Below are 281,144 nucleotides of genomic sequence, written 5' to 3'. Positions count from 1 at the left end.
GCCAGCCAGTAAGTCAGTCAGTCAGTCACACAGTTCACACCGTATGGAAACAGAAGAAGAAAAAAAAGATTCGCCTACAAATCGAGAATCTTTGACTTGGTGTCTTGTGGTTGCCGTCGAAAGAATCGTTTCGGTAAAGAATCATATGAAATTTTTTTTCATTTATCATCATCATCATCATTCTATATGGATGGTGGATCCAGAAGATTTTTTTTTTTTTTTTTTTTGTATTTTCCATCAACCAAAACAGCAGCAACATCTATTTGATTCATTTTATCCTGAAGGTAGTGGTATAAAAATATGTTGATGAATATGATCTATGGTTCCAAAATCCAATGCTACTACCATGATTTTTTGGGATATATATCCAAAGGATTCTACCACTAGTTCTATATGTATACAAAACGTAAACATTACGTTTCTTTAATCACCATTAAACGGAACGAATAAAACCAAAACGGTATTGAAAAAAAATGTAAAATTTTTGAAAATTAAAAAAAAATTATTGTAATTCTTAAATTCATTTATAAAAATTCATTTGGTAACGTCTGTTTTTTTACGTAAAATTTTTTTTTGTAATTAAAAACAAACAAAATATCCTCTTTCTCCTCCTGTTTTGGCTCATCCTCATCATCATCAGTGTGGGAGGGAGATAAAGAGACAATCAACAAACAAACCAACAGAAAATGATTTTTTCGGATTTTCAACATTGAAAATTTGAATTTTTCAAAAAAAAAAAAAGAAAAGAAAAGAAGCAGTTTTGTCCCGAAGAATCCTAATGAAAAACAAAACAAAAAAATTCAAATTTTCAACCAAAAGTTTTATTTTCTAAAATAAAGTCACATCATTCAAACACAAGCAAACAAACAAACACACAAGGTTCTTCTTCATCCTCCTCCTCTTCCTCCGCCCATTTTCTTCGCATATTGGTCCGTTCATTCTCATAATCAGATTGGATTGTTGTTGTTGTCGTCGTCGTCGTCGTCGTACATGCAGCAAAAGCATGCATGCAAGGCAAAAAAAGAGAAGAGAAGAGAAAAAAAACGGATGAAGAAGATGCGTGTGGAAAAGGGGGAGGACGAATAATCAAAAGAAAAAAAAGTGGTAGCGGCAAAAACAAAGTAAAGAAGCAGCGGTTTTTTTTTCTACTGATCATCAACAACAACATCCAATAGACATATTGTGTGAACGAAAAACTAATCAGGTTTTTGTTTAGTTTGCATTTTGCATTCAATTGATGATGATGTTCATTCTATTCTTTAGTCTCAACAAAAAGTTTTCTTTTTTTTATACTTACATTCCGCATCAAAATAATGATAAATTTTGTGTGTGTTTTCAAAATGAAATGAAATGAAAATACTTTGTGCCCATTTCTCTTTGCCTTGTTTATTTTTCAACCAATTTGATTTGTTTGTTGGTGGCGCATCCTATGATTTTTGATTTTGAAAAATTCAATTTTTTTTTTGAACGAAAAAGACTTTCAAAGATTCTTTTTCGATGTGAATTTTAAAAGAATTTTTCTTTTCTTTTTTTTTGAATTTTGGCGCGCGCACTCAAGTTTTCTCAAATATTCTTTTGTTTTTCTTCTGTTTCTCGAAACATTCTCTCTCGTCAACAATTCCTTCCGGAAAATATTTTGTTTTTGCAAAATAATAAATCTGTGCAATCCATGTTGTGTGTTTTTTTGCTTGTTTGTTTTTGTTTTGAATCTAGTTTTTCCATTCATCATCCGAAAATAAATTGCATGTTTTTTGTGACAAAAAAATTATTTCATCAAACGAAAAAAACAAGCAATTTTTTCGTTTCAAACATCATCGACAAACGTCATTTATGAATTGAACATTCGGAAACATTCGAATTTTTTTTGGAAAACGTTCGAATTTCTGTTCTGATTGAATTCGAAAAAACAAAACAAAACAAGAAAAATTCTTTGGAAATTTTATCCGGTTTTTTGGTTTTGGTTTCCAGAATCCAAAATTCTTTCATGGTAAGTCAATTTTTTTGCCAAGTTTTGACCTTTGCGATTCATTTCATGATTTTCTTTGACAAAAAAATCCAAGAAGAAATCCAAAAACAATGATGTTTATTTTGATTTTTTTTTGTTGTGTAACTTCGAATCAAACAACGATGACAGCAACGAATATTCGTTCTAAAATATTGATTTTTTGTTTTATTTTAGCACAAATATTCATCAACAACAACAACAACAACATTTCTTTTTCTGGATAACCAAGATATCGGCTTTTTTTTTCTTTTCGTTGTATCTTTCAATACTCTCTTTCTAAAAAAAATGAACACGCGCATACTCGATGATTTTTCAATGATAAAACATTTTTGTTGTTGTTGATGATTGAAGCTATATCTAAAACTAACCAACAGTTTTAATTAGAAATCTTTTGCTTTTTTTTCGATTTAATCAATCATCATCATCATCATATCAAAAATAACATTTTGCTATTTTAAATATGTGTGATAAAATTGGCTATCATTATTATCGCTAAATTGGATGATCGAATCAAATCAATTGAATTGAATTTCTTCGTCAATCCATCCAATTTAGTGTCCACAAAACACACAGATATTTTATTTGTTTTTTTTTGAAAAGAATTTTTGTTTTTGGATATTTTACTCGATTTTTTTTTGTTGTTGTCCACATTCGATCTATCTATTTATTTTTACGATGATGATTTTTTCTTCAAAATAATTTTGTTTTGTTTTGTTTTGTTTTTTTGGTAGTGGTGGTTGTGATCGAGAATATAGGATAAGGAGATAGAGGAGATAGATGTATTGATGTTGGATGTTGTGTCCTGTTTTTCTTTTCTTTTTTTTGTACATTTCAATATGCTTCCCATACAATTTAATGTTTGTTGTTGTTGTATGTCAAACAAACAAACAAACAAAAATATGAATGGTAACGCACTCTACCGGCAATGATTGACATTTTTTTTGGATTTTTGGAAATTTTTTTTTTTTGGATTTTGTGATGGAATCTTGAATTTTTTTTAGTTGTTTTTTTTTGTCAATTCAAATGAAAATTGTATTACACGCGCGCGTACAAATCAATCGGTAAAAAAAAATAGAAAATCACCTGGTTTGGAAAAAAAAGTGAATGACTGGCTGAGTGGACTGACTGCGCGAGCTATTTTTTAGTATATGGCTCGCGTCGTACATTGTTTCTTTTTTTTTGCCTATGTGAAAGAAAACGAAAACGAAAAGATAGACGACGACCCTACATGCCTTGACATCCGGCCATTGGCTTGATTGAATTTTTTTTTAGTTCGCGGAGGCTGTATAGCTTGCGCAAACTGCCGATGTTTGAATGAAATGAATGGTTGATTGGTTGGTGACCGACCGTCCAATTCAGCCATATCTAAGTCATTCACCAGAAAAAAGATAGAAAGAAAGAAGTGTAAGCGTGGTGGTGGCGGTGTGGTTGTGGCCAAAAAAGCGCAGAACATGCATTATATTTTGTTTGTTGGAAACATTTTGGGTAATATTATTTTCCGAAAAGTTTTTTTTTATGTTCGATATTGTTTTTGCTCGCGAATCATGGCAGGTGCGTTTTTTTTTGTTGTTGTTGAATAGACCTAGCTTTTTTTGTTGGTGTATATCGATCAATGAAAAAGCAAAAGAAAAAAAATGGCTACCGATTTCGGTACCGAATTTTGTTTGGAAATTTTTCGGAAACATTTTTTTCCCCTTGAAAATTTACAGAATTTAATTTAATTTTTTTTCTCTCTTTTTTTTCTCGCAAAAATTAGAAATTAACCGTAACAATTTGACCAATCAACCAATGGATTAATATTGAAGATTTATACCAAGGTTAGTATCTTGTTTTTGTGTTGTTTTGTTTTGTTTGGAAATGATAATGATAATAGAAAAAAAATCAATTGATTTTTGTTTTTTGTATCGATAATCAATCAATCAATATTTCTTTCTCTCTCTCTTTTAACCAGTGATTTTTTTTCTCAATTTTTCATTCACTCTCGCTTAATATATATTTGTTTTCAATTTGCGCGTATTGTGATTTGTGATTTGTGTTGTTTTTTGTTTTATTGTCGCAAAATAATTTTCGATAACCGAAAATGTAAGAAAAAAAAGAAAAAGAAAAATCAGAGATTTTTTGAAGTAATGAATTCGAATGGCCAACAAAAAACAAAACCAAAATGCTGGACCAATTTCATTGTGAAAATTGACATCAACTTTACTTTACTGATTGACAGACTTACTGACTGACTGAATGATTGTTTGTCCAATGATGACAGCAAATTTTTTGGATACGAAAACATCTTATATATTTGTAAAATTATTACATAATATTTACAATTAACTAAATAGCAAAATTTGACATTTTGTTTAGTTTTTTTTGTTTTGAAAAATTTTTGTCTTTCACACATACACAACAAATGAAAATCATTGCCATCAACTTTAATTAACCTTTTGTTTTGTTTTTGTTGGGAAAAATTCTGCAGAAAAAATAATATTTTGTTTCAACAGAATTAAGAAAAATGAACATTTTTGAAGATTTTTTTTGTAAATGATTCCGGGAACTTTTTTTTGCCAAAGAGGATTATTTTCATAAAAACAAAAATAATGATGTGTTTAGGTGTTATTTTTTGCCATTTTGTTTTGCTGTGTGATTGAATGAATAAAATTTTTGTTGTTGTTGTTTTTGTTGTTTGTTGTTGTCGAAATTTTTAACCAAAAATAATAATTTTGTTTTCCACACAGGTAACAGGTGCAAAAAATATATCATCATCAATTTTGGACATTGATAATCAATGAGAAATTGTTATCGATCGATCAATCGATCGATTGATTTGTTTTACTTTTACCCCAATCTGACAAATTGAATCGTCATTTGGAACATAAAACAAACAAAATGAGAAAAGAAAGGATTCTATTGAATGTTTGTTTGTTTGAAGAATATTCTTTTGGGAATTTCAACGTTTTTTGTTTTGTTATTTGATTCTCTTTGTATGTGTGTGGGTGTTTGATCTTTTTTTGCCTTGACATTCATGGTTTGTTTATCCTGATTAGATTAATCATTTCGTTTTATTCTTAGGTTTTGTTGTTGTTGTTGTTCCAATTGGAACATTTCCAAAATGGAATATTCTATTTATTAGAATCGAATCGAATCGAATCGATCAATCAATCAATTTAGAAAAGAAATAAATATGGTTCAGGATTTTACATTGCTTAAGGCTGGACCATATTTAGGATTTTCAAATCCGAAAAATTCTCCGGGAAATTTATTTCCAAGAAAATTTTTTTCTCAAGTTTCAGGAATGTTTTTTTTCTGTTTTCAACCAACCAATGTACCAGAGGTCAATTCATTTTGTTGTTGTCTTTCTCCACTTTTAGGTCATTGGAATTTCAAAAAAAATTGTTGTTATCCAAGAACCTGCTTCTTATTTTTCATCAAAATAACAACAACAACAAAAAATGCGCGGCATTCATGTGCGCAGCAATGTAAAGTGTCCCACTTTTGTTTCTCTTTTTCAAATTGATAAATTCAAATAACGGCAAAAGAGAAAAATGATGAATTTTGTTTGTTGAATAACCGATTTTTGATTTTTTTTCCTCTTTTTTCGTCAATGTTGTTGACTTTTTTTTCAAAAAAATCAAAAAATAAATAACCGGACCGGATCAACAACTTTTTTCAACAAAAATAAAAAAAAGATGGCCACCATCATCATCATCAATTCACATTACCCTCAATTCTCTCTTTTTGCTGTTTTGTTTTGTGTTTCAATCAGCAAAACAAAAATTGATTGAAGAAAAAATGTTTACAATTTTTGAAAATTGTCAATTTTTTCGCTGAAATAACCCCCCCCACCAAAAAAAAATATGACAATACAAATTTCCGGAAAAATTTTTCCGGAAAGTTTTTTTGATTTATAATTTTTTCCCCCTTTCTCATCACTCACCTCACACAAACACTCTAATTTTCTTTCACTTTGGATTCTTTTTTTTTACAGAATTTTTATTTTGTTTGTTTTCCATCAGCGAAAACAAAAAAAAATTCCGGTATCCATGGATATGGAACCAATTCTCTTGGTTAGTTTTTGATTATTTTCCGCACAATTCTCTTGGTTTTGTTTATTTTTCAATTAAACCCAAAAAGAAAAATGATGAAACAACGGTAAAAGGTGTGATAGGGAGAGATCCAAAAACTTTATTACCAAATAAAACCACTATTTAGACACATTTAGATATCAATCATCGTATAATAGTGAGTGCTACATCCCACCAAAAATTGGTTCTTCGAATTGATGAATGAATAAGGTAAATAGATTGAGGGAGGAAGAGAATAATTATTATTCTGTTTTTATGATTCTTTGGGTTTAGTGTGGCTGATCTCTTTTCTGATTAGTTTTTTTTTGTGTGGTAGTAGTAGTAGTGGTAAATATCTTCTTTTTATCTTGTGGTCACTATTATCATTATTTGGATTATCCATTCAGATGAACTATAGTAGTGGTATGATTCAATGGATTTAAAATGATGAGGGGGAGGTATCTGTTTTTTTGTTGTTGTTTATCTATCTGGTTCAATATCACTACCACTACCTTGTTTTTTTTGAAGGGGAGGAAATGTAAACAAATGTAATACGTTAGGAAGAGGAGGAGGAGGAAAATTAGGATATAGGATTTTTTGTTTACCACTACGACAATGATGATCGATAAAAAATTTTGAAAATTTCAAAGTTTTTTTCCATTTGGCGGGATTTTCTGGTTTGAATAATTCAATTTTTGTAGTCAAAAGTAAGTTGGGGTTAATAAGAAGAAGATAAAATTTCTTCTGATTTTTTCTGACCACATTGTCAAGTTTGATTTCTTTTATCAATTTTCACTACTACTCTACTCTACATTATAGACAGATCTTATTTCCAATTCTTTACTCAATATTGCATCAACATTATTATCATCATCAACAAATCACGCACACAAACGTAAATTGTACATCGTATCGTAGATAAAAATTGGTTAGTGGTGGTGATAGTTGTGTGTTTGTTTGTGTGGATAGAATGTCTAATCGATGATGATAATGATTTCTGATATCAATCGATAATTAATTTCTGATAAGAAAATTTTTTACAATTTTCATTTATAAATCAGAAAAATAGAAAATAGAAAATTACTTTACTTTTGTCATTCCTCAACCATCATCTCATTATTATTATTAGTTAGTTAGTTAGTTGGTTGATTTTTGATTGAAAAATTGAGAATTAATAATTACAACAACAACAGCAATACCGACAACAACAAAATTAACTGCGCATCATTTTCATTATCGATTTTTTCATCCAAAAATCACTTCATCATCATCATCATCATCATCGTTGTTTTTAATTAGAATAATTTTTTTTTTAAATTTACATAAAATTCCATTATTCTGTGATTCTGGTATGTATGTGTTTTTCTGTAGTGAAATTCCATCGATTCTGTGCTATAGAATATTCTCTATATTGATTAAGTTTTTTTCAAATGGTAGAATTCAATAGACAACATTAACCATTTCAATTAGTTTGATTAGATGATTTCATCATTACCAACAACAATAACGTCATTGTAATTCCGGCTGTCCGGACCATGTCATGAAGCAAAAACATTCTAAAATCAAGTTCGATGTTCCGAACTTAAATCTTTGTTCTATTCGAACTTTTGTTCTATTCAAACTTTTGTTCTTAATTGTTCTAAACTATTTTTAAGTCATTCGGTGTCTAGAAGCGAATCATGAATAAACTATTAGATTTTTCAAAAAACTAATTCACGTGTTCGCTAGATTTTTTGCATGTTGTTTTGGTTTTTTCACATTTATTCATGATTATTGCTCATCGAATCTATTGATTTTGGAAGATTTTGGAAGATTTTAGAAGATTTTGTTTTGATTTCATGAAGATTTTGTAAGATTTGATTTTGGAAGATTTTATTATCATCAAGAATACGATTTCGTTTTCGGGAAGATTTTATACGATTTCGATTTCGTTTTCATTAAAGATTTTGGAAGATTTTGTTTTTGGAAGATTTGATTATCGTGTAGATTTTGTAAGATTTTGATTTGATTATCGTGAAGATTTTGTAAGATTTTTGTTTTGATTTTCGTGAAGATTTTGCAAGATTTTTGTTTTGATTTTCGTGAAGATTTTGCAAGATTTTTGTTTTGATTTTCGTGAAGATTTTGTTTGTATTTGATTTTTTTTTGTGTTTTTTGTCAAGAATTTGTTTGATTTTTTGTTTTCATCAAGATTTTGCTTGAATTTGATTTTTGTTTTCTTCAAGATTTTGTTTGAATTTCATTTTTTGTTTTCCTCAAGATTGTGGAAGAATTTGATTTTATTTTGTCAAGATTTTGTTTGATTTTGATTTTTTGTGAAAATGAAACCTATTCCGGAAGAACTTAAAAACAAGCTGTGGGCTTGCCGTCGAAATATCACCATGTTGCCAGCTAGACGTTGGGATAAATATCAAACACTGGGTTTGAAAATAGAATTAATGTATTTGCATGAACAATTGGTTGAATTATTGGATCCTGATGAAGATGTACCGGATGCTTTATTGAAATTGATGATTTTATATGATGGTCGTGTTAATGATTTTTTGAAACGTTTTGATTTACCGGAAGTTAACAACCGATCTGTGATGAATAAAGATATTGTTCAACAAAAGGAAAAGCAATCGTTCGCAAAAATAAAGGTTGATCAATTACCGATGTTTGATGGCGAATTTTCAAATTGGAAAGTTTACAAAGGTATGGTCGAAAATTTGCTAATATACAATATTTCATTGAATGAAGAATTGATAAAATCGATATTATTGAAAACAATGACAAATGAACCAGCCCGTATTGTTAACATTTTGATCGGTCAACAAATGTCATCGCCAGATATTTGGAAAAAAATATGTGAAAAATTCGATGTTCATCAAGATGCGATTTTAGAAATTAAAAATGAATTGAATCTAATCCACCAAATTGATAACGAAAATCAAACTTTGAACTTGAAGAAAGAAAAAAGATATTGTTGAATTCAAAAATGAACAATCATCTACACCTGTAGAAGAGTTGATGGAACCGGAATTAGAAAAAGATTTGAATTTCGACAATGATGATTTGAACAACGATAGAGATAAAGATGATGTTATTGAGTTCAAGCGACGATTTGATCAAGTGATTGGACGTTTTTTCGATCCGTATGAATACCTTGATTTACGAAAATTGAAATTACGTTCTTGGAATCGTGAAGTTTTGACCAATGATTGGGATGAACGATTGTCTGATCATAATATTAATGGAGCGTTGTCTCATTTAGACTGTGTGGAAGAATTGAAGAAATTGAAGATGAATCGTAATCTTGTTACTGGTGGTGACGTTCATGATTTTGCTGATGTCAAATTTCATTTTCCGAACAAAGTAACGATTTGGTCAGATTCGATGATGAATTTACTTCGTCATGGCTCGTCTTTCAAGAATCTCGAATTAGCTGATCGTAGTAGAATTATTGATTCAAAATATTGTTTGAAAAATTTTAAATTTGTTGTTGATGCGAATTGTTTTGATTTTAAAGATTCAAATTTATTCAAAACTCATCGAATATCGTCATTGAGTACAAAAGATTTTGAATTTGCTGATCAAGTTGAAGATTTTGTTGAAAAATTGTTACCTATTGGAAACACAGCAATTTACCGGTGGAATTTAATTTTCAAATTGGCTCAACATGGTCATGATGTTGATAAAATTAAATTACCAATTATTATTGATGATATTATTGAAATTAAAACTCGGGATCCTAATTATTGTCCTATATGGATACCGAAAAATTCGTCTTTGGTTTTTCGTTTATTTTTGGAAAAATTGACGTTTGATTTGATGATTTTTGTGGATAAGCTATTACCTCTAGGTAATACATCAATGAAAAGAATGATTTTGATCTACCGATTTTATCGTAACCGAAAGAAAATGATTTACGATAATGAAATTTTTAGCAAATTGGATAACCGAAAATTTGAATGGATATTTTTTCCACCTGGTGCATTCGTAATTGCATACGGACGACAACAACCGACAAACGTTGATGTTTTGGAAACAAATGGAATTTGGCCGATTCGTTTGAAATTATTTCGATTTAAATTTAAAAGAACTGGTATTCATGATTTAGTGTCTTACGATCGTATTTTCAGATGTAATTTATGGCTAATCGTTTTATTAGATGACAACGAACTGATATTCCCTTTCCGCGCCGGGAGTGTCATGAAGCAAAAACATTCTAAAATCAAGTTCGATGTTCCGAACTTAAATCTTTGTTCTATTCGAACTTTTGTTCTATTCAAACTTTTGTTCTTAATTGTTCTAAACTATTTTTAAGTCATTCGGTGTCTAGAAGCGAATCATGAATAAACTATTAGATTTTTCAAAAAACTAATTCACGTGTTCGCTAGATTTTTTTGCATGTTGTTTTGGTTTTTTCACAGTTTCCCGTTTTTTATATTTGGGAAAAATTATTTCCTGTAAAGTTTTTTTAAAAAAATTTATTCAAAAAAATTAAATCCAGTGAAAAAGAATCTATTGAATAAGTTGGATTGATTCTAGCTGTACATTTTTTCTTTCTAGAAAAATTTCTCTGGAAATGCACGTGCATGATTTTGTTGCACGCGTTTCTCCCCCTGAACATCATCATCATCTCCATTAGTTTTTCCTACTCTCTCTCTCTCTCTCTACTCTCGGATCTATTATTTGGGTGCGTTTGAGTTTGGCAGATGTCCATTTTTTTTTGGTGTTTGGTTTGTGTATTCAGGCTGGTTGTTTTTGTTTCTTTTCTTTGGAACGCGATGAGTCATACCGGGATTTTTTTTCGGTTTGCTTGTTCCAGAAACATACATACATGTGGGACATGTGTGTGTGTGTTTGATATAAACAAACAAAAACAAAAATTAGCAGAATAGAATCTGTTTGGATTTTTGATCAACCCCTCCATCAACTATTTCGATCCTAATCAAACCAATACCGACAACAAAATAGAAGAATCATTTTCCTTTGAAACATCGATTTAATAGAATTTTTGACAGATTTTTATTCGATTTGCGCATGAGCAGCTTTTACGATTTTTTTTTAAATAAAAAAAACATTGAAAATGAAAAAAGATAATTTTTGTTTTTTGTTTTGTTTGAAAGAAAAAAGTGAGAAATGAAATGAGCAACAGGTAAATTTTGATGTTTCATTTTTTTCTCCTTCTTCTTCGTTTTGTATCGAAAATTGTCACATTGCATGCAATGATTGAAAGAAGAAAGAAAAATGAGACAAAGTTAGTTAGTTGGATAATTTTTGGGTGAAAATGAAAATGAAAATCCAAAGTGTGAGCAGTCGAGAGAGAAAAAAAAAGAAAACTTTACGGGAAAAAAATTTGTGAGAAAGAAATTTTTTTCCGTAAACATTTTGGGCGCCACCACTAAACAAAACAATTTCAGCCAAAATGTTTCAAACTTTTCAAATTTCCGAAAAAATTTCTCATTTTAAATCCCGAGAAAGTTTCTCATTCTCAATCTGAATGATGGATCGATTGAAAAAAAGGTTTTCAAAAAATGAAAAAAAAAAATCTTTGTTTCAATGAATTTTTTTTTTTAAATATGAAACGAAAAAATCTATGCAAAGAGAGAGAGAAAAAAACTTGATGACCTAGATTTTCCAAATTCATTCAATTCAATTCAAGTCAAAATCAAGTCTTCGTCGTTGTCGTCGATGTCCACTGCTACATTACTGGTGGTGGTAATGTTAGTGAGGAGGGAGAAAACAACGAACAACAACAACAAACAACATGCATTAACGACGATAATGGCCCGTTAGATTTTCATTTTTTAACGTTACGTTTGTTGTTGTTGTTTATGGGCCACCAAAAAAAAACAATTCAAACAACAACAACAAAAAAGTTGAAAAAAATAGATGATGATCAAAAGACGAAGACTAAGTCGAAGACGAAAAAGTTTTTTTCATCACAAGGAGGGAGGATTCTTACCCCGATCGAAAGAAATGAAAAAAGAAAAGAAAAGAGAGAATCAAGAAGATGTTGATGAGGAAGACTTGAAAAACTGTAAAAAAAAACCTGTATTCGGGCGCCATTTGCGCACAAACACACACACAGATAGAGCATCCACAATAAGGCGCCAAATATATCCATCATACACACAAGCAAGCATTTCAACCTTAAAGATCAACAACAGCAGCAGCCGTAGAAAACTAACGGCAAACAATTTTGAATGGAAATGAAAAAATGTATGCAACAAGTGAGATGGATATCAGGAGAGAGAGAAAAAATCATTGAAAAAGATTATAGTCACATCAATTTATTTCTGTCTCTTTAAAAAAAAAAATTCAATTGGATTTTGGATTTTTGATCTGAACAAAACAAAACAAAACAAAAAAAAAAAGGGAAAGAGAAACTTGAACTGAGCAAGGCAATTTTTTGTCAGTTTTTGTTATTTATTTTATTTTCATAGAAAAAGATTTGGAAAAAATCGATGTATAACATACGTAGTGTGTACAGTTAGTTTGTGTGTGTGTCTCGTTTGTGGTAAAAGAATTTGATGATAATTTTTTTTTTGAAGGAAAAAAAGTAAAATTGATTTTTGACAAAATTTTCTAACGTGATTTTTTTCATTTGTTTTCGTTTCATTCACAGAATCGTCGCCAAAACTTTCTTGAAACATTTCGTTTGTTTGTGTGTGTGTTTTATGAACCAATTTTTTGAATTCTTCCGGAATAATAACCATGCTTTTTGAGCTTAATGTTTCAACAACAACAACAATCAATGTTGCCAACGATATTACAACAATACCAACAACAACAACAACAATGTCTTCGACAATACCGATAACGATATCATCGACGACGACGACGGTGGATGATGCTTCGACGGCGACGATACCAACAACAACATCGATTTCAAATGTTGATTATTGTCATCATCATTCTGATGATGATGATCAACAACCAATGATAAATGGATCGATAAAACGTAAATTTAATGATGATAATGATAATGATCAAATTGTGAATGAAAAAGATTTAGAATTAATATTACCATCGAAAAGATTATCAATTGAATCTTGTTTATCGAATGATGATAATCGAATGTTGACAACAATAACAACGACGATTCCTATTTCAACAATATCGACCGAATCGGTTATAATAGCCAATAATAATTCGAATGTTTCGAATGATTCGAATTCGAATGAAGAAGATTCCGATGATGATGATGACGACGAAGATGAAGATGAAGAAGATTCTGATGATGATTCCGATGATTATGAAGATGAAGATGAATTAGATGATGATGATGAAGAAGATAATATTGATAAAGTTGATCTCGTTTATCAGAAAAATCCACATCATCAACAACATCCAGATCTTATCTATTCATCATCATTGAATAATGAATTTCTTGAAAATGATTCTCAACGAGCTTCCTCACCATTATCATTACCAAATATTCATCATCATCATCATCATGGACATTCACCCACAACAACATTATCATCATCATCAATAATTGATCAACAACCGAATTATTCGGAAAATCAATCATCGATATTATCTTCATTAACAGCAACACCTCATCCTTCTCCAATAACAACAACAACAACAACAACAACAATGCCTTTAAATATTGAAACAACAAATTCTGATTCAATTCCAATGGATATTATTATTGATCCAATAATATCATCAACAACAACAACAATTCCAACAACAACAACAACAACAAATAATAATGATCATCAAGAATATTATTGTTCATATAGTATGATATCATCACAACAACAACAAATTAGTCAAACAACATTACAACAACAACAACAATATCATACAACAAAAAGTAGTAGCAGCAATAATAATAATAATCAACAACAACAACAACAACAATTAAGACAACGGCAACAAATATTTAATTTATCAATGTTAAAATTGAATCGTTTTCGTCAATCAACTGATCTATCATTACATCGTTCAGTAATGATTTGTAATACATTACGTATGTTAGAAAAAGAATTAGAACGTGATGGCCTTAAAGTTAATGTTAGTCCAAATGGTATACCATTTTTATCACCAGTATCATCGGTACCTGTTGATATATTGCCTTCATTACAACAACAACAACAATCGCAATCTCAATCTCAATCTCAATCTCAATCGCAACAACCAAATCAGCCTTTATTATTAGATAATAATGATGATACCGAAGATTTTGATTCAACATCATCATCATCATTAACGCCTACTACTACTACAAACGATATTCAATCATCATCATCAACAATTTATCAATCAACTTATGCCTCTTCACCTTTATTATCATCATCATCATCAACTTCATCATCAACATTAGATCCATTAATCAATAATGTTGGTATTAGTAATGGTGGTGGTGGTGGTGATTATGATAAATATTTTACTATTGAATGTCCATCATCATCGGGTCGTGCAACACCATTTATTAGATGTCAATCATCAAATGATGATAATTTAGAAGATAGCGGTCCAAATACTTTTTGGTCAACAGTCAATAACAATAATAATAACGGTGATAATAATCATAATGATATACAAATGACCAATTTGGATACGGTTGATAATAATGTTGGATGGAATCAAACCATTCCATTTGATGAATCATTATCATCATCTGTATCATCATTGCCGATAACAACATCGACGTCTACATCAATAACAAATACAACAACAAAAACGGAGCTTATATCAACAACGACAGCAGCAGCACCAACAGCAGCATTATCATCAACGATATCCGATGATATTTCCGATCCAATTTTAACATCATGTAGTACAATAACCACCACTACTACTACAACTCGTTCTTCTACTCTAACACCATTATCATCATTTGAAACATTATTATTACCACCAGCATCAACATTAACTGAAAATAATTCATTATCAACAACGACATCATCATCATCATCGTTATCAAGATCAACATTGTCGACCACAATATCGACGCAGCTATCACCATCAATAACAGCAACAACAGCAGCAACAACCATGGCCAATCTAATCACTTCATATTCGATTAATTCTTATCATCTTGCTTACGCAACAACAACAACAACAACACCAGCAGCAACAAATATAATGACATCGTCAACATCGACAACACCGACAACAACAACAACATCGAATGATGATACAGAAATATTTGATGATATTGATTTATCATTATATGATTTTGATCTAATATCACCATTATCACCACCATCTAATCTTGTTAATAAACAGCAGATAATATCTGCAGAAGATTTAATACGTAATATTAATAATAATAGTACCACTAATCTACAATCAACTTTAAATTATAATCATCATAATCATCCATTATTAAATGGTTTTCAAACAAATATGAATTTTTCATCATATTCATCATCATCATCATCATCAACATCATCATTACCATTATCATCTGGTCAATCATTTACCTCATCAACCTTACCATTATCATCATCGAATAATATCCTATTGAATACAATGATGATGATGCCAACAGTAACATCAACATCGACAACAACAACAACAATGACGACGTTTAATAATAATAATAATAATTATTATCTAATGAATTGTACATTGATTAATGGTGGTGGTGGTGGTAGTAGTAGTTCATTATCAACAATGGCTATTTCAGCGTCACCAGCATCATCATCATCATCAAATAATTGTGGTAATCAAAATTTATTACCGAATACAACATTGGTTACAACGAATAATGGTGGTAATAATAGTAATAATAATAATAGTTTACATTTTAATGGTACAACAGCAGCATCGATACGTTTATATAAAACATCGGATGAAAGAGATCAACAAACAATTAATGCAACTACAATTAAATGCCATAATTAATCAACTGAATATGCCTTTACAATTTCTTTTTTCCAATTATCTTCAAACGAAATGAATCCAATGAATGTTCCAAAAAAACAAAATTGTGTTCCAAAGTCTTGCTCTCACTTTCAGGCTTGCAACCACATTCAAATTTCTCAAATTAATACAGCTTCACTTTTATGAACTTATTATTATTATTATTATTATTCGAAATTCTCACAGAAGAATTGATAACTTGTTGATTTGAATGATTCTTTTTTTTTCTTATTTTATTGATTTTTTCCTGCATACCAACAACAACAACACACATTTACAGACATTCTTTCGCCATCATAAAATGATATTTTAAACTTTATATTTATAATTTTAAAAAAATATATAATATATTTGTTGTTTATATAATTTTATTTGAAGAAGAAGAAGAAAAAGAAAAAACATATTCTATATTAATATATTTTATAAATTTTTTTTGTTTGTTTGTTTTGTTTCTTCATCCAACCATCAACATTATTATTATTTTTTTGTTTTTCTTATTTGTTATCCATTTTTTTTTTTTTTTGACAATTTCTAAAAATTATTCATTCATTCATTCATTGATTCTGTCAATCATCATCATCATCATTCGATTGATCAAACAACAACAACAACAACCGAGAAAAAAAACCCGCAAAACTTTTGTTGTTGTTTATGTTTTTCCTAACACTTTTTGTGATTGTTTCCTTCAACAACAACAACAACAACAACAAGAAAATTTGCAAAAGATGCGCACATTTATTAAAAAAAATGCCATTTTTCTTTCTCTCATCATCATTGTATGTTTTCATAAAGAATTTTAACAAGATTTATCCATTGAAAATTCTGATAACAATGATGATGATGATGTTTATTTTTTCGCCTAATTTCCTATTATAAAAAATGATTTATATTTTTTTTCTTTTTGTTTTTTTTTTGCTCTTTACAAATACAATTCTTTTACCCTTTTTTCTCTCTCTCCTTCTTGTTGTTAATTTTATGAATTCATATTCTCTTCATTCATTGATTTATTTATGAAACAAAAAAAACATTGTAAAATTTTTATGTTTATAACATCAACTCTATGTAAAACGAAAACTACAAAAAAAAAATAATAATAACTACAAAACCGGTGTCGTTTGTAAATTATTCGTTTCGTTTTTTTTTCTTTGACACAAAACACTCAGAAGAAATATTGTTATATTTGATTTAAAAACAACGGCGACGAATGATTTTGTTTATTTATTTATTTAATTTTTTTTTGAAAGAATTTTTAAAATTCAAATTTTTGAAAAACAAAAAATAATAATAAAAAAAAACATTTTAAAAATTTGAAACAAAAAAATTGTTGTTACGCATATGACAACGCGCATGCGCCTTGTTCAGACAAAAAAAAATTTTCATTAATCATTCATTTCAATTATCATTTGTAATATTTTTTTTGTTGTTATGATTATTTCGATAAAATAAAAATAATTTTATTTCTCATTGATTTTTTTGTTGTTTCGATTCTTTATGCTCAGTCATGGAATATTCAATTTGAATGAATATTCAAAAAAAATATTCAGGTTATTATCATAGAATTTGATCTAATTTTACATTGATTCGATGAAAATCCTGTTGAATCATTCATCATTTCACCAAAATGAAATCAAGGTAAATTTTTTAAAATTTGAATTTTCCAATGGAGAAAAAAATTGATTATCAGTTGCTGCTGGTTATGATGAAGTTATAACCGAACCCGTTTCATAAATCCGAATACCGATTGTCGTTGTTTATCATTCATTCATTCATTCATTGAGAAGTGGCATCCATATTTTCTTTTCCTCCAATTGTCGTCATCATTCTAGGCAACCAATAATTTCAAATTTGTTTTGCTGGATTTTGTTTTTAGATCTATTTTTAGTTTGTTTTTTTTGACAATTTTTTTTCTGGTTGTTCAAGTTGGTTCATTATATATTTTTACTTCTTCGTTTTTTTTGCCATCATCATCAGTTTGTATGTTTGTTTGGTTACAATTGTTGAATTCATCATTATCATTATCATCCAAAATCGAAGATTATTGTTGTCAAGCATTGCTTTTAATCATTCTTCTTCTTCTTAATCATCATTTCACCAAAATGGCCTTATTATCATTATTTGGACAAGATATTTTACGATCATCATTCGATTGAAAAAAAAACAACAACAACAACAACAACAAAAATGTTTGTTTTGTTCTAAATTTTCAGAATAATATTAATAATAATCAAAAACATATGAAAATAAATCAAAAGATTTGATTAATTAATTGGTTAATTAATGAAGTCTATAGTAATAAAATAAAAAATCATCAATCACCTTCATTTCTACTTACCATTCATCATTTTTTTTTGTTGTAAATTAATAATGGAAATCTATTTCATTATATTCATATTGATATTAATAACCATTGGTCTTGTATCGATGATCATGGCCATTATATTTATTCAATCAACATTATTATCATTCAATGATTATGATGATGGCCAATATAAAATGACCATGGATACCGATAACAACATTATAAAAACATCATTAATGAATGATACAACGACGACGACAACAACCACATATACATGGCCAATAATCAGTACGTTTGATGATGATGAAGAACAACCGGAAAATGTTTGGTTTTTTCGTCATTGATAATTAAAATGGCGAATACATTGTTAATTAATCAATAATCTTTACAATCTACTGATCTACTTATCATCATCATTGTAATGAAATTTTATCGGATGAATTTCTTTACCGTGAAACCATCATTTGGTTTTGTTTTTTTTTCGGCGATAAACAATTCGAATTCGAATGAATTTTTTTTCAATCACCACTTGATTTCTAACGCCATCTATCGGCCGTAATTGTGATAATTCTTATTTTGTAAAAAATAAATTTATTTTCTCAAAAAAAAAATTAAAAATCAAATCGAAAAAAAAATTCAATTAAAAAAATAAATTTGATTATGTAATGAAGACTAGTGTGTGTGTGTGTGTGTCTGTGTATTGGATAGATAAAAATGCATGATGTTTGGTCCAATTATTTCATTTGTTGATTATATGTTTTTTGGATGGAATAAAAAAAACAAAACAAAACAAACAATTTTTGAAAAGATTTGATTCAAGAAGAATGTTATTATTATTCATCATTCTGTATACATATAATATAATTCTTTAGCTAAACGATGTAATGGTAAACCAACAACATTAAAATAATCACCACGTATTGATTCGATTAATGTTGCACCAATACCTTGTATACCATAACTACCAGCTTTATCTAATGGTTCACCCGTTTTAACATATGATTCAATAATTGTTTTATCCATTTCTGAAATAGTAACATCAGTTGCTTCATGAAATGTTGTTACTAAATAATCATCACCATCTATACATAATAATGATGATGATTTTTTCATCTGTTGCGGTTGTATTGCCATCGTTGTTGATAATGTTTGTTGCTGTTGTTGTTGATCAGCAATATTGGTGGTCAACAACGTTGATGTTGCTGTCGATGATGATATTGATTTAGATCTAGTTATCAAAGCAACACCGGTAAATACCGTATGTGTACGACCACTTAATTTCATTAACATACGTATTGCATCCGAATCATCTTTTGGTTTTTCATAAATTTTTTCATCCAATGTTACAACCGTATCACAACCAATAACTAAATCAGCAACATTATTATTATCATCATTATTATTTCGGGCTAATTGACGCCAAACTGATAATGCTTTTTGTTTAGCATTTTCTTTTACATATTCACATGGATGTGTAAATGAATTTTTATCCAAATTTTCTTCAAATTCTGGTCGTATAATTTCAAAATTAAATTGTACACTTTGTAGTATTTCTTTTCTTCGTATACTTGATGATGCAAGTATATTACGTTGACGGCTTATTATATGACGAATTGGTTCCAACATTATTCTGTTTTTTCGAGCCAAAAAACAAAAAGAAGAATTTAAAATTTTTAAAAATCAATAAAAAAAATAGCAAACATACCCCCCTCGGAAAAAGCCAAAAAAACAAAAATATAGAGCAACCTGTAGAAGTGATTGAAGTAAATTCGTCAACCAAAACAAGAAAAAAGATCCAAACAAACAAAAGAAAAACCTTCCAAAGTAGATCAACACCAATATATTACGTCACTTTTTTTTGCTGCCTATTGTTATTTTGTTGATAAATGATTCTCTCTTTCTTTCGTTTTTTTTCTCTTTTTTTTCAAATTTATGTCACAATGATTTTTGACGACATGGATTAATATATGACATGAATTTAAATTGTTTTTCGGTTGAAACAACCAAATTGATAATGGTGAGAAGATTGAGTTTTTTTGTTTTTTGGTGTTCAGGTTGATTAAAAGAAGTTTCTTCTGTAAGAAGAGAGAAAAAAAAATTCAATGGATTTCTCCGAGTTTTGTTTGTTTGTTGTTGTTTTCATGAATGAGTGCGGACACTAACAAATTACCGCCGTTGTATGGCGCCACATATCATTTTTTTAAATTCCCAAACATATCATTCGAATCAATCAAAATAAAAAAGGAATGCAACAAGTGGATTTTATCTTTGAAAATGATAACAAAATACATTTATTTAATTTTAATTGAATTCAAAATATTTTGTTTTGTTTTGGCAGTGTTGATTATATTAGAATATTATTGTTGTTTGTTTGTTTGTTTGTTGTTCATTTTTTTTTGTTTCGATTAACAATAAAAAAGTGTATTTTTAATTTTATCATTCAATTTGACCAATTTGTTCAATTGTTGAATAATATGACGTTCAAATTCTTCTTGACATTCTAACGGTATTTGTCTACTTGCATGTTGTCCTTCTAAATGTAATTTTGAACGATAAGCACAAAGATCAGCATAACGAACCGGTACGGGCATTGCAATTGGTCCACCACGATAACGTGTACAATTATGACAAAGATAGAAACAAAATTTCTGTATATCATCCTGACTCATTTGTCGTCGTTCATAATCATTATGTAAAACAACATATTTCAATGGACGTGATGTTCCCTATTATTGGTTATTTAAACATTATCATCAGGTAAACACACAAACAGCAAATAACACTTACCAATGGTGAAAAATGTGAATTGATATAAAACATATGATAATTTGGATCGATAATTGTATGATCAACAATTGTACCAGATGGTACATTATAAATAGGACGATCCATTGAACCACTTGGTTTTGATAAAACAAAACGTGTTTGATGACGTTTTTGTGTTACGATATACATTAGTTTACCATTTCTCACTTTTTGACGAATAGCACGACGAATTTGATCAATTTCATTTTGTGCCAATAAAAATTGTCCATCACCAATACCATCACGAAATATAATAAAATTTTCCGGTAAATATTTATTATATTTTTCATATTCAATCAATAATTCATTAATCATTTCTTCAAGTACCGATATCATTTCTATTTTTTCTTGTTTTTGTGCCCGGACACTTGCCGTATAACGTGTAAAATGTTGATCCAAACTACCAATTGTACAGGCAATTGAACTTTGAATTTTTTCACCAATGCCAGGATGATTAACATCAATACCGATGGCCATTGTTTTTGTTGGATCCAATGGTAATGCTTTCAAAACATTCAAATCAATATAGCTATTTTGGCCACCAAGTTTCCCGTTTATTTTCAATAATAAATTTTCTACATAACCACGATTACGACGTTTAGCTTTTTCAACATTCAAACATTGTGTAACGATACCGAATTTTTGATCACCAAAATGTTTAACCATGTTATACAATAAGGAAACTAAAAGAAGAGAGAATATATCGCGTTAATATAGTGACAGAATATTCTAGGTTTTTCTTACTTTGTGGTAATGCAATTATCAACAAATTACAAGATGGTAAATGTTGTAAAATATTAGCAAAAACATTTCCAACATCATTTAAATTTTGTTGATTAATTGGTACTAATTGTTGTTCCAAACAATTAGATAAATCCAAACCAAAACGACGACTAGTTTGTTTAAGTTCATGAACAAATGAATCAATATCACGACGATTAAAACGTTCATCAAAACTAAAAAATGCCCATTTTGCAGCTGATGATGAATTACCACCAGCAGTACTGATTGTTGATGCAAAACGATCATTACGTTGATTACCAATACAACGTATTGGATCAAATATACGACCAAAAAAACGTACTGGTCGTGGTTGTAAATCAACACCAAAATGATTCATACGTTCAGGATCTATTTCGGCAATTTCATTAGCAAAACGTGTAACATTATTTAAATAAATCAATGGTTTATTTGTGGATGAATGTAAAAGATCATTTTGAATCGTTGAATCAATTTTTGATGTATTTAAAAATTGTTTTTCATTCATTATCAATAGCTCTGATGGCATATAAAAATTCGGTCTACCAATCAATTGTACAACCGGATAATCATTATTCAATTCAATATGATATTTTTCCATAAAATAATCTTTGATTGTAATCGATCGTACTTCTTGACCATCACCATCACCACCAGAACCATTACCATTTTGTCTCATTTCAAATGATAATTCATTTGGTTTTCGTGATAAAATTCCTTTAATTTTATAATTCATTCTACGGCCCATATGCCGAGAATATACATCTAAACCACGTAAAATTTTATTTATACGTTCCAAATCTCTTGATGATGATGATGATGATGTTAATTGTCGTGGATCACGACCATCCAATAACATTGCAATCAATTGAATTAGAGTTTCAGCTGATAATGATATCATACATGATGTTTTCAGGTGTAAATTTAATGATGGACCAAACTGAGTACGATGTACAGCCGTACTAAAACCTTGTACAAATTGTATGAATTGTTTTGGTCCACGTATTAAACCATTCTGACAATCATATAGATTACGACGATGAAATTGATATTTTTTCAAACAAATATTTTGTAGCAAAATTTCCAGAAAATTTATTGCCACTTCAGATATGTTGGAAATTCGACCGGAATAATATTCCGGTATTTGTGATAGATCAATAGTTTGTACTTTTGATATTTCAACCAAAAATTCTTTCCTGCGGCCATTAATATCATCGGAAAATTCTTTACAAAGAATTCCAGTATCAATCAATTCGGTTGTATAAATATTTTTACCATTATCATAAACATATTGTGATAATCGAGCAAAAACATTATCATTAATTTGAATGAATTTCGCTACCAATTGTGGAATGATACGTGCAAAAAATTTTTGCATTCGTTCATTTTCAGCAATCGGTATTACGGTACCCGATTGTTGTTCGCCGTTTTTAAAACGAAAATTCAAATCATATTGATGAACAATTGTTGGTTGAACATTGAGCAACATAAAATTAGCTAATAATTCAATTTTACGACCATGTTTACCCGGTTCATATTCACTTGTACGTACAATAGGATAATCACGTGATTCAGGATATTTTGAATAATCTGGTCGTTGAATTCGAGTAGTTCCTCCAATCGAACGAATTCCAGTTGGAATATCCCGTGATGTTGGTCGTCGTTGTTGCTGTGGTTCAAGAGATTGTTCACGAGATTGAATAGTTGACGGTAATGATAATGATGATGATGATGATGATAAAATAATTGCCGAACTAACCGAAGTATCTTGGGTAGTTTTTTCTTCAATTTCTGCAAAATAAAAATGAAAGAAAATTATCAGAAAAAAAATGTTTCCAAAAAATAAGGGGAAAAAAACCTGGCGGTGGTGGTGATCGTGGTTCGGGTGTTGATGATCGTCTAGATGATGAAATTGCACCACGAAAACCAAAACGTGGACGAGATCGGCCACGAAAACTCATGATTTTTTGGTTTTGCTATTGGGTGAGCGCGAATTGAACAAAAATCAAAAATCCAACAAAAATCACGATTAGAAACAAAAATCAATGAAATTTATATGCAAAAAAACAATCAAAAAAATCAAATGACTAATGTTCGGTGAGTATGCGATGATGAATGGTGTGCTTTGTTTCAAAAAAAAAAAACTTAACATTGTTAAAGCAAAGCAAAAAAAAAAAAAATATTAAAGTTTGTCGTTTTGATTGTTGGTTTGGTTTTTTTTTTGAATATTCACGAACGAAACACTTCCTTTTTTTTATGGTTGGTCAAAAGCGCCATCTAGTAACAACATTTACAATTGAAATTTTTAAATCAAATTTTTAATTTTTTTTTAATTAAGAAAGGAAAGACAATTTAATTTTAAAAGAAGGATCTTGAGATTTTTTGTTGTTTCAAAATTGTTCAATCAAACGATTAGCCAATTGTCTCATATTACCAAATACTTTCGAAGGTGGACTACCAAGAATTAGATTACAAATTGCTGTACGTGCAGCACGAATATTATTATAAGATCCAAGTATATGAATTTTTGAATCAGCTAAAACTATACGAGTTTTTGTAATATTTTCAATAGTAAATTTAATACGACCATTCGAACCGGCAATACGACCAATTGCACGACTTAGATGATCACCTTTTAATCGTTTTACTTTTTTGTTTTTTTAAATGAAAAAAAGTTCAAATTGAATTAATTCAGGGTTAAAAAAACAACAACAAACAACAACAAACATACCATCTTGTATTTCGAATGATTCGATAAACAATTCATCCAAACGAATCAAAGCAACTGCATCTTCAATTTCAAATCCTAAAATAAATGCCTGTATAAAATCGGCTGCTTTTTGTATATTACATTTATCCGAATCAATATTCAATCCAGGTGGTGTACGAATTTCAACACATTTTGTATGAAAATTAAAACGCATCTGTAGTTTAAGATGTTCAACAATCGGTGTAAATATTTTCAACCAATTTTCCTTCAATGATTTATAACGATTCAATGGAACCTGTATTCTTCGATATTCAATTCCAGAATTCTATTCAATGAAAATACAGAAAAAAAATTGTTGTTGTTTCAAATTCAGATCAGAAACATGAAAAACTTACCGTTGAACTTTCATCAACAGGTTTAAAATTCGGTAATTTTGGTAATGATTTCTTCACCGTTTTATCGTCGACTTCCATTTCATCATGTTTACGTTTACGTTTAGATTTTTTATTCACTATGGTCGTAAATTGTGAATTGTCATCCATTTTTTCATCTGTTTTATAATCATCAATTTTAGCCATTTCGGCTTCAAATAAATCGGCCATTTTTTCGGTAAAAGTTGATTCTTATTTCAAAATATTTCGGGAGAAAAAAAAGAAAATCCACGTGGTTTGTTTTGGATTTATGAATCTTTTCAATGCGTTTGGTAACTTCATAAATGAAATGACATTCGAATTTTTTAGATTCGGGTCATCATTTTTCCCCCTATATTTACTTTTGATTTTTTTTGATCCTAAAACAGAAAACGAAAACTCTCAATCAAAGATTACGACCATCGAGATAACCATCGTGGCACTGAAAAAAAAGTAAAGTGGGTTAGTACTAACCCAAATGGGTTGGGGCACGTGGGCACACCATTTTGGGTTAGTACTAACCCATTTGGGTTAGTATCAATTTAGTTGCAACAAAATGGTCTCATAACCTTTTTGGGTTAGTACTAACCCTGATTGCAACCAAATGGTCTCCTAACCTTTTTGGGTTAGTACTATCCCAATTTTTGTTGCAGCGGCTCCTTTCCCCCCTTTTTATCCTCCCCAAATAATTTAACCCCATATTAATTAAAATTTAATTGATTTTATTAAAATAATTAATTAATTAAATTAAAAATAAAAATTGTTTATATTTTATCTTCCGATTGTACTCGTCTTTTCGTGCTATTCATCGCTATTCATAATTCCAAAAGTGAATGTCCAAATTTCAAAGATAATCCGATAAAACAGGTTGCCAATATCCAATATCAGTGATTGATACCAATGTCCATCAACTATGATCGATAGCTATAGCCATTCCAACAAATGATGAGATATAATGGTAAATACCTAACGGAAAAAAATATAAGTTGTCAGTTTGTTCATTTCATTTAATCACATACCATTCATTATCATTCCAAATCGATGTCAATTGTGCCGATATTCGACTGATTTAATCATATTTGTCGATTGTTTTGTTGGTCACAAAGTTTCACCCGACACCGAATTCAATAGGAAATAGTTCAGACCATGTTCTCTAATCCTAATCTAACCTAGCCTATCCTATTGTTGAACATTATCAAACTATTCTTGAATCAGATGCCGATGAACAATGAAACCAACAAATCAATCTGGAATATGATAGTCAATCGAATATTGTTTCGACATTCATTAGTAAAGACTTGAGAAACTAAAGTGAAAAGTATTATGGATTAGATTTCAAATTTACCTGGATTATTACCAGCAGTTTTATTTGGGACCATGTATTTTCCTCACCAATTATCCATAGACTTTTGTCATGTCGAATGATATGCTAAAACGAAGGAAAATTGTGATCATTTTCATGTTACTCAAAATGATAACATTACCTTTATTGATTTACTGGAAATGTTAATTAGCAACATAATGAAACTGAAAAAATAAACTGAAAAAGATGTGATTAAATGAAAGTTTATTTAAAATGAAATATCATTTGATAATTACAAACTTGAATAAATGCCATCGAGAAAATGATCATTTTTCGTCAATTGCATCGCAGCCCGTTCAAACAATTTTCATCAATTTCGTGGTCAATTTTTAATCTGGAAACAAATAAAAGCATAAACAAAGATAATCTTTAATCAATAAAAGTGGTTGTTCCAAAAATTTGGACCAAAATCAATGATTAAAATTGAAAAAAATAACTTATAAAATCAACCAGAAAAAAACGTTCGAAAAACAACCGTCACCGAAAAAAGTTCGAAATAGAATGACGAGGACAAACGATTTTGACGACCGTTGAATAGAACTTTTGAAACTTGCATTCTGATTGGACGAAAGAAAAGTATAGAAAATAGTTACCACTAGCCGCCACTAGCTGAGAGAGAATTTTTACGCGCTAAAACGATTTACACTATCGAAAGTACAGGCCGTATTTGTATTGAAAATAGTTAGCATTTGACTATGCGCAAATGTTCATTTGTCAAACTTGAAAATTTTCGGAAAAAAATGCATTATAATCTTCCATAGATTTAACATTGGCAAACAGCAATTAATTTTATTATCATTATTTCCAACTTGTGAATTGATGTATTTCAGAGATGATCAATCCTCTTGAATTGATAAATCTGAAAAATATTTTAAAGTCAAAAAAAAAGTTAATTAGAACGGACATAACACGAATTTTGAAAATAGAAATACGACGTAAGAATTTCGCTGATAATTTGTTGAGAAGCGGAAAAGCGCCAAATTCATTCACAAATGGAGAAAGCGACCAATTTACCATAACAAACCTAACATGACCAGGAAGAACGGCAAATTTTATGATGATCATATCAAATCAAATGATCATATTAGAATTAGGTCGATAATTTGGTCAGAGGAAGAAAGCGCGCCAAATTAATTCAAGAATTGAAAAAATGACAAATTTTAACTTTACATAAACTAAATTCATGCAAACGCTGATACAATTCACATTGATCATACTAGAATTGTTTCGATAATTCGGTTGAAGGTAGAAAACGTGCCAAATTAATTCAAGAATAGTGAAACGATAAATTCAACAAAACAAACCTAACATGAACAAGAATTTTGGAAATAAGAATACAATCCACATTGACCATATTAGAATTTTGTCAATAATTTGTTCAAGAGAAGAAAACGCGCCAAATCATTTCACGGATAGTGAAAACGGCAAATCATAACCTAACATGAACAAGAATTTTGGAAATAAGAATACAATCCACATTGACCATATTAGAATTTTGTCAATAATTTGTTCAAGAGAAGAAAACGCGCCAAATCATTTCACGGATAGTGAAAACGGCAAATCATAACCTAACATGAACAAGAATCAAGAAAATGTTGATATGATCCACATTGATCATATTAAAATAGTCTCGATAATTTGTTGAAAGAAAGAAAACGCGCCAAATATTTTCATGAATTGAGAAAACATTAAATTTATCAAACCAAACCTAACATGAACAAGAATTTTGGAAATAAGAATACGATTCACATTAAACATATTAGAATTGTGTCAATAATTTGTTTAAAGTAAGAAAACGCGCCCAATTAATTCAAGAACAACGAGAATGGCGAATTTCAACCTAACATGATCAGGAATCTTGAAAATACAAATACGATCCACATTGATCATATCAGAATAGTGTCGATAATTTGGTCGAAGATAGAAAACGCGCCAAATTAATTCAAGAACAACGAGAATGGCGAATTTACCAAACCAAACCTAACAAAACAAGAATCTTGAAAATACAAATACGATCCACATTGATCATATCAGAATAGTGTCGATAATTTGGTCGAAGATAGAAAACGCGCCAAATTAATTCAAGAACAACGAGAATGGCGAATTTACCAAACCAAACCTAACAAAACAAGAATCTTGAAAATACAAATACGATCCACATTGATCATATCAGAATAGTGTCGATAATTTGGTCGAAGATAGAAAACGCGCCAAACCAATTCAGGAATATTAAAAACGTTAAATTTATCAAACCAAACTTAACACAAACAAGAATTTTGAAAATAAGAAACAAAACCACATTGATCATACCAGAATTGTGTCGATAATTCGGTTGAAGACAGAAATGGCGCCAAACATTGTCATGAATTGAGAAAACATTAAATTTATCAAACCAAACCTTACATGAACAAGAATTTTGGAAATAAGAATACAATCCACATTGATCATATTAGAATAGTGTCGATAATTTGTTCAAAGTAAGAAAACGCGCCAAATTAATTCACGAATTGAAAAAATGACAGATTTCAACTTTACATTGACTAAATTCATGCAAACGCTGATACAATTCACATTGATCATATTAGAATAGTGTCAATAATTTGTTCAACGTAAGAAAACGCGCCAAATCATTTTACGGATAGTGAAAACGACAAATTTCAACCTAACATGATCAAGAATCTCGAGAATACAAATACGATCAACACTGATCATATCAGAATTGTGTCGATAATTTGGTCGAAGGAAGAAAACGCGCCAAATCGATTCACGAATAGTGAAAATGTTAAATTTTAATTTGCAAACAAGAATCTTTAAAAATCAAATACAATCCACATTAATCGTTTATGAATTCTGTCGATGATATGGTCAAAGAAAGAAATGGCGCCAAATCAATTCATGGAATAAGAAAACGACAAATTCAACGGATCAAACTTAACATGACTGAATGAAATGCATGTTGCTGAACAGTTAGAAAATGCAAATTAATTAGTTCGATAATTTAATAAGGTCCAGCAATCAATCATTAGGCTATATCAGGGGTGACCAATTGGGTGGTCATTTTAGATTTGGAATTTGGAATTGCTGAAGAAAGATATTCTTCATGTTAGATTACCAATTTGGAATTGCTGAAGAAAGATATTCTTTGGGTTAGATTTGAAATTTGGATTTGCTGAAGAAGGATATTCTTCATGTTAGATTACCAATTTGGAATTGCTGAAGAAAGATATTCTTTGGGTTAGATTTGAAATTTGGATTTGCTGAAGAAGGATATTCTTCATTTTAGATTTGGAATTTGTATTTGTTATGAAAAGATATTCTTTGGGTTAGATTTGAAATTTGGATTTGCTGAAGAAGGATATTCTTCATTTTAGATTTGGAATTTGTATTTGTTATGAAAAGATATTCTTTGGGTTAGATTTGAAATTTGGATTTGCTGAAGAAGGATATTCTTCATTTTAGATTTGGAATTTGTATTTGTTATGAAAAGATATTCTTTGGGTTAGATTTGAAATTTGGATTTGCTGAAGAAGGATATTCTTCATTTTAGATTTGGAATTTGTATTTGTTATGAAAAGATATTCTTTGGGTTAGATTTGAAATTTGGATTTGCTGAAGAAGGATATTCTTCATTTTAGATTTGGAATTTGTATTTGTTATGAAAAGATATTCTTTGGGTTAGATTTGAAATTTGGATTTGCTGAAGAGCGATATTCTTCATTTTAGATTTGGAATTTGTATTTGTTATGAAAAGATATTCTTTGGGTTAGATTTGAAATTTGGATTTGCTGAAGAAGGATATTCTTCATTTTAGATTACCAATTTGGATTTGTTATGAGAAGATATTCTTCAAGTTGAATTACCAATTTGGATTTGTACCATGACAAACCTAACATAAAAAAGAATCTTGAAAATGCAAATACAATTCACATTGATCATATTAGAATAGTGTCGATAATTTGTTCAAAGAAAGAAAACGCGCCAAATCATTTCATGAATTGAAAAAATGACAAATTCCAACTTAACATGAATAAGAATTTCGCAAACGCTGATACGATCCACATTCGTATGTCAATAGATTTTTAATTATTATTCTTTAATTGTATTATTATTTTTATTTTTATTTTCAATTTGTATTTTACTTAATTGTATTCAAAATCACTACTTTAAATAATTATTATTATCAAATTCATATGTAAATATTTATGTCTGTTACAAGTACATGAAATTCTTAAATAAAGCAATGGTCTTATTTTTGCACAATCCGGAATATTATCTGCAATGTGAATTGATTAATGGTCATTCGTTAATAATTATTGATTTAGTTGACCAAGTCCGTTCGATGGGTGAAAATAACTTCCATTTCGGCAATATGATGATTTTTTTCTATCAATTAATAAAAATAACAATTAATATTCATTAATTAATGGTTGCAATTTTTTTCTAACCCACTTAGGTTAGTACTAACCGTCATTACTAACCCAAAATAGTTAGTACTAATCACTTAAGGTTAGTACTAACCGTTGATCATAACCCATATGGGTTAGTACTAACCTTTCAAATAACCCATTCAGGTTAGTACTAACCGTCATACTAACCTTAAGTGATTAGTACTAACCGTTCTGAGTTAGTACTAACCTAAATTGGTTAGAGAAAATAACCCAAAAAGGTTAGTACTAACCTTACTTTTTTTTTCTGTGTGGAAACCGGGTTAATTAATTAAAATCCCCCTTAAATCCTGAGCTTTTTGAACGGTTTTTTTTGGTCAATTCTTGCTGCTTCTGCTGCTGATGCTGCTACTGCCTCTGGTTGCTTGCTGGAACAACAACAACGGCAGTGAGTAAAGCAAATAAAAAAAAATCAATTTCATTTTAAAAATTGTTATCCAAAGAGCAAAAGAAAGAGAATATTCTTTTGGGTTTTCTTCAGAATTTCTTCTACTGACTGATAATAATAATTGATTGAACAAAATCAGCATTTTAATCATGAATTTATTTGAAAAACTTGAATCATCATATAATTTATTAGAAAAATCCTTAATCGATATTGATGATAATATTAAAAAAATAACCGGTAAAGATCCTAATCGTTCATTGTTTGATGATAATGGCCGTAATAATAATAATCAAAGATCATTTCGTCAATCATCATCGTTTGCTGGAAATAAACGAAAATTGTATGTATTTTTTTCGCTACCAACCTTTGTTGTTTTAATTCTTTGAAAATCTTTTTTTTTTTGATTTACAGAAATGAATTTGGCGGCGATGATCATTTCAATGTTGACAATGATGATAATGAAATTCAATATAAACGTTCATTACAATCACAAGTAGTGGCTACATCATGGGAAATAAAACATCGAAATCAAGTTTTGGAAGAACAAAAATTGGATAAAAAATCAATGTCAAGAAATCGACGAATGTTTGGCCATATACTTGGTACATTGGAAAAATTTAAAAATGAACAATCACAACGTAAAGATTTGGTAAATAATGATTCGGTTTTTTCTTTTCCCAAATTCATAATTTTGTTTTTTGGTATTTATTTTAGCAAAAACGTGCCGAAATTGAACAAAAATTGGATCAAGCTGATGAACAGGAACGTGAACAATTAAAAAATGAACGTGAAAAATTATTTAAAGAAAGAACTAAAAAACGTTTACAAATGAAATGTTTAGAAATGAAATTACAACGTGCTGAAATTGTAATTTGAATTTGAATTTGTTTGATTTTACCTGAATAATTTAACCCTTTTTTCTCTTTCTCTTGATGAAAATAGCATAAAAAATGGGAACAATCACAACAATATTTGGGAAATTTTATCGAAACAAAAGTTAAACCAAATATATTCTATATGCCAGCAAAACATACACCTGAAACATTGAAACGTTCACAAGAAACTAAAGATAAATATAGAAGTAAGAGTTTGTTTTGTTCTATGTTTATTTTCTCAATTTTTTCCTTTTTTTAGTTATATTTGCTGAAAAACGTGCTAAAATACAAAAAGAATTGAATGAAATTGATGAATTGTATCGGATAAATAATGATGATGAGGATGATGACAATGTTGAGAATAATTTAGCAAAAGCTGCTAACGAAAATGAATTGAAAATTCATTCGAAAGATTTACCAATAACAACAACAACAACCACATTGAACGATAATCGATTGATCAAAGATCAAAAAGAATCATCGAATAATTCTCATGTTGTTGAAAAGAAAAATGGTCATTTTAATCAAATGGAAACAATTCGAAATGGACGAAAATCTTTATTACAGAATACAACAGTAGCAGCAGCGACTAGTGCTGTAAAGAAAAGAAATGATGATGTACATCATCAATCAGCCAAAATAGAAGCGGATGATAAAAATGAAATAAAAACCAAAGAAATAAAAAATTCTGGTCATCATCATCAACAACAACAAAAGCATTCACATCATCATCGTCATCATCACCACCATCAACAACAACAACAGAATCATAAAAAATCATCGAAAGAAGAATCATCAACAAATAGCCATAATAAATCAAAAGAACGATCCGAAGATAAGAATAAGAAGAATAACCAATCGATTGATGATGATGATGATAATGATCAAAAAGATGACAAAAAATTAATCGACAAAGAAGATTTTGAACCAGATTATGATTGATTTTTGGCAAAAAAAAAATTTTTTTATTATAACATTTTTAGAAAGCAAAACAAAACAAAACAAAAAAAGTTTGAACATATTTTCTGAGTAAATTATAAATAGTAAAAATTTTTTAATATTCAAGTGTGTAATTTGTAGAATTTGTAATTTGTATATTTTATAAAAATTTATTATAACCATGAATCATAATAAATTGATTTGAAAGTGTTTGATCTAAACGACCATCATTTGGATAGATCATATTTTTACGATAAAAATCATTTAAAATTTTTTGGGATACTTTTTGTAAATTACGATTACTTTCACATAATTTTCGATAATTCCATAGTTGTAAATGTTTACTTGTACCATGTCGGGCATAAACAAATAATCGTTCAATAGATATGGTTCGTTTTATATAATCAAATATTGACCACCAATTTGTATGTTTCAACGATAATGGACATATGGATATTTCATTTTGATTATAATCATTTTTCATTGTTATAATATAATCACTGAATGAAATTTTTTTACCCATTTTTTGATAATTGCACATATCGATTGGATCCAATAAACAAAAACCACAAATAAATGCCCAATGTGCACGATTACCTTGTTTCAGGCCAGGTTCATAATTAAAATCAGCATCATATGGTACAAGAATTGGTTGTCGATAACATAAATGCCTGACAACATCAAACATTGATCGTTCTAAATCATAACAATGTTCAACAGTTAATAAAAATTCATTCGAAATGAATTTAACCATATTTTCAACTGAAAACATTTCACCAAATTGTGTATAACCATATGATCGTGCTTTTTGATATAATTTTCCAATATCAATATCCATTTCATTGTCGATCAATGTTAGGGACATTTTCAATGCAACTAATCCACAACTGAATTTGGGGGGAAAAATGAAATGAAATTACAAAATAAAATTACAAATTTTGAATAAACAAAACTCACGTAGGACCATTCTGTATGATTGAATCACAATGATGATATAATGAAAATAATGTTAATGATTTATATTCATTTATAAATGAACGAAATAGGCTAATAAATCTTTGACAGGCAAATAAAACAATTTGATCTTCATCCAGATTGATTGATTTCAATCTTTTAATTGTAAATGAATCTAATAATGATAATGATTTTTCGGTTAGTGATAAATAAGGAGGCGGAGGAGGTGGTGGTGGTGGTGGTGGTATAGGTTTTGATTGATTATCGATCATCGATTGATCATCCAAATCAATCGTCGATGAATGATCCGAAGACATTCGATTCGATTGTGTTGATTGCTTCGAAAAAAATGAAAAAAAAAACGAAAGACAAAACGAAAAAAGAAAAATAACGAAAAACTTGGCAAAAATCTTCACAACATCAACATCATTGTTTTCATTGAAATTTGATGATATTCAATGAAGAATTTGCTAACCAAAAAAAAAACAAAAATAAACTTCAAAAACAGCGATGATGAAACTTTCGAAGACGAAAAAGAGGATCATTTTTCGATTTTCCATAACCGATGATATCAGTCGAAATGGTTAGATGGCAGCACTTTTTGGATGGTGGTACAGCTGCTCAATTTTTTTTTCTGTTCTGTCTGTTTTTTTCATTATCCAAATATCGTCGACACGACAACCGAATCGAAAAAAATCAAAAAATTTACCAAAAGGAAAATTGAAAATTGGCAGCTGATCAATCATTCCTTTTTGTTCACCCGCTGACGATAATGATCCAGCTATAGAATATTTCAACAAAAAGAAAAACGAATCGAATCTCAAACGACGATCAAAAAACATTCCTGAATTCCCTTGTTTCAACGATAACAACAATCAACTGACAAAACGAACAAACGAAGAAAATGAATCCAAGCGGTAGCGAATTTACATTACGTGTTGCAATATGTGATCTAGTTGAACGTTTAAAACGTATGCAACATAAATGTACATATTTAGAAGAATGTCGTAATCAATTAGTTAAAGAAGTTATTCGATTACGTTTACAAAATGAATGGCTATCAAAACAACAACAAATTGCTGATAATAATACAACAACAACAACCACAAATATTATTCATGATAATTCTTCTACAACACCAGAAATATTATCATTAACACAAAATTTACAAACAACCGCCGAATCATGTTTTTGTAATCAATCAACGATAACAGCAACAGCAACAAATTTTACATCCAATAATCTAGTCAATGATGTTCATCATTGTCAAAACAACAACAACAACAATGGTTCGCAAGAATCGAATGGTAATCATCAACAACAACAAGAATTACAAACAACCAAAGATGATAGTATACATTTGATAAATATTCTGAATGAATTAGAACATGATGGTGATGGTTTTGAAAATCGCCAGGATTCAATAAGAAAATTAACCATACAAATGTTGAAAGATTTAGATAATGAAATGAAAACTGGACATTTAAAAATGGAATTGATAAATTTCATTCGAAATAATATGGATAATTCGAATGATGAGCTCATTAAATTTGCTGATAACAAAAACGATGATGATGGTCAATCGCAATCACAAGAACAATCAACGCAGCAATCAAATGATGATTATGAAGCATTCAATAATAATAGTGATTATTATACAAATTCACATAATCTGAATATCCGTAATATGGATTTGATTGATAATAATAACCGACGGCAGCAGTTAATTACCGAACAACGAAAAGAAGTTAAAAACGATGACGAGAGAAAATCGAATAACTTTTCGAAGTCAACCATGCTGAAATCGAAGCGACAAGATTCGGAACATTCGAATCTGAAAACAGCGGCGGCTGCGGCTACATCCACATCAACGACAACATCAATAATATTCAATAGTATCGATTTATGTACAAAAGAAAATCAATTAATAACATTAATAACAAAAATACGTAATGATATTAAATATATACATCAAGGTGTACTAGCTTCAACTGAAAAATTAAAATCAAAACAATTACGTCATTTTTTTCAAAAACAAATTAATCTTGATCAACAGCAACAACAATCTGGAATGATGACAACAACAACAACAACAAAGCAACGACAACAACAATAATGATGGAAAATCCATGGAAAAAAAACATTTAGTTTAAGTGGCCTTTCAATGATGGTGGATCGAAATAGCATTACTCTTCTTTTCTCTTCCTTTTTTCGGTCGAAATAGTCGAATATTTTTGTAAAATAGAAAGGATTTTTTAAAAGAATTTTTTTTGTAAAAAAAATAATGAAATAAAATTCCCAAGAATATTTTTTTTTATATTCTCTTCGTTTGTTCGTGAATCCATTTATCATTTCAAAAAAGAAAGAAAAAAAATCATTTGATTCATTGAGTTGTCATCATCATCATCATCATCATCATCATTCGAAAGATGGTATTGAATTTCGCAGAATATTCTTCTTGAACGAAAATGAAATGAAATGAAACGAAAGATTTGAAAAATGGATTGATGTTTGAAATTGATTTCTTTTTTGTTCTTTATGTGTGTGCTTCGGGGTTAACAGAAACGATGATGATGAAAATATCGATGATAAAATATGTCTTCTTCATCTTCTTCTTTATCGGGTTGGAATCATGATTCATGAGTGAATCCCATTTAACCGTTTTTTTCTTTTTTCCATTTTCATTTCGAAATGATGTTGTTGTTTTTTGAGTTACTGGATTCTGCTTTCTGTTTTCTATATCGATTTTTTTCACTCTTATCTTACCACCCACACATAGATCAAATGAAAAACGGAAAATTTCATTTGAAATCAATAAATATTTCCGGTTGTTTTTCAAAAAATGTTTTTTTGGTCAGAATTTTTTCAAAAGAAAAAATCAGACCAGAAGATAAATAAAAAATGATTCGAATGCCAGTGGGCGTGTGGCAGAGGGAGTAAAGTCAATTTGAATGAATGGTTTGTCACCACCCCCACTTTTGCGTACACACCCCCCGGTCGAAAATAAACAACAAAAGAATATCATTAAAATTCATACACTATATGAACTTCTTCATTGGAATAAATTGAAAATTATGATTATGGAGAATATTCTTGGATTCTTTCCATTTCTCTCTATCTCTACATTCTTATTTCATTTCAGAATCAGATTCTATAATGATCATTATAATAATAATAATGATCATGATCATAATGATAATGACAAACAGTATAACACCATAATCATTAAATAATCATATATTTTTGTTTGTTGTTGTTGTTGCCTTGTTGTTGTTGTTATTCTGGACAAGTGTGTGTTGCCGGCCTTCGGCCAGCAGCACGCACACTTGCTTCAGCCCGTAGATTCTGGCAGATGAGCGGCTACGCCGCCCATCGCCCAAATCTTTGGCTGAAGTTTTGTTCTTTTAGGATTCGATCCAATTATTTATTGGTTTTCTATCCATTTGTTTCGGGTCTCACCGAAAATCGGTCCAAGAAAAATAGTGGAGAAAATCGCCAAAAACAGCCAAAAATATTGGCGCTTTAGTTAGTTCCTCCCGGAAAACCTAATTGCACAAACCTAACCTAACCTGCTTAAACCAAATTTAAATTATATTTGAATATTTCCATTTTTTTGGCTATTTTTTCCTATTGAGATTTTTTTGCAAGCCACAATTTTTCTCTAAGGCCGCGGTCCCATAACAATGAGACCGGGGCCTAAGCGTTAACAATTGTTTCTATCCCGAGGCAATTCATGTTGCGCAAGCTGCTGCGCACATTGACTTTTTCTGCAGACCCTTTCTATCACATTTGTGTATTAAAAATTTCCTAACACATTTCTCTTGCCCTTCATTTTTTTTGTGCACGACACTCTCGAGAAGCTTCGCTTCTCGTGTTTATTATATAGATATTCTTCGCCTACTAAGAAGCAGAAAAGTCAAAAAAAAATCGACATCCGAATCATCGGACAAGATTTTCACATCCATTATTTCATTTGTAAAAATAAAATAAATGTTTTTGAAAAAAGCGAGAAAAAAAATAAAAATTTGACATTGTAAAAAATTGTTAATCAACTTTTTAATTAATTTAATTAATGTTTTTTTCTTCCATTCTCTCTCTCTCTCTCTCTCTCTCTCTCTCTCTCTCTTTTGTTTGACCAGAATTAATAGTATTACATTCTCCATATTTCGTAATGACATTTATAATTCTATTGGGAATTCCAACCAAAAACTAAAACTAAAAACAAAAATCGAAAATGCATTGCAGTGAAGCAAACATTCATTTGAAAAACATTTTGAAATCTGTCAATATATATGTTTATTTCTGATTGTAAATTCTTTCCAAAAACATTTTCTGTTTCTTTTTCCTTTCCTGAAGGATTTATTCATTTTTCTCAAAAGAAGAAGAAAGAAGTAGAAAGAAGAAAGCAGATAAGAAAATCATTTTTGGAAATTGATCACATACAACAACAAATTCACATATACAGTAACTTGTCAACTAAGAATCGAAAGAATTGATAAATTCTGTTTGACAGTTGTCAAATTACGTTTGTTTTTTTTTTTGTTTGTTTGACAGATGAACAAAATTCTGTGTTTGTGTGTGTGACAAACACTGTAGTAATATTATTATTATTTCATCAGCAACATGACAATTTGATAAATTTATTTTTCCAGGAAATATTCTCAAGCGAATTACGAATCAATATATATGCCTTTTTTCATTATTTCTTTGGTTACGTTTTTGATGTTGGCGGTTATTTTTTCGTTTTGTTTTTGTTTTGTTTTTTGGTTTTTTTCAAAAATGAGAAATTTCCCGTAAACATTTCGACTTTCGATAAATGGCTTTGAAAAAACAATCAACCAAAACCAGAAAAAAAAATGAAAATCGATTTTGGAAATCCGATTTTTTTAGGGTTAAAACTTTTTTTTTGCAAAAATTTTTATGCAAAAAAACTTTGGTTTTCAGCTGAAATGAAGCAGAAATTTTACTTTTTTGGGTTTTTGGTTTGGTGGCTCATTTCGTTCAACCAACCAACCAACCAACCAAAACAGGCAATTTTTCGAAAACGAAAAAGTCAAAATCGATTTAAAAAAACTAAATTTTCAAAAGTTAAATCTTATCACTTTTTTTTTGGTTGATTAAGTTGTAACCTTTTTTTTTTCTTGTTTTTTTTTTTTTTTTTTGGTTGAATATTTTCAAATCAAATGAAATGAAAAAATTGAATATTACCAGGCTCAATTCTCTTCTTTTCCTGACATTTTTCCATTTTCATTTCATTTCGCAAATAAAAAGTTTTTTTTTGCTCTCAAAGTGCTTGTGTTTGTTTTCATCAAAATTTACCCCGCGAGAATAAATAATCCATAAGCAAACATAAAACGCAAACATACTGTATACATATCTTCATTAAAATTAGATTTATGTTTGGTGGGTGGAGCTATGTGGGGGTCAAAATAAAGGTGGGAGGGACTATAGGTGATATATGATGATGATGATAATGATAATATTTTACTGATATGTATCGTTGTTTTTGAAAGGTCCCAGAAATTTGATACCATCAATAGATAATTATAATTAATTGATTTGGGTGATTGATTTTGTTGTTAATTTAGTTTTCATGTTTAATTTTAATTATTTTTTTTGGAAATTTTCCGAAAAGTTTCCGAAAAATTTCCCAATCATCATCATCATCATCATCATTATCTTGGTAATGATCCCGATTCCAGATGATCTTTGGATACAGAATATTTTTAAATGAAAAAAAATTCAAAGTTTATTTTCAAAAAAAGGCTCTCCGAAAAACTTTCCGAGGAAAATTCCGACGAAAACGAAAAAAAATCCTAAAAAAAACATGTTTCAAAAAAAACGAAATTCGTAAATTAAAATTAATGATTTTCACATCCACCACAGTGTGCGTGCGTTTGTTTCAAAATGAAAATAAAAAAAAAAACTTGGAAACAATGAAATTTTGTTTTGGTTGATAAGCTCGGAGAACCAGAAAAGAAGCTTTTTAAAAAAAAAACATCAGTAATCATTTCAACAACAAAAACAAAGCTGAAATGTGAAAAAAAATAACGAACAGAATTTTAGTTTTTTGAAAATATTTTCCCAAGCATAATTACAAATGACAATGATGATGAAAGAAATTGAAAGAATCACAAAATGATAATGAATGTTGATCCATTGAGGGTTGTTTGAAAAGGGGGAGGAAGGTGGTGCGGTTGTTTAGAAAGGGGGTTAAATTTGGACACAATTTTGTGTGTGTTTGTGTTGGGGATGTAGATATCATTGATGATGTCGAAATTAGAATTGATGATAATGACAATAATGAAACGCATGCGTCAATTATTTGTGAGAATCATTCAATGAAACTTGCAAAGAATTGGAAAAAACTAGAGAATTTGGAAACAAGAGAATACATTTGTAATTTAGAATCGAATCGATTCAGTTGTTGTTGTTTTTTCAAAAAAAAACAAAACAAAACAAAAATTCCGTTTTTTTTTTTTGAAAATGATTATCCGATTATAGTGTGTGTTTTGAAGTTAATCATGAGAATTTCACCTAATTTTTTTCTCTCCCTTCATTTGTTGTCGTTTGTTGTTGTTGTTGTTTTGATTGAATTTAATTTAATTATCAGCAATCGATTCATTCAAGAATGATGAACAAGAATTTTAGTTAATCAACTTTAATCAAATTGAAATTTTTTTTGGTTCATTTTCATCCAATGTGATTGGTGGATGTTAGTAAAAGTGGGCGTTTTTGTGGGTGTGTGTTTCGTGCCTGATTGGTTAAAATTATCGATTTTTTTTTGAAAATCAATGATCATAATGAATAATGAATAAAACAATCGATAATATCGATATTGATGATTTGAATAATGATTTGAATGATGATTATGAATTATTAAATATAACTGAACATCTTTACCAACATCTTGGTCCACAACAAGCATTACCATTAATATGGCTTATTATAATGACTATTGTTTATATTATTATTCTAATATCAGGCCTGATTGGAAATATAATAACAATATTAGTTATATTTCGTTTTCGTTATATGCAAACAATAACAAATCTTTATCTTTGTAATTTAGCTATTACTGATCTTATTTCATTAATGTTTAGTAAGTATAAATGTTTTTGAATTTTTAAATTTCTGTTGAATGAATATTAATGATGCGATTAAATTCAGCCATAAGAAAGAGTCCGAAACCGAAATTCCAAAAACTATATCGACAGAAAATGGTTTTTTTGTTTGTTTGTTTGTTCGAAATAGAAATAATAATTGGCCATTTTTTCCTCCTGATTTGGGATAAAATCCATATCATAAAAATGGTTTTGATGTTTATGATAATTGTGCATGCAGAGAATATTTGATGATGATGATGCTTCTGCTGCTGCTGCTGCTGTTGATGATCATAATAATAATAATAAAGCCAATGAATTACAGAATGCCATTATTATCTCTCTCTCTCTCTCTCTCTCTCTCTCTCTCTCTCTCTCTCTCTCTCTCTCTCTCTCTCTCTCTCTCTCTCTTTTGGTTGTGTCGGCTTCTTTATAATGATAATAATCAGAAGAAGAAGAAGAGGAAGATGGAGAAAATTCTTGTAAATTTTTATTCGGGGGAATTTTCTCCATTTTTGTTTATCCCATTCGATTTGACTGTTATGTGATGATAATTTTCAGCAGCAAATTCCTTTTTTTCAGTAGCGAAAAATTCTTTTCGTGATTTTCAGCTATTTCTACACAAACATGTATCTGTAACCAGTATCATCATTAGGTAATGAGAAAAATAATACAAAATGATAAGAAAAGTGATAAGATTTTTTTCTGGTATTCCGGAACATTATTATTAAAGAAGATAAAAAAAGGATGTAGAAGAAGTAAAATTCGTAATTTGTTTTCTTTCACTGTTTATCATTGGAATTTGTTGTTGTTGTTGTTGTTGTCGTTAGAATTGTTGTTGTTGCTGGAATTTTTGTTGTTGTTGCGAATTGGATAAAAGAATCCTTTTTTTTCATTTCTTTAATAATTTTCTTATGAATGCCAATGTGCAAAATAGAAATGAAAGAAATTTTCCGGAAAAAAATGAATGAAATGAAATAAATTAATCTGATTTCTGGAAAATATTTTTTTCTCGTTTTGAACAAAGCTTGACAACCAAAACAAACAAAATGAATTTTGTTTTTTTTTAAATCATTTTTTCAATGACAGTTATTTGTAATTATAATTATAATTATAATTATGATTCAAATTTTTTTATGGATTTATAAATAAATTAATGATATTAAAAAAAACACATAATGAAAAATTCATCATGTTGTTGTTGCAATGATTATGGAAATGAATTTTCTGGAAAATTTTTCTGGTGGGAAATTTTCTTGGAAATGTTTTTTCCGGAAAATTTTCTTCTATGGTCAGCAATTTTTTTGTTTGTTTGTTTGTTTGTTGAAATTGATTCAATTTCAATTTCCGATTGAAAACGAGAGAAAAACTTTTCTAGCTTTTTTTTCACAAAAACCAAATCAGAATTTGATTCTGTGATGAAATTGACATTATTGCTGCTTTGTGTGACGAAATTGAATTGAATTTCATTTTCAAATCAAAATAAAAAAAACTGATGAAAAAAAGGGAAAAAATAAAAAACTTTGATTTTTTTTAAATTAAAAAAAAATCAAGAAAGAAAAAAGATTTGATGAAATTTTGTTTGATTTTTATTGATTTTTTGATTTTGTTTGTTTGATTTCATTGATTTTTTTTATTGATTTTTTTCAAATTTTTCAAATTCAAGGTTTACCATTAGAATTATATACATTATGGCATCAATATCCATGGCAATTGGGTAGTGTTATGTGTTCATTGAAAACATTAATATTGGAAGGTACGGCCAATGCATCCGTATTAACACTGGGTAAGTATTTGGTGATTTTTTCTTAAAAAAACTTCATTGAAAATTGCCATCCACCACCATTTTAACATTCCATTCCACCAACCATAGTGGCATTTACAGTGGAAAGATTTTTAGCCATTTGTGGTTCATCAAAACATCAAACATTACAACCAACAACACAAACATTATTCAATTTTAAATCCATATTACATATAAAACGTTTAGTTTATCGTAATATTCTTTTAATATGGTTAATATCAATATCAGGTGCTATACCATTAGTACTGTTAACACGTGTTAATTATTTAGAAACAACAAATCATCATCAACAACAAAAATTAATCAAACAAAGTGCCTGGTGTGGTTTAGCTTATAATGTACCGGATAAACGTTGGGAATTAATAATGTTATCATCGACAATCATATTCTTCCTAATTCCATTATTAATAATTTCTTGTCTTTATTATAAAATTGCAAAAAAATTAAAAAAAACAATAAAATTAGATTATAATTTTAATTTACAACAATCATCATTATCAAATGATTATTATGGACAACAACAACAACAACAATTAAATGATCATTTACAATCAAGAAAAATAATACAATCAAGACGTATTGTTATTCGTATGTTAGGTAAGTAATTTTTACAAAAACATTTACAATAAATTTTCTGGAAATTTCATTGAATTTTTACAAGTTTTTGAACAGTGTCCCTGTGTATCACTGTGTATTTCAATGATTTCAAGGTCCATTATGATAACAGGAGTTTTAAACAAGGCAAAATATTCTTTCTCTATTGGATAAAATCATTGAGAGAATTTTGTTGTTTTTTATTAATCATTTCGTTATAGTAACCAGACTCCAAAACAAGAAGAAATAGATAAAAAGAACGAAAAGATTCTTGTTGTTATGAATAATTTAAAAATAAAAAACAAGTTAACCATTCATTCATTCATTCACTTAACCCTGATATGATTCATTTATTCATTCATTTTTGTTGTAAAGTCACAATAAAATTACAATTAAAAACAAAACCAGTGGATTTCAAGTTGACAAAATCTTCTCTCTCTCTCTCTCTCTCTCTCTCTCTCTCTCTCTCTCTCTCTCTCTCTCTCTCTCTCTCTCTCTCTCTCTCTCTCTCTCTCTCTCTTGGATTCTAATCATAATAATGGTTAGAATAATAATCTTCCTGTTATTGTCCACCCAACCATATACACCACACACACGCAATCATAATATTAATTATTCTGAAAAATTGTCATTTTTTTGGTTTTTTTTTTGTTTCTTTCTCTTCCTATATACACAGTGGTCATTGTAATTGTATTTACATTTTGTTGGTCACCATTTCATGCACAACGTTTATTATTTTTATATGTAACATTATATTCAAGTTGGAATATGTTTTTGAGACAAATTAATGGTATTTTATTTTTATCTGCTGGTATGTTTTATCTATTTACTAGTTAGCAGTAGTAATAATGGGTTAAATGAATGATTATTTAACCCAAAATTGTAATAGGAAAATTATTAATGTAATTCTTTTCGTTTTACTGATTACAGGATGTCTTTACTATCTGAATAGTTCATTAAATCCATTGGTAAGTTTGTAATTTTTGATTTTTATAAATTTTTAATTTTAAAAATGAAAAAATTTTCTAGATCTACTCGCTGTTATCAACAAGATTTCGTGCTGCATTCATGCTTTATGTACAACAAAGCTGTTTTGGTCGTCATAGTTTTAATTCAAGTGGACATAGTAATAGCGGCGGCGGGGTTAATGGTGGCTGCCAATCAGGACAACAACATCAATGTCATCAACATCATCCACAACAACAACAACAACCACGTACGAATCGTAAATGTTTATCACATCAATTATCGATCGGTAGCCGACAAATTGGTGCTGACGGTGGCGGCGCTGTTGGCGGGAACAATAATAATTCAATCAATTCATCAATCATATTGGTTAATGATGTACCAGCAGCAGTAGATGGTGGAAATAATGATAATAATACAATGTGCCTTACAAATAAACATCCAGATACTATACAGAAAAAAATACCATCGATAGTAATGACAGATATATCGATGATGAACAATCGAAATAATTATAACCACCATCACCAAAAACATCGAAATAATGAATTACAATTACCAAAACAATATCATCGTTGTTGTAAACATTGTTGCCACCATCATCATCATCATCAACATCATCATAGCCAGAATAATTTTCAACAAATTCCAGATAATAATCAACAACAGCAGCAGCATCAACAGATAACGGGACAAAATTCTTGGTAAAACTAAAAAAACTTTTTAAAAACTTTTTATTTTTTTTGTGATAAAAATAACTTTTATTTTGTACAAAGTGTGTATCTTTCTCTCTCTCTCTTGCTCTCTTGTTTGTAAATTATAAAAATTAAATTACAAAAAATTACAAAAAAAAACCCATTATGTTTTATGATGAATAATAATTTGATGATCATCAATTTTGTTGTTGTTGTTATTATTTTTACGGATGTTGTTGTAGTTGTAGTTTTGTTGATGATTATTTTTAATTTGATTTAAAAAATCATCACCATTTACAACTGATAATGCTTTTTCCATTGGTTGTTGTTGTTGTTGTTGTTTAGATTCAAATTGTAATTCTTCTGGTTGTTGTTGTTGTTGATTAATCATTGTTGTTGTTGTATTAATTATTGGTGTTATTATTGTTGTTGTTATTTCACTTGTATCATTGATTTTATTATTATTGTTATTATTATTAATTTCATCTTGTTGTTGTTGTTGTTTTGTTTGACGATTATCAAATGGACATGGTAAACCATAACCAAATTGAAAACGTAATTTTCTTATCATTAATGAATCTAGATTACGTTTTGGTCGTACAGTGGTGGTGCCGGCACCTAGTGCTTGTTTTTTTTGTTTTTGTTTCAGTTTTTTCATACGAGAATTTGGACATGATAAATTTGTAGGATCAAAATCCTCTACGGCAATAATATTACCACCACCAGCAACACCAACACCAACACCCATACCATTACAATCATCACCATAATCATCATCATAATCATCATAATCATCATCATCATCATCACCATCAAAATCATCATTATCATCTAATAAACCATCTTCACAATTTCGAATAAAATGCCAATCTTTACTTATATTACGATATGCAAAATATATTGTTATTATTAATATTGTTGCAACAATTAATGATGCAATTAATATTAACCAAAAATAACTATACGATGATGTTGTTGTCGATGGTGATGGTGATGATGATTGTATCGATACTATCGATTGTGATGTTATTCTTTTTATCGTTGTTGTTGTTGTTGTTGTTGATTTTTCATTATCATTTTGTTTTAAATATTTTTGTTTATCAATTATTATCGAATATAATGGTAATAAATTTCTTTTACGTAACTCTTTGATTGGATTATTTGTAATGTCGATGGATGTTGATTCGGTTGTCGTTGTCCCTATCGTTGTGGATTGATTAGATCCGGTTGTCAGATTGGTGGTGTAATCAAGTGCTATTGGAAAACTACTGCTGCTGCTGCCACTGTTATTTAGGGTTTGATTATCACTTGATGGCTGTGTCCATACAGCATTCAGTTTGATCGAGAAAACCAACAATATTATCAACAATTTAGTGCATTTTAATGATGACATAACATTCAATTGGTTAGGACGAAGTTGATTTTTTAAAAATGAAATGAAATTTCGTGTAAAACAAAACAAAAAACCGGTAAAAAGATTTTCAAAACAAAAACAAAAAACAAAACTGCACGACAACCGAAATAAAATTGTTTGAATTTTTGAAATTTAAGAACCCAGAAAGAATTCCAAAAAAATTCTATTCAAATTTTGTAATTAAATTCAAATTAATTCAATGAGAATTTGTAATTACAAAAAAATTACAAAATTTTTAAATTTGCAGTTTTCATTCCAGATCACTAGATGGCAGCAGGTACTTCAAAAAAAAATGTTTGAAAAATCCCATTTTTTTGTTGAAAATTTTGAAAAATTGTTTTTGTCGGAATTTGAAAGAAAAAACGAAGAAAAGAAAATCAATCAATAAAATTGGAAAAAATAGATAATAAAATGATCAATCAAAATCAATCAAATTAAAACCGAAATGAAAAAATAAAATTTTTCGGAAAGTTTCCCGTTCAGATATTATATGGGTTCTGTTTTTTATCACCAAGCAAAAAATAAAAACACCCATAAAGGAAAAATCGGTCATGGATCAAAGATTCTTAATGTAATCATTTTGTGATGATGTCCATTGAAATTCCTAAATTGAAAAACTAAATCAAATCAAGTTAATCGAAATATGAAAAAAAAAATGAAAAAGATGAATAAAAAAAGAGATTGGCCAATATAAGTCATTCATTCATTCATATCTCTGCCTTTATTCATCATTGATTATGGCGAAAATGAAATTGCCAAGAATATTTCCCAAGAAAAACACTTCACTACTCGAAAACAATCATAAAAAGATTGTTTGAGAAAAATCTCATCAAAGATTCAAGAAACTAAAGAAACAAAAAAACTTTTCACAAATAAACAAAAAATGAAAACTGATCAGAATAACTACAAAGAATATTCTTTTCTTGGTTATTCAAAATATCATCATAATCATAATATCCATTTTCATATTGTTTCGCTAAAATATTTATCATCATCATCTTTGATTGTAAATAATACTTGATTATGATTATGATCAAGAAGATGGTCGAGATAAAGAAGAATCCAATGAATATATAGGGTATAATAATAATAATGACAAAGATTGATTGGATTCTTGTGTTAACTAAACACCACCAACATTTTATTTTTATTACTTGGTCGTTTTTTTTGTTGTTATTTTGCTTTTGTTTTGGTGCGTGGGTGTTAAGTGTTAAGTAAGTAAGTAAGTTTTTTTTTATCCATTGTTGTTGTTTACCAGAATATTCTTCTTCAGTTGTTTTTTTTAATCATAAAAAAATGACAAGATTTTCATTTTTTCATTTTTTTCCACATCGTGACTTACATTGTGATATTCTTTGGTTTGGGAGATAATGAAAAATATTGGAGAAGAAAAAACGTCAAAAAAATACAATGGATACCCGAACCAGAATAACCAGAATAACTTCAGGAATAAAGAAATTCAAGAATAAAGAATTTTACTGAATTATCCATTGTTTATGATAATGATAGAAACCAGAACCTGTAAACAAACAGAAAACAAGATTTCAAAATGATGATCAAGATGATTGAAGAAAAATAACCAAAATGGCTACCGAGATGCTGGAAAGAGATAACAAGACAAGCAAAAACAAGCAAAACAAAAAAATTTATTGCCCATCATTTGGATAGAAACTGAAATGAAATCGAAATCAAATTATTCGATGATGATGATGATGTAAACGAAATGGCCAATAAATAAATATTGTGAATTTTGTTTGTCTTTTCTCATGAATGAAACAACCGAATAGAATATTCTATTGTGGGAGATGAGAGAAGGAAAGAAAACTATTTTATTCTTTTCGTGAGAGAGGGAATCGTTATTACCAAACAACCGATAATGATAATTACATTTTTGATGGTGGAGGGAAGAAGAAAAGTTGGGGAAAAAAACAACAACAACAACGAATTCATATTTTCCTTTCACTTTATTTTCATTTATTACATCTAATTTTTTTCTTTTTTCTTCCCTTTTGACTAACACCGTGTTATTATCAATCAATCAATCAATCAATAACATCATTGGGAAAAAAAAAAAAGAAAGCTGTTTGTTTGTTTTTTCATCACGAGATTAGATTATCTGATTTGCTGATAACATGTTGTTTGGATCCGGTTTTTTGCTTTGTTTTCGGTTTTGTCATTTGAGATTTGATGAATTTTCTTTTCCATTTTCAGCTGCTGCTGCTTTTCCATTAATTCATCAAAGCCAAATTGCATGTATGAAGATCAGATTACAATGATGATGATGATGATGATGGCCGAACGCTATTTACACCCAAACCAGTCATTCATTGGATGACATGATTGGATTTCCAAAAAAAACTTTCCAAAATAACCAAACAAAATTACAAATTTTTTTAAAAAAATTACTTTATTTTAAATTTTACTTTTTTTTCAGTCCATCACACACGCACACAGGCAAAACATACACACAGAAAAATCAAAATAAGAAAAAGAAAACCAAAAGAAATGAATGAAACAAAAAACATTTATGCAAATTAACTTTGAGGCGATTTTTTGTTTTGTTTTTGTTGAGAAAAAAACAGAAAAATATAAACATCATTTCTATATATTTGTAGTGATTTGGGTGTTTTTTTTTCAGGTGAGGTTCACACAACTTTTATGTTTTTTTTTTTTTTTTTTTTGATTAGATAGATCAAAGATAGAAAGAGATGATGATGATGATGATGATTATGATGAAAGGTGAGAATGACATAACTTGTCATTTGATAGAAAATTGACCAGTGCTCAATGTGAGAGAAGTTTGATAGATGTGTGTGTGTGTGTTTGATGTATTGCTTTCACAATGTTCGTTTTGCTTTGTTTGTTTGCTTTAAATAAATTATTATTGCATTTTCTGAATGAATTTGGTTGAGAGAAAGTAGTAGAAAAATATATGATATAAGTCCGCAGTTGATAGCGGAGAACATTTATCCAGGAGAAGGAAACATTTATCTAAGCATCCACATATTGTTTGGTGGTGGTGTAGGGTTAAGAATAATTTAACCCCCCAGTGGTGATGATGAATAAAGATGACCAGTGACGTGTGAATAAGTTAATTTATCTGATTTGATTTGCGCAATATTCAAGCTAAGCGTGCTGAAAAATTGCAAAAATGATGAGCGATGTGCATAACAAAAAAGGCGAAATTGTTTTTTTGGAAATTGAAACAAAGAATGAAACACACACATAGACAGAGAAAAGGAGAGTGTTAAATTTCAATTGAAAAAAAAAAATAATGATAAATTTCAATAACAACAACAACAACAATGATAAGAATTATTACAGAATTTTGTGTGTGTAATGTTTCTGGAAACTTTCTGATCTAAATGATGAAAGGAATGGGTGTTGGAGAGTGAGAGAGAGAGAGAGATCGTGAATGATATGAAGATGAAAAAGGCACAATTTGTTGGTGATGATGATGATGATGATTCTGTAAAAAGAAAAGAAAAAAATATTTTCAGAATAAAAAATTTAAGGAAAATTTCCAGAAACTTACCGGGAACTTTTCTGTTGGATCATCGTTATTGCTTCGTATATCAATAAATTATAATTAGGAACAAGCCAAAGGAAGATTTTCAAAACAACAAAAATTTCCAATTCCATTCACATATGAAATGATCGGCCAAAACAAAACAAAATGAATGAAAGAATCTCCTTTTCTGATATTGATTGCTTGTTTGTTTTGTTGTCCGGAAATATTTTTTCGGACAAAGAATCCGGTTATTTTTTGTTGTTGTTGTATCGGTTGACATTATTCATTTAGGTCTTGACTTGATTATATTGAAAATTGGACGTAGGTTTTCTGAAGTCAAACTGAAGTCTCACGGTTACAAGCTTGTGATACATCTGTGAATTTTTTTTTATTGTTGGAATAAATGGAAAAATTGAAAATTATTATTAAAAAAATGAAATTCAATTTAGAAAAAAAACAAACTAAAATTTGTTAACCCTGAAGGCACCTCACGAAACAAACTGTTCAAATTTCAAATTTGTACGACATTTTGATTGGATTTTTTCAACAAAAAACAACAACAAAAACGAGACATGGCCGGTAATTATCATCATCATCAATGAAAAAAAAGACGAAAATTAAGAAGATTTTTTTTGTTCTTCATTTCCGAATTTTTTTTCCCCGAAACGAAAACAAGATAAATGAAAATACATTATATTTCACTAACGGAATGAAATTCTTCTCCGTTGTCATTTGCAATTAGTAGAATTTCTTCATTCGTTTCGTTTCGTCAAGAATATTCTCTCTCTCTCTCTCTCTCTCTCTCTACATTCATTCATTATCGCTATATATACTTTTTTGGGTGATAATGGTGACATTATTGAAACGGTAAAGAAAATTTCCCATAAAATCTGCAATTTTCGTTTTTCAAAAAGTTAAAAAAAATTGCCATTTTAACCTGAAACGTAGCGAGAAAAAAAACCGATAAAACTTGATAAGGGTTTTTTTCTCCTTTCTTTCGGGTAAAAAACAACATAAATTTCAATCTAAAAAAGGTAATTTTTTCGTTTTTCGTTTCTCGATAATGACTTTCAATTGACCTTTATTGTCAAAATGATTTTTTTTATTTAAAAAAGCATGATTCTTTCTCGATGTTCAGCATATTATCTCTTTTTTTCCGAATAATGATTTTGAAAATTATTATCAGTTACTGTTCAACTATTTCGACTTGATTTGACATAATTTTGGCTGGAAAGATTTTCCTTCCATCACTGATTCACTGCTAGATAGCAGAAATGAAAATATTGTTTCTGACACCTGTCAATTCATTTCTCTCTCTCGACGATGATGATGATAACAACGATAATGATGATGATGTTACAATAGGCCAGGTTTTTTTCCTGGTTGCTACCAAATTCTTATTCTGTACGAGAATTCATTTTTTGCCAATTCTGACATTTCAGCCATGGCATACACCGGAACCCAAAAACAAGAAAGAAAAGAAACATGGAAAACCAGAGAGAAAAACGAGAGAAAATTCAATTCCAAAACGAAAAATAACAGAATTGCAAAAAAACTAAATGGAAAAAAATAAAACAATAAACGTGACCATTACCCGAATGATTTTCACATTCAATAATAATGGATATTTATCGAAAGAAAAAAAAATTGATGAAAATTTTCTATAGTCTTTCTTAACAAAATTATCATCATTATCTGAAAGAAAGAAATGAATCAATCGATCGATCGATCGATTGACATATTGATAATGTGCGTGTGGAAGAGAATTTTGCAAGAAAACTGACCAAATTGAAACAAAAACAAAAACAAAAAAACTTGACAAAAACTAAATTGAATTTCACAATGGGAAAACAAACAGAAACAAACAAGAAAGAAACAAGAAGAAAAACTTACGTAAAAGTGTTTTAATTAAATCATGATGACCAAGATTATAACCTAATTGTTCACAATTTTGTCCATTATTATCTTTAATATCTAAACGTGCACCACGTAATATTAATGATAAACAAATATTATTTTTATTATTAATAATAGCTTTATGTAATGCAGTATGACCAAATTCAGGTTCACATAGATCAATCATTTGTTGTGTAAATGCATTTGATAAAAATGAAACAGCTTCATCTTGATTATTTAGTACGGCATAATGTAATGCAGACATTCCTTTTTCATCGATTAACATCAAGTTAACACCTTTATGATGCAAATGTTTTAATAATGTTATATCACCATTACGTGCTGCTAACATTAATTGATTTAATAATGGACGACGATTTATTGTTTGTGGTGATTTTGATGGTGATGTTGTTGATGATGATAAAATTGATGGCCGATTTCGACGTCTTGGTGATTTTGGTGGTGAATCAATGATCGCTGGTGATGATTGTTGATTGATTGTTGGTGATAATGATAATAACATTGATGTTGATGATAATGTATTACCATTCTGTTTACAAGGTGATATTTTTGTATCTAAATTATCTGTATTAAATTTATCCAATTTACGCATCTGTTTATAATATGGTTCATTATCCAAATAATCATTATTATTATTATGATTATCATCAGATAATGGTGATTTTGGTGGTGTTTGTAACGTTGTTGGTGGTATTAAATCCAAGGTTTGACTATTTTGACGACTATAGTGATGATTATTATCAAAATTTTCGATAAAATGATCAATAGGAAGACTAGATATTTGTTGTTGATCATCACCATTAGCCATAATCAATGATGATGGTGGTGGTCGCATTGGTGATACTGCTGTTGTCGTTGTTGTTGTTGATGATGATTTAAGCGGTGATGATGTACTTGTAACACCGGCAACAACTTTTGCAATAACTTCTTCCGATGTAAATAAATCAAGATCATCTTTTTCATCAAATTGTGGATCCAGAATGAATAAATCCTCATGACAAATATCAACAACATAATAAAGTTCTTCTTGTGCACGATCGATACGAAAAAAACGTTCAGCTGTTACGGCTACAAAAAAAAATTTTGAGAAACATTTACATGAAAGTTACGGAAAAAGTAACCGAAAAAAAAATCAATCAACTTACAATCAACAAAACACCAATCATTCGATACAAATTTAACACATGATGATAATGAATGGTTATTTGTCAACGTTGCCGTCGTCGTCGATGTTGCATTTGTCGTTGTTGTTTCATTCGGTGACGATTCATTTTCAAAACATGTAGGCAATTGTGATGATTGTCCAGTCGAAATAGCCGTTATTGGTGTTACATTACCAACAGCAGCAGCAACAGCAGTTAAATCTGATGATGGACGTCTTAATCCTTTTTCTTTCATCATTTCATTAATACGTATTCGTACATTACTTAATTCCATAATTTGATCAATAGTTATTGTACCAAGTACAGTGGCTATTTAGAAAGGTTACGGAAATTTGGTTAATGGAAATGATGTTTTTTTTTCAGAAAGTTTTCAGAGAAAAAACAATACTTACAAATTTCTTTCAATTTTTCCTTATCATAATGATATGTTTCATAATCATTTAGATTTAATTTACGTATTTTTAATGTTATTTTTTCCAATGCAGGCCTAAAAAAAATTTCATTTAAGGAGAGAAAAGTGTTAAAAAAAATTTCATTAGAATTGGATTTGGCCAAAAAAGTGAAGAAAAAAAAAGAATCAAGTTTTTAAAACGGAAATTAAATTTCGCCTTTTGTTTCATCATCAAAACTTTTGTAAATGAGAAAAAAATTCAAGGTAAACAGGAACTAAAGTGAAGAAAAATCCCATTTTAATGAATGAGTTTCTTGTTTGTTTGTTGGTTGTGGGGTGTTCTTTTCAAGCAAACACAAACAAACATCATATTCTTTGCTGTGCAGTAATAGTGATTGATCTGTTTTGATTCTTGATTCCTGACTCTCTAGCCAAATATGGCTAGTGAAAAGCCATAATGCAAACAAAATGATGATGATGAAATATGAGTATTAATCTTGTGAATGTTTTTCTCCTAAATCCAGTAAACCATTTCATTCACCTAAACACACACACACAGTGTAAATTAAACCAAACACCTTCATTTTTTTGTTTTGTTTAGTTTTCTGATTACAAAGAATTTATGTCATTTTGTCTTTTGTTTTTAGTTGTTTTCGGAAATTTTCTTCAACTACTTTTTCCGGAAATTTCCGGCCCTAGATTAAATATTCATTTAATATTCATATAATGAATTGTAAAGATTCTTGATTATGTATTCATCAAACGTAACCGAAAAAAAACTGAATAAATAAATTACAAACAAAAAAAAACTAAGGTAGATTGGTTTGAAAACATGGAAACAAGAAAAGAAAAGAACCAGGAAACTGATGAATCTGACGGGTTAAAAAAAAGAACAAATGACAATTAACAACAACAACAAAAAGGTGGTGATAGAGAATAAAAAAACTAATCAAAAGAAAACATTTTTTTTCTTCTATGTCTGTTGAAAATAATAATAAAGGTGAATGAACCTGATGAATTATATTTAGGTCACAAACAAACAGGGTTAATGTGATAAATTCTATATAGAATTTTTTTTTTTGGTGTATGTTACATTCATTTCCATTTTTTTAACACTTTACTACTGCGAATAATAATACTTACATTTGTCGTTTATGTTCAAATGTTTTTGTATTGGCAACAATATTTGCTTTATTACGTAATTCTAAATTAATAATTGATGGTAATAAACGACATGGTTCACCATCAACTTGCATCGGTATTGTACGCCAGGTAATAATATTTGCATTACGACATTGTGCAATTATTGTTCCATGTCCACCAGCTTGTAATAATGGCTATTATTTAGTTTGGTTTTTTTACAAACGAAAAAAATTAAAAAAACAAAATTACAATTCCGGTTCAAGTTTAATTATAGTTAAAACTTTTATAAAGTTTACAAAAAAATAAAACTAGTAATTAATTAATTGTTGTTGTTATTTAACAACGACAACAACAACAACAACAAAATGATGATCATCATTTCAGTGATAATTATTGTAACTTTTTTTTTACCAGAAAACTTCTCCAAAAATTAACTAATTTTTCATTCATATCTCGTTTTGAAATGGAAAATTTTTTTTTCAGTTTTCATTTCAAATATAAACCACACAGCAAGAAAATCAACAGAACGAAGGACACTCCAGTTTTGATCATCATGATGTTGATGATGACGTAACATAAATTTTTCAATTCTCTTGGTGGTGGTGGGAAAATTTCTGGGAAAGCAGGACGGAAAGTTCTGATGAAACAAACAACGATGACGACCGAGAAAAAACAACAGAAAAAAAAGTGTCAAAAATAATCCTCAAAGGGAAATCTCTCTCTCTCTTCCATCTTTTCATCCCACCATTTCAACCACACACACATTGTTTTGTTTTTTTTCAATGAAACTTTATATTTTTTCGTTTGGCTTTTGTTTTTTTTTCTACTTGTCATTTGATGATGATTTTGTTGTTGTTTTTTTCGCACGAAAAACTCATGAGGATTAATAATCATAATGATAATCATCATCATCAACACTGTTTGGGTGGGCGGGGGTTAAAATGAGGGGGAATGGAAGAGATAATGAGAATTTGTGGGTGTGTAAAGTTGTTGTTGTTGTGAAGTGTGATCTCGAAATCCCTCCTCCTCCTCCAAACAAAGTTGATTTGAATCAATTTAAAAAAGTTTTTTTTTTCGGAAATTTTTCTCATTTAATTTTCACAATGAATAATCAAACGATAACAAAGCTAAATGAATGAATGAAAAAAAACTTTCCATAAACAAGGAAAACTTTCCGATAATCTTGTTTATGGAAAGTTTTGTTTTGTACAGTCGTCCCTCGTACAACGCGGTACTTGAACAACGCGGTTTCGATAGAACGCGGTTCTAGAATTGCGAAATTATACAGTTTTCCCTCGTACAACACGGTCAGGGTTTCGATACAACGCGGTTTTGAAAAATCGAATTCGCAAAATAATTAAATTAAAAAAAATTATGTTTTAAAGCTTAGTCTCGATATAACACGGTACAAATTTCCATATTTCTACTATTTGTAGGTCTCGTACAACACGGTTTCGATACTACGCGGAACACGGTTTCGATACTACACGAGCCATTTCTTCTATTTTACATGCATTTCGTACAACGCGGTTTCGATACTACGCGGAACGACAAAACCGCGTTGTACGAGGGACGACTGTACGGAAGTAATTTTATTTATTTTTCACTTCACCAAATTCAATAGAATAAAGGATTAAAGGAAAATTTTGGGAACTTTTTTTTGCACAAAAAACAAAACAAAAAATTAATCAATCAATCAATAATCTCTTCCTATTTTTTTACGGAAATTTTCTCATCTAAAACAAACTAATAGAGAACGAGAAGAAAAATGTCACTAATGAAGGATTTTTTTTCCCAACTGCTTTTTTCAATGATATTTTGAAATGGTGACCTATTGGGAAATCAGTGGCTGTTTGCTGTTTTTTCATTTTTGACAAAATCAAAAATCGATCATAAGATTCGAAAATGTAGTCTCTGGCCAGAACCGAGAATCCGAAACAGAGAATATTCTCTGTTCTAGTCAGTTGAGAAAAGAAGAAAAAGAAGAAAATTAAAATGAACATCAACAACAACCGCAAGCTACAAACCACAAAAAAAACATTTTCTTTAAAAAAAAAAAATTCTTGATTTGAACTTTTCTTGGAAAACTTTTCAACTTCAAAAAAAGCAAAAAAAAAGAAGAAGTGATTTTTGTATGGAAAAAGTCCTCGGGAGATTTTTCCTTCAGTTTCTTTTAAATTCAATTATATTTTCTTTGAAATTTTCTTGCTTCATTGATGATGTTTACCATTCCATGATATTGGGAAAAAGCAAAAGTAAAAGTAAAATCTTATTATGTTTATTATGATGATGTTTTTCTTTAGATTAAAATCGAATCACCAAATAAAAAAAAACAAACTTACGAAGAAGAAATTCGTTTGGAACGTGAAATATCATGATATGGGGAGAGAGAGAATCGTGTGTGTGTTTGTGTGTCATTGAGAATTCAATCTCACACGGGAGTAAGCGAGAGAGAGAGAGTGAGAGAGAGAGGCCATTGGCAATTTTATCAAAACAACCAACAACAACAACAGCAAAAAAGTTTATTTCAATTTCGAAATTCTCATGATGATTGTCATTGATGACATTATCATGATGATGATGATCATCATCATCGGCAATGTTTCGGCAAAAAAGAGAAGACATTTGCATACATAACTAAATTAAACTACCAAAAAAAAAAAAATCGTGATGTTGATGATGATGATGACAATTCAATTTTGAACATTAATTTTATTGATTTTTGCATATGAAAAGAAAGAGCGGAGAGAGAGGGAGAGAGAGCGGGAAATTCATTATCATCATCAAAAAAAACGAATGTAAATTACAAACGAATAATAATCATTCAAAAAAGTGAAAAAAAGAGATTTTTTCATTCAATTTGATTCGAACGTCATCAACAATATCGATGGTATCGATAGTATCGATATCGAAATAGGAATCGGATTTGTTTGTTTGTTCATTGTTACAATTTGAAACAGATAACATTCACATAGAATATTCTTTTTTTCTCTCCATGAATTGAAAAGAATTTTGCTTTTCCGATTGTTCGACAGAATTGACAATAAAAAAAACACCAGAATCAGATTCTTTTTCGGGAATTCTTCTCCGGTATATTTCCATTTCGATTCGACAATATTTTTTGATTGTCTGACCTGACAAAGATGATGGAATTATTTCTTTCTTTTGTTCACAAAGATTTTGTTTACAAATTCTTTTCCCCACCAAACCAACAACAACAATTCAAACATTGAAACGAAATACAATAGGATTTTTTCTCTTTTAGCACAAAAAAAACAGTGAATGAAAAAATAAACTTTAAAATGAAGAAAAAAAAGAGTTTATTTTGTTTGTTGGTTGAAAACTAGACAAAAAAACTGATAAAATTCCCTATATGATTCTTTATGGGTTTTTTTTGACTGGTTTGGTGCGTGGGGGTTGAAAAAAAATAAAGAATTGAAATTGATTTTTTTTCACTTGTCAAACAACAACAACAAAATCAATTTGATTGCAACCGAAAAAGAAAAAAACTTTTTCTCATTTGTTTATTGACTTGAAATTTTGTTTTTTATCAAAATGAAAAATTCATTGCGAGAATATGGATGGATGGATGGAAAAATTTGTAAATGTTTCAGGAGAAGCAGAAGGAAAAAATTGAAATTGAAATGAAATTCCAAAGATTCGATATGCTTTTAGGATTCTGTTTGTGTTTGAATTATTCATATTCGGTTATTTATCCAGCGTCAAAAAAAAATGAGAATCAAGAGAGGGAGGGAGAGAGAGATAGAAATTCATTACATTTTCCAAGGCGTCACACCGCCCACATTTTTCCGGATTCATCATCATCATCCTTCATCAAACTCATCCGTCATAATCATCGTTTTGGATTCAAATGAAAAAAAAATGAAATTTTTTTTGTTTGATAATATCGAATAATGACAGTGAAGCCAACATTTTCATTGTAAAGGGCAAATTTTTGTATATAAAACAGGGTGTTTGTTGGAATTTTTTACAGGGTGTAAGTACGTTCATACGTACGTAATAAGTATTTGATTATGATAACAGGATGAAACTATGAAAATTTTTGGGAGAGAGAGAGAGAGAGAGAGAGACAAATTCCTTGGAAATGAAATTGTTTCTCACTATTTATTGAAAATGAAAATCATTTTCAATTCATCATTTAAACAAAAAAGATAATGATTTCATTTCAAATAATAATAAGCACACATGATATCCTGTAGATATTGATTGCAAAACAAAACAAAAAACCAAGAAAACCAACCAACCTAGCCTGATTATAATATCATTATATATTTTTTTTGATAATAATGAATGACAAAGACTGAATTATTTCACTGAATTGTCAACGAGATTCTTTCTTTCTTTCATCATCAGTGACGACCCACAAACAAAGATAATGATATCAAATTATAATTCGATGCAATTGCGAAAGCAAAAAATGAATGAATGAATGAAAAGAATCGAAAAAACGAATGAATTCAGAATGTGTGAAAATAATAAGCAAAAAGAAATTTACATATTCAAATCGGATTTTTGGGTAGCAAAGAAAAACGGAGAAAAAAATTTATAAAAATGATGATTGAGTGAGTCGAAATAGCAAAAAAAATTATTTGTATGTGTAACATTACCAATTGATATGTAGTCAATCCGATCACTTCGATATAACCATCATCAGTTTTTGGTGTTTGAAAATTGGATGGTGCTGATGATGTTGGCCATGGTCGTGTACCACCACCGTAGCTGTGTTTTTTTTTAAAAAAAAAAGAGAAAAAAAAAACAATGAGAAAAACATCAGAAAATTTTCAAAAAAAAAGGTAATTTTATTGAACTTTTTTGATCAATTTTGATTATCGGTTGTCAGAAATTGATTGAATTGAAGGAGAAATTTTTTCAGGTGTTTTTTATCCTTTGAATATTGAATTTTATTAACACTGACATAGACAGTTAGGTAGAAAATGGAAAAAGTTTCCAGAAAAAGATTATTTGGGAAACAAAAAAGAGAAGACAAAAAACTTTTTTCAATTGACAATCATTATTCGAAGAATCAAATTAAAGATTCACAAACAAAACAAAACGGTAGGGAGAAATCGAAAAAAAAGATTTCCAAATTCAAAAACAATATGCACCCTAAAAGAAAAACTAAAAAAAAATCATTGACAACAACAACGATTGAAGCACGCAATCAATGATTTATGTGTAGCAGCAGCAGCAGCAATATTTATTCTTTTGATTCCTGCTGCTGCTGCTTCTTGGTTAATTTGGAAATGTGCACCTAAAACAAAACCAAAAGAGAGAGAGAGAGAGAAACAAAATAATGGAAACAAAACTTTTCCAATTTAGCCAATGTCTTATTGAAACAACGAAGACGATGAAGATGAAGATAAACGAAAGAAAAATGGCAACAAAAACAAAAAAACAAATGAAAGAAATATTACATAACACGCACACACTGTGTTAACCAAATAACAACAACAAAAACATTGGAAAAAGAATAATGGAAAGAATTTATCGATGTGTGTGTATGTGGGGAGGGAGAAAATCAAATCAGAATCGTATCCAGAATGTAAGAAAAGAAATTACCCAAAATACAGGGTGTTTTCGTAAGTGTGTGCATATTCTTTTGAAAATTTTCAAATCAAAAGGTTCGATAATGTTGTTGTTGTTGTTGTTAATTTTTATAAAATTAAATTTCGAACTAAATAATATCGAATATAAATTACAAAGCAGTCAAATTACAAATGAAAGTAATTTTGTTTTTTTCCAAATTATCAACAAACGAAAAAAATGTCAATTTTCAACCGAAAACAATCAACAACAACAATCTCATTGAACATAATCATCATCATAATGATCAACATGATGATGAATCCTATCATACAAACAAAAATGATATTAGAACAAAAATCAGATCAAGTTTCAGCAACACATATGTTTCGTAATTATGAATGGTCCGAACAATTAGAATGTCAAAAACAATTGGATAAAATATTAGAAAATACAATAACAATAGCAACAATTGGTAATGAATTATTTCGATTACAAACGGATCATAAAATTGCTGTTTATACTAATCTACAAAAACGTTTTGATTCACATAAATATCGTCTGCAATTAATCGATCCAATTGGTTTTAATGAATATGATTATTATCAATATGATTATAATCGAATTCTATATCATCCAATATCATCAATACGTGCAACAATAACAGCAGATTATCCAAGTGAATTAGGTGTAGAATTGGCAATGTTTCAACAATATCCAATTATAATACATTTTTTTATTATACATCATGATCAGAATGATGATCATGTTGATTATCAACGTTTATTATATTATGAATGGAAACAAAAAATTCATATTGAAAATTTTGGTAAACATACGGATAAAAATCGTAAAATGATTAACCTGATAAATATTTCTATAAAAGGTATTTATTATCGTTTCATACAATTTAATGAAAATCCAAACATAATTGAAGTATATGAATTTAATGATTTAAAAAATGAATATGCAAAATTATGTGTATCGTTGGAATTGGAACAAATCTATCTTGAAGCTAATATTGAAAAATATTGTTTTTCAAAATCGAATGATAATCAAATAAATCAAACAACATCATTATCAACAATGGCGGAAATATTTTTAAAATTAGAATTTGGTTTTAATATTGAAAAAAAATTATATTTAATGTCTATAAAAAATCGATTATTATTTATAACTGATATAAAATTACTAATTGATTTGACTGAAAAATTTTCATTTAAAAAATTAAATTTTAATGAATTTTTCTATTGTGGTCATGAACATCAACAACAACCTGAAACTGAAACAACAACAACAAAATCCAAATCAAATCGATCCAAAATCCATATACCCGATTATAATCGAATCTATTACCGGAAACCAAAAATGCAAAAACCAAATTCATTACATGCATTTATTGAAATTATAATTGGGATAAAATTATTATTCATTGCTACTTATATTATATTTACAAATTATATATTAACAACATTTGAAATGAATCAATGGAATTATCATAATTTGATTGGTTTAAAATCATCAACACCACCAGCAGCAGCAGCTACACCAGCATTACAAATCGGTAGTAATAATATGGAACAAATAAAACTACAACAACAATTATTTATGGAATTATTACAAGCTAAACAGATTTTAATGAAAGAACAACAGCAAAGATTTTTTAAATTACAACTACAACAACAACAACAACAAAAACAACAATAAGGACAGGGTTGAAAGGTGTTAAAAAAACTTTTAAAAAAAACTTACCTTGGTATATTAAGAAATAAAACCGAATGTACTTTAAGTTCTTTTAAACGACCAGTATAATCTTTACCATCACATTCTAAATGTACATAATTACATAAATCTTTCCATTTACGTTGCAATAGATCTTTACCACCAGCTTGTCCATAAAACATTTTATTTCGTAAACGTGAATTAAAACGTTCTGGATGTGCTTCACGTGCTTCATGAAAACTTAATGCAATATGTGCATCAACACCGATTGAAAAATAATTATTAACAACATCCAATGGTAGATTATGTTTTGCACCTTTATTTTCATCTAATAATTGTTGTGATTGTTGTTGTTGACATGATTGATTTGGTTGTACTTTTAAATTCCAACGATCTAATTGTACAATTTGTCCATCTTGAATATTGCAAAGAATTTTTGCAATTGGTTCATCCGTATATGAACCACCCCAACCAAATGAACGTGCTAAATCATTACCAGTACCAAGTGGTAATACCGAAATTGGTGGTGGTGGTTGAATGGCAATTTCATCGATAACAGATAATATCCAACCAGCCGTACCATCACCACCACATGCTAAAATACGTAAATTATGTACTTTTTTATATAAATCCAGTCCTAATCTTGGTCCACTTTGACTTAAATCAAATACTTGTCTTGGATTCAGATGCCATTGAAATTTTTGTATTAATTTTGAACCTTGATTACCACCGGATTTTGGATTAATAAACACTAATAATGGACGAAGATTTGCCGATGGTATTGGTTTGATTACAAACGATCGATGTACATGTTGTAAATATTGTTCAACACGATTATTAACAACAGCAATTGAATTTGTTGGATGATGATGATGATGACCAGATAAAAGATTTGTTTGTCCTGGTATTTGTGAACCATTCAAAATAGATGATGATGATGATGTTACATTTGCATGACTATGACGACGATGTCTTTGAATACGATTTGGATTTGAATTAGAATTTTGATTTGCAGAAGAATTATTGCTATTCGTAACTTGGGTGTAAATAGTGATCGGTGTTGTTGCTATTGCTGTTGATTTTAATGGTGGTGATGATGATAATAATGGTAATTCTTCATTCAAATCATCATTATTATTACAGATATTATCACTATTCAATATTGATGATTGTTGATTATTATCATCAACAACATTACCATCATTATTATTATTATTGATGATAATCGATGATAAATTATTAATGGAATTCAATTCATTATCAAATGAATTAATCGATTGAAGTTTAGTGGATTGTAATTGCGATGAGGATGATGCTAATGGTGGTTCTTTTTGTGGTAAAGGTGGTGGTGGCTGTAACGGTGGCGGTGGTGATGATGATGATGATGATGTGGATAAAAAAGAATCAGACATCACAGTGTTAGTAATGGTTGTTGTTGTTGTTGCAGATGATGCTTCTGTTGAAGCCGATTGTGAAATGGAATTCAAAATCGGTGATGATAATGGTATTATTGTTGGCTGTAAAGATGGTTGTTGATTCAACAATGCACATGATTGTAATAATGATGAAACTGATGATGATGATGATTGTGGTGTTGTTGTTGTTGTTGAAAATGTTGATAATGATGATAATGATGGTGGTGGTTGCTGATGAGGTGGTTTTGGAATCGTTTGATGCGGTGTTTGTGGTGGTGGTGGTGGATAAAAATCTTCAGCCACTACTGTCTGTGCATTGATTGGAATTACATTCAAATTATTCACTGCTACTGATGGAATTGTTGTTTGACCATTGGAATTCAAAGGATTAATAACATTGTTTTGGGCACTATGAATCGGTGATGATGATGATAATTTATTCGTTGACAATGGTGTTGTCGTTGTTGCTATCGAAGTTGTTGGTGTTGTTGTTGATGATGATTTACTTGATGAACGTTTTTTCGATGATAAACGTTTATTACGTGGTGTACGACGTATTGATGATTTAAATGATCCCTGTTTTGTGTTTGTTTGGGGTTAAGGATAATTTTAGAAGAGAGAGAAAAAAAATGAAATTTTTAAATGGAAATTTTCAAATTTGAAAGAAAAAAACTTTTCAGAAAACAATTTTCCCGAAACATTTCTGGGAATACCTTCAAGGTAAAAAAAATCTCATTACAAATTCATTAAATCCACCACTAGATCCTCAGGTTTTCATTTTAAAAAATGTCAAAAGCAAAGCGAAAAAAAAACTTTTGACATCAGCATTTTTTTTGTCTATTTCAACCCAAGTGGGTGTATTATGGAAAAAAAAGATAATAAAATCAATAAATTTGTCAACCTTTCAAAAAAAATAGAAAAGAAAAAAATCAACATCATTATCATTTCTGAACTGAAGAGAAAAACATTCAATTCAATCTTGATCATCAATTTTTTTTCCTATCTCAAAGTTTTTTCGAAGCTCGAAGCTTGAACCAAAAAATTATTTAAATCAACATTTTTTTTTGTGATGACAACGACAGTTTTCTTCGTTGCCGTAAGGTAGAAATAGTAGAAAAAAAAATCATTTTAAAACCCAGAAAAAAAACGAACGACTTTTCAATTTTCAGCCGAAATTTTTTCCTTGCTAAAACCAGAATTTATCGATCCAGAAACTTTCAATCAATCAAAAAATCGCAAAATTGAATTAGAAAACAAACAAACAATTTCATCATTCCAAAAAAGATTCTATCCATAAAGAGTGTTACCAGTGTGTACTGTCATTTATGAATTATTAATGTTCATCAAGCAAGCAAAAGAAAGGGAAAAAAAAGATCATTTCAGCTAATAATAATTATCATTTTTTATTTACAGAATTCAGTTGCCATCGTTGTTGTTGTTGTCAATTTGATGAAAAAAACTAAAACTAGACAGAATTCCTTTTTCCCAAACCAGAATAATAAAATTTAATAATTTACAAGCATCATTCTGTTGATGATGATGGTAGAGGTTGGGTAACAAGATTTTTTCATTTTCCTTTTTTTAAATAAAAAATTCTATTATCGTCATCATCAAGATGATGATGATCACCATCACCATCATAATTAATGAATTCAATTTTCAAAGTAAATTAACACAGAGAAAAACTAGAAACAGGAACAGAATCAAGGTCAGTTATGGGTTATTTTTCAATCAATCAAATCAAATCAAATCGATCGATCTTAAGTAACGGCAGAATAGAAGCACGAGAAAAAAAACTGAAATAATTTAATTAAAATTCTGAATGGGAAAAAATTTTCTGAATGGGAAAATTTCCTGAAAGGAAAAATTGATCGAAATAATGAATTTCAGGAAATTGGAAATTTCCTGAAAATATGGTGATGGTGATGGTCAATTTTTTTTGATAAGAAAATCATATCAAAAATTGATTGGTTTTTTTTCGGCCAAAAAATAACATCAAACAGATCGAATGAATGAATGAATGAATGATCATTTGACCGAAAACATTCCAACTGAAAGAAATTTATCGGGAAACTTTTTTCTTTTGGGGAAATTTTCCAATGAACAAAAAATCCAAGAAACCAAAATAAAATTCAAACAAAAAAAAACTTTCATTTTGAAATTTCAATTTTTTCTTTCCAGGTTTTTTTTTCATTCAATCCGGTTGTGATTTACATAAACAAACAAACAAACAAACACTAATGAATCTTAATGAAAGTTAATTATAAAAATTAAAATAAATGTTAATGAATGCATTTCATTATTATTTGTAATTTGTAATTCTTGTGATTCATTACAGATCTTAACTAATCAGTGAGGTTGGATTTTTTGTTTGTATGTGATGCTAGCTAATTAAATAACATACATTGCTGTTAATGAACAAAAAAAAAAATCAAAAAATCAAAAATCAAATAAAAGAAATCAAAGTAATGAAATGATTTTCAGTTTTTCTCTCCACCGTAACATCTCAATCAAACATAATCATCACTGTGGATTGTGTTTTGATGAAAAAAACAAAAATGAAAAAACAAAAACGAGAAAAATTTCTCTCGCCAGTTTTACATGAATTATTCACAAAAAAATGGGACGTAAAACGTAAATAACAACATTTTTTGTTTTGTTTTGTTTTTGATTTTTTTTTATATATTTACCTTTCTTGGTAATTTAACAATCCATGATGATGGTACAATAATACGACGATATAAACCAAAATCACAATTATCTTCTAACATATTTTTTGTAAAACAAGGTTCTTTATTATGATATGATGATTTACACCATGAACAACTAACAGCAACCACTTCCTATTAGTTATTAGTTATTTGTAGTTTGCAGTAGTTGTAGTTTGCCAATGTAGTTTCATTTCCATTTTATTTATTTATTTATTTTATTTTGAATATCGTTATGATAATGATGAGATGGTGGATGATTTTTTTGTTTTGTTTTTGAAGGTAGGAAAAATGCCAAAAGGTAACATAAAAAAGTAGTAGAAAAAAAAATAAATATGAAATATTAATTTTCGGATGATAAAATAATAATAATAACAACAACAAAACAAAACAATAACAACAACAACAAAGATAACAACAACAACAACAACATCAATACAGCCAAAGGGTACTTGATATTTTCAAATATTTTCCAAATATTGTTCGTTGTTGTTGTTTGTTGTTCAATGTTGTTGTTGTTTGTTGTTTTTCAATAACAATGTTTTTTCTCTCTTTCTTGTCTGAATACGAACCTTATTACCGAATGATAATTTTGATTGAAATGAACGGCCACAATGTTTACAACGTCCTTTTTCATGACGACGATGTACCCAATGATGTTTAACAAATGTTTGCTAATTTGAAACAAAACAAAAAAAAAAATATGAAAAAGCAACGAAAAATCAATTAATTAATCGAATGTGAAGAAAGAGTGGATCCTCGAATAATGATAAACAACGAAACAAAAAAAAAAAAAGTGTAGAGATTAATCAATAATATTGATCATTAGTGAAATATGAGATGAAAAATTGGAAAAACAATGACAAGATGCGGCTGCTGCAGAAAAACAAAACAAGACAAAATTGGCAAGAATTCGTAAACATAAAACTAAAAATAATAATAATTAATCAGACGGGAAAATTTCTGGAAAAAAAATTCTGGAAAACCCCGGTAAGATCTTTAGCTGGGTTTTTGAAAACAAAAACGATGCGGCTAAAAAACTTTATTTTTGTTTTGTTATTTTTCGATGCTTGTTATACATCGTCGATGATGCTCAATGTATTTTTGTTTTGGTGAAAAATGAGTGAGAAATTTCCCGAGAAAAATTGTTATTTTTTTCTCCTGCTATTGTCCAATTAGAAGGTTTTTTTTTGTTGATCTGTCAAACAAAAAAAATTGACAGCTCGAACAAAACAAAACAAAAATCATCTTTATCCCTATAATAGTCATTATCTCTTCTATCGCTTTTCCGGTAAAGTTTCCGGAAAATAATTTTTCTTGTCATTATTTTTTTTTCTGGAAAATTTCTTTTTTTCGTTTAAAAATAAAAAAAAACAGATAGGTAATAATATAGAAGAACAAACCTCACGATATTGACGAACACCATCTTTAAATGTTGGTTTACATTGAAATTTCATATTATCAATCAATATCGATATACAACCAGTATGTGCTGTTACTTTACATGCTGGGCAACAAAGTCTTGGTCCAATTTTCTAAATGGAAAATTAAATTAATTTCAAAGTAAAAAATCAAAAGTCAAAGTCAAAAGTTAAAAGTCGAAAGTCAAAACAACAACAAAAAAAACACATACAGTGCATTTATTTTCACCAACATAACAAAGATCACTGCCCGATGTTGATGTTGATACCCAAATATGATCACCAAGTATTGCCGATTCCTGGAAAAAAGAGAGAAAAAAGTGTTTCAAAAAAAAAAAAATATTTCAAAAAATCCCGGGAATATTCTTCAATGATAATTCCTACAGATCGATAACGAATCGATAGAATTCTGGCTAGTTTGCTTTACAAATTATAATCTTATCAATAGTCATCATCAATCATCATAAAAAAATGATTACTATGATTATAATTTTGATTTACAATTTGTTTTTGTTTTTTTTCGGGATTCCTTGTAAATGATCATCCCAATAATCAGATTGATTGATTATTGATTATGGAAGGGGGAGAAAATGATTGATCGATTCGATTTGATTCGATGAAATCGTAAATAACATGATTGATCAATCAAGTATTTTCAAATCAGAAACAAAAATAGAGAAGAAAAATGAAAAACACTTACCGTCCAATCGGGTGCCGAACGTAATACTCTGGTTTCACCATTTTCAGCCTGAATTTTTATCTCACCTTGTACAGTTTTTCTATTTGAACGAAACAAAAAAAACGAAAAAAAATTAATTTTAAATTTTCAAATCATGAAAAAAAGTTCAGAAAGAAAAAGTTCAGAAAGAAAAAGTTCAAATAAAGAAAAGAGAGCAAAGGGTTAAAATTCTTGAAAAAAATCGACCAAAGGGTTAAGTGTTTTTTTTTTGGCGTCTATTTTAACCTTATTAGTCGATTATCGACAAAAAATGATTGTTGATTATTCAATGATTGTAAAGATGATGGTGATGAATAAATAGTATGACGACGATGACGTTTTATAGCTAATCTTCGTTGATATGAATTCCATTTATATGATGATGATGATGAGGGTTTTTTATTTATAAAATTTTTCTTTTTTTGCTTATTGCGTAACGATAATGTTTCTTCAAGAATCTTATCACTATCAATGGTCGATAATGATGATGATGCTGTTGTTGATGATGAAACGTCATCACAATCATCACCATTATCATTGATAATTGATGGAATTTTTGTTGTTGTTGTTGTTCTGTAAGAATTTTTTGTTGTTGTTGTTGAATCATTTGTAACAAATGTAAAAAATTTGGCTGTTTTTCCTGTTGTTGTTGTTGCTGCTGCCATCGATAATAAACACATTGAATTAATATTCATTGTTGTTGTTGTTGTTTTTTCTCAGATTGTTATTCTTGGAAATCTTTCCAGAAAAAAAATGAACAAAAAATTTTTCTGTTTTTCTCCCGAAAACAGAAAAATAAAGTTAGTTAAGTGTGTGTGTGTGTGTAGGCAGGAACGGATGTATGATATGTGGGTGGTAAGTGTTGACAATTTTTTTTCAAACAATAATAACCAGAAAAACAAACAAACAAAAAAAACTTCCGGGAAGTTTTTTTTTAATTAAATCAAACAAAAAAGAAATTAACCTGACGACGGAAATAAACACCGTCGTAAGAGATTTTCAAAAATGTATTCAAAAGTTCAATCAAGTTCAAGTGTGTTTCGGTTTTTGAAAAAGAAGAATCAATAACCTAAAGAATTTCAATGTCAATGACGTTGATCGTTTGATTGATTGATAGAAAATTTTCGAAAAATTTCTTCAACCAAACAATGACAAAACGTCAATGATTTGGGAAATCAAAATGCAAAAGGCCGCGAAATAAATTTCGAAAATGAAAAATGTTTTTCGGTTCTTTTCTCGACCAGAAAAAAAATAACCCGATGATGATGATGATGATGATAAATCCTTGAAAACGAAAAACCTTGAAATAAAAATAGAAACTTTGCGAAAATTGCGAAATTCAATAGAAAAAAAAACAGAATTTTGAATTTTGAAAAATTACCATTCGCATTGAATAAATGGCAATGTTTTTTTTCGGCTATTTCGACTATTTCTGTCTTCTGTATTTATTTCGATGATCAATGTTTCTTTTGACTCTACGACTTTTCTCTCTCTCTCTCTCTCTCTCTCTCTCTCCCACTGATCTCTGGTTTTTTTCTGGTATCCCTTCGATATAAATCATTGAAGATGCTCTGAACAAAAAACACTGTTTTTTTAATAACCATATCTTCTTACATTTGGAAACATCTTTATGATGTTTATTCATTCATTCAACCAGATTTCTCTGTTTGATTGCGGTGGGGGGATGTTTACAATCTTGACAACAAAAGCAATAGGAGGGGGGAAACCAAAGGAAAAAAAACTTCATGGTCTATTCTTGACGATGTTTATACAGTGTAAGTATATTATTTGTTGTACAAAAAAAATATCAAGAAAATGAAACAAACAAAACGTAAATATTGTCGTTTGTTGTTGTTGAAAAACATTGTTATATCAAGTATTAAACAAACATAGAGAAATGGAATAAAGTGAAGCAAAAACCTAAAGATTATTTCCGATTTCAAAAGATCAGATAGAAGAAAAAAACCAAAAGAGAGTGGGGGAAAGAATATTCTTTCATTTCACACCAACAAACAAGTCTAAATGAGATAAATATCCAACAACAACAACAAGCGAAAATGGAAATGGTCCAGAAAGAAGAAGAAAATCTTTTCTCATCATTTTTCTTTTTGTTTTTTGTTTTTTTTTGTTTTTTTCTGGTTCTTCACAAAATGATTTGACAATGGTATTGAACCATAAAGATTTTTGTTTGTTTTTTACTTGATTACATTTTCACAATATAGTGAAACGAAGAAAACAAAGATCAAAATGATGATTCAGTTACACTTGAATCATCATTTTGGAAAAAACAAAATAAGAATATTCTGTCTTTTTTTCTCTCTTTGTGTATTTTCAAGCAACCAAAAATACAGGAGTTACTCGGTTGTTTGGTTGATAACAACCGAAAATGTAAACCAAAAAAAAGATCAAGTTTTTTATTGGTTATGTTAGGATGTTAGAGAGTAAATCAAATCCAAGAAAAAGAAAAAAAACATAGGAAAATTTTGGTTGCATATTCAAAGAACGAGAAAAAAGATTTTCGAAAAATGTCAAATTACGGAAATCGAAAAGAGAGAGAGAAAACATGCATCTAATATTCATTGCCATAGAGAATCACAAAATGGACAGTCATCGTCATCAATCAAATTGATTCGATTTTTTTCGGGGAAAATGAAACAAGCAAAGTAAAGTAAAAAACGCATCAAACTAAATCGACTAAACCCACGGAAAAAACGGCCGTTAGAGAGAGAGAGAGAGAGAGAGAGAGAGAGAGAGAGAGAGAGAGAGAGAGAGAGGGAAAAAGTTTGGTAAATAAACATCCAAAAAACTGAAGAAGAAACTGGAAATAGAATATTCCTAAATGGGCAAAAAAAAACATCTTAGTTTGTGAGAGAGAAAAATGTCAAAGAAAAAAATACAGAAATAATCCGATATATATAGAATATGGATACAGGATAACCACCGTTTATCAGTATAGGTAGAAAATTTAGAAAAAAACAACAAAAAGAAAACCCGGATCTAATTAAAGAGTCTCTCTTTCAGAGATCAAAGTATATACTTCACTGCACACCAGAAAGTTTTTTTTCTATTTATTTATCGTCCAGTGAATTGTCAATCTGATTAATTAATCAGATTGATTGATTGATTGATTGAATTATAAAGATAAAAAAAACACAGAAGCACAGCACACAAACACACGAACACAACAAGAAGGTAAAACTAGGAAAAAACATCAAGATTGATTGAAAACATGATGTACATTTCATTTCATTTCAACAATGATGATGATGATCGACTGTAATGATGTTTTCGTTGTTTTTGTCGTGGAAGAATATTTTCAGAAAAACGACAAAGAAATTCAGAAAACTTTTTCTTTTGTCAAAAAAAATCCATAAAAAACAAACAAACAAACAACAAAACAAAAGTTTTTGATGAGTTTTTGGTGTGTGTGTAGGTGGATTATGTGGATGACGATCATCAGGTATTTTTTTTTTTTTTTGCAAAGAAAATCTTAAGAAGTGTGTGTGTGTGATAATCATATGACAATTAAACAAAAGATTTTCTGCTGTTGTTTTTCTCGACAAAAAAGAAATTATCCTTAATGCTGATGATGATGATAAGAGAGAGAAATGGAGATGAAAACAAAGTTGGATGGATAATCGTGGATTATTGAAAGGCAGAAAGAAAATGCAAATTTCGAAAAAGTTTCTGTCTTTTTTTTTCCCGAAATTCTGTACAGAATTCGATTGAAAATTGATTGATTGATTGATTGATCAGATCAATAAAAACTTATTTTTGTTAGGAAAAAAACCCAGAGAGAGAGAGAGAGAGAGAGAGAGAAAAAAAAACAACCACATAAACACCACCACCAAACAGCAGCAACCATATATAAAATGCAGAAGCAAACTAATCAAACAACCAGAAAAACCCAATAAAGAAAGTGAATGAAAGTCAAACCATAATGATGATGTAATTTCAAAAGAATGAATGAAAAATTCAATAATTTTTTCTTCTTCTTCTTTTCCAGCCACTAAATTATCCTTTATCATCCAACAAACCAAACCAAACAAAAACAAAACAACCTAGCCACCACCATGGCTACATGATGATGGTTTTTCTTGTTTAATTCGGTTGTGTGTTTATGTTGAAGTTTTGTTTCTCTTCACATATGTTTATTGATTGGATTCATTCAAAAAATTTTTGCTGTTGTTGTTGGTTTTTTCATTTGCAAATTGTCAATTTGTTCATGTTTCCATTTTTGTTTTCCCCCTTTCTGTTGATTGTGTGTGTGAAATACTGTCACATTTTTGTTTGTTTGTGGTTGTTCGGAAAATTGCTTAGCAATTTTCCCGATCGATAATGATTATCATCATTAAACCACCGTGAAAGAGAGAAAAGCATTACGGTGTTGTTTATATTCGAAAAAAGCTTAATCCAAACACAGGGAGTGAGAGAGAGAGAGAGGGAAGCTAAATCCAGCAAAAAAATTAATCCAAAAATTAACAGTTTTTTTTTCTTGTTTTCGCTGATGCTACTACTTTGATTTTTACAACTACCACTACCACTACCACTAATTTTTTTAAACAAAAAAAAATTATTTTCAAAATAGATCAGGTGTGAGAATAATCAAACAAAAAAAGTAAGGTAAAAAAATCCACCTAAAAAGTGTACCTTTTTTTTATTGCAATCAATTTATCCACCTTCGCACATACACACAAACAAACAATAAAAGTGTTTGTGTGTGTGTGTTGTGATTACCTTATAATATATTTTCTTCTTTGGTGAAAGTCATCATTATTATCTAAATCCACTAACAACAACAACAAAAGAAGAAAACTTTGAAACAGTTTTTTTTATATTCTTGGCAACATGATGAAAATAATCATCATCATCATTATTATAATGGGAAACAACAACAACAACAACAGGGAGAAAACAGAATCTATCCAAAAATATTCTGTATAAAGGAATATTCTGTAGAAATCAACAACAATAATAACGAGATAATGGCCATCCGATTTATTCTTGTGTTTGTTTTTTTTCATTAGAAGTAATAAACCAGACAAACCAGATAAAATACAATTTATACAGGGTGATTTTTCGATCGGTCACAAAATGTATTTTTGTTTTCCTAATTCTGCTTGTAAGCAGAATTTAAGGGGAAAAAACATATTTTTCCCATTAAAAAGATGGCCAATGGACTTTGTTGTTGTTGTTGTTGTTTTCGTATAAAAAACTAATGATTTAAGATTTGCGTGACAGCTGATATTATTGAATCAAGAATCGAGAATTGAATTCAAAATCCGAAAAAAAACGGTAAAAAAAACGGAAACGAAATGGTGGTAGTGGTCAAAATGGTAGTGGCAATTTGAAAATCAATATTTTTCAATTAAATAAATAAAATTTTTTGTTCTAAAAATAATGAATGATGATGATGATGATGACGACAATAAAAAAAAATTCAAATATGACATGCATACCACTACCACAATTCTGGTTACTGCCACTACCACTAACTATTTTTTTTGATGGAAATTCTATTGATTGATAATAATGGATTCTATAATTAGATTCAAAAACAAAAAACGAAAAAATCATTTTTCAAAAAAAAACCCAGAAGATCCTTATTTGTTTATGTAATGAACTGGAATATCCATCCAATACGGAATCATACCGATCGACAACAGAATCGTAATTCTTTCAGATCAGAAATTCAAGAATTCAGAAAACTACCACAAAAAAAATGTTAAACCGATTTTGTGTTTAAATAAAGGAACCAACAAAAAAAAAGACAAACAAACACAGATATCATATATCCACAAAAGAAAAAACCTGCTAACGAATTCAACTTAACGAATCGAAAAATAATAACGATGACGACTATGACAACAACAACAAAAAATTTATTTAGTAAAAAAAAGTAATATTATCATCATCTTCTCTATAAATATCATTTTGGGGGGAGAGAGAGCGAAAAAAACATTTATTTATTCTTGATTCTTTACAGCAACAAGAATATTTTCAGGAAAAACATCATCCTCATCATACAGAATAATTTTAGTTTGGTTTAGTTTTTTTTCAAAAGAGAAAAAGAGAAAAACAAATAGAATTTCTAATTCTATACCCACCGAAAAGAAAAAACAGAAGAAGAAGAATAAATAAATACATTCGATTCTTCTTGATTCTTGATTCTGTATTGATTCTTTTTTTTCTCCCTATAAATATAAATGTGAAGAGAAATTGTTGAACAAATTTTTTTGGATTCTGGATTCTCTTATTCAGAGTTTCTCTCTCTCACTCTCACTATCTTTTGTGTATTAAACATTAACACAATAACATTTATGATGATAACAAGAATCAGTATTTTCCTATTTCACTTTCGCTCTCTCTCTCAGAATCGCACCAAGAATCGTACACAATCAGAATTACTAATAATAATAATAATAATGATAATTGTAAGAATCGATAAGCTAAATTTATAAATATATAAAAGAAATAGAATAAAGAGAGAATCTTGTAATAATGATAATAAAAATAATTATTATAATCAAAATAATAATAATAACAAGAAGAAGAAGAAGAATCGAAATAAATGAAGAAGAAGAAAAGTAGAGAAAATTGTTGTTGAGGAGAAAAAAACCGGTAGGGTAGAAATAGAAGAAGAAAGTAATAAACCCAAATGAATAAGGAGGGGTGATGATGGTTGAACAAATAGACACAGGCAAACACAGGGAGAAAAATAAATAAGAATCTTTCATAGAAAAAAAAACGAAAGAATCAGAATCTGGTGGAATATATTTTCTTCGTTTTTTTTTTTGGGAAGAATATTTAGGTATTCGCAGAATAACTACTGCTATTATTTTTTTTTGTCTTGTAATTCTGTTCGATGATGATAATGGAGAATAATTGAGAGAGAGAATGTGAAATGAACGAATAATCACAGGAAAACATTATTTATAAGTGAATATATTTAATTTATCGGAGGAGAAAAAATCAAAATCAAAATTAGATATGATTAAGAAATTGGATAAGAATTATTTAGAAAATTAATTTCAAGAAAGTTTTTTAGAAAAGTTGTTTTTTTTCAGGAAAGTTTTCGGCAAATAAAACAACAAAAAAAAACTTTCTTTTCTTTTCTTTAATCAAATCATCATATACCCACACACATTACTCTATCTCTCTCTCTCTCTCTCTCTCTCTCTCTCTCTCTCTCTCTCTCTCTCTCTCTCTCTCTCTCTCTCTCTCACTTTGAAGATTCTGCTTGTTCATCATATCAAATCATCACCATATGGGTTCCATTTTAAGAAGAATCTTTCCGAAAACAACAAAAAAAATATTCAAATATTTACTATACACGCACGCGATCCGGAATGGAAAAGTTTCAGCCGTATTTTCAAGAATTTTCATTTTCCCCCCTTCGTTCCTCCCTCTTATTTCTTCAGTTTCACCCCCCATTCTCCACCACATTCATTTGATTGTTTGTTTGTTTGTTTGTGCGTGGGTGTAGTTACTACATACACTGTAGTATGACCCACAAACAAAAAAAAAAACATGATCCATTTTTATTTTACTTGTTTTTTTTCTCATCCTCATTATTTATTCATATTTTTCTATATTCAAAAAAAAAATTTTCTCAGTGAAAAACAACGAAAAAGATACTAAGATCCGGAAAAGTAAATGTAAAGAGTAAATGTAAAAAAACAACTGACATTCAAAGAATATTCTTCTTTACAATGTTATTGTTTTCGCTGTTTTTGTTGAAATTGGATATTTTTTTCTTTATCAAACAAACAAACAGGCAGACCAACATACGATAATAATTGAATGAATTTCATTTTTGGTTGGTTTCGATTGTCGTTTTGTTGTTGTTGATATTCAGATATTCAGATAATCAAAATAATCTAGAGTAGTGTGTTTGGACAGGATATTTAAATTTTAAAAAAAAATTTTTCTTCTTTTATCATTAGAGGAAAGGAAGAGAGAGGGAGAGAGAGATTGATGGATGGATGGATGGATGGATGCCAGAAATGAAAAAAACGCTAAGGATATCCGGACTGAGAGGGAAAAACAAAAGTATCTTTTTCATTTCGTCAATTACGAAATTAGTCCAACAGAAAAAAAATCAAACAGAAAAAATCAAGGATCATCATCATTTGATAAATCAGCAAATTTTACAATTTAAAAAAAAAAATCAAATCCAACGAAAAAAAGTAAAGTAACCGAAAAAAACGACAAATCCAGATATTCAAGATTTGATTGAATCACATCACAAACATTAACTAACTTGAATTGGATCTCTAGATTCTGGAAAAAAAATATTCAATGAAGTGAACAAGTGAATTCATGTCAAGGGAAAAAAATCCATTTTCAACATTGTTAAAAAACATGCTTGTCTGTTTGGATGATAATAAACATTGTAGTCAATGAACAGAACAGAATGATTGCGAAATTTTCCTGGAAAGAACATCTTTATTTTATTTTTTGTTGGAACGAAGAAAAGAAGAAACAAAAATTTAAATAAACTTTGCATCTGATGCAATTTGTGTGTGTTGGTGTATCATTCGTCTGGCATTCAGATTTTGAAATTCTGTTACAATTTTCTGAAAATGAATCTTTCCAAGAAACTTTTTTTTCTCTCATCCATTTTGCACCGGAGAAAGAAAAGAATATTAAACTTTACATTTCTTTTGCATTGGAGAGAAAACAGAATTCAAGAATCAAGAATCCGAAAAAACAATTTCCACCGGTAACATTATCATCATCATCATTATGAACATTCCTTTTTTTTCGCATCTTGATCATCATCATCATCATCATCCGCAAAAGAAAGCCATTTTCACCATCATCATCATCATTTTCAGTTGTTGTTTTGTCTGTTGAAAAACTTTGAAAAGGAAAAAATGTTTTCAAAAAACAGCAGCCAGAATAAACCTTAACAACGGTGGAAAAAAGACAAAATCTGGCCATCGCTGCTGCTAATGTTGCATTCATTGTAATGGATAGTGAAAGAGAGAGCGAGAGATGAAAGAGATGAAAAGATAAACATTTTCATGAAACAATGTTACGCTTTTTGTGAACAAAATTCTGGATTCTGTTATATGTTTGGTTGAAAAAAAACTATAAATTTTAAATGAAAATGAAAAAAAACTTTTACAGAAGAGAAGAAACAAAAACATTATCCACATTGTCAGTATCGTATCATCATTAAGCAAACATAAACAACATTAACTACAACAATAATCAACGAAACAGAAAGATTCTTGATCAAAGAAGAATCCATAAGATTCGTAATCGGATACATTTTGTAACAGAAAGAGAGTAATAACGATGGAAAAAAGATAACAAAAATATTTACAAAAACAGCCATGGATAAACGAATGAATTAAAATGTTAAACATCGTTGGTTTTTTTTGGTGTTTTTTTTAAAAGAATTTTTTTTTGTTTTTTAGAATAGACCAAAGAATATTCTGCAGAATTATGAATTATGAATGATGATGATGATGTTAATCATTAAATGCATGTAGTCAGAATTTTGAAAACAAAACAAAAACAACAAAATTTCAAAATCCATTTGGGTTGAAAAAATGGATTTTTGAAATTTTTTTTAAGGTTTCCCGGAAAATTTCCCAGAATTTTTACAAACAAAGATAGATAGATAGATAGATAGATAGATAGTGAAGTGAAAACGAAAAAACTTACATAAATGAATCACCATTATTATTATCACTACTATGATGATTATGATGAACTTTACTACAAAATATAAATGGTAAACTTGATCTTCGTTGTTGATGATGTAAATGATGATAATCAATATGAATTTTTTTATTATTCTTTATTTCACTTTTTGGTGTTGAGAATTTTAATTTACGATGGCCATGACCACCATGGCCATGATGATGACCATTACTAACTATTTTAACATCATCAGCATCGATGATTGATTGAGAATTTATATTATTTGCGGTGGATGAGGATAGTGATGACATTGATGATGATGATGATATGGATGATGTGGATGATGTTCTTTTCCTTATTCCATCAATATTATCATCGCCACCAACAACAGCATGATTATTCTGTTGTTGTTGATTCTGTTGTTGTTGTTGATGATTGATGATGATTGTTTCAATCAAATTATCATCACCATTGTGATGATTGTTAATTTTACCATTTGATTTATGATGACGATGATGATGATGATGATGATGATGATGATGTTTACTTCGACCATGATTATGATGATGATGATGATATAATTTATTTGTACATTGATGTATGCAAAATAATTTACCAAATATACTGGTTAAATGGACCATTTTTTTTTTGTTTTCATGCAGAAATTTTCCGGGAAATATTTCCGGGAAAATTTTTCGTTTATATAAAAATTCTTTGATTGATTCTTCACAGAAAGATTCTTCTTCTTCAACTCAATTGCATTGGATAAAAACAAATGGACGGATAGACGGACGGATTGAATTCAGTCAATAAATTTTCATTATCACAGTTTTGATTTGATTGATTTTTCAATGTTTTTTCCCAATTTTCAAAAGGGACATTCCAAGATAATGAAAGGCAGTGATGAAATTATTTCAGCAACAAAACGAACGAACAAAATTTTTTCTTGTTAATCACATTTAATTCTGGAAGACAAAATTCATTATGGAATAATAATATTCGGCTGGTTTCTTCTTCTTTTTCATTATTTGCTGTGTAAAAATTGAATTCAATCTTTTTTCTTCAGCTTTTTTTTTCGTTTTTTGATTCAAAAACTAGAATGACGAACGGAGAGAGAAAAATCCAAATCCAATTTCAAATGAAAAATGGATTAATATTTTATTCTTTCTGTGCTGTTTGTTTGGTTGAATTTTTCGAGAATTAAATAATTGAAAAATAATGTTCAAATTCGTCGTTCGTTAACGTTTTGTTTGCCCAAAAATCTTTCACAAAAATTCGGGTGAAAAAATTCTTGAAAAATGATGGAATTATTAATGATGATGATGATGATGATGGGAAATATTCTTTATTTGATCTTTTCTCTCTTGTTATTCCGGCGAAATGATTTCAAATTTTTCTCTTCATTCATTCGGGATATGATGTCATCATTTTTCCGGCTGGAATCTCGTTTTCAGAAGAAAAAAATATCGATTGTATCGAATAAAAAAACTATCGATATATGTAAAAGAAAATAGGTTCACAAAAACAAAAATTCTTGATTCAATCAATAATTATTCATTCATTCATTCACAAATTCTGTTCGTTCAAATATAAGTTCTTCTTCATTAAATATTCTGTATTCCGAAATGTGTTGAATTTAACCCAAAAAAAACAACAACCAATCAACAGAATATTCTTGTAAAAAAGTTCATCGAACTTGTTGTTGTTTGTTTGTTTGTTGTCGCCTCTCTCTCTTTCTTGTTGTAAGCCAATCAATGAGAATCTTCTTCTTCTTCTTGTTTCGTGCATTAATTAGATTCAAAAGAATATTCTGCTGTTGATGATGATACTTTAGTAAAGTGTTTTTTTTCTTCTTCTTTCAAATAATAATAATTGTAAATTTGTTTACATCATTATAATCTTGATGATTTTTCCGAAAACTTTTCCAAATTCTTCTTCTTCATTCAATTGGAATTACGATTTTTTTTCTTCCACTTGTTTACGTAAAGTTCCTCAGCTTTTGTCGGTTATTTTTTTCGATATTTAAAATTTCAAATTCCACAAACAAACTTTAACATTTCCAGAGGAAAATGTCAAAATCAAAAACAAAATAAGAAAAAAAAACGATCGGGGAATGTTGAATGTTGCAGGAAAAAAAATCAAAGGTCAATATTATACCGGGAATTATTTTTATTGAGAAAAGTTTGTTCACAGCGGAAAATAATCGTGGGTTGAGCAAAAACAAAACAAACGGGAAATTCGGCTTTTCGCGAATCAAATCGAACGCGTTTTTCGGGTGAAAAATTCGATCGATCGATTTTTTTGCAGAAAAAATTTTTACAAATTTGAAAATCACAAATCAAAAATCAAAAATCATGTTCATCACACACACAAACACAGACACAGAGTAAATGCCAAAAATGAAAATCATCATTAATCATTAAAAATGTTTTTTCAAACAAACAAGCAAAATTGAATGACAAATTATGATTTATCACCCTTAGTGATAACGATGACGATGATGATGACAAATTTCTGACTTGACTTTTTTGCGATGATTTTTTTTAGGTTTGTTTTTTTGGTTATCGGTTTTTTTTGGTTGTTTTTTTTCATTGTTGTTGCTTGATTACATCACCATAACAGACGAGAAACGCAAAAATTTTGTCAATCAAAAATCGATTGATTGGCGATGGTGGTGGTGTGATTTTTTATCAAACCCAGAAGAAGAAAAAAAATGTCAACAAAATAATGCAACAGGCAACCATAACCACCACCAGAAAATAAACAAAAACAAAACAGTTGTTGAATGTGTGTGTGATGGATGAGATGAGAAAGAGAATAAATAAATCAAAACAAACCAAAAAAAAAAAACCAGAGGGAAAAAAAATGTCATAGTGTTTATGAATGGAATCATGAATTTTTTTTTCGTCTGCACAGCATGCATGCAGAACGAAAAAATATTCTGCACAAAAACACGCGAGGGAAAAAAAAGTCAAAAATCAAAAGTCAAAAATTGAACTTTGTTTCTCTCTCTCTCTCTCTCTCTCTCTCTCTCTCTCTCTCTCTCTCTCTCTCTCTCTCTGGCTTGAAATTCAATTTTTTTTTATTCTTTCAAAAATTTAATTATCATTTTGGTCGGTTTTTTTGGAAAATAAGGGAAAAAATCAAGAGAAAAATGGATTTGGGAGGAGAACATTTTGAAAAACACGAAGATGAAGGAATGAAGCAATCAATCGATTGATCGATCGATCGATCACCAATAATTATAATGGAACGATATTTTCTTATTTCATTTTTTTCGGAAATTCTACCTATCAATTCGATATAAAAACTAAAGAAAAAACCGGAATATTCTCGAAATGAAATCTTTAAAAGAGAAAATTTTAACCAACTTAATCATCGGGTGTTACCGAGAAAATTTCTTTTCTCGTTTCTTTTTCGTTCTTGAAGATATAATTTTTTCTTTCATAAAAGGGGTCAACCTTATTTGACATTTTCATCATCATCATCAAAATCGAAACTGAAATTGAGAAAAAAAAGCGGCAGAAGAAAAATTTCCTCCGGAACAAAGAAAAAAAATACTTTACCGTAAACTTTCCAATGTAAACTGCGTGTTACTGGGTATTTTAATGAATGGAATTTTTTTTTCATTATCATCACCGTTGTTGTTGCTGGTGGTGATAGCAATGATGATGATGAAATACAAGTAATAATCTCTCTCTCTCTCTCTCTCTCTCTCTCTCTCTCTCTTTCTTTTTAATTATCCATTCAAATTGTCATCATCATCATCATTATCATTAATTAATTATTTCATTAATTTAAATGAAATGCAATGCAATAGAGAGTGAGAAAAAAACAATGGAAAAGAAATGATTATCATTTAAAAAAACAATAATAATAAAATACCTTTACCATAAAGACAGACAGACAGACAGACAATGGGAAAAAATCAATAAAAAATGATGATGATTAATTAATTAATTAATAAGATTATTAAATATTTATCGCTTTCATCTCTCTCTTTCTCTCTCTCTCTCTCTCTCTCTCTTTCGCTGTTTGTTTTGAAATTCAAATCATTCCATTCACATTTCATGATACTCCCACACACACACACACATTTACAGTGGGAAATTAAATCATTAAGTTGAATTGTTTGGTTGGTTGGTTGGATGGCTGGAATTGAATTTTTTTTTTTGAAAATAATTCATAATAGCATGACCAAATGTAATAAAATAAAATAAAAATAGCAATTAAATTCATAAATAACGTTACGGAACCTTTTCCCCTTCTGCCAAAAAAAAATGACAATGATGGATCGACCAAACAACCAACAACAAACAAACATGGCAACCAGAAATTCTTGAAAATCAAAATAACCAGAGAAACTCATTTACCTAGCTACCTAACTACCTAACACATACATATTATTATTATTATCCAAAACTATTTTTGGGTTGTAAAAACTTTTTTTTGTTGTTCAAATATTTATCTTTGATCATTGAATTTTTAACACCACCATTACCGTCGAGGATAAAAAAAATTGAGGAAATATTCATTTCAAATCAGATTATCTTTGCTGTTGCTGCTGTAGGATTTTTCTGATTTTGAAATCTTTTTCAAAATTCTTGAAAAACAAAAATCTATCCATGCAAATAATTTTCTTTTTTTTCACTTTTAGCTTTTTGTTGTTTAGCTGAATTTCAAGAATTTTTTGATTTTGACAATTTTTTTTTGTAATATTTGTGCGTGTGTGGGTGATGACAACTGAAAAGAATTCCCAGAATTCTCAGAATTCAAAATTCGGAATTTGATTTTGAAATGAAAATGATTTTTTTTTTGTTTTTTTTATAAAGGGAAATGAATAGTATCGATAGTATCGATTGTTGATGATGATTTGAAAGTTTCTAAAAATAAAAATCGATTATATTTTCTGTTCTGCTGACTTTTTCTCGAAATCATTTCTTTTTTTTTGATCGAAAAAAATTGACCAAACGCATCATTTAAATTCCACAATTCGAGAATTTTAAAATTCCAAAAAAACAAAAACAAAAAATTCAAGAAATTCTTTAAATTCTGGAAAGAGAAAAACTTTCCAAAAACGTCATCATTCGTTAATGTTATTCATCGAAATAAACACAGAATTTCCATTGAATAAAGCAAATAAAATATTTTCGGATGATGATGATGGTGGTCAAACCGAACCGAAAAAATATTCCAGGGGAATTTCCCATTTCTTTTTCTTTCATATTCTCAAAATAACAACAACAACAACAACAAAAGCGAATCAAAAGAAAATATTTATAGAATCATTTGATGATGATGTCATTGTCGATTGTTTTTTGTAAAACGCACATACAAATAACAGACAATCGCGATATAATCGATTCTTAAGAATTTTAATGATAATAAAACAGACAGTAGTCATAGATTAATTTCCGGAAATGTAATCCGGGTAACAAATTTCTCAGGAATTTTTCTTACAATGTTTGTCATTGTATTTTGTTTGTAATACAAATAGCATTTTTAATTTTTTGTAATTTTTCTGTTGTAATTAATAAAGGAAATGTTGTGGAAGATAATAACCACTTACTTTGTTGTTGTTGGTGGATGTCTTGGTGGTATTAATAAATAAGGACCACCAGGACATGTTGGTAAAACAATATCAACCGATTTTGATCGTGGTTTTGGTGGTCCTTCACCAACTTCAATATCATCACGTTTTGGTACCTGTAGTAGATATGGTGAATCAACTGATGCTGAACGTGATTGTTTCGATGAATTTTGTCCCAATATTGGTACTTCTAATGATACAACAGTTATACCTGTTGAACAATTATCATCATCTTCATCATCAACAATATGATTATGATCACTGTTACCACTGATATTATCATTAATATTATCACTACTACCACTAATATCACCGCCAACACTATTATCATCAATACAACTACCACCACCACCACTACCACTATCACTATTTATTGTTGATAATTCTGGTGGACATAATGTTACAATTGGTAAACCTTCAATTGGTTCAATAAATTCATCAACATCAAATTCATCCATTGCTTCTAATTGAATGGCTGCTGTTGAGCCATTACTTTCCGAACGATCTAATAATAATAATTTTTTTTGCATATTTTTTTCATCCAAATTCTGTATACGTATTATTGGTTGTTGTTGTTGTTGATCAAAATCATTATTATTATTATTATTATCATCACCATCATTATATGATGAATGATCGGATGGTGAATTATCATTATCATCATAATCATCATCAATTGTATCCGATTGTGGTGATATTGTACGACCATATTCATCAACTGTTGGTAATCTTTGTTTTTGTTGTTGTTGTTGCAATTGTTGTTGTTCTTGTATCAATTCATACATATATTGACAATGTACACAATCTTTACACATTAATGATAATTGTGAATAATAATCATTTGAAGAATTTGTTGTTGTTGTTGTCGAGGATTGTTGTTGCTGCATTTGTTGTTGTTGTTGTTGATATTGTTGTTGTTGTTGTTGTTGATGTTGTTGTTGTTGATTTGTTGTCGCCGATGATCTTCTAATTAATAATTTCCATTTTGGTACATCTAAAAATGTAACACCAGTTGATCCGGTTGATTGATTGGAAGCATTTGAATCACTACGTTTATTTAATAAATTATTTGTTGTTGTCGAAGTTGTTGTTGTTGTTGTTTTTATTGAATCAGAATTGATTATTGTTTGTGATTTATTCATTGATTGATTTATAAAAAATGATTGTTGTTGTTGTTTTGACATTTGTTGTTGTTGTTGTTGAAGTTGCAATTGTTGTTGTTGTTGAGAAGCTGAATGATCAAATGATTTGGATCTTACATTACGTCCATCCTGTGATAATGATGGTACATTAAGACCACCAGTGGCGCCACCACTTCCGTTACCACAGCCTGGAACATTATTATTCATCATCATCATCATACGCATCGATGATCGTGAATCATCAAATGATGCTGAACGTATTTTATTATACGTTGGTATCTGTAATAATGATGATCCTGATCCTGATGTATCCATTTGTAATAAATTCTGGTTATTCTGATTATTCTGATCCATCATCATTATGATTGATTGATAATCATAATCATTACTGCTATTATCACTAATTATCGTTTCGTTTGGTTTATTATTATTATTAAGGCACGTTGATTTTATCAAATCAAATTGATTATTACTGATTGAATTTTCATTTGTTTGATTGAAATTATGATTCCATTGTTGTTGTTGTTGTTGTTGTTGTTGTTGTTGATCATTTTGAATATCAAAATTAAAATGATGATCGTTATCATCATTTCTAGCTGTTGATAATTTTGATGGTGATGGTGTTGATGATTGCGATTGTGATTGCGGTTGTTGTTGCGATTGGGATTGCTGTTCACGTCTTGGTTCAATCATCATATCCAAATGATCATATGAACGCATCATACCACCTGTACTACACCAAAAATTACCACTACCACCGGTAGCACCACCAATATTATTATTATTTCCATTTCCGCTACCACTGATGATAATATCATCAGTATATGAATGTGATGGTGATGATTTTTGTGATGATAATGATTGTGAATAATGATGATGAGGATAATGATGATGTGAATGATGCGATTGTTGTTGTTGTTGTTGTTGTTGTTGATCATCAACAACAATAATCGATGATGATGATGATGGTGATAATTTTAAACGATGTTTTGGTGTTGAATTTGTTGAATTAAATCCGGTTAACATATAATTACCGGATAAACTTATTCCACCAATATTATTTGTACTACTTGCACCGTATAAATTTCCACTACTTCCGCCACCATTTGTACTATTATTACGTAAATGTTTTTTCGATAATTTTTGTTGTTGTTGTTGTTGTATTAATTGTTGTCGACGATAACGATTTTGTTGTCGAAATGCTTCGGCTTTTGCTTGTTGTTCTAATGTCGATGATGTTGATGATGATGATGAATTTGTCGATGTTGTGGTCATTATTGCAGCCGGTGATGATGCTAATGATGATGATGATGATTCAGATGAACCGATTATCAATTGTGATTGGGATTGTGATTGTCGTTGAGATTCACCACTGCCACCACCACCTGCACGACGACGAAATGTATCACGTATTCGTTGCATATTTTCAATTTAATTTTAATTTAATTTAATTGGATTTTATCACAAAAAATTTCATCCATTCAATAAAGGAAAGTTTTCGATAAAATTTTTTTCCTGGAAAATTTCCCAAAAAAAATTCCCAGAAAAATATTTTCCATCAAATTTTTTTCTTTTGATTGATTGAGCGAACTGAAAATATTGCTTGTTTGTTTGATTGCTTGCACTGCAAAATTCCTATCAAGATTTATCAACGTTAATGATGATGATGATGTTTATTATCAGAACAAAACAAAACAAAATTAAGATGTTTCTTTTTTCGTTTGTTAATAGCAGGCCATTAGCTGATTATGATTATTGGGAATTAAGGAAGACCAGATGAAACCAGAAAAAAATGATAAATCTTTTTTCATTCATTTATTTATTGCTTTGCTTTTTGTTTCTCTTCTTTTTTCATATTTCATGTTTTTTTTTGTTTTGTTTTGTTTTCTTGCCAAAAGAAAAGAAAAGAAAAGTGCTTAGCCAATCAACTAATGATGATTTTTTTCATGATTTCATTTTCTTCATTTGTTCATCATTAGATTAGTGCAGAAATATTTCCAAAAATGTTTTTTCCAGAAATATTTTCTTCGTAGATGATGATGATGATGATCGAAGATAATCCAATAATTTAATAATATCGATTTTGTCTTTTCGCTGAACGATTGGTCATCATCATTTGGATTGGAAATGTTTTGTTTTTTAAAATAATCTGATAACAGAATTTATGGATTTTTTTTTATTTTCTAAAATCGATTCGAATGAAAAGTTTTTTTCCAGTTTTTGGGTTGAAAAATATTTTCCGGTGATTAATTTTTTTTTTTGAGAAAAATGAAGAACGAATCAATCGATAATATCGATAGAATATGATGATTCGTCCTTCTCTTTTTGTTGTTATTTTGACCAAAAATTTATTTTAAAGAAATTTTCTTCAATCAATTTAGTTGATTGCTTTTCAAATGATGATGATTCTTGATTGCTATTTGATGATGATGATCAGGAAAATACCTTCGTTCATCAGAGAATATTCTGGATCAACAAACAAAATAAAAACAATCGATTGTTGTTTTTTTTTGACAAAGAAAAATCGATTATATCGATTTATAAATGATAAAGTTTATCATCATTATTATGATATTTTTTCTTGTTGTTGTTGTTGTCATTCGGTGTATATGTTTTTTCTCCCTGTCTTTTTCCGTCGTCTTGTTTAAATTTTCGATCGATCGATCGATTGATTGATTCGATCGATCGATTGGTTGAATATTTACTTCTGTCTGTCTGTCTTTATCGGTTTATTCTTTCTTTCTTCTGACGGTGAGAATGTAGGATAAGATTGTCATCAAAATGAATGAAATGGTGATTATTTTGGATATTGACAAATGATGAAAGCGAAAATTTTTTGCTGAGAAACGAAACCAGATGTTGGAATTTTTTTCCCCCGCGCGCGCGAAGAAAACAAGACAAGAATTTTTTCTGTGTGATAAAATCACTTTCGGAAAAATTTTTCTTCTTTTCACTGCCGAAATGAAATTAAATCAATACACACACACTGTGTGTTGTTATCGGTAGTATTTTTTTCTTTACCCAAAAAAATAAATGAATGTTGGATGTGTAAATAATGAAAATCTGCTGTCGTTTCGTTTCGTTTCGTTTCGTTTGTTGTTGTTGTTGATAAATTGTTGTTGTTGTTGTTTTGTGGATATGATTAATTGATTATCAGATAGATAGATAACGAGAGAGAGAGAGAGAGAGAGAGAGAGTGTGAGAGAGTGGAAGCAAAAATTTATTGCTGACATTCAATGATTCATTGATGATGTGAATGCGGAAGAAACCGAAACAAAACAAAACAAAACAAAGTTGTCGAATGTCACATTAACAACAACAACAAATGATAATCAATTACCGAACAACGACGACGACGAACGACGATTTGATTTAATTTTCATTTGATTTAGATGATGAAGAAATTCATTGATTTTTGTTGTTGTTGTTGTTGTTGCTTCTTTGTTTATTTCAACAACAACAACAACAACAACAATGACGACAACAACAACAAAATGATTGAAATTTAGCCAAAAATTCCTTGTAATTAGTTGAATAATTGAAATTTTTCCAATCAATTGATTTGAAGATTCAAGATTTGTTTATCTTTTCTCTCGTTGTTTTAGTCGTTGTTTTTCAGAGTTTTTACAAACAAAAATGAATGTTTACAATTTTCTTTTTAATTGTAATGTTTCTCCCTCTGTTTGTTTGTGGTTTGTGTTGTCAATTTTTAAGAATTACAAAATGAAAAAAAATTATTTATTTTTAAATCATCAATATGTGGGGTAAACATTTGTTTCGTCACACGAACAACACAACACTTATGAAAAAATCAAGAAAAACTTCATGAAAATTTGATTTCAAAACTTAAGAAACACATGAAAAACACATAGCAACGAATCAAAAAAGATTTAAAAAAATTCATTTGAAGAAAAAAAAACATTTGAAAATCTTATGATTAAAAAACGAGAGAAAATAGATAAGATTATGTAATTTTGAATATTCTGTGTCTGGTCTGTCTGTCACAAATCAGTCACTGATCACAAATGAAAAAATAAAAAAATGAAACAGAAAAAAACGTATAGAGATTATATTGGAACGGAGAGAAAAACGCTAAAAAATAAACCTTATGGTCTATGGGCGCAAATCTTACTGATAGTAGAATTCATTGTGACATGCGCACATCGAATCATAGAATCAACATTTGATGATAATGATCAGAACAGAATCGAATTCTGTATGTACCACTACCATCAAGGAATATTCTGGGTAGCAATATGCCGATTCTCTCTCTATATATACACAGCGAATCGAGAATTGCAAAAAAAATGAAAATTTTTTTGGAACCAGGTTTTTCTCTTTTCGGTTACGTTGAAATTGGAATAATTTTCGTTCTTGTTTTGATCAAATTTTCACTTTATTTTCGGGTGGAAAAATGAAACTTTTTTTCAAAATATAAAAGAAATTGAAGAAGAAAAGATAATTGAACTTTTTTCGTTCGTTTGTTGTTTGTTTGTTTGTTTCCAGTTCAAGGTATTTCAAATTTTGAGTTTTTTTTCAAAATTGTGGCAACCGAGAACGATAAATCATTCAGCTTTTCCATTGAAAGCAGCTACAAAAAAAAATTTCAAATCGATCGGTTATTCCGTTTTTTCGGTTGGAAAATTAAAAATGAAAAACTTTTGAGAACGGTTTTTAATGGATTTTTCAAAGATCTAAATATCATAAGAAACTTACAAGTTAAAGGTAATTCTAAATGGGGAAAAAAACAAAAAACAAAAATTGTAAAATCAATAATAATTTCTCCTGGTTAATGTTTCGGGTTTTTTCTTCATTTTAATCATTCATTTTTTGAAATTAAAATGAAAAAGTTTTCATTTTTTCTTCGTTTGACTGCCTTTCATCATCATCTAAAATGGTGATAATTTGTTTTTTGCGGCAACTTCGTTCAATTTCTGTTTTTCAAGTTTTTTTTTGAGAATATTTTTGAGAAAAAAAAATTAATGAAAATGTTTTCGAAGAAATTTTCGAAAAACTTTTTTTTTTAAAAAAAAAAGAACAAAGGTTACCACGATAACAACAAAAATATTTGATCGAAATTGTACTTTTTGTTTTCAATTACATCATTAATTGCTGTTGTTGTTGTAATGATGATGATGATGATGTGAAATTTGATCAGAAATTTTCCCAATTCTAAGAAAATTTCCAGAATTTAAAAAAAACTGTTTTTCTTTTTCTTGGAACGAGGATTAATTTTTTTTCTTAATTCTGTTTTTGTTTTGGCTGAATCTTCGAAGAAGAAAAAAAATTGAAAATGTGTTAAATGAAACGAAATGTAGAGAGAGAGAGAGAGAGAGAGAGAGAGAGAGAGAGAGAGAGAATGAAAATTACAGAATATTCTTGTCGATTGTCAACTTCAGTCAGAGTTTTGCTTCGTTTTGTTTTCCATTTTGTTGTTGTTGTTTTAATACTGCTAATGCTCATTATTATAAATCAATTCGATGATGAAGATCATCATTTCAATAAACAAACAAAAAAATGAATGCGAAAAAAAAAGTTTTCATTGATATAATGATGATGATGATAATAATGAGATTTTTTTTGACACACAGAATTTGAATTTCAAATTTCATTTTTCGTTTCCCCAGTCTGAATGTCTGTCTGTCTCTGACTTTCAGATAGATAGAGAAAGGCAGACAGTCAAAAGTAATAATGATTTAAACAAGGGCAAGAAACAAAGTTTTTTTTTGTTTGTTTGTTTTTTGCTAACTTGTCAACCAAAAAGAATCCCAATTATTCAGTGAGAGAGAGAGAGAGAGAGAGAGAGAGAGAGAGAGAGAGAGAGAGAGAGAGAGAGAGAGAGAGAAGATACTTTGGCAAAAAATTAGTTTGAATAAAAAAAGATAATAATTTCCAAAAAACCCCGATCTCAAATAGCATCATCATTATTATATTCTGTAAAACAACCAAAACAACAGCAATATTGATTTATTGATCAATATTGGTTATTCTGGTTCTTATTCTGGATATTCTGTTTGTGATATGAATAATGAACATTCATTTTCTTCTTCTGGTTCTCAAATTCCCAAACAAATCAAATAAAAAAAAATGGATTATATTTATGGATTTTTCACAAAGTACGTACGTGATGACATTCAAGATGTTTTTTTTTGTTTGTTTCTCGTTTTCGTTTATTGTTTTTTCTTCCATCAAAATCACAGTAAAACAACAAAACAAAACGACAACAACAAAACGTGATTCCATTACCTATTTTCATTATAATTTTGTTTGTTTGTAAATGATGCGGAAATCATTTTCTCTTTGCTTTCTCCTCCCCACCTTTTCCCCACTCTAACGCCCACCAGTAATAATTTTTTGAATTCAAAATGATAAATTCCATGAGAATTTCAACACATGTGTGCTTTCGAAGGTGCTTTTTGTTTTATCAATTCAAAAAAAATGGCAAAAAAGCGAAATTTCGTTGAATTTTTCATGAACTTTCATGAACTGGAAAGATTCGCCGATTGAAATTGAATTTTTCTTTCCATCATTCGCCGATGGATTATTTTATTTTTCGTTTGAGATCAATTTTTTTTTCTTCAATTACAGCATCTTCATCTTTATTTTGATGGTTTCAAAACTCAAAAAATTTTCTTTTTAAATTTTTAATTTTTTCAATTTTTTCGGCTGACGGAAGTTAGCCAAAAGTGTAGGTGTATTTGGCATGTTTCAAGTGATAGATTTTTGATTCCAAATACGAAAAAAATTAATGAACCCAGTAACGCCATCTTGTAGTTCAAATTTGAAAAATGAAATTCTTGAATGACTTTTGTCGGAAAATTTTGTCAAAAGATGTCGCTCATGTTTGTAAAAACGTTTGTAACCAAGAAAGTGTTATTCTTTCTTTGGTTTTCAAATTCTGATACAAAATTCTCGAAAAAGAAATCAAATCAATAGAATCATTCATTGGAAATGAAAAAACAAATTCTATGTGTGGAAGCTAAAAGCTGAATTTTTTTTTTCTCGGATCTCAAAGTAAATCGGATTTTGCAAATTCAATCGGATTGGCTTCAGGGTTTGTATTTTGTTTTGAATTTTTTTCACGTTTTTGGTTTTTGATTTTTTTTGGGTGCAAAACCAGGATTCCGAAATAGATAAAATTTCAATTTGAATCGTTTTTTTTGACTCGTTTCAAAAAAAACTATCATTGAAACTTAATTGAATGAAAATTTGTTTCAAATGATGAATCAAAACACAGAAAAACAACCAGAAAAACCAGAAAAAAAACAAATTGTTTTCGGGTGCAGCAAAACATTGTTGTTTTTCTATTCTTTTTCGTAATCGGATTTGTTTTTCCAATTCGAATTCGAAATCGTTCGATTCTATTTCGACAACAACGGTTCATCAAATCATAATAATAATGATGATCATCATTATTATCATGAAAATGCGAATCAATTTTTCCAATTTTTTTTTCTTTCGATTCTTGATTTTTTTTTCTTGATTCTGTGATTGTCATTTGGCGTCATCAAACAAACATATACGTCATCATCATCAATGAGGAATGAAAAAAGAATCCAATTTAGCGCGTTAGATCAATTTATTGTTTCATTTTTTTTCATTGCCATCAATCGATCGATCGATTGATCGATAGCAAAAAAAATCTGATTTTTTTATTTGGAAATAACCGTGTGTGGGTGTTTTTCCCCTTCGAAAATTAATCAGATTTTTTTCGGGGGTGGCAGAAGAAGCGGGGGTGATAAATAAATCGAGAATCTTGCTTTTACTTTTACTTTTTCGGATCAAAACGTTTATCTTTGGTTCAATCGTTTGTTGTCAATGAAAAAAAATCAATGTCAATTTCAATCAACAAAAAATGGAAAAAGAAGAATCTGATGACATTGATGATAATAATTAATAAAAAAAATATTCTTTGAAAATGAAAGAATTGGCGTAGGTGTTTTCGTTATTGGCCAAATTTTTGACAAGGAACCACCAGGGGTGGAACAAGGGGTTAAATTTTATAATAATAATAATTACAAGTGGGTGTTTCTTCTTAACACTTGAACATTATTTATTTATTTGTCATCAGAAAAAAATCATTGTTTTCTTCTTTTTTTTGCAAATCGACAAACAGAATTCAATCAACAACAACAACTGCATAAAACTTGAAAATTTCATCAGAAAAGATGTTGATTTTGATTTTTTCCTCCGAAAATGAATAAAATTCAAATCTTGAAAGATCATCATCATCAAACATTGTTGCAAAACGATGAACAATGAAACTGAATAGCTGAATAGGAAATTGAATTTCGTAGAAAAAGAATTCTTGAGAATATTCTTCTTCTTCGTTTTTTACAGGAAAAATGTTATAAATGATGCATACTATTAATAATAATGATGATGATGGAGATGGCGATGGACAAAACAAGTCAGCGAAAATTTATGCAGCACCCAGAAAAAAAAATAAATCCAGAATATTCTTTCTTTTCTTTCGAAGCACACATACACAAAGAGATTTTTTTTTTGATCAAGAATCTGATTCTGATTCTGATTCAATTCCGTTTCGAATGAATGTTTTTTTTCTGAAAAAGCATAATGATATTTAGCCAATGTTAATGATAATAATGTAAAATTCGTGACAAATTCGATAATGATGATGATAATGATTTAATTATTATATAATCGATTGTTTGACAATCGATATTTCTATGTTGTTGTTGTTGTTAACCCGAAAAATGTGAATCAAACGTTTCCGAAAAAAAATATGAAATTCCGACAAACAAACAAACAAAAGAATGAACGTGCGTGGTTGAAATAGATGGATGTTTTTTTTTGAAATGGATGAATGTGTGTCACATGGTGAAAATCATTATTGTAATAATAAATGATGGGGATTCTGCAGAGAGAGAGAGAGAGAGAGAATCATCATCCAGAATTCAATGTGGAAAACAAAATTCTCCACAGAATAAGAAAATCAAAAAAAAAAAACAAAATTAATGAATTCATTTTCAATTCATTATTCTGTTTTACCCCCGTTTTTTTTTAAACAAATCGCATGATGATTTTTTTATATTTTTCTTAAAAAATGAAAATAAAATTTTTTTTACAAATAATAATTATGTTCACATAAACATTCATTCATTTATTTATTCTGTATTCTGGGTTTATTCTGTATCTTCTTTTTTGGAGTATTTTGTTGAGCAAACACAGAATTTTTTTCAAAAAATAAAAACATTTATTTCAAATTCTGTTTCTTTGTTGAATTTCAAAACGAATAATTATCGTCATCATCTTTACATCATTAAAGAATATTCTGTTTTCTCAGAAGAGAATTGAAGAGAAAGAGGAATGGAAATTTGTTATGGAAATGAGATTTGATGAATAAAAAAAAAAAATGATTCTCCCCGTTGAGAAAATTTTTCATCAAACAAAACAAAAATATAACAATGTTTAACACGGTTTAACATTGATGGTGATGTTTTTTCTCTTCTTTTCTATTTTCAGTCGGCGAAAAAAAAATAAAGATTTTTCATTTTTTTGAATGTTTTTTTCTCTTCTATTGATGATGATCATCATCATTTTACGAAAAAAAAGAAGAAGAAGAAGAAAAGTCAATTTACGTGAGAACCGAAGTTTCTTTTTTTCTCCATCTACACTGAACGATAAAGAAAAACTTTCCAGAGAAATTTTCCATAAAAAATGAAAATCAAGATCATCATCATCAATAGAGAGTAGAAGAATAGAATAGAAAAGAAATGATGTCTATCAAATTCATTCTTTTGTTTGTGAATCATGGATGTGAATGAAAAATTGTAAAATGGGAACTGCCGAATGGGAAAAAGAAAGTTTTTCGGGAAGAAGAAAATTTGTTCGTTTTTTATGGAAAATATTCTCTCTCTTTTTTTTTTTGATTGATTATATGATCATAAATTCATATTGTCTGGGAAATATTCTCGCACACTGAAACTGCAAAAAAAAGCATCGTTATCATTTGTAAAAGCAAAAAAACAAACTATTTTTCCTGTAATTCTTTTGTTGCCAATTTGGTTGTTGTTGTTTAACAGAAATACAGTGTATCTACCCTTTTTTTGGAAAATTTCCCAGAATATTCTGTTGTTGGTTTGTGACAAATTTAAATTTCAAATTAATTTCAAATCGAAAATTATTACAAGTTTTTGTTGGAATTGAAAATACTTTTTATATTCTGGTTACAAGCAGAAACAGAATAAATAAATAAAATTAATCGATTAATTTGGTTGGTTGGTTTGACAAACACAAGTTTTCATTCATTCATTCATTTCATTTTATCCACCTACTTTATCATTAAAAATTTTCTTTACTTTTTCTTCAATTAATATAGATAGGAATTCAGGAGTGGGGGAAAGGAGAAAGTCGGTTGGCGGGGAAAAAAATACCTGAAATAGAAATGCTGGGCGTAAAGTGTGGGGATGGAAAGTGGGAAAGTTTACAAATGAGCAACCATCGAAAATTTCGGAATAAATTACAACAGGGTTTTTTTGGGAAAAACGAAATAAAAGAAAGAAAATGCCAAAAGCAAAAACGAAAAGAAAAGAATAATGAGAAAGAAAAAAAAAGTAAAAAAAGAAATCAATCGAAATGATATGGGTTTTATTTTTTTTTTCTTTTCTTTGAAAGTTTCTTTTCTTCATTTGCCCAATTTTCCTTTTAATTTCTTTATTCATTCACCAAACCAAGCCTACCTCTTGCCACACAAACGCACCGAATTATTCAATTCAAATTCAATTGTTTGATTGAAAAACACACACAGAGGGGGAGGCAGTGGGAGAAACAGAGAGCAAGAGAGAGACTTTTCCTATGAAAGTTTTTGTTTGTTTTTCAAACAAAATTACGAAATAATTTTGTTTGAAAAATTATTGAAAATGATTCAATTTGATGTTTTGAAGAACAACAAGAAAAAAAATGTCAATAAATAAATAATTGAATATCGAATGAAAATATTCTTCTTCTGATGTTTTCCGTTGAAATTCTGTTGTTGTTTTCACGTAAAATTCTGCTTTGTTGTTTTTGAAATTCTGCTTTGTTTTTTGAAATTCTACTTTGTTTTTCCTTTTCTTTCATCTGTTTTAAATTATTTGCGTGTATTTTTATTTCATTTTTTCAAATTTATAAATAAATAATCAAATTTTGTTTTGATAAAATACATTATTCATTCAAAAATGATGATGATGATAATCATCATCATCATTACGTAAGACGTGTACTGTCGATGTTAAGAGGAAAGAATTTTCTTATTGCAGATTCTTTTTTGTTTACGCAATAAACAGAAATGTCATAACATCAATTACGATTCAATGGGGAATCATCAAATGATGATGATGATAATGATGATGATGGTAAGAAAAAAAAACAAACAAAAAGTGTTGCAATCTAAATGAAAGTAGAGAAATTTTAAAACAAAAAAAGTTTGTTTTTTTTGCTTTGTTTTTTGAATTTTTTAAATTTTTTTTTTGTTTTGTTTTAAACAAATAAAAAAAAATCGAATCACAAGTTTTCGATTCTCTAATGTTCGGCTGCTGTCTCTTTTTGTTGTTGTTGTCTGTTTGTTGTTGTTGTTGTCTGTTTGTTGTTGTTGTTTTATTGACAAACAGACAACAACAACAAACAAAAAGAGAATTCTCAAATGATAGAAAAAAAAACAATTGAAAACTAGAAAATTTGTCTTTTTTTTCATTCCGACTATATACACCCACATGCATAGAATATTTCTATGTGTTCAGGATTGTTTTTCCTGAACAAAGATGACCATCTGGAATGAAAATTTCTAGAAATGGGGGAGTGAAAAGTTTCCATTGAAAAAAAAATTCTATGATGATGATGATGGTAGCTGCTGGCCAGCACACACACACAAAAAAAGTTCAACAATCTAGTTTTGGTTTTTCTTCGTTAATGTTTTTTTTGTTCATTTTAGAGAAATTCTGATTCTTGATTGAAAAATTTAAAAAAAGTTTTTTTTAAAAAAAAACACCCTCGACAAACAAACAAATGTTGTAATGACCATTATGATGCTTTTATAATGATAATGATGATGGTCATTTTGTAAAACAAACAAGCAGAAAGAAGAAGCGAAAAAAGCCTGATTCATCAAGAATTTCAGAGCCAGCAAAATAGCCAAGTAAATCTAGTTGAAATATGATTTTTTTTTTTTTTGATTCATCATTTTTTTCGTGAAACAGTAGCTGTCATGGTGATCATGTTTTTCTTTTGGATCAAAAATGATTTTTTGGATTTTTCCAATCATCACCATTTTTTGTTTTGCTGATTTTCTGCTGCTTCTCTTACTGTCCTGACGATCAATTTCATCGAAAAAAAAAATCATTTTATTTCATTTAGCAAATAAAGTGGGTGGATGATTGAAAATGTGGAATTCCTTTGTCGAGATTGAGTTATTTGGGTGTAGGTGGGGGTGGATGTTTGTATGTGGGTGGATAATTGAATGATGCAAAAGGAGAAACAGGGATATATTTCATCCCCATTCTATATTTGATTTTTTATCAAATCAAATTCCAATTCCAAAAAAAATATTGATCGATAATCAAATTATTGAATGAAAGAACAGAAAAAGATAAAAAACCATTCTTCAAAGAAGAAAAAGCAAAGCAAAAGTTCTTCATCAATGCCAATGCAAAAATGGGAAAAATCTTTCCGAACGCCCACACACACTTACCTTATAATTGATGTTTTTGTCATTGATAATTCATCATCATTCATTAAAAACTTGAATTGATCATCATCATCATCATCAATGATGATTATATTTGGTACATTTAATGATGATGATTTAATCATCATTATTCCGTCATTATCATCAACGTTATCGCGGTTGTTATTCAACGATAATGACATGATTGTATCATCAATTGTACGTTGTTTAATCAATACATTTTCAATTGAACGTGTTTTAAATAATTGCTGATTATCGATAGACATTGTTGTTGTTGTTGTTGTCGCTATTTTTGTTGTTGTCGATGTCCCTGTTGTTGTTGTTGTTGTTGTTATTAAATCATTAATAGGTAATGAATTAGATTTATGATGTGCAAATTGTAGAAAACGATTTGTACGATAATGTAATGGTGAACGTAATATATTTGTTGTTGTTGTCGCTGTTGTTGTCGATGTTGGTGATGGTGATGATTGTAAACGTCCTTGTTGTTGTTGTTGTTGTTCATTAAATAATAATGATTCATCTGAACTATTTTGTCGTTGTAAAAAATTCATTGTCTGATTAAAACGTTTATGAAAAAATGATGATGATGATGTTGATACTGGTTGTTGTTGTTGTTGTTGTTGTTGTTGTTGTTCAATCGATCCATAGGTAAATTTTTTAAAATATTGATTCGATGATGATGATGATGATGAACCTGTACTTGATGCTGAACCAGGTGTTGTTGTTGTTGTCGTTTCTATTGAATGTGGTGATGAATAAGTAGATGAATAATCACCGCCATCATCATTATTATCATTATCATAAATATTATATGAATTTGATTCGGATTCTGAACGTTGTTTATGATTGATTAACGAATTATTGGAATGATTCGACAAGGTACGACGTTTTGTTAGTCGATAACGACGTTGTCTACCTGTCGCCGTCGAAGGTATGGTTGATGTTTTATTCATCGTCATTGTTGGTGATGGTGAATTTGGTAATGATGGACATTTTGGAATCGATGATGATTTCGTTGATGATGATCTTTGATTTTCTGATTTATTATCACCATCATTATCGTTGACATTTGGCAATGATGTCGCTGTCGTCGTTGTTGATGGAATGTTATTATCATAATTCTGATAATCACCAACCCCACCATCCCCACCACCACCACCATGATTCATTTCATTAATCTGATCATAATGAATAGAAAATGTACGTCGTATTGCTGTACCACTTGAATACATTTGAAATGTTGGTGACATTTTTTTCGATATTTTTAATGGTGATGGTGGCTGTTGATTCTGGTGATTCGGATTCGACGATGATTTCGTAAAACGATTGATTGTTGTTGTTGTTGTTGTATCAATCGAATCGGTTGTTGTTGTTGTTGTTATCGATGTTGTTGTTGTTGTTTCATTCATCATCATCATATCAGGTTCATCTAAATTTTCAATATTACCAATCATATTTATTAAAAATATTGATTGATTTGATTGATTTTTGATCAATTTAAATTGATTTTGTCTTTTTTTCTGTTCATTTTGTTTTGTTGTTGTTGTTTTGGTTGACATATTGTCTGTTTAACAAACAAACAACAATAAAAAAATGGTTGATTTCGATAATTTCAAAATCTTCAAAAATCCCAAAACCAAAAAAATTCAATGATCATTCAGGCCATGATAAAATCGGTAAATTTCGTTTTTTTTCATTCAAAATCGATTTTTGATCGATTTTTTGTCCGTTTGGATCATGTTTTTCTTTCTTCGAATTTGAATTTGAATTTGGCCATCAATCTTGTTGTTGTTGTTGATAAAGCGATCGATTAAAATTTGTAAAAATCCAATCGATTATTCATGTTGTTCATTCGAAGTTCAGAAGATGAACAAAGAGAAATTCCAATGATGTAACATCGTCAATCTTTTCGGTTCAGTTGATGATGATTTCATCGATTTTTTTTGTTTGCTTCGACCAAGAATGCTTCATTCATGTCGGTTGGTTGTAAAAATCTAGATTTAAAAAAACGAAACAAAACAGAAAAAAAATTCATTAAAAAATTTGTCAAATTTCATTTTAAATGATAAATGAAAAAATTTGCCGAAAACTTTTTTTTCCGGAAAATTTCTCCCGAAGAAATTCTCTGTCCTATTACATTTCCATTCCAGGAAAAAACATCTTTTTTTTCTGGTTTTGTTTCTCAACCAATTTCAAATAAATTTCTCATTGGTGGTTTTCAATGATTTGCGTGATTCATCCGGAACTTTTTCCCAGTTTTTCATTTCATTTTTGCCGAAAATATTTCTCTATTGTTTGTCGATCATATTTGTTGTTGTTGGTTTTTTTCGGGATAAATGAAAAAAGTAAACTCGGCTTGATGTTCGCATCGGACTGGACTACAACATGGCTTTTTTCATTTGTCATAATTCATTTTTTTCTCGGTTATATTCTCGGTTATTCTGTCACACACACACACAGTGTCTATTGACAAAAAACAATGTTCGAATTGAATTGAATTGAATTGAGAAATTCCATTGCAAGAAAAAAAAGACATGAAAAGCAAATAAAAATAAAATTAAAGAATCAAGAATCAAGAATCAAAATGTTTATGTCAACAAGAATTATGTATCTTTCAAAGCAGAAAAACAAGAGAAAAGAATATTCTTTAATAATAAAAATCAAATGTTTTTTTGGATCATCATCATCACCAAAAAGCCAAAAAGCCAAAAAACCAAAATAAGACAAAAGACAAGAAAATTTTCCCGGAATATTTTTCCTTACAGAATATTTCTCCTTTTATATATTCATTTTGTCTCATTTTTATCTCTCTCTCTTTATTGTTGTTGTTGTTGTTGTTGTTGATGAGTATTTTTTTCAAGAATAAAAAATCAACAACAATAACGCCGACAACAACAACAACATTTTAATTAAACTAAGTGATTTTTGGTCTATCTAACGGTCTGTTGTTTGTTTTGTTTTGTTTTCTGTCGTCATTCTGATTAAGATTTTTGTTGTTGTTGTTTGTTGCTGACTTCCTCTCTTAAAGTCAACAACAAAAAAAAGGATTCCTTTTTGGTTTTATTCCCGGGAATATTCCCGGAAAAAAAATGTATACAGGAAAAACATCATCATCGATTGATCGATATTCTGGAAGTTTTTCGATTTTTTTTTTTGATTTGGAAAGTAAGAAAAAACAAACAAAAACGATAAACAAATAGAAATCCAAAGATGAAGAAAGAAAACATCATGAGGATGATGATCATGATCATCATTTGAAATTTAATATCCACTAAATTTTTTGCAATGTAAATAAATAAATAATGTTTGTTTGTTTGGATCCGCGATGGATGGATGGATATTTGATTTTCTGGTTTTGGTTTGGTTTTCAAATATGGTTTTCTTTTCGTTTTTCAGTTTTTCTGGTTTGGTTTTTGGTTTTCGGTTTCTGATTTGGCACGCAATTTGAACATAACAAAACGATGAGAACGAAAAAAAATAACCCATAAGGAAATGGAGAAAAATAAAACGAAAAGCAAAGAAAAAAACGAAATCCGTAAATCATATTTTTCAAAACATGTTTGACATTTTATTATTGTGGTTGGCTGGTTCGGTTTGGGTTCTATCGTAAATCGATGTGCGAGAAAAAGTTTCAGTTTTCCGGGTTTGTTTGTTTTTCCCGTAATCATCATCAGATTATCATCACCAACAACACCGCAAACAATGATGCAAAACATTTACAAAAATCTCATTAGTTAGTTAGTTAGTAAAATTTTATTTTTTTCGTTTTTCACTGTTAAAAAAAAACATTACATTTTTTTCATTCACTCATTTTTCATATTTGGTTGTTTATAATAACCGGTATTAATTCCGGTTTTATTATTCGTTGTTACTTGGTCTTTATCTGGATCTGATTGTGATTTTGATTGCGATTTGGATTGTGATTTTGATTGCGATTTTGATTGACTTTTGATTGTTTTTGTTAATGATAATTCTTCGGGCCAACGTACAAAATAAAGATACAGTATATATAATGATAATAATAATAATTTTATAAATATTATAATAATAATAATATTATTAATAATATTAAAACGTGATAAAAACCAAAATTTTGGTATTAATGTACGATTTTTTTGTTTAAAATTTTGTAAATCAATACCAGGTATTGGCCAAGCATATGGTAAAAAACACATAAAAAATTCACGATATTCTAATTTATCAATACGAAATTCATTATAAGCCATTGATATTTTTAATATTGATTTATTAATACGTATAATTTTATCATGTACAGTTGATACTAGATAAATATAATCATCGAATAATGTAAAACCAAATTCATAAATATCTAATAATGGTTGTGTTGATTTACATATTAAATGATCTTCAGTATCTAATATAAGATAAATATAATCATCAATATATTTATTTTGATGACATAATTGTCCATATGGTTTATTTAAACGTGGTGTTGAATTATATAAATGTACTTGATAAATACCAGGACGACCATATGGCATTTGTTGTATAGTAATTGCTGCAAATTCACCATTTATATTCATTGGTATTAAATTAACATTAACATCCATTGGACTTAAAAATTCACCCATCAATAATGATTCATCTTGATCTTTTGCATAATATAATAAATGTTTAAATCCAGTACCAGTTTCTGGATTACGTAACCAAAAATGTATCATATAATCATCATCATCATTATCAATATCAAATTTTTTTGAAAAATCATCAAAATATTTATCATATTTTCCAACATATTCAATATTATCATTATTATTTGTTCTATTTATACGTTTACGATCACTACGTGTTATTGCCATTCTAACATTACTATGCAAACGTCTATTTGATTCAGGTTGAATTATTTGAGCAAATTCTATAAATGGTTCTTGATTGCCTTCAAGTAATGCTGCAAGAATTATTTTAATATCAGTATAACGACCAAAAATATCATTGACAATTATTTGAAATGGCCAATGTTTTAAAATTTTTGGATAAAATAATGAATCATCAATTGTTAAACCATCCATTAGATAAACACCATTTATATATGGTGATGTACGCCATTTAGCCGATGGAAAAATACTTATTTTATGATCGAAATTATATGTATATATTGTATTACCAACAATGCCAAGTGTTGTTAATTGTTTTAAAAATATTTGTGATGTTACTATACCATCACAATTATTACGATTATCATAATTATTATATGAATAATTTTTTCCATTTTCTTTTTGAAAATATCTTTTCCATGTTTCGATTGGTCGATATTGGCTGTTTATAATCACAATAATCATTATTATATTGATTGATTTGAACATTTTTTTCGTTTGTTTGTTTGTAATTTGGTTTGTAAACAAGAGAAAAAAAAATAAAGCAGCAAAACAACAAAATCACAGCAAAACAATTATTTTCTTCAATGGGAAAATTATTCGGATTTTATAACCCAAAATTACAAAAAAAAATTCTAATTCAGAAACGAAGAAAAAAAATTCTAAATTACGAATTACGAATTTTGGAAAATCAAAATGGAAAATTGTTCGTTAATTAAATTTTCGTTTTTCGTTTTTAGAATTTCTCATTGAAATGTTTGTTTTTTTTAAATTGAAAAATCAAATTTTTGAGCGCGAAAACCAAATCAACCAAACAAACAAAAAATTTCCCTGAATGGTGTGTGGGTGCATGTCAAAAACAATTTCGTTTGAATATTGAAAAATTTCATTTCATTCTTGGATCTCAAAATCGTAAACAAAAATCATTCCTAAAAGTCACATGATCGAAATTCTCTCATTCTCTCTCTCTCTGAATTTATGTACAGAATGTCTTTATGCATTTTTCAAAAACAAAAAAACAAAAAAATCAAAAACAGAAAACAGAAAAGATTCTAAGTGATTTTCCATGTTTTCAACTTTCGTTCTTTTCTCAGGAATAAACAACAACAACAACAACAACAACAACGACATGGACAAATCATTTTTTATCCAGAATATTCCGAATACACTATAATATAGTGACTATATGTACACCCACCCACACGACAAATACACCCACCCACCCACACCCAAAATACATTTTGCAAACTGAAATGAAAAACTAATTGTTTTCATTCCTACACATTTGGGTTGAAATAGAGACAAAAAAGAAAGAAAAATTCTTGTTGTTGTTGTTATTGTTTATCATTAACAACGGCTAATTAACTTTTTTTGTTTTGTTTTGTTTTGGGTGATAACCCAAATGCCTCGACAGATTGATAATAAATTATGAGATTTACGGGTGGTTTTTTCCCCCACCACCAATGTTGTTGTTGTTGTTTGTCGAAAATCGGACAATGATGATTATGATGATTATGGAATTCAAACAACGATGGAAAACGAGAAATCCCTGTAAACATTAATAATGATAATAATAACCGAAACAGTAAAGAAACTGAACCGAAATTCCTTAAGATAATGTGAATGAATGGATGATTATTAAGTGAAAATCGGCTATTTTTTCATTTGTTTTGTTTTATCTCATACACTATTTCAACACTAATGTTGATATAGTTTTTGAGAAAAATACAGCTAAGAACATTAATTATTTTGTTTTCTTATTTCTGTTTTTTTTTATTTTTGGAAAAATAAAAATCTTTTTCTGTTTTGTTGTTGTTGTTTGTTTGGTTGTTTTTATCTTGTTGAAATTTCATTGCTTTTCATTATTCATCATTAGAACAGAATTTAGATTCCAAAACCAGTAGCTATAATAATTAATCAAACCAACAACAACAACAACAACAAAGACAACAACAACAACAACCAGAAACAACCGACAACAACAAAGACATGGAATTTCCGTTTGAATAAATTTTTCCTTATGATCATCATTATCATCATCAACGACGACGATGACGATGAAAATAGCCGAATTGAAAGAAGAAGAAGAAGAAAAGGAAAAAAACGCAAAGACAAATGGAGAAAGTTTCCGAGAAATGAAACATAAAAATTTCCCAGAATAAAAAATAGAATTTTTGAAAGCAAAAAACAATGGATTCTTTTCTCACTCTCTTTTTGGTTCAATCAATCAAAAATCAATTGAAAAAAACAGAGAAAAAATTCCCTGCTTTGATGATGATGATGATGATCAGGATAACAATCGGATCAGTTTACATTTCAAATTGTTCAATCAACCAGAAACTGAGAAGTAAAAAGTGAAAGAAAAAAAAATGTTTTAAAATTAAAATTGACGTCACAAATGTTTTCGGGAAAATTTCTTTTGTTTTTTTTTCTAGATTCTGATAAGTGCTGATGATGATGGTGGCAAGTTGAAAGTGTTTTTTTTCGAAGAGGGAAATTAATTTGAAATTTTCGAGAAACTTTCTCGCGAAAAATAATTGCATTTATTTTTCTTTATGGATTTTTTCTACCTGAAATCAAATCATATGTGACTAGAGATTGAAAGAAAAAAAAATTTACATTATTTAAATTGAATTTTTTAATCTTTGTAAATGGTTTTTCTCTTTTCTCCTCAATTCCATCAAACAATCATCAAAAACATCATCATCTTTCCTTTGCGTTCTTACTTCTTCTTCTCTGAATCTTATTTTCCGGAAATTTTCCGAGAAAAAATTTGTTCTAGGCGTACATTTCTGACAAAATTATCCATTGATTTTTTTTTCTTGAAGTTTTTTTTGTTTTTGTTTTGAAGAAAATTTTCTTATTAGGAATGGTTTTGACAAACCAAAACGAACGAATGAAAAATTTTTCCAAGATAAACACAACAACAAATTGATGATGGATCATTAATCATATTTTCGAGTTTTCCATTGAAATGTTTACGTTTTTTTTCTGAATTATTTTCTGATTGAAGAAAAGAAAAAAGAATTCCAAGAGAATGCAAGCAATGAGAGAGGGAAATGTAATTAGCAAAAGGAAAAATTCTTTGGTGATCCATTTCTTTCTAAAGAATATTCTTTGGGTTTCTAATCAACCAGTTTCGTTTTTTTTGGCAAATTAAGTAAATTAAGTAATTTAAAATTTAAATTTAAAAAATGGCTTTATCTATTCATTTTTTGTGGGAAAAAGTTTTTCTGGTTTTTTTTCTCATATTCAAATCTAATTTGTTTTGGGTTAATCAAATCAAATCAAAAAAATTGAAATTGAGATGCCGAAGCAGGAAAGAAATTGCATAAATTCAATAATCAAATCAGCAGAATAATGAAGATTCTGTTTGAAAATGTTTGTTGTTGTTGTTAAATTATGTAAAGTTTTTTTTCAATTTGCAAGAATTTTTTATCGATTTTCCCTTCTCTCTCTCTCTAACTATCCATCTTTTGATCTATCTAAAATCATCTCGGTACTAAAAACTAAAACTTGATTGGATCTTTTTTTTGCAACTACTTTATCATCATCATCATTACATAACTTTATTGATCCCCGGAATCAATCTACTAACAAGCAAACAACGAACAATTTATGACAATAGACAATCGCGTTTGTGTGTACAACAAACAAAAAAAAAGTTTAATTTAAGCTTCATTGGTCAATCATGATCACGATCATCGATCGATCGATTGATCGATATTCGAATATCGATTATTGTTCAAATAGCCGTATTATTTTCAGAATGAAAAAAATAAAATGAAAGGAATTTATCGTTGAAATGAGTTTAACATCGCTCTTTTTATCCTTTTTTTTCTCCAATTCAGTTTTGATCGAGTTGGATGAAAATAGTCGTTTTTATTTATGGTCGATTAATCCAAACAACAACAACAACAATGATCGCCATTGATCATCACGATGATGATGATGATCTTCCAATTTGATGACCAAAGTTTCTGTGTGATGTGACAATGTGTGGTAATGGTATTCGATCATCGATTCATTGTGTTGTCGATGATGATGATGATAAAGTGAGATTGTCAAATTCTTTTGTGTGGAAAAATTTCCTTGGGAATTTGATGACAACAAAGAAAATTTTTCTGAAAATTTCTGTCAAATTTCTCTAGTTTTTTCCCCTTGATCAAAAGAATAACAGTGTTGACAAATGAAAAAAGATTTTTTATGTCTGGTTATGGACGAAAAAAAAACTCAGAATTGTTTTTTCGGGGTATAATCGGATCATATTTTTTTCCTTTGGTTTGCCTTTTTTTTAGTGATGATGATGGGAATCCATAAATAGATTTTTTTTCTGGTTTTTTTGGTTGTATTTTTTCTTGTTAATCAAATTTGTGGTCATCCTACACTAACACACACACACACAACCAGAAACAAACGGTAAGTGAAAAGTAACAGGGAAAGTAAAAAGAAGAATCTCTCTCTGTGTGTGTGTTCACAGAATCAATTTCTATTAGATTTCTCTCGCTTGCTCTCGGTGTGTGTCCATCAAATTCTGGATTCTGAACCAAAAAAACAAATGTGCGGACAAACTGTCATAGAATTCAGTGAAAACTCAGCAAAACATAGAATTTTGATTCTTTTGAACATGACATTTTTAATAATAATATATTTACACAAGAGATTTGGGTTTTCTGGTTGCTTGTTTGCTCGTTTGTCGTAATTTTTTTGGGTTCAATCAATGATTTGTGTGCTTGTGTGTGTGTGTAATTTGAAAGTTTGAAAGGTGAATTTTTTTTTTCATTTTGTTTTTAAAATATTGTCAATATAAGAATGGTTTTGGTGGAGATGAGGGAGTGGAAAAGTAAGTATACTGAAAATATTGAGAAATATTTCGGAAACATTTTTTTTTTGCCGGAAAAATTTCTAAAAAACACCCAATCAATTATATGTAACACACATAATTATAATCACAATATGTAAAGCATTGACATTTAAATTCAAATGAATCTCTTTTTTTTTCTCTCTCTGTTACTCCCTCCTAATTCTCATCCTCCCGCCCGATTCTTTCCTTCCAATCCCCCCCATCCGATTCTTCCCTATATTTTTTTTCATGGTCATTATTCTGTCATTTTTTGTTCACTTTGTTATTATTAAATTTACTATATCTTAATCTTAGTTTTGTCTTTGTCTCTCTATATCTTTATATTCTGACAAATTCTCTAGTTCTTTACTTTTTTTGAAATGAAAATCCTCGGTTGATTTATTATCATAGCAAAGAAAGAATTTCTGTTCCTGGTTTTTTTTTATTATTCATCGAATTCATTTGGCCAAGTATTAAATTGTTTCTTTTGCAAAAGGAAAGAAAAAAGAAAAAGATTGAAGAAATTGTCAATTGTCATGATGAAGAAGAATAAAATTGGATAATTTAAGTTGATTGGAATTTTCTGTTTTCTTGTTATCTGCTTGCAAAATTGGCTAGTAGATTAAAAACAAAACATTTGGAAAAACATCTTGTATCATTTCAAACATACAACATAATTCATGGACAGAATATACAGCAAAGGTTTTTATGTCATTTTTTCTTTTGGCCTGGAAATCTGTTCCTGGAACACACTATATTCAGTGTGATGAATGAATATTGAAAGAATGATAATTTTCTATATAGTTTTGCCGTAGACAAAACAAAATGAATAAAGAGATAATGCATTTATGTTGAGAGAGAAAGAAAGAAAGATAGAAAACGATAATGATAATTAATAATTAGTTTTTTTATTCGGAAGAAAAAAAGGATGTTTTCAAGAATGAATTGAGTGGATACTGAATGCATTATTCCGCAATATCAAGAATTGTTTTCATTTCGGGTACAGCTTTAATGAATTTGCCGTTATTTTCATCATCATCATCATCAATCAATGCATCCATCCATCCATCAATTTTTCCAACTATTTCCACCCACCCACACACACACACTATATGCACTCAAATCATTTCATAATTCATAAATTAATCATCATCGATATATTAATCAATCAAAATAATGTATCTTTTATGAGAGAGAAAAAAAAATAAAGATAATAATGATATCAAATTAACAAATTAATTAAAAAAAACAAAAACAAAATGAATTTTCCAAAGCTTTTTGGGAATAATAATAATTTTGCTTTTTTCTCTCTCGACAAAATTATACGGAAATAATTTCTGAAAACAAAAACAAAATGAAAGAATCCAGTGGAGAGAGAGAGAATGTGTGGCAGAGAATTATAAAATTCTCGTTAAATAAACAAAATAAACTTCCAATAAGGATTATGATGATGATGGTGGTGGTGATAGTGTGTAGGAAGAGGTGGGTGAAAAAAAATAATTTATTGCTACTTAATGGCAATAATGATGATGATATAATAGCATCACTGTGTTTGTGAATGGAGATAGGTGGATATTTTTTTTTTAATCCATATCATCATCATCATCATTATGAAAAGAAAAATGTCATCATTATCATCATTCTCACGATTCTCATGATGATGATGATAATGATGATAAGTTTAAAATAAACAGAGAGAGAGAGAGAGAGAGAGAGAGAGAGAACAAATATGAAATTTTGTTGTTGAAATTTATCGATAAATTTTTTTTATTTGTTGAACCAAAACTTGAGAACCGAGAATTATAACGGAAAACTTTTTTTTCGGAAATAAATTTTCCTTAATGTCAAAATTAATTTTATCGAAATTTCTTTCTTCGATGATGAAATTGATACTGAATTGAAAATAAGCGAAAGCGAGATGATTGATTATGACAATGGAAAGAGAGAATATTCTGGTCAAGAATTTCACCAAAAATAAACAAACCACCACCACTATTCTTGAATTCCGTAAAAGATTAATGTCAATGAAATTAATTACAAATGAAAACATATTATTAGACGATGAATAACAACAACAACAACAACGACAACAACAAAAAATCCAATATCATCGATATCGATACCATCGATATTTTCAAACAACAGCAAAAAATTCTAATCATCCACCCACACTACAGAGAAGAAATTCTATTCTTTATCGACTTTTATCGATTCTGTCTCCGTACAGGAATGATAAACCATATTTTCAATCATGATGAATAATGGACATTCGAAATATATTGTTGTTATTATTATTATTATTATGGTAATATAATATCATCATTATCATTATAATAATCATCTTCTAGACAACAACATATGTGAATAATGTGGACAAATTCTACCCAACCGAAGAATATAATTTATAATTTATAGAGTGAGAGAGAGAGAGAGAGAGAGAGAGAGAATGTAAAGAATATTAATATTGAAAATGAATGATGACAACTATTGAATCATCGCTGAGAAGAAAAAAAATGGAAAAATAACAACAATCCACCCAAAAATAAACAACAACTAAACTATAGGTAGGTTACAATAGTGGAGAAATTGTTTTCGGAATTGAAAAAAGAAGAATATTCTATAATCGAAGAAAATAATACAAAGCAGGCGTTTTTAAAACGATTTTATTAAATTCAAATTAATAATCAAGATAAATGAATGAAAAAAATAATAATACACGTGCTTAACGTGAGCACATTACAATCATAATGAGCAAGGCGTCGTCACCATGTAACCAATCGTAGAGTACATAACAAATGATAATAAACGAAACAAAAAAATTCTCAATTCTAATCACGTAATTACACTGTAAGTACTCACAAACACTGTGTAAATGAGACGATAGATAGAATTCCACAATTCAATCGATTTTGATTATTAATTCTTGATTAATGATCATCAAGATGATCATCTTGATGATCAAAATGGTTTTCCACACACACACGCACATTGCGAGTTGATAATGAAAATAATTTCTTTATTAACACTTTTAAATAACAAAACCAGTGTTATGACCAGGATACTAAAGTGTTAAACTAAATTCTTTGAAAGTAGTTTATTCTTTCCTAAGAATTTTCTAATCATCAAACGAAAAAAAAGTTAAACTTTATAAACTTCCCATGCAAAATAGTAAAGTGTTAAAGTTATTTTATGGAAAGTGTTGTCTTTTCCCTCCCACGAAAAAAAAGCATAACACTTTCTTCTTTTTTATTTATTCATTTTCTGGCTTGTATAGTTTGTTGAAAAGTTTTCTTTTCGTAAAGTTTTTACCGAGAAGAAAAAAAAAGAAATTTCCATGAAAACAAGAACAGGATTGAAAAATAGTTAACCACAATAAACACGAGGGAAAAAAATCCGGTTGAAAAAAAGCCGAAGTGATAGTTTGGCTCCAAAAAAAAGAAGGGAAAACTTTCCAGGACAACGACGATAACGAAACATTAAAAAAAAAATTCAAAACTAAAAACAGAGAATATTTCGGGGAATGAAAAACCAACCATAACAACAACAACAACAAATTTTTTCTTCAAAAACTTCAAACAAACAAACAAACAAATGGGAAAAAAATTAATTTTCATTATTCGATGTTGACAATTATTTCGTTCGGTTGTTTTTTTCGGCAAAATGTTTTCAAACATAGAGAAAATTTACGGTAATTTTTTGTTTTTTGTTTTAAACATTTCATTCCATTGAGAATAACTCTAATGTCAAACGTAAAGTGTATTTTATTTTCATTAAATGTTTTTTAGCTAAATGAAAATCACGTGAAACAAACAAACAAACCAAATGAAAATTCATTGATAGAAATCTTTCTGGATTTTTTGTTTCGGAAAATTTCTGAAAAAAATTTCCAGCAAAAAAAGAATGGATTCGAATTCAATTTCCACCTCCGGTCGGCCGGCTGTGTGGATATATTCTTGTGGGTGGATGGAGATGCCAAAAACAAAACAGATTTTCGTTTCATCAACCGGAGAAAATTATTTTTATTAATTAAACGACGATAATCATGTGATCATCATCAATATTGACGGAAAACAAAGTGAAAATTGTCAACAACAAAAAAAAATTATTAATAATATTTTGATCCAGAATGGATGAGAGAAAAAAAGCAATAACAAAGAATTTTGTTTTGGTTTCAAAATGATGATGATGATGATGATGATGGATTTTGAAAGTGAAAATGAAAAGTGTCAAATTAACATGATGATCCTAGTTCTAGTCACGAAATTTATGTAATAATTTTTTTCTGGAGACGAAAAAAACAAAAAAGTACACCTACATTACAAAAATTCGACTATATCTACCCGATCATAACATGCAATGATCCAACTTTTTTTTTTTTGTTCGGTTATAAGATGGTGATGATAAGTGTGAGAACTTTTTTTTTGTTTTGAAAAAGTGATTAATAATTGATAATTTTAATTATAATTCATCATGATGATGATAGCGATATGAATAATGTAAACAACAACAACTTTTTCATTACATCTTTTTTTTCTCATTTTCGGAAATTCTCATTATCATCATCAAGGAAGACAAAATGACAACAACAACAAACGAACAACAACAACAAAACGAACAACAACAACAACATTGACCTAGTAACAAAAATTTTCATCTAAAGATAGAATATTTAACCTTGAAACAGCAGCAAATTGCTGTTAATGAATGAAAGAATAATTGTCACGTAACAACAACAACAACAACAGCGAAACAAAAAAGTTTTTCGTTATCAAAAAAAAATTCTTTCTTTAATATGTTTTATACAGGTAAAACATACCTGAGGAAACAACAACAACAAGAATCTGAAAGAAAATAATGATCTTTTGCTGTTGTTGTTGTTGTTGTTTTTTCATGCCCTAAGATTATTAAGATATTATCTTTGATAACAGACAGATTCTTTATTATCATCATCATTATTATTGGGTGGAAATAGAAACGAAAATTTTTTCGATTGTATCGCGATACAATCGAGAAAAAAAAATCAATTTGAAAAAGGAAAAAACATCAAACAAAATGGTATAAATTAAACCAAAATTTCACTTTTTTTTCAATTGTTGTTGTTGTTGAAATTTCGATCTGGATTTTTTTCCGAACAACAACAACAACCAAAAGGATTTTTTTTTTTAAAAAAAACGAGCGGTCTGAAACCAAATTTAAAATTATAATCAGATTCTGTGTTGGTGTGTAATCGAACCAGAAGAAGTAGAAAAAGAAAATTCAAAGTGCCAAACCAAAATTCCAGAATTTCATTTTGTTGAATAAAATGTTTAGATTTGAGAAAATAAAAAAAAGAACTTTCAAGAATTCTTAAATTCTTTTGCTTTGAAAAAAATAAAATAAAATTTTTTTACTATTCACAACAACAACAACAACAACAACAAGCATCCAGATTCTGTAATAATAATAATAAAAATCATATCAAAAAGTCATATTTCACACACACACACAGTATAAAATATTTTCCCTATCGACTTTCAAGGTTTTTTTTTTATTCAACCAAACCGAGAAAAAAGGCCAGAATCGATGATGGGGGTGGTGAGGGTTAACAACAAAAAAAAACTATCCATATTTTTTTCGTTGGGTAGAATAGAAAAGAAAGTAAATAATAAAAATCGTCTGAAGAAATATTACGGACGATAAAGAAAAAAAAATGTAAATAAAATTTGAACTGGATGTGAATCTTTATGGAATCTGAAAAGGGAAAAAAAATAACATTCAGCCACCATAAATATGAAAATCAAAGCCCAAAAAAATATGAATGAATGAATGAATGGAGAAAGGAAAATGATTATTTTGATTCATCATTTTCACATTCATTTCATTTCATTCATTTTATTACCGTAAAACATTTTTTTTTATTGAATTGAGTCGAAATAGCCAGTAATAATGTTTTTTTTGGTTGGTTTTGGTTCCAGGGAAAAATTGTTTGTTGTAGTTGTTGTTTTTTTGATTATCACGTATGAATTATGTTTTGGTCTATTTTTTTCGCTTACGTTTTTTTTTATTTTGGTGCTGGGGGTTGGTTGTAGATGTTAAAATAGACGATTGATTGATGATGATGATGATGATGATGAACAGCAAAAAAATCAAAAAATGTTAAAATAGATTTTCAGGAAATTCTTGTTGGTTTTTTTTGGGGAAACTTTTCGGGAAAACTTTGAAAATCCGATAAAACATGATGATCATTCTCTTCGAATCATCACAAGATAACCGAACAAACACATTTTCAACAAAAAACTAAAAAACCCGAAAACAAATCATCATTGATAACATCACATATCACCCACACGAAAGCACATATCACTTTATCATTATTTTGTTGATGTTTTCACTTTTCTATCAAACCAAAAACAACAAAAGCAAAAATCAACTACGTTCCAGAATCCTGAATTTTACAATTTCACAATTTTTACGCCAAAAAGAATAATGTTTTCATGTTTTGGGCGCCAATATATGAAAAACAAATCTTGTTCAATGTCGGTCTTACGATCCCCAAACAATAATGTTATGAACATTTTTCTCCATCCTAAAGTCGTTATCATCATTGTGATTCGCGAATGGTTTTTTTTCTATCTTTGGTTTGAAGTCTGTTCATGTTTTCAGATATGAAAGTTCCAATTGGATCGATTTGATGATTGTGCGCATTGAAAAAAAAATTTTCTTTGGATATCATCATCATCAACAAGAACTTTCCACACTTGTACACAACTACAAGACCGCTATTTCGACTTGAATGTGCTAGTGGTAATTCTGATTGCATCACACACACAAAGATTCATTATCAAAAAAAAAAAAAAAAAAAAAAAAATTCGGGATATTATCATTACATCATTATCATTCATTAGGAGGATTTCTCTTTCTCTCTCTCTCTCTCTCTCTCTCTCTCTCTCTCTCTCTCTCTCTCTCTCTCTCTCTCACATCATAACAACAACAGAATCGAACAAAAAAAATCAAAGAATCGAAAGAATCGAAAAAAATTCTTAATATTTAATTCAATAATAATGAATTCTCTATTCAATTCTGTAATTCTGTTTTGATAAATAAAATATTGAAAAGAATCTATTAAAATGAATGAACGAATCTTTTATTCTTTTCTTTCTTTCTCCCCATTGAAAAAATATTTATAATGATAATGATGGTGATGTTACAATCAGTAAAATTGTCATTTTCGTTGATAATAATGATTCTGTAGGGTTCCTTATGATTTTTTTTTTCTCTCCAATATTCGGTTGCCAACGGTTATAGCCTTGAATCAATAGAAAATATTCTCTCTCTCTCTCTCTCTCTCTCTCTCTCTCCGTCTCTCGAACACACCTAAAGACATTACCTGCTTTTTGTTTTCCAAGGAATATCATTAATTTATGTCATTGTGTTTGTATGGTGTGTGTTTGATATAATAATTACAATTTTTGTTTCCAAAAATTCCCAAGTGTAAATGTCTTTTCTTTTTTCTTATGAATTACTTTTCGTGTATTAAAATTTTTATTTTTATTTTTTAAATTATAAAATTAATAATTCTTGAAAACAAAGGAAAGAACTTCTGTTTCAAGAAGAAGGTGATGAATATCATTATCTATATTGTAAATTATCGATCAAAGGGGAGAGAGAGAGAGAGAGAGAGATTATAAATCGATTTGATTTCGGTTGTTTATACACTGCTAATTAATATCATTAGGGGAAAACCAGATTTAACCGGAAAAAAACAGACAAGTTTTAAGACAACCGACAAAACAACAACAGTGAGAGAGAGAAAAATCCAAATTCTCCATTCCAGACATTTTCTTTCTTCGTTTCATATAATAAAGTCTTTTCATATACAAAGTATGCTTCCTGTTTTCTTTCTGTTCCATAAAATATCGATTATATCGATCGATAGTATCGATCGATTTGATTTAGTGTTTCATTTTTTTTCTGTTTTTTGCCTTGATCTTCTTTGGTTGGTTGTTGTGAAATAATCTTCTTTATCGTTTTGATTGAAAAACAAAACAAAACAGAACAAAGCAAAAAACATTGATTTGTCTGTCTTGTGTCTTTGTATCCGTTTTTTGTGATTTAATCATCATCTTCTGTACTTACTTAAATGATGATGATGATAATTAAATGTCAAACAAAATATGCCAGATTTTTTGTTGTTGTTGTTGTTGTCATAATGACAACAACAACAAGATGACGACAACAACAAGATCAACAACAACAACAACAACGAAAATTTCATCAAACAAACGGAAATTAAGAAAACATTTATTTTTTTCATTCCCTGTTTTTTCATTCTTTGTCAGAAGAAAAGAAGAAAAGAATCGAAAAGAATTTCATAACGAGATGATTCTATTGATAATAACCGAGAATAAAGAATTTTTTTTTTTTTTTGAAAATAGCAAAAATTCTGGGTTTCGTTTTTTTCAGTTTTTTGTTGTTGTTAAAATCAATTTCACTCTTATTTCACTGAATGGATCCTGGGATTATTAGTTGCAGGATGTAATTGATTGGTCGTCCGTTATCGGATTTCTTTTCAGGTTTTTTTCCAGTTTTTTTTTCGTTGAAAAACTTTTTTTTTTTTTTGTTAAATTCTGAAATGATTGAATTTCAATCGGGTAACAAAAATTTTCCCGGTAATTATATTTTGTTCACATAATTACGATGAAAATAATCGGAAAAAGAAAAAACTTTAAATTGAAATTTTATTGAATTGAATTTTTTATTTTGGAAAAAAAACTTGAAAATTTAAAAATTTTCAAGTTTTTCCCAACGGCCACTAGATGTCGGCAGTGGCCATGAGTTTTTTCGATTCGATTGAATACATGTGTCTTTCGAATGTTTGTTTGATGACCATTCGATGATCGATGGTAACCATTCGATGATAATTTTTTTTCTGAATGATTTTTCGATCGAAACAACCATGGATGAACAAGTAGAAATGGAAAAGCCAGAACAATTATCATCATCATCAAGAAAAAAAGAATTATTATCAATATGTTTACCACAAAAACGTTATTATCGACAACGTGCACATTCAAATCCAATTGCTGATCATTTTTTTGATGATTATCCAATAATACCGGATGATGTTGATTGGTCATCATTTTATCCAATTTATTCGAATGTCGAAAAAAATTCCGAATTTAATAATCCACAAGTAGAATTTCTTGATATTGGTTGTGGTTATGGTGGTCTTTTAATTGAATTATCACCATTATTTCCTCGATCATTAATGTTGGGTAATTATTTTTGTTGTTGATTTTTAGATTCTTTTTTTACTTATAATTTTCTCTTTATTTTTGATCAAAAGGTATCGAAATACGACAAAAAGTATCGGATTATGTTGTTGAACGTATACGTGCATTACGTATACAAAACCCTGGACAATTTAATAATATCAATTGTATACGTAGTAATGCAATGAAATATTTACCAAATTTTTTTCGTAAATCACAATTATCCAAAATATTTTTTCTTTTCCCTGATCCACATTTTAAAAAACAAAAACATAAATGGCGTATTATTAGCCAGCAATTATTATCCGAATATGCATATTTTTTACGTATTGATGGCTATGCTTATTTTGCAACCGATGTTAAAGAATTATTTGATTGGATGTTTAAACATTTCATGGAACATCCATTATTCATTGAAATCAAAGATGACGATCCTATAATTGAAAAATTTTCATTAACCGAAGAAGGAAAAAAAGTTAAACGTAATGGTGGACAAATTTGGCATGCTAAATTCAAGAGGATTGCGGATCCTTGTACAGAAAAATGATTAGAAATTTAGAAAATTCAAATTGAAAAATATTTGCTTTAAATAAATAAAATAAAACCCGAAACACTTGTTTTTTTTGGAAAAATTCTTTTTATTTTTCAAATCCAGAATTTTGTTTTTTTTAAATCAAAAAAAGAATGGTAAACAAAAAAAAATGTGTAGGAATCCATTCCTGGTCGTCGCCCGATCATTTATTTATCTTCTGGTTTATTATAGACTAATGTCAATCCACAACGACCACAATAATGACGATCAACATGATTGGCCATAAAAACACCAGCACCACATTCTTTATTTTCACATTCACGACGAAGACGAGTAATTTTCCCGTTATCATCAACTTTATAGAATTTCAATACGGCCAATTTAACCTTCTTTTTCTTATGTTTATTCTTTTTTGGTGTTGTATAATTTTTCTTCTTACGTTTTTTAGCACCACCTAACAAACCACCAAATGTTATATGAATTGTTGATTCATTTTCAATTCCATACGATTCAATTGTTTCTAAATCTTCCAACGGTTGTCCACCATAAATTAATCGTTGTTTATGATATTCAACACCTTCACTGAATTCAATCAATGATTTAAGTTTACCAACAGTATCCGATGGATTTACATTTACTACCAGTAGGCCTGATAGTCCTTTGACAAATAATTGCATGTTTGTCTGGTTTTTGTCGCTGTTTTTTTAGGATTTTTCTTCTGGTTTTTTTTCAGCAAATTTTCAGAACAGTGAAAAATGAATCTGGTGAAACAAAAACGGTAATTTAGAAATTAGAAATCAGTAAAATTGATTGAAAAATTGGAAATTTTCAGAAAAATTTAAGAAAAAATACATACCACATGCCACAAATGAAACAAACACACGCAGCACACGCACGGGGAAAAGGAAAAGACAGTGTTCAGGTTTGTGTGTGGCCAGTGCGAGTTCAACACACACACACACACAAAACAAAATAAAAAAGTTTCAAAACCCGTCATAAAGAACGTAAAAAATGAATTTTTATTTGAAAAAAAATTCTAGAATTAAAAAAAACACAGAATTTAAATAGATTTTTTCGTTACAGAATCTTAAAACATTAATTTCTGAAATGATTCAAGAATTTTGAAAAATGAAATCAAAAATGGAAATGGATTTTTAAAAAAGAGTGAAAAAAATTGAGTCAAATCAATGGTCAAAAATGTAATTATCTCTATGAATGAATCCAAAAATTTATTTATTGTTTTTTTTTTGGATAATAAAGATTTTGTTTTGTTTTGTTTTGATCAAGGATACCAAAAACAAAAACAACAAAAAACTTTTTGGTTTCAAAATTGGATCGCAATTTAAATGCGGAAAAAATATGAAAAAGTTTTGAATGAATATTACGTTGAGTGTGACTCAGTGTGTTTTGCATCCAACCAAAATGATTCGAATTTTCGAACGTCAAACCAAAAAACATCAACAATAGCAGCAACGATAATAATCAAAATCAAAATTCAAAAAACATTGATTTTCGTATCGATTGATCGACGAAATCATTTTAAGCAAGAAACACTGAACAACAACAACAAAATATGATTGAAAACAATAGCTGAAGAAAACGTGTGTTTTTTAAAAAAAGAAAATTTTTTGAATATTGAAATTCATTCAATCAACACCTGCTTTACTTTGTTATTATTAAGCAAAATATGAAAATAATGATTGAAAATATCAAACACAAAACAAATTGAAAAACATTTGTCCTTTTTTTGCTCACGAAATTATTTTGTTATTGAAATTTTTTTGATTTTCTCAACAGTGCCTTTTTATATTTTGTTGAAAAAAAAATTTGATTGCTCATCACCATTTGATCGATTGATTAATGGTCAAAAAAAATGAAAATTTTCTTCTTTTTTTGGCATATTATTCATTGGTCAAAACCATTTAATTTAATTTGATTTGATAATCATCATTATATAAAGGTATAAAGGTGTTTTCCATGAATGTTTGGCATTTGATGATGAAATAATTTTTGTTTCGCTTCTTGTTTTTTTCTACCAATATAGAAGATTTTCCCGTTATAATATATTTCAATGAAATGAAAACGTCAAGTCAGGAAAAACGAAAGGAATTATTCTTTGGAAATCAACCCTGTGTGTTCAACATATTGACAACCTGTTGATTTTATCGATTTGACACATCCTATTTGCTACATTTTTTTTTTGATTTTCGCTACATTTTTCAATTCAGGATAAAAGTGCCTATCATCATTTTCTCACCTCATAAATAACCACACAAGCTGTCAATAATGTCATCACCACCAACAATATCATCAAAGTCGTCAACGACGATGACTACGTCATCGAAGGAAACGATGGTCAAAAATAAAAATCTATCACCATTTTTAATTGAAAAAATTAAACAATTTTTGGATGATTATCAATGTGAATTAAGATTTAAAAAAATGAATCAATCATTAACGAAAACATCGACATCATCATCGTTGCGGACATTTTCATCAATGATTAGCGGTGGTGGTGGTTATGATTATGGTTATGGCAATAACAATAGTAATATGATTGCCGATCCAACAACAGCAAATGCCTTACAAACATCAACAGTTGTATTACGAAAGAAAAAAAATAAAAATAAAAATTCATCATTCGATGGTATCCAGTTATCAAATTATCGTATAAAATTCAACAATGTTTATGGTGAAATATTTGATTGGATTTATCATTTTTTATGGTTAAAGTAAGTTTGTTTTGTTTTGTTTCTATCAATTCCTCAATTCTTTGAAAATCAATTTCCACTTTGTTCTTTCCCCCAAAATGAATTCTTTCTGGAAAATTTTCCCATTACAATGATAGACAAATAGGATGAACAATAACAATCATTGAATTAGTCATCCATTTCAACATATAGAAAAGCCACAACCCCAAAATTTCATCAACATTATTATCATCATCATCATTATCATTGAGGCAAAACAACCTTTTTTTTGATGATTGTGATGAACAAGAGAGAGAGAGAGAGAGAGAAGGAAGAACGAAAGAGTTGGATAATAGAGAATAATAACATCAACAACAACAGAAAACATTATTGGAAGAGACTTCTTCGTTGTTGTTGTTGGCCAAATTGGCCAATAGCTTATTTTCATTGTTGGTTGTTGGCTGTTCAAGTAGCAATTTTCTTTTCTTCTTTTTTTTCAAATAATTTTTCATTCAGTTTCTATCAAACATATACAGAGAGAATAATATCTGCATTGACGATGATGACGAATTGAATCGAAGAAAACACGACGCATGTTTGAATCAATTTTTTTTTGTTTCCACAAAAGATATTTCCAAAAAGCTATACTTTAATTCGTTTTAGTTTAGTGTCTGTCTTCGTCGTCTTCGTCATCATTATTTTATCCGCATTGCACCGGTATCTCATCATAAAATTCTGATTTTTTTTAGTTTGTGTTTTTTCAAATTCTTTTCATCAGATTCTCTATGATATCAAATTCTGTATCGAATAAGTAAGCCCAGAATGTTTTTTTTCTATCAAAAATTCTTTGTTTTTTATCAATCAAAAAATTCTTTGCTTGAATGAAATGTCATCAAAGGATTGTGTGCGTGTGTTAGTCTGTGTCATTTCGATTTTTTTGATCTTTTGTTGTTGAAATCTTTTCTCTCTTTGTGTCACCAATTTTCTCCCCCAAAAAAAAAAAAAATCTTTTTTGATTGATTTGTCCCAATTTTTCTTTCATCGAAAGATCAAAATCGATTGATTCAATGATCTTTTGACTTGATTTTTTTAGTTTTTTTTTGATGAAAAAATTATACAGGGTGTGACTTTTTCGGTTATACCGGTTTTTTTTCTTCTGGTTAATTTTGTCGCATTGAAGAATATCATTTGAGTGTTTTTTTCCTGCAATATGTTTTGTTTGGCCAGCTAAACAAACAAACAAACAAACAAACAGAATATTCTTGAAATATATTCGGCTGTTTCCAATCTTTATATTCTAGTGTCTATATAGTGTATGTGTGTCTGGTAACCCAAGAATATTCTAGCTCTATGATGCAACATTACATCACTCAAGATTTCATCGAAAAGTTTTTTGACCCAGACAAACAGACAGACACAGACATAGTTTCTCTTGTTCATAAATTATCCATTATTGTAATAATCTTTATTTTATTTAAATTTGAAGAAAATTATTCAAAATTTCAAAGTTTTTTTGTTTTTCAGAAATCAAAACATGTCTTTATGTGTAATTTTTGGGTTGCTAAAATTAAACATTCTCTGCCATCCATAACTCTTATGTCAGTGTGTGTGTGTGTCTCGGTGTCTCTGTTTTTTTTTTCGGTAACCGAACCATGATCATGTTGGCATCCATCGACTATGACGAAGTTTTTTCTTTTCTATTTTTTCCCAATAATGATGATGATTACATGACATATCATGACACTAGTTGCCATACATAGTGTGAGAGAGAAAATTACTATATTGTTTTGTTGTTGTTATATAATCGTATTTCGTGCATGAAATAATTGAAACATATCGTGATTTGAATGCCTATTTCAAAGGGATGAATTTTCGGCAAAAAAAAAAGGATATTTGGATCGAAATAGTTGATCCAAAATATCATCACTCACTATCTATCAATAGTGGAAATAGATCAAGGAGTTTTCTTTCGTTGTTGACTATTTCCACCCAATCATTTGCCAATTGATGATAATGATGTCATTATGATAATAATGATGATGGTCATTTTTTAAAAAAAATCTTTGATTCAATATCTTTGTTGATGGATGATTCAAGTACGAAAAGATCATTTTTTTTTGACCTTTTTAAAAAAATTGATGATAATGATAAGGATGAGGAAATCATTATCGTTTGAAAGAAAAAAACGATAAAATTGTTTCACAATGAAGAAAAATACTGTTAATGATGATATACAATAGAATATGTGTGTGTGTGTGTGTGTTTCATTCGTTTATTGTCTTTTTTCTTGTTGTTTTGTTCGTTCGGTGAAATGAAAAATGAAAAGATTATTGATTTTATCATCAATGTCAATCTCAATAAGTAATATATCAGATTTCATCATTATGATGATAATCTACAAAAAGTACGTGTTTTTTTCAAATGAAATTTGAAATTTTTCGTTTTTTTTTGCGAAAAAACTATTGGCTATTTCTACCTTTGAATTAATAATGTTGTCCATTGTTGAAGGACGTAGCCATTTTTGTTACTTTTGATTTTAGTAATGAAAAATTGAAAAGAAAATGAAAATTATTGATTGAAACAAAATGAATCAGAACGTAAACTGAAATAGTTAAACCCTATCATTATCATCATCACCTTGATTATTGATTTTTGATTTTTTACAAATGAAATTTGTCTAATTTCTCTTTCTCGAATGATGAAATATTTTGAAAACTGAATTAATTAGATTTACAATGATGATGATGGTGATGTTAAAATAGACTCTATAAACACAGAATGAGATTAACTAAAACACTAAGGATGATGAAAAAAATGTTTCATGATTTTAAGATTTTCAGAAAAATTTTGGATTTCATTAACAACCAAAACAACAGCGATTTCCGTGTTTTCATTTTTCAATTGTCAACGTTTTTTCAATTTTCCAGAAACAAACGATAATTAAATCTTTTTTCTTTTTGAACATAATCTGACTATAGCTAACTGCTACTGGATTGTTTAATGTCAACCTTTTTTTTTTTGGTGAAATCTTGAACTTTTTCGTAAGAAAACAAAAATCTAGATCAAATCTCTCTCTTTAGATTTCTCAAATAAAAGACTTTTTCACACACTTTTTTGAAAAAAAACAAAGATAAAATGAATGATTCGTGATTCTTGTCTTTTTTCATCTTGAAATTCTTGTTGCTGTTGTTAGAGATTTTTTCTTTTTTTTTATTGTTTTTAAAGATTTTTTCCTACTTTTTTTCTTCTTTAATGATAATTAAATCTCTTTGCTCATTTTAATGATGAAATACAATCATCTTTCCTTACCTTTACCTGTGTGTGTGTATCTGATTTCCCAAACAAAACAAAACAAAAAAAAAAAAAAAAGGTTCATTAGCATTCTGTTGTTTTGTTTTTTGAACAGATTTTTTTTTCTCTGTTTCGTTAATGATAATGATGACAATTGTTGTTGTTGTTGTTGAGATCGGGTTTTGTCAATTCAATTCATTCATCATTTAAATTGTAGTTTTATGATGGAAAAAAACAATAACAAGAACAACAACAACACAGAGAGAGAGAGAGAGAGAGAGAGAGAGAGAGAGAGAGAGATGACATTAATCATTATTTTACCTAAAGGTGTATTACAGATTTTTTGGCAAACCATCTGGTTTTTTACCTATGTACGATATATGTGAATTTTTTTTGAATTTTTTACTTGCCCAGTTGTTGATGATGATGGATAATTATCATTTTTGATATGTTGGTGGCTTGTTGCTTACTCAGTCTACCTCCGCCCAAAAAAAATAGTCTTTTTATTTGGAAGATAGCCAAAAGCATACACACACACCTACGCTACCTTTTTACTTGATGAAATACCTGGTGATTTATATGATGTGATGATGATGGTGATGACCATTACACTGAAATCCATCAAACAAACAAAATCACCATTTTTGAGCAAAAAACAACAATAATAATATTCAGGTGTCTTTAGTTTGGACTATATGTTTAGTTTGTGTTTTTGGTTTGGTTGATTAATGAAGGGGAAAAATTTTCCCGTAAACAAAAAAAAATATTAATGGAAATTTTCTGGCTGAATTTTTCGTTTTTTTTGTTTTGTTTTCAGACCTTTTGAAAACCTATGATTAAAAACAAACTGTTTGTTTGTTTGTGTGTGAAACATTTCATTATTTTGAGGTTGATAATTTCAAAAAAAAATTCAAACATTATTTGTTTAGGTGACATATTTTTTTCCATTTAGAAATTTTCTGGCAAATTTCTTTTCTGGAAACTTTTTTTCTCCATAAATTTTTTGTTTGATTAATCAAGCAAACAAATTGACTGCCAAAAAACTAAATTTCAATCTTTTTTTTGTTCCAAAAAATTCCAAAAAAATTTCTAATTTTTCCCATTTTTAATTTAATTTTTTTCAATTCAAAAAAAACAAAACAGAAATTGTCCAATTGAATTAGCCACAATTGTTGCCATTCAAATAGCCACAAAAATGAGTCAAGATATTTTAAATGAATTCAATTTGAATAATCATAATAATTCATTAAATATGATGAATAATATCAATAATAATAATAATAATATCGATACTATCGATACTAAGCATCAACATAATAATCATTTGGATCATCAATCAAATATGGATACAACAACATCAAGTTTTGATGATATACAAATGGATAAATCACCAGCATTATCATCATTATCATCACCATTGAATATCAGTTCCGCAACAACCATTATGGCTGATAATGAATCACCGACAACGATTGATGGCACAATGATGATGGAACGATCTTCATTACCAAGTGGTTAGTATTACAATTTTTTTTTGTTGATTTATTAGCTTTTAATTAATTGGTTAATTAATTATGTGTGTGGGTGGCCCAAAAAAATGAAATGAAAATATGCCCATTATTCATAATATATCATATTTCACTGATAACCAGAGTCTCTTTAGTTTGAAAAGGGTTGAAAAGCCAATTTTTGTTAATTTAAATGATTGATTGATTGTTTGTTTAGTTAAGATTTTGCTTTTTTGTTTTTCGCTATCTGGTTCACTTTATCAATTTTTTTTTTTTTGGAAAAAAAGCGGCGAAATATAGACAGAGAAAACATTGGCGATAATTGTCATATGTGTGTCAAATCATCTATGACCGAGCTAGTTTTGTTTTCCATTTTGTTTTTTTTTTTCCATTTTTTTTGATCAAAAATTATGTCAACAACAGCAACAACCGAAAGCGACCAGAACAGAACGAAAAGCGAATATAGATTATCAATTTTGATTGATTAATTGGATTGTATTGACAAGTGAAATGAAATGAATACAGGTATTGATTACAATGATTTTTTCATTTTTTTGTTGTTGACAAAAGAAAAAAATGAAAATGAAAAAATTATTCACCTTTTTTTTCTCCCCACACATATATTTTTCCCTTCACTTTTTTTTTTTCTTGTCTTTCTTGATCTCTCTATCTCGCTCTCAGGTACATTTGATAATAATAATAACCTGGCCAGGTCCCCATTTTTTTTCTCGAAAAAAATATTCAGTAATTTTTCAGTAGTTTGTACTGTTTGTTTGTTTATTGTGATTGATTTGTGATTGATTGGTAATTCGACAATGTAGGGGGGAAATAGAGGAACTAACTTTGGCAAATCGAAAAAATTTGTAAAAAACATTCAAACCCTATGTGATATATTAGCATCATCTTTGTCTGTGTGTGTGTGTGTGTTATACATGCAAAAAGTCTTTTTGTTTCTTTGGTCAATTTGTGCTGTGTTGTTTGTTTGTTTGTGGGAAAAATTGAATTTTTTTAAAGTTTTTTTTTTAAACAAAAAACAAAAATGTTTTCATTCATACGGCTATTGAAATCAATGTTTTTACGAATATTTTTTTTCATACCAAATTTTCATCGTCGTATTCGTAATGATAAAAGTATTTTTCTTGTTTTGTTTTGCTTTGAAAATTTTTTTCCAACAAAAAAAATCTAATTCTTTTTTCGTTTTTTCAGCACTTTGTTCACATGATTTGGCCAAACAATCACGTGAACTTGTTGATGATTGTCTACAACAATTTGGTAATAATCCTGATCATGCTATTTCAATGGTCAATGATTATTTGGATAATAATGATAATCATTGTAAATCATTGGAAAATTCGACAACAAACAGCAGTAATAGTGATGATGATAATTCAAAATCATCATCATTATCAACATTTAAAACATCTGTTTCGGCTATTAAAAATCGACGACAATCTATGGAAGATCGACATATTATTATACAGAATTTAAATAAAGCATTAGGTTTGGATGTAAGTCAAGTTTTGCTGTTGTTCGTTGTTTTGATTTTGAAATTAATGACAAATTTTTTTTCCCGTTTTAGTTACCAAAAACATATAGCTATTATGCAATATTTGATGGTCATGCTGGTATTGATGCAGCTAGTTATTCAACAGCACATTTACATCATTATCTGGTTGAAAGTGAAGCATTTCGTAATGGACAAATGGAAGATGCATTTCGACAAGCATTCCATAAAACTGATGAATTATATACAAAACGTTTACGTGAAGATGGTATTGATAAATTAAAACCAAGTGGTACAACAGCAATTTGTGCATTAATTGAAGATAATAAAAATGTTTATCTTGCATGGGCTGGTGATTCACAGGTAAAATTTAATTTAATTAACATGTTTTTTTTTGAATTTTGTTAATTTTTTTCTGTTTCAAATAGGCTGTATTAGTACGTAATGGTTGTCATGAAGAAATAATGTTACCACATAAACCTGATATGGAAAGTGAAAGGATTCGTATACAAGATCAAGGTGGTTTAGTTATCTATATGGATACATGGCGTGTAAATGGTATACTATCAGTAACAAGAGCTATTGGTGATCCTGAACATAAATCATTAATAATTGCTGATCCAAGTTTTTCAACATTTCAAATTGATTCATCATTAGATTTTTTAGTACTTGGTTGTGATGGTTTATTTGATCATTTAAATGGACAAGATATTACATCAAATGTATTTGAATATCTTTGTAAAAATGAAAATAATGATCCAGAATTAGTACAACAAGGTGTTTCAGCTTATCTTGCTGAACAAGCTATACAAGAAGGTTCTAGTGATAATATTACAAGTATTGTTATATTTTTTAAACCATTTGAACAATTAATTGCAACTGGTTTATATCCAACAAATCAAATTGAAAGCAATCAAGAAGAATCAATGATTATAAATGATACCAATGCTGCTGCTGCTGCACTTCCAACAACAAATGGTGGTCATTTTCCTTATACGGATTTTGCTGAATTACCAATCGGTATTAATTATAAATTAACATCGAATGAGAATTTATCTTCACCAACAACAACAATCGATTTGGATGATCAAAATTATCAATCACAATCGAATAATAATACTAATGATATTATTGAATCTTCTATGGAATTACCCGAATCAAAAGAAGAACAGCCAATTGAAAATAATGATGATGTTGATATCGATGATAATAATCTTGAACATTGTCAAGATGAATTTGGTAAGTTGGTTTTTCTTTCTCCCTTCAAAACAATAATAATTTATGATACACAAGGTTTGCGTAGGTGAATTTGATGATGATGACAATTTTGCCAAAAGATCATCAAATCCACCTACACTTTGATAGTAAATCAGTGAGAGAAACTTAGCCAGAAAAGAGAGAGAGAGAGAGACAGCACTCTGTTACCGAACTTGATTTTAATTTTAAAATTTTGAATTTCTGACAACAGAAAACAAGAAATGTCAATTCTTAATAAATTAAAAACAACAACAACCAGAAACAAACAAAGGAAAAATCTAATTACAATTTTGTTTCTTCTTTTTTTTTTCACACAAAATCATCATAATAATAATAATGGCAGGTTTCTTTTGAAAAAAAAGGTTTGCAGTATGAAGATGATATTACATCATAATCATCATCAAGATTGGCTTATTGTGGTTGTGTTGTGTTGTTTTTCTCCTCCCCCTTTTTGAAATAATGATAATGGTAATAATTTTAAAACCAAACTTGAACGAGAAAAAAAATCGGTTCATTTTTTTGAACTGAAAAAATGTTTGATGCGAGAATCCATAATAATAATAACCATAATATAACAATAATAATAAGTAATTTTCAATTCGAATCAAGTTTTTTTTGTTTTGCAAGAAAAAAAGCTTGTTGAATTCTAGTTTGTCCGTGTCTGCGAGTGTGTGTGATTTGTAGATGATGATGATGGTTTGGGTAATGATTATGGTGTGTGTGGATTCAGGTTTCTGGTTTTCTGGTTTATTCTCCATGTTTCTCTCTCTCTCTCTCTCTCTCTCTCTCTCTCTCTCTCTCTCTCTCTCTCTCTCTCTCTCTCTCTCTCTCTCTCTCTCTCTCTCTCTCTCTCTCTCTCTCTCTCTCTCTCTCTCTCTCTCTCTCTCTTTTGCTGTCATCATCATCATTTTTTTCTGGAAAGCCATTAATTTTTTTGTTTGTTTGTTTGCTTGCTTGAAAAGAAAAATAATCCATCTAGATTGGAAAAAAATAGGTGGAACCCTCAATGAATGAATGAATGCTGAGAGAAAATTGATGGATGAATGAATTTGAGTGTGTCTGTAAGGAAGAGAGAGAGAGAGAGAGATAGTTGTTTAGTTTTGTTTCTATGAGAATCACCCTGTATATCATATATATAGACAAGTCTAGGAGCCATAAGGAAGGTTATATAATGTAATGTGTGTGTGTGATGATGATGATGGTGGTATAGAATCTTTGGTTGCCAGAAGAATCAACAGTTTTTTCTTTCCTGGAGTTGTAAGTATAGCATGGGGAGAGGCTGTGTATGTTGGTATGGTGTTTTGAACATTTAGAAAACAAAAACATTCATTTTTTTTTGCCGGATTCAAATCGTCGTATGACGTTTTCTTTCTTTCCTTTATTTTGGTGTTTTTATCTCATATACATGACGCCGACAATCAACCAAACAGCCAACCAACAGATTTGATCTATAGATTTTTGTTGAAAGAAAAAAAAATTGATGTTGCGCGGTGGCGCACACCGGCACATTGTTGTTTATTCAAGTTTATTTCAAAAAAAATTTTAATTTGAAAGTTTATTTTTAGTTGTTGTTTTGTTTTAATCAAACAATTTCACTTCTTCTTTTCAAATGCGCTTTATATGCAAACAAACAAACATCCATCAGCCAAAAATTCATTCATCCGATTTTTCAAAAAGAAAATTAGGATTTCGGTTGGTTTGATTTTTGTTTTTGTTGTTTTTTTCTAATAACCGAATCGAATCAAATGATGATGATTATGTCAATTTTGATTTGAACGAAAAAAGCGTTACTTCCTTGAATCAAAATCAAGTTTTTTTTTCTCTCTCTCTCTCTAAAGGTTTTTGTCATGCTAATAATGTGATTTTTCTCTTTTGTCTTTTTCTATGATGATAATGATTTATAGATTTCGTGCGAACAACAACAACACCGACCGAAACAATCATCTTAAACGATAATAATAATCAAACAAAATCAATCGATATTGATGATAATAATTGTTTGATGGTTGATGAACAACAAGAAGATCAAAACGTTGACGATAAAAAAGAACAGGAACAACAACAACAGTTAAAAGAAGAATTATCATCATCATCGGCGGCAACGATAATGGAAAAGACGACATTATTATCGGATTATAATAATGATGATAATAATAATAGTGGTGGTGTAGGTGGTGGTAAAATATTATCATCAATTATTAATGATGATGATAATAATGGTGAGAATTTTGATCAACATTTCAATCATCATAATGATGATCATGATGAGCAACAACCACAACAACAACAACAGGAAGAAAATTCAAAAGTATTGATTGAACAATCAAAACAGAAATCATTTATGAATGAATTTGATGATAATCAACAACAACAGCAACAACAAATGGATCAAATGGACAATTTTTTCAATCAATCATCGTTCAATGATACTAATAATATGAATAATAATCCATTTGATTTGTTGGCTGATCAAAAAACGTCAACATCGTCGACAAATCGTACAAGTATTAATCCATTTGAAAATAGTAATGCAAATATAACAATTATGTCTGCTTCACCATTCGATGATAATAATGATAATGATGGCGATGGTGATGGTGATGGTGGCAATATTATGAATATGGAACAATCAAATAATGATCAAACAGAAATTTTATCCATTTCAAATGATCCAATGATGGATATGATGATGATGATTAATCAATCAGATTCGAAAATTGTTGATGCTGCTCTTGATTCTTCATATGATAATGATGATAATGAATTAGCCGATGATTTTATGTTTGTACAACCGAATCGTTCAACGGATGAATCAACAAATTTTCCTACAGCAACAACAACAATTACCGAAAATATACCCGGTACAATGATATCACCAATGTTATTGATGAATTCACAATTTGAATCTGGTTTATTATATGATCAACAAGAACAGCAACAACAACCGGAACCAGAAACGGATGGTTCATGTTTGATTCAAAATGAACCACCAGTTTTGTTAGAAAATGATGTAGATCAGGTAAATGTGTATTTTGAAAAATTAGAAATTTTTTTAACAATGTTTTTGTTCAAAAATAGCCATCCACTAATGATCATTTTGAATCGAATGAATTAAAAGAACCGCAAGAACCGGTGGATTTTAAACAACCGGAAATTATTTGTGACATTGGAACAACAACAGCATCAGCAGTCGAAGAAGGAGAATGTTCAAAATCATTTGAAATTCAAAATGATTCAATGTTGGATGAAAAAATGATTGATATTGATCTATCGGCTGGTCAACAACAAGCACCGGTTACTACTACCGATATTGATAATTTTGTTGATGAAATGTCTGCATTAACATTACAAAATAATTCAGAAATTATGAATATTGCTACAAATGATCATCAAAAGAATGGTGATATTCTTATCAACAATGAAATGTCTAATCTAAATAATGAAATAATCAATGATAATAATTTGGAGGATTCTAAAGTTGTTTTGGATGATCAAGATCAAATTAATCATGTTGAAAGATCTGTACCAAAATTTGAAGAAACAAATTTAGATGATAATCTTGTATCGTTACCACCACAATCGGCCAATGAAATACAGATTCCTTTGGTTGAACCAACAACAACAACAGTTGATAAAAAGGAAGAAGAAATCTCAGAAAAAGTTCTATCTGAAATACAACCGGCTATTACCGCTGTGGCTGCTGCTGTGGCTGCCGCTTCTGCTGTTGCTGTCAAAAGTACTGTTCCATCAAAAGCAACAATCAAAACTGCTTCATCTACGAAATTACCGGCAACAAAACCATCAACAACAACAGCAACAAAAACAACATTATCAAATACGAAAAAAACTGGTGTTACAACAAAATTAAGCAATTCTGGTACCAAAACCAGTTTAGCACCTAAAACTACAAATCGTTTGACAACGGCTACCGCTAAATCATCATCAACAACAACAGCAAGTAATAAACCAACAACAATCGCTAAAATTGGTGATAAAAAACCATTGACAAGTACTATATCATCATCAAGATTGACAACAACTACAAATCGTTCAACAACCGCAACAAATCGTCCAACAGCATCAACAACCAAATCATCAACAGCAACGGCTTTATCGGCTAAACCGATGCGTACAGCTTTGACTACCCGTACAGCAACAACAACAACAGCATTGAAATCAACATCAACTAAACCTGCATCAACAACATCGACGACTGCTGCATCTTCTGTACCAAAAACAACTCGTCCAACAACAACAACAGCAGCAACGAAAACAGCGTTAAAACCAAGAACAGCGATCACATCATCGACTAATGTTGCGGCAAAAAAACCAATGACAACTTCAACGACTGGATCCAAAGTTGGATCAATTCGTCCAGCAACCAAAATCACCACCACTACGACTACAACCAATGCCATCAATAAACCTTTAGCTTCAAAAGCTACAAACATAACGAAAAAAACAACACCGATTACAAAATCTTCGGCCGTTTCATCAACATTGAAAAAAACAAATAATACTCAAAATGATGTGAAAAAAACTGTACCGAAAATTCCACGAACATCATCAACAACAACAGCATCAACAAAATCAACAACTACAAATGGTGTTAGTAATGGTGATAGTGGAAAAAATATGGCAGTACCAAAAAAACGACCTCCGCCGCCACCAACCCCTCAACAACAGCCACCAACAACATTGATGACAACATCAAATTATTCACATAAACGTACCAGTCTAATAAGTCCGGAAAATTCATTGAAACAAGAATTGGAAGATGCTGCTTTGAATGAAATGAATGCAAATGCTGCATTAGAAGCAGCAGCAGTAGCTGCTGCTACTGCTGCAGCTTCCGCATCTGAACAATTTAATGGATCAAATTGATTTGATTGATTGATTTTGCTAAACAAACATACATCACATAACCCCGGTAATGATTGAATTTCAATTCGATTTCGTCTAGTCATCATTATCCTTTTAAAATAATTGATTGATTGATAAAATAATAATGATTTTGAACTCGAAAAAAATAAAACAATAACGAAATCCACTAAAACCACAAATCCTCGATCTATGACAACTGATTTGATAATTGATTAAATACACCACTTCAAAATGCATTAATAGATTTAATAACAAACAAATTGTACTACAATGATACCAGATGGTTAACAAACAAAAAAAAAAAACATCAAACAACCAGACGAGATATTTATACTTTGAACGCACTTTCTATTTTTTTTATATTCAAAAACCAAGAATCCACTTTTTAAAAAATACCATACCATACCATTAACATAATGATGATAAATTGAATTTACATTGATTGATTGATTTCTCAAATGATTTTTATAAAAAAATGACAGCAAATCTCCCTTCAAATGATAAGCCTTTTTTCAACAAAACAAAACAGAAAACAGAAAAAGAAGAATTTTTGATGCATTCATTTTTATTAATTAATTAATATTTGATAATTTGATTTGAAATCTGAATAAATAAATAAAAATTACACATTTTATTAATTTAAAAAAAAGGATTTTCGTTTATAATTTGAATTCTGTGACCAAAGGAGCGAAAGGATTTTTCGTTTGCATCATTAAATTGGGAGGAAAAAAGAATTTTTTTGGCAACAACAACAAAAATGAACTTGGTGAATTTTGGTTTGTTTAATTTCACCAAATATTACATTTTTGTTCAGGATTCATTGATGATCCTTTTGGACAATTGAATGCATCAGAAAATTGTGGTGAATTTGATAATGTACCAATAACACGATATTGTGATGGTGTATGTGGATCATTTCGGATTTGAATTTTTAATGCTTCAGGTGTATTCACTGAACACCATACCTGTGCAAAACCAATAAAAAATAATTGATTTTGTGTAAAATTCAATCCAGGTAATAGAATATTTTCACCACTTTCTTTTGACCATTTTGTAAATGCCTATTTGCAGTGCAAACAGAAATCGATTATTGAATGTTTGATGCAAGCATCCACGAACTTACATGAAAAGCCGATGTAAGACCACCATTATCGGCTACATTTTCACCTAATGTTTGTTTACCATTAACATGATCGGTACCAATTTGATATTTTGAATATTGTTCTTGAAAACATTTCATTCTTTCTTTAAATTTTAATATTGTACCATGTTGCCACCATTCATGTAGATTACCTTTTTTATCATATTCTCTTCCTTCTACAGAATTTATTTTTTTTATCAATTTATCAATAAAAATTAAAAAAAATCAACTTACGATCATCGAATGCATGTGTCAGTTCATGTCCCATAACAACACCCATTGCACCGAAATTGAGCGCTTTTGGTCGATTTACATCATAAAATGGTGGCTAAAACAAAAAAAAATTCAATTAGAAAAATTAAAATCAAACAAATTTTTGCCAATTTTTACCTGAAGAATACCGGCTGGAAAAGCTTTATGAAAAAAATGAACAAAATGAACAAACAGAAATTATTGAATCCAAATCAAATCAAATATGAATATAATTTACCAATCTGATTTTTAGTTGGAGCATAATAGGCATTAACAACCGGTGGTGCCATATCCCATTCACTTTTGTTTGTCTATGAAAATCAAACATCAAAAATCAATAATCAAAAATCAAGAATCAAAAATCAACAAGGGATACATTACCGGTTTATCAATTTTTTTAATATATTCATTCAGAAGAAAAATATTTGCATTAATACTATTTTTAAAATATTGATCATCTTTTACTATTAACTGGGTTAAAATTGATTGGAGGTTTGGAAAAGTAAAAATTTTGTAATTTTTGTTAGTTTCCTTGTAATTATAATTTCTTTTTTTTAAATAAAAATTAACACTTACATCCTTATAACGTTTATTTAATTTTTTTTCATTCAGAATAAAATCCGGAAAACCAATCATATCGGTTATGGCATCAGCTTTTTCCATTGCCAGCTCTAATGTTTGCCGATCCATCCATGTTAAATTATCTAAATGTTCTTTGAATGCATCTTTAATTTGTTTGATCATAATTTTACTTTCATTTTTTGATTCACCACGAAATGCCGAATGAACAAATATTGATCCGACAGCAAAACCAAGTACCGAACTTGTATCACTAATACAATAACGCCATTGACTTGAACTACCTTCCGAACCGATTAATACCTGCGTAAATGTTTTGGCTGCATCACGAAATGGTTTCGATAGATATGTAACCATTGGTTGTACTACTGACCATACTATTGTATTCACTAATATTCTATATTTGAAAAAACATTTAAAGGGTTAAATTTTTAAAATTTAATTACACATAGGACAAATACATACGTTTTATTATCATTATCACTTAAATGTTGTTCAATTAATTTGGATAAATTTGAAAAAAATTCCGGTGAATAAACAACAATGGATTCATTTTCATTGATTTCACGTTTAATCGGAGCGAATGCTTCACGAAAATATCCAATCCAATCAATGAATGGTGCTAATTTATTCAATTCCGATAATTTCATTTTATGATAAGTTTTTTGATCATCACGTAAATCTTCCGGTGGTATTAGGATTTTCGAAATTTTTCGTTCAAATTCTAATACTTTTTTCATTTGCACCCGAGTCGAAGATTCATCACCACCACCAAGCAATACACCAACTTTAGTCATAAAATCCAAATATGCAACAATTATTTCATCATTATCAGTTTTATTTAGATAATAATCTCTTGGCATTATAAAACTTCCTTGTTGTAAATTTAAAACATTTTTTGTTGAATCTTTTTCATCAGCACTAACTGACCATTCAAAAAGACCACCACGATTATAACGATTATGCATTAATGTTAGTTTACTTTGTAAACTCCATGCTTGTACATCAAAACCACCGCTTATATTCCAACCACCAATCTAAAATCAGGAAAAAATGAAAAAATCAATAAGTCAATCAATCAATCGATCGATCATCAAATAAACATTACCAGATCAATAAATTCTTGCATCGGTTTGGCTTTTAATTTTTCAATAATTTTATTACGATCCATACATGAATCATAATAGATTTTTGCTTTACGTTCAGCATCACTAAATTTACGTTTTTTATCTTCTATGGGGAAAAAAAAGAACATTTTTTCTCAAACAAAAAATCACCAACAAACGAAAAAAACTTACCGAAAACATTTTTCAATATAAGTTGATTATCTTGTGTTAATTTACCAAACGTTCCCCATGATGCATGACTATCGGGTAATGGATTTTTTCGAATCCAACCACCACATGCATAATGATAAAAATCATCACATGGATTTATTGATTCATCCAATGAATCAATAATTGAACTTGATATTGAAATGCATTTAGGTTTAAGGCATAATAAAGCTGTCATAACAAACAAAGAAACAAGAAAAAAAAACGGAATTCAGTTAAAAAATTCGGGAAAGTTTCCGGAAAAATTTCTGGAAAGAACTTTTCGGAAAAATTTCTCTTACAATTTTCATTGGTTAAATGAACCTGCAATATTGGATACGGTTGTAATAATAATATCATTGATAGTACAAATATTATTAATGTTAATAATATAATAGCTAAAAATGATATTTTTTCAAATTGTGTCCAACGTGACCAGAAAAAATTTCTTTTATTACCAAATACATTTGATGTTGTTATGAATGATATTGAATAATTTTCATTTGTATTTGTATTTGGATTTTGATTGTTGTTGTTGTTTTGTACCATCGATGATCGAATATTATCATTCGATGATGATGATGATGATAATAGATTCTGTGATCTTATGAATGGATCATTATTATTTCTCGATGTTACATTGGCGTTAGTGGCGTTAGTAGAATCATCATTAATCAATTGAATATTACTTGAAAAATGTGGATTACCAATACTGGTTAGATTATTATTTGTAAACATTAAATTTATTGATGATGATTGATCATCATCTAATAATTCTTCACGATGATAACCGGTTACTGGTTTTAATTGTAATGTTGCCATTATAGTTTGTTGTTTTTGATTTATTAATTTTATTATCGATTATTACATTGATCCATTATCATTAACACTTTGATGGTGGCAGATTTTGCATCCAAGTTTGTTACGATTTCCAATCTTGATTGATTTTGGAATGTTATTTTGGTTTTCGTTCGGTTTTATTTTTGTTTGGCAAAAATGACTAGTATCAAATATCAATAAAAGTAATTAACGAGTATTATTAAATTAGGGTTAAATTTTTGTTTTGTTGTTTGATCATTTGGTCATCAAATTGATGCAATATTTCAGCAAATGTAAAAGTGAAAAACGAGAAAAATATTAACGCCTCGACGACAACAACAACAATGAAAAAAATGTAACTAGATTTTGAATGGCAGACATTTTTTTGTTCGTTGATCAAAATCAGTTAATGATGATGATGGTGATTCGAATGGTCAGTCGAACACACACATTTTGTTCAATTAATTGATTGATTGATTGATTGAACATTTCATTTTTTGCCTGCCCGGGATTCAGCCATTTACTTTGATGATCTATATGATTTGGCTTGGTTTGGTTTGTTTGTTTTTCTTTTTTTCATCACAATCATCATCGCAAGATAAATTTCGCATCAATATTTTTTTCTGTTTGGTGTATGGTGTGTTTGGTGTTATTCCAAGAAAAATTATTCAATTATATAGAAGGCAATGATCAAATGATTGATGATGGTGGTGGTGGTAGAATTATGAATCAAAAAGATATATATAGCATCTGTATCAAGTGTGTGGTGCGTGTGTATGCGTGCAATGTTTTTCTTGTTGTATTTCGAATCGCCAAATCATTCGGTTCTATATAAATCAAAGAATGGCAAGAGAAACTTTTCGGGATTCAGTTTGGTTTGATTTTTGGTTTGCTTTCATTAGAAAAGAAAATTTGCACTGAAATTTTTTTTTCAAAAATCAATTTAGAAAAATCAATTGGGATTTTCTGTTTTGTTTTTTTCGGTTTCGGTTTCAAATTTTCAAATGGATTATTACATTGAAATCATAAGATTTTTTTATTTTGTTTATTTAGTTTTTCTGGGAAAAAACAAAGCAAAAAATTGTACCGAGAAAAAAATCACGAGATTTTCGATCAAAAAATAAAAATTGAGAAAAACGAATGATGATCATAAAATGTATTATGGATCAACAAATGATACCATAATATAACGAACACCTTTAGTTACTGTTAATCCTTCATGAAAATGTGTTAAACGACCAGGATGTATCAATGACCAACCAACACGAAGATTTGTTATTGAACAATTTTGTCGTATAAATCGACAACCACCACCCTGTTTATTTGGAGAGGGGGAAAAAATTTTTTCAAAAAAATGTTTCCAAACAAAACCAAAAACAAACCTCATAATCAATATTTGGTCGATTCAAAGCAATATTCACCGTATAAGTTGATGCATCATGATGTGGCCGTAAAAATGCCTGTTCATTTGGATGATAACGTACAACAAAATTCATTATTGCTTGTGGTGGCTGTTAGAAAGAAGAAAAATTTACAAATTTGTAATTAGAATGACTCTCTCCATATATATTCGTCAATGAACATACATCATGATAATAACCGATAAATATTTTCTCCTGTACTGGACGAATATATTCCCGTAAAAAATATAACCATTGTTGTTCAAGACCAACTTGTTTCATATGTATATCAACTGTTGGTACATTTTCATAACCACCAGCTAAACGTGGATCTTCATTTTTACCCGCTGACCATTCACCATTATTTTCCATTATTTCTATTATTGGTAAAAACAAAAAAATTAATCAAAAAACTTGACCAAGATTTCAAACAAACCAATCAAATGTTGACAAAACACAGGTGTTACAATTGGAAACCAATAAACATCATGACATGGTTGTTCAATAATATTATCATCTAATAAATTTTTCGTATAATTTTCATGTATATAACGTTTACGCCATTCAATTTCATTTGTATAAATTTCATAAAATTCCCAATGTTTCAATTGAAAATCAATATTATCCATTTGTGCTAAATGACCATAATCATTTTCGTTTGTTACGAACATAAATATACCATTCAAACGAAGAATATGACAAAAATACATTTCTGGATCTAATGATTCACCACCATCACCATCAATATCATCGTTTTTATGTTGTGGTTGTTGATGATTTCGATATGATAATGGAAATTTCCATTGTTGATTTTTTGTTTGAAAATTTTCCTGATTTAAAATGGTTGATGATTTTATTAGATAACATGATGATATGAATGGTACATTCCATATTCCTCTGTTTGAAACGAGAAAGAAAGAAAATTTTGAAAGAAAAAAACGTTAAAAAATTCAAAAAAAAAAAACAAAAAAATCCATCACATTCTGCGCATATCTGATTCGAATGCATGATTAGGATGATGATGGAACGAAGAAACAAACAAAAACATTCGAACAATGTTTTTTGTTTGTTTGTTGTTTGAATGAATGAATGAATGAAAATAATAAAGGAAGATGATGATGATGATAATAGAATAATTCAATAAGGGTTATTTATTATGATTATGGCGATGATTATGATTTACTATATAGCCCTTTTTTCATATATATTTAGGGATGTTTTCATACTGAAAGAATGGAGAAAAAACTTATCGGACAACCGAGAAAAAAATGGCTGAACAAACAACAAACAAATACGACATTTAATAATGTGGACAGGAAGAATTTCTATCTTGAAAACTGAAAAAAAATGATTTAAATTTTCATTGACGATGATGATTTTGATGAAAAAGAATACCAAATCTTTCTACATCTATCTAATGATAATAATGATTATTATAATGATAATTATCATTGATGAATGTAATTGTCGTCGTGGTAAAAGTAGCCGCCGCCGTAAAATGCGTAAACAAAATTCAAAATTATTATTTCATAATAGTAATTCAAAACGTGCCGATTATTATATGAATGTTGATGTATGAATGTATAGTGTTTTTCTATAGAAAATTACCTAAATATTAATTAACCTTTTGATTACTTAATTAATTAGGGTGCACAAATAATACGATCATCACATTTTGATTATGAATTCTATCTTGGTCATAAAATTATATTCATTTGTGTGGCTACTGGTGATCCATTACCAACGTAAGTTTTGTTTTTAAAACACGTGGTTATTTTCAATCCTAAAATTTCTCTAATTTTGGTCGTTCTAAAATAAAGAATTACCTGGTTTAAAGATGGTATCGAAGTGGATAATAGTTTCAATACTAATCTACATGTAAGTGTCTTGTTTGCTTAAATCAAATTAAATTAACCATTGATTTTCAAATCAAATCAAAGATAAATGAATGGAAATTTGGTGAAAAAGAAAAAGAAGCACAAATAAAAAGTAAATTAGAAATTGATCCAGCAAGACAAATGGATTCCGGTACATATGAATGTATGGTTAGTATCATTAACACTTAACACTATCCTTGTCTTTGGGTGTTTTTTTTAATAACAATTTTTTCGTTTCTCAACAGGCAAACAACAAATATGCAGTGGATCGAAAAAATTTTAAAGCCGATTTTTAAAAAATGTCAAAAAATTCTCAAATATTTACCTTCGTTCATTTTTAATAATTTGAACATAATCATGTGAACGTGAATAATAACCATCATTAGTAATTGTACCCCAAAAATTTGACCAATATTCTTTTGGTCGAACTAGCATTGGTGCAATTATTGATCTGTAAAAAAATAGAGAAAATCGATCGATTAATCGATTGATTGATTCAACCAAAAATCAAATTCAAACTTACCGATTAGCTTCAATTAGTTCGTGAAGTGTTTTTGAATTTGTTAACCGAACATCACTATCAACAACAAACAAATAATCACAATTGATACGTTGACATTCATCACTAAATGAAAATAAAAACGTTTTTTTTTTTTTTTGGTTAAATTTTTTCCATTGAAAATTGATTGATCGATTGGGTTGAAATAGGAAAAAAACTTACAGATAATTATTACGTAATTGCCATTCATTAGCTAATTTTGTTTCTGAATATTGAAAATTTTTATAAAATTTTCCGAAATTTTCGGAAAATTCCCCGATTTGTTCATTATGAAAATCCATATTTGATTGTATGAATATTGTTATACGATTTTTCGGGTAATCCATTGATTTCAAATAATCAAGAAATTCCGGGAAAAATGGTGTTGGTTTCAATATGATAATGGCCATTAAAACATGTGGATAATCTTCATGATCAATGTTATCTAATTGAATACGTGATTCATTACATGATTGACAACCAATCGATGGATGCCATGATCGGGCCAGATAATTTCCCAATGAATTTAATGGAATTTTACTTGCACCATTTCCATGTATAATCAATGGAAATGTTTGTGTTTTTTTATTATAAAGAAATGTTTCGGCAACATTTTTATTTGTTCCTTGTTGTTGAGGACTAAATCGTATTTCAACATCACCAATTTCACCATTAAGATTTTGAAATAAATAGGAATTCAAATCTAAACGAATACCAAAATGTTTACGATATTTTTGTTCCAGATAAATTTTTGTATAAAATAATTGATCATCATCATCATCATTTAAATCCTGGGCAAGATTAACAATTTTATAAAGTTCCGGTGCAAAACCAATAAAACCACCTGAATTTAGATAACGTTTACCATCCGATTTTGGATATGATGCCTGTTAAAAAATAGTTAAATATTAAAGAAAATTCCGGAAAGTTTCTCAACAACAGAAATACACACATACCGCCAATGATATATCAGGCCAACAATATTTTTCCGATGAAAATACAACATTTGCATTGAATGTTTGAAATTTTTTAACGATTTCATCGCTGTTACCATTTAGGATGACATCATAACTATCGGTAAACAGTATAAGCCGGTTATCATGTTCATTTTGTATTGATTCTAAATATTGACGTAATAATCGGATTTTTTGTCCACCACCACTTTGTCTAGCTACATCACCACCTTTCCATGGTTGATTTAAGCCAAGAATTTCAGATTTTAAGCCATAAATCTTTAATGAACGATTAAAACGTTCAAAACCATCGGTTATATGTGTTGCAACCGATACAACGATCAAATCTTTTACTAGAACAAAGCAAAAAACAAAATCAGTCAAAAAATCAGAGAAAAAAGTCAAAATACCTTACCTTTTCTAGTTGTCAAAACAATTTCAATCAATGATAACAGAATAAAGAAAATGGCGATTAACTTTGATTTGTCCATTATTCATTGCAAAATTGACTAAATTCGGTTGAAACAAAAACAAACAAAAAAGCTAATGCGGAAATCACAAAAATGAACGAAAACTTTGATGTCATCAACCAAGACAACGCCTTACAGCTTGGATTTTTTTTTTGTTACCATAAAGAAGAAAACATGTGTTTTGTTTACATTATTATCATCTTCTTCTTCAACTAGAAAGATTCACATCAAATCCATATCAAACCACAAGCTAATAATCCATACATGTTTTTTTTCTGCATGAAATGAACATGGTCGGAGAAAGCATAAACAAATTTTCTTTATCCAAATGTTGTTGTTGTTGTATGGGTAGTGTGTCTAGTATTTCTATATGATGATAAAGATAGACTCAACCGAAACCGAAAACAAATATCTATGCTGTTTCTGTTCTTAGAGATTTTTAACCCACCACCACCACCATGCATGGATTCAAAAGAAACTTTTTGCGCAAGTCTTATTCTTGTCTCCAAATGCCGAACAACATTTGTTTCGAATCAAATTCTGTAAAAGTTCAATCAAAAAGCCAAAAGTTCAACACAAAATACCGGAAATTCGCCCGGGAAACTTGCCGGGAAATTTTCCGACAAACAACCCATTAACTAATGATTTTTTTTTGCTTGTAAAGATTTTTTTTTTATAAAGACGAAAAAAAAGAAGAGAAAAAAAATTTGTTTATTATTATTCAGAGATTATTATTATATTTATATAATATAATATTTATAAAACACACTACAATGTTGTATGTTTGTTGATTTGGTAATTTTTTTCTGTTTGTTTGTCGTTGTTTTGTTGTGTAATGTTTATGAATTTAAAAATTTCATAATTTTTTTCCATTGTTTTTTTTCTGTTAAAATGTTGTTTTTCAGTTTGTTAAATGTTTTGGTTTATTTTTTGTATTTTCATTCTTTTTTATAATTGTGTGTGGGCGTTTGTTAATGGTAGTTGATGTTGATGATGATGATAATGATGATAAATGGTGGTGATGATGATGATGGCAATGACTTAAAAACAAACAATTTTTTTTTCGTCTGTTAAATTGCGACAAAAACGTTGTCGTTACACACACAGAATTGCAAGAATGTTTAAATTGCTGTTAACCGGAGAAATTTTTCCAGGAATAATCAATGAATCTTTTGGAATTTTCGGGGAAATTTCCCTATGCATTCATGTGAAATTCATGTGCATTCACCGAAAGAGTGTTTGTGTGTTGGAAAAAAATTTTTCAGAAAATTGTGAAAAAAAAAGATTCCTAAAATGATTTTTTTTTAGATGAAATGTGGGAGGGGCGAAAAAAAGTGGGTGGATCATCATCATCATCATCGAATGGGTGTGTTTGTTGGTTTGTATGGGTGTGTTTTGTTTGCGAGTAGAAAATCAATTCAAAATTTTGTCGTCTGTTTTTTTCGCGGGTTTTTTCAAATTCAAATTCAAATGTTTGTTTTCAGAAATGTTGTTGTTGTTGTTTTCTCAGCAAAACGAAGAGAATTGTTGGCGAGTATATTCTTGTGTGTGTGTGTGTTTCAAACAGCAAAAATTCAAATTTTTCCCCCTCTCTCTCTCTCCCCAACGACAATTTGATAATGAAATGAATGAATTAAGATGGTGGTGGTCATCATCATCATCTGATATCGGTGAGTGAAAAAGTGAATGTGTGTGGTGAATGTGATGAATCAAGAAAAAAAAATCGATCGGCGTGTAAGTGGGCGTGTAATTTGCAATTTTTTTAAATATTTATATATTTGTATAATATGTAAAAGGTATATATAAATTGGTATTTCGCGGTTGTTGTTGTTGTTGTTGGATCGTAACTGTTGTTGGATTTGGTGAATGGCAAAAACAAAAGAAAAAACCAAAACAAATTGAAATTGAATAGATAGAATTGCTGAGAGAAAAAAAAACTGAACAAACGAAACAAACAAACTTATTGAAAACAAAAAACAACAGAATTTTTTTTTGGGGTATGGGGGTGTGCAAGAATTTGGCGTATGCAAGAATTTCGCGTGTGAATTCTGTGTGTGTGTGTGTGTGTGTGTGTGTAAATTCTGTGTGAATTGAAATTTGAAAAAAATTTGGAAAAAAACGGATGATGATGATGATCGGATTCCAAAAAAAAAAATGTATATAAATGAATGATGATGTATATAAAATGTGTGTATTGATGAATCGATCAATCGATTGATTTAATATTCCTGATTTTTTTTTGTTTTAAGGATTCAAACACCAAAAAAACAAAAAACAAAACAAACAAAACAGGCAAACAAAACGAACAAACAAACAAAAAAAAATCTTCAATACCATGAATAATCGATGATAATAATGATGATGATGATGATGATGATAATGATGATTTTAGGAAGGTTGGAACAGAAAGAAAAAAATTTGAAATATAATTAAGGTGGTGGTGACGATGGGGGTGTGTGACTGGTTGTCTGTTTTTTTTTTCATAGATCAAATGTGTGTAGGCGTGTGGGCGTTTGTGTGTGTGTATGTGTATCAATATGGTCCAATATAGTATATAATTAATAATTAATAATCGGTAATTTTCAATTAAGAAATATAGAAATAGAGAGAGAGAGAATCGAAGAGAGAGAGAGAGACAAGTAAAGAGAAGAAAAGAGAGAGAGAGAGAGAGAGAGAGAGAGAGAGAGAGAGATGTACGGGTAATGCGTGGGCGTCATGTAATGTAGTAATAATAATAATAATAATAATAATTTTTTCAAATTTTGTTGTTTTTCCATGAATTTGTTGTTGTTGTTGTTGTTTCGTTGTCGTTTTTCGGATGTAAAATATAATAATAATTAATAATAATAATAATACTTTAGTTCCATATTTTAAGGAAACTATCCCATGATCCTGTTGCAACAGCCATACCATCTTCGGTAACACCTAAACATGATACTCTATTATCATGTCCAGCTAAAACACCTGTAAAATTGTTGAAATTAGAAATTTTGAGATGTGTTTTTGGGATATAAAATACAAGAAGAAAAAAATACACATACCGGCACGTTCAGCTTTCATTGAATCCCAAACATTACAATTAAAATCATCATAACCAGCTAATAATAGACGACCAGATTTTGAGAAAGCAACTGAAGTTATTCCACAGATAATATTATCATGTGAATACATGGCAAGCTCTTGATCGGCTCGTATATCGAATAGACGACATGTTGCATCATCTGAACCGGTTGCAAATGCATAACCGTTTGGGAAAAACTGTTTTTTTAAGTAAAAAACGAAAAGAGTTAGAAAATTAAACAACCAAACCAAATCAAATATTAAACTTACAGTGACGGCATTTATATCAGATTCATGACCGGGAAATGTTTGTTTGCACATTCCGTCACGAATATCCCATAGCTATATTTTTAATTACAAATTTAAAATTAATTTCATAATTTACAAAAAAAATTTTTAAAAGAAAAGAATATATTACCTTAGCTGATGCATCACAAGCACCAGATACAAATGTACGCATATCAGGTGCAAGTGATAATGACATAACATCACCGGTATGTCCAGTAAATGATGTACATTGTTGACCGGTTTCAATATCCCAAAGAGCGCTAAAATTTTTTGAATATGAAAATTTTAGACAAAACAACAAAACCAAATGAAAATCAATCAACATTACCATGTCATATCGCCAGAACTAGTAACAATTTGGTTATCATCAAGAAATCGACAACATGAAAGATAGCCAGTATGGCCAGGCAGTTCACGGCTAACTCGTACATTACCTTCACGAGTTTTAAGACTGTAAATTGAACAAATATTATCAAGACCACCACATGCAACATATGAACCGGATGGTGCATATGCACAAGTCATAACCCAACTAGATCTTAATGGTATTGCATGTACTTTATTTGTTGTATATGCATCCCATACTATTAATTTGCCATCTTGTGATGCTGATACAAGATATCTAAATGTTTTTTAAAAAATCAATCAAAAATATCCATTCATTAATAAATGATTATCATAGAAAACTCAACAAACCTAGAATCTGATCCCCAATGCATTGCATATATTTTAGCTAAATGACCACGTAATGTTCTTCTCGTACGCATCTGTATACGGCCAACTGGTTCCATGTTAGTATTGGCCTGTACCAATGAGGTATCACATGCGGCCTTTCGTGCATCCTATTTATTTTTCCAAATTTTTTTTGAAAATTGTATCAAAAAAACAGAAAACATTTTTAAAAAAAACCAATAAAATCAATCAATAAATCATTAATTAATTTGATCAAAAGTAAATTCTCCCCTTAGAGACAAAAAAAAAAAATGGTCCAACGAGAGAGAGAGAGAGACTGAACAAAGATGCAAAAACAAAAAAAAATTTCATTAAAATTTAAAATTTTAATTTTTAAAAAACCATCGACAACAACAATGTTTATCATTGAACAAAAAAAAAAAAATGGACAATTTTTCCCCTCTGTTAATAAAAGAAAAATTCCTGGTAAAAAAAATTCCAGTAAAGAATCCAGAAACCTAGTTTTTTTTCTTCTTTGAAAAAAATAAGCCATTAACATTTTCAAACAACTTAAACATCCACCCAGCCCAGCCAGCCAGCCATCCACCCACACACATCTTCACAGTTCACTCTCTCCTAAATATTAATGTTTCTAGGACTTTATGACGTCATTGTTATCATCATCCTCAAAAAGCTCCCAAAAAGTTTTTTTTTCGTTCAACAGAAATCAATAGTAGAATCACTGAATGAATGAAATGACGAAGACGACGACCTAAACAATTTTTTCTGGAAACAAATCATGTTTCCAGAAACTTTCTATATAATTCTTTTCGGTTTTACAACAAAAAATAATTATGGAATATTCTACTGCTACTACCACACTATCATACCTAAAATAACAACAACAACAACAAAATGATAAACTTTTTTCTGGCAAAAAGGTGATTGAAATAAAATGAGTAATTTTTTCTTTCATTTTCATGGAAAAAATTCTTAAAAAAAGATGTTTAGGTAGATAAAGGTAAAAATTCTAGACATCAATTTATACGTTGTTGTTGAAGTAGTAGTAGTTTTTTTCTCGATTAAACTATTTTCATTGTATAAATTCGGCTGTGATTTTTTAATCTGATAATTTATTTTTTTTTGTTTTAATCAATTCGAATGGGGGAGAAAAAAACTTTCCGAAAAAATTGGAATATTTTTCCAAGAATTTTTCCGGAAAATTTCTTTGATCAAATAAAAAAAATCAACGATAATCAATCAATTTGATAATTAAACTTACTCTGATTGCATTTTTTAATGTTTCAGCTTCTTGACGTAAACTGTCTAATTCATTCATTTTTGGTTGATTTTTTTATGTTTGTTTGTTTTGGTTAAATTAAAAAAAAAATTGATATCTGGTTGTTGCTGGTTTTTTTGTTTGTTGTATATATAGTGATGATGATGATGATGAACAAAATTTTTGGAAAAAAAATTACAATATTTGTTTGAGTTGAGTGTGTGTTTTGGGGGGATTGAAAATGATGATTTAATGACAATGATGATGATGATGAAGGATTCTGGATTCTGGTGAAGGATTCTGGATCCTGGTGATGATTACGATGATAATGACAAGACAATAATTATTTACTGATGATAATAATGATAAATAACTTTTGTTCTTCTTCTTATCTCTTCTTTGTTTGTTTTGTTTTGTTTAAAGAAATATTTTCAGGAATTCTTTATTTTGGCGCCAAAAAACAAAAAAATTTTCGATTCTTGTTGTTGTTGTTTCATTTACTGATGATTATTGAAAAGCGGTATACAAATCAGATTGGTTTGGTTTGATGAAAAATTTTTCTCAAATGAACACAACACGTTTTTTTTGCTGTTTGAATGAATATATTCCACATCAGACGAAGAAAAAAACTGGAAAAAAAGAAAAAATCAAAAAATTAGAATCCAGAATTAGATAAATCAAACAAACAAACATCATATCAATCTGATCAAATTCTTGACCATTAGTAGTAAATAAATAGCAGCAATTCTTTGTTGTTGATGATCAAATAGAAAAAGTTCTAGGTACACCAAACACCTTTCGAAGAAATTTTTAAGAATTTGAATTTCAAGAAAACATGGCAGCCTTATTTTCCAAAACAGAAACCGAAGAGGATAAGGCACGATTTGAAAATTCAATTCGTTTTTTTTTGTTTTGCTTAATCAAAGAAAAATTTTCTTTTTACGAATCATAATTGTTGTTGTTTGAATCAGAAAAACATTTCACAGAATCGGATTTTTTTTGATCGAAAAGACAGACCGGTTTGAACAATTCAGTTCAATCCACTATCAACAACAAAACACACACACACAGAATTCACAGAATCCAAAAGTATTGAGTAATTTTTTTTCTTCTGTTGATAGAATCGCATTTCATTTTATCCAACAAAATGAGAATCCAAACAACAGAAATAATAAAAAACAAAAAATTTTTCACCACCAACAACAATATTATCAGTCAATCAATTCTTTACTCACGGATCATGGCCTAAACAAACTTTTTCTTTTTCTTTTTGCATTGAAAATACACACACACACACACACACACACACACACTAAATAAACCAAATAGAAATTAGGGCAAAATTTTTCTAAAAATAGCAGCAAAATGATGCTGTTGTTGATGTTGATGATGATGATCAACGAATAAAAACATTAACATCAAACAAGAGGAGCAGAAAAATATATAATTTGCAAGAGAGAGAGAGAGAAAATACTCAAGTAAAGAAAAAAAATATGAAATGTTCCAACATTGGAATATTAGTTTTAGTTTCGTTTAGGTAAGAATTTGGTAGTAGCATTAGCAATAGTAGTGATAGTGTTGGCAAAGTAGTGGTAAGAATATCGTCGTACACACAGACATATTATGGAATTTTGAGTTCCAAAAATCAACAACAACAAAGGGTAGTGGTAACAGAATATTTTCAACACAACTAACCACTACCTTAATAATAAGAATATTGGATGTTAAGAAAAAAAGAATCCGTATAGAATTTATGGAACATTTAAACATATACACCACACACAACACAAGCATATAAAACATCAATTTTTTGGTTGGTTATTTGGAACATACACTATATTTTGTTCCTGGATCATTCATTTATATATAGACAGAGAGATACTATCAAACCGACCCAAGAACTAAACTGAAAATTGTTCGTTGATTATGATAGAATCAATAATCAGATCAGGCCAATGGTCGCCGACAAGGGTTATTTGATGTTGTTGTTGTTGTTTCATATTCAAGATATTCTGGATGTAATTCTGTTGTCGTCAGAGTCTCGCGTTTTTTTTAAAAACAAGAATTTGGGTTAAAGATTGTAATGGATCCTATATATATACGAACAAATGGATGAATAAAAATGGATCTATTTAGCTGAAAGCTAAAAACTAAAACTAAAACAAAATTCAAATTGAATGTTCCACATTACAGGGAATTTTTAAAAGGTTACAAACAAAACAAAAAAACACAGAATTCAGAATTAAGAATAAATTTACAAAATTCAAAATCACGTTATCTAAACCTTAAATTAAAATAATAAAAATTTACTAATTTATCATTAGTTAATTAGTTAATTAATTATAAATTATAAATTAATGAAAAAAAATGATAAGAAGATTATAAACGATTATTATAATAATTCAAGCATCAACAATGGATGACAGAATTGCTGAATTGCAGAATTACAAAAAAACATTCGAAATCTTTATTCTGCTCTCCATCTGGTGCTCATCAAGTGTATCACACACACACACATCAGAGAAGAATATTCTGTGTACGATTCTGGGATTTTTTTTCTTTTTCGAAAATCCAACCAAGAAAAAAAGAACAGCTAATCATCATCATCACTGAGAGAAAAAACTAGACAAAACACACACACACACACACAAGACTCACCTGTGTTTAATGAAGATGTTTTATTTCATTGATCAAAGATCAAAATTCAAAGATCAAAATTTAAATTTTTAAAATTTTCATTTCAATTTTAAAAACATAAATCAAAACAAAACAAAAAAAAAAAATTCACATTAAAAAAGGTTGAAAAGATCCATATATTCAATGTTTTTTCTTTCTTTTCTTTCCATGAGCAAAGTTGAAAATCAATCAATAATAAAATATTAACAAAAAATGAAAAACATTTTTTTGGATGAGCAGCAGCAGCAGTAGCACGTATCACATTCATTCAAAACAGTATACAGGCAAAATACATCATCAAAAAAAAAAAATAGCTTTCGCGGTTTGTGGGTTAACTATGCTTCTGCCTATGATGATGATGATAATAATACTAAACGCGCAATGATGATGATGATGTTTTTGAAGTGATATTCCATACACAAAACTAAAAAAAATAGGAGAAAATATGTTTGTGATTCGCGTTTCATTTGATTTTCTCATCATCATCATCATCCTCATCAGAAAAACATCATTTTTTTCACGTATTTCATTTTGAAAAGTAAGAAAAAAAGAAAGAAAGCTTCTCTCTCTGAAATGAATCTTTCAATGTTTTCAACAAACGAACGAAAATCAAGTTTGTTGCTACTTTTGTGTCTATAAAGATGATAATTCTGCTTCTCTCTCTATCTTTCACTTATTTCCAATCACAATTTTCAAGTTCTTTCTTTCTTTTTCGTGTGTCAATTAATAATATTGATGATGTTTAAATGATGATCGGAATATATCAAACAACAACAACAAATTAGAAGAGAGAGAGAGAGAGACAATTTTCTTAGATCATCATCACCATCATAAAATCCAAAATATGAAAAAAAGCAATTCCGGAATTTACCTTTGTTTTTACTGATAAAAAAAATGTTTTTCAGTTTTTTTTTTGGTTCCCAAGAATCAAAGAATTTTCAGTTTCTTTTCGTAATGTTTTTCTTTACAATCAAAACACAGAACACAAACCACCACCACCAATAACATTAGATATCTCTTTTCGAAACTACAGGATATCCACCAAAAAAACACCACAGTTCACTTTCCTTTCACTCACACAAACACACACACCAGCCAGCCAAACAAACAAATCTTTCTCCCCCTTTTTTTTTTGCTTACAAATTAGCAGCCACAAAAAATCGTTTTGAAATCAAAAAAAGATTCAAGAAGAAATGTAGTGAATTTTTTTTCTTAATTTGTGGTCACCGTTGTCGTCGTCTTTTTCGTTTTTTTGTTGTCGAAAACACTGATGTACATATACACTAACACCTGAAATGTGAAGATATCCAAAAACAGAAAAACAAAAAATTTTCTTCGAAGAGAGTGAGAGAAGAGGTCGAATTCAGATTCGAATGATTTCAAAGATGGATTATTGATGATGATGATGATGATTGTGGATGGCTGGCTGGATATAATGATGATCGAATGGATTGGAGATTTGCAGTGGTCGAATGTGGAGATTTTTTGCTAATTATTTTTGAATTTCGAATCGATGTTGATTGATTTCGTTTTCGTTTTCGGGGATGATGATCTAAATTTTCTTGATTGATTGATTTTGTTGTTGGTTGGATTTTCTTTTGAAACAAGGAATATTACAGGATAAAAAACAAAACAACAACAAACAAACAAACAACACAGACAGTTTTTTTTCTCGGATTCCTATTTTGTGCTGCTGCTGCTGTTGGATTCTCTAAATTAGAGAGAGAGAGGGAGGGGGGAGATTCTGGAATCTTTGCTCAATTTTTTTTCTTCGTTCGTTAGTTGTTGTTGATGTTGGTCGATTCGATTCGTTGTTTTTGCTTTGCCAAGGGAGAGAGAGAAAATTTCGGTTTTCTGGTGTGGGGAGAGATTTTTTTGCTTTGTTCGGTTCACATCAAGAATATAATATTCTGGTTTTTTGGCTCAACCAACGATGATAATTTTTTGGATGATGGTAGTAGTAGTGGTAGTGATTTTCAAAAGAATCTACTTGGAATTCAAAAAAAAAGAAGAAATTCTTGCACCAGAAAAGAACCAGAAATTTGGTTTGTTTGGATTCGATTCTGCTGTCGATGATGATGATGAGATTTGGATAACAACAACAACTAGTGGTAGCAGTAAATGAGTGACAATATTCCAGAAACCCGAAAAAAAATCTGATAATCAAAATAGTGGTAGTGGTATTTTACAACGAAAAAAACAAAATCCAAAACAAAGATAGTGGTCAGTGGTTATATTGATGAGAAAAAAAAGAAGGAGTGGCGATGGTGGATATCTTTTGGATATACTGTTACTATTTATGACAAAACACCACCGCCACTACTCTTTCTATATATATCCGGTATTTTGATGGAAAATTTTTCATATAGCCATCATCATCATTATCATCGTCGTTCGGTGGTGGATTTTCATTTCCATTTTCCAAAGATCCAGATCCATTTTGTCGATTTCAATTCGGAAAAAGAGGAAATGCTATATAGACATTTGAACAGGGAATACCACTTCCTTTTTTTCCACTTCCTTTTTTTGATGATATATAGATGATATGAATGCAGTCCAAGGAAATGTTCCAAACAGAAAGAGAAATGATATTTCTGGTATCATTGTGGTAGTGGTAGATATTTTTTTTTTAATTTTCTGGGTTCCACATAACTCAGAGAACACATCATCATCGACAATGATAGAAACGAAACCAGATCAAAAAAAAAAAAAAAAAAATTAGCAGAAACGGGCGTCGTCTCCACTCTATATAGTTATTGTCGAAATAGAATCCATATAATGAAACCAGAACGAACCAGAATGGATTCTTTCTTTGAAAAAAAACCCGAATGATAACCAGAAAAAAAAGATTCATCTGGTTATATAGAATATTGCCCAAGAAAATGAAGAATTTACCGGCAGAATCCACACAACAAAGATCGGTTTTTTTTGGGTTGGCGCAAGCACATCAATGTTTGGGCGTCGTCGTCATCATCATCGATTACAGGATTTGATAATTATTTTTTCCTTTCTGGTGATTTGGGGAAGATAATTCTACCACTACTATTGATCTTTGGGTTTTTGTTGGTTTGGTTGTTGATGGTGGTTAACGGTTCGAAAAACCAAAAAATCGGATGTTGACGTTTGATGATTGGATGATGAGGAGGAAAAAATTCGTCTGCATCATTTTTTTGTTGTTGTTGTTGATTCATGATGATATTTGAAATGCCAGAAATATTTGTTGATCATTTTTTTGTTTTGTTGAATGAAATTTTTCGTTTGGTTTGAAAATCAAATGGAATCTGGATTTGATTCGAGTTTAGTTTTTTTTTCCTATCCGAAAATTATAAACATCGGATATAGGAAATAGAAATAAACAACTCAAAAAAATGATGAACGTCATTTGTGAACGGGAATAGATTCGAATTCGAATGTTTAAATTCATCACCGGTTTTTGTTTTCACGAAAAAAAATTTTTCAATTTTCAAATTTTTGTTCAAAGAAAAGAAAAAAACACAATATAATTCATAGAATAAGTAACATTTTGTTCCAAGAAGAAGAAAACATCTTCTTCCATCACTATTTTCAATCAAATTTTAACAATTTAAAAGTTTTCAATTAATTTAAAAATAAAACAATAATAATAATAATAATAATAATGAAAAATATAAATCTAAAAACAAGTCTTGAATCAAGTTTCATTCGATCCAAATGGACAATCATTTGTTAGACGATTAAATCTTGGCGGTATTGGTGGACGTGGTTGTAATTCAATTTGGCTATTACAATTTTTTTGTTGTTGAATTGATGATAATGTTGTCGCTGTTGTGGTTGTTGGTAAATTTGAATTTAAATTTGATGATGATGATGATGCAACAGCAGCAGCAGCAGCTTGTGCAGCAATTGCCGGTATACCATAACTAGTAAATTTATCACCAACTTCATTTGTATATTTGATATTTGTATATTCACGGCCTGCTTGTAAACTTTTCTGTTAAAGTTTTTTTTATAAAAAAATTACTAAAAATTTACAAAAAATCAACAAAATCAAAAAAAAAACTTACATGTTCAGCCTGTATCCTTTGTTGTAATGTATTTACATAATGTTGTATAGCCAAATAAACAAATTTATATTGTGCAATTGTTTGTACAATACCGGAACGTTTTGTACGTACAATTTGTATTGTACGTTGTATATCAATTTCACAATCTAAACCATGTTGATTAATTTGATCAATTAATATATCGATAACGATAAACGTTCCGGTACGACCAATACCGGCACTACAATGTACAATAATTGGTCCATTCGATTCATCATCATTGATTATTGATTCTTGTTTACAATTTATTTCATGTAAAAAATTTAATACACAACCTGGATCGGATGGTACACTATGATCAGGCCATGTCATAAAATGATAATGATAAACAATACGATAATTTTTTCCACCACCATCAACATGATGATCTTTATTATCACCATTATCAACATTAACATTATCATTATTATTATCATAATGAATACGAAATTCTCTTAATGTATGATGTAACATTATTTTTTCCGATATTGTTTTCACAGTCAATTTTCCATATTTTATTTGTTGATCTTTATCCGGCCAATAACGTACACATTTTGATTTACTACGTTCAATTTCTTTTGTTATCATTACAATTATTGAACAATTTTCATGCCAAACCATTGACCAAAAATCATTTTTTGTATTAGCTAATGGTCCTTGTGTTGCTATATAAATTTTTTTACTTGGTTGATTTGTTAATTCATCTTCCACCTGTTTACAAAAACAAAATTACAAAAAATTACAAAAAATCGAAAAATTATCTCAACAAAAAAACTCTATTCGAAACTATTTTTACCTGAATATAATTAGCGTTAATATAGTCGGATGTGGATGAAGAATTTTCCATATTACCATCATTATCATTAACATTCGAATGAATATCTTTCAATATAACTCTTGTACGATCAACTTGAAAAACGAAAAGAGAAAAGAGAAAAAATCAGTTAATCAACTCTTAATTCTTGATTTTAAATCAAATTGAAAACACATACATGGTAAAATATTTTTAAAACGATTTTTATTTCGATTTTCCTGTTGTTCACCGGCTCTTCTTGAATAAAGATGTTTACATGCTTGTTGTTGTAGATACTGTTGGATAACCGGAAAAACAGAAAAAAAATTACGAAATGTGAAAACAAAACAAAACAAACCTCAAATTCTTCCCAAAATCCAGTTTTTCTTTCACGATCTTTACGTTGATCACCTTGATCTTCTTTTGATAAAATTTTAACACGATTTTCAATTGTTGATGCTGTAAATTTGGTTGTATTAAATGGTGAACGTAAATTAACAACCGTACCGCTTGTTTCAACAATAGGATTACGTTTACAATAATCAATTAGATCGGTTAATGAATCAAATTTTTCACCACCACCAAAATCATATTTAGATTGTTGACAATAAATTTTTACATGCGATATTTTATCATCAATCCGTACGGTTAATACATAATCACCTGGTTTTCTTGATTTTCGTACTAAAAAACTGCCATTTTTTCCTTTTTCCAATATTTGTTTTTCCGCTTCTTGCGGTGTTATGTTACCATGAAACCAACGTTCCGATGTTGGATCATCCGATATTAATGGATATTTTAAACGTATTATACGATTACGATTATTACGATCACGTATTTGATCAGGATTTTGCATATAATGATGTATTAATTCAATTAATGATACAAATTTTTCACCACCATGTAGATCATATAAATCATCATCAGTATTATGTATTTTTATATGTGTTAATTGACCATCATTTAATACGGATAATGTAAAATCACCTGGATGTGAATCGGATGGCCGAACGAGAAATGAACCATCAACACCACGATCAACTAACATTTTTTCCGCTGATATTCGATCAATATTTGGATGAAACCAACGTCCTCTATAATGAGAAAATCAACAAATCAAAAAATCAAAGAAATCAAACTTTCCCTTAAAACAAACCTTGAATTAATCAACGACATTGTTATCGTATTGTTCATTTATTAACAAGTTTAGCTTTTTCTTCTTCTTCTTTGAAACAAGAGATTTTATTCATTTAAAAAACAATGATGATGATTTATCATTATGGATTATGGATCATCACTAAAAAATTTTGAAATTTTGAGTAGAATTTTGGGAAAGAAAAGCAAAACAAGAGAGAGAAAACAAAAACAAAAACAAACAAGAAATATGCTGTTGTTTATCTAAATCAATCAATCAATCAATCAATCGATCAGCAATCGAACAACGCATTCCGAAAGTATGTGAAATATACAAGTGTTTTGTGTGTGTATATTGCTGGTGGTATATTTGTTGTTGCTCACCATTCATTCCCCATTCCATTCACCAAACGAAAACATCATCATCAATGGGAAAAAGACACCCACTCAATATTTTTGTTATCATTTAAATTCGAGTTTTTATGGAACCGGTATCGCCATCTATCGGTTTTGAAAGATGGTTGAAAAGTTGATTTTTTAGAATTTTTTTTCCTTAAATTTTTTGAGAAAAAAAAAAACAAAATTTTTAATTTCTGTTTTGGAAAAAAATATTTTTTTTTTTATAAAAAAAATGCACCGATGTCAGGAAAAGAATATCTTTTTGTTTGTTTTTTAGGAAAAGAAAATTTTCTTCTTTAAAAAAAACGAAATTCACTCTATACAGAAAAAAAGTTTAACTAAACTAATAATTTTTTTTTTTTTTTTTTTGAATTTTGGATTCCATTGAAGGAGGGACATTATTGGATTGAAACAGTGTGTGTGTGGGTGTATGTGGGTGTAGATGGGTGGAAATAGATGTGTGTTTGGCCTTTTTAAAACAAAATTGTATTTTGTAAATGTTATTTTCACCTAATCACACACACCAATTGGTCAAATCAATTAAATAATAAATATAGAAAAAATTGTAATTGTAATTATAAAAAAAAATTGTTGTTGTTCATATTTGTATGTAATATGATGATAAATGATGAAGTAATAAGATTTTATAGAAATATATTTGTTTTCGTATTTTTTTAAAAAAAAGTGAAGGAAGGAAAGGTTTCTGTTGTTGACGTTTTTCTGTTGTTGTTGCAATGATCATTATTATTATTATTATTATTATCGATGAAATCATCATCATCATCATCCGGAAGAATTTTTAGTTTTGAGAAAATATTTTTTGTTTGTAATATCTTTCTTTCTTTCGCCATCTTGTTGATCTAGATTATAGTACATCTACGTTTACGTTTTGGTTGTGGTGGTTCCAATGCAGCCAAAATTGCTTCATCAAATACATTTTTTAATCCACGCTGGTTTTTTTTTTTTGGTGGGGAAAAAATAATTTTTGTTAAAAAAATGAAAAATTTTCAGAAAAGAATATTCAAAAACCAAACCTGTGTTAATGCTGAACATTCAACATATTTAACTGCTTTTAATTCTTTAGCCAATTTTTCACCCGCTTCAATTGTAATTGGTTTTTGTTTATTTTTGGATAATTTTTCAATTGTTGATGCTTCATCACGCAGATCGATTTGTGTACCAACTAATAAAAATGGTGTTTTTTGACAATGATGTGTTATTTCGGGTACCCACTGTGGTTAATTAAAAGAAATTAATGAATGAAAATTTGTTTGGAAACTTTTTTTGGCTGTTGAAATGATGATACATACTTTTTCACGAACATTTTCAAACGATGATGGTGATACAACCGAAAAACAAACTAAAAATACATCCGTTTGTGGATAGCTTAATGGTCGTAAACGATCATAATCTTCTTGTCCGGCTGTATCGAATAAACCTAATGTATATGGTTCACCACCAATCATAACAGTAACGGCATAATTATCGAAAACCTATCAATTTTTCAATGAAAAATTTTAATGGAATTTTCTTCAAAAAAAAAAAAAAAATTTACTTACAGTAGGCACATATTCGGAAGGAAATTTATTTGTTGTATATGAAATGAGCAAACAAGTTTTACCAACAGCACCATCACCAACAACAACACATTTAATCGTTTGCATCTTTGATTCTTTCAAAAAGATGTTTTTTCCCCGAAAAAGAACAATAAATAAAATAATTTATGGAATTTCGAAATGGAAAATCTTTTTTTGACAACAATCGGCAACAGCAAAAAGATAGATAGATAATGTTGTTAAACGATGATAATTATCATTTGTTGTTGTTATCGTTGATTTTAATCTCTCTCACTCGAATCAAATTCTCTCCTAACAAAATTAATTTCAATCAATCAAACAATTTTAATTGATTTTTCAAAAATCATCAAAACGAGGCAAAAAAGTGATAATTTTTCAATCAAATTTCACATCATCAACATTCAAGAAACAGAAATACTTTTAATCGAAATTGAAATTGAATGAAATTGATGGGCTCGGAAATTGATGAGCAAACAAACGACAACAACAAACAAAACTCAATGTACAAAAAAGGGGCAGTGAAAAAATTCTTTTTTTTTGGGCTATTTTAACGCCATCTATCGATTGGGTTATTATTGGGCGTTCGATTTGTCTTACGTTTGTTTTTTTTTCAGTGTGTAATAGTCACAATTGATTTGATTTGAAATTTTTTTCCGCGGAATGGTTTTTTTCGGGATGGAAGATTCTCTCCTGAAATGATTATCGATTATCGATCTGGAAGATCGCGATTTTAGCAGAATTGATTTGGAAAAAAATTCAAAAAAATTTTCTTTCAATTTGAATTCAGCCGGCAAATTGTTATTCGATACATATTGTGACTTGAACATATCGTTGTTTATGAACAATCTATTCGAATGTCAGATGTTTAGATTTTTTGACTGAAAGTTTGTTTGTTTCAATTTCGTTTTTTCGTATTTCAAAATTGAAAAAAAATCAAAAATAATTTCCAAAATGAATTTATCAAATGTCATAATCTGATAATGGAATTTGCATGTATTTTATTTTTGTAAATTTTCTTTTGTTTTTTTCTTGTTGAAATTTTTAATTTATCATCGTTTCTTGTGATAATCATCATCATCATCGATTTGAAAACAAAATGAGCAACACATATCGAAATACGAATCCAGCGAACGTTGCGAATAAAACAACAACATTCGTTAAACCGCAAACAAGTTTTTATACATTTCAACCACGTCCACCAGTACCATCACCATTTCAGAATGCCGAATTTGATGGAAAACGTTTACGAAAAGCTGTTGCACGTAAAACAGTTGATTATAATTCATCGATAGTCAAAATGCTGGAATCACGTATATGGCAAAGAGATTCACGTGATTATCGTGCCATCCAGCCAGATGTTGCCTATTATACTGAGGTTAGTTTCGAAAACGATAATAGAAATTTCTAATTAATAATCAAAATCTAATCCGATAGATTGTTCCACCGATGTATATGCAAAATAATGCAGCCAATTGTATAACAACAAAATTTGTACGAACATCAACAAATAAAATGCGTTGCCCAATATTCTGTGTTCTGTGGACACCTGAAGGTCGTCGTTTAATAACCGGATCATCAAGCGGTGAATTTACCCTTTGGAATGGTTTAACATTTAATTTCGAAACTATTTTACAGGTTTGTTGAAAATTTCAAATTTTTTTTCAATTTAATTTCAATGTTTTTTTTGTTCATATTTTAAAACAGGCTCATGATACAGCCGTAAAAGTAATGGTTTGGTCAAGAAATGATTCATGGATGGTAACTGGTGATCAAAATGGTTATGTTAAATATTGGCAAAGTAATATGAATAATGTTAAAATGTTTCAAGCACATAAAGAACCTGTTAGAGCAATAAGGTTGGTAATGATGATTTGATTTGCTGATTTTTTAACCAAATTTTCTCCTCTTGAACTGATCAAGTTTCTGTCCAACGGATACAAAATTTGCAACATGTTCCGATGATGGAACCATACGGATATGGGATTTTTTTCGTTGTTTTGAGGAAAAAATTCTACGTGGTCATGGTGCCGATGTTAAGGGTATTGATTGGCATCCAACAAAATCCTTAATTGCATCCGGAAGTAAAGATAGTCAACAACCAGTAAAATTATGGGATCCAAAAACTGGTCAAAGTTTAGCTACATTGTAATTATTATTTTTGTGATTTAAAAAATCTACCTTTGTTTACCTAATTAATGTTTGTTTTCAGACATGCACATAAAAATACAGTAACCGATGTTAAATGGAATCATAATGGAAATTGGTTATTAACATCATCACGTGATCATTTGATAAAAATCTATGATATTAGAAATATGACAAATGAAATGCAAACATTTCGTGGTCATAAAAAAGAAGTTAGCTGTTTATCATGGCATCCAATACATGAAGGTCTTTTTTCTAGTGGTGGTTCGGATGGTTCAATATTATTTTGGCTTGTTGGGTAAATGTTATGATAATTGTATGGGATTTTCATTTTTTCATTGAAATTTTTCATTTTTCCATCTCAGAACTGATAAAGAAATTGGCGGTATGGAAAATGCACATGAATCAATTGTTTGGTCATTAAGTTGGCATCCATTAGGTCATATACTGACTTCAGGATCTAATGATCATACATGGTTAGTTTTAGTTTAGTTTTGATTTGATTGGGAAATTTATTTATGTTTTTTTCGATGTTTCCTTTTTAAAGCAAATTTTGGACTAGAAATCGACCGGGAGATCAAATGCGTGATCGTTATAATCTAAATCTATTACCAAAAGGTATTGAAGAATGTGAAGATGGTGATGATTTACAATCATATATACCTGGTATGGGTTTTAATGATGGTACTGGTATTGGTGGTGGTAAAAATGATGATGATGATATTGGTATAATAATACCGGGTTTTGGTTTTGAACGTGCTGATCAAGAATCCGAATCGATTTCACAATCTAATCAGGCAAATGTAACAACAACATCGAATGAATCGACAATATTTTCATCATCAACTCAACAAAAAAATAATAATGATAATATTGGTATATCATTAACAAATATTGATTCTAATCAACAACAACAACAAAAATCTCAGCAGAAAAATCATCAACGAATGAAAGAACGTAAACAACCATATTCCAAACCTATACCGAAAAAATTTCAACAACAATGGAATAATAATAATAATAATAATAATAATTTGGATAATGTAAAAAATAATTTAAATCGTAATAATCAACAACAACAACAACAACAACAGCAGAATGAAAATACCTCATCATCATATAATCATCACCAACAACAACAACCTTTTAATGATCAATTTGGTCAACAACAACAACAACAACAATTTGATAATCCATTTCCCTATACAAATACAAATAATCAGGATACTATGTATCAACAACAACAATATTTTAATGGTCATCAACAGCAGCCACCATTACAACAACAATCTTTTCATGGAAATATTTCATACGGAAATGAAACATTTTATGATAATGATTTACGATTTAATAATAATAATAATAATAACCAATATAATCATTCATTGGATCATCATCATCAACAACAACAACAACAACAATGATCGATCAAAAATATTATCATCATCATCATTAAATGAATTGTATAGGAAGATATATTCATCATGTAATTATCATTAACATTATTTTATTTTATTTTTTAAATTTTTTGTTTGTTTTGTTTGTTTGATTGTTGTCTTTGCTCATTAATCATATATTTTATATCAAACAAAACAAACGAAAAAAATTCTAGCGAAAAAGAAAATGAATTATTTTGATGAACTCAATTCTTGTAAAAAACGAATCGAATAAAATTATTCAAATGAAGAATTTCGAATGTTTTTTTTAAAAAAACTCTACACATACATCGTTACGATGGTGATTTCATCAATTTTCTCATAATTTTCTAATTAAACTTTTTTTTTCAAAATCGATTTTGCCATCGATCAGATCATTTTCAAGGAAACAAGCACTTATCCTTCATAATAATCATTATCGTTAATTGGATTTGCCACTAGCAACCAACCAACCAACAAATGAAAAAAAAAAATGACATGTTTGACAATGAATTGGTGATGTCGAAACTTAAATCGATAAAACGGGATTTTTTCTTCCCTCTCTCCTCGCTTTTTGTTGTTGTTGTTATTGTCATAACTAGTTATTATTCAATCGAAAGAAAGAAAGAAAAACTTCAATGACAGCCACCACGATGATGATAAGTGTCATATACATTATTTTTTTATGATTAAAAAGTTTGTTTTGTTGTTAGTTTTCTTACCATTCATTTGATTATCATTATTACCACTGTTTGTGCTCGTGTTTATTGTGTGCTCGTGTGTCATTGGAGATTTGAAAAAAAATCATTTTTAATTTGAACGTTTTTCTGATATCATCGTTTTTTTCGAATTGAATTTTTAAAAGTTTGTTTTTAAAGACAAAATTATCAACCAAGAATTATTGGAAAATGGCTTCTGAAGGACCGTAAGTTTAATTTTGTTTGGTTTTTACTCGCATTTCCATTGAATAATTTCCGATTACATAATTTTTTCACACATTTAGTGCTGATATTGCTTTAATTGGTTTAGCTGTTATGGGACAAAATCTTATCCTAAATATGGCTGATCATGGATTTACTGTTTGTGCATTTAATCGAACAACATCAAAAGTTGATGATTTTCTAGCAAACGAAGCGAAAGGAAAATCTATTATTGGTGCACATAGTTTGGAAGAAATGGTTTCGAAATTGAAAAAACCAAGAAAAATTATCATTCTAGTTAAAGCTGGTCAAGCTGTTGATTCATTTATTGAACAATTAATACCATTATTAGAACAGGGTGATATTATTATTGATGGTGGTAATTCCGAATATACTGATACACAACGTCGTTGTAATTATTTAAAATCAAAAGATTTATTATTTGTTGGATCAGGTGTTAGTGGTGGTGAAGAAGGTGCCCGTTATGGACCATCATTAATGCCTGGTGGTCATCCAGAAGCATGGCCACATATTAAAGAAATATTTCAATGTATTTCGGCAAAAGTTTCCGATAATAATGAACCATGTTGTGATTGGGTTGGTAATGATGGTGCTGGTCATTTTGTTAAAATGGTACATAATGGTATTGAATATGGTGATATGCAAATAATTTGTGAAGCATATCATTTAATGAAAATGATATTAAAATTATCAAACGATGAAATGGCTGATATATTTGCTGATTGGAATAAACAAGAATTAGATTCATTTCTGATTGAAATTACCAGTGATATAATGCGTTATAAAGATGATGATGGTCAACCATTAGTTGAAAAGATATTAGATTCAGCCGGGCAGGTAAGGTTTTGATTTTTCTATGACATTTTCTGACATTTTTTTTCTGACTTCAAAAAACAACATAGAAAGGAACCGGTAAATGGACAGCAATATCGGCATTAGATTTTGGTGTACCGGTAACATTGATTGGTGAATCAGTATTTGCACGTTGTTTATCATCATTAAAAAATGAACGTTTAGCTGCAAGCGAAATACTTTCCGGACCATCAACAACAATGGAATTTGATGTTGGCGGTGATAAAAAATCATTTATTGATGATATTCGTAAGGTATGTCGTTGTTATTGTTGTCATTTTTATTCTTGAAAATAACTTTTTCATTGTTCAATTCACCCAAACGACGACAATAACAACAACAATGAACAGGCATTGTATGCATCGAAAATTGTTTCGTATGCACAAGGTTTTATGTTGTTAAGGGAAGCGGCTGCCAAATTTGATTGGAATCTTAATTATGGTGGTATTGCATTAATGTGGCGTGGTGGTTGCATTATTCGTTCAGTATTTTTGGGCAATATTAAAAAAGCATTCGATAATAATCCTGAATTGCAAAATTTATTGTTGGATGATTTTTTCCGTGAAGAAATCAGTAAATGTCAAGATTCATGGCGTAATGTTATTGCTACTGCTGTTAAATTGGGTATACCAACACCAGCATTTTCAACTGCATTAGCTTTTTATGATGGTTATCGTTCCGGGCAATTACCAGCTAATCTAATTCAAGCTCAACGTGATTATTTTGGTGCTCATACTTATCAACGTATTGATAATCCGGGTAATTTTATTCATACAAATTGGACAGGTAAAGGTGGTAATGTTTCATCATCAACATATAATGCTTAATTGATTGATTTATTGAATGAATGTTTGATTCCAAATTGGTGATGGGTTTAATAATCTATTTTAATTGTTGTTGAAATTTCCTGTTTTTTCAAAATTATTTCATTTTTAAAAGAAAAAAATCTAAATTTTTAAAAATAAAATTCGATACTAACGTCATCTATGTGTTTTTTTAATCATTCGAAACAAACAAACACTATTCATATCGTTTTGACCATTTCGGTCGATATAGAATTCGAATGCATGCAGCAAGTTTTGTGATGAAACACAAAAAAAAAAATTGTAAACAAACGAAAAAAAAATTGATTAAAATCTTTTTTTGATGATGAATTTTTCTCAATGATTTGAAGTTTTCATTCTCAATGATCTCAGCTGTTTGATTTGTTTTTTTTTGTTTTTGTTCAATTCAAAATGTCAAATCAAAGATGTAACAATAGTAATCATAACAATGATTCGAATCAAGGTAATTTGTTTTTTGGAAATTTTGTAAAAATCTAATTGATTCATTAATCTAATTATAGCCTCTAATTATCATCGACCATCAATAAATCATATTTGTACAAATATTCGTAATAATAATGATCATCATGGATCTCGAAAACGTCGTTTTGGTTTTAATTCATCATCATCATCATCATCAATGGAATATCATCAATCATCATCATGTTTACAACATGGCAAAAAACGACGAAAAGCTAATAATAATATCGATTCATTTGTACCAGCGTCACATCTATTATTAGGTGGTGTAAATTTCAATGATCCATTGAATCTAAAAAGTATTAAAACAAATGATGATGATCGTAATGATAATGACGATGGTGAAAATGATGATAATGATAATGGTGATGGTGATGGTCAAGGTACAACAATCAGCAGTAACAGTATAAATATCGAACGATCATCACCATCAGATCAATCTAGATCAAAAGAAATGATTAATGTTTTAATTCCAACAAATTTACAGGATCCATTAAATTTAACACATGGATCGGATCAATTGAAAGAATCTAATGATTCAAACAACAGAATTACGAATGATAATAAAAGTGGTAAATCATATTTTGTTCATCATCATCAACATCATTATCATAATCATCGCTTTAAACGACAACGTACATCATCTGAAAGTGAAATTCATCGTCAAATGTCGTTGCCTTCAATGTCAACAACAACAACAAACGCATCGACGACAAACTCAATGATTAAAGATGATTCCTGTCTAAATCATCATTGTTATCATAATATTCAATCTTTATCAACGACCGAAACATCGATGGTTCATCCATCATCATCATCTTCATCTTCAGCGACAGCAACATCGATGTCATCAACATCAAAATCAATTCGTCCACCATCAACATTACAACGATCTATGTCATTATCATGTTCATCGAAAAATTGTTGTACAAAAAATCAGATTTGTGATAAACAAAATTTTCAAAATCATCGATCAAAATCATTGAATCAAAATCAAAATCAACATTCAAAACAACAAAAAGAACGTTTTCAATATGGAAATTATAATCGTTATTATGGTTATCGTTCGATGAATAATGATGATAATAAAGATCCACGTTTAGATTTATTTCGTTTGGAATGGTTTTCCGGAAAAGATGTTCTCGATATTGGCTGTAATATTGGTCAAATAACAATGAAAATTGCAAAAGAATTTCAACCAAGAAAAATTATCGGTATCGATATTGATCAATCATTAATACAGATTGCAAGAAAAAATTTACGACAAATTGTTACGAAAAATATGATTAACATGGAAAAATTTCCATTATCGTTGCCGATTTTATATGGTCAATTGGATTCATTATTTGATGTTGATGTTGCTGATAATAATGATGGTGGTGATGATAAAAATTGTAAGGAATATCCAAATAATATAAATTTTGTACATATAAATTATGTTCCATCAATGGATGATCAGTTAAAATATCAAAAATCACAATATGATTGTATACTATGTTTAAGTGTTACAAAATGGATTCATCTGAATTGGGGTGATGCTGGTTTACGACGAACATTTCGAAGAATATTTTTACAATTACGTCCCGGTGGTTCATTAATATTGGAACCACAACCATGGTCTTCATATAAAAAATCTAAAATGACTGTAAGTGTTTGAGGGAATCTTTTCTTTTCTTAATTTTTGTTTTTTTTTCATCGAAAATTTTAGCCAAAATTAATGGAAAATTTTCGTTCAATACGTTTTAAACCGGAACATTTCCATGAATATCTACTCAAAGATGTTGGTTTTAAAAGCTGTGAATTATTGGGGACACCTTTACATAATCAAAAAGGTAATATTGTTTTTTCATTTTTTTTGAGAAAATTTTCAAGAATTTTTTCTTTTCACAGGTTTCCAAAGGCCAATTTATTTATATACGAAAAAAAATTTAACGTAAAAAACGAGTTTTTTTTGGAATTTTTATTCATCATCACCATCAACATTTGAGATTATAATTATAAAAAAAAATTTACAAATATTCAGATCTTTCAATAGTAAATTTGTTTTTGTGTATTTGTATCGTTTGTATTTGTTGTTGTTGTTGTTTTATTCTGATTTAGTTTTGGTTGTTTGTTCACGAAAATAAAGAAATACAAAACTAAATATAAATACACCAAACATCATTGAAAATGTACTAAAATAATATGGATATGCTGATATTATAAAACGTTCATATTGTGTATGTTGTAATGGACGAACTGATACCTGTGTTGATGAATAAAGATTTGTATAACCAATACGTTTATAATCGATAATAAATTTATAAACACCATATACATCTGGTATACGAAAACGGGCAACATATTCATTGTTTTCTTTTGTCAATGTTTGACGAATAAATGGATCAATACGAACAAATTCTAATTGAATATCATCAGCATTATATGGTAACCATTGACCATTTTCATAAATTTCAATCATAGCCCAATATTCAACATCATCCATTATTGTATATGATTGATTTTCATTTGGTTGATCAGTTTTAAAATGACGAACTGAATCAATACGTAATACACCTTGTTGTTTAAATACCCAACCAGATAATGATTTAGCTAATTGTTCATTACCAGATTTATCATATTGTTGACCATTCATTATTTTGATTGATGATTGAAAAAAATTATCACTAAAAAAATCTAATGAACCAACAAATATAACACGTGCATTATTACGTGCTTGTAATGCTGATATTAATAAAGTATTTTTGCCAACAACATGTGGATACTAGAAATAATTAATGATGAAATAATAATGATTATAATTAGATTTTCTGTAAAAAACAACATGCTTACCTCGGTAATATCTTTCAATGGATTATGTGAATAACAAGTGGATGAACCTTTCAATACATCAAGAACTAATGTATTTTTTGGATCAGAAATCATACCGATACCACGAAATAATATTGGATTAATTTTGGATCGATTACCAACAATAGTCTGGGCATCGATTAAATTTTCCTTATCAACAACGACCAATGTATGCATACCATCATCATTAATATCATAATTAAAATGATCAATAATTTGTGCACCTTCTTCATCAATTTCAACACCACATTCGACAGCTAATTCACGTATAGCATCACCAACATTTTCATTTACAGCCAACAATATATTACCACCATTATCAATAAATTCGGTAATTGCCTGTGTGTTGATATTGCCACCAAATTCTATGGGTCGAAATCGAAATTAACGATGAAAAAGAAATTTATCAAAAAAAAAATTTTACCTTCAGCCGATGGTGAAAATAGAATCAAATGTTGATATAATGGTGTACCATATTTATTCAACGATAATGTTGCATCATCAGCCAAACGAAATGTAAGTTCAAATCCTCTATCTAAAAGATTGAAAATTTTTAAATTTTTAAAAAGAACAAAAAAATCAGTTTGAATACCTTGTAATGATTTAAAGAAAATGGAATGTGTTTCTTTAATGGATAAATGATCCAACAATACTAATACTGAATCATTTGCCAATGATGATCGAATGAAACAGATTAATAAAAATGAAATGAATGGTAATATCATCATTTTTGACAAAGAAAAAATTTAAACTTTTTTGTTTCAAAATTGAAAATCCGAAAAAACCGAAAAACCGACGTGTATCAATATCGAATTTTAGAATGGCATGACCAAAAAAAAAGATGCCGTTCATATAATACATGATCGAACAAATGTTCGATCGACGACGCCAAGAGGTCACCTGAATGAATTTAAGAATTTTGTTTGTTTTTTTGTTTTGTTTTGGATTTGATTTTTATCTTTTTTTGCTCACCAATCAATCGATTGATTGGAAAAACTTCAAAGAATCATGTATAAATTATTTTTAAATAATCAAAATTCAATAATTTTGAATCATTTTCGTAAAGCTGTTAAATCAGCCATCAATCAATCACAACAACAACAACATCGAGCATTATCCGATTTAGTTGAAGTTTTTATCGATGATCAATCGGTTAAAGTTGAACCAGGTACAACCGTTTTGGAAGCTTGTGCACGTGTTGGTATTGAAATACCTAGATTTTGTTATCATGAACGTTTATCAATTGCCGGTAATTGTCGTATGTGTTTGGTTGAAGTGGAAAAAAGTCTTAAACCTGTAGCATCATGTGCTATGCCTGTTATGCCTGGAATGAAAATTAAACCAAATTCAGAATTTTCAAAAAAAGCACGTGAAAGTGTTATGGAATTTATTCTATTAAATCATCCATTGGATTGTCCAATTTGTGATCAAGGTGGTGAATGTGATCTACAAGATCAATCAATGGCATATGGTTCGGATCGTTCAAGATTACGTATCGATTTGGATGAAAAACGTGCTGTTGAAGATAAAAATATCGGTCCGCTAGTACGAACAATAATGACTAGATGTATTCAATGTACACGTTGTGTACGATTTATGAATGAAATTGGTGGATGTCCTGATCTTGGTACAACTGGTCGTGGTACTGATATGCAAATTGGTACATATTTAGAAAATGTTACAATGCTTAGTGAATTATCTGGTAATATTGTTGATATTTGTCCGGTTGGTGCTTTAACATCAAAACCATATACATTTACTGGTAAGTTGAATATGATGATATATTCAGTTGATTGGATTGAATGAATTGATTGATCCAAAATATAGGACGTCCATGGGAATTACGACGTTATGATTCGATCGATATTTTCGATGCTGTTGGTTCAAATATTAGTGTTTGTCAAAGATCGGGTGATCTTTTACGTATTATACCAAGATTAAATGAAGATATTAATGAAGAATGGTTAGCTGATAAATCACGTCATGCACCGATTGATGGTTTGAAAACACAACGGTTAACAACACCAATGTTACGTCCATCATCCAATTCACATCTACAGGAATGTGCATGGGAAGATGCATTAATATCATTATCACAAGCTATTGATCATTGTGATTCGAAAAGACTTGTTGCTATGGTTGGTCCACATACTGATGCCGAAACAATGGTTGCTGTAAAAGATTTTTTCAACAGTTTTGGTATGTGAATAGATTATTTTCGATTTTAAAAACCCATAAAACATGTATTTTCCACAGGTTCAAATAATCTTTACGTACATGTTGATTCAAAATTTGATCCAACAATATTTCCAAAATCATCAGATCTGGAATCACGTTATAATTATTTATTCAATACTGGTATTGCCGGTATTGAAGATTCAGATTTCATATTAATTATTGGTTCAAATGTACGTTTAGAAGCACCATTAGTTAATCATCGTATTCGTAAAGCATGGCGACAAAGCACATTGAATGATATTGCATTTGTTGGGCCGAAAAATATTGATCTTTCATATGATTATCAATGGCTTGGTGATGATCTAAATACATTACAACAGATTTATTCGGAAACACATCCCATTGTGAAAAAATTAAAATCGGCTAAAAAACCGATAATAATTTTAGGACAACAGATTTTAAAATCCGAAAATTCAAAAGATTCAATTTATTCGGCTGTAAAATTGATCAGTGAAAAATTTAATGCCGATTTTAATCTACTACATTCGAATGCATCACAAGTTGCTGCATTTGATTTAGGTTTTAAACCAAGTTTTGAAATGAATCTAGATGATAATAATCAACCAACAGTTATGTGGTTATTTGGTGTTGATGATAATCGTCTTCAAATACCGAAAAATTGTTTTGTTGTCTATCAGGTAATTTACAATTTTTTTCTGTTTTTACCATTTCATTGATCATTTTTTTGGAAAAAAATTAGGGACACAATGGTGATATTGGAGCAAATCAAGCTGATTTAATTTTACCTGGTGCTGCATATACCGAAAAACAAGGAATCTATGTTAATATGGAAGGACGATCACAACAAACATTGGCTGCCATAACACCACCAGTAATGGCAAGAAATGATTGGCATATTGTTCGTGCTGTATCTGAAATTTCTAATCGAACATTACCATATGAAAATCTTCAAGGTATTCGACAACGTATGTCACAATTATCACCAGAATTAATGAATTATAATAATAAAAATATACGACCGATTGCTAAACGACCACCACCACCATCAACATCATCGCAATCATCAATGAAAATAATATCGAATAAAAAATTAATACCAATGATGAAAGAATTGGCCGATTATTATCAAACAGATATTATATCACGTTCATCATCAACAATGGCTAAATGTGTACAATCGGTACAAAAAGAATTGAATAAACGTCAACAACAACGACAACAGCAATAATGAAAAAAATTCAATTTTAGATAATGATGATGAGTAATATTGGAAAGAAAAAAAATTTTTAGAAATTCTGTAATTGAAATAAATAAAATGAGTCTTTTTTTTCTTCATTACTTTAATATTTTTGTTTTTTGTTTGTTGGATATGTGGAAAAAACATTGGATGTTCCGGTTAGTTGTTTCGGTTATTTTTTTGGGTTCAACCATTATTCAGATGAATACCTTCTTTATCTAATTCATTAATAATTGTTGAACGTGCTGTATTCAAATCGAATGCTGGTATAGAATTATCACCCATAAACATATTTAATAACATATTTATAAATGACATTATACGACGACCAATACGTGATAAAAATGAACCATTACCACCATTTTCAATATATTCAACAGTACCATCTTCACGTACGATTGCTGTACGATCGTCCCCTTTTATTTCGGTAAAATTTTAAGTTTTTTTTTGATTGAAAAAAAAATTAAGAAAATTTAAACAAAAAAACTTACATCCAAACATTCGTTTAACCATATCGATTATTGTTTGAATTATATTACGAAATGAATGTGATGAATCATCATTGCCAACAAATCCTGATCCACCTGTATCTAATGTTTCGAATCCAAATGCACCACCACCAGCACCATCATCACGAATTGTTCGTGGTGCTCCATTTGCTTTTCATTTGATTACCAAAAAAAAGACAACAACAAGAATTTCCGGAAGAATATTCCTTATTCGAAGGGGAAAAAAAGAATTCAAATAAATCTTACCCAAATGTAGAATCGCTAACAAAATAATGGCCAATATTGTTATCCATATTGATATTTTCGTTGTTATAGAATTGATTGATGACATTTTTTTTCACAATTTTTTTATCGACAAAAAATCGATAGAATTTCATTCATTGAAAATTCAAATGAAACGCATGAATCATTTTGTCAGGTAAATTTATAGATAAATCGCATTTTGATTGTTAATTTTCTTTTCTTTGATTTCGATTTCATCATCACAAGGACATCGAATGGTATGGTAGCGTTAGTGGTAATGGTTGAATTGTTTCGAAAATGATAATGATGATGATTTTTTATTCAAATTCACATTCAATTCTTCTCAATATATAGCCGGGTTTGGAAAAGGAAAAAAAATATTCAAAACATTCATTCATCCGAAAATTCTTTCATTATTCAATATTGGCTGACAAAAATCATTAATTAAACATTTTTCTCACCATCATCAACGATAATTATCGATAAGATTTTCTTTAATTATAATCATCAAATCAATTATTGATTGCAAGTTTTCAGACAAAAACAAATAAACAAACAAACAAAAACATTCTTCATCGATTCATCATCATTATCGTGACCATCATTCGAATTCGAATTCGAATCTTTAAATTTTGGGTACATTCATAAAACACATTACACAATGCCGTAAACAAAAACAAAAAATTAAAGATTTTTGTTGTTTGATGTTTTTTTCGGAAAAATAATTTAATAATTTTTGATTTTTGTAAAAATAAAACAAAACGAAAACAAAAATGATAAATTCAATGGATGATTTATCACGTTTAATGAATATATCGGATGAAACAACACCATTAGGTGTATTTCTGGTTAAATCGGATAGTACTGAAGAGAAATTATTATTTCGTTTTCCTTATGTGGTTATTGATGAACCAATACAATCAATACAATATAATCAAAATCATTATGCATTAATTTTACCATCAAATGATCAAACATCATCAACAACAACAACAACAAATACAATTATCAATGATAATAATCGTAATAAAGTGTCAAATATTTTAAATGATCATCATTCACATCATCAACAACAACAAACATCCGCATCATCATCATTATTACCTGCTTATACTGAATTAACATCAGGTTCATCAAGTATAAATATTGATTTAAATGATAAAATTGAAATAACCAAAGTTATTGGTGGTTTAACCGATTCCGCTTTTTCGAATCTATTCGGTACGGTAAAACATCGTTTATGTGATCAAAAATTTGAATTAAAAGTGGATAATGTACGTTTTGTTGGTCATCCAACAATGCTCGTTGATAAACATTGTTTTCATGTTGTATTTGCATTGAAAGCTAATGCACAACATGATTTAGTTAAATCATATCATGAATTAAGTCAACATTTAGCAATATTATTAAAATCTGAAGAACGTCGATGTAAATATTTTTCCAAACAAAGTAAAATAATGATTTCATGTCATGATGAAATTAGTGTACCATCATTAACAGGTGATCATCATTTAAGTGGTGGTGGTGGTGATAAATCAACGACAACAACGGCGACACCATCAACACCTTCAACGACAACAAAAATATCACCATATAAATTAATATTAGATCGAAGTCAGCTGGCAAATGAATTGAAAGAAATATTCCTGCAATTATGTAACGAAGGAATTGTACAGATAAAAATGAATCAATGGATCAATCTAAATTTTTGCCTACCGCAAAAAGTACATCGTCGTTTAATGGCATCATTATCACCAGTTGCTCCGCCAATAACACCAGCAAATATCCAACTATGTTTAAAAAAACTACGTCCATATCATACATTTTTATTATTGATTGAAATGGAACATTTGTTACAATCTCTGCCACAAGATGTTTCGCCATCATTCGTACGGTTAATACGTGTATCGAATCCATTAAAAAATTTGCTAGAATTATCAGCCGATGCTGATATAACATTATCACAAGTTTTCAATATTGTTGCTGAACTTATTTATTGGGGTAAAGCAACAATAATATTTCCATTATGTGAATCAAATCATTATATGTTACATCCAACAGCAACAACTGCCATTGATTCTCGTTTAATCGATGAATTTCAACAACAATTTTCAAATGAATCATTACTGAGAATTATGTCCAAATTTTCATTAGGTGTTTCATTGAGTCAATTTAAAAATCCAATGAATACTATTGATCAAGAATGTAAATTTGTACGAATGATTGTTTGGATGTTACGTAAACGTTTATTACTTCAACTGCATATGTATGTTTTATTTGTTCCACTTTCGAATGAAATATCATCGATGGCCAATAGTGGTTCATCGATAATCAGTCATAATCAAAATCAACCGTTACGTAGCAATGAATCGATCATTGATGATCAAATATCGTTATCAACAACAGATGGTAATGGTAATTCTTGTCATACAAGTGATAGTTGTTCACCACCACCAATATCGGCTAGTCCTGTTTCTTCCTCGAATATGATTCGAATGGATATTATAAAAGAATTGAATGAAACATCACCATTATCGACGATAAATGTTAATCATCAACAATCACCACCAGCGCCACCTGTACCACCACCATCTTTAATTGTTACAAATCATCATTTACAACCAGAAATTCTTATTACCAATGATCAACCACCATCAACAACATTCAAAGAATCATCCGAATTAATATTAAAATCATCCACACAATTAACCGATGATGAAATTGAACAGATATTATCCATAGTACCAGCAGCAAATAATTTAGATGATATACGTTTATTTGTAAAATTATTACCATATTTTGATGGCCATCATCATATTGAAGATATTATGTATTATGAAAATCTTCGTCGTAGTCATATATTAACATTGATTGATAAATTTCGTAATGTATTGATTGTTTGTCAATATGAAGATACAACTGTTGCTGAATTATTACCATATAATACATTATAGAAAAAAGTGATTTTTTGACTTTTTCGTTGTTTGACGTTTTAAATAAAATTATATATTAATAAATTATCATTGATTTTGTTGTTTGTAAATATTAAAAGCATACCTAACCCTTTGGAATAATAAAAAAAATTATAAGTAGAATGTGTGTAAGAGAGAGAATGCAGACTAGTTATAAGGAATATAAAATATGTACCGAGAAGATGTTAAAAGAGGAATATAAAGTGTTAAATAGAATTGATAATCATTGGTCGAAAAGGAAGGAAAAATATTTACAAAAAAGGAGGGGGTTAATTTTTGTTGATCATTAAACACGAAGTATTTCTAAACAATAATTATAACAGATTGCAATCCAATCTGGTTGTGCTAATGACCATTGTATTTGATTAATTTCACCATCAGCTTGATAGGCTAATATTGGATCTTCAATTGTACGTGGTAATTGTTGTAGATCCCATATTAATGCTTGATGATCATCGCCTGGATATTAGAATTCGAATGAAGAAAAGAAAATTAGTTTTAGAAGATAATTTTGGATTTATGAAAAAAATAACACATACCTGCAGTACAAATATGACTGGATGAATGTGGTGCCCATGAAATACCATCAATAAAACCACGATGATTTTTCAAACGTGCAGTAGGTGTACATGGTGAACGTATATCAATGATAATAACTTCATTTGAATCTAATGCAAATGTTGCTAATAGATAGGAATTTTGTTTACTCCATGCTAAACGTAATAATGGTAAATGTTGTGGATCTTCATATATAATTGTTGAATGTTCTAAATGACGAAGATCAAACATACGAACAGAACCATCAGCACCAACCGATGCAAATATATCACGGCCACCACCAGCACCACTAAATGCAATATCATAAACTTCTTTATCATGTGCAATTAGTTGGGTTTTAACCTGACCCGATAGTACATTTGTACGACCAATAGCTTGACCAGTTTCTAGACCCCATATTGTACAGGTTGTATCGATTGATGATGTACCAATCAAATTCGGGTCGGCTTCATTCCAATCGAACGATGTTAACGGGGCACAAAAATCGCTATTTTTGTTCTAGAGAAAATGATGATGAAAAACGAAAATTTATCGAATGAAAAAACAAAACCAAATTGAAAAACAATAACAATTACATTATTAAGTAAACATTCCATTGTTGATTCATTATCTTGTGATAAACGCCAAATACGAAGATAATCACCACTAGTTGCTAATAGATCAGGTAAATTTCCTTTCATATCAGGTATCCACATAATTTTTGTTGTTGGATATGGATGATCAAATGTTGTTTTAGCTGTAAATTCGGATGAACATTCATCTAATGTAACGATTTGTACCTGTAAAATATCAAAAAATGATAAAAGATTTTTTAGAAATTTTTTTCGAATCAAATCAAAATTTTCGAACGTCAAACCTTATTATTATATTCTTCAATATAGGAACCGATTGCTAAACGAAAACGTTTATCATGTCTTATTGACCAACTCATTGCATAAATTGTCCATGGTGCAACATATTTATAAATTTCTTTACGTTTTGATTGTCCAGTGGCTGTTGTTGTTATGGATCCAACATTCGAACCCGATGTTGACGCCGTCGATGATGATGATGATCCATGTGTTGATGATGTTGAATGTACAGCCATTGTTTTTGATGATTTTTGTTTCATTCAGGAAAAATGGTTCGAGTTTTTTTGTTTTCGTGGATTCTTTTCTTCTTGGTGAAACGAAACAAAAAAGAAATTCAGAAGAATGCTTTATGGACGACAAAGCGAGCCAAAAAAAAATGAGACCACCAACAATGAAAATAGATTGACCTTTGAATCGCAATCGATCGATAATTTTTTAGTCCAAAAGATTCGTGATAATCACCAAACAACAACAACAAAACACATCACTTTTGTGTGTGTGTGTGTGTAGTAGACCTTATCAAGTCACATACCAGCACACCAGACTTATTTACCTGCAGGTTTCAAGGTTTTGTTTGGTGGTGGTAGACAGTGGTATAAAGCATCAAAAAGAAGAAGAAGGAAAAACCTCTGGTCAACCAAACCCAATTTCTCATCACCACTCACACTCAACACAAACAAACAAATTATGCTCAAACGTAATGCCATAAGAGGCTATTGTAGCCATTACCCATACGTAAATCTTATAATGAAAAAGGGTCACTGAAGCAGCAGCCGCCATACAAAAAAAAAAAAATTTAAAGCATGCCAAAAACGTTCGAAATACGTTTGTTTCGAAAATCGAAAATCGAACGCGAAAAAAAATGATGAGCAGAATTTTTTTTTCAAATTTTTTTTTATTTAAAAATTTTTTCATTTTTTTGGATGTTTGTTTGTGTTTGAGATGATTTTGTTGTTTCATTTTTGTGTGAGAAAAAATAATTCCAAATGAAAAATCATTTATCGTTGTTTTTTTTTCACCGAAAACAAGACCAAAAAAATCATCATTATTCGTACGAGAGAAAAAAAATAAAAAACATTTCATTTTTTTTAATGTTGTTTTTTACGAAAACTACAACCATCCCTTAGTCGTGCTTTACCACCGGTCGGTGTACAAAGTATTGTTGAACATCCTTTACATGGTATAACCGTTTGTGCATGGCTAAACAATGTAGTTATCTTTAAACAACCTGGGGAAAAAAATTTCATAATTAAAACAGAAAAGTAGAAAATTATAAGGAAAAAAACAAACTTACCAGGACATTTAACATCCATAAAATAACTATTTGGATGTTGTACCAAACGTTTAAGTTTACAACGACGTCGTTCTTCATCGGGACTTGGATGAAGTAAATCTCTGGCAAGCTAAATTGGCAAAAAACAAAAAACGAAAAAAATTATTAAACAAAATTAAAATTTTATTCAAATTCAAATAATGAAACAAAACAAAACAAAAAAAAAAAATCCATAAAAACAAGATTCGAAATTCATTGAATTTGTCTTTTGATCAGGCAATCACTAAAAATGACCATCAAAATATTGATCAAAAAATTAAGAATCAAAGAATTTTATCTACTTTTACTTACAGGCATTGTTTTTTCTTTACATAGACAAAATCCACAAAAGAATCAAAAGAATCAAAAAAATATTCAGAAATTTTTTAATGGATAAATTTTTCAGACACAACTTAACAGCAACAAAACCAAAAAGGAAAAGACAGAAATCGAATGCGGTGTGCTTCAACGTGTGCTGTTTTCTTTGCCTATTGCCTATTCACACACAATATGTGCAACACATACAGCGCAGAGTGAGAGAGAGAGAACACAACACAAACAAGCATGCAGTGCTGTTTCCGTCCCCGATACTATTCATAACAAACGTTATAAAATTGTTGTTGTTTTTTTCAAACAAAAGATGGCAATAGTGTTGTTTATCGAATGTTTTTTTTTGTATCCACCATTTTTTTCTTGTTTTGTTTATCAAAATTTTTGTTTTTTTTTCTGATTGCCAAATTGGAAGAATCAATCAAATATAATGATTACTTGTTTACCATTAATTAATGAATGAATTTTGGTTTGTTCATTGATTTTTCTTCGTGTTTTTGGCTTAAATATTTTGACATCATGATGTTTGATTAAACGAAAATTTCTATGTTTTGATCATCAAATCAATCTTTTTTCTTTTTCTTTATATAAAAACAACAGAAAAATGTCGATCAACAATTTAATGTTGTTGACAAAGTTATTCAATTTTTTTTTGTTTCAAAGATTCGCGAATGATCAACGAGTAAAAACAACAACAAAATGAATTCGATCAAGAATTATCGATTATCATCATCGATGATGATGATGATAATCGATTTAAAACGAATAGAAATTGCTTTGCTACGTATGCCCGGCCTGTTTTTAATTGATAATTATTTTAAATATTTTCATTATAATTGGTCAATAAGACATCGTCATCATTGGAATCTTTTACTATCACATTTTGGTAAGTAAAAATTAATTTTTTACTTTTAACTTTTTTTTAAAAGAAATTTTTTCTCTTCTCAAAAGCATTATTGAATGGTTTCCTGCTATTATTGTTACCGATATCCAATCTAAAACGTTATTATATTTATCTAATCTGTTGGATAACATTGGTTTATTTATCTAGAATTCAATTGGTTATCGATGAATTTGTACCGGATTTTTTCGAATCATCATTTCTGGATGATCAAAAATCGATATTCAGAAATTCGGATCAGGCAAAAAATCTATCATTATTTTTCATACATTTTCTATTCGATACGATACTCATGTTAATGTTTCGTGCACCGAAAAAACTTTTTCAAATTGGTAAATGTTCTTTTCTGTTTTTTTCGAAAAATTTTCTAAAATTTCTCTTTTTCAAAAATCAGAAATCGTTGGTTATTGCATCGTTGCCATTGGTTATTCGACAAAAATCATCGAAATCGAATGGTTAAAGGTTGGTTAACGAAAACATTTTATCGAAAATGAAATTTTCTAATTCCAAATTCAATTCACAATAGATATTACATACAATATCCTATGGTATCGATAGTTTAACATTGTTAAATTATTTTTTCAAAAATTTATCATCATTTTTAATCGATATGAAAATATTGTTTGTAAATATATTGGATTATTGTCGTATGGAAGAAGATTTTACAAATATTTTCTGGCAACTGATCCGACAGATATTTATACCATTTCATTTTTTTCTATTTTGGACAATAACAATTTTAACAAAAATTTATTATTTACAAATGTTTTCAACGATAATGGTTAATAATGCCACCGCAATGACCAACAACAACACCGACAATAATAATTTAACCCCGAATGAATCAAATAATTTGGAATGGATACCATTATTATTACAAAGTATAAGTTTAAGTCCAATATCATTACTATCGACATCTATTACTGTAACATATATTTCTTGTTTTATATTGAATATGATAAAATTCTATCTAAATGTTGGTAATAATAATGGTGGTGGTAATAATGTGGATGTTTTTCATCAACAACAACAAAATAATAATCCTCATCAACAACCAAATCAACAATTAAATTATCGTGATCATAATGGTTGGGAAGAAGGTATTACAACATTATTACTAACAACAATAATATCATTTAGTGATATAAATGATAAACAACGTTTAGCAATAATGATTATTATATCATTTATAATTATATCAAGTCTTTTACAATCAATATTAGAAATATCTGAACCATTCATTTTGTCATTGAATTCTGAACAAAATCATAATCATCTTTATCATTTGAAAATATTTTCATTATGTGGTTGTTTATTTTTTTTACCATTTTATATAACAAATATTTATTCGAAAATATTTCCAACAAATTTTTGGATAACAATTGTTTTTTCAACTAGTCTTCTGATATCGGCACGTGTTTTAGATTTAATTATTATACATTGTTTATTTTGGTGGGATTCTTATCGACAACAACAACAACAATCAAAACAACAACAAGAATCATCCGAATATTTAGATGATTTAATCTATTTTATAAGATTTACAACAAAATTTATTGAATTTTTTATATCAATAAGTGTTGTTTTTGTTGGCATATGGGAAACATTAGAAAATCATTCAAATTTCCTGAATATAATCATATTAATAATGCATAGTTATTTTAATGTTTGGCAACGTATTTTGAATGGTCTGAAAAGTTATAAACATTGGCAACAAGCAAATTGTGTTGTAAATCATTTACGTTTAGTTAATATTGACAATGGTGATAATAACGATAATGTTGATGATGAAAAGAATTTAGATAAAATTAATGCTGATGATTTATGTACAATTTGTTATAATGAATTAAAATTAACAAATTTAATTATTATTATAACCGATTGTAAACATTTATTTCATCGAAAATGTTTAAAAAAATGGTTAACAATACAGAATCGTTGTCCATTATGTTCAACAATGATTAAATGAATTTCGAATTTGATCGATTGATAATTTCACAACAAAAACGATGTGTAAAACAAAAAAAAACACTCAATATTTTTTTATCTATTTATTTTGTCAAGTTTTATAGCAAAAAATGTTTATAATTTTTTTGTAAATAAAATTTTTTTCAAAACTCAAAAAAATAACTAAAAACATTTTGAAAACATTCGAATTTGAAATTGACAAATTTGGCCACAGGATGGCAGCAGTAGTAATAGGATTTACGTCTCAAATATATTGATCATGTCATTTGTCTATTGACATAACCAAAAAAAAAAACATTCTTTGATGATGATGATGATGATTGTTGATTGACGACATTTTTTTTCCATCCAAAATTTGATTGATTAATCATCATCGTCGTCGTAATCTTTCAATGTTTTTTTATTTGATTCAAATGTGCATCGATTGAATTTGAATTTGAAAACAACAACAACAACATTGACAATGACAACATTCGATCCATATGATCAGAATAGGTAATTTGTTTGTTTTTTTTAATTTGCGAAAAATTTTTTGAATTTTTTTTCCTATTTCTAGCTGGTTTTTTGGCCAATTAACCCGCCAACAAGCAATCGAAATATTAGAATTTGAACGTGATAAAGGTGTATTTTTAGTTCGATATAGTCATTCGGTTGCAGGTGATCTTGTACTTTCGGTTAGTGAAGAACAAAAAATAAGCCATTATATTATCAATAAAATTGATTTGAATGGTGAACCGAAATTTAAAATTGGTGAAAATACATTTCATGATATGCCTAGTTTGCTTACATATTATAAACATCATTATCTTGATACAACAGCATTAATACGTGCGGTATGTTGATTTATGAATGAATGAATGAAAAGTGAACGAATCTTTACAAAAAAACTTTGAAAAATGTTTTTTTTTCTAGGCCAAAAAGAAACTTGAATATGTACGTGCCAAATTTGATTTCCTCGGTAAAGATAAAGAAGATTTACCATTTAAAAAAAATGAATTATTAACCATTATATCGAAAGAAGAAGATCAATGGTGGCGTGCACGTAATGATTGTGGACAAATTGGTAGTATACCAGTGCCTTATGTTGAAACGGTAAATGAAATGTGATGTGAAAAATGACAAATTTTATCAACGAAATTCTTACACTTTTTCTGTTTCCCCCATTGCAGATTGATGAAGAAGAATATCTTTGTGAAAAAGGAAAATTTGATGAAACAAATGATGAAATTGTTGATGGAAAATCACTGAATAATAATCACAATAATAAACGCCATAGTAATGAAATTATATCTAGTCTTGAATCATCGACATCGACAACAACAAAATTATCATCCACACCATCATTATCATCGACAACAACAACAATGATGGATCCATCAACAATTTCGAATATGAATAGTAGTAGTAATAATAGTAGCAGCAGTGGTAATCTTGCATCACAAGAATCATTATCATCATCGACAACGATAACAACAACAACAACAAATGATAATCAACAACAACAACAACAATCGACAACAAACAATAATAATACGAAAAAATCAACAACAAATATGAATAGTGTTAAATTACCGGCAAAAGCTATTGTTATACAGCAAAGGATACCGAATGCATATGATAAAAAAGCATTAAAACTTGAGGTTTGTATTTCGTGTTTCGAATTTGATTGATTTCATTTGATTTTTTTCTTCGTCAAAAATCTAGAAAGGAGATATTATTACCGTTACAAATACAAATCTAAATGGCCAATGGGAAGGTGAATTGAATGGTAAACATGGTCATTTTCCATTTAATTATATTAAATTTTTGGATGAAGATCAATGAATGAATGAAAAAAACAAATCAAAGAATCAAACAAATTTTTTTTTAACAATTTTCTTTTCTATCCGCACAATCACAAATATTGAAATGATTTTCATTGAATCAAAAATTCTCTTCTTTTTTTTAAATCGACCTATTTCATTTTGAACATCAAACATAATCATAATTTTTTTTAATTAGTTAAATAAAAATTATTTTTCAAAAAAATTACAAAAATTTTAAAACAAAAGTTACAAAAAAAAATTCGATATTCAAACAATCGATTTAATCGCGATACAATCGATATAATAACATTGTTTTTTTTTCAGCCAATCATATTAAAGTATTTCAAAAATAATGGGCGGTCCCTTTAATTTACACGAACGTTTAAATGTCCAACGATTTTTTTTCTGTTTGTTCGGTTTGGTTGTTTTGTTCGAAACGAAACGAAAACGAAAACCGATGAAACAAAATTCATTTGTCATTTTTAATCATTGCTTTTGAACAGATTTTCTTGTTTTTTTCCCATTTCTTCGTTTTTAATAATTTGCATTTTTTTACCATCAAAAATAATAATATGGATAAATCTACCAATATCCTGGGCGATCAATTGGAAAATTTATCATTATCACAGTCAAACATATCATTATCATTTAATCGATCGATAAAAAATGGACGTACACCGATAAAATCAACCAAATATAATAATAATCAACGAGCATCATATCAAACGCCAAATGGTGGTGGTCGTAATAAAACACCAAATCGACAAAATCAACAAAATCATGGTGGTAAAGAAAATCAACAAAATAATAATAATGGTAAAAAAATATCACCAAAAACACCAATAAATGGTGATCGTTTTATACCCGATCGTACGGCTATGAATTTTGAAATTGGTCATTATCTGGTAATTGGTTTCTGGTTGAAAAATCTTCTTTGTTTTAATCTGATCTTCTTTTTTTCCTGGATTTTAGATTGCAAATAATGAACAAAATAATTCAAATAATAATGGTGAAAATTCAACAATAATTAAAGAATTAAACGGTACAGATCTAGCAAATTATCGTATATTACATTATAATAAAACTGTACCAAAACCACAAGAAGGTTATATTAATGATACAAAAGTTGCTTATTATTCATGTCAAACATCATCATCGAAAACAAAATCAACAAGATATATATCAAAACAACCGGAACGTATTTTGGATGCACCTGATGTTCTAAATGATTATTATTTACAATTAATTGATTGGAATTATTCAAATATTTTGGCTGTTGCATTGAATAATGAAGTTTATCTTTGGAATGCAATGGATGGTAATATTGTACATTTATTTACATTAGATGAACCAGATTATATATCATCCGTAGCATGGGTTGATAATAATGATACAAATATTGCTATTGGTCTTAGTACGGGTGTAACACAAATTTGGGATGTTAAACGACAACAACGTTTACGTAATCTACATAATTCAACAGCTAGAATCAGTTCAATGTCATGGTGTTCATATATCTTAAGTAATGGTACTAAAGATGGTGAAATTATTAATCATGATGTTAGAATTGCTTCCAGTAGAATTGGTACATTACGTGGACATACATTGGAAATTTGTGGTCTGAAATGGTCATCAAATGGTCGTTTATTAGCAAGTGGTGGTAATGATAATACTGTTAATATATGGTCAAATTGTTTTATTGGAAATAATGATAATTCATCAACAACGACAACATCTATAACAAATGAAACACAAATACAACCATTATTACGTTTAACACAACATCAAGCTGCTGTAAAAGCAATATCATGGTGTCCATGGCGTAATAATTGTCTGGCAACTGGTGGTGGTACAAATGATCGTATGATACGTATATGGAATACACAGAATGGACAATGTTTATATTCAGTTGATACACGATCACAAGTATCATCGATATTATGGTCAGAACAATATCGTGAATTAATATCATCACATGGTTTTGCTAATAATGAATTAATCATATGGAAATATCCAAAATTTCAACGTGTTACTGAATTATTGGGACATACTGGTCGTATACTTTGTATGGCAATGAGTTCAGATGGTTCAACAGTTGTTTCATTAGGTGCTGATGAAACATTACGTTTTTGGGATTGTTTTGATTCGGATCCGGAAAAAAAACAACGAAAAAACAAACAACAATCAAATAAAAATGGTAAAAAATTTGCCGATTTTAAAAATTTAGTATCAAATGTTGGTGGTCATATTCGATAACAACAACGTTTCAACGAAACAATCAACAACAACCAACAAGAATTTCATCTTTGATAAATGGTAATCATCCGGCGTCCATTCCATTCCATTCATTCATTTCATTGATTTTAATCACTATAAACGCAAACACACCTGGGTATTTTGGTACACTTTTTTAAATTTTTTAATTTACAAAATGAATAAATAAAGATTTGATTGAAAAACACAATTTGAAGGTTTTGTATTTTATTTTCTTTTATTAAAAAAATTTCAACAAAAATAACAAGCACCCAAAAATGAAAATGCCCATGAACAAAATAATGCAATAAAATGTGCAATATGAAATATGATTGAATTTAATGAATTTTGTTGCCAATAATCGGTATTCATTTTAAGGATTAACATTATGCTCATCAGTATAGCAAAGGTAAATGTATAATACATTTTAACATGATAAACACCATAAAAACCAATACCAATTAATAACATTGTAAACATTACAAATATTAACGGGATTGAACGATTACTATATTGTTTACTTTCTTCAAAATATTTTAAATCTTCAGTATAGATATGTAATGACATAAATATCATTATGAATAAAAATACAAGGATTACCCAACGTAATGAACGTAATGTTTGTCCACGTGAACCATAAATATCATCAAATAAATCAGTAGATGATGTTGATGATAATGATGTTCCTTTTCGTCTTTTTCTTATACGACGACGTCGTTTTGATTGACTACTACGACGACGACTTAAATCACTATTTTCTTCATCATCATCATCATCATCATCATCATCATCATCATCATCATTGAATGATGGAACCAATGCCGATCCAAACATTCCAAGTGAACTAAATCGATTTACAATTGCTTGTTGCATTTTTTCGCACTTGTTTTGATTGATTGATTGATTGATTGATTGATCAAGATTATAAATCCGATTTTATATTCGATTTTTTTTCAAAAAATTTTAATGAAATTTAAAAAAAATTGATAAAAGAATTCGAATAAAAAAATCATAGGATTTTCAACCGATAGATGGCATTTTGAAACATATGGAATGGCTATTTTTACATTCAATGGATAAAAACTGTTAAAAAAGGTTTTGATCAACAACAATAATATCCGGGTTATTTCCTTCGAAAGTTGAAAAAAAGAATCAAATTTCGAAAAAAAACAAGCAAATAAACAAACAACAATGGTAGAATCAAAAACATCAACGATTCTTCGGGTAAGCCATAGAAAATATTTATCGAAAAAGTTTCGTTGTCAACAATAACAACAACAACAACCGACGATGATGAAAATTGAACTCAAAAAAAAAATCATTCGAATTCGAATCCTAACAAGTGAGTATGATTTTTGTTGATTTTTGTTGTTGATAATTTACTTTTTTTGTTGTTTTGTTTTTTGGTTTTTAGATTGCGAATGAATCAATCGTTGATCACCGATTGATCAATTTTGGTTGTCATTGATGGTGGTGGGTTATTGGCATTTGGTTTTTGGTTTTTTTGGCAAAACGAAAATTAATTACTCGAAAATCCAAAATTGATCCGAAGTTTGAAAAAAATAAACAAAAATAGAATATTTTTTGTTCAAACCAAACCGAGCCAAAATAAAACCTTCAAATCAAATCCAAAACCCAAAGATGAATGTCAAAAAAATATCCCAAAGAATATCCGAAATTAACACCAACGACGAAAAGAAAAAATCCTCTATGGTTATAGTGATGATGGTTAATATTATTATCCCAAAAAAAAAACAGAAACCAAAAACCAGATTGCTAATCGGATGTTAATGAAAAAACGAAACGAAACGAAAAATTATTGTAACCAGATTATCATCGGTACCACAACTGAAAACAACAACAACAACAAAAAAAAACATTACACATTTATGCTTTATCTCGGGGTTAATCCCCAATATTCGTGTATTTTTGGTTCCATTTGAAACGCCAACCAAACCAAAAAAAAAAATCAATATCCGAATCGGTATACACCAAACAACAAAAACAAAACGAAAACGACGATATAAATTACAACAAAACTTTATTCTTTCGTTCGTTTGTTCGAATGTTGTGTGTTTTCATCAACGGCTATATCAAAATGTCAGCATGTTGTTGTTGTTTGGGCTTAACTAAATTTTCCAATTAACACCGTCATCATCATCATCATCATCGGAGGGCGATTTTTTTTCGATTCGAATCTTTTTTTTTTGAACAACTATTTCTACCCTGTTTGTGGTCTTCAAAAAATAGCCAACACAAAAAGATTATTGTTTTTCATCATTATATCCGGTTACATCATTATTATTATTTTTGGGATAATGCAAATGATGTGATGTGCGTGTTCCTGAAATAAACCAACATCATGATTGTCATTTTGGTAAAAAGAAAAGAAAAAACTCAAACTTCTGGACATTCAGAATATAGAAATCGTGTCAGAAAAACGTAAGAAAATTTGTCAATAAAATTAGATTGAATGCAGACCAACTGAACCAACCGATGATGATGACCAAAGAAAAAAATTATTACATCATAATGTCCTTGCCCTTGTCAACGATTATATTCGGGGTTAATTTTTTTTTTTTTTTTTGAATTCTGATAATAAGAATATTAAGATTGTGTTTTCGGGGGATGATAAATGTTGTTGCTGGTAAATAAAACAGGAAATGTTTAATGTGTTGTTGAATGTTTCGTTCGATTTTCGATTAATCGATTAAAATTAATCGATTTTTTTCGATGATGACGATGAAAAGATAATTGATGATGAACATTGTGGGAAGAAAAAAAATGTACTTATCAAAAACGTGAAAGTTATTTGAGAAAAAAATATTTTGAAAAAGTGAGAAAGTTTTTATAAAAATAGATTTCCGGAATATTTTCCCTCTCCCTCCCTCCACAATTCCTGTTTCGAATATCTGAATGTTACATCACCCCCTCCTCGAATTGTTGAAATCGAATGCGAGAGAAGGAAGAGGTCAAGTGATGAACGAATTTTTCAAACAAAAACAAAATTTTCATTTTGTTTTTCAAGTTAATTTCAATTGAAACAAAACAAAATTGTTAGCCACTTGATTATGGCAAAACTTTTTTCAATTGAATTTGAATCTGAATGAAATTTTGATGCAAAAAAACGAATAATAATAATAACCGTTGATCATCATCATCGGTCATCAAACCCTTTGGTTTTTGTTTTGTTTTTTGTTTCACCGAAAACCAATCAAATTTTATTGAATTTCGTTGGTAAATCAAATCAAATTAATTAATTAATTAATTAATTAATTTTTTGTTTTTTTTGTCATTTTTTCATTATTATTCAATCTAGATATATTAATTATAATGATGATGATTATCATCGTTATTATCATCAATTTTGGACATTATCAAAAGATGATTTGATTCGAACGATTCAATTCGATTCGAACGAAAACCGAGTCGATTTTTCATTCATTTCAAAAAATTATATGGCTTCTTCGACTGAATCAAGCAATCAACCAATTCAAAACAAAACTAGCAAAAAAAAAGTTATGTCACCATAATAATCATCATAATCGTAATCATCGTTATTAAATTGGCCAACCAAAAAAACCATCATAATCATTTTGATCTCGATCATCTCAATTTTGAAATACATCTGGTTTTGTTCATTTCATATTTAATTCATTTCTCATCATCATCATCATCATTGCAGATAACCAAACAAGTACAATCGAAAATGATGCTGGCAACCAGTGTTAGTTTCATTCGTTTTTCATATTTTTTGTTTCCAACTGATCATTATTATTCGTTTATCTCAATTTTTTTTAGATCTTACCACATGTGTGTGCGTTCCAGGATCAACATTTTTACAATTTTTTGGTTTTCGTTTCCAGATGAAATGTTCGAAATGATAAAGAATTTATATTCTTTTTGGACATGCGCAATGTTCCTCCGAGAAAAAAAGGCTGTAACCAAATGTCTCAAAATCCATCGGAAAATGATGTTACAGAAAAGCGCGAAAAACGAAAACTATAATGTAACTAAAACCATAAACGAAAGAAGAAAAAAAAGCAACAGCGAATTTATCGATTGATGTGCACACATCACCACCAACACCAAACCCAGAATCATATATAGTGATGGTGATGTTTCAACAGATAGATGTTGTTCTTTTTGGTAAGTGTGTTTAGTGTATGTGTTTTAAATTGCTTTTTATGGTCATTTATTATTGTTGGCTGTTTTGTGTTTGTTTGTTTGTTTGCCCGCGTTTCAGAATTATTCCCTTTTTCCGAAACGGAATATTCTTCTTACCGTGTGTGTAATGGCTGTTAAGTTCATTTCAGTTCAATTCGTTTCAGTTTAGTTCAGTTCAATTCAGTTTGATTCAGGCGACAGGTCAATGAAAGTTCAAAGTATTTTGTTTTGATGATGTCATCAATTTTTTTTGGTTTTCATTGAAGCCATCGATCGATCGATTGATCAAAATCAATCAATCAATCAATCAACGTTTTCTCAATCATCATCATCATCATCACATCGATTTCATTTCAAATTTTATTCGGTAAGTTTGAAACAAAAAAAAACATTATATTTTCTTGAGAAATATTTTTCAGATTAAAAAATATCGATTATGATGGTTGATCGATAGTGTGTATTCTCAATCTAGTAACAGTGAATAATCGAAAAAATCAAAATGAAAATGAAAATTTGAAAAAATTGAAAAATAATAAAAAAATTTTGTAATTGTTATTGCTTGAGAATACACGTTGTCGATTATATTGGAAAAAAAACCAAATGCAACAATAGAAAACTTTTTCGAAAAAAAAACTTTCCGTAAACTTTTTCCCACCATTCCCATTTTCCTTTATAATGTCATCATTTTTCTTTTCTTTTTTTAAATTTTTGATTTAAAAAATCATCTTAATCCATGGATGTTTCGGATGGATAATCCACCATCAAAATGACATCAACATTGTTGTTTTATTGAATTCAATCAATCAATCGATCGATCGAATCCAATAAAAATCAATGAAAAAAAAATCGTTCAACATTTTTGTCTCATGAGATTTGATTCCGTTGGAAAAATGATGAAAAATGAAAAATCAATTTTTTTTTATTCAATCAATTTCCAATCGAAAATCTTTTGAACTTTCAAAGAGAAATGAGAGAGATGAATATGTCAATGGTAATCATCATCTGATTATTCAGATTGAACAGAAATGATGGAATCTTTGATCCGGGAATAAATTTTGATTGATTAAAATCTGCAACCGAAAAAAAAAGAAATTCCATATCATTTGGGAATCCGCTATAAACGATTTAAGATTTTTTTTTTTTAAATGTTTTTAGGAATTTCAACGAATGTTTGCAGAATATTCTGTGATTGGACAGAAAGAAATTTTGCAGATTTTTTTCTTTTCAAGAATTCTTTCCCAAAATGATGATGATCATTAGCAGCAGCAGTTGAAAAAAAACAATCGAAATGAGCTAATTAAAATGATTAAAAATCCTTTTCGATTTGAATTTTTCAAAATGACAATTCAAAAAAAAAAAGACAAAAGAAAAGGATTATTCCCTTCAATTCATTGAAATTATCAAACATCATTTGTGAAAAAAAATGAAGCAATTAGAGAGTTTTTGCATCTTTGAAGATGACGACGACGACGACGATCAATGAAAAACGAAATTGCGAAATTCGATTGATTCTCATCATCATCATCATCATCACCAACAACATCTTTGTTAATGAATATAATAAGTTTGAAGCACGTATGGTTTGTCTCTCTTTTTTTTCTCCTGATATGAAACTTGGATTGTCAACCACGAATTTATGGGAATTCAGACACAGGGATATAAAATGAATGGGAGGGAAATTTTCCAGAAACCAAAAACTTGAGATTCTTCTTCTTTTTTGGATAATAATCAAATAAATCAAAACTAATCAAAATGAAGTAAGTGTAAGTATATATTTTCCAATCAAATTTCCACAATCCTTTTTATTTTTATTGATTCAATTTCAATTTTGTTTTGAAATTGTGAATCGATGATGCTAATTGAATTCATTTTCGGTTATTAACTCTAAACATATCCAAGCTTTGTAAATTGACTTACAGATCCTGATGATTTGGAAATTATATTCTGGCTATGAAAACACAAATGCAAAAATGCGGTAATTAACGAAAAAATCTTTTTCAGAAATATTCTAGAGAAATTTCCAGGGAAAAATGTTTCCGGAAAAATTGATAATCAAAAAAAAGGAGAAAGGTTTGAATTCAAACTTTGATTAGTTTGATTTTTTTTATTATTATTATTATTTTAATCAAATAAAATTTTATCATCATCATTACAAATCAGCTACGTTTAATTTTCACTGCAATGAGAGGATGACATTTTCAATTTCTCACCACACACACTCGCCATTTTCTCCCGGGTTAAGTCAACAAATCAAACCAGAGAAAAAACCCCAATATAACCACCAACCAAACGATATTTATTGTTGTCGAATCTCATTTTGATTTTAGCTAAGCAAAAAAAAACAAATTTTTGACAATCAATCGATACTGCCTGTCTTGATTTGTCTGTTGTCTGTTGTTGTTGATTATTTTATTACATCATCATCAATACTTTTTCCCGATGTTGATGGTGACAAACTGAACTGAAATTCTTTCTTTTTGCTTATTTACTTGCATTATTACTTTGTTTGTGTGATGCGAGTGAGAGTGTGAATGGCATCAGGATTTAATTTTCTATTTTTTAGATTAAAAAAAGTATCTGTTCTGCGATTCTATTGCGAATAAGGCAACGAATGTGAAACGAAAACGAGAAGATAAATAAAAAATTTTATATCGAGAAATTTGCAATGATGGTGATGGTGATGATGAAAACTTTATGAGAGTGTGATGAACTTTTTTATTTGATTTGATTACTGATTTTTAGGTGGCTAGATTAAAAAAATTCTCGTTTCGTTTCGTTTAATCATTTTTCATTTGAAATTAGAATTTTTTTTCCATCGAAAATGAATGATGATTATGATGATTGCATCTGATTGATTGAATTCAGAAAAAAAATCATACAGGTTATAAAACTTTTTTTTTATTATTATTTTCATTTATTTACATCAAATAATCTTTTTCTTTCGTTTGTAATTTTTATTTACAAAATTTTTTTTTTTTTCGTTTTCTTTTAAAAAATATCACAAAAAATACATTAAACTCCCAACTATAATAAAATGAATAAAGCTCGAATTGTTTAAATCCTGATATAAATCATCAGAATTATGATAATCATCAAAAAGAAATGGCCATCGATATTGATTCTGGATTGACAACTATTATTCAACGAATATAATGATGATGATGATGATGATAATGTACGGGTATTATGGGCAGGATGATTTGATTCATCATCATCATCACCATTATCTAGTAAACCGGTAAATAATTTTGCTGTTTGATATGATGGATAATAATTATCATTATTTGATCGTATTTGATGACGATGATGTCGATTATAATCATGATGATGATTAGCAAATGTATGTCCTGTCAAGCCAATATTGTCCATTTTCATATTTGTCCGACTATACATCAAAAGAATTGAAAAAAAAGGTAAAAATAAAGGTAAATATTTGAGAATTACAATGACATGATAAAACAAACAAATGTCTTTGTCTGATAAATTGATTATTATGATGATGAAATTGAAAAAAAAACAACAAAATATTCTTTCTGTCTGTGTCTGTCGGCCGGCGTAAAGTAAATATATAAAAAAAATGTTTCTTTCCAATATTTTCCCTTATCTAATCATTATATATAGTTTGTCTGTGTCTGTGGATGATATATTTTGCTTCTGGATCATCATCATCATCATCATCAATTATAAATGCGAAAATGAAAATGATCCCTTACTATTCTTATTATAATCAACTTGATCATATATTCGGATGGATATCGATATAAATCTTAAATGTGAATCATCGTCAAATCTATAAATGTAATTGGATCGATCCAAACAACACCAAACATACACATGTTACTTATATAAACAACAACAAAAAAATCTAATTTATGCTAATAATATAACCTTACACACATTGACAGATCAGTTTTGCTATTTCTATATATCTATCTATGTTTGTTTGTTTAGTTTGGTTAGTTCAAATAGATCGATCGATCGATCCATGGTCATCTTTTTTTTTGTTTTATAAATAATTAATAAAGAAAAAGTTTTTAATCATCATCATCATCATAATCATAAAAAATTGACACTTACTTTTGATTATTATGATTAATAGATTTTGTTGTTGTTGTATTAATTGGATAATAATAATGAATATTATTATTATTATTTGAATGTTGTTGTTGTTGTTGCGATTGTTGTTGTTGATGATGATTATTGGCCGATTGTTGTTTCATCATAATCATCATTTTCATCATCATCATTTGAAACATTGCCTGATTATTATTGTTATTGTTATATGATGATGATGGCTGTTGTGGTAATGGATAATGATTTAAATCTTTATTCCAATTGTTAATCATATTATTTAATGGCCATTGAATTTTTTGTTCAGATAAAAATGAATCTTTAACAACGACGGGTAAATGTGCAGATGATTCATCATCAATCGAAGATTTACTATCGGAATTCATTTTCATTGATGAATGTTGATTATGCTGATTTTGATGATTATTATGAAACCATGATAATGGTAAACGATATAATGATTCAGTTGATATTGGATATATTAATGTTTCTTCCGATTGTTGTTGTTGATTCTGATGATCTACATTATTCATCGATTGTTTTATAATTGATCTCGTCGTCGTCGTCGTCGTCACTGTTGTATCACAAATCCTACAAACAACCAGAAAAAAAACATTCCCAAAATAAAATACAAATTCATAATTCATAAAAAAAGGATTAATAATTCAATTTCGACAAAGAGACGGAAAAACATATTCAGCCAATACTTACAATGATTGTTTTTGTTGTCTATCATCATTAATATGTATAATTTCAAAACCATTTGAATGATCTTTCATCATAAGTTCAATTATTGAATCATTACCAAGAAAATGTCCTTTGAAAAACAACAAATATGTATTCATTTCGTCATTTGGTCATCAATTTTCACAGTTTTCATAGATGTTTTTTTACATAAGGAATAAGGAGAGTGAGAAAAAAAAGAAAAAAAAAGAAAATTAGAATATGCAAATATGAATTACAAGTTTCAGTCATTCAAAATAATAATAATTTATGCAAATCAATCAATCCAAAAAACTATAATCAAGATAGATTGGAAAAAAGTTGATGCGGAATAATAAATTTTTGATTTTTTCTTGGATGAAAAAAATGAAACAAAAAAAAATTCTACTAACCAGCACCAAATACAAAAAAGAAACTTTCATTTGGATTTGTTTGCAATAATTCCAATACACGACGACTCATACGTTTATTTCGTTTTAGAATAATTTCAAAACGAAAATAATTTTCAATATTTTTTGATAATGATTTTTCAACATCATCGTTATCGTCATCATTATGATTATCAGATGTCGATGATGAATGATTTTTGAGTATTGGAATCTGTTTTTTTTTGTGGAAAAAAAAGATTAAAAAATTGGTTTGATTTGATTTTTTGGGATATTTACATTGGAAGAATCTTCATTAAATAAAGCTTCATTTAGATTACCACAATTATAATGATTAATCATATCATTGGTTGTATGATTTGAACGTAAATGACCAAACCGGATATTTTCATGTTGTAATAATGTTTGATTTAATGCATATAATACCTGTGTTGTATTCAGGTAATTTAATGTTTTACATTGTTCTTTAGCCTATTTGGAAAATTTTTTAATTAAAATTCACAAGAAAAAAACACTTACATTTTCAACCGATCCAATGGATTTTTTTAATTTTTTTGCTTTTTGATAGAAAAATGAATCCAATACAGTAATACCTTTAGATTTAATATCATTTTCAGTCAATGAATTTAACATAATCATAACCCAAATTGGTCTTTTACGTTCCCAATGTAATGTTATAGCAGTAAATAATGCATTTGCATTAAGGCCATGTGATTTTTGTTCATTAGTAATCCATTGTGGTATTTTTAAACGAATATAACGTAAATGCCGCTGTAAACGATAATAAATATCAATTGGTATAATATCTGAAAGACGAATACCCGGTGGTAATAATTGACATTGTGTTAATGATAATAATGTTTCTGTATTCATTAAATCTAATTCAAATATAATATGTTGACTATGACGAAATGCTTGTTTTGCACGATTCGGTATATAATTCCATACTTTTGTATATGGTGCATGTATTGTACCAAAAAAATATGATGGTGGTGATGGTTTTTTACGTTCAATTTTCCAAAAAAATGAAAATGTTTCATTTTTATTACATTGCTTTATTGTTAAAAATGAAATTAAAAGAAAAAAAATTAAGTAAAAATAAAATAAAATCAAATAGAAACTTACCAAACATTCTTTATCAATTATATGACGACATTCCAATTGAATTATAATTGTTGATAAAAAAAATAAAAATATTGGATAAAAAACACCTGTTAAAATGGGAAGAAAAATGAAGTGGATAAAGAAAGAAAAACAAACAAAATTCATTAATCAAAAGAAAAAAAAGATTTGTTTCTTGAGTGATGGAAGGGGAAAAAGATACTAACTGGATATCATACCATTATGGATAAACATTATGTTAGTTGAATATATATTGATTCACTTCATTCAAAATTTAGAAAAAAATTGAGTATTTTTCGTTTGAGATTCGTTTTGTTTTTGGCACACAATTTACACAGACACAGGTGAAGATTTTTTGTTTGTTTACATTTCAATCAATCGATTGATTGATTGGTTCGATAATTTATAAATTTATTCATCATCATTATTGGAAGCAAACCAAAACCAAGGAATATAGAAAAAGACGATAATTAATTATTACGTAATAATGATGATGGACATTTCTTTTTCTTGCTTCGTCCGATTATCGATAGTTATCCATTATTAATTGATTGATTATTGATCGATAATTCTTATTGAAAATTCTTTTTTTCTGAAAAACCGAAAAAAAATCGTTATGTAAAAAAAATCGAATCCATAAAAAAAAGAATAAAATTCTGCTCGACACTATTTCTACCCAAAATGGTTTTCTTATTTTGTTTTGGTTAGGTGTTTTTTTTTGTTCTGTTTTCGTTCATTTACCTTTTTTTCTTTTCTTTTCTTTTTTTTTCAAATTTTTCAAATTTCATTTTAGGTGCGCACATTTAATTTTCTGTCTTGTCTTCGATAAACAAATAACTCTTGATTCTTGGAACGAAACTGCGATCACCGTTTAAGATTTGTTGAAACAATTATCGACAGAATCCATGGATCTTTTTTAAAAAATTCTTGTCGCGTAACATCATTTACGTACGATACGGTCAATGTGCCAAATTCATTCATTTTTTTGTTTTGTTTTTGTTTTTTGTTTGTTTTCATTTCAACACATTTTTTAATTACCAAATCTCTCTTTTACTTGTGATATGAATGTTGTCGTTTTTGTTTACAAATTTACAAAAAAAAAAAAAATTTTTGCAAAAAAACCTGTCTTTTTTTTCAATTCGAATGTTTTGAATTGATCGATCGAACGATTCGATTCGAATCGAATCAAATCGAATGTTTTTGATGTGCGCGTAAAAAAATGATCGAATGTATCTCATTATCAAAGGTCGTCAACCGTAATCTCAATCAGCAATCAAATTGAAATTTGAAAAAATTTTGTTGTTTTTTAATTTTTAATTATGATCATATAAGAATAACATAAAATGATATCCCGGTAAATATACTTTATTTTTGTTTTTTTTTTCAAAAAAATTTTCAAATGTCAAAAACATTTGAAAAAGAGAGCAAAGATCAAGAAACTAACGGAACTATTATCGAAACTTTTTTTTTCCAATAACGGAATCCTGTTTTGTTACCTTGATTATCTTCATTTTTCTTGCCCCTTGCCAATATTTTACCACCAGGTATCCTCATCATCGACAATAGTCAAAACCTGAATTTTTTCCACTGATCTAGTTTGATTAGATGAAAAAAATCATCATTTTAAACAACCATTAATGAAACAAAACGGTAATTCTTTCTTTCTTTCTATCGCTTCAATTACACATTATACATGTTTTGTGCATCATTTCATTTCAAACAAACAAAAAATTTTTTCGTTGTTGATCAAACAGGTTTCTCTCTTCATTTTTCCCCGTAAATATTTTTTTTCACTCTTTTCTTTGTTGTTGTGAAATTCAATCAAACAACAAAAAAAAATATTTAATAAAATTAATTCTAACGTTTTTTATGTTTCTTCCCAAACAAACAAACAAACAATCCATCCATCCATCCATCCATCCATCCATCATATAAGAAATCATTCTTGCCCTAATATCATCATCATCATCTCTCGTTTTGGGTTAGTTTTTTTCTATTGAATCAAGAAAAATGAGAGAAAAATATTCATTTTTCTCTATTTTAAACAAAACATTTACTTATTGAATGTTCTTGATGATGATGATAACTATGTCATCGATCAATATTTTTTTCATCATCGTCGTTGTTGACCAGTTTTGTTTTTTCATTTTTTTTTTTGTGTTGTTGTTTTATCCTTTTTTTTCGTTGTTGTTGTTTTACATCCATTGAGAGAGACAAGAAGAAATTGTCTTCCGAAGCTGTTTCGTCGTCTCTTTTTGTTGTTGTTGTTGTTGTTAGGATATTTTGTTGCTGCTCGCCTTTTTTTTCTGCTGTTTGTTTGATTTTATTTTTGTCTTTTTTTGATAAAATCTGTGATTGAAAAATTAACAAAAAAATTTTTTTCTTTTTTTCCCCATCAGATAAAATTATGCTAACGATAATGATATGGATATGATGGAAATAATAGAATCATCAACTGATAATAAACTAAATGATGGATCGAATGATGATGATGATAATAATCATCAATCGATGGAACAACAAACATCCAACATAAATCAAACTAGTCCATGTGATGATGATGATGATGACCATATGAAACAAAGTGATAATATTATTGATGATGATGCGGATGATGATACGGATGAAAAATCAATTCCAATTGAATCAGCTATCATTGATGATGATGATTGTGGTAATTGTGAAGAATCAATAACCACCACTACTGCCACTGCAACAACAACTTTGAATGATGAATTGATATTTCTACAGGAAATGAATAATCCACCGAATGTCAGATTATCATCCTCATCGATGTCATCATTACAAACACTGCCAATACCAATGATGAAAACGACAACAATATTTTTAAATTCTCAACATAATGATAATAATCCATTTATATGTGAATCAGATGATATTGATGATCAAGATGATGATAATGATCAAGATAATGATGGTGATCAAAATGATGATAATAATGATGAAGATCATATGAAATTTATTGATACAAATTTAGATGATCTTATTATGATGGATCATGATAATAATATTGATATTGGTGATACGGATAATAATAATGATGATGATGATACAGATGATGAAACAAAAACCGAAACATCATCATTCAATAATGGACAACAAATGATGAATGATGATAAAAAACGTCTTCGTTTAGAAGATTTTATGCGACAAATTATAACACAGATTAATACTAGTACAGGTATGTGTAATAATAATTATTATTATTGCTGATTTGTAACTTTGAATTTTTTTTTCTTTTAATTATAGAAAAAATATGGCCAAATCTTTTATTAGATTTTACAAAAAATTTTTCCGAATTAAATATACCGACATATGTTTTACAAACATCATCATCATCAACAACATTAGATGATCATTGTTCATCGTCATCATCATTTACTAAATCCGATATTGATCCATCAATAGTGATGATGCCAACAAACAGTGATAATCCATCAACAAATAAAATGATACAAAATAATAATCGTTTAGTATCGAATTCTGATCAAGATTTATTAATGGATATATTAAATATTGCAATAAGTTCATTAACAATGGAACAAACTGATCGTCGTATATTTGCCTGTCAATTATTATTGAATATACATGATTGTCTTACAATGGATACAATCGAAACAAAATTAATGCCATTATTAAGTGAATTGATCACGAATGAAACAACAACATCGGTACGATTTACAATTTGTTTTGTTTTAGCTAATTATGCAAGACGTGTTGAATTTGATTATTTTCAATCAATAATTTTTCCATTATTTGAAAAATTATCAATTATTGTATTGGATAATGATAATTCTTCATCATCGTCTTCCAATCAACAACAACAAAATAATAATTCACTTTGTACATCGACAACAATCTGTTTTGCATTACTTGATTCATTAACATCATTATTATCATATTTACTTCATTTTAATCAAATTTCAATGAAAAAACAACAACAACAACATTGTGATAATGAACAAATGCCATCCGAAAAAGAACAACCAGAATCAAATGAACAAAATACGGAAAAATCCACAAAGAACAATGTATTGGAATTTATTTATCAAAAATTTTTACCATTATTGAAACAAACATTTCAACGAATGTTAGATTTTATTGATCAATATCGTTCGATGTCGATAAAAATTGAACAAGATTTATTTAATTGTTTTTTACATTGGCGTGATCAAATTGGTTCACATGATTCAATAACACAGACATTATTTTCACATTATCAAAGTCTTGTATTATTTATACTAATATTACGAGATTATATGATGAATAATAATGATAATCATCAATGTGATAATCTAAATATTGATCAACGTTTTTTAATGGAAATGTTTGATCATGATCATTGGTATTTAGATTTTTATTATCGTCTGTGTGCATTTCATTATGTTCTTCCGCCACCGCCACCATTAACACCACAATCGCCATCGCAATTATCATCTGATAATACATTGATTGATGTATCATCATCATCGTCCACGACTTTAATTGATCAATCAACAAATTCAATTTTAACTAAAATTAATCTTATGGATTTAGGTAAAAATAATTCAAACATACAACAACAACAGCAACAAAATTTTATCGGTCGATATCAAGTTACAAATGTTGATGGTAATATGATGAATGTTAAAACATTATCATCACCATCATCATTACCACTACCATTACCATTATCGACGACAACAACAACAACATCAATTCTACAACAACATTTACAACAACAACAATCATTAAATAATGAAACATTATCAGCTTATAATTCTAATTATAATAATAATGATAATAATAATATACAAACATTAACAAATTCAAATATAACAACAACAACAATACAGAATAATAATGATTTTAGTATTGGTTCAACACAATATACATTTACATCGAATGCATTGAATAATTTAGATATATTTGGTTTTTTTCGTTATAAAACAATATCATGTAAAATAATATTGGTATCATTAATACCAACAATATCGGATCTTTATGATATTGGTAAACAACAACAACTACAGCAACAACAATCAATAAAACCATTGCATAATCGACAATTACGTTCAAGAAAAAGTTTAAGACTTAAATCTGGACAACCATCACGATTACCGGTTTCAGTTGTATCGTCGGTTCAATCATCAAATAAAGATGAAGATATAACCGATTCGGTTGATATTGAATCAAATTCAGAATCACCATTATCATTGGAAATTGAACGTAATAATCATGATAATAAAGATAATATTGCAACACGTTTAATTGATATATTGAATACATTATCGATTGATAATAATTATGAAATTGCAATGAAAATGTCGAATATTATTGAAAAATTAGTTGAACGTTTTACCGAACCAATACGGCTATATTCGGTATTGACAAATGTTTTACAATCACAAAATTTTGATGTCATAGCGCAGATTATTCGTAATTTTGTCGATGTATTTACATCGATGTTAAATTCATCACAATTGACTGCTCAGGTATGTTTGTTTTGTTTCAAAAAAAAAAAAAAAATGAAATTTTCTAATTAAAAATTTCCTTTTCCCTTTGTATAGACAAATACAATCATTGAATATGTTGTCGATACATTTATGCGTTCGGAAACATATCTAAGTACAAAACCAAAATGGCGTTTACATATACAATATTTTGATGTTATGTTTCGTTTATCAAGAATTATACCTGTTGATATTGTTAAACGTTTAATAATACCACGGTTATTATTACGATTTAGTACAACGGTATGTTATTTCAGTTAATTAATTTTAAATTTTTTTTTTCTAAAATTTTCCAATCGATTTATAGCGTCCAATACCTTGTCGACAAGCAATTGCACGTTGTCTTTTGATGGTTTATTTGGAAAATTTTGCTCAACATGATTTTGAAAAATATTGTGTTCAATCAACAGCGGTAAACAATGGTGCCAATAATCAAACAACGATGATGATGATATCATATCCATTAAATTTTGATGATCATGATCATGATCAAAATGCCTATCTATCATTTGATTTATTTAATTGGTTAGATCGTAATCTTCGACAATCACAAAGATATCAAGATCGTCAATTATATATTGATATGTTAGCAATGTTTATACGTTTTTTATTTCGTGATTCAATTGAATGGCGTGAATCATTACCCAATCATTATCTAATGGATATTGAAGAACAATGTCCATCATTAATGAATTGGTCAGAATTATCATATCGTTTTTCAAAATATCGATATCATTTAAATCTTAAAGAATTACATTCATCACAATTTTTTGCAATGTTAATGATACAACGTTATCGATTATTACATCAGCTAACCGAATTAGCTACAAAAGATCGTGTATCAACTATTCGTACTAGTTCATGTATTGTACTTTTTACATTATTACAATGTACAAATTATTGGGTAATTAATCATCTGCATCAGATACCGATTACTGTTAATGATCATTGCATAACTAAAACAAATATGATTGGTACTCGTAACGTTTCCGATATTGATAATAATGATCAATCACAATTGATTGAAATAATAATGGATTATTATGATGCATATATGGATAATAATGGTACTATAATATCGGAAATTGAATCTTCCGCTAACAACTATAATTCAATAGGTTATTGTACATCAGAACAATTAGAAATACGACGACAATTAGAAAAGGATCGTATTGTATTGGAAGAATTATATAAATTATATACATTAATTGATGATATACGTTTGGATTTAAATCTTAATTATTATCAATTACGTAATAAACGGAAAAAACCACGTAAACAACAATATAATGATGAAATGATTTCATCATCATCACCAACACCATCAATTACATCGATTGATTCAAGTGTAATTGAATTGATAAATGAACTGATGTTAACGGTTGAAAATGATTATTTGGATCAAATGAATGAAAATAATGATGATGATGATGATGTTATATTGGAACCATTGGATAAATCATCATCCGAAGAAGATGAAGGTATTGATTTGAATAATGATTCATCAGAATTGATTATAGATGATTTAGTTGTATCCGAATCTTCGACATTATCATCATCGTCAATAATCGAAACAACAGCAATGGAAACTGTCAATAATTCAACGGAATCTGAATCAACGAAATGTCCGGGGTTAATTTATGTAGCTAATGTTGATGAATTGATTGTCGATTCAAATGAAACTATGGATTCCAAAGGCAATACCAGCATAACTGAAGCCGGATCAGAAACATCAGCTGTGGTAGTGATAAACAAAAAGGTTGTTGAATCATCATGGTCAATTCAAGGCAATAAATCATTTAATCCGAATTCATTGAAATGTAGTACGAAAAAAAGAAAATCACCAAAACATCATGAACAACAACATCAACAATCTCATATGAATCATCAACGATCGGTATCGAATTTAGCACTTGAAAAACATTTGAATACAATCATTAAACATAGTGATATAATATCAAATATACAACAGCCATCAATAATGATGATGGCTAAAACAAATTCAACTAATGTAAATAAATCTGGTTATAAAGGAAATTATTATCATCATCATGGTATTAATCCCGGTCATAATAGTGGTAAAGTTTCATTATCTGCATCATCGAAAAAGAAAACATCGATGATCAATAGCCAACAACGTAATAATAATAATAATAATAATGGTATTGCCTTATTGCCAACACCGAACAACAACAATACTGTTCATTGTGGATCAAAAGTTCCGATATTAAGTAATCGTAATAATAATAATAATTCTCATCATCATCATATGATTAATAATAGAGTCTCGCTATTACAACAACAACAACAATCATCTATGGTAAACAACAACAATAATAATCTTACGCCAAACACTGCCAATCGTAATACATCATCATCATATCCTGGATTTTGTTATCGAATTGTTTATCCAACACAAACTGGACAACAACAACAATCATCAACGACAACAACAACAAATTCTTCAGCTCAATTTTATAATTCCGGTTCTACAGGAACAGCAACAACAACAACAACAGCTCATCATCATTTACCATTATCATCATCATTATCTAGTCCTGGTAATATTAATAATAATAATAATAATGGTAACCTATATCAACAACAACAACATAATTATCATCATCAAAAACAGAATAAAATTCCTTCCAAATTAGCAAATTCAGCTACAATACCATTTCGAACGATTTCTTTTCCACAACATCATCATCATCATCCACAGGCTGGCCTTTTACATCAGCCATTACAAACAAAATCATCATCATCATCATTAATGATATTACCAAAATGGCATAATCATAATTGTAAGTAATTAAAATTAATAATGTGTTTTTTTTTGTACATCACATGACGTTTGTTTGTTATGTATTTAGCTTCCAATTTATCAATATATCAACATCAACGATCAATGTCAGTACCACCACCATCATCATCATCATCATCAAATATTTTATTGAATTCAAATCATTATCCACAAAATCAAAATTCAACAATGTTAAATGTAAAGAAAAAATTATTTAAAACTACTGGATCAATAAATCCAGGTGTTGTTGGTAATGTTATAATTGGTAATCAATCAAATATTCGTAATAACCATCATCATCATTATCATCATCATCATCATCATCATTATCAATCAAATATTTTGAATACCAATATCGATCAAATAAGTTCATCATCATCATCATCATCATCAAAAAATAATTTTATTCGTGTTAAAAAATTTAAAAATCGTACAAATAATGAACCATTATTATTATCATCATCATCATCGACATTAAAACCCGGTAATAAATCGATGATCAATAAAAATGAATCAATGGAAACGGATGATAATTGTGATGATGATCATAAAAATAATAATAATAATAATAATAATAAGGGACAAACATCAACAATAATTGTTACTACATCAACAAGTGAATCACAACCAGATTCATCAACTTAATCTCAAAAACATGTCCATCATTTTGTTGGATAAATTTTTCAAATTACGATTCTTTATAAATCTTTTTTTTTTTTATTTTAAAAATCCCTTTAATAATTTACATATACAAATAGCTTATTTATATAGATTTTATTCAATTGTTTTTTTTTATATACAAAATTTATAAAACAAATTTTTTTTTTTATAAATAATTTTATAGATTTTTTTTTGTATCTTTGAAACAGAACAAAAAATGATTATCTTATTATTGTTGAATATATAGTAGTTTTTTTTTCTTATAATAATAATTATCTTGATTTATAAAAAATTTGTAATTTTTTTCACATTAAAAAAAAGAAATAAAGATGTTTAACGATAATGGATTATCGCAGTAATCCAATCTTTGGCCTTTAATCTTTTTTTTGTTTCCCATTGATGATTGAAAATTATTGATCCAAAAAAAAGAAGAAAATCCGCACGTTTTGTAGACATGTACCACTTGACTTTTTATCAATTGCAGTGAATAAAATTTCAATTTTTTTAAATATTTTTGGTTATAATAACAGCAGTTTTATCCTTTTTGATTGAAAAGATAACCAAAAAATAATCGATTGATTGACGTAGGATTTGTTACTCACCCAGTTGGTAGTTGTTGAAAGCCGGATTAACAAGGTTTCGAAATAAATTGAGAAATCATTTGATTGGAACATATATTTGATTGGTAACAGAACAAATGTCAGAATCCAATTTTTTTGTTTCTTGAAAATGAAAAAAAAATCATGTGATTAACCACTTGATTATCGTTGAGTGTAATTTTTGATCAATATTTGCATTGATTGATATTGCCATCTCTATGCCAATATATTTTTGTTATAAAAAAAACAAATCATTGAATGAAATTTTTAAATTATTTAAATTATCATTTGATTATCATACCTGTCGTGATCATCAGTTGTGCATGATCATCATCATCATGGTATTCGGTAAATTGTAATACCAATTTGTAATATGGCAATGTTTTTAGTAATTTTCAAAAATTTCAAAAACATGAAAATTATTTTTTTGGTAATTTCAAAAGAAAAACAAAAAAAAACATCAACAAAAAGTTACATTCGAAAATTACATTATTTCAACACATTAGGCCAATTTAGGTGGAAATAAATTCGAATGATAAAAATAGACAAGACCAAAAGAACCAGGAAACCAGGAACCAAAGAACCCAAAACAAACAAAATGACGTTATAGTGAAATATCACACATCGAAAAATTGATTACAAAATATCAGGAATCAAAAATCAAAAATCCAAATGATAAGATTGCTTTATTTGTTTGATATTTCAAACAACAATAAATCCAAAAAAGGGTACAACATATGTTTGAATTTTCTGTTTGTTTGTTTGTTTTTAATCAAATCGTCACCATAGTTTTATTATTGTAATTTTATTATTTGTTACTTTCTTTCCATTTAGGTATATAAATGATTTTTCAATCAGAAAATCACTTTGATGATTTTGTCAATCACTTTTCAATCAATCAATCAATCAAACATCAACGACGACGACGACGATATCGACATGAGCCAAAAGCAGCATATGTCAAAAAACATTTAAACTTGATTCGATTTTTTTGAATTTTCCCACTTAAAAACTGATTATAAAAAGAGTTGTCAACGATCAAAAACTAAAATCAAAAAAAATTTACAAGTCATCATCATCATCATCGTCATTATCGTTTCGGACAATTTTATCTCATCCAAAAACAAAATTATTTAATGGTCATCTTCAGCATTGGAAACAAATTCTAAATTATCATCATTATTTTTTGTTAAGTTTTGTTTTGTTAAGTTTTTTTTCGTTTATCATCATTGTTTTTCTCTTGTTTTGTTTCCAAATGTATCATTCAATGATCAAAAATGTCATCGTTTGAAGCAAAAAATAATATTGTTGATCATCATTATTATCATCAACATCATCATCATCAGATTTGTGAAACATCCATACTTTTATTTGCATGGACTTTTTCATAACTTTTTTGTTGACGAGAAAACTCTTTCTATTTAATTTCGTTTCGTTTTTCTCATTTATATAACGAATTTGTGATTTTTGTTCATCATCAATGTCATCAAAATATTTTTGTTGATTTTTTCTTAACTTATTTCGGACAAATCTCACCTTTATATTATTTTCTGAAAATTTTCTCTGTTTTTTTGGATTTCTTGTTTTTCTTTGTTTGTTTGTCTTTCAAACTTTCATAATCAAATCAGCTACAAATGTCTCAATCTCCACTTTATCATCGTATCACGCAAAAAATTCTGGTCATTGGACCATCAGGTATGATTATTTTTTTGCTTTTTTCGTTGTTGAAACTTAATTTTCACTGTGATTTTTTCGTTTGTTTGTTTTGTTTCGGTCATAGGTTGTGGTAAAACAAATTTAATAACATCAATATTAAGCCGTACAAATTGTCCATATCAATATCATTGTCAACAACAACAACAATCAATGAATGGCCGCAATGGCGATTGTGGTGTTAATTGCGAAAAACATAATGAAACAACAACAACAACAGCCGATACAAACAATATTATAAAACAATGTTATTATTCACAAACAGTACAATTTCGTGAAATCGAAATACAATTAAAAGTATTTGAACGTACCTGTAATGGACAATTAGATCGTTCAACAATACAACCATATTATCATCGTTTAGATGCTATAATTGGTGTTTATGATTTATTAAATTATCAACAATCATTTAATCAGATGCGTATGGCATTAGATTCAATATTAGCATTGTATAATAACGATAATGGTAATGGTAATGGTAATCAACGACCAACAGTATTCGTCTTGGGTAATGTTGGTGATAATTATCGTCGTTGTCGTCAATATCGTAATCCATATGATGAAGTTAAAGAATATGTAAATAAAATTGGTGCAATACAATTATTTAATTATTGTTATTCAACACAACATATAAAAGCATTTCATCATGTATTTATGTTAAATATTTATCGACAACATTTTCGTCAACAATTAACGGATAAATTTGAAAAAGCTATAGAAAATTGTCGTAAACATGTTTATAATGTTGATAAATCATCATCATGTTCATCATCGGAATATTATCATTATTATCATCAACATTCCGAATCAACATTAACAAATCTTAAAAATTTATTTAAAAGAATAAAAATTCCACATCATTTTCCACATCATCATCATTATCATCAAAATAATCATCATCATAATCGTGAATTGTGATTTTTCCTCCCCCCTTTTAGACCTTATTTGATTATTAATTTTTTTAACACTTCACCACCACCATATCTTTTTCCGCTTTTTTTTCTCCCCATTTAATTTAATAAAATAATTATTATTTATTCTAACTTAAAACAAATGAAAAAAAAATTTGCATAATGTTGATTATCATGTTGACAAAGCGGGAAAATAGTGGAAAATTGGCAAATCGGAAGCCAGTTGATAATGATTATAGATTATCAAACCGGGTAAAATATGCATGCCAAACACTAACACACACACACAAGGAAATCGAAGTAAATCAGGCAAATGTTTATAATTATTATCATTTGTTTAAAAAGGGGATGTTTTGCTTACCATGGTGTTAACAATTTGTTCAAAAAAAAGATAATGTTCTTTTTTTGAAGAAAACAAAAAATTCAAAAATGTCGTTACACACAAAAAATCGTTCGATGTTTCGAATGTTTTTTTTTCGACATGATAAACACGATGACAATGTTTTTTTCTTATTGTTGGATTTTTATTGCAACCAAAAAACATGTCAATAATCATCATCGTCATCGTTATCATCAGGTTGATCGAATGAATTCGACCAATCCAAATGTTGTTGATAAGTAGTTTTTTTCTTTTGTCGATCGATCGATCGATTGATTGACAATTTCTTCTTCAATCGTGGTAAATACATAGGATGATGATGATGACAAGCAACAAAATTGTTATTTTTGGTTGAATAAAAAATTACTTTTGGGACATTTTGTTGTTGAAAACCATGGTTTATTGAATTTTCAGATTCGGTCTGATAGATTTTCTTATTTTTCGTTCGTTTGTTCGTCGCTCAATGATTTCTGGATGATGATGATAGTGAGATTTATGGGAAACATTTTTTTTTCTCATTTCTGTCACAAATTGGCAACAAACATACCTTTTCGGGTAATGATATAGTTTGGAGAAAATCGGGCGAAAACAAAAAACGGAAAATTTTTTCGTTATTTTCGATTTTCGTTTCCTCGGTATAAAAATGGATCACACAACAAATAAAATACCCTGATCATTTTACACTTGTTTTTTGTTCTTCGATATATCGATAGTCAAATATCGATAGTAAACATAAATATCGATTGTTTCTTTGTTTTGATTCGAAAGAATATATTTCCGTTAATGATAATGATGATGATGATGGTTAATTCAAAGTTAATAACGATAATTTCAATGATGATAATGATGCAAATTATCGATGCACATCATTCAGTAATTCATCCTAAAGGTTGATTGATTGATTGTTTCGAGGATATTTTTATAATTTTTGTTTTGTTTTGTTTTTTGCTTTTTGTTTTTTGATTTCATAGGAAATTCATTCATCTATGATGAAAGATCAATATCAAAATTGGTTGATAATTTTGATTTTAAACGTATTCCGCAATCATCAACGAACTCACAATCCTCATTATCATCATCAACAACATTGTATCCAAAATCAATAAATGATAAAATAAAATCCGTTGTAAATCTTGTTGCTAGTCCATCAAATGAACATTCATCATCATCAACAGCTAATGATGATGATGATCAACCTTTTTATCAAAAAGTGATACCAAAATTAACCAGAATAATATTCAATACAAAACCATCAATATTGAATAATGATGAAACAACTATTGTACAATATCGTAGTCCAATCATGCAGCAACAACAACAAAAACCTGCATCTGATTATCAACCACCACCACCACCACCGCCAACTGTACCGACAATAAGATTGAATCACCGAACATCACCAATATCATATCCTCATCATCATCATCGTTCATCACCATCAACGATTGCCAAACGAATGATTAAACCAAAATCGATACAATTATTAACCAATCTACCACCATCATCACAACAACAATGGAAACCATTAAAACCATCGACGGCAATTAAATCGAAACATCCAAATCATAAACAACAATTATCGATTCAAACACCAACAACAAAAACAACAACACAATCACCACGTGAAACATATATGACATTATCATTTGAAGAACCGAAAATTAATTTATCAAATGAACCACGTTATCATCCGGCATCTCGTCTACAACAACAACAACAACGTAATGGTCGTAATGTAAAAGAACCATTACCATCATTGATGAATAAACGTAATGTACAACAACAACAACAACAAAGACAACAAGGTCGTCGTTCAACAACAACAACAATACCTAATAGTAAAGTAAGGTCATATCATCAACAATCATATCGTACGGATTCACCTGTGTCGAAAGAATCAAATGAAATACCACCAACACAACAACAACGAACATTATTATCATCATCATCAGCAACAGGATCGTTCAAATCAAGACATCAATCATCAGATACATCATCATCAACACCACCACAATCATCAATGACATTATCATTTCATGATCCAATTGGTGGTTCGTTGATGCGATCATCACAATCATCATCATCATCGATGAAACTAAATAAACCAACATCAACATCGTCATTATCATCAATCGATTTAATTGATGATCAACAACAACAGCAACAACAACCATTTGATTGGCAAAAATCAATAACAAAATATGCAAAAGAATTTGGTTTTGAAACACCATTCTGGAATCAACAACAATCATCATCAGATTCATTTCTTTCGAATAATGATGATAATGATGATGATTATGATGATCGTGGTAATAATCATGGTAGAAATATGAATAACGACCATGGTACCAGTGATCATTATTCAAAACAATCAAGTATTAGTTCATTAACATATGCTAATGAGGATGATGATAATGAAGATGCTGATGATGCTAATGGTAATATGGATTATAATCGATTTAAAACTGGAAAATTTTCGATACAAAACGATGATTCAAATGATAGCCAACAGCTAATAACATTATCAAATTATCCAATACCTGAAGATTTATTTTCATCCAAAACAAATGCTCATCAAAATCATCATCATCATCATCATGATATTGTTGGTGGTCATCATGAATTATCGTCATCGCCACAACAACAACAACAACCATTCAAAGATGAAATTGATAATTTATTAAATCAATTTTATGGACATGGACAACAACAACAACATCGTCATTAAATTGCCAATCATCATTGCATCATTATCATTGCATCAAATGTCCATTATTATTGAATATTGATAATTTTTGTTTTGTTAATTAAAAAATTAATTAGTTAATTAATTAATTAATTTTAAAACAAAAGATAAAAAACAAAAAACAAAAATGGATTGAAAGGTTTGATTGACAATTAACCAACGCTACGCTTATCATGTTGAAAAGCAATGCTTTTCTGAACTAAACTGAACTGATTGAACAAAAACTAAACTAAGCTTTCAGTCTACGTGTACAGAAGACTGCAGTCAGTGATGACCTAGTTTTGTTTCTTCATCCATAGACAAGTCGGTTATTTTCATTTGAATTTACCCGCAACACACGCTAGATATTCGGGTAATCGGTTATTAGGTCGATTATTTGAACCCTACCGAACCTAAAATTTAACCGCCAACAACAATTTTATTGGCCACCCACATCCGCCTTCAATCCAAAAAAATAACCCGACCATTTTTAACCCGGTCTTTTTTCCCGTCTAAAACATGATTGGGTTACCTTCGTATTGTAACCATCCCTTTCGATACACCACCGCCTGCAAAACACCCTCATTCAATTAGTATAAAACTATAACCAGGTTACCTCTTTTTTTTTTTTTGGTTTGCTTGTTTTCTCCCTTTCATTCGAACCCACACACCCGTACAATGAATGAGGGTTATGTAATAACCACACAAGATGTAAAAAAATAGACATAATATATGTGGAGGGTATTGAAACTATTATTTGTCCTAGTTAAAGTTCATGATCTTTGATTCACCTTTATTTGACCTCGTTTGGCCTTCGTTGTTGATGATGATGACCTAAGAAAGCCTTGAAGTATGTACATATTGTACTTATACGTACGGGTGTGTGATATCTTTGACAATGATTATTGTTTGGTTGGTTGGGGTTTGTTGGCTGATGATGGGGTTGGGTTATATTCACCATTCATTATTCATTGAAGTATTATACAAGGACAACAACAACAATTGGTATATATGTGGTGGTTGGAAAAAAAAGAAACGAGGTCAGGTCATCCTTGAAAATTCAAAATTGATGATGTTTGAAAAGCGAGAGAGAGAGAGAGAGAGAGAGAGAGAGAGAGAGAGAGAGAGAGAAGTGAAAAAAAAACTCAAAACTCAAAAGTACTTGAGCTTTGGATCATCCAATGATCAAATGATGATTATGATGATTATAATGGTTGATGACAATCGATTTTTTGGTAACAAGAAAAAAACAAACAAACAAAAACAAAATTGATTATTGTAATTAAATCATATGATCATTGCATTATTTTTTAAATTTTGATTATGATCAACAAAAAAAATCATACAGATAGAAATCGTAGAATTATTGCATCCAGAAAATTAAAAAAAAAATTCAATAGAATCCTTTTTGGAATGGAAAAAACAAAAATTATGATTTTCAATAATTATTATAATTACAAATAAACGATGATGACGATGATGATGATGATTTTGTCTTGAAATAAAAAGTACAGATTAATAATGAAAACGAAATTATAATTTATAATGATAATAATGATGATTATCATTCAGGAGATTATAATCATTAATCATTCATCGATATCGTTATTATTATATTTCATTAACATTCGAATTCGAATGTTTTTTTTTGAATTCGAATGATTCGAATCGATAGTATCGGATGGATGGATGGATAGATGGACGACTCTAAAGAGGAAGGTCGAATGTTGTTTATGTTGAGTTGAGAAATTTTTTCAAAATTTTTGTTTGTTTTTCAATTTGAAAATTTGAAAACGGTGAGTGCTGTTGTCAATGTTTTTTCTTTTTGTCGTTGTCGTTGTGATTGTCATTAATCGTTAACGTTTTCAAATTGAAATCCAGTTTTTTTATTTCATTTAGTTTCTGCTACGACGACGACAACGACAACAACAACATGTACACTGAAATCAAGCAAAAAACAACAAACAACGACGATGGATCAATATCGAATCAAAACGTAAAACGTAATTCATTCATTTGTTTGCCATCATCATTTTTGAATCGCAGGATTTCGTTGAAATTCAAGATTGAAGATTGAAAAAACTACGGTGAAAAATGAATAAATTAGCGTCATTGTTTCTGTTTATCGCTACGATTTCATCGATCGATTGTGAATTATGTGCACGTTTAGGTCGACATATTCTTCAACATCAATGTGTTTTAACACCTGAAGGTACTGAAGGACCATATTATTTACCATATCATTTGGTTCGAAGTGATATACGTGAAAATCGTCCTGGGTTACAATTTAAATTAAAATTTAAAGTTACTGATATTACTAAATGTGAACCAATGAAAAATGTAACCATTGATATTTGGCAAGCTGATGCATTAGGTACATATTCTTCGTATACAAAAAATCTACCAACAACAGTACCAAAATCCGTACTACATGCTGTTCCAACTGATAATACAACATTTTTACGTGGCGTACAAATTACCGATGATAATGGTGAAGTTGAATTTATGACTGTTTTTCCCGGTAAGTTTCCCGCAATCTCTTCTTTGTTTCTAAAAATTCTTCTTTACTTTTTCCCCCATTCAATTCAAAGGACAATATGCATTTCGTACACCACATATACATTTACAAGCACATGTAAATGGTACAACCGTTCATGTAGCACAATTATATTTTGAAAATTCCCTAAATAATCGTATGGCAAGATTAACACCATATAAACAACGTGTTAATAAAGAAATCCGTAATGAAGATGATTATATATTTCGTCGTGATAATGGTGATGCAACAATTATACATAATATTAAGCCATTGGATGGTAAACGTTTATCCAGAGGTTTGAATGGTGAAATGATTATCGGTATCGATCCATCGCATGAATCATCATCAGCATTACATGGCCGTCAAGAATGAAAAGCAAAAAATCGTTGATGGTGGCGGAAATTGGAAAAACAGAGCAAAGATTTTTTTTATTGATCATTTTGTTGACATGAAGAAACCAGAAAGAGAGAAAACCTCGAACAGCCAGGATTATAATTGTTTGACAATTATCCTTCCCTTTCATTCAACTATCATTACAAATCGTTTGAGTAGCCATGAACAAGTCTTTTCAAATTAATCTTTAGAAACTACAAATATCCTTGTTGTCTTTGTCAACGTAAACAATATTTCACAATAAAGCAAAACAAAACACAGAAAAAAGATTTTCAAGTTTTTTTTAATTTTTCTTTCGAAACAAAATTACAAAAAAAAAGAGAGCAAAAGTGAGGCGGGAAATAATAAATATTTGAAAAAATTTTAAAATCTGAAATTTCAAACTGTCGACGATAGATGGCGACGGCGTGACCGGATTATATTTTTTTGTTCCAAATTCCAAATTCGAACGTTTTTTTCTTTTTAACGTTCGAATGTTGATTGTTTACGTCGTTCGATTATACGTCATTTAATTTTATCCAACATACCATCCACATCAAATTTTGGTATCGATATTTCGGGTATTGATAAATCTTTTTTCATTTCTTTTTCATCACCATAACCGTTTTCATTGTTATCACCACCACCACCACTAGTACCACCATATTCATCATGACCACCGACAGATGATTTTGTATGTTCAGCTAAACCATCATGAACATTCATAATTTCTTTTTCTAAACCTTTACCAAAATCCATATTTTTAACAGGTATATCTACACTAAATTTAATTGAATCATTTTCTTTTTCTTTTTTCTTCATTATAGGTGCTGGTGGCTGATGATGATAAGTAATAATCTGCCGTTTCATTGGTGGTTGATAATGATCAAATTTAAAACCATCATCATGATCATTGAATCGATTATATAATTTTGGACGTTCATGTTCATAATATGATTTAGATATTTTTGGAAAATGTTGTTCATGATAAACATAGCTACGTGGAATTGGATGATATGTTTCGGTTTTATAGCCAAAACTTTTTGGTGGTCCTATTTCGAGTCGAAGCGAAGGGAAAAATCATTAATCAATCATGATGATCAGAAGAACAGAAAGAAAAAAAGAGAAAAACTCACCATAATAACCATTGACAAACATAAATTGAATAACAACATTTATAAATGTAAATGTAAACACCAATAACGATGATGATAATGATGCCGAATATAAAGTCATCTTTAAAAGATTTTTTGGAAGGATTTCACCTTTAATTCAATCAAATTTTATCTATTTTTGTTGTTGTTGTTCGACGAAAACATCAAAAATTCAAAGAAATCAACCAAAAACGAAATTTCAATTTGAAACAAAATCTTAAATATAGCCTGGTATTTTATAGTAAGCTTTTTCTTTCGAAAAGAGTGAGAGAAAAAAAATCTAGTTCAAGATCAACATCGACTACTATATCCGGTATCGGCCCTGAATCCATTCGTTTTTGTTTTTTGTTTACGAAATTCAATTTTAACACCGGGGTCAACAATACAACAAAATGTATCAATTTTAAGCCAACAAGCAACAAACGAAAACAAAACAAAAAAATTACCTTCACTAAAAATTGATTATTGAGACACACATTTTTATTATCATTTTTATTTTTTTGGTTTAGAAAAATTATCCAGGTGCATTAGTTTTTAGTTTTGTAAAAAAAAATTATCATTTTTTTAATTGTTTCATGCAACACAAAATAGCCAGAGAAAAAAAATTAGATTTAGCAAAACACAGTGAAAAAATGAAGAAAAAGATTTCAAAATCAGATTCAAGCCAAAACGAACAAAAAAAAAAAATTGAAATATGTTTCAAAGTTGGTAAATGATTATTATGATTATGTGATTATTATTACAAATGCAGTTATTTTTTACATTGATTTTTTTTTTTGTAAAATCATTTTTACTTGTTGTTACAAAATCCAATTTAGCTTGTAGGCATTTTTGATGTCAAAATAAAATTTTACTCAAATAAAAAAAAACATTCGAATTCGAATGTTTTTCGAATGCGTGATACGTATTTTGTGAATTTTGTGTGGTGCACGTCTTTTGTGAATGTGTGTGTGTGTGTGTGTGATGTTTCTGGATCAATAATTTGAATTTCTGGATCGATAATTTGATTTTTTTTTTTTTTTTTGGTTTTTTTGAATTTTATTGTGATTTTTTTTTCTTTGTTTTGGCACTGATGTACAAAAATTTTTTTTGTTTATTTGAAAGAAATGATGAAAATAAAAAAAAGAAGAAACCATTTTTGGTTGCGAGAATAATAAAAAAATTCATAATAATGATGGTGATGTGTATTTGCATGATGCTTCTTGATCCGTTGTTTGCCCATAATTCGGTCATCATTATCGTCATCTTTGACGACTTTATCGACTATTTCGACCATAATCATCATCATCACACACTTGGGAATCGATATACAATAATGTTATTATTGTCAATGATGTCGATGATAATAATAATGATTCCCTGGAGGCAGTTTAAGTTAATATAGTCGATATATTTGATAATAATGTTTTTGATTCGATTATTATTTGCGATTCGTGATTTTCATTTTTTTTTTCGTCGCTTTTGTTGTTCAATAATGTTGGCCAAGAAAATATTTAAAATTTGGTTGCTGTTGTTGTTGACCATTTGGTGATGTTACCATTTGTTGTTGTTTTGTTGGTTGTTGTTGTTGACCATTTCTTTGATCAAATTGACCAAAATAATAACCAAATTGTTGTTGTGAATTTAGTTGATTTGAATCCTGAATTGTTGTTGTTGTTGGACTAATTAATTGTAATTGCTGTGGTGGCATATGACCAATCGGTGTTATCAAACCAGTTGGTGTTGATGGTGTTAATAATGATGATGATGGCTGTAATGGTAATTGTAATGATGGATGCGGTTGATATAAACCAGATTTTGATCCAGAATAATAATGATTGTAATGATGATGTGGATGACGATGATGATGATGATGATTAACACCGATGGCTGCTTGAGCTGTATAACATGATTGACGATATGATTGACGTGATAATATTCCAGCGCCACCACCACCATTCATTATGGTTGAATCAATCGCGGTCGTTGCTGTCGTTGATGGCTGCGGTGTGGCCGCAGGTAATGCTGTTGATGATGATGATGATGATGATGATGGAGGCAATGGTGGTGGTTGTAAATAGAAAAAACCACTACCTGCATTTTTCGGTGGCTGTTGTAATAATAATTTTGTTAATATAGTCGATGATTGTAATGATTGTATGGCCGTAGGATCTGTTTGGAGTGAAAAAAATCAAATAAATCAAAAATCAAAAATCAAGAAATTAATAAAATCAAGAAATTCTATGAATTGATGAAGCATAAAGAGTAGAAATAGTGGAAAAAAAGTTTTTGGATATGAAGGAATCATTATCAGATGAAAATAGTCGATCTAACCAAGTAGAAAAAATATTTTACTTTCATAAAATTATTATGGATGATGCTAAACAGCTTGCCAACATTAAATAACATTACGAATAAGCTTATGGCCAACGCAGAATTCTATAGATGATTCGATGAATGCGCATCATTAATCTTGATTGTAAATTAATTTGCTTCCCTTGCTTTGCCTTCCATATTTTTACTTTTACTTTTTACTTTTTGAAAAGATCAAAAAAAAATCGACCGATGATGATAATGATTTTTACATTAACGTTGGTTAGTTTATCTCCGTAGAGCGAAACAACCAGAAAAAATAATCAAGTTAAGCCCATCAAGTCGAAATAGTCGACCGATAAGAAAAGAAAAAAAATTCTTTTCGAAAATATGAAATGAAAATATTCTTTATTAATATTTTCAACCAAAAAAAACAACAGAATTTTATGTTTCGGAAAAAAAACATTTCTTTTTTTGTCTGTTTTGCTATTTTAATCCTAAATGTCATAGTTGTGTGTAGATAGGTAAGTAAGTAATGTCATAGGTTTTGCTAAATGATGATAATTCAATTCAGTTTTTTGTTTGTTATCTTGCAGAGAAACTAATCCAGCTATACCAATGTTGTTGTTTACTGGAAATATTTTCCATTTTTTTTTTTTTTTTGTTTTTGTTGGAAAAAGTTTGTCCGAATCGGTTGGGGTCGAAATGGTCATCGTAATCATCATAAAATAATAAATGTTTTTTTTGTAAACGCAACACAGAATCTGATATAAAAAATTCCATTTTTTTCGATCACAGATAAAGAATATTCTGTGTCTTTCCTACTATGTTTGAATGTGTGTGGGGAAGGGGGGGTTAAAATAGTCGAAATATTCGAACATGATATTTTTTTGATTGACCAAAGAAGGAATTGGGAAAAGAAAACAGTAACAGAATCGAAGAATTCCAGATGTTATTTGTTTCTATTTGATTATTATTATTATTAGAATAATAACCAACAACAACAACAACAACAACAACAACAACAACAACAACAAAGATCGATATAAATGTTTATTGGATAATCATAATGATTATGTGGTAAATATCCTCGTTGTTGATGATGATGATCATCATCATCATTTGTAATTCTAATCACTGTTTTCATATCGAAAACATAACGAAAATGTCATTTTAACCGAGAAAATTTCCCGAATTTTTTTTCCAGGAACTTTTTTTGGCTTTCTTTTTCGAAAAACTTACTAAAATTATGTCAACTAAAAAATGACATGTTTGAAAATTTTCAAAGGTATTTCACATAATAATCATTATCCGGGAATCACATTATTCTTTGAGACACAAACTACGACAACAACAACAACAACAACGGGAACGTCGACCCAGAATAACTAATCACTAGGCGTTGGCGTGAATTGAGAGAGAGAAAGAGAAACAAACAAAATTCTTGGTTCACAAAAAGAGAATTTTCACACAGAATATTTCATTGATTATGGTGATGATGATCATTGTTCCAGATTTTTGTGTGTGTTTTTTTGCAATGAATTCTGTCTTTGCTCAGATATTCTGGAACCAATGAGAATATCTATTCAACTTTTGTTCAAAGAACTTGATTTAATTTTCAAATTTGTCAACCCAGAACTTTATATGGACCAAAGTGTAAGTGGAAATAGAAAAAGTGAGAAAAATGAGAAAAATGTGAAATACCAAATGGGTAAAAATAGAAACATTTATTAAAATAACATAATCTTTGTGTCTTTACAGTTGGAAATTTTTTCAATAAATTTTTGAACAACCGAACAGAATTTAATGTCTATTTGCTTGTTTGTGTGGAAATAGTCGACCAAAAAAAAAAATAGTTGAAAATCCAAGCGAAAAATTAATTAATTATTTTTTTCATTATTAAAAACGGAAAAATAAAGTTTCAAATGAAATTTTTGTTATTGCCAAAACCAAAAAAAAAATTTCATTTTCACATCACATCACATCCAATAAACATCCCGCTGCTTCCTGATCTTTTGTCCAACAACTCTTTCATTCATTCATTTCATTAAACTTTTTTTGAGAAATTATATTTCTGAAGGGGGGAAATAATCGGAAATTTCCCAGAAATATCAGTGTTTTGGAAAGAATTTTTTTTTCTTGCAAGTTGTTAAGCTGTGATGATCAAAAATGATGCCTAAATCGAAAGAAAGTATCAAATATTTGTCAAATTATGTTACATCTCATAATGATTGATCGGATCGCATTGATGATGCCGCATCAATTTTTTTTCTTGTTTCATCGTTTTGTTCACTTCACTTATCATTCATTCATTCACTATTCTAACCTTATTGGTTCTGTCTATAATAATCGATAATAATAAGGTTAATTAAATAATGGATTTATATGTGAAAAAAAAGAAAAGAAAAATGATTGATCGATCGATCAATCATTTTCTGATCATCATCATCATTGAACACAATGATGATAATAGAGGGAGAGAGAGAGAGAGAAAATAACATCATTTTCCTTCAGCAAAAAAAAAATTGATCCAAATGGATCGATTTGTAACCATCATAGTTATCATCATCATCGATTGTTGTTGTAGTCATTAAATTGTCCAAATTTTAAAGGTAGATCCTGAAAAAAACTAAAAAAAAAACAAGATTGACATATGGTCATCGTTGTCTTTTTTCCCCTTTCGTCTCATCCACTCCCACCCCCACCATTTCTATCAAGAGCGACGTTGATGGTGATGAGGAAAATGTTAAAAAACATTTTTGGGTGTGGATAGCCATCATCATCATCATTTTTTCATTCAGAAATACGAAATTCTTCATGCCAATCAGCTTTCAATCTAGATAACGGGGCTGACATTTTAATGTTTTTTTTTCTAGTTTTCGTACGTCATCATTAATTTTGATGATCAAATTTACATAATAAAAAATTTAGTTTTTTTAAACTAAAAAAACTGAAAAAAGATTGATCTAAAAATAGATTTTTTTGTTTCAAATGATGGTCATTATGGATATCGATAGTTATGCACAAAAAAACAAACAATCGATAGTTTCCGCCTTCTCTTATTATTATTTTTTTACTGAACGATCCTTATCCGAGATTGATATTTACAAAACAAAATTATTATTATCCATTCAATCATTATTTACAACTGAAAAAAAATGAATGAATTTTGACATTACAATCATCATCATCATCATCGTCGTCGTCGTTATTAAAAATAGATCTCAATTTCAGTCGGTTGGTCGGCTTAAAATAAATAAAAAAAAGTTTCCGCCGTTTTGTTTTGTTTGTTTTTACTGTTTTGTTTTTCATTTGATAAATCATAAGGATATGAATCCATTTATTTAACTTTCCTGGAAAGTTTCTCACAGGGTACTTTTACCAAAATATATAGAAATAGAAACAATAAAGGGTTTTACAAACTTACACAATTTGAAGTAATTTAAATTTTTGTTGAATTTCTTTTGTTTTCGTTTGGTCGGATTGGTTTTGGTTTGGTTGATAAAGGAAGATAAAGAAGGAAAAGAAAATATTGAATGAATGAATGGAACGTTAGATAAGGAAGCCATTCATAAATAACGAAAGCAAAACAAAGAAGCCTGCTAATTCTTTTTTCTATTTGTTTGTTTCTGGTGAATGAATTTTTCTTTGGTAATATCATCGTTAATCCGGTGAAAGAGCCAAAAAGCAAGACAAAACAAAAAACAAGAAGCCAAAAAACAAAGAAAGAAGCCAAAAATATCACTTTTTTTGCAGCTACAGAACAAAGCAAATCTTAACTAACTTAAATTCAATTGAATTTGTGAGAAAATCAAGGAAATAAAGCCATACAACATCAGTGAAAGCAGCAGCAAAAAATAGATAACACAGACACAAAGCGACACTTACCGTTTGGCGACATAATCGGCTGTTGTTGTTGTTGTTTGATCATATTAGAAATTCCTGAATTTCGTTCCTGTTTTGTTTTCAATTGATGATATGATGATGATAATGGTAATGGCAGTGCACGTTGTTTATGAACAGGATCCGATGATGTTGATGTTGATGATTGTGATGATGTCGACGATGAAGAATGATTAGAATTATTTTCACTAATTGGACTAGTTTTCATATCGTTATCATCATCTTTTGATGATAATGTTGTTGTTGTTGTTGTTGTTGTTGCGGTTGTTGTTGTTGTTGTTGTTGTTGTTGTTATATTTGTTGTTGTTGTCGATGATGATGATGATGTAAATATTGTAGATAAATTTGAATAATTTGGATCATCATCATCGTCGTCGTCGATGTCGTTAACGAAATTATCACCATGATCGTTGTTTTTATCTAAAAATTGTTGTTGTTGTTGTTGTTGATAATTAAATACAGTCGAAATAGCATTATTACTAAAACTATTTGATAATGTTGATCGTGTTTGTTGACCACTACAGCTATTTTGACCTTGTTGACCATTCATTGCTGTCAATGTAGTCGATGTTGTACCAATACCTTCTGGACTTGTTGTTAATGATGTATCCGTACCATTATTCTGTTGATGATTATTGAATTTTTGATATAAATTATAATATGTAGCCGATGTTAATGAACTATTATTATTCGATGATGGTATCGATGATAATAATCGATTGTTATTATCGATTATACCGTTCGATATATGATATGCATATGATGATTGTTTATTATTACGATGTTTAAGGTGATGGTGATTTTGATGATTTATGGATGCCATTTGACCAGATATTGAACCACTTTTTAAATTTAAAAATGAATGTTGACCACCAACACCACCAATACCACAATAAATTGATGGTGATGAACCTAATGATGATAATTGATCTAAAACACCTGTTACAGCTAAAACATTATGACCATCATCATCATCATCATTATCACCACCGGAACCATCATTTTGATGATTATTATGATGACTAAAATGACCATGACTATTTCGACCACCAACAGCAGCTAATTGTCTACCTTTTGGTACAAACATTATCATAAAAATCATTGTTGCATTTGCAACAATACCAAATGCAGTAAAACCATCACGATAATGTGGTGTACTTGTCATTGTACCGGTTATCCATACAAACCAAACAAATATTTGCAGTATGGATACGATACCTAAAAATAATGCTTCACCATGATTTTCACGATAACCACGTATACGAAATGTCATTATTGATAGAATGGCTAAATTGGGTAGAAATAGAACGGAAAAGAAAAACGAAAATTTAATTTTACGAATCAAAAAACATTCGATTCTATTTCTACACACACACGTGACCACTTTATTAAATTAGACTAAATTGAATAATGAAAAAAGTGGAAAATAGTTACTACTTACCAATTAATAATATGATATATGATAATGACCAAAGTAAATTTTGTGTAGAATGATCACAACGATAAACTGCCTGGCCAAAACCATCCCAATAATCAATAATTAATGTTGACCGTTGATTTAATAACCATTGTATATCGATAGCAATTTGTGTTGAAATAATAAAAAATAATAATAATGCCTGATATTCAGCACTAAGATAACAACCTTGATGTAATGATAATAAAAATATTGTTTTCACTAATAATGATGCATAAACAATTGAAAAACTTATGCCAAAACCTAAACGTATCATTGTACAACTTAACCATGTTGGTTTTGGTACGAATGTTAGGCCCATTGCTGATGAAAGAAATAGACCGAATAATAACATTTGTCCTAAAAATAAATGTCGTCTTGATGGACATGTTCTGTTGAAATAGGAGAAAAAGAATAAAGTAAATTAGATAAATAAATAAAGAGTTTTATCATTTTGTAAAAGTAAATGAAAAAATCAATCAATATTGATCGATATCGATTTTATTAATCGACAGTAAATTACAATTTAATTCAATTAAAAATGACAAATGTCAAAAAGAAATATGAAACATCTATTTCTACCCAAAGTGTAGTGTACAATAAAACAGGGAAAATTTCCTGAAAACGTTATCTTTTTATTATTATTTAATTTTGATTGATTAGCTTTGAAAAACAAACAAGTAACAAGACAATTTTCTTTTAACTACTAATAGCAACTTCAATCAATCAATCAATCAATCAATTCATTGTTTATTGAACTAATGTCAAGAGAAACTTTCCAGAGAAACTTTTCAAGAAAAAAAAGGAAAAACTTACCGACAAGCTCGATAAATAACAAAACATTCAAATGCCAAAATAACCAACATATTTAATGTTGATAATGCAATAATTGGTGCAACCCATTGTTCATCTTTTAATTCAAATTTAAATTGTTGTTGCTTTTGTAATTGTAAATTTGATGTTTTATTAAATAAATAATTGTAATTTTTATCATTATTATTATAGATGGAAGTATTTGATGTGAAAATAGTCGCCGAAGATGATGATGATGATTGAATCATATCCGAACCAAACAATAAAATTGATGATTCTGTTTGATTTGTTTCCATCAACGATGATGATGATGATGATGAACGTTTGGGTGGAATATAAACAGGCCTTAACCATTGTGAATAATCATCATTTTGATGTGGATCTTCAGGTAGCCTATGATTATTATCATCATTTTGTTGATTTTGATTAATCATTATATTTGGCAGTTGATATTTTAAAGCAGTGATATTATCATCATTGGGCGTTAACAATGATAAACTATGCTGTTGTTGACGATTATTGATGGTCATCATCTTCGACGATGATGATAATGTTGATGATGGTTGACGATGTAGACTAGAATTTTCATTTTTAATAGTTTTATTATTTTGGAAATTAAATTTTTTTGAATAAAATTTTTCAACCTGAAAATCCGATAATTTATCTTGAGCATAAAAATATTCTGTTGGCAATATCGATTGTATCGATTGTGATGATGATGAATTCGATAGTGATGATAATGATAATTTCGATTGTATCGATGATGAATTCGATAGTGATATTGATTGACTATCATTGGCCATCACCATCATCATCATCATCGTAGACATTATCATTAAGAATAGAAAATTCATTTGTTGTCGTTTAACACTTTGAAATCTGTTTGTCGTTGATGATAATGTTTTCATTTTTGTTGTTGTTGTTGATGGCCAACATTTATTAACCACCATTGTTAACCATTCATTACCACGATTATCATTATTATCATTGGAAGTCATTATTGTCGAAGTAGATTTTCTTGATTTAACACATTTTCGCCATGATTGATTATAAAGACATTGTTGTTGCTGTTGTTGATGATATTTTATCATCGAAGTTGTTAATGATGATGACGATGAACAATGATGATGATAACAAATGGTCATTTCATCATCATCATTATCATCAGCAGTATTTTTGTTGATTATTATTGAATTCATTATTTTGTTATCATCGAAAATCTCCTGATGATAATGATTTTGCTTTTTTCAGTTCGCTTGGTTGGTTTTGGTTTTGATTTTTTTTTTTGGCTATAAATAAAAATTAACGGAAAAAAAGAGATGATAATAACCATGATTGTAAAAATAGCCGCCACACACACGCATATGTATAACGGGTTAATGATTAATAGATAATATCATTTGGTTTTTTTTAAGGCAGTCGATGGGGGAAAAACCATCTATTGGTTCAAAGTGTTAAATCTGTTGGATTTTGTAAAGGGGAAAAAAATGGAAATTTTTTTTTCTGATTTTGAAGTTTTTTTCCCGTAAAAACAACTATACAAACATATTGTTGATTTTGCTGTTTGAGTTGAAATAGCGGAGGGTGTTTGTTTGTTTGGTTTCTCTGTTCCTGAAACAAAATTTCAGATTTTCTTTTACACATTTAAACAAACAATAGCATCATCCGCATCGAATAAAGCCAAACAAAAAACAAAAAAAACTTTCAAGCATCCATTTCAAAAGAATCATTCAAAAACACACAGCAAAGATTATAACGAAGCAGCCAGAATTCATAATAATAATAATAATCAATATAATCGATCCAAAAAGAATATTCTTTTGAGGAACATCATAGAGAGAATTCTCAATTACCCAATGAATGAATGAATTTGGAAATCATCACAGAATTTACTCGACAATTTTCATCCACATTTGAGTCTCATTTTTTTTATCAAATTGCAAATAACACAGTCACTGTGTTTATAGAACAAATTATGATTGTTTGAGAATGTCGTTTTTTGGATCGTTTTTTTTATAAACCAAAAAATACTCTTATCTTACTGAATCCATATTCTCCAGATTCTGAAAATGAACAACAACAACAACAACAATACTTTTTCCCATTGTTAGATCAATTTATTTTTTATTTCTTCTTGATGATGAATAGATGCAATAAAGCGTAAGAATAGTGAGAAGAAGAAACAGAAGACGAAAATACACAGAATTTGAATATTGCACATGCGCGAAAGAATATTCCATAGAATTTGCTGTTGTCTTTTTGTCAAAAATTTTTTTCCTGTAAATCAAACAACAGAATTAATTTGAAAAAATTTAAATTTTTGTAACCAATTTTTTTTGGAATCTAACAGCCAAAAACAACAAAAAACGACAAGAGTCAAAATAGTCGAAAAGATATTCTCAATGGACCCTTTTTCAAAACACAGAAACGAAAATGAAATATTCAGAATGGCAAGCATCAATGTCGACTTTTAAATTAATATTTTGTTGAATAAATAAAGAAATCTTTTGGGAATTAAAAATTCCACCAATTTAATGGAAAAGTTTTCCGTAAAGTTTCTTGTTTTGGCCAAGTAAACGATAAAAATGGACACACACACAGCAAAGAGCAAAAAAACATTTTAAAATTTTTTTTGTTTTCAATCTTTCTACCAAAAATGATGCCTTTGTGTAAACGTAAAGTGTTTATAACAACATCATCATCGTAATCACAAAATTTAATTTAATTCAATTTAATCTTCTTTTCATTTACGAAAACAAAAGAACGAAATTTACGAACATGCAAGTGAAAAGAGCAGTAACTGGTCAGTAATTTTCGGTAGTAGTTATTGTTTTCCTTCAACGGTAAGAGATAACAACAGAATTCTTTCCAAAAAAAAACATCATTTAACGACTACGATGTGCTTTTTTATTATCATCGTTTAATCTCACATCATAATCATCGTTTTTTGTTTTCAGTTGCTAAAAAGTAATGAAAGCAAAAAGATAAAACATTTGATTACAATGTGACAAAAATTGAATCGTTTTTTTCAAGCGAATTGGTCCCATAAGAATGCCTCAAATTCAATTCAATTCAAATTGAGGAATAGTTTTGGAGAAATTTTCTTCCGAAAACTTTTTTTCTAGTTTTTCAGGAACATTTTCACCCACCTACACACACGTACTTTTGATAGATCAATGGATTAAGAATCCCGTGATGATGATAATGAAGCAAATTGAGAAAAAACTTCCTTGATGTTCAATTGGGAAATCATCATAATGATGATGGATGAATCAAGAAAGTTTCTTTTCTTCTAGGAATTTTGGTTTCCGAAAAAATTCTTTTTTTTGGAATTAAATCAACCTCGGTGAAAAGAATAATGATTTTTGATTATGCAGAATCCAGAATCCTTTTTCAATGTCAGAACATGAAAATTGCTTTTTCACTTTTGATTCTTTGTTCCTGGAACCATTATGTAACAAGAATCATTGAAAAAACAAATTCCTTTTTTTGGGTTACCCCGAAACGACGAAAGGATTAAATCAATGAAATTCAAGCAAGTTTTTGCATAAACAGAGACTATAATTAATCAAAAAGACGACTATATAGACCTTTATGTTTTTTTTAAAAAAAAAGGTTATTCATGATACTAATGTCGAAATAGTGATGATGTTATTTATTTGTTCGGAATTTTTTGTTTTCTCTGGCTGAATAATTTGTCTTGTTTATCATCATCATCATCATCATCATCACCACACTGCCATTATCATGATGCTAGAAGGAAGAAATTAATTAACACTAACGCAGCACACACACACAAAACAAAAAAAAACAATTAAACCAAAACAAAATAAAAACAAGAAAAATTTGATGATGCAAAAAGATTATTATTAAATATTAATTATTTTGCCTCGTGGAAAACAAAAATCAGTGAAAACAAAAAAAGGATGCGGAAAATGAGTGAAGGGAAAAAGCACATGAGTGAATTCTGCTGCTGCTGCTGCTACCCGAATTACATTTGAAAACATTTAGCGAAAACTAACGAATTCTACGGAACCATTCTTTTGGCTATCCATTCGATAGATGTGTGTGTATGTTTGCAGAATCGATTCTGACGAAACAAATTGATTTTCCTAATTGATTTCGATATATAATCGATAGTGTAACAGCAACAGCAAAAAACGTACGTACACTGTGTGTGTGTGAGAGAGAGATTAATATTTACACAGAATTGATCGTGATCATTGAAAATGATAATCATTCAATCTAATTATATAACGATAAAAAAAAATTTTTTGTGTTTTTTTCCCATTGGTTTTTTACTAATTCAATTCGGATAGGGTCGAAATAGTCGAATTGATACAATTCAATTTAATCAATCAAACTAAAGTTGGATATGGTTGAATGGAATCATCCAAAGAATTCATCATCATCATCATCATTTTCCTCCCTTGTATATTATTTATGGTATTTTTTTTTCCATTTCATATTCGGAAAAAAAAGAAAATACATTTTTGGAATCTGGAATTATATCTGTTTTCGGAAACATTTCCATCCAACACACACACACTAGTTATTTGTCATGTCATACACAAACACACTTAGTGTATGTATTTTTTTTTGTTGTAATAAGTGTCGACAAACTTTATGTTTGTGTGTTTGATTTATGGATGATCAACGAATATAATAAATAATAACAACAAGAGTAACAACAACAACAACAACAACAACAGCAAGAATATTCCCATAAAGATTTCTGTTTCAAAATTGAAAAGTAACGTAGAGGAAAAGAATTGATGGAGAGAGAGAGAGAGAGAGAAGAAATTACAATGACGATAATCATTGTTGGAATGTCGGATGTTAATAAGTTTTTCTTTTTTCATTTTTCAATTGGGGAGGAAAAGGAAAAGTATCAAATTAATCATCAAAAGAATCTTTTCGGAAAGATTTTTTCTTTTTTCGAAACTTTTTTCACAAAAAAAGACCTGACATTGTTTTTTTGTTTCCTTAAAAACTTTAACATTTTCTTTTTTGACAAAAACGTGCATCCATAAAAAAAAACAAAAAAAAAATCAAAATCGTTACAACAACAACTTGAAAAAAGTTTCAAGAAAAAAAAAGATAAACACAGATAACCAAAACGATGAAAACGATAAACACACACAGCACACACTTATCAATCACTGACAACTAAGAAAGCAAAAAAAAGTAATCAGAGTCAAAGTTTTACTCCCTATTTCACGTAGCAGACAGAATCAAGAATCCAGAATTGTGTTCGCAGTGAATGATCATCACATCAGGATGATTCTAATGCAGAATATTTAAGAAGATTAGTATCTCATGTAAAAGAGAGAGAGAGAGAGAGAGAGAGAGAGAGAGAGAGAGAGAGAGAGAGAGAGAGAGAGAGAGAGAGAGAGAGAGAGAGAGAGAGAGAGAGAGAGAGAGAGAGAGAGAGAGAGAGAGAGAAATGCAAATTGCTTTTGGGATGTTTCTTTTTTTTGTTGTTGAAAAATTGGTTTCCTCGAATCCAGAATCCAGAATCCATTCATGCATACATCACACATTACCAAATACCAAACTAATTCAAAAATAGTAGTAGCTATCTACTACTTTCAATTACTACTACTATTGTAATGGTTGTTTGTTTGTTTGAAAAAGTCATCAACCCGAAATATTTTTTTTACCCGAAAAAAAAGAAGAAATCATCAACGGATGCCGTTTGTGATACACACGTGTCACACATCGTCATCATCATTATAATAATGGGCATAAGAATTTTAATATCCAGGATGAAAAAGAATTGTCACCAGAAGGAAATAATTTCTGGTTAGTTTTTTTTTTGCTTTATAAAATTGATGCGACATGTAACAATCTTATCAACAAATTCTGTTACATTTGATTCCTGAAAAGAGAGAGAAACTAGTAAAATACAACCAAAAATGACCATTATGATAATTATTTACTTCCTTTTTCAATTTTGTCAAACTGGAAAACTTAGCTAAAATCGATATTTGATGGTGGACAAAAGTGGTGGACATTTTGGTCGAAAAAAAAATCAACCCATCATCACCATCAACTGGAAAAAACAATTTTGGAACATCATTCTTAAAAAAGTAAAAAGTTAAAAGTTAAAGATAATGTCAGGAAGAAAAGAAAGTAGAATGAAAATTTTCATATAGTTATCATTAAGATGATGATGATTTGACTTATAATGACTTTTGAAGAACATAGACAAAAGAAAAAAACCTATTATCTTTCTGTTCAAGTATGTTAAAATAGTCGATAGTAGATGTCGAAAAAATCGATTATTTACCAATTTTGAAAGGAAGAAGAAGAATGATTATTTTATTCAGACCAGACCAGAAAAAACTCTAAACACCCTGTACGTGAATAAGTACTGCTACATAGTACAGGGTGTTTGACAAAAATTGATTTTAGTTTTTAGCACTTTTTTCTTTGTTTTGTTTTGAAAATTGAAAACAAAATTTTCCCAAAAAAATCAATATCTTTTCATACATAACAACAAAAGACCAAGAGAGGGAGAGAAACAAACAGATGTCGTCAATTTTTGGTAAAATTGAAATCAATTTGCGGTATTTGATTTTTTCAATTTTGTTCTTTGTTTGAACCAGAATTATTGTTAAAACACGCAGAGAGAATCAAATTCTGGATTCTCTTGTGTGTGTGTGTGTGTGTTCGGAAAACAAAACAATGAACGTGTCTAGAATCATATCGATTACATCGATCATTTTTGATTGGTGATTTTGTTTTTTGTTTCTCAATTTCACAATTTAATTTCGTGATTTTTTTTGTTGTTGGTTTTTGTTGATATAATTTTCGCAAAAAAAACTGATAATAATAATTTCTGGTTGTTAAATAATTAATAAATTTTTTTAAAAGAAAAAAGTTTTTTTTCTGTTAAAATTTTTTTATTTATTTCAATTTCATAAATTACACAAAAAAAATGTTTTCAGTAGAAACTTTCAGTTTTTCTTTCCCAATATCTCTCTCCTCTGCATTGGTTGTTGGTATGCAATGATTTATCATACTTAGCAGCAACCAACCAGCAGCCAACAACTGAAACACAGAAAAGAAGAATTTCACACAAGTAAGAGAGAGAGAGAATACAGAATCACAAACAGAAGCTGAAACAAATCAAAAATTCTGGTCCAAAACGAAAAACCCAAAACTAGAGAAAAAAAAGGAATCTTTATCTACAATTGGTCCAAACGAACGAACGAACGAATGGAAAAAAATATGATGAACCAGATGGTCGGGATGCCAACAGAATTCATATCTCTCTCCCTCTCGTTCGCTCATATCACGACCTAAGAATCAAGAATCAAGAATATCCACCATCACGGGTAAAAAAAAAAATCACACAGAATAGAAAACAGAAAAAAAACAAACATTGTAAATACGTGAACATAAACACAAATGATGATTATATAATAATTCAGCATCATCATCATTTTAATATTTTAGACAAACATATCATCCAGCCAGTCAGCCACCCAAACAACGAGAAAATGATTCAAACGAAAAATTGATTTTTATTTTCCCTTGTTTATCCCAGTACAAACAGTGTTTCAGATTTCCCTCGAAAAAAGCGAAAGAAATTATTAAAATACAGAATTGAAAAGAATTGTTTGTGTGGGATAGATTAGTAAGTGTGTTACCTAGCATTAAATAACAGAATTGTAAGGGAGAAAAAAGATATGAAAATGAAAATATGAAATATCTATACATAGAAAGAGAAAACGTGATTGAAAATAACAAGGAAGATTAGTGCAAAAAGACAAACGAATAAAGAACGATTCTGACACAAGACAACTTTTCATTTTTCTCAATAGATTCTCTCTAAAGTTTTTAAATAAAGATAAATGATCATCATCATCAGACACACAGAAGAAGTATAAAGTATAAAGTTTAAGGTTAATGGTTTTTTCCAAATGTTTTACAATGATGCTATTTTTTTCATTTAATTTTCAGTTTTTTCTACATATTTTTATGTGTGGCAAATTCCTTAGCCACGTGGCTAAAATCATTTTGTTTTTAATAATGAAAAACGATGCTAATGAATAATTTAAACGAATTTCTGTCGAAAATTAATTTCGTTTCACTTCATTTTAGATATTCAAATCATGAATACTTTTTCCACTGAACAAAAACCAAAAGAAACAAAAATTTGATTGACATCTGATCATTTGATTGGTTACGGTTAGTGTGGTTATTTCAATTTTGGTTTATTTTTAGAAAACTGATGATGTTATACATAACGATAATCAGCAGAAGCAGCAGAAATAAACAAGGATCTTTGATGATCCTTTATGTTCGTTGTCAAAAATCAAAAATCAAAAAACCAGAAAAAAATGAATCAAAAAACTCTTTTAAAATTCAAAAATAATTTTTCAATTTCAATTTTCTCTTTCCAAATCTGACCTCAAAATGTTTGTTTTCATTCAATTCAAATCACACAAAAATAAACCTAATGATGATAATAATGATTTACAAATTAACCAGGTCGCGATATATTAGTTAAATTTGGATATCGTTATCTGTGAATGATCCATCATTATCAAATTTTGATGATGATCCTAATTGATTAGGATATTTTTCACGCTTTCAAATTTTATTAATATCAAAAAATGACCATTTTTCTGTAATTAAATCAAATTTTTGTTCAATGTTTGATTACGAAAAAAGTATCAGATTTCATCAGACGATGATGATGATGTTTGGTCAACAACTTTTTTCCGTAAAAAACAAACAAACGACCATTATTATGTAATAAATATTTCATGTAGGATGATGTCCATGGTGTAGACATAATTTGATCAAAAAAATGAATGAAAATTTCAGACAAAAAATTTCCAAATATGAAAATTTTTTGGCAATTTTTTTGTTGTTTGTCCAAAGTCAGATTTGGATAATAATCAAAAAATGTAATGGTGATGATGTAATTATTCATCACGATCAATAAAAAAAAATATATCGATACTATCGATACTATCGATAATTACCATCATTACACAATAATTATCGAATGATTTATTCAGAACACATAAACAAACACCGAATATGGTCTATAATTTCCTTGTAATTAATCTTTGTTTGTTTGTTTTTGTTTAATCAAAAAAAAGAAAAGTTAATTTACAGGAAATGTTGTTCTGGAACTGATTGAAAACAAGGTGATTGATATCGATGGACAATGTCCACACTGTGTAGATCAATGATAATGATGGTCATTATTCAATATGCTTGTTATGATTAGTGGCCACGAAACTATCATTATTTTCATTATCAATAATCAAGAAAACAAAACAAAAAAAGGAAAGGAAATGTTTCGAAAGTTTTAGGACAGGCCTTAGGGTCATCCATTAATATCATTATCTTCATCAACAGCCTTAGCGAAACAAAAACTATGTTTTTTAATTTCCCAAAACAAAAAATTCATTTCAAAACCTCAAATCAACAATCAACAATCATCAAATCAGCCAACCAACTAATCATTGTCTGTTGTTGATGATAATCATCAAAAGTTCGGGTAGGTGTGTTGTGTGTGTGTGTGTAGGACAAAGAACAAGGGCATAAAAGAGTTCAATTTAATTTCTTAATGAAAAACATGAAATGAAATGAATGAATTTCATTTGCGTGATCCAAAATTTACATTTTTTTTTCTGTTGTTGTTGTTGTTGTTGTTGAACAAATTAACCAACAACAACAACAACAATTGAAAATTACAACATGAACTTTCATTATTATGTTGAACTTCTGATTTGTTTGATGAAAGTTATCAAGAAAGAAAAGAAAATTTCATGATCAAACTTACCTTTATAGTTTTTTTTGATGATAATGATGATAATTAGAAAAATGAATGTTTTCTTTGGATATTTGGACTATTTTGACTATTTACACACAATCAGCTTGGATTTGATTGGATTCCGGTATCATTGGTTTGTTAAAATAGGAAAAAACCCTTATCCGATGGCTTTGATCACAATTTGAAAAAAAATTCACATTTTCACAATGGAGAAATGAAATTTGTCAACACAGAAAAACCTGCCAAGAATTTAACCCGTCGTTGTTACCGAATTTCGGAAAAATCAATGTTTGAATGAACCACAAAAAATTTTCATTGGATTCGTTGAACGATCGAAGAAGAAGAAGATGGTTTCATTCAAAAGACAATCTCGAAATAGCCAAACTAACAAACAAAACAAAACAAAAAAACGAAAAGAACAAACCGAACAACGAAACAGACAGAAAACGACGCTTGCGTTCCAATTCAATTCAATTTCTCTTTCTTTCTTCGTCTTCAAATCACTCTCACCATTCTCTTCTTCGTTCGGAATGGTGTCTCTTCAAACAATATTCATTCAAAAAATTACGATCGTCGTGCGCATTGATGATGATGGAAAAAACAAAATCAAAATCAAATCGATTTTTAGGATTTCGAACATGTTTTTCGTAATCATGTAACAAGAGTGAGATAGATGGAGAGCAGCAAGATAAACTGGTTGATAACGAAAAATTTTTTTTCCGAAATAACCCTTTTTTTCTTCTTATCGGATCATCATCCTTTGGAAAAAAGATTAAGTTTTCGTTTTTCACAGGAAAAAATTTCCAAAAAAAAACCCGTTCCATAAATGAAAAAAATTAACAGTCAAGCTATCGCCATCTAGTGAGTGAAAATGGTTTCTAAATTTAAGTTTTTTTTAATTTCAAGATTTTTAAAATTTTTAATTTTTAATTCGATTTGATTTTGTTTCTTTTTTGTTCAGTTAAAATTTTTGTAATTATTGTAATCTCTGTGTGTGTGTGTTTGGTAATAAGCTTTTAGAAATGAAATTGAAATTGCAATGATCAACAAGCAAACAAACATTTTATAGATTTTTTTCTGGTTTTCATATGAATGAATGAAATGCAAACAAAAAATCGATTGAACGAAGAATGAAGAATGAAGAATATGATGATTAAAGATTCTGATTTGATGAATGAAGATTATCCATTTTTCTCCCTCCCCAAATTGTAATTCAATTTAATTGTGGATTAATTGTTGTTGTAAAATGACATTGTGGTCGATCCGAATAATCATTATTATTTTTTGTTAATTGATCAGTATCATAATGAAAATTAGGCATAACTGTTTCGGGTAAAACAATACGATCATATGAATATGATGCAATTAGATTTGTTTCATTATTTGGATCGTTCGTTAAATTATTATTCAAAATGTTTTTATAGCCTGAACATGGTTTCCTAGAATCAGAAAAAATCAAAAATCAAAAGTCAGAAGTCAGAAGTCAGAAAATCAAAAATCAAAAATCAAGAATCAAAGATCAGAGATCAGAGATCAGAGATCAAAAATTTACCATGATTTAATACGGAAAAAAATCGAACGTATCCATTTGTAAAGTGAAAATTCCGAAACACCTGGATAAAATCCCGGATTTGTATGACCAATAATCCAAATAAATAATGAAAACATTATCATTGTAATGATTGCATAGTGCCATGCAATTATAAACATTAATAATAATTTTATTATTGCTGCAATCAATACAATCCAACGATTCATCAAACGTAGATACCATATTTCTTGTTTACAAGCAATTTCTGTTAATTCTGGATCTGGCATTAATAAACATTCAAATTGATCATTTTGACGTTGCAGTTGACCATCTTCACCATCTTCATTATCACCATCTTGATTATTAACCATATTTATCGTTTCATTAATATTTGTTATTAATGATCGTTGATTTTTGATGGTTGTTGTTGAAACACCAGAATCAACTATAACCGAATCATCATCTTGGCCATCATCATCATCATCTTCATCATCTGAATTACTAACAGCAGCCATTAATTGACGAATTGTTTTCGGTTTTTTAGTTTTGGTTTTTTCTTTCATCATTGATTCTTTGGTTCCAGTAGCAGCAGTCGAAATAGTCGATTTTGTTGTTGTTGATTTTGGTTGTTGTTGTTGTTGTTTATTTGATTTAATAATCGATCCATTTGGATCATCATTTGTATCACTATCACTACTTTGTGTACTTTGTCGTCGTTTTATTTTTATATGCTGCGTTATACTTTGTATTGAACCATAACCAGCTAAATGTTGTTGTTGTTGTTGTAATGATGAAGATGATGGTGATAATGGTGGTGGTAATGATGGTTGATCACCACCACCACCAAAACCAGAAAGCGATGTTGTTAATGATATTGTATCTTCAGATGGTTGATGATGGTTACGTTTAATCGTTGTTGATGCTGACGATGGTAATTGTCCACTACCAGCGCCACCTATTTTTGATAGTTCAACAATGCTAATTTCCATTGATGATGATTGTTGTTGTTTTTGTTGATGATCAATTAAATCATCAGCCATCATTGTATCAGAATCCGAAGTTTTTAATTGTGATGAAATTTGCATAAAACGTTTTTCCCTTTGTATTTGTATATCAAATGTCATTGCCATTGAAAAATATGCATATTCAATTGCAGCATATGTTAATAAATATGGTATTGTTACAATTGGTGCCAGAATATTTATACCACCAATCATAATAAAACCAATTGTAATCAATACAAATAATATTAATGCATTGATTGGAACTATAGTGAAGGGTTAAAGTTAAGGGGTGTAATTAATAATTTTTGTAAAAAAAATTTACAAAAAACAACTTACTATTATTTGGACCATTACCCTTTGCAAAACATCTTACAATCGGTACTGAATGTAATTCTTGTGCTAAATTTTGCATTATTCTTGGTGCAGTATACATTGAACCAAGCGCAGATGATATTGTTGACATATAAAGACCAAATGCATAAAATACGCCAATAGCTGATATATGTTGGCCAATTGATAAATCATTTAATAATGCTAAACGTTCACATGTTAATGATAAACCAAATATAAATAGAATATGTATGGCAAAACTTGATATGATTGCCATTAGTGAACCAGATGGTATTGATTTTGTTGGTCGTTCCAAATCCGAACCCATATTAACACCAGCCATAACACCAATTGTAGCAGGGAAAAATATTCCTATAGTTTCAAATAATTGTCTCCATTGTAACCATAATGTTGTTTTTGACCATAAATTTGGTGATAAATTTTCTAGGAAATTTTTTTCACTTGCTTTTATCGGACCATATCCTAATTTTTTTACAGGGAAATTTCTCAAAATTAAAAAAAAACCTTTCAAAATTAAAAAATTTACCGTAATCATTATGTTCATGAAAAATACCGGTAGAAAAATCACCAACAGCAGCAACTAATGCTAAAAATAATAATGTTTGCAATCGAAATAGCCAACGAACACCAACAATATTGATTATAAACAGAATCAGAATCAATAAAATGGATATAATTTGAAATGATTCTGGATTTAATATTAATTGAATATTATTTGATGTTTCAATTGAATATGATGATAATGATGATGATGGTGTTGAAATAGTCGATTGTTTTGTTACATCAAAATGTTTTTGCTGTTGTTCAATAATATCGATACATAATAATTTTGATAATGTGCGTACAAATGATGATTGTTGATGTTGTTCATCAACAATCGATATATTCGATACTATCGATGATAATGATTGTTTGTTATCATCATTAGTCGTTGATGATGTTATCGATGTTGATGATAATAATTGTCTTCGTATAAAAATAGCCAATAATTGTATAAAAGATTCACTAAAACCTGTAACATGTAATGCACATGATACTGATTGTCCAATTAAATATATTAATGATATAGCACCACCAATACGTGAACCAAGTACAGTTGCAATTAAAATATGTATGTTTGCACGTGCTGAAACTGTTTGCCGGGTATATTCTGGATCAAAATAACGTTGTTGTTGTTGTTGTCCATCATTATTGGTCAAAGGATTAAATGGTGTTAAATGACCGGCATTTTGTGCAGCCTGTACAGCTGCACAACGTTCCATAATACCAATCGCCGCCAATAATGATATTGTATTGAATAGCAGGCAAACAAATACAATGGCTATTGATAATGGTACACCTTCATTACCAACTAGCCAACCTAAACGTAAAAAACTTAATACACCAAATAAATGTACAACAGTTGTTACGAAAACACCGTTCCATGTTCCAAACAAAACTGGGCCATGTGTTTCAGTACCCAGTAGAAATTCTGATTGCCACCAATGTTGTCGAGAAAATTCGGATTGCTAATATTCATTCATTGATTAATCGATCAGAAATCAATCAATTAATCGATTCAAAAAAAAACTTACCTTTTCATGATCATCATAAAGCTCATTATAACCTGAAGAACTTGATTGTTGTTGTTGTTGATTTGTTTGTTGTTGTTGACCAAATGAAAATAATCGATTTAATAATGATTTACGAACATTATTTCCATCACTATCGTTATTAATCGATGTTTGTCGTTCATCACTATCGTTTTGTCGTTGTTGTTGTTGTTGTTGTTGTTCATCATTTGATTTTATTGAAAATTTTTTACTACGAATTCTTGATGATGATAGATCGAGATCCGGTGATTCAAAATCATCCTGTGCAGTGTTTCTTGACATTCCTAATGATATTGAATCACTTGATGGTGGTTGTTGTCTTTGTCCAGTATCTTCATCATCATGATGGTCATATGTTGATGATAATAAACGATCCGAATCGCATGTTGATCGTAATGAACCGGTTCTAATTGAAACTGATTTTGATGATGATGATGATATTGTTGTCGATGATTTTGATGTTGTTCCCCATAATTTTGTTGATGTCGTCGATGATGATTGTGGTGATTTTTGTGTTGATGTTGTTCGTGAACTAAGACGATTTTTTGCATTCGATATTATTTTTGATATTTTTTTCGGCATTTTTTTCATTGATTCGGATCGATTCTTGCTGTTGCCATATGGAAAAATTGATTGATTTATGGTGATTTTTGGCTTTGATGACACAGAGAGATTGGAAAATGGAAAATTTTAAAACTTTTCAAACAAACAAAAAATGAAAATTTGGCAAACAAAAGTGAAACAAACAAACAAAAAAACAAACAGGTAAAAAACAAATTTAAAAACAACAACAACAAAAACCGATAACAACTGACGACAACAACAACAACTGACAACTGCCAATCGACAACAAACAAATACCGAAATGAATTTTTTTATATATAGATTCCAGAAGGAATAACCAGAATAACCAGAATATTTTTTTTCTGGTGCAGAATATTCTGTTGTTGTTGTTGTTATTGGGTGCCCATTAACCAAACCAACAACAATCTCTCTCTCTCTCTCTCTCTCTCTCTCTCTTCTTGTTCTTGAATATGGATTCGAATCATTACCCACCAAACTACCAAACAATTATCAACAGCCAACAAACAACAACCAAGATGATTATGAAATTTTTTTTGTTTGTCGGTTGTTTTCGTTGTTGTTGTTGTTGCTGTTGATGATGATTATGATTATCGACATTAACGTACGGGAAATAATAATAATAATAACCGGAGTGAAAAAAACAACAACAAGAAGAAAAAATATTCTTATTTACCGTAAATCCGGACGTTTTTTATTTTTTCATCAATGATGATGATTATTTCTTCACTTTTCCATCATCATCATCATCCATCTACTTTATTGTCGAGTTGGAACTTTTACTGCTGCTGCTGCTACTGCATCTGCTCCTGTTGATGATGATAATAAACCGGTGATGATTCTGATGATTCTTGGTGTAGATATAGCCATTTGCGCATTCGTCATCTACACAGGTCGGCCTGAAATGCCAAACAAAAAAAATGGAAAGAATTTGCCTTGGATCCAACTGGTAATTTTATTATTATTGATGGTGGTGGTTGTTTGGATTATATAAACGCCACCAACGCCACCGACCACCACCACAATGAAAAAATGCTGCATATTTTTCCTTTCTGGAGCATGTCTATATCAAACATTATCAAGATGATGATGATCATCATCATCAACATAGTGCATATAGAGAGAATAATGTTCAAATAAAAATTCTTGTTGCTGGAATTCTTCAATGTCTCTATCTTCATTCTATCTATATTTCTCTCTCTCTCACTTACTCTCTCTCCTGATAATTGAATTTGAAATTCGTTATATTCTTTCGGAATGAAAACATACAACATCCAGAGAGAGAGAGAGAAAGTTGTTTCATTTACCAGGAATATTCTTTACAAGGTTAAAAGAAAAAAAAAAAAGAAAATTTTTGTGGTTTACCATCTGCGATTCCACTTAATTCTTCGGGTGTTTTTTTGTTTTCAATTTACCTTTGATTTTTATTTTTGTCGTTCGGGTTAAATTGAAAATTTTTCAATTTAAAATTTCAATTTACTGGGATCAAATTCAGTACAAAAAAAATATTCTCGATAAATCAGTGTGTATATAGCCGGCTTTGTTAGCTATTTATACGCATTGCGTGAATTCAATGAATCCCCGGTTAATTAATGGATGTTTAGGGATATATTTTTTTCTGGAAAAAAAAACAAAAATTCCATGTTTTTGTCAGTTAATTAAACCAAACAACATCAGATTAAACTTGTTTTTTTTCGGATCGAAAAAATCAATACAATTTTTAGGGAAACTTTTCGGAAACAAAAAACCAAATTATGAAAAAAAATGAATGAAAGAAACTTTTTTTCCCAAGAAAACTTCTTGATCACAAAAAAAAACTTTTTTTCTTCTATTTATTTATTTATTCTTTTAATTATAATTAATTTTTAGTAATTTTAATCAAAAAAAATCAAGATAAGATTCAAGTTTTTTCGTTTAATGATTTATTACATTTTTTGTTTTGAAACAACCACCGATAGCATAACCAAATAAAAAAATAACCATTATAATAAGTATTACAAATATCCAAAATGTTTTTGGATTTTCTTTCATAAAATCATATATTGATTCTAATTCTGATTCATTATCCGATGGATCAGTATCATTATAATTTAAATTTGGTTTTATATTTGTTAATGATGATGGATCATTAGCTAAATTCCGGATTATATTTTTATATGATAATGTTATTGGTTTCGGTATTTTTGTTATCTTGTTGTTGTTGTTGTTGTTGTCAATGTTGTTCAAATATAATAAATTTTGTTTTAATTGTTTTTTTCGTAATTGTAATGAAGCACGTTGATGAAAATATTCTTCTTGTTGTTGTTGTTGTTTTTGCTGTTGAAATCGTCGATGTTTTTGTTGTTGTTGTTGTTGTTGACATTCAATGTTGTTGTTGGTGATTAGAATCATATTCATAATGATAATCGATAAATTTAATTGAAAAAAATTCATTTTGCTGGACCAGGTATGAAAATCGATTGATTAGAATGTGTAATTCAACAGAGAAACCAGAAAGAAAAAAACAACAACAGCGAATTATTTTCCCAATTCCATTCAATTCTGATTTCCTTTTTATTTGATTCTGAAAATCTGAAATTCAATTATAATTTGAAATATTCGAAGAAAATAATTACTTATTGGAATAAATCTAAGCGCAATTCACAAATAACGTTACGGCGTTTTTTTATTAAATTTTTTTTTATTTTTTTTTCTAAAAAAAATTGGAATAATGTTTTTGGTTATGGTCTGCTTGGTGTCAATTGACGACCTAAACAATAACCAATTAAAATTAAAACAATTTCAAATGCAAACAATGTTATCCAATATTGTTTTGGTGAATCATGATGATATTCATCTAACCAATGATAAAATGAATCAAATTTGCCAAAAATTGTATCCACAAATGATTTTCCTTCTGTTGATGTTGATGATTGTTCAGTTTGTTGTCCAGGTTGTTCAGTTTTTTGTTCAGTTTGCGCTTCATTTGCCATTGTCGTTGTAATGATTGGTTCTTGTTCTGGATTATCATAATCATATAATTCTATATCACGTTTATAACGTTTATTACGTTTTTTTGGATGATTTTTTTTCATTGCCAAACAATATTGATTACAAAAATCCATAATAATAATAATAATTATCATTATAATGATGATTATCGATGATAAATTTGATTGAAAATAAAATTTCATTTTGTTTCGGGAATTTTTCTTTTCTGGAAATTTTCTTTTCTGGAAATTTTCCGATCAAGCAAACACAAAAATCAAACTAAGAAAAAACAAAATTTCAATTTCGTTTGGCTTTATTTATTTATTTGTTCAGATTTTAAAAAGAATTTTTTGATTTAATTTGATTTTAGTGTTAAATTAAAAACTAATTATGAATAATGTTACGAGATGGCGCTCAAATCATGTTACAAGATTTTATTCAAATTTATATTTCTCAATGAAATTGACGACCAGCCATATAACCGATTATAATCCAAACAATTTCCAATGTAAACATTGTTAACCAATATCGTTTTGGTTCATCATGATGATATTTATCTAACCAACGATAAAATGAATCTAATATTTGTAAAAAACTTCCTTCCTCAAACGACGATTTTTCTGTTGATATTGATGGTGTTGGTGATCTAGTTGATGGTCCATCATGATCAATTGAATCATTACCGTTATTAATCTTTCGATGTTTTTCCATTTGTTCAAAAAAATCCGAATTATTATATGTTGTTGTTCGTAATGTTGTTCTTTTTTTTGGATATTCTCTCATTGCCAAACAATGTTCAATAATTATCGTTATAATGATGATGATGATAATGATCGATGATAAATGTGATTGAAAATGAAAATTCATTTGTTTCCTGGGAATTTTTCTTTTCCGGGAAATTTTCCAATCAAACAACACAAAATCAAAAGACAGAAAACAAAAATTCATTTTTCGTTTTTGGTTTTATTTATTTATTAAGAAGATTGAAAAAAAGAAAAGAAAAAATTTCTTGATTAATTTGATTTGAAAGTTTGATTGAATTAAAAAAAACTAATCATAAATAATGTTAAGAGATGGCGCTCAAATCATGTTACGAAAAAAATTTATTTGAAAAATTAACCACCAATCAAACAACCGATTGTAATTAAAAAAATTTCAAATCCAATCAGTGTTAGCCAAAATTTTTTCGGTGCATCACGATGAAATTCATCAAGCCAATGATAAAAATTATCCAATTTTTCCCAAAATGATTCCCAAAATGTTTTTCCTGTTGTTATTGATAGTCGTGGTGGTGGCGGTGGCAGTGCAGGAGTTGGAGGTGGAACGTAGGGTATTGGTGGTCTAGTTCGAGGTGTTGGTGGCCATATTATTGTTGGTCTAGTTGGCCGTTCATTTGTTTTATCAAAATAATGATCATTGTTAATTTTTGTTGTTATTTTTCCTCTTTTTCTATGTCCTCTACGTCTAATAATCACTACTGTAATTTTTACTCTTTCTATTTCTGGCTCTCTTGTTGTTGTCGTCGTTGTGGTTGTTGTTGTAGCTTTTGTTATATATTGATAAAGAAGATCACATTCAACAATGTTGTTGTTATTATTCGTTGAAAAAATTATAAATATAATGATGATAAACGATAAATAAAATTGATAATTCATGTTCAATTTTTTTAAATATATTTACAAATTCCGTTCTGATTAGAAAAAAAAGAGTCAAACAACAACAAACTCAGTAAAAAAACAAAATATAAAGTTCTTTGAATTTCCAATTTTTTTAAATTTAATTTTTGAATTTTTTTAATGAAATTTGTAATTGAAATTTTGTTGTAATTTGTAAAAAAATAAAAAAAGGAAAATATTTTTATTGTCTAATTTTTGATTCATAACATATAATTGAATAGGAAAATATTGTAAAAATTGTAACGTATATGATTAGAAATGTTTTTGGAAAAATTACATCATCACCATCATTAAGTTTTGGTTTTTTACAAACAAAAAAATTATTAATTGTTATTGTAATTAATGGAAATTCTTGTGATTGATTTTTTGTTGATAGAATATTTTCATCAATAACATAAACTAAATTCAAATGTTTTGATATTAGATATAATTTTCCTTCATATGTAATTGATAAATTTATTTGTTCAAATAATAATTTTGTTTTAAACCATGATTTACATAATGTTGTATGATTACCATTGATTTGTAATAAAACAATAACCGTTTGATATAAATTTGGATTAAAATAAATACAAAAAATACCCAATGGTTTATTATCAGTGTTGTAAATTAATGGATCTTTTATTAATTGAAATTGATTAAAATTACTTTGATCATCATCATGATTACCGTTATTATTACTACCATCATGATTATAATAATCATTATGAATAATAAAATGTTGTTGATTCGATACAATCATTATATAATGAATATTTGGATTATAATGTTGACGAATTTGATGAAAATTTGTTCGTAGATTAAAATTATAAACTTTATAATCAATAATTGTATTTTGTTTCCTAATTATAAAATATAATAATATATGATTATGATATTTATGATCAGTATTATTCAAACGTATCATTGAATATGATAATGTCGATGTTGATGTTGTTGAAGATGATGATGATGATGATGGTGGTGGTAAACAATATGATTCATTTATAGATTGAATTTGTAATTGAAATTGATAACGTGTACCATTATTTAATATTATTATTGGTAGTTCGGTCACAAAATGTTCAGCAATGTTTGAATAAATTATAACCGAACAATTTTCAAATTGATATAGATTATTATCCAGGATGGATAGACCATACATTTTATTTTTTACACCACAATCAATTATTGATTCATTACTGTTACTATGATTGGATTCAAAAATCGATTGTTTGGTATCGAAAGGTTTTAATCCTGATGATGATGATAATGATGATGCTATTTGAATGGTGATGATGATGATGATGAACAAAATCATAACTAAAAAGTTTGTAATTTTCATAATGAAAACCAGAAAGTTTAAAGTTCTTTAAATTTTCATTTTTTTAAATTGATTTTAATTTAATTTTTGAATTTTTTAATGAATTTGTAATGAAATTTTGTTACAAATAAAATTTTGTCTGTAATGATAATATAATAAATAATATTGTAAATAAAAATGATTTTAATAAAAATGTAAAATTCATTGAACAAATTTGAAATAAATTTATTTGAAAATCTAATGAATATTCTTGAAAAAATTCCAAATGTTTTATATTATGGCTACAGTAATAACTTTTTATGATAAACTTTTTTCCATCACCATCGATACTATCGATAGATTGATATAATTTCTGAAACAATCGATATTGATGACAATAACCACAGCATTTTAATTGATTATTTGAATTTTCATTTATTTTTTTCAATAATTTTTGTATTTTTTCATCCAAATAAATAACATATGTTAAATACAGCCAATATGATGATAGAGCTAAAAATGTTTCGAAAAAATCTGGTTCATTAATATTCCAGAAAAAAAATGTTATCATATCAATATTAAATGCAACGATACAAATCGATAATAATGGTGATAAAATTCCGGAAAATTTCCGATTTAATTTGGCTAAATTTTGAATTTTTTCCAGTTTAATTCTTTCCATATTCAGGTTTTTTATCCGATTATCTTCTTGTTGTTGACCAATCGATGTTTGACTATCGATACTATCGATATCATCGTTATGATTAATCAATTTAATCGATTCAATTGTTGCATATTTAACATAAACCATCAATAACATTGGCATTAAAAATGGATGATCAATACCATGATAAATGATTGCATCGAATAAATTTTGCCAAAAACTAGATTTTTTACCAAAAAAAATCATATATAATTCTCGTAATGTAACTATATGATAATAAACAGGCCAATAGTAATGGTGATATAATTCGAGCAAATTTACGATTTAAATTTGATAATATTTTCATTTCTTGTAAAATTTTTTTATTGATCATCATCGAATTATAACGATGATTATTGTAGCGTTTTTCCGATTTCCGTAATGATTGTAAACGTTTCAATGTTGCATATTTAACATAATTTACAAAAAATAATGGTAGAAAATAGCAAAGATTTATACAATATATATGTAATTGTCGAATGATTGTTCTGGTTTGATTAGAAGCCATGAATATTTCTTCAAATTGTTCATGAATATAAGGACTGATAAATATTATCATTGTTATAATTACAATTAATGTTTGTCTACGGCAATTATAAATTAATTGAAATGATTTTTGCTCCATCAAACGTATCAATTGTTTACCATTAAAATATTGATAAATGATTATAAATAACCATAAAAATGGTGCATAATAATTTGTTGTTATCGATATAAAATGATTAAAATTTTTATATGTTTGATTTAGATCATTCGGATCGGTATTCCAACCAAATTCACGTTTTATAACAAAATTTGTTAATATTATCAGATTTATAAATAAATTTATAGCCATATTTATAATGGATTTCCAATCATTTAGTCTGATTGGTTTTAATTGTATACCACAATATCTATTTGTAAATTATTTTAGATTTTTTTAGTAAAAATTCTGTTTTGTTTATCATTTTCCGTCTAGTGTGTTGGCGGATTAACAAAAAAAAAAATCTACACTTACCCTATGGCATTGAAGAAAAACCAATGTAAAAGATAATTTTTCATTATTATTATTTTGTTTCGATTAAGTGAATAATGATGTTGTTGATAATGATGATGATTTCGATCCAATTCAATATCCATGATAATAATGATGGTAAAAACAAAAAATGTTGAAAAACAACTTGAAAAAACAAAACGATTATAGTGTGAAAAACAATTTCATTTTTGGCTTCAAAATGACAAGATAAAACTTGTTATGAATCGTTTTTGTAAGGGGGGAGCTAATTATCATTATCAGTATCATCATTGCACATTTGCATAACGTCAAAACAATGAAATCGATATTGTATCATTTCGCTATCGATAAACGAGAATCGATTGAATTGCGGAGGCCGAATTCTGTTTTTGATCAAAAGAAAAAAAATGGCACCACCACTACCACTACATGGTTAATAAATAATTATTCTTTGGAAATTATTATCATCATTTTATTCTATAAATATCTTTCAAGTTTGTAACGAAATAATAACAAATATTAATGTAAATAAAAATGAATCCAATATAAAATGTAAATCAAATGGACAAATATAAAATAGATACATTTGAAAATCTTGTCGATATAAACGATAACATTCAATGAGACGTTGTTTTTGTTGACAGAATTGAAATGATGCATTTTTCGAATATTTCATTTGGTTATTCGATTGACAATAACCGCAACATCTGAATAAATTATTATCAATAAATTTTCTAGTTATTTGTTGAAATTTTTGTAATGAATTTTCCGTTAAATAGATAATATAACCCAAATAAAACCATGTTGTTAATGTTGATAATAAATTACGTAAAAAATTTAAATCATAATTTTGAAACCACATAAACAAAACGATCAGATCGATTATTGAACTTGCTGCAAATATCAATAATAATGGTGATAATATTGATAAAATCATTCGATTTATTCCGGCCATTTGACCAATTTCTTTGATTATTGATTCTAAATTTACTTTTTTTTGTTTTTGAAAATTATCAATACGATCAGATATTTGATCAAACCATTCGGAAGTAGCAAATTTTAAATAATTTAAAATAAAAAATGATAAAAAAAATAATACAAAAATATAATAATCGGTAAACATTTCAAAAATTATTTGCCATATATGACGTTGTTTTTCATTCATTTTGAATAAAATTGGTATCAATGTAAATTCAATAAAATCTGTTAGTATAATTATTGAATATTTTCCAATTACATTCCAAGATTTTTGACGGGAATTATAAATCCTTGTAAATATTGTATCAGACATTAATTGATTTAATGTTGATCCAATCGATAGGAATATAATTGGATTGATTATAAGGATTATTTGTAAATAATAACCACCAATTAATGACATAAAATTATTTAAATTTTTATTTATATTTGATGAATTTTTCATTACATTATAATCCCAGAATAATGTTTGTATGATAATTTTGTAATAAACATTTATAATAATGTTTATCAGAATATTCCATATTAGTAATTTTTTTGAAAAATTTATTGGTTTTAGCTGAATTCCTATATAACTTTTTTTTGTAATTTTAAAAATTTAATTAAAATATTGAATAAAAGATTGATGATTGATAATTACTTACCCAAATAAAATTTGAAACCAATCGAGTAGATAATTTCTATCATCATCAACAACAACGTTTTCCTGATTTTTTAAAGACATTTTTTCTTCGATTACCAGAATAAAATGTTTACAAACATTTTCATTTTGTTTTGTTGTAAATTTTTGTAATGTTTTTTTTTCGGTCACTGGTTACGATGACAACCAGATCGATAAGAGTAGAAACATTCAATCAATCAATTTATTTATCATATTGATCTCTACATTCAATTAAATAATTACAATTTTTTTTGTTTTTGTTTTTACAAAAAAATTAATCAAGTTTGTAATGAAATAACAACAAATATTAATATAAATAAAAATGATTGTAATAGAAAATTACAATCAATTGAACATAATTTAAATAAATTCATTTGAAAATCATGTCTATATAAACGATAACATTCGATAAGACGTTGTTTTTGTTGACAAAATATTATATTATTCTTTTGTTGTTGTTTTGAACAGCAACAACAACAACAATTATTATCATTATTATTATTATGTTTACAGCATTTAAATAAATTTTCATTTATAAATTTTTCAATTATAAATTGAAATTTTCTGATAGAATTACTATCCAATTGAATTAGATAACCCAAATATAGCCATGTTGTTAATGATGATATAAAACTACGTAGAAAATTTAAATCATAATTTTGAAACCACATAAATAAAACGATTATATCGATTATTGAACTAATTATAACTATTGATAATATTGGTGATAAATTTCGGGATATTTTTCGATTTATAATGGCCATATGATTTATCTGTTTGATTATTGATTCAATATTTTTATCATTATCGATGGATATTTGATCAAACCATTCAAATGTAGCAAATTTTATATAATTCAAAATGAAAAATGGTAAAAAAAACATTAAACAAAGAAAATAATTTGTAAAAATTTCGATAAAAATTTCCCATTTACAATGTTTTTCATTCCATTCGAACAGAATTGAAAATATTGTAAATTCAATAAAATCTGTTAGTATAATTATTGAATATTTTCCAATTACATTCCAAGATTTTTGACGGGAATTATAAATCCTTGTAAATATTTTATCAGACATTAAATGATTTATTGATGATCCAATTGATAGGAATATAATTGGATTAATTATAATTGATATTTGTAAATAATAACCACCAATAAGGGACATGAAATTATTTAAATTTTTATTTATTTTTGATGAATTTTTCATAACATTATTATCCCAATATAATTGTGAAACGAGAATTTTATAATAACAATTTATAATTATAATTATCAGAATATTCCATATTAGTAATTTTTTCGAAAAATTTATTGGTTTTAGCTGAATTCCTATATAACTTTTGTAATTCAAAATTCAATTTTTTAATAGAAAAAAGATCGATGATTGATAATTTACTTACCCGAAGCAAATTTGAAACCAATCGAGTAGATAATTTCTATCCTCATCATCAACGCTTTCCAGATGTTTATTTTCACTTTTCAAAGACATTTTTCTTCGATTACAAGATTGAAATGTTGTTGCAAACATTTTTATTTTGTTTTTTATTTTTGTTTTGTTATAAATTTTGCTGTTTTTTGTTTTGTTTTGTTTTTGGTTTCGATGACAACCCATGAATCATTGATGAAAATTCAATCAATCAATTGATTAATTATCGATCTCTACATTCAATTGAATAATTACAATTTTTATGCCAGACAAAATAATAACAATTTTATTGAATTTTTTTTTTGTTAATAACCAAAATTTGTAAATACAAAATTTTTATAATCAAGTTTGCAATGAAATAACAACAAATATTAAAATAAATATAAATGAATCTAATAGAAAATGATAATCAATACGACAAACATGAAACAGATTCATATAAAAATCCTTTTCATAAAGTCTATAACATTCAATTAAACGTTGTTTATGAATGCAGAAAAATAATTGAATAGATTTTTTTTCCTGTTCATCATTTTTTTGATAATAATAAACATAATTACAATTACCACAACATTTAAATAAATTATTATCAATAACCGATCGTATTGTTTGTTGAAATATTTGTTGAATTTGATTATCTAAATAGATTAGATAGGCAATATAAAACCATGTTAATAATGATGCAAGTAATGTATGAAAAAAATTCCAACCAATTCCTTTAAACCACATTAACAAAACAATCATATCCAATGATGATGTACAAATAGCTATTGATAACATTGGTGATAGAATCCAGGATAATTTTCGATTAATTTTTGCAATTAAACTAATTTGTTTGATTATATTTTCAATATTTTTTGATTGTTGATTATAATTTGTAATGATAACATTATGAAATATTTCAATAGTAGCAAATTTTACATAATTTAATGTAAAACTTGATATATAATAAATAATACATATATAATAATTTGTAAAAAATTCAAATATTACCGTCCAAAATGTACGTTTATTTTTCATATTCAATGAACCGGCAAATATTGTAAATTCTAAACAATTCAATATGATTATAAATAAAATAGTTGCCATTACTTTTGATGATTTTCGTTTATTTTTATAAATATTTTTAAATATTGATAATGATATCAGTTCAGTTATTAATGGTCCAATATAATTTAATAATATTGGTATTAAAATTAAAAATGCATGTAAATAATAAATACCAAATATGGACATAAAATTATTTAATGCTTTTGCTGTTTCTAATGAATTACGTATGGCATCATAATCCCATAATGGTATTGCAATAAGATTATAATATAAATTTATACAAACAGTAATTATAATGTTACATAATGTATGAATGAAATTTTGTCCATTACGATAATTGAATGATTTTAATTGTATACCTGTATTACTGGAATTTGTAAACGTGAGAAAAAACAAAGGTTACGGACTTTAAAAAAATCAAAATTATAATTACCCAAAAAGTAAAAGAAACCAATTTAAAAGATGATTTTTATCCAATGTTTCTGTGGTAAAAAAATTGTTTGATAACATTTTGCTGAAGATCGAAATGCGAATCTTTTTTCTTTCTGGTTTTGGTTTGTGTCACTTTGATTGATTGATTGTGAATGTCATTTCAATTTGGTTTCATTTATGATGATGGTGGTCTTTAGCCGATATGTTTCGATGACAACCAAATGGGGAACAAATAACAGAAAACAAATGAATCAATCAATGAATTAATTAATCATCGATTTCTCTTGCGGGGGTTTTTCTTCGGTGCACAAAATTTGACAAATAATACACAGCGGTATTCATCACGATATTGATTGTAATTCAAAACATTGAATGGAAATTTTTTTGAATTTTTTTTTATTAATTTCTAAAATGGAAAAAATAATTCTAATCAGAATTTCAAATCAATATTTTTTTAGATTCAATTTTTCTTCCCATGAAAGTATTTTATATTTTACATCAGAATTCGAAAAATCATCATTTGTTGTTGTTGTTTTTGGTTCCACTTTTATTATTGTTGTTGGTGATAATTTTGGAAACATTATTTGTTTTGTCATAGGTGACAGTGGCTGTGGTGGTGGTGGGGGCGGAGGTGGCAGTGACGCTAATGTTGATTTTGATGATATTTCTCTCATCGCCATTGATGCAACTTTGGTCAATTTTGTTGGTGATTTTGTTGCCATTGGTGGTGGTGGCGGCGGAGGTGGAGGAGGTGGCGGTGGCGCTAATGTTGATTTTGATGTTGCTTCTTTCATCGTCATAGATGGAATTTTGGTTAATTTTGTTTCCATTGGTGGCGGTGGTGGTTCTTCCGATGTTGATTTTGGTGGTATTTCTTTCATCGTCATAGATGGAATTTCGGCTAATTTTGTTGTTGATTTTGCTGCCATTGGTGATGGTGGCGGCGGAGGTGGAGGAGGTGGTGGTGGCGCTAATGTTGATTTTGATGTTGCTTCTTTCATCGTCATAGATGGAATTTTGATTAATTTTGTTTCCATTGGTGGCGGTGGTGGTTCTTCCGATGTTGATTTTGATGTTGCTTCTTTCATCGTCATAGATGGAATTTCGGCTAATTTTGTTGTTGATTTTGCTGCCATTGGTGATGGTGGCGGCGGAGGTGTAGGAGGTGGTGGTGGCGCTAATGTTGATTTTGATGTTGCTTCTTTCATCGTCATAGATGGAATTTTGGTTAATTTTGTTTCCATTGGTGGCGGTGGTGGTTCTTCCGATGTTGATTTTGATGTTGCTTCTTTCATCGTCATAGATGGAATTTTGGTTAATTTTGCTGTTGATTTTGCTGCCATTGGTGGTAGTGGCGGCGGCGCTATTGTTGATTTTGCTGCCATTGGTGGCGGTGGTGGTTCTTCCGATGCTGATTTTTTTTGTATTTCTTTTATCGTCACTGATGGAATTTCGGTTAATTTTGTTGTTGATTTTGTTGCCATTGGTGTCGGTGGCGGCGGCGCTATTGTTGATTTTGATGACATTTCTCTCATCGCCATTGATGGAATTTTGGTCAATTTTGTTGTTGATTTAGTCGCCATTGGTGGCGGTGGTTCCAATGATGATTTTGATGTTGCTTCTTTCATCTTCATTGATGGAATTTTGGTCAATTTTGTTGATGATTTTGTTGCCATTGGTGGTGGTTTCAATGTTGATTTTTGTGGTATTTCTTTTATCTTTATTGATGGAAATTCAGTTAATGCTTGTGTCATTTTTTCTATAATTTCTGGTGTTGCTGTTGATTTTGTTGGTATTACTTTTATCGTCATTGGAGGTATTTTGATTAATAATGGTAACATTTTTCTAGTCCTTGTTGTTGTCGGTGTTTGTGAATAACTTTTATCTATCAATGCTTTTTTGGTTATTGTTGTTGTTGTTGTTGTTGATTTTGTTGTTGTTGTTGTTGTTGTTGTTTTTGCTTTTGGTTTTGTTATTGTAGTTGTAGTTTTAGTTGTAACTGTTTTTTTTCTTTTCATATTAAGATAATAACCAATTGATAGAACACACATCAATAAAATCAATAATATTATAATCAAATAAATGGATAGTATTTTTTGTATTAATGATTTACCAATATTATCTTCTTGATCAAAATTAAATATATCCGGTGTATTATTACAGAAAAAAAATTTATCAAATGATAAACGTTTCATTGGATAAATATGATCATAATCATTCGATTCTAATGATGATCGAATTGTAAATAATAAAAATTGTTTACGTTTTGAAACAAAATATAAATATTCATGATAATTAAATGTTAAATCAATTGCTGATAGTAATTGATGTGTTAAATTCCATGCAGCACAATTTGTTTGTCTATCTAAACGATAATAATAATCAACAACATTATTAAGTTCATTTTTCATTTGAAATATACAAACATATGCATTATAATTATTATTATCATCATCCATTGGATCATTAATTAAATGATAATAATATTCATTACTATAACGATTATAAATACTATAAATTAAATATTGTCTTTTTCCATTATCAATCATAATATAATGTTTTTTTGAATCATTTTTTGATAATATTGTTTTGGTCATTTGTTTTTCCATTGTATCATATTTATAATGTTCAATTGTATTATCCGAATCTTTTGTTATTAAATAGATAATTATATTATTTTTCGGTTTGATTAATGAATAAACAGGTGATGTATGTGAATCCATTGATGCATAACATGCTGCATTTAATGAAGTTGATGTTTCTGATGGCATTTCAAATATATCAATACGATAACCTTCATCAAAATTTAAACAAGTAAAATTTTTATTAAAACGTTTATCAATTATTGGTGGATAAACAATTACAGTACATGTTTCAAATTGATATAAATAATTATTCATTATTGATAATCCATTCATTTTATATTTTAAACCACAATCAATAATTGGATCATTACCATCTTTATGTGTTGATTTTGGTAACCAATTTAAATCATTTGGTCTTGGTTCATATTTTATAATTGTTGTTGAATAAAATTTTAATAATATAACATTTATTACAATGTTAGCGACAACAACTATTTTGACAATTTTGGTCATTTTTTTCGGTTTGAGAACTCTTTTTGAAACTTTCAGAATTTCGAATGAAATTGCTCGTTTTTCCAGGACTTTAAATACAAGAGGAAAATTTTTCGAAAATTGAATTTATTTTATTTTTCACAGGGAAAATTTCTCGAATTTAGAATTTTTATTATTATTTTTATTTTACAACAAAAAAAAATGATTACAAAAAAATTAAATTATTGATTTAATGTTCATTGATGTTGATAACAATTTACTATTACCAACAATATTACCATCAATATTACTATTAATACTATCAATACTTGTAATATGATCATCAATTCTAGCACTATCAATAGCCATTAAACTCATACGTCTTTTATAATATGATTGTATAGTCATAAATATACAAAGTATTATAAATATTACTATTAAACATAATGATGCAATATCGATTGATTCTTCTTCTTTTTTTGTTGTTGTTAATGTTTTTGTTGTTGTTGCTCTTGTTGTTTTTGCTCTTGTTGTTTTTGCTCTTGTTGTTGTTGCTATTGTTGTTGTTGTTGTTGTTGTTGTTGTTGTTGATTGAAATTTTGGTTTAATTTTTTTATCAATCAAATTATCATCGGTAAATCGTTGTCCGGATTTACAATAAAAAAATTTCGAAAATTTTATCATTTTCAACGGAAATTCTTGATTATTTGTAACATTTGATTTAGCTGATTTTATTAATGAAAGTTTTGTAATAAAAACTTGTTTTAGTTGTTTGGAAACTAAACATAATTTTCCATATGAATGAAATGTATGATCAATTGAATTCATTATTGAATTTGTTAAACTATCATTATTATTATTATCATTATTACATTTTTCGGCTTGTAATCGAATTAGATATGATGAATTGTAATCACTGCTTTTATTGTTATTATTATTATTTGAACGTCGTCTAATACAAATATAACCGATAAAATTATTTTTTTTAAATTCAATCGGATCTTTTATCAGTTGATATTGTTGTTGTTGTTGTTGATTATCATCATTATCCTTATAATTATTATGAATTAAAAATTGTTGATAACCATTATCAACCATAATAAAATGTGCTTGATGATTATTTAATAAAAATGTTAATTTTTTCTGTCGTTTCCTTTGGATATTATAAATAAAATAATCAATTGATTCATTATTAATTTTTACTAATAAATAAAGATAAATATTACTAGTATTTTTACCCTTATTTTTTTTGGTATAAGGGTTTTTTGTATGAAATATACTAGTATTATTATGATTATTATTTTTATAATTTGATTGATGATTGTTGTTGTTTTTTCGTCGTAATAATGAATAAACTGGATCAATCAATGATGCAAATGACCAACTACAAATATTTTTTAATAAATTCATTCTTGGCATATCGAAAAATTCAAACATATAACCATTATCTAATTTTAGTTGGGTAAAATTCTGATCTAAATGTTCAGATAATGGTGGTCGATATATAATTACTGAACATTTTCCAAATTGATGTAGATGATCATCTAGAATGGAAAATCCATTTATATCATGTTCAATACCACATTGTTCTAGATGATCATCCGTATATGATTTAGGAAACCAAACATTTGTTAATGTTGTTTGAATCATCATGAACAATATGATGACGGCTATATTGACATTGATTGTCATTTTTTCCAAACGAATTTAATACGGTTTACGTTTGTTCGTTTGTAAATTTTCGAATCAAACTTTTATTATGATTGAAAAAATTTTATTTATTTATTAGTTTTTTTTAATGGAAAAATTAAATTATAACAACAATAAAATATTGTAAATTGTAATTAATTATTTAAACTTGATGTAGAAGAAGAAGAAGTGAGAATTTGACTTGTTTGTGAAGTCAATTTATTATCATCATTATTATTACAACCACCACCACCACCACTAATTACTTTAGTAGTTATATTATCATCATTCTTTAATTCAGTTTTACTTTTACTATCACATTTAAATAAATTACTAAATGTCATTAAAAGTATGATTAATAAAAAAATTATATGTAAAATTACAATTTTTGGCATCATTTTTTCAATAAATCTTTTTTCATGATCCAAAAATTTCTTTCTAAATTCTTTTTCCGCTTGTTTAAACATTTTTTCACCAAATGATATCATTTGTTCAACATATGATGAAATTTTTTCACCAAATGTTGCTATTTGTTTATCAAATGGTGGTGATCTTTTTGCATGTTGTTGTCTTGAACTACAAGTAAAAAAATCCTGTAATGATTTCCATTTTAATGGATATTCCATTATTGAATCATTATGAGGATATGTTAATAATTTTTGATCGGTAATTAAAATGAAATTCTGTTGTTTTGAAATTAATAATAATTTTCCATAAACAGTAAATGATAAATCAATTGATGATAATAATTTATTTGTTAATTGCCAATTATAACATGGTTTTTGTTGTAAACTAATTCGATAATCATCATGATTGATTGTAAAATTTTTTGTAATACAAATATAACCAACTTTATTATAATAATCTTTGTAATGATAAATTAATGAAATTAAAAGATATTGTATCATTGAATTGGATTGATTTACATTATGTATTAACATCATTTGTTCATTATCATTATTAATCATTACAAAATGTGTTTTTATTGAAAATTTTCGATGTTTTCTACGAAATTTATCTCCATAAGTATTGAAAATTTGATAAAAATTTGTATTATTCAATGAAAGTCTGACCATTAGACAAAATTTTAAATAATAATTATCACTTTGATTATAATTTGAACGTTGTAATGAATATTGTATTGATTCCGGTGATGATGATGATGATGATACTAACGAACAAAATGTTTCATCCAATAATGGATGAATTTCATTCATTTGATAACGATAACCATTATTGAAAATAAATTTTGTAAAATTTTTTGTAAAATATTGAAATAATGGTGGTGGATAAATTATTATTGAACATTTTTCAAATTGATATAGATAATTATCATTGATTACAGACAAACCATAAATATCATAATCAAGACCACATTCAACAAATTTATTATCATCGTTGGACGATGATCGTGTTGGTGGTGGTAATTTTGGAAACCAAATATTACGAAAATCTTGTTTTGTTGTTGTTTGTAATTTTTTCTGATTTGTAAATGGAAATAATAGTAATGTGACGGCTATATCGACAATTTTGATCATGATTAGTTGTTTCAGAAAAGATTGTTTAGTTTCAAATCAAACTTTTATTATGGCCGATTGAAAATTTATTTATTATTGATATTTTTTTTTAATTATAAAAATTAAATTACAACAAAAATTATAAATTGTAATTGTAAAATTGTAATTGATTAATTAATTAAACTCGAAGTAGTAGTAGAAGAAACGGGAGAAGAAGAAGAAGAAGTGAGAATTTGACTTGTTTGTGAAGTTATTTTATTACCAACATTATTACAACCACCAACGCAACCACTAATTACTTTTGTAGTTATATTATTATCATCATTCTTTAAACAAGTTTTACTTATAATTTTACCATCATTTTTATTTTTATTTTTACTTTTAGTATTACAAACAATCATTAAAAGTAAAATTATCAATAAAATCATATAAATAACGGCAACATTTGAAACCAATTGTGTCATAAATTTATCTCTTTCTTTATCAAAATATTGGCTCATTTCATTTTGAACAAATTTTAATTTATCTTGAAAAAATGATGCTATTCCATTTTTAATATTATTAGCTTGCTTGGAAATTTCATCTAATATTGATCTTTTAAAATATTTTTGTTGTTGACTTAACTTATCATCTTCGGATGATGTTGATGTTGGTGGCGTTGGTGTTGTTGATGATGATTTTGCAAACCGAACATTACGTAAATCTTGTTTTGTTGTAAGTAATTTTTTCTGATTTGTTAATGAAAATAACATTATAACGATGATAATAATGACGACTATATCGACAATTTTGGTCATAATTATAGTTTACAAACAAACAAAAAACCATATTCATGACCTTCAAAATAAATTTAAAATTATTAATCCATTTTATATTAATGGTTTGAAAAAAAATAATTAAATTAAATTGAACAAAAAAAATTACATTATTTTTATTAATTACAAAAAATTTACAAATCAAAATTAAAATTTTATCCATTGAATATCACCACCAGATTTACCGGATTGTTGTTGTTGTTTGTTTGTTTGTTTATTGTTTTTTCCCCTTTTCTTCATTTGTTTTTGTTGTTGGTGTTGTTGTTGCTGATATTATCGATGTTAATGATAATGGTGATAATGTTTTTAACGGTGTTATTGTTGATTTTGGTGTAAATAATGTTGGTAATGTTGATTTAGATATACATGTTGTTAATGTTGAATTGGATGGAAATCTAGTTGGAAATGTTGATTGTGATTTAGCTGTTATTGATGATAATGATAATTTTGATTTAATTGATGGATATGTTAATTTTGATTTAAATGATGGATATGTTATTGGTATTGATGATTTTAATAATAATGATGATTGTTGTTTTTCAGTTGGTATTGATGATTTAAATTCTAATAATGATTGTTTATGTAATGATGATGTTGGTAATGGTAATGATGATGATGATGATGATGATTGTTGTCGTCGTATAGTTTCTATTCGTTTTCTAATCGATATTGGTGATGATAAAAATATTTTCTTATATAATTCAAATGGTATTAAATTATAATGTATCATTATAACTGATAATATTATTAATAAACCAAGAAATAATAATACCATTGTTGTTGTTGATTTAAATTTTTCCCAAAATGTTTTTCTAACCAACATTTTATCATTATTAATTAATGCTTTTGTATCGGATGATTTATCTTTTTCTTTTGGTTTTACAGTTGTTGATTTATCTTTTGATCTACAATGAAAAAATTCTTTTAATGATCGTACTTCTAAACGATATTCTTGAGTATCATGAAAATTTTCAAATAATTTTTCATCAATTACATATAATTTTTGTATTACTTTTGATATTAATAATGATTTATTATAAATATTAAATGTAAAATTTACAGATGATAATAATGATTCGGTTAAACGCCAATTATCACATGGATATTTTTGTAAATTTATATGATAAATATTTTCATAACTTTCATCTAAATGTTTTATACAAATAAATATAAATTGTTTTTTACTTTCAATTTTATAAATAGATGGATCTTTAATTAATTGATATTGATGACCATTACTTTCATCATTATTATCATTATTATGATAATCATTATGTAACATTAATTGTTCATTACCATTATAAATCATTATATAATGTGTATTTGGATTATAATATTTTATATGTATTATAAATTCATTATTAAGTGATGAATCATATGCTAAATAATCAAAATAATTTTCTTCTGATTTAGTTATTAAATTTAATCGTACATGTTCATTTAAATCAGATTGTGGTATTTTTTTTATCCGTATTAATGAATATTTTGGTTTTATAAATGATTGTTCAATCATTGGACAAATACGTTCACTAATACCTGGTTGTAATTCACTGAATTCCCACCAATAACCACGATCAAAATATAATTTTGTTAAATTTTTATCCAAATATTCATCGATCAGTGGTCGATATATTAATACTGAACATTTTTTAAATTGATAAAGATAATTATCAAGTATTGATATACCATACATTTCATGACTTAAACCACATTCAACTAAATTTTTATTTGAATATGATATTGGTCTCCAAATATATGGATCTTTTTTCAATGTTTTCAATGTCATTATTGTTTTTGGTAAATATAATAACATTATCATTATTAAAATGATAAAAACTTTCGTCATATTGATTATGGCGGCTATATTAACAATGTTGGTTGCCAAAATTTGATCTTTCGGATGGATTTGTTTTGTTTCAATTTAAAACCAAAATAAATTTCAAAAACAAAAAAAAACTTTTTCAACTAAATTCCCCGAGCAAATTGTATTGATTTTTATTCCCCCCCCCACAAAAATGGGGGAAAAATTAAATTAAAATTAAAAATTCAGAATTTATTTTTTTTCTTGTAAAACAAACAAAAAAAAATCTAATTTTGTAATTTTTGGTTTAAGATTTTGTTTCACTCATTGTATCACTCATCGGATCCTCCAAATTCGATTGTAATCGTTTTTCTTTTGATGATGATTGCGGTGGCGGTGGCGCTACTGGTGCGGCTACGGATTTTGATTTAGATAATTCTGGAGTAAATGATTTTGACTTTGTTTTGGATAATTCTGGTTTAGATTTTGGTTTTGACTTTGGTTTGGGTTTGGATTTTGATAATTCAGGTTTCGACTTTGGAATTGATTTTGATTTTGATAATTCAGGTTGCGACTTTGATTGGGATGAATCTGGTTTAGGCTTTGGTATTGACTTTGGAATTGATTTTGATTTTGATAATTCAGGTTGCGACTTTGATTGGGATGAATCTGGTTTAGGTTTTGGTATTGACTTTGGTTTGGATAATTCGGGTTTAAGCTTTGGAATGGATTTTGGTTTTGTCTTTGGTTTGGATTTTGGTTTGGTTTTTCTACCAGTTTTTGGTGATTTTCCACCTGTTTTTGGTGATTTTCTACCGGTTCTTGGTGATTTTCGTTGTTTTAATGGCTGTTGTTGTTTATTGAATGCTGTTACTAATGATGCAACATGTTGATTTGGAATTGCTGAACGAATACTTGGTTCTTTTAATACTGGTTTGATTGATTGTTTTTCATCAATGGCCGATGTTGTTGTTGTTGTTGTTGCTGCTGCTGCTGCTGCTGGCAATTGTTTAAGAAAAGCTTCTCGTAATTCTTGAACATTAACCGCTGGTGGCGGTTGTTGTTGTTGTTGATATTGAAGATTAACCTCCGCTGATGGTGGTGTTGGCTGTTCTTGAAGATTATACGATGGTTGTTGTTGTATTCCTTGAATATTCACTTCAGATGATAGTGATGATTGTGAATTTGTTTGTGGTGATAATAATGTTGTTGTTGATGTTTCACCATCACTAACATTACCATCATAATCTTGTTGTTGTTGTTGTTGACCAGTTTCATCTACTTCTACTTCCTCTTCCACTACTTCTTCCCCATCTTGTTTTCCATGACGATGACCACGATGACGACGACGAAGACGAAAACCATGTCTTGGTTTTTGATTCAATGGATAAATATAAAATTCAAATATTAAAAATATTGTAAATAATATTACAACAATTAATATCATTATTAATAATATTAAAATTATAATTCCGGCTATACGATTTCCTTGTCCAAACTTTAATATTAATGATGATGCTGTTGTTGTTGTTTCAATCATTGATATTGTTGTAAAATCATTTTCATTACCAGTATCATAATGAAATTCTTTATCAATTTTTATTAATGAATTTTCATCATTATTTACAACCAATGAATTACAATCGATTAAAAATTCATTAATCGATTTCGTTTGTAGAGGGTATTTTTCATTTAATCTTTTTTGTAAAAATAATTCATAATTTATAATGAAAATTTTTTGTTCTTCAATCGAAACCAGATATAACCAATGACGTTTATATGTAAAACCATAGCTAATTTTTGTCAGAATGTTTTTTGTAGATTCTAATTCATGTTGTTCACATTTTGTTTCAACCGATATTAAACGAATTTTCGTATGATCCGAATCAATACAAATATTTGCATCAGGTTGACGGTTTAATGGACTTTTTAGATATTGAATTTTTTCATTATCTTCATTTTCATAAAGTATCAGATGTGAATTATGAAAACCACTAATCAATATCCATTGTGTTTGATATTGATATGAACGACGTATGGATGTTTGTTGTAATGGATTATTTATTGTATAAAATTCATAATTATATTCAACTGGTGAACGTTTTATATAAACAGACATTAATTTTCCCCATTTTTCATGCTGTACAAATGTAAAACCAAAATGTTGATGATATTCTTTTAATGATAATGTTCGTGAATAATATTGTAATGAATTTAAATCAATATCATTAAATAATAACCATTTTTTATTTATTTGTTGCATTAATATTCTATGTTGTTGTTGTTGACCATTTTGTCCTAAATTTAATTGCTGTTTATCCGGATTAAAATGATCATTTAAATTATCATAAATCATAACGGTAAAATCTTTAAATACTTGTATAATTTTTTCATGTAAAAATGATATGCTTAATGTTTGATTAAATTGTTCCCGATATGAACCACATTCGGTTGATATTTTTAATATTGTTTGATTTGATGTTTGTTGTTGTTGTTGTTGTTGTGATCTTTTTGATTTTGATTTTAATGATAATGTTGGTGACCAAATCAATGTTGAAACGATAATCATAACGATGATCTTGGTTTTTGATGGTGAAATCATCATTATCCACGGATATTAACTAACTTTTTGGTTGTTTGGCGGATTGAAACGGGTTGAAAACCTCGATGAAAACAGAGAATTCGAGAAAGAAACAAATAAAATTTACAAAATTTTTATCCAAAATTTTTATTTACTAAACCAAATGATAATTTAATTTTAAAAGAGAAAAAAATTAAAGAATTTATTTACAATCAGAAAATTTTATAAGATTATTATTATTATTATTGAATTATAATTTATAAAATCAAAAACGAAAAAAAAATCAAATGAAAAACAGACGAGAAAGAAAAAAACAGAATCATAAGAAAAATTACAAAAAACAAGAATATTCTTCATTTTTTTTTGTTTTGTTTTTTAAAATTATTATTCCATTATTGAATGATAAGATTTGTGTCGATGATAATCACGATTATCATTAGTATTTGAAGATGTCGTCGATGGTTGATTATGATTAAATTGTAAACGTGGACATTCATGATTACGTTCCGGATATTGATGTTTATCAATCAAACGATAATGACATATACGCAGTTCATGATGTTGTTGTTGCGGATAAAACGATGATGATGATGGATTCCAGTAAGAATTTCGATTTGATAATGATGATTGTGGTTGATAATAAGTATGTAATAAGGATTTTGATGATTCTTCCTGGTGATAATATCTATTATCATCATTTTGTATCATTGAATCGATTAATGTTGAAATAGTCGTAGTCGATGTTGTTGTTGATATTTTTCGATGATGATGATGACCTTTACGACGTTTACGTTTTTTACGTTTATTTTTTTGATTTTGTTGATGATGATTATGATTAACCATCGATGAATCTGCTGATGTTCGGCTATTAATTTGATTATTATTACTATCTAACAAGGTAGAAATAGTCATCGTTGATGATGATGATGAGGGTTTTAAAAATTTTGAACCACCTTCCTTATCTTGAATTGGAATCTGAATCGAATCGATTCGTTGATTTGAATAATAACCATCCAGTGATTGATTTTTCAGATTTTTCAATGTTAAGTAATTAAGAAAATTATTATTATTTACTGATAAACCACCGGTTGATCCAGATAATGATGATGGTGGTGAATAAAATTGTAATAATTCATTTTGGTGTTGTTGTTGTTGATCGGATGTTTTTGAATCCATTGTTGATCCAAAATATTGATCAGATAATGGAGATAATTTTGCTGATGGAAATCTTGATAATTTTGTATTAAATATTGATCGATGATTGATTGGATAATTTTCCCGTTGCTGATGTGGATGATAATGTTGATGTTGATGATGATGATGATGGTTATGATGATGACCATATTGATGATGATGATTATGATAATAATATTGATTATAATTCACCGGTATTTGTTCCCAACAATTTAATGCTTCAGGTAATGTTACATGATCGATTGATACTTTATACCAATCTAATTTGGTTAATAATATATGTGCCATACATGATGGTATAAAACAAGCACTAACATTTGTTAATGTTTTTATCATTTGTTCCGATAATGAACGGATATATTGAATACGTTCTTGGTCATTTATTAGACCACCATTACCAATTCCATGACCACCTTGACCAACACCCCCACCACCAGTAACAATACCATCCATATATAATTGAAATTCATCATATTGAAATTGTACAATAAATAATGGTGTTGATAATGTTGGATAAAGACGATAACCAAAAAAACAACGCCATGGTTCCTGTGGATATTGTTTGGCACATGATTCTGGTACACGACTATTCCATAATCTTGATTTTTGAAAAAAAATTTTGAAAAAAGTTAACATTAATATCAAATAGATGGCGCAACCGGTTTCATAAATGAATAAAATAAATACCTATATGCACCACGAATTGTTTCGGTTGGTGGACAAAAACCATCGGTACATGGTGCTGTCGATGATGATGATAATTTGGATGAACTTTGCTGTTGATCATCCATATCCATAATCCAACCAGAATCAGCCAAACCACGTACATCAGCCATCGAACCAGAATCGGCAATCTGTTTTGCAACACGATCCAAATTAATCATAACACCAGCAGCACCGGCTGATGATCCAGCTAATAATACAAATTTTGCATGTAAAAATTGATATTTTGGTGAACGAATTAATTCACCAATAACTTCATCAATAATACGTGAACCTAAAAATGACATTGTCATTTGTGATGATTGATGATTAGCAGGTTGATCACCGCTCCAAATATCCGATGAACAATATGGTATGAAAACATGATTGGCATTCCACCAATATGGATTTATTGTCGGTGATGATGATAATATTCCACTAACTAAATCAATCAAGGGTTAAATAATTTTCAATCAAAAACAACAATAGGAAAAAAATCCATACCAGTTTTATATTGACTCCAACGAAATGATGTCATAAAATCACGCATTTTATACCAACGTTGATCACATGCTTGTTTACTCATACAATACCAACCACCTTCTAAAAATATTAACCAACGTTTTGAACCATTTGGTGATTGTCGTATGTAATAACCAGCACGTGTACCATCATTACATGTAACCGATGAATTTGATAACCATTGCAGATGCATTGCAGAATATTGATGCGCAAGTTGTGCAAATAATTGCTGTTGTTGTTGTTGTTGAGCTGAATTTGATAATTTCGATGATAATTTTGATTGTTGTTGTTGTTGTTGTTGTTGAAATTGCATTGAATATTGTAATGGACGTTGTTGTTGTTGTTGTTCCGATGATAATACAGATAATGATGGTGATTCTTCATCATTCATCATACGATTTAAATATTCATCGTTATCATCATTATCATCATTTAATTGATCAGATAATGAAGAGGTAGTTGCTGCTGTCGATGAAGAATTGTTTGCTTGTAACAGATAATCCTGATGTATTGATGATAATGATGATGATGATGTTGGTATCGATTGTATCGATTGTTTAAAACGATATTTAGCACATGTTGTCGATATAATAACACCCATTGTTAATAATAATATTAATGGTAATATTTCCATGATTGTTGATAAACAAATTGTTGTTGTTGATGATGGTGATTGTATCGATAGTGATGGTGATGAACGATTTAAATTTACAATCGATGATTCGTTGTTATTGTCGTTGATGAATTTTTGTTGTTGTTGTTGATTCATCGACAAATTATCGATTGTATCGATTAAAATATTATCGGATTCCGTTTTAGTTCGCTTCGATTGTTGTTGTTGTTGTTGTTGTTGAACAGAATCAAATGTAAATGAATTTAATTTCTGATATAAACATTGTGGATAAGTTTGTTTTGTTTTTTGAACAAAAATTTGATTATTCAGTGATTCTGATGATATCAACGATGTTAATGATGATGATGATGATGGTGAAAAATTGTCAATATCCTCATCATCGATACAATCGATATTTGGTTGTAAATCCGTTGTTGTTGTTAATCGAAATGGATAATAAAAAAATGTATTATAATGATAATAACAATATGAATATTGACGATAATTATTGATTATTGATTTTTGTTGTTGTTGTTTTGGCTGAAATTGTTGTTGTTGTTGTTGATATGACCAGAATTTTAACCAAAATTTATTATCATTTTTCCATTTTGTTATTGTTTTAGTTGTTTTTTGAAAATGTTTTTTACATCGCCTGCGACGACGACGTCGATGATTACTATTGTCACGTAATGTTTTTGTTGTTGTTGTTGTTGTTGTTAAACCGGAACAATTAACAGAATTTTGATTCCAACAAGAATCTAACGTGTTAAATTGTCCATTTTGATGATGATGATGATGACGATGATCAATGATAATTGATGAAGCCGTTTTGATTTTTTGTTCAGAATTATTTTCACTATTCACAGTTGATAATGGTTGTTGTTGTTGTTGTCTGTTTTGTTGCTGTAAATCGAATGATTGTTTTCGTTGAAGTAAATGAACATTTTCATCATCATCATCATCATCATCGTGGTAATCCTGATGATGATGATGATGATGATCGACAACTTGATTTAGTTCACTATCAACAACAACAACAGCAATTATCATTGATGATTGATCATTGATATTATCATCATCATTACCATTACCATTATTATTATTATCGTTCAACGATAAATGGCCACGACCATTTTTATTTTCATCAACGCCTTTATTATCGTTATATTTACAATTACAACAAGATTCATTGATCAATGAAGAAAATGGTTTCTGTTGTCGTTGTTTAATATTTTTACTTTGATCTTGTTGTTGTTGTTGTTGTTGTTGTTTTCGGTGATCTTCATGAATAAAATATTGTCGGCATTTATTTCTTTGATCTTTACTCTCATCATCATCATCATCATTTTGATCATCAACACCATCAATAGCAGAAGCTTGACTAGCTGTCAAGATCAAAGATGAATAAGCCGACAACAATGATGATGACATTGGTGATAATGAAGAATTCATTGATAACGATTCTTTTGGTTCATCGATTAATGCTTCTATCTTTTTATCTTTATTGTGGTATTGTTCTTTAGATTCTACCACTACTATTTGTGGTGTTGCTGCTATCACAATATTTTCTTCATTCTTGATAATCTTCATCTTCTTCTTTGAATTATCATTTTGGTTGTTATTATTATTATTATGGTCATCATCATCATCATTGAAATTATCGTCGTTATCGTTATCATCGACCAACATCCGAATCTTTGATCTTGCCGCCATTATCGATGATGATAATGCCGACATATCTTCAATGGATAATGATTTTGTTTGTTTGAATCGTCTTTGTCGTTGTTTGAATCAAAATGACCAATATGATGATGATAATTTGCTGGAACCTCCTATTGCCACTCCTACTTTTACGCCCCTTGATGTTTTTCACTGGTTAAAATGAAACAAAAAAAAAGGCGTCACACAATTGATTGGTTATTGACAGGTCGAAACAAACTATAAATTATTGATTGATTGATTGATTGATCTGTCAATCATCAAAAAAAAAATTAAACTGATGTCCAAAGGTGTGTTTGTGTGTTCATTTCCATTTCATTTGATTCCAAAAATTGCAAAAACAAAAATGAAAATCGAAAATTTCAATTTGAAAAATTCAATTCAATTTTACAAATCGAGAATTGAATTTTGGCAACAAAAAAATCTAATTATAACAGCAGCATCAACATCAGAGAAAGTGAAAAGAGAAAAACAAAAACAGGAAATTTCCCGAAAATGGAATTGAAAAAATTGATTTCTCATCATGGCCGCAGGGTGGGTGGGAAAATGGGAAAGAACGCCAAAAATATTACAATAAAAAACCAGGAATTTTTAACACCCGAAAACCAGAAAAAAATGAAATTTTTTTAAATTAAATTCTCTCTCACTCACTCCCTACAAACAAGAAAAAAAAGATAAAGAAAACCACGAAACACGAAGAATCTATAGACAAAATCGAAGACAATGTAGATGAATTGAATGAATGAAAAAAACTCTTGACTTTTGAAAACATCCAGGGAAAAGAATTTGAAAAAAAGATTTAATTTCATTTTTTCGGTTTTTTTTGAAAATGGCAAAATGAAATGCGCATGCGTATCACTTTAAGATGTTCATTTCTTTTCAGTCGACCAAAAGATTAATCAATCAAAAAGTCTATTTTTTCGATTTTAAAAAAGTTTTTTCGTTTTTGTTAGACGATAAGAGAAAATTCCGAAAAAAATATTTCCAATAAAGTTTCTGGAATGTTATTGCTGTCAATTTCTCAAATATATTTTCGTTTCGGAAAATTTTCTCCAAAAATTTTTTCTTAATTAATTTTTTCTTGGTTTGGTTTTGGTTTTGGTTTGATTGATAATAAACCAGACACAACACAAAAACGAAGCCAAAAAGAAAATAAACAAACATTTAAAGACAGAGTTGGACGTTACCAGTTATATAATCAGTTCTTCGTCTGACTTGCATAGAATCCAAACCAGTAAAGAAAAATTCTATAGAATTTCCGATAAGATTTTCTTTGGAAAGAAAGAAAAGAAAGAAAGAAATCTAATTTTATTTTTCACAAGAATTGTATACAATCGCGAAGAATTTGTTCAATTTTGCTTTCCGGAAAATTTCTTTAGAAAAAAAATTCCAGAAATTAACGATGACAACCATCAATCTGAACTGATCGTTTTGTGTAGATCGGTGAAAATCTTTCCGAGAAAATTTCCCAACATTCATTTCATTCATTGATTTGTAATTAATCTTTTTATTCTGTTCACTTCTTTTAAATTAATTAATAAATCATTTTTGAATGAATAATTTTTGCCAAAAGAAGAAAGAAACATCACATTACATTGCATTCAATGATTGATTGTTTCAGTGTTCAGTCAGTCAGACGATGTTTGCCTTTTTCACACTTTCTTTCTTTCAGTTTTTTAAAAAATATTATCTCTAATGGAATCCGTTGAATAGAAATTTATCGATCCAACAACAACAACAAAGAGATTGAAAAAAAGTGATGTTTTGATGGAATTCAAGCCAAAATGTGTCGAAATAGTATGCCAAATTTCAATGAACTGTGGGTTAAAATTGATTTTTGTGTTTTTCGTTGTTTTTACACAAAACAACATGAAATTAGATCTATTCAGAGAAATTTTCTGGGAAAGGGGAATCCTGAAACTTTTTTTTTTAATTCTCAAATTTCATAAATTTTTGAACTAAATTTTCAACAAAATTATTACCTGAACACGGAGATGGCTAGGTGAAAAATATAATAAGTTATTCGGTTGATTCAATTCGACAAAGTAAAACACACACACACATCAAAAGCTGATGTTGATTATGTAATGATGATTCAAATGTTGCAACCAAACAAAAAAAAATCTTCTTTTGCTTTTTTTGGATTGTTTTTCACTTTCTTTTTCTTCTTCAAATTACATCATGATTGGAATGAATGGATGGATATAAAATGATGAAAATGAAAATGAAAAAATCCATAAAGTAAGTAATGTAATCAGAAAAAAAATTGTGCGCAAATCAACATTTTAGGTTAGGTTAGTTGGTCTGTTTTTGATTGTTGTCAGTAAAGACTTGCGCGTTTTTCATTTTTGGATGCTTTTGCACGCGTGCGCACGTGTTTTTTTTGCTAATTTGATTGATTGATCGATTATTGATTGGATAATCGATAAACCAAAAAAACAACAACAACCAGAACAAATTGAAAAATATTTAAATTTCAACAAAATAAAAAAGATGTTTTTTTTTGTTTTTTGAATTGAAAAACATTTTCTCTTTTTTTGTGTTTTGACATTTGTTTTGATTGATATTTTCCGTTTTTTTTTCTTTTCTAAGGAAAATATTTTGATCAGTTCCCTCTCTCACTCTTATAAGATAAAAATTGCCTGAGAAAATCAAGAAAAACAAACCAAAAAGAAACAAAAAGATTGCCGCTTACACACAAAGACAAATTGAGCATTAGATTGTGATTGCGGCTTTGATCAAATGAAAAAGCCGCAATCAATTTCAAATGAACTGATAAACTGGATGCCGACAAACGACAAATGACAATCAGCAAAAAGAAAGAAAGAAAGTCAAAAGATATCAATCAATGTTTGATGTTTTTTTATCCATCAAACAACATCATAATAACAACATCATAATGTTTATTAGCAATGTCATTTTATGATGATGATGATAATGATGATGACAATATTTATGCCATCAATTTGGTTTTTCTTTATCACTGATTGATTTCCGAAACATTTCTCTGATTTCTTGGGAATTTTCTTCTGTTTGTTACAACAACAACAGAAAATCTATATAAAGAAATTCAATTACCGTTATGGGTCACCCGATGATTGAATCATACCAGGAATTATCAAAAAAAAAATCGGATCAAATTTCTTGATACTTTTTTCTTGATTTTTTTCTCAATTCCTTTGGGTGATTAAGGAAATTATTCTGTTCATTGATTCATATCATCATCATCATCATTTCCTGAAATGAATTCCATTCCCAAGGAATCATAAATGACAAATGTTCAATGCTTTTAAGCTAAAAGGTGAAGCTTTCTTCTTCTATGAATTCATCAAAATGGAATCCCTGTCCAAAGGAAATTCATAAAATCAAATCAAATCAATCAAGATTAACTCATTTCTGTTTTGTTCTTGTTGTTGTTTTGATCAGATCCAGAATCGCAAACAGAATTTCCACTTCTTTTACGATTCTTTTCTTGGCTTTTTGATTATCAATCGAGAAACCGAAAAAAACTAATAATAAAAATATTCAATAACGATGGCGATGGTGATAACGATAATAATAAAATTCTTGGTTTTTCAATTAGTTGTTTTTTGATCAAACAAAACATGTTCCAATGGTGGAAACATTGATGAAATTTATTCAATATTTTCGTATCGATAACATTTGTTTTTATGTAAATAACTTTTATGTAAATAAATATTTTCTGTTCCTTTTAATCAAAAATAATAATAATTTCTATTCAATAAAAATACCTATAGATCAAAATTTAATAATAAGAATAATAAAATTGAATGGATGGCCAAAACTATCGAAATATAATCGATATTTATGCTTGATGATTGTTAGTTATTTATAACTATTAACGCAAGTAATTTTTCAAAATTCCTTTTTACCGTGAAAAAAACGAGAATATTCTTCGCTGATGATGATAATTTGTTTAGAAATTCAATCAACCATTACTTGGGCTATTAAAGAATTTTTTGGATTCTTTTCCCATCATCATCATCATCGTTGTTGTTGTTGTCGAAAATTACTTGAAAAAAAAGACTTAGCGAAACAAAGAACAAAGATACTTTTCAAAGATTATCAAGATCATCATCAACACAGAATATTCTTCAGTTGTTGTTGATGTTGTTGAAAAGAATCATTCAATCGAAAATTTCATCAAAAAAAAATGAACAATGAACAAAAAATCAATGTTGCTGAACAACAACTACAACAACTTTCGACATTGTCTAATTTTCATAGACTATATCGATCCATGTAGCTTCGTTTCGTTTTTCACTTTTTTTCTTTTGTTTGTTTGTTTCTGGATATAATGGAACAGAATCGACTAAAACTGGAATCAGAATTAAGCTCCGCATCGCCCATTGTTTATCAAGTACAGAATTCTGTTGTTTTTTCGGAAAAGATTCTCTTTGAAGAATATTCTTGACTTTTATTACAATTTGATTCTGGTGATGGAATAAAAACATGTAAAATGAATTAAGAATTTCTTTCTTCAGAATTGGTTAAAGAAATCTTTGAAGAAAAAACCCAAAAAAACGAGAAATTTTCCCAGAAAAAAAATCACCACAAATAATCAATCAACATTTACAAGAAACTTCCGTAAAATGAATATTTATAAAGTCATCATCATTGTCATCAGGAAATCCAGACCAAAACGGAAAAAAATCTCTGATGGATTGATCGATCGATCATGGGAAATACGAATTACTGTCAAGCCAATGAAACTTTATTTTTCATTTAATTTTCTTTTCGTCGCCAACAAACTTCGGAAAGAAAGTTCCGATCAATCAATCAATCAATCAATCGATCTTTCGTAATAATCAGATCAAAAATTTATTTCGCAACCAAACCATAGATGACAAGCGGCAAAAACTACAACAACAAAAAAAAATCAAAGAAACCGACCGACCGACCAATCGACAACAAATCACCTTTGTCAGATCGATCGATCGATCGGTAAAGATCAAAGAAAGATGATAGAAAAAAAAACAGCAGGAACAGCAAACACCCATAGCTCAGGTAAACAGCCAGGTACGACTCAATCAAAAAATGAAACTTTCAAAAGGTGAATTTAAAATGAAATGATAAAGCGAAACCGCATACGATTACGTCATTAATTCATTTTGCAGGTGCGTTTTTTTTGAAAATTAAATTAATCGATGAACAAAAAATGATCAATTTTTTTATGTCAGATTTAAAGAAATTTCCCAAGAAACTTTCCAAGAAACACGTGCAACAACAACAACAAACGAACGAATGACTTCTTCTCGATTTAGTTGTTATTTTAATTTTTCTTGGCTCTCTTTATGTTTTTCTTTGATGTTTTGCCGATCCGATGATGATGATGATTATCCATACTCACACGCAACGAATATTAACGAAGAGAGAGAGAAAACGAAGCGAAAATTGTTTCACAATTGTTTCGTTTTATGAAACAAAAACAGAAACAACAAAAAAGTTAAAAGTAAAAAATGCCGCCAAACACATTGATCTCTGGTCATTTTGTGTCACCGATTTTGTCGCCAAGTGAATTATATTCAGTTAAGTTCATAAAATTTTAAAAAAAACTAGGTCAAAGGTCATTTGTAGATTCAATGATGATGATGATGAAGATTTTTTTTGTTTGATACATATTGTTACCGACCTATCAATCAATCGATTAGACCTTTTGTGTATCAATCGATTGATCAACTTGAAAAAAATTGAATCGAAAATTGACATACACACACCGACCATATGGTCATGTGGTAGTTTCCCATGAATGATTTTTGAATCAAAAAAAAACTTCGTTTGATGTTTGCCGCTTCAAGTCGATCATCATCGGTTGTTGTCGGAAGATTCTCTTTATGCCGATTACGTAACCAAAAAACTGATTTCGACAAAGAATTTCGAATTGAAATCACAACCACCACCACCACCACTTGTCACGCGACAATTTTTTTTTTTATTTATTGAAAAAAAAAACTTCGGCATTTTTTTCTTTCATCTTTTTTTGATCTGATTATCATCATCATCATCATCGTTTACGTTTTTTGTTCATCAATGATGTTGGCAAAAAATTTAACAAGCGAAAATTAAAAAAAAAAAACATCAAGGTTGAAATTGAACAACCAAGAAAGAAATACCGACCCGCAAGCTATTCGGACCTATCTAAAGGAACTTTAAAAAAAAGTATCCAATTGAGAAATTGAAGAGAAAAAAAACCACAAAATGTTCAAACAAACAAACAAACAAATAGCTTGCGCGGCTTTATTTTACTTATTTTTTTCGGTTGTTATTGAGAAAAAATATAAAACTATAGCTCGCGCAACAAGTTATAAACAAGCGCGCGAGCTTTACGCTAAAGAATAATATTTTTCTTTGTTTTGTCGGCAAATTTCTTTTCTTTTTTATGATGATGATGATGATGATGATATTTACCACCATCCAAAAAAAAAAATGTAGAAACTTTCTTGGAAATTTTTTTATTTTATGCAAATGAAATGAAATAATTCGAAAAATTGATTGAAACAAGCAAGGAGCGGTTGTGACCAAACGAAAAAAACTATACCAAACCGAAATTTTGATTTATCGGATGTTTTTGGATGACCATCTTGCTTTGAAAAACCTATGATTAAAATTCAAAACATTTCATCACCTTTTCATCATTTGCTGAAATTATCATCATCATCATCATCTTGATCTTGATAATGATGATCGAAGATTATTGAAGAAAAAAAATCGATGATCAAAAAGCTAAAACTAGATGTTTTCTATTTTTACATCCTCGTCCAGATTTCTTATCTCATCACCTAATCACCTTAATCGCCATCGCTCGGTCGGCTTTTCTGTTTTTGATCCTGAAAAGCAAACTAGCGAAAGAAAAATTCATTTAATTGAATTTAATCACCGTTGAAAAAAATATATCAAGATTCTTTATGGATGATAACCAGAAAAATGAAAAATTTGAAATTCAAAAATTCATTTTAAATTCTACAACCAAAAAACTTTTTCTTTCATTTTTTTGGGGGAGGGGGGAATTCTTCTTTGGTGGAAAGTTTTGTGTTTATTCAGCATCCAGCAGTTACTTTGCACCTGGCTTATTTTGCATTGCGCAGGCGTTTCATTTTCAAAAGTGCCGCCTTGGCGGCAAAACATCAAAAGATAATTTTTTTTTCTTGCCAAACAAGCACCCAAAAGAAAAAAAGGTAATTTTGTTCGTTAAAACAAATTTTCACGATTTTTTTTTGGACAAAATCAGTATCACCGTTGTTGTTGTTGTTGATGATGATAATTTGTTTTTGCTTGCTTGAAATTTCTCGAAAAGAATCAGTTTTATCATTCGGATCATAAAAAACTGAAAAAATTTTCGACACCCTTTTTCTACTGGACAGGATGATGATCAGGCACCCAAATCTAAATAAACCTTTCCAATAATAAATCCACCCCCGCTTGCTTGTTTGTGTCTGTGTGGGTCGAAATAGGTGTGGTCAGTTGTTGTTGTTGTCGGTTTTTTTTTTTTTTGCTTCATGTTTTTAATAGCCAAAAATATTATTCAAATTGGCCCAAAAATTGACCTATTTATTTTATAATATCCACAAAGATTATTATAAATAAGATGGATTGATTTAACAACAACAACAAGGTGTATATCTGAAATGTAATGTTTTTTATTTTTGTTTTTTCTGGAAATTTTCCCGATAATCATGATCCAATTTTGGAAATTGCCGGTTGTTTGTTTGGATATTATGGGTGGATCTTGTTTTTCGGTTTGTTTGTTTGTTCCCATTGTTTTTTCTTTGATCATTTGATTGATAATCCTGATGATAAATGAATGGAAACAGAGAAAATTTCTTTTTTACGAATTTCAAAAAAAATATGCAAAAGAAATTCAACCAGAATCCAGAGCCATCTAGTGGATAAAAATGCTTACTTTTCAAAAGGATCTTTATTTTTGCAATATCAGATGGCGCTGATATTGTTTTCAATTGAAAAAATTCAAAAGACCAAGATTTTTTTCTTGACAAAATCAGAAACAAAAAAAATCAATTACCCAAAAAAAGACATCACCACAATGTAGAACCACACATTCAATCATTTTATTTCCGTTCACAATGATGATAATGATCAAAAGAAGAAGAAACCAGAAAAGAAAATTGATTGATTACAGAATATTCTATTTGATCAGGAAAAAAAGACAAAATATTCTTTGTTGTTGTTGTTGTTGACAACAATTGGGGCGTTACATTCTGAATACAGAATCAAATCCATCATGTTGATCAAAGAATATTCCTTTGGAAAATGAAAAAATTCACAAATAGCCATTTTTGGAGATGTTTGGAATGAAATTGGAACTCTACGAATTTCAAAACAAAACAAAAAAAAATGGAAACTCTTCATCATTTTTCCAACAGTGGTCATTTTGTTTAGTTTAGCATTTGGGTAACTTGATAAGTGTGACCAAAGTGAAATTGAAAAGTTAAAAACAATCGAAATGAAATCACTTCATTTGATTATGATGACATTATTTGCCGGGTTTTAATTTGTTTTTTTTCATAACCATCGTCATTTGAAATGCAAATGTTTATTATTTCGAAAAAAAAGACTTTATTTATTCAATTTGATGATTTTTCTCTCGGGTTTTAAGTTTCCAAATCAATAAAAAATAAATGAATGAATGAATGAATTTCGATTCAATTGAAAAACTTTTAATCTTTTTTTATGATTTGTAAAAAACTTTTTCTTTCTGAAATCGTTTTTTCTTTCGAAATTATCATTTTGTTTTGTTTTTCTGTTCTAGAATGAGTAAGAGAAAATCGCAAATCATTGCATAATCCTCATTGAAATATTCTGTGAAGATTCTGTGCAAATTCTTTCAATTTCATTCAAACCATAACAGCAATATTGTTTTTTTTTGAATTCTGTTCCAGAATCCGTTAAAAGAATCCAACAGAATATAATAAAAACCATTGAAAAAAACATTGCCGTCAGGCAATAAATTCTTTTCATTGACATTAGATTCTTGTTTGTTTATTATTCTACAAGAATTTCTAAAAATCTTGATGATGATGATGATCAGTTGATCGATCTATCCGATCAATAATCAATGTTTTCCAGGCAACCAGATATGTTTATGAGGTGTTGAACGAGCGAGGTGATGATAGAGAAGAATTCCGGAAAAAAATCAATTCTTTTAGACGGGAGTAGAAAATTTATTCCAAAGTAAATTCCTGGAATCTTGTCTGAAATGAATGATTGAATCATAAATTTTTTGTTTTGTTTTCGACTTTTTTAACTAAAAAAAATTTCAAAGAAAATTTACATTTTTCTGGAAAATTTCCCAAAAAAAACAAACAAACATTAATTTTGATTGTAAATCAGAATTCAGTATGAATTTCCGAATGACAATTGAAAATTGTTAGTTTTATTTTCTTTTGGTTGATTTTAATTAATGTTTTTTTCGTTCGTTCCTTTCTTCGTTTTATCAGCAAAATACAATTCATTTTGGCCATGTGAAAGGTGTTCACGGTTGTTTCAGTTGGTCAGACTTTGTTAGGTCAGTTTGGCTGGTTGTATATGCACACACACACACACAGGGAATCGTGATTAATTGTTTAGCGAAAAACTAAAAGGAAAAACTAACTGAAATTCAGTGTGAAACAATTCATCTGCAACTTTTCTTGTGCTATTTGCAGTGTTAATGTCAGTTTTAATATAGAGATTCTCTCGTATAATAATAATAAATTATCGTTTTTTTTTGTTTTGGTTTCCATTTCGAATCATTATTTTCATCAATTCATCGAGGAAAAAAAGGAAAATATTTTTGACCACCGAAAGAAAATTATTCCTGGTTTGTATACCAAACACCGTTATTGTCATTATGACGAGAAATTTCCGGACATTTTTCTGTTTGTTGACTAGAAAAGATGGCAGCACTTTTTTTTCCAGAATGATTCTATTCCAGGATGATTATGATGACAATTTAAATTGAATTTACACAAAAAAAACGAAAAAAAAACATGAAAAATTTAATTTAATTTCATTCGATCAATCGTTCGATCGATCGATTGAAAAGGAAATCGATTGTAAAATGAAAAAGAGAGAAATTTTCCAAAGAAGAAAAATAATTTGGACAGTAAATAAATAAATGAAATTCTTTCAAAAAGAATCTTTCGATAAGAATCTTATTTTCAATGAAAATTTTTCATTCAAATTCATTAATAAATAAAATAAATAAATAGGAAAAACTCTTTCAACACACCAAGTACATCTTGTTCATCAATTGAAAACATCTTCACACATCAGAAAACGAAATTGTTATTATTGGAAAATTTGGGAAAATTGGAAAAATTTCCAATTCATCATCATCGTTGGATGTCATTACATCGCGAAGAAAATTATTTTTTCATTAGGATATTAATTTGAAAATGTAAACTTCTTTTTAATTTTGAAATTCTTATATTGTCACTTCAAAGCATAATGATCGTACGATGTTGATGATTGAATAACCTTTGCCCTGTTTTTTTTCAATTTTTTATATCATTGTTTGAACAAATTACACAGAATATTCTGGAGAGCGTAAAAACCACAAAATGCAGAAGTGAGAAAGAATTAGAATGAAAAAAAAGTTGTTTGAATATTTAATTATCAGATTAAGTGAACAAAAAAAAATTCAAACTTTTAAAGAAGAATAAGTTGTGCGTGTTTTTTTAGAAAGAATTTTCGTTTTTTTGTTTGCACCCAAGAAGAAATAGAATATTCTTCTGTGAACAACATTTTCTGTTTTGGAAATTCTGTCAATTTCAAAATATTCTTCTTTATCAAATTCAGGTATTAAACAAAGAATTTCAACTCTTATCTATTTTGACAGTAAGAATTTTTTTTTTTTTTTTTTTTGTTTCAAGAATTTAAAGAATTCAAATAAAGAGAACAAGAATATTCTTGATCTATTTTAACCCACTTACTTACTTACTTACTTATCTCAAAGAAGAAAAAAAAAGAAAGTGAACGTCGTTTATGAATTTTTCAATTTTTTTCCCCATTTAAAATAATAATATTCCACTGGACAATGTCCATCGTGATTCTCTTTAATCTCTTTTTTTTCTTCCGGGTTTTTCTTAAAGTTTTCTTTCGCTTTCAGTTTCCAAATTTATCTTGTCAGTTTTTGTTGTGGAAAAACAAGAAGGAAAAAGTTTCCAATCTTTGAAAAGTTTTTCCGAAAGTTTTCCCCCAGTTACATAAATATCGTTATGAAAATATGGATGATGATTATGATTATATGATAATCGCAACAAAAAAAAACTAAAAACAAACAAACAAAACATTTTGGATATGAAATATATTCTGATAAATGGATTTAAGTCTCGTTTGCATAAAGCATCTCAAAATCCTTTCAAGAATAGCAAATTCTTTAGACAAAGCTATCAAACCAGAAAAAAAATATTGAATAAATTAATAAATCATCATAACCAGAAAAAAAAACCGGGCACAATTGAGCAAACAAAGAAACATTTCTTAAACTTTCTTTTCGGGGAAAATTCCCGATGAATAAATATTTTCCATAATCTTTTTTGCGATTCCATGATAATGATGATGATGATGGTCGTCGTCGTTTTCAAGATTTTGGATTTTTGTTTTTGATCAAAAACAAAAAGTTGGACTTTAGAATCGGTTTTTGGCTTACATTTTTCGTTTTACTTTTTTGTTTATTTGTCAAATTCATTCAATATTCAATTCAAACGAAAAAAACAAAACTGAAAACAAGAATCTTTTTTGGGAATAATTTTTTCGGAAATTTTTTTTTTCTTCTTGAAAAAAATTCTCTATTTTCTGGTCTGTCGAACTGAACTGAAATTCTTTTTTTGCTTTCTTGATTCTTTCTTGGTGATTCAGTGTTGGTGGTGGTTGTTTCGTTTGCTTTTTGGCTTTTTTTCTGCTACCAGCCAAACCATTTTTCATTGAACTAAATCTAATTTGACATTTTTTTTGTTTTGTTTTCTATTTTTTTTTTTTTTTCATTCACTCTGATTTACCCGCTCGGTTATTTTTAGTATGAAAAAATGTACTTTTTTTTCTTTAGGGCCAGATTCTTCTGCCAGCGATTCTTGCCTGTTGTTGTTTGAGTGTTTCGAAAGAATTTTTCCTTATTTTGAAAATTATTTTCCTCAATTTTTTTTTTGTTTTGTTTGCATCGGTCAATATGATGTGGCCATTTTTCTTTTCGGAAAAATTTCTTTCTTGAGATTTTTGTTGTTGTTGTTGTTTGTTTGTTTCTATGCTTGGATTGCATCTTTTCTTTCAGAAAAGAATTTTTCAATTTGACGTTTGTTGTTTTGTTGTTCTTTGGTTTGAAAAATCTGAAATTATTGCCAGAATTACATTTGTCAAAAATGAAACAATTTCTTACATAAATAACGTTAGCAAAACAAAACAACAACAAAATTTCTTTATTTTTCATAAATTCTATTTAGCGATTTACCTTTTTTCAAAACATAACTTTCAATTTGGCTAAACAACAGAAAAATTCCTGGGAATTTTTTCAGAGAAAATTTTTTTGGGAGAATTCAAATGGAAAAGTTTATAACAAAAATTTCTGTAAATTTTCTTTCTTCAATTCTAACGAAAACTTTTTCCAGAAAAAAAACAAATCAATTCTTTTTCTTGGATTTGATATGGAAATGATCTTTGGCTGGAATTGGAATGAATTCACAACAAACCAAACGATAAAAAAACAATAAAAAGAACAAGCAAGCAAGCGAGAGAGAAAAAAGTTATTCTTTCTGGAAATATTTCCAATGAAATTGTGAATATTCTTTCCATTCTAACATATTTTTTTTCCTGAAATGAAAAGAAAAGCAAAAGGAAAGAAAAGAAACCTTATTAAGATTCATTACATGAATTTCATTATCAAACAACGACAACAACAACATTCTTCTAGTTTATTCGACGAAAATTTCCATTTCATCATCAATTTTTCGTTTTTTTGCTGTATGTGTAACATACTTGAAGAAAATTTCCCGAATAATTTTTTCATTTGATAAAATTTTTTTTTCTACTTTCATTTTTTCTCATCATCATCATCGATTGGGTTAAGAGTTAGGTGTTGTTGTCCATTTTTTTTTATTCTGTTAATGCACATGCACTTTCCGGGAATACTTCCCGTAATACCACTACCGAAAAATTTCTTATTATTTTGTTCTGCTTCTTCCTTTCGATTCCGTTTCAAAGAACATTTTTATTCATAGATTTTGAACAGAATCGAGCATGCGCGCGTTTCCATGTCACACATCCAAGAATTTTTAACTGAATTTTTTTCATTTGTCATTCTGTTTCATTTCAATTCATTTCGCTGCAACATCATTTCAGAATCTAGAATCTTTAATTCAATCCATATCGATTCTTGTTGAATGAATTTGTTTATTAAAAACTTGCTTTTTTCAGATCAAATTCCTGTGTGTGTTTTTTGTCTGTGTGTTCATTGCGTTCAAAGTGTTAAAATTTTTTCAAAAATCTTGTGATCCTTATCATCGTCATTATCCGGCCACCAAATTCATATAATCAACAATCAATAGTGTGTGTGTCAATTCGCATGAGAAGAATTTGTTCAACAAATATTCAGAATATTCTGATGTTTCGATTCTGAATTAAGTAAGTTTTTGGAAAGTTTTTGGAAAGTTTTTTCCCGCTGATAAAAAAAATAAATAATTTCGATTAAATAAACTTTATTAGCTCATTACAATCATCAATGTAATTGTTATTTTGTTGTTTGACAACCAAAATGAAAAAGAAGAAAAAACGCAAGATCATACACAGAAAAGGGTCGTTGAGAAATTTGCCGGAAATCTATCATCGTCGTCTTCTCCTCCTCAATGTTGTTTTCGTTGTTGATGATGATGATGATGATGAAGAAACCAAAAAAGAAAAAGAAATTAAAAAGAAAATCGTCTTGATTAATCAAATTATCATTTTGTATTTTGTTTTGTTGTTTTTTTCTTGTTCTTTCAAAGCCAATTATATTTTCGCTATTTTTTCTGGTTTGTTTCAGAAGATAACCGAAAGAATGACCGAAATTTTTATCTCTTGAAACGAAATTACTGGTCAAACCAAAGATAGATAGTTTGAGGATTTTTGTTTATCTATTTTATATTTGTTTCGGTTATTGTTTTTCGCTATGTTGTTGTTTGTATAATTAAACATTAAAACCCAGCGGTTCCATTAGCTAAATAATCTTTTTTTTTCTAATGTTTTTAGCAGTTGTCATCATTATCATCATTCAATGTATATGAGAAAAAAATATGATAACTTTGAAGTCCAATGAAATGAATGAAATGAAATGAATGATGAAAAAACATAAGAAAGGCATGTAGAAAGATTACAATCATCATCATCATTTGGATAATGTTTTTTTTTTTTTTGTTCACTACGAAAAAATGGAACAACAACAATTTATCGATGTATTAGATAGGAAAAAATTCCAAAAAACCAAACAGAAAAATTCTTCAAATCCAAACAAAAGCAACAAAATTTTTACAAAAAAAATAATAATTAGCTGCTTTTTTTCTTGATTACATTTGATAAATGAAAATTTACAATTTGAAACAAGCAAAACAAACAATTTCTATTCACAATCGATGAATTGAATCAAATCGAATCGAATCGATTAGATTGATTGATTGATTGATTGATTTTTATTATTAGTATTTCAAATTCTTTTTCATTCAATTTTTTCTTCTTCTTCCATTGATTAGTTGATTGGCTCCGAAAGAAAAAAAAACACTGACATTTTCTTCGTTGATTTGTTTGCCTTCTACACACACACACAGCATAATGGTCGTCCAAACAATCAATGATAATTAGACTGAATGAATGTTGATAATGATGATGATGATGATGATTGTGGAGGAAAATTGTTGACCATCATCACCATCATCCACATCACATATCTCATTTTTATCTCGATCCACATACATCTTTGAATTGAATTGATGAAAATGAAACGAGATGAAACTAGAATGTGTCCAAATATCAATTCAGAATTTTGGCAAATAAAATAGTAATAAATGACAGGCTTTGGAGAAAAAAAAATCAATATGTCATCTGTGAATGATAAGAATAATTGAAAACAAAAGAAACAAAGTTGCCAATGTAATGATTTTTGTCGCTTTTTGCTTTTGTTATTTGGGTTGTGTTTAATTCATGGCAGAAGAGGAATTTTATCATATAAAATGTTAAAGGTTAGGTTGCGTGTGTGTATTACATTCTGTAATTCTGTTTACTATTTCTACCTATAGGTATGTAGATTTTATGGAGATTTTATTTCAAGTATCTTTTCTTCATTTTTCCTGGAAATTTTCTCAGTGACCAAAAAAAAATGTAATTTAATTTTTTATTAAAACTCACCAAAATAAAAAATACAAACATTTTCTTCGCTTAATCAAATCGCTGTCGATAAAAAAAAATATTGATCAGCAGAAATTGAATTTTTGTTTTTCATTCTGAATAAAGTTTATTGAATCAAAAGAAACTGGAAAATCAAATCAAATTTCACCAAAAACACTCATTTTTTTCATGGATGATTATTTCTTTCTGGAAAGTTTCTCCGATCATTTTGGATTTTTCTTCGGGATACTTTTCGTAAACATTTTTTTTTCTTCAACAACATTCATATTTGTTTGTTTGTTTTTTTTTCAATTTTCACACTTATCGAATTGTAAAATATTGTTCAGTAATCAAGGTTATTTCTTTCATTTTCAATAACAATCATCATCATCATCATCGATTGTCCAGTGTTGTTCAATTCTATTTCGATTAGAATTTTTCCTTTCTTTTTTCAATTTACTAAATTGATCATTGATTTCATTCTTGGAAAATTTTTTCTCCGGAAAATTTTCCCAAAATAATAACAAAGGTC

At 28.7% G+C, this 281,144-nt stretch overlaps 47 protein-coding genes and 4 long non-coding RNA genes across 77 annotated transcripts; 21 read left to right on the top strand and 30 right to left on the bottom strand.

The window, feature by feature from the left end:
- The first annotated feature begins 1,223 nt into the window (after window positions 1-1,223).
- Window positions 1,224-16,695, top strand: LOC113795262 (uncharacterized). Of its 2 annotated transcripts, XM_075821148.1 has the most exons (3): window positions 1,224-1,987; window positions 3,762-3,822; window positions 12,671-16,695. In XM_075821148.1, exon 3 carries the CDS (start codon window positions 12,760-12,762, stop codon window positions 15,907-15,909), a length of 3,150 nt encoding a protein of 1,049 aa, XP_075677263.1. In that variant the 5' UTR covers window positions 1,224-1,987; window positions 3,762-3,822; window positions 12,671-12,759; the 3' UTR covers window positions 15,910-16,695. The 2 variants fall into 2 exon arrangements, with proteins under 2 accessions (XP_075677263.1, XP_075677264.1); XM_075821149.1 differs by lacking the exons at window positions 1,224-1,987; window positions 3,762-3,822 and adding an exon at window positions 7,175-7,406.
- Window positions 7,438-9,031, top strand: LOC113789530 (uncharacterized). The gene has a single exon (XM_075821151.1). It carries the CDS (start codon window positions 8,379-8,381, stop codon window positions 9,024-9,026), a length of 648 nt encoding a protein of 215 aa, XP_075677266.1. The 5' UTR covers window positions 7,438-8,378; the 3' UTR covers window positions 9,027-9,031.
- Window positions 16,696-18,870: 2,175 nt separating the features above from the next.
- LOC113795271 (dTTP/UTP pyrophosphatase) lies at window positions 18,871-19,856 on the bottom strand. The gene has a single exon (XM_075821150.1). The coding sequence runs from the start codon at window positions 19,850-19,852 to the stop codon at window positions 19,067-19,069; it is 786 nt and encodes a 261-aa protein (XP_075677265.1). The 5' UTR covers window positions 19,853-19,856; the 3' UTR covers window positions 18,871-19,066.
- A 630-nt stretch (window positions 19,857-20,486) lies between these two features.
- On the bottom strand, window positions 20,487-23,831 carry LOC113795252 (protein argonaute-2-like). The gene is made up of 4 exons (XM_075820847.1): window positions 23,649-23,831; window positions 21,776-23,581; window positions 21,014-21,714; window positions 20,487-20,952 (listed from the first exon to the last, which is right to left on the bottom strand). The coding sequence occupies exons 1-4, from the start codon at window positions 23,749-23,751 to the stop codon at window positions 20,632-20,634; spliced, it is 2,931 nt and encodes a 976-aa protein (XP_075676962.1). The 5' UTR covers window positions 23,752-23,831; the 3' UTR covers window positions 20,487-20,631.
- Window positions 23,832-24,086: 255 nt separating this feature from the next.
- Window positions 24,087-25,496, bottom strand: l(1)G0004 (RNA-binding protein pno1). The gene is made up of 3 exons (XM_027345436.2): window positions 24,896-25,496; window positions 24,522-24,825; window positions 24,087-24,437 (listed from the first exon to the last, which is right to left on the bottom strand). Exons 1-3 carry the CDS (start codon window positions 25,100-25,102, stop codon window positions 24,181-24,183), a joined length of 768 nt encoding a protein of 255 aa, XP_027201237.2. The 5' UTR covers window positions 25,103-25,496; the 3' UTR covers window positions 24,087-24,180.
- Window positions 25,497-30,975: 5,479 nt separating this feature from the next.
- On the top strand, window positions 30,976-33,132 carry LOC113795241 (pinin-like). 2 transcript variants are annotated; one of them, XM_075821147.1, is made up of 6 exons: window positions 30,976-31,106; window positions 31,162-31,446; window positions 31,518-31,755; window positions 31,821-31,973; window positions 32,049-32,187; window positions 32,241-33,132. In XM_075821147.1, exons 2-6 carry the CDS (start codon window positions 31,256-31,258, stop codon window positions 32,921-32,923), a joined length of 1,404 nt encoding a protein of 467 aa, XP_075677262.1. In that variant the 5' UTR covers window positions 30,976-31,106; window positions 31,162-31,255; the 3' UTR covers window positions 32,924-33,132. The 2 variants fall into 2 exon arrangements, with proteins under 2 accessions (XP_075677262.1, XP_027201234.2); XM_027345433.2 differs by having other exon boundaries at window positions 30,976-31,446.
- LOC113795243 (actin maturation protease) lies at window positions 33,004-34,429 on the bottom strand. Its single transcript, XM_027345435.2, has 2 exons — window positions 33,878-34,429; window positions 33,004-33,807 (listed from the first exon to the last, which is right to left on the bottom strand). The coding sequence occupies exons 1-2, from the start codon at window positions 34,189-34,191 to the stop codon at window positions 33,081-33,083; spliced, it is 1,041 nt and encodes a 346-aa protein (XP_027201236.2). The 5' UTR covers window positions 34,192-34,429; the 3' UTR covers window positions 33,004-33,080.
- An 80-nt stretch (window positions 34,430-34,509) lies between these two features.
- LOC113795242 (uncharacterized) lies at window positions 34,510-36,191 on the top strand. Its single transcript, XM_027345434.2, has one exon. It carries the CDS (start codon window positions 34,779-34,781, stop codon window positions 35,988-35,990), a length of 1,212 nt encoding a protein of 403 aa, XP_027201235.2. The 5' UTR covers window positions 34,510-34,778; the 3' UTR covers window positions 35,991-36,191.
- Window positions 36,192-40,286: 4,095 nt separating this feature from the next.
- Window positions 40,287-45,204, top strand: LOC113795260 (neuromedin-U receptor 2-like). 2 transcript variants are annotated; one of them, XM_027345450.2, is made up of 6 exons: window positions 40,287-40,976; window positions 42,644-42,763; window positions 42,851-43,378; window positions 44,052-44,186; window positions 44,306-44,343; window positions 44,405-45,204. In XM_027345450.2, the coding sequence occupies exons 1-6, from the start codon at window positions 40,685-40,687 to the stop codon at window positions 45,047-45,049; spliced, it is 1,758 nt and encodes a 585-aa protein (XP_027201251.2). In that variant the 5' UTR covers window positions 40,287-40,684; the 3' UTR covers window positions 45,050-45,204. The 2 variants fall into 2 exon arrangements, with proteins under 2 accessions (XP_027201251.2, XP_075677156.1); XM_075821041.1 differs by lacking the exon at window positions 44,052-44,186 and having other exon boundaries at window positions 40,288-40,976.
- Window positions 45,205-49,104: 3,900 nt separating this feature from the next.
- On the bottom strand, window positions 49,105-98,754 carry rdgA (retinal degeneration A). 2 transcript variants are annotated; one of them, XM_075821040.1, is made up of 15 exons: window positions 97,181-98,754; window positions 68,086-68,164; window positions 67,598-67,684; window positions 67,368-67,499; window positions 66,537-66,638; window positions 65,947-66,099; window positions 61,872-63,832; window positions 59,204-59,315; window positions 54,576-54,769; window positions 53,434-53,528; window positions 53,024-53,350; window positions 51,855-52,946; window positions 49,986-50,335; window positions 49,773-49,919; window positions 49,105-49,585 (listed from the first exon to the last, which is right to left on the bottom strand). In XM_075821040.1, the coding sequence occupies exons 1-13, from the start codon at window positions 98,737-98,739 to the stop codon at window positions 50,298-50,300; spliced, it is 5,931 nt and encodes a 1,976-aa protein (XP_075677155.1). In that variant the 5' UTR covers window positions 98,740-98,754; the 3' UTR covers window positions 49,105-49,585; window positions 49,773-49,919; window positions 49,986-50,297. The 2 variants fall into 2 exon arrangements, with proteins under 2 accessions (XP_075677155.1, XP_075677154.1); XM_075821039.1 differs by lacking the exon at window positions 97,181-98,754 and adding an exon at window positions 83,330-85,994.
- A 2,156-nt stretch (window positions 98,755-100,910) lies between these two features.
- Window positions 100,911-102,590, bottom strand: LOC113789102 (uncharacterized). The gene has a single exon (XM_075821118.1). It carries the CDS (start codon window positions 102,502-102,504, stop codon window positions 100,984-100,986), a length of 1,521 nt encoding a protein of 506 aa, XP_075677233.1. The 5' UTR covers window positions 102,505-102,590; the 3' UTR covers window positions 100,911-100,983.
- Window positions 102,591-115,661: 13,071 nt separating this feature from the next.
- On the top strand, window positions 115,662-116,741 carry LOC113794108 (tRNA (guanine-N(7)-)-methyltransferase). The gene is made up of 2 exons (XM_027344197.2): window positions 115,662-116,112; window positions 116,184-116,741. Exons 1-2 carry the CDS (start codon window positions 115,731-115,733, stop codon window positions 116,654-116,656), a joined length of 855 nt encoding a protein of 284 aa, XP_027199998.2. The 5' UTR covers window positions 115,662-115,730; the 3' UTR covers window positions 116,657-116,741.
- LOC113794110 (ubiquitin-ribosomal protein eS31 fusion protein-like) lies at window positions 116,724-117,656 on the bottom strand. The gene is made up of 2 exons (XM_027344199.2): window positions 117,498-117,656; window positions 116,724-117,402 (listed from the first exon to the last, which is right to left on the bottom strand). Exon 2 carries the CDS (start codon window positions 117,316-117,318, stop codon window positions 116,848-116,850), a length of 471 nt encoding a protein of 156 aa, XP_027200000.2. The 5' UTR covers window positions 117,319-117,402; window positions 117,498-117,656; the 3' UTR covers window positions 116,724-116,847.
- Window positions 117,657-118,469: 813 nt separating this feature from the next.
- Window positions 118,470-132,093, top strand: LOC113794107 (uncharacterized). 3 transcript variants are annotated; one of them, XM_027344196.2, is made up of 8 exons: window positions 118,470-118,601; window positions 118,686-119,373; window positions 123,766-124,136; window positions 125,337-125,638; window positions 125,710-125,997; window positions 126,063-126,873; window positions 128,796-129,910; window positions 129,970-132,093. In XM_027344196.2, the coding sequence occupies exons 2-8, from the start codon at window positions 118,928-118,930 to the stop codon at window positions 131,773-131,775; spliced, it is 5,139 nt and encodes a 1,712-aa protein (XP_027199997.2). In that variant the 5' UTR covers window positions 118,470-118,601; window positions 118,686-118,927; the 3' UTR covers window positions 131,776-132,093. The 3 variants fall into 3 exon arrangements, with proteins under 3 accessions (XP_027199997.2, XP_075676942.1, XP_075676943.1); XM_075820827.1 differs by lacking the exons at window positions 118,470-118,601; window positions 118,686-119,373 and adding an exon at window positions 120,102-120,142; XM_075820828.1 differs by lacking the exons at window positions 118,470-118,601; window positions 118,686-119,373; window positions 123,766-124,136 and adding an exon at window positions 125,119-125,260.
- A 323-nt stretch (window positions 132,094-132,416) lies between these two features.
- On the bottom strand, window positions 132,417-136,542 carry Nep3 (M13 family metallopeptidase neprilysin 3). Of its 2 annotated transcripts, none has more exons than XM_027344194.2 (11): window positions 135,363-136,542; window positions 135,046-135,252; window positions 134,856-134,977; window positions 134,213-134,784; window positions 133,745-134,144; window positions 133,550-133,639; window positions 133,407-133,479; window positions 133,307-133,329; window positions 133,151-133,244; window positions 132,899-133,092; window positions 132,417-132,836 (listed from the first exon to the last, which is right to left on the bottom strand). In XM_027344194.2, exons 1-11 carry the CDS (start codon window positions 135,880-135,882, stop codon window positions 132,564-132,566), a joined length of 2,568 nt encoding a protein of 855 aa, XP_027199995.2. In that variant the 5' UTR covers window positions 135,883-136,542; the 3' UTR covers window positions 132,417-132,563. The 2 variants fall into 2 exon arrangements, with proteins under 2 accessions (XP_027199995.2, XP_027199994.2); XM_027344193.2 differs by having other exon boundaries at window positions 134,856-134,980; window positions 135,363-136,541.
- A 346-nt stretch (window positions 136,543-136,888) lies between these two features.
- On the bottom strand, window positions 136,889-141,367 carry Plod (procollagen lysyl hydroxylase). Its single transcript, XM_075820829.1, has 9 exons — window positions 141,063-141,367; window positions 140,651-141,000; window positions 139,878-140,581; window positions 139,680-139,781; window positions 139,482-139,607; window positions 137,716-138,176; window positions 137,466-137,656; window positions 137,262-137,390; window positions 136,889-137,194 (listed from the first exon to the last, which is right to left on the bottom strand). The coding sequence occupies exons 1-9, from the start codon at window positions 141,136-141,138 to the stop codon at window positions 137,039-137,041; spliced, it is 2,295 nt and encodes a 764-aa protein (XP_075676944.1). The 5' UTR covers window positions 141,139-141,367; the 3' UTR covers window positions 136,889-137,038.
- On the top strand, window positions 138,419-139,810 carry LOC113794109 (immunoglobulin domain-containing protein oig-4-like). The gene is made up of 5 exons (XM_027344198.2): window positions 138,419-138,852; window positions 138,927-139,024; window positions 139,100-139,157; window positions 139,220-139,324; window positions 139,402-139,810. The coding sequence occupies exons 1-5, from the start codon at window positions 138,649-138,651 to the stop codon at window positions 139,450-139,452; spliced, it is 516 nt and encodes a 171-aa protein (XP_027199999.1). The 5' UTR covers window positions 138,419-138,648; the 3' UTR covers window positions 139,453-139,810.
- A 441-nt stretch (window positions 141,368-141,808) lies between the features above and the next one.
- Gbeta13F (guanine nucleotide-binding protein subunit beta-1) lies at window positions 141,809-151,201 on the bottom strand. Of its 3 annotated transcripts, XM_075820833.1 has the most exons (8): window positions 149,964-151,198; window positions 146,420-147,045; window positions 145,162-145,307; window positions 144,794-145,087; window positions 144,596-144,725; window positions 144,448-144,519; window positions 144,159-144,375; window positions 141,809-144,081 (listed from the first exon to the last, which is right to left on the bottom strand). In XM_075820833.1, exons 2-8 carry the CDS (start codon window positions 146,474-146,476, stop codon window positions 143,975-143,977), a joined length of 1,023 nt encoding a protein of 340 aa, XP_075676948.1. In that variant the 5' UTR covers window positions 146,477-147,045; window positions 149,964-151,198; the 3' UTR covers window positions 141,809-143,974. The 3 variants fall into 3 exon arrangements, with proteins under 3 accessions (XP_075676948.1, XP_075676946.1, XP_075676947.1); XM_075820831.1 differs by having other exon boundaries at window positions 144,159-144,519; window positions 149,964-151,201; XM_075820832.1 differs by lacking the exon at window positions 149,964-151,198 and adding an exon at window positions 149,075-149,091 and having other exon boundaries at window positions 144,159-144,519.
- A 1,359-nt stretch (window positions 151,202-152,560) lies between these two features.
- On the bottom strand, window positions 152,561-155,567 carry csw (protein tyrosine phosphatase non-receptor type corkscrew). The gene is made up of 6 exons (XM_027344188.2): window positions 155,103-155,567; window positions 154,305-155,040; window positions 154,146-154,242; window positions 153,950-154,062; window positions 153,136-153,864; window positions 152,561-153,062 (listed from the first exon to the last, which is right to left on the bottom strand). The coding sequence occupies exons 1-6, from the start codon at window positions 155,138-155,140 to the stop codon at window positions 152,763-152,765; spliced, it is 2,013 nt and encodes a 670-aa protein (XP_027199989.1). The 5' UTR covers window positions 155,141-155,567; the 3' UTR covers window positions 152,561-152,762.
- A 232-nt stretch (window positions 155,568-155,799) lies between these two features.
- Cdc42 (Cell division cycle 42) lies at window positions 155,800-157,524 on the bottom strand. Its single transcript, XM_027344153.2, has 4 exons — window positions 157,039-157,524; window positions 156,790-156,972; window positions 156,514-156,711; window positions 155,800-156,429 (listed from the first exon to the last, which is right to left on the bottom strand). The coding sequence occupies exons 1-4, from the start codon at window positions 157,141-157,143 to the stop codon at window positions 156,340-156,342; spliced, it is 576 nt and encodes a 191-aa protein (XP_027199954.1). The 5' UTR covers window positions 157,144-157,524; the 3' UTR covers window positions 155,800-156,339.
- A 403-nt stretch (window positions 157,525-157,927) lies between these two features.
- Wdr33 (WD repeat domain 33) lies at window positions 157,928-160,890 on the top strand. Its single transcript, XM_027344209.2, has 7 exons — window positions 157,928-158,431; window positions 158,491-158,691; window positions 158,761-158,912; window positions 158,977-159,201; window positions 159,266-159,499; window positions 159,567-159,677; window positions 159,749-160,890. Exons 1-7 carry the CDS (start codon window positions 158,153-158,155, stop codon window positions 160,623-160,625), a joined length of 2,079 nt encoding a protein of 692 aa, XP_027200010.2. The 5' UTR covers window positions 157,928-158,152; the 3' UTR covers window positions 160,626-160,890.
- A 312-nt stretch (window positions 160,891-161,202) lies between these two features.
- Window positions 161,203-163,392, top strand: Pgd (phosphogluconate dehydrogenase). Its single transcript, XM_027344200.2, has 4 exons — window positions 161,203-161,541; window positions 161,620-162,394; window positions 162,460-162,663; window positions 162,760-163,392. The coding sequence occupies exons 1-4, from the start codon at window positions 161,525-161,527 to the stop codon at window positions 163,234-163,236; spliced, it is 1,473 nt and encodes a 490-aa protein (XP_027200001.2). The 5' UTR covers window positions 161,203-161,524; the 3' UTR covers window positions 163,237-163,392.
- Window positions 163,393-163,487: 95 nt separating this feature from the next.
- Window positions 163,488-165,766, top strand: LOC113794063 (uncharacterized). Its single transcript, XM_027344148.2, has 4 exons — window positions 163,488-163,696; window positions 163,755-165,358; window positions 165,422-165,545; window positions 165,604-165,766. The coding sequence occupies exons 1-4, from the start codon at window positions 163,645-163,647 to the stop codon at window positions 165,648-165,650; spliced, it is 1,827 nt and encodes a 608-aa protein (XP_027199949.2). The 5' UTR covers window positions 163,488-163,644; the 3' UTR covers window positions 165,651-165,766.
- On the bottom strand, window positions 165,641-167,385 carry Ost48 (dolichyl-diphosphooligosaccharide--protein glycosyltransferase non-catalytic subunit Ost48). Its single transcript, XM_027344155.2, has 4 exons — window positions 167,156-167,385; window positions 166,988-167,098; window positions 166,546-166,928; window positions 165,641-166,477 (listed from the first exon to the last, which is right to left on the bottom strand). Exons 1-4 carry the CDS (start codon window positions 167,289-167,291, stop codon window positions 165,800-165,802), a joined length of 1,308 nt encoding a protein of 435 aa, XP_027199956.2. The 5' UTR covers window positions 167,292-167,385; the 3' UTR covers window positions 165,641-165,799.
- A 50-nt stretch (window positions 167,386-167,435) lies between these two features.
- On the top strand, window positions 167,436-170,097 carry ND-75 (NADH dehydrogenase (ubiquinone) 75 kDa subunit). The gene is made up of 4 exons (XM_027344154.2): window positions 167,436-168,325; window positions 168,391-168,762; window positions 168,820-169,439; window positions 169,502-170,097. The coding sequence occupies exons 1-4, from the start codon at window positions 167,572-167,574 to the stop codon at window positions 169,988-169,990; spliced, it is 2,235 nt and encodes a 744-aa protein (XP_027199955.2). The 5' UTR covers window positions 167,436-167,571; the 3' UTR covers window positions 169,991-170,097.
- On the bottom strand, window positions 170,043-171,082 carry LOC113794119 (uncharacterized). The gene is made up of 3 exons (XM_027344207.2): window positions 170,755-171,082; window positions 170,491-170,658; window positions 170,043-170,415 (listed from the first exon to the last, which is right to left on the bottom strand). The coding sequence occupies exons 1-3, from the start codon at window positions 170,837-170,839 to the stop codon at window positions 170,186-170,188; spliced, it is 483 nt and encodes a 160-aa protein (XP_027200008.2). The 5' UTR covers window positions 170,840-171,082; the 3' UTR covers window positions 170,043-170,185.
- Window positions 171,083-171,408: 326 nt separating this feature from the next.
- Nprl3 (GATOR complex protein Nprl3) lies at window positions 171,409-173,741 on the top strand. Its single transcript, XM_027344201.2, has one exon. It carries the CDS (start codon window positions 171,525-171,527, stop codon window positions 173,703-173,705), a length of 2,181 nt encoding a protein of 726 aa, XP_027200002.2. The 5' UTR covers window positions 171,409-171,524; the 3' UTR covers window positions 173,706-173,741.
- Window positions 173,507-175,829, bottom strand: wap (DDB1 and CUL4 associated factor wap). The gene is made up of 4 exons (XM_027344205.2): window positions 175,138-175,829; window positions 174,857-175,060; window positions 174,263-174,779; window positions 173,507-174,182 (listed from the first exon to the last, which is right to left on the bottom strand). Exons 1-4 carry the CDS (start codon window positions 175,390-175,392, stop codon window positions 174,010-174,012), a joined length of 1,149 nt encoding a protein of 382 aa, XP_027200006.2. The 5' UTR covers window positions 175,393-175,829; the 3' UTR covers window positions 173,507-174,009.
- A 178-nt stretch (window positions 175,830-176,007) lies between these two features.
- Window positions 176,008-176,909, bottom strand: RpS27 (ribosomal protein S27). The gene is made up of 3 exons (XM_027344208.2): window positions 176,757-176,909; window positions 176,427-176,535; window positions 176,008-176,360 (listed from the first exon to the last, which is right to left on the bottom strand). Exons 1-3 carry the CDS (start codon window positions 176,760-176,762, stop codon window positions 176,221-176,223), a joined length of 255 nt encoding a protein of 84 aa, XP_027200009.1. The 5' UTR covers window positions 176,763-176,909; the 3' UTR covers window positions 176,008-176,220.
- Window positions 176,910-177,032: 123 nt separating this feature from the next.
- On the top strand, window positions 177,033-179,793 carry LOC113794115 (uncharacterized). Its single transcript, XM_027344202.2, has 4 exons — window positions 177,033-177,660; window positions 177,726-178,007; window positions 178,070-178,137; window positions 178,202-179,793. Exons 1-4 carry the CDS (start codon window positions 177,474-177,476, stop codon window positions 179,642-179,644), a joined length of 1,980 nt encoding a protein of 659 aa, XP_027200003.2. The 5' UTR covers window positions 177,033-177,473; the 3' UTR covers window positions 179,645-179,793.
- A 115-nt stretch (window positions 179,794-179,908) lies between these two features.
- Window positions 179,909-180,927, bottom strand: LOC142645253 (uncharacterized). The gene is made up of 2 exons (XR_012846399.1): window positions 180,788-180,927; window positions 179,909-180,721 (listed from the first exon to the last, which is right to left on the bottom strand). It is a non-coding gene; the product is annotated as an uncharacterized LOC142645253 (long non-coding RNA).
- Window positions 179,997-181,637, top strand: Crk (Crk proto-oncogene, adaptor protein). Its single transcript, XM_027344206.2, has 5 exons — window positions 179,997-180,138; window positions 180,200-180,476; window positions 180,556-180,735; window positions 180,813-181,283; window positions 181,348-181,637. The coding sequence occupies exons 1-5, from the start codon at window positions 180,107-180,109 to the stop codon at window positions 181,465-181,467; spliced, it is 1,080 nt and encodes a 359-aa protein (XP_027200007.1). The 5' UTR covers window positions 179,997-180,106; the 3' UTR covers window positions 181,468-181,637.
- Window positions 181,638-181,865: 228 nt separating this feature from the next.
- On the top strand, window positions 181,866-183,912 carry fzy (cell division cycle 20 protein fzy). The gene is made up of 2 exons (XM_027344203.2): window positions 181,866-182,353; window positions 182,421-183,912. Exons 1-2 carry the CDS (start codon window positions 182,021-182,023, stop codon window positions 183,702-183,704), a joined length of 1,617 nt encoding a protein of 538 aa, XP_027200004.2. The 5' UTR covers window positions 181,866-182,020; the 3' UTR covers window positions 183,705-183,912.
- A 26-nt stretch (window positions 183,913-183,938) lies between these two features.
- Window positions 183,939-184,648, bottom strand: LOC142645252 (uncharacterized). The gene has a single exon (XM_075821101.1). The coding sequence runs from the start codon at window positions 184,572-184,574 to the stop codon at window positions 183,954-183,956; it is 621 nt and encodes a 206-aa protein (XP_075677216.1). The 5' UTR covers window positions 184,575-184,648; the 3' UTR covers window positions 183,939-183,953.
- A 160-nt stretch (window positions 184,649-184,808) lies between these two features.
- Window positions 184,809-191,855, top strand: LOC142645244 (uncharacterized). Of its 4 annotated transcripts, XR_012846391.1 has the most exons (9): window positions 184,809-185,043; window positions 185,116-186,143; window positions 187,021-187,428; window positions 187,503-187,850; window positions 189,024-189,625; window positions 189,768-189,938; window positions 190,913-191,106; window positions 191,204-191,293; window positions 191,490-191,855. It is a non-coding gene; the product is annotated as an uncharacterized LOC142645244 (long non-coding RNA). The 4 variants fall into 4 exon arrangements; XR_012846388.1 differs by having other exon boundaries at window positions 191,204-191,855; XR_012846389.1 differs by having other exon boundaries at window positions 189,024-189,631; window positions 191,204-191,855.
- On the bottom strand, window positions 190,745-194,832 carry LOC113794071 (metalloprotease TIKI1-like). Of its 2 annotated transcripts, none has more exons than XM_075821027.1 (8): window positions 194,377-194,832; window positions 194,174-194,259; window positions 193,568-194,101; window positions 193,328-193,519; window positions 193,055-193,262; window positions 192,651-192,756; window positions 191,946-192,530; window positions 190,745-191,253 (listed from the first exon to the last, which is right to left on the bottom strand). In XM_075821027.1, the coding sequence occupies exons 1-8, from the start codon at window positions 194,402-194,404 to the stop codon at window positions 190,923-190,925; spliced, it is 2,070 nt and encodes a 689-aa protein (XP_075677142.1). In that variant the 5' UTR covers window positions 194,405-194,832; the 3' UTR covers window positions 190,745-190,922. The 2 variants fall into 2 exon arrangements, with proteins under 2 accessions (XP_075677142.1, XP_075677143.1); XM_075821028.1 differs by having other exon boundaries at window positions 194,389-194,832.
- Window positions 194,833-194,948: 116 nt separating this feature from the next.
- LOC113794072 (uncharacterized) lies at window positions 194,949-203,354 on the top strand. Of its 5 annotated transcripts, XM_075821021.1 has the most exons (7): window positions 194,949-195,524; window positions 195,715-195,820; window positions 196,570-197,372; window positions 197,441-199,665; window positions 199,741-199,926; window positions 199,991-202,487; window positions 202,557-203,354. In XM_075821021.1, exons 3-7 carry the CDS (start codon window positions 196,595-196,597, stop codon window positions 203,129-203,131), a joined length of 6,261 nt encoding a protein of 2,086 aa, XP_075677136.1. In that variant the 5' UTR covers window positions 194,949-195,524; window positions 195,715-195,820; window positions 196,570-196,594; the 3' UTR covers window positions 203,132-203,354. The 5 variants fall into 5 exon arrangements, with proteins under 5 accessions (XP_075677136.1, XP_075677134.1, XP_075677138.1 ...); XM_075821019.1 differs by lacking the exon at window positions 195,715-195,820; XM_075821023.1 differs by lacking the exon at window positions 194,949-195,524 and having other exon boundaries at window positions 195,628-195,820.
- Window positions 203,355-203,489: 135 nt separating this feature from the next.
- Window positions 203,490-204,462, bottom strand: LOC142645242 (uncharacterized). The gene is made up of 3 exons (XR_012846386.1): window positions 204,047-204,462; window positions 203,749-203,961; window positions 203,490-203,686 (listed from the first exon to the last, which is right to left on the bottom strand). It is a non-coding gene; the product is annotated as an uncharacterized LOC142645242 (long non-coding RNA).
- Window positions 204,463-205,023: 561 nt separating this feature from the next.
- On the top strand, window positions 205,024-206,508 carry LOC113794104 (uncharacterized). Its single transcript, XM_027344190.2, has 2 exons — window positions 205,024-205,440; window positions 205,526-206,508. The coding sequence occupies exons 1-2, from the start codon at window positions 205,380-205,382 to the stop codon at window positions 206,374-206,376; spliced, it is 912 nt and encodes a 303-aa protein (XP_027199991.2). The 5' UTR covers window positions 205,024-205,379; the 3' UTR covers window positions 206,377-206,508.
- LOC142645243 (uncharacterized) lies at window positions 206,361-207,428 on the bottom strand. Its single transcript, XR_012846387.1, has 3 exons — window positions 207,296-207,428; window positions 206,731-207,218; window positions 206,361-206,642 (listed from the first exon to the last, which is right to left on the bottom strand). It is a non-coding gene; the product is annotated as an uncharacterized LOC142645243 (long non-coding RNA).
- A 93-nt stretch (window positions 207,429-207,521) lies between these two features.
- Window positions 207,522-209,552, top strand: LOC113794065 (uncharacterized). Its single transcript, XM_027344150.2, has 2 exons — window positions 207,522-207,637; window positions 207,720-209,552. Exons 1-2 carry the CDS (start codon window positions 207,532-207,534, stop codon window positions 209,474-209,476), a joined length of 1,863 nt encoding a protein of 620 aa, XP_027199951.2. The 5' UTR covers window positions 207,522-207,531; the 3' UTR covers window positions 209,477-209,552.
- Window positions 209,553-211,394: 1,842 nt separating this feature from the next.
- Window positions 211,395-212,672, top strand: LOC113794103 (uncharacterized). Its single transcript, XM_027344189.2, has 2 exons — window positions 211,395-211,994; window positions 212,065-212,672. Exons 1-2 carry the CDS (start codon window positions 211,568-211,570, stop codon window positions 212,382-212,384), a joined length of 747 nt encoding a protein of 248 aa, XP_027199990.2. The 5' UTR covers window positions 211,395-211,567; the 3' UTR covers window positions 212,385-212,672.
- On the bottom strand, window positions 212,670-213,727 carry LOC113794074 (uncharacterized). The gene is made up of 2 exons (XM_027344159.2): window positions 213,521-213,727; window positions 212,670-213,436 (listed from the first exon to the last, which is right to left on the bottom strand). Exons 1-2 carry the CDS (start codon window positions 213,618-213,620, stop codon window positions 212,910-212,912), a joined length of 627 nt encoding a protein of 208 aa, XP_027199960.2. The 5' UTR covers window positions 213,621-213,727; the 3' UTR covers window positions 212,670-212,909.
- An 813-nt stretch (window positions 213,728-214,540) lies between these two features.
- Window positions 214,541-232,311, bottom strand: LOC113794075 (uncharacterized). 3 transcript variants are annotated; one of them, XM_075821024.1, is made up of 5 exons: window positions 231,814-232,226; window positions 222,006-223,291; window positions 221,175-221,581; window positions 219,719-221,020; window positions 214,541-215,689 (listed from the first exon to the last, which is right to left on the bottom strand). In XM_075821024.1, the coding sequence occupies exons 2-5, from the start codon at window positions 223,199-223,201 to the stop codon at window positions 215,007-215,009; spliced, it is 3,588 nt and encodes a 1,195-aa protein (XP_075677139.1). In that variant the 5' UTR covers window positions 223,202-223,291; window positions 231,814-232,226; the 3' UTR covers window positions 214,541-215,006. The 3 variants fall into 3 exon arrangements, with proteins under 3 accessions (XP_075677139.1, XP_075677140.1, XP_075677141.1); XM_075821025.1 differs by lacking the exon at window positions 231,814-232,226 and having other exon boundaries at window positions 222,006-222,578; window positions 222,647-222,771; XM_075821026.1 differs by lacking the exon at window positions 214,541-215,689 and adding an exon at window positions 219,239-219,291 and having other exon boundaries at window positions 231,814-232,311.
- Window positions 232,312-232,679: 368 nt separating this feature from the next.
- LOC113794079 (uncharacterized) lies at window positions 232,680-237,760 on the bottom strand. 3 transcript variants are annotated; one of them, XM_075820875.1, is made up of 7 exons: window positions 237,541-237,760; window positions 237,339-237,435; window positions 236,265-236,936; window positions 235,217-236,198; window positions 234,676-235,152; window positions 233,357-234,602; window positions 232,680-233,243 (listed from the first exon to the last, which is right to left on the bottom strand). In XM_075820875.1, exons 3-7 carry the CDS (start codon window positions 236,871-236,873, stop codon window positions 233,018-233,020), a joined length of 3,540 nt encoding a protein of 1,179 aa, XP_075676990.1. In that variant the 5' UTR covers window positions 236,874-236,936; window positions 237,339-237,435; window positions 237,541-237,760; the 3' UTR covers window positions 232,680-233,017. The 3 variants fall into 3 exon arrangements, with proteins under 3 accessions (XP_075676990.1, XP_075676989.1, XP_075676988.1); XM_075820874.1 differs by lacking the exon at window positions 237,339-237,435 and having other exon boundaries at window positions 236,265-236,978; window positions 237,541-237,759; XM_075820873.1 differs by lacking the exon at window positions 237,339-237,435 and having other exon boundaries at window positions 237,541-237,759.
- Window positions 237,761-245,811: 8,051 nt separating this feature from the next.
- LOC142645264 (uncharacterized) lies at window positions 245,812-247,973 on the bottom strand. Of its 3 annotated transcripts, XM_075821144.1 has the most exons (4): window positions 247,530-247,973; window positions 247,151-247,466; window positions 246,112-246,901; window positions 245,812-246,042 (listed from the first exon to the last, which is right to left on the bottom strand). In XM_075821144.1, the coding sequence occupies exons 1-3, from the start codon at window positions 247,739-247,741 to the stop codon at window positions 246,407-246,409; spliced, it is 1,023 nt and encodes a 340-aa protein (XP_075677259.1). In that variant the 5' UTR covers window positions 247,742-247,973; the 3' UTR covers window positions 245,812-246,042; window positions 246,112-246,406. The 3 variants fall into 3 exon arrangements, with proteins under 3 accessions (XP_075677259.1, XP_075677257.1, XP_075677258.1); XM_075821142.1 differs by having other exon boundaries at window positions 246,112-247,466; XM_075821143.1 differs by having other exon boundaries at window positions 246,112-247,458.
- On the bottom strand, window positions 247,775-249,336 carry LOC142645221 (uncharacterized). The gene is made up of 3 exons (XM_075820968.1): window positions 249,039-249,336; window positions 248,122-248,972; window positions 247,775-247,788 (listed from the first exon to the last, which is right to left on the bottom strand). The coding sequence occupies exons 1-3, from the start codon at window positions 249,113-249,115 to the stop codon at window positions 247,775-247,777; spliced, it is 942 nt and encodes a 313-aa protein (XP_075677083.1). The 5' UTR covers window positions 249,116-249,336.
- Window positions 249,337-249,461: 125 nt separating this feature from the next.
- Window positions 249,462-252,182, bottom strand: LOC142645195 (uncharacterized). 2 transcript variants are annotated; one of them, XM_075820903.1, is made up of 2 exons: window positions 250,430-252,182; window positions 249,462-250,387 (listed from the first exon to the last, which is right to left on the bottom strand). In XM_075820903.1, the coding sequence occupies exons 1-2, from the start codon at window positions 252,133-252,135 to the stop codon at window positions 249,481-249,483; spliced, it is 2,613 nt and encodes an 870-aa protein (XP_075677018.1). In that variant the 5' UTR covers window positions 252,136-252,182; the 3' UTR covers window positions 249,462-249,480. The 2 variants fall into 2 exon arrangements, with proteins under 2 accessions (XP_075677018.1, XP_075677019.1); XM_075820904.1 differs by having other exon boundaries at window positions 249,463-251,831; window positions 251,902-251,923.
- A 1,833-nt stretch (window positions 252,183-254,015) lies between these two features.
- LOC142645184 (uncharacterized) lies at window positions 254,016-255,343 on the bottom strand. The gene is made up of 2 exons (XM_075820825.1): window positions 254,166-255,343; window positions 254,016-254,094 (listed from the first exon to the last, which is right to left on the bottom strand). Exons 1-2 carry the CDS (start codon window positions 255,318-255,320, stop codon window positions 254,092-254,094), a joined length of 1,158 nt encoding a protein of 385 aa, XP_075676940.1. The 5' UTR covers window positions 255,321-255,343; the 3' UTR covers window positions 254,016-254,091.
- Window positions 255,344-258,146: 2,803 nt separating this feature from the next.
- Window positions 258,147-260,645, bottom strand: LOC113794081 (uncharacterized). 3 transcript variants are annotated; one of them, XM_075820823.1, is made up of 2 exons: window positions 258,561-260,645; window positions 258,147-258,482 (listed from the first exon to the last, which is right to left on the bottom strand). In XM_075820823.1, the coding sequence occupies exons 1-2, from the start codon at window positions 260,518-260,520 to the stop codon at window positions 258,223-258,225; spliced, it is 2,220 nt and encodes a 739-aa protein (XP_075676938.1). In that variant the 5' UTR covers window positions 260,521-260,645; the 3' UTR covers window positions 258,147-258,222. The 3 variants fall into 3 exon arrangements, with proteins under 3 accessions (XP_075676938.1, XP_075676939.1, XP_075676937.1); XM_075820824.1 differs by having other exon boundaries at window positions 258,147-258,443; XM_075820822.1 differs by having other exon boundaries at window positions 258,147-258,443; window positions 258,483-260,644.
- A 124-nt stretch (window positions 260,646-260,769) lies between these two features.
- On the bottom strand, window positions 260,770-267,457 carry Notum (palmitoleoyl-protein carboxylesterase notum). The gene is made up of 4 exons (XM_075820820.1): window positions 267,229-267,457; window positions 262,897-265,399; window positions 262,378-262,834; window positions 260,770-262,288 (listed from the first exon to the last, which is right to left on the bottom strand). Exons 2-4 carry the CDS (start codon window positions 265,262-265,264, stop codon window positions 260,881-260,883), a joined length of 4,233 nt encoding a protein of 1,410 aa, XP_075676935.1. The 5' UTR covers window positions 265,265-265,399; window positions 267,229-267,457; the 3' UTR covers window positions 260,770-260,880.
- Between the last annotated feature and the right edge of the window lie 13,687 nt (window positions 267,458-281,144).

The sequence above is a fragment of the Dermatophagoides pteronyssinus genome, unplaced genomic scaffold (assembly GCF_027571235.1).
Source record: "Dermatophagoides pteronyssinus isolate colony J.1.1.1.1 unplaced genomic scaffold, Derpt_VIB-CSIC_2022.12 sq0008, whole genome shotgun sequence".
Taxonomy (NCBI): Eukaryota; Metazoa; Arthropoda; class Arachnida; order Sarcoptiformes; family Pyroglyphidae; genus Dermatophagoides; species Dermatophagoides pteronyssinus.
This window is presented reverse-complemented; position numbering and strand designations above follow the sequence as displayed.

Excerpts from the sequence above, each read along its gene's own strand:
- LOC113789530 (XM_075821151.1), top strand. The coding sequence starts at position 8,379 with ATGAAACCTATTCCGGAAGAACTTAAAAACAAGCTGTGGGCTTGCCGT.
- LOC113795262 (XM_075821148.1), top strand. The coding sequence starts at position 12,760 with ATGCTTTTTGAGCTTAATGTTTCAACAACAACAACAATCAATGTTGCC.
- LOC113795271 (XM_075821150.1), bottom strand. The coding sequence starts at position 19,852 with ATGTTGGAACCAATTCGTCATATAATAAGCCGTCAACGTAATATACTT.
- LOC113795252 (XM_075820847.1), bottom strand. The coding sequence starts at position 23,751 with ATGAGTTTTCGTGGCCGATCTCGTCCACGTTTTGGTTTTCGTGGTGCA. Across the intron at positions 23,582-23,648 it reads ACGATCACCACCACCGCCAG|AAATTGAAGAAAAAACTACC; the intron begins GTTTTTTTCCCC and ends TTTATTTTGCAG. Across the intron at positions 20,953-21,013 it reads ATTCACATTTTTCACCATTG|GGAACATCACGTCCATTGAA; the intron begins GTAAGTGTTATT and ends AACCAATAATAG.
- LOC113795241 (XM_075821147.1), top strand. The coding sequence starts at position 31,256 with ATGAATTTATTTGAAAAACTTGAATCATCATATAATTTATTAGAAAAA. Across the intron at positions 31,974-32,048 it reads AATTACAACGTGCTGAAATT|CATAAAAAATGGGAACAATC; the intron begins GTAATTTGAATT and ends TGATGAAAATAG. Across the intron at positions 32,188-32,240 it reads AACTAAAGATAAATATAGAA|TTATATTTGCTGAAAAACGT; the intron begins GTAAGAGTTTGT and ends TCCTTTTTTTAG.
- LOC113795243 (XM_027345435.2), bottom strand. The coding sequence starts at position 34,191 with ATGTCTTCGGATCATTCATCGACGATTGATTTGGATGATCAATCGATG. Across the intron at positions 33,808-33,877 it reads ATCATACAGAATGGTCCTAC|TTGTGGATTAGTTGCATTGA; the intron begins GTGAGTTTTGTT and ends CCCCAAATTCAG.
- LOC113795242 (XM_027345434.2), top strand. The coding sequence starts at position 34,779 with ATGAATCCAAGCGGTAGCGAATTTACATTACGTGTTGCAATATGTGAT.
- LOC113795260 (XM_027345450.2), top strand. The coding sequence starts at position 40,685 with ATGAATAAAACAATCGATAATATCGATATTGATGATTTGAATAATGAT. Across the intron at positions 42,764-42,850 it reads TGCATCCGTATTAACACTGG|TGGCATTTACAGTGGAAAGA; the intron begins GTAAGTATTTGG and ends CACCAACCATAG. Across the intron at positions 44,187-44,305 it reads TATTTTATTTTTATCTGCTG|GATGTCTTTACTATCTGAAT; the intron begins GTATGTTTTATC and ends TACTGATTACAG.
- rdgA (XM_075821039.1), bottom strand. The coding sequence starts at position 85,914 with ATGCAACGAATACGTGATACATTTCGTCGTCGTGCAGGTGGTGGTGGC. Across the intron at positions 67,685-68,085 it reads GTTCGGCACCCGATTGGACG|GAATCGGCAATACTTGGTGA; the intron begins GTAAGTGTTTTT and ends TCTTTTTTCCAG. Across the intron at positions 66,100-66,536 it reads AATTATCATTCGGTAATAAG|GAAGTGGTTGCTGTTAGTTG; the intron begins GTTCGTATTCAG and ends AATAACTAATAG.
- LOC113789102 (XM_075821118.1), bottom strand. The coding sequence starts at position 102,504 with ATGTTCAAATCAATCAATATAATAATGATTATTGTGATTATAAACAGC.
- LOC113794108 (XM_027344197.2), top strand. The coding sequence starts at position 115,731 with ATGATCGATGGTAACCATTCGATGATAATTTTTTTTCTGAATGATTTT. Across the intron at positions 116,113-116,183 it reads TCCTCGATCATTAATGTTGG|GTATCGAAATACGACAAAAA; the intron begins GTAATTATTTTT and ends TTTGATCAAAAG.
- LOC113794110 (XM_027344199.2), bottom strand. The coding sequence starts at position 117,318 with ATGCAATTATTTGTCAAAGGACTATCAGGCCTACTGGTAGTAAATGTA.
- LOC113794107 (XM_027344196.2), top strand. The coding sequence starts at position 118,928 with ATGTCATCACCACCAACAATATCATCAAAGTCGTCAACGACGATGACT. Across the intron at positions 125,998-126,062 it reads CATGGGCTGGTGATTCACAG|GCTGTATTAGTACGTAATGG; the intron begins GTAAAATTTAAT and ends TGTTTCAAATAG. Across the intron at positions 129,911-129,969 it reads TAGAAAATGATGTAGATCAG|CCATCCACTAATGATCATTT; the intron begins GTAAATGTGTAT and ends GTTCAAAAATAG.
- Nep3 (XM_027344193.2), bottom strand. The coding sequence starts at position 135,882 with ATGGCAACATTACAATTAAAACCAGTAACCGGTTATCATCGTGAAGAA. Across the intron at positions 133,330-133,406 it reads TCCAACTAAAAATCAGATTG|CTTTTCCAGCCGGTATTCTT; the intron begins GTAAATTATATT and ends TTTTTCATAAAG. Across the intron at positions 132,837-132,898 it reads GTCTTACATCGGCTTTTCAT|GCATTTACAAAATGGTCAAA; the intron begins GTAAGTTCGTGG and ends CACTGCAAATAG.
- LOC113794109 (XM_027344198.2), top strand. The coding sequence starts at position 138,649 with ATGATGATTTTGATGAAAAAGAATACCAAATCTTTCTACATCTATCTA. Across the intron at positions 139,158-139,219 it reads GTTTCAATACTAATCTACAT|ATAAATGAATGGAAATTTGG; the intron begins GTAAGTGTCTTG and ends ATCAAATCAAAG. Across the intron at positions 139,325-139,401 it reads CCGGTACATATGAATGTATG|GCAAACAACAAATATGCAGT; the intron begins GTTAGTATCATT and ends GTTTCTCAACAG.
- Plod (XM_075820829.1), bottom strand. The coding sequence starts at position 141,138 with ATGGACAAATCAAAGTTAATCGCCATTTTCTTTATTCTGTTATCATTG. Across the intron at positions 139,782-139,877 it reads CAATTACGTAATAATTATCT|TGATGAATGTCAACGTATCA; the intron begins GTAAGTTTTTTT and ends ATTTTCATTTAG. Across the intron at positions 137,391-137,465 it reads TTATCGGTTATTATCATGAT|CCACCACAAGCAATAATGAA; the intron begins GTATGTTCATTG and ends TCTTTCTAACAG.
- Gbeta13F (XM_075820831.1), bottom strand. The coding sequence starts at position 146,476 with ATGAATGAATTAGACAGTTTACGTCAAGAAGCTGAAACATTAAAAAAT. Across the intron at positions 144,520-144,595 it reads CTTGTGATGCATCAGCTAAG|CTATGGGATATTCGTGACGG; the intron begins GTAATATATTCT and ends TTAAAAATATAG. Across the intron at positions 144,082-144,158 it reads AATGAAAGCTGAACGTGCCG|GTGTTTTAGCTGGACATGAT; the intron begins GTATGTGTATTT and ends ACAATTTTACAG.
- csw (XM_027344188.2), bottom strand. The coding sequence starts at position 155,140 with ATGAACAATACGATAACAATGTCGTTGATTAATTCAAG. Across the intron at positions 155,041-155,102 it reads ATGTCGTTGATTAATTCAAG|AGGACGTTGGTTTCATCCAA; the intron begins GTTTGTTTTAAG and ends TTCTCATTATAG. Across the intron at positions 154,063-154,145 it reads TTTTAAAAATATTTTACCAT|TTGATCGTACAAGAGTTATA; the intron begins GTATGTGTTTTC and ends TCGTTTTTCAAG.
- Cdc42 (XM_027344153.2), bottom strand. The coding sequence starts at position 157,143 with ATGCAAACGATTAAATGTGTTGTTGTTGGTGATGGTGCTGTTGGTAAA. Across the intron at positions 156,973-157,038 it reads CTTCCGAATATGTGCCTACT|GTTTTCGATAATTATGCCGT; the intron begins GTAAGTAAATTT and ends AAAAATTGATAG. Across the intron at positions 156,430-156,513 it reads AATGTTCAGCATTAACACAG|CGTGGATTAAAAAATGTATT; the intron begins GTTTGGTTTTTG and ends AAAAAAAACCAG.
- Wdr33 (XM_027344209.2), top strand. The coding sequence starts at position 158,153 with ATGAGCAACACATATCGAAATACGAATCCAGCGAACGTTGCGAATAAA. Across the intron at positions 159,202-159,265 it reads GGTCAAAGTTTAGCTACATT|ACATGCACATAAAAATACAG; the intron begins GTAATTATTATT and ends GTTTGTTTTCAG. Across the intron at positions 159,678-159,748 it reads GGATCTAATGATCATACATG|CAAATTTTGGACTAGAAATC; the intron begins GTTAGTTTTAGT and ends TCCTTTTTAAAG.
- Pgd (XM_027344200.2), top strand. Across the intron at positions 162,395-162,459 it reads TATTAGATTCAGCCGGGCAG|AAAGGAACCGGTAAATGGAC; the intron begins GTAAGGTTTTGA and ends AAAACAACATAG. Across the intron at positions 162,664-162,759 it reads TTATTGATGATATTCGTAAG|GCATTGTATGCATCGAAAAT; the intron begins GTATGTCGTTGT and ends AACAATGAACAG.
- LOC113794063 (XM_027344148.2), top strand. The coding sequence starts at position 163,645 with ATGTCAAATCAAAGATGTAACAATAGTAATCATAACAATGATTCGAAT. Across the intron at positions 163,697-163,754 it reads TAACAATGATTCGAATCAAG|CCTCTAATTATCATCGACCA; the intron begins GTAATTTGTTTT and ends ATCTAATTATAG. Across the intron at positions 165,359-165,421 it reads ATAAAAAATCTAAAATGACT|CCAAAATTAATGGAAAATTT; the intron begins GTAAGTGTTTGA and ends CGAAAATTTTAG.
- Ost48 (XM_027344155.2), bottom strand. The coding sequence starts at position 167,291 with ATGATGATATTACCATTCATTTCATTTTTATTAATCTGTTTCATTCGA. Across the intron at positions 167,099-167,155 it reads TTTCTTTAAATCATTACAAG|ATAGAGGATTTGAACTTACA; the intron begins GTATTCAAACTG and ends TCAATCTTTTAG. Across the intron at positions 166,478-166,545 it reads CATTGAAAGATATTACCGAG|TATCCACATGTTGTTGGCAA; the intron begins GTAAGCATGTTG and ends AATTATTTCTAG.
- ND-75 (XM_027344154.2), top strand. The coding sequence starts at position 167,572 with ATGTATAAATTATTTTTAAATAATCAAAATTCAATAATTTTGAATCAT. Across the intron at positions 168,326-168,390 it reads AAAACCATATACATTTACTG|GACGTCCATGGGAATTACGA; the intron begins GTAAGTTGAATA and ends TCCAAAATATAG. Across the intron at positions 168,763-168,819 it reads AGATTTTTTCAACAGTTTTG|GTTCAAATAATCTTTACGTA; the intron begins GTATGTGAATAG and ends TATTTTCCACAG.
- LOC113794119 (XM_027344207.2), bottom strand. The coding sequence starts at position 170,839 with ATGTCATCAATCAATTCTATAACAACGAAAATATCAATATGGATAACA. Across the intron at positions 170,659-170,754 it reads GTTAGCGATTCTACATTTGG|CAAATGGAGCACCACGAACA; the intron begins GTAAGATTTATT and ends TCAAATGAAAAG. Across the intron at positions 170,416-170,490 it reads GGTTAAACGAATGTTTGGAT|GGGACGATCGTACAGCAATC; the intron begins GTAAGTTTTTTT and ends CCGAAATAAAAG.
- Nprl3 (XM_027344201.2), top strand. The coding sequence starts at position 171,525 with ATGATAAATTCAATGGATGATTTATCACGTTTAATGAATATATCGGAT.
- wap (XM_027344205.2), bottom strand. The coding sequence starts at position 175,392 with ATGAAACAAAAATCATCAAAAACAATGGCTGTACATTCAACATCATCA. Across the intron at positions 175,061-175,137 it reads TTGAAGAATATAATAATAAG|GTACAAATCGTTACATTAGA; the intron begins GTTTGACGTTCG and ends GATATTTTACAG. Across the intron at positions 174,183-174,262 it reads CAGTCATATTTGTACTGCAG|GCGATGATCATCAAGCATTA; the intron begins GTATGTGTTATT and ends TCTAATATCCAG.
- RpS27 (XM_027344208.2), bottom strand. Across the intron at positions 176,361-176,426 it reads TATGGATGTTAAATGTCCTG|GTTGTTTAAAGATAACTACA; the intron begins GTAAGTTTGTTT and ends TTTTTTCCCCAG.
- LOC113794115 (XM_027344202.2), top strand. The coding sequence starts at position 177,474 with ATGAATTCGATCAAGAATTATCGATTATCATCATCGATGATGATGATG. Across the intron at positions 177,661-177,725 it reads TCTTTTACTATCACATTTTG|CATTATTGAATGGTTTCCTG; the intron begins GTAAGTAAAAAT and ends TCTTCTCAAAAG. Across the intron at positions 178,138-178,201 it reads TCGAAATCGAATGGTTAAAG|ATATTACATACAATATCCTA; the intron begins GTTGGTTAACGA and ends AATTCACAATAG.
- Crk (XM_027344206.2), top strand. The coding sequence starts at position 180,107 with ATGACAACATTCGATCCATATGATCAGAATAG. Across the intron at positions 180,477-180,555 it reads CAACAGCATTAATACGTGCG|GCCAAAAAGAAACTTGAATA; the intron begins GTATGTTGATTT and ends TTTTTTTTCTAG. Across the intron at positions 181,284-181,347 it reads AAAAAGCATTAAAACTTGAG|AAAGGAGATATTATTACCGT; the intron begins GTTTGTATTTCG and ends TCAAAAATCTAG.
- fzy (XM_027344203.2), top strand. The coding sequence starts at position 182,021 with ATGGATAAATCTACCAATATCCTGGGCGATCAATTGGAAAATTTATCA. Across the intron at positions 182,354-182,420 it reads TTGAAATTGGTCATTATCTG|ATTGCAAATAATGAACAAAA; the intron begins GTAATTGGTTTC and ends CCTGGATTTTAG.
- LOC142645252 (XM_075821101.1), bottom strand. The coding sequence starts at position 184,574 with ATGCAACAAGCAATTGTAAATCGATTTAGTTCACTTGGAATGTTTGGA.
- LOC113794071 (XM_075821027.1), bottom strand. The coding sequence starts at position 194,404 with ATGTTTATCCATAATGGTATGATATCCA. Across the intron at positions 193,520-193,567 it reads CCATTGGATCGGTTGAAAAT|GCTAAAGAACAATGTAAAAC; the intron begins GTAAGTGTTTTT and ends TTTTCCAAATAG. Across the intron at positions 193,263-193,327 it reads TTAATGAAGATTCTTCCAAT|ATTCCAATACTCAAAAATCA; the intron begins GTAAATATCCCA and ends AAAAAAAAACAG.
- LOC113794072 (XM_075821019.1), top strand. The coding sequence starts at position 196,595 with ATGGATATGATGGAAATAATAGAATCATCAACTGATAATAAACTAAAT. Across the intron at positions 199,666-199,740 it reads CATCACAATTGACTGCTCAG|ACAAATACAATCATTGAATA; the intron begins GTATGTTTGTTT and ends CCCTTTGTATAG. Across the intron at positions 202,488-202,556 it reads AAAATGGCATAATCATAATT|CTTCCAATTTATCAATATAT; the intron begins GTAAGTAATTAA and ends TTATGTATTTAG.
- LOC113794104 (XM_027344190.2), top strand. The coding sequence starts at position 205,380 with ATGTCTCAATCTCCACTTTATCATCGTATCACGCAAAAAATTCTGGTC. Across the intron at positions 205,441-205,525 it reads TCTGGTCATTGGACCATCAG|GTTGTGGTAAAACAAATTTA; the intron begins GTATGATTATTT and ends TTTCGGTCATAG.
- LOC113794065 (XM_027344150.2), top strand. The coding sequence starts at position 207,532 with ATGATAATGATGATGATGATGGTTAATTCAAAGTTAATAACGATAATT. Across the intron at positions 207,638-207,719 it reads TTCAGTAATTCATCCTAAAG|GAAATTCATTCATCTATGAT; the intron begins GTTGATTGATTG and ends TTGATTTCATAG.
- LOC113794103 (XM_027344189.2), top strand. The coding sequence starts at position 211,568 with ATGAATAAATTAGCGTCATTGTTTCTGTTTATCGCTACGATTTCATCG. Across the intron at positions 211,995-212,064 it reads ATTTATGACTGTTTTTCCCG|GACAATATGCATTTCGTACA; the intron begins GTAAGTTTCCCG and ends TTCAATTCAAAG.
- LOC113794074 (XM_027344159.2), bottom strand. The coding sequence starts at position 213,620 with ATGACTTTATATTCGGCATCATTATCATCATCGTTATTGGTGTTTACA. Across the intron at positions 213,437-213,520 it reads GTTTGTCAATGGTTATTATG|GACCACCAAAAAGTTTTGGC; the intron begins GTGAGTTTTTCT and ends GACTCGAAATAG.
- LOC113794075 (XM_075821024.1), bottom strand. The coding sequence starts at position 223,201 with ATGAATTCAATAATAATCAACAAAAATACTGCTGATGATAATGATGAT. Across the intron at positions 221,021-221,174 it reads ATATATCATATTATTAATTG|CCATTCTATCAATAATGACA; the intron begins GTAAGTAGTAAC and ends TACCCAATTTAG. Across the intron at positions 215,690-219,718 it reads GCCGATTATGTCGCCAAACG|ATCCTACGGCCATACAATCA; the intron begins GTAAGTGTCGCT and ends CACTCCAAACAG.
- LOC113794079 (XM_075820875.1), bottom strand. The coding sequence starts at position 236,873 with ATGAAAAAAATGCCGAAAAAAATATCAAAAATAATATCGAATGCAAAA. Across the intron at positions 234,603-234,675 it reads GGGTAATGGTCCAAATAATA|TTCCAATCAATGCATTAATA; the intron begins GTAAGTTGTTTT and ends CCTTCACTATAG. Across the intron at positions 233,244-233,356 it reads TTTTTCCGTATTAAATCATG|GAAACCATGTTCAGGCTATA; the intron begins GTAAATTTTTGA and ends TTCTGATTCTAG.
- LOC142645264 (XM_075821142.1), bottom strand. The coding sequence starts at position 247,741 with ATGGGTTGTCATCGAAACCAAAAACAAAACAAAACAAAAAACAGCAAA. Across the intron at positions 247,467-247,529 it reads TGGTTTCAAATTTGCTTCGG|TTATATAGGAATTCAGCTAA; the intron begins GTAAGTAAATTA and ends GAATTACAAAAG.
- LOC142645221 (XM_075820968.1), bottom strand. The coding sequence starts at position 249,115 with ATGTTATCAAACAATTTTTTTACCACAGAAACATTGGATAAAAATCAT. Across the intron at positions 248,973-249,038 it reads TGGTTTCTTTTACTTTTTGG|TAATACAGGTATACAATTAA; the intron begins GTAATTATAATT and ends TACAAATTCCAG.
- LOC142645195 (XM_075820903.1), bottom strand. The coding sequence starts at position 252,135 with ATGACCAAAATTGTCAAAATAGTTGTTGTCGCTAACATTGTAATAAAT. Across the intron at positions 250,388-250,429 it reads GCATCGGAAGAACCACCACC|ACCACCAATGGCAGCAAAAT; the intron begins GCCACCAATGGC and ends GCCGCCGCCACT.
- LOC142645184 (XM_075820825.1), bottom strand. The coding sequence starts at position 255,320 with ATGATCAAAATTGTCGATATAGCCGTCACATTACTATTATTTCCATTT.
- LOC113794081 (XM_075820822.1), bottom strand. The coding sequence starts at position 260,520 with ATGATGATTTCACCATCAAAAACCAAGATCATCGTTATGATTATCGTT. Across the intron at positions 258,444-258,482 it reads ATCCCAATCAAAGTCGCAAC|CTGAATTATCAAAATCCAAA; the intron begins CTGAATTATCAA and ends CAAAGTCGAAAC.
- Notum (XM_075820820.1), bottom strand. The coding sequence starts at position 265,264 with ATGTCGGCATTATCATCATCGATAATGGCGGCAAGATCAAAGATTCGG. Across the intron at positions 262,835-262,896 it reads TTGGAGTCAATATAAAACTG|TTAGTGGAATATTATCATCA; the intron begins GTATGGATTTTT and ends TGATTGATTTAG. Across the intron at positions 262,289-262,377 it reads ACAATTCGTGGTGCATATAG|ATTATGGAATAGTCGTGTAC; the intron begins GTATTTATTTTA and ends TCAAAAATCAAG.